The sequence below is a fragment of the Zootoca vivipara genome, chromosome 3 (genome assembly GCF_965207765.1).
Source record: "Zootoca vivipara chromosome 3, rZooViv2.hap1.1, whole genome shotgun sequence".
In the NCBI taxonomy this organism is placed as follows: domain Eukaryota; kingdom Metazoa; phylum Chordata; class Lepidosauria; order Squamata; family Lacertidae; genus Zootoca; species Zootoca vivipara.
In genome coordinates, this window is record NC_142586.1 from 19,629,276 (window position 1) to 19,912,647 (window position 283,372).

The 283,372-nt window shown below is 42.7% G+C and overlaps 14 protein-coding genes, 2 long non-coding RNA genes and 1 pseudogene across 30 annotated transcripts; 6 read left to right on the top strand and 11 right to left on the bottom strand.

Annotated features, from left to right (window-relative positions):
- The first annotated feature begins 2,622 nt into the window (after positions 1 to 2,622).
- Positions 2,623 to 35,643, top strand: MFSD2B (MFSD2 lysolipid transporter B, sphingolipid). 5 transcript variants are annotated; one of them, XM_035109976.3, is made up of 14 exons: positions 2,623 to 2,781; positions 5,326 to 5,451; positions 7,855 to 7,979; positions 16,980 to 17,103; positions 21,197 to 21,275; positions 22,881 to 23,038; positions 23,500 to 23,593; positions 23,705 to 23,826; positions 25,512 to 25,595; positions 26,145 to 26,225; positions 30,357 to 30,466; positions 31,643 to 31,786; positions 33,772 to 33,948; positions 35,113 to 35,300. In XM_035109976.3, exons 1-14 carry the CDS (start codon positions 2,713 to 2,715, stop codon positions 35,138 to 35,140), a joined length of 1,521 nt encoding a protein of 506 aa, XP_034965867.2. In that variant the 5' UTR covers positions 2,623 to 2,712; the 3' UTR covers positions 35,141 to 35,300. The 5 variants fall into 5 exon arrangements, 4 of the variants coding, with proteins under 4 accessions (XP_034965867.2, XP_088521777.1, XP_088521776.1 ...); XR_015948859.1 differs by lacking the exon at positions 35,113 to 35,300 and adding an exon at positions 32,915 to 33,096 and having other exon boundaries at positions 2,626 to 2,781; positions 33,772 to 33,897; XM_088665651.1 differs by lacking the exon at positions 25,512 to 25,595 and having other exon boundaries at positions 2,626 to 2,781; positions 35,113 to 35,643.
- Positions 35,644 to 39,509: 3,866 nt separating this feature from the next.
- Positions 39,510 to 49,403, bottom strand: LOC118082451 (WD repeat and coiled-coil-containing protein). 3 transcript variants are annotated; one of them, XM_035109973.3, is made up of 4 exons: positions 48,921 to 49,403; positions 44,398 to 46,313; positions 43,587 to 43,704; positions 39,510 to 40,641 (listed from the first exon to the last, which is right to left on the bottom strand). In XM_035109973.3, exons 2-4 carry the CDS (start codon positions 46,288 to 46,290, stop codon positions 40,349 to 40,351), a joined length of 2,304 nt encoding a protein of 767 aa, XP_034965864.3. In that variant the 5' UTR covers positions 46,291 to 46,313; positions 48,921 to 49,403; the 3' UTR covers positions 39,510 to 40,348. The 3 variants fall into 3 exon arrangements, with proteins under 3 accessions (XP_034965864.3, XP_034965866.3, XP_034965865.3); XM_035109975.3 differs by lacking the exon at positions 48,921 to 49,403 and adding an exon at positions 48,566 to 48,843; XM_035109974.3 differs by lacking the exon at positions 48,921 to 49,403 and adding an exon at positions 48,514 to 48,830.
- Positions 49,404 to 49,592: 189 nt separating this feature from the next.
- WDCP (WD repeat and coiled coil containing) lies at positions 49,593 to 71,818 on the bottom strand. Its single transcript, XM_035110704.3, has 3 exons — positions 69,878 to 71,818; positions 57,742 to 57,862; positions 49,593 to 51,627 (listed from the first exon to the last, which is right to left on the bottom strand). Exons 1-3 carry the CDS (start codon positions 71,786 to 71,788, stop codon positions 51,461 to 51,463), a joined length of 2,199 nt encoding a protein of 732 aa, XP_034966595.1. The 5' UTR covers positions 71,789 to 71,818; the 3' UTR covers positions 49,593 to 51,460.
- A 4,516-nt stretch (positions 71,819 to 76,334) lies between these two features.
- FKBP1B (FKBP prolyl isomerase 1B) lies at positions 76,335 to 100,435 on the top strand. Of its 3 annotated transcripts, none has more exons than XM_035109969.3 (4): positions 76,335 to 76,594; positions 79,335 to 79,382; positions 98,200 to 98,312; positions 99,737 to 100,435. In XM_035109969.3, exons 1-4 carry the CDS (start codon positions 76,558 to 76,560, stop codon positions 99,863 to 99,865), a joined length of 327 nt encoding a protein of 108 aa, XP_034965860.1. In that variant the 5' UTR covers positions 76,335 to 76,557; the 3' UTR covers positions 99,866 to 100,435. The 3 variants fall into 3 exon arrangements, with proteins under 3 accessions (XP_034965860.1, XP_088521781.1, XP_088521782.1); XM_088665655.1 differs by having other exon boundaries at positions 76,429 to 76,685; XM_088665656.1 differs by lacking the exon at positions 76,335 to 76,594 and adding an exon at positions 79,058 to 79,089.
- A 2,686-nt stretch (positions 100,436 to 103,121) lies between these two features.
- SF3B6 (splicing factor 3b subunit 6) lies at positions 103,122 to 107,755 on the bottom strand. The gene is made up of 4 exons (XM_035109968.3): positions 107,607 to 107,755; positions 106,176 to 106,294; positions 105,504 to 105,642; positions 103,122 to 104,166 (listed from the first exon to the last, which is right to left on the bottom strand). Exons 1-4 carry the CDS (start codon positions 107,634 to 107,636, stop codon positions 104,077 to 104,079), a joined length of 378 nt encoding a protein of 125 aa, XP_034965859.1. The 5' UTR covers positions 107,637 to 107,755; the 3' UTR covers positions 103,122 to 104,076.
- Positions 107,756 to 110,634: 2,879 nt separating this feature from the next.
- RNASEH2B (ribonuclease H2 subunit B) lies at positions 110,635 to 128,482 on the top strand. Of its 2 annotated transcripts, XM_035109964.3 has the most exons (11): positions 110,635 to 110,735; positions 112,623 to 112,694; positions 113,806 to 113,913; positions 114,551 to 114,627; positions 115,618 to 115,735; positions 116,851 to 116,915; positions 117,906 to 118,011; positions 118,932 to 119,013; positions 121,028 to 121,070; positions 122,308 to 122,388; positions 123,967 to 124,375. In XM_035109964.3, exons 1-11 carry the CDS (start codon positions 110,654 to 110,656, stop codon positions 124,072 to 124,074), a joined length of 942 nt encoding a protein of 313 aa, XP_034965855.3. In that variant the 5' UTR covers positions 110,635 to 110,653; the 3' UTR covers positions 124,075 to 124,375. The 2 variants fall into 2 exon arrangements, with proteins under 2 accessions (XP_034965855.3, XP_034965856.3); XM_035109965.3 differs by lacking the exons at positions 122,308 to 122,388; positions 123,967 to 124,375 and adding an exon at positions 125,678 to 128,482.
- LOC118082448 (putative guanylate cyclase soluble subunit beta-2) lies at positions 126,201 to 136,332 on the bottom strand. Its single transcript, XM_088665657.1, has 7 exons — positions 135,277 to 136,332; positions 133,568 to 133,716; positions 132,670 to 132,816; positions 131,877 to 132,031; positions 130,670 to 130,812; positions 129,538 to 129,639; positions 126,201 to 129,069 (listed from the first exon to the last, which is right to left on the bottom strand). The coding sequence occupies exons 1-7, from the start codon at positions 135,590 to 135,592 to the stop codon at positions 128,978 to 128,980; spliced, it is 1,104 nt and encodes a 367-aa protein (XP_088521783.1). The 5' UTR covers positions 135,593 to 136,332; the 3' UTR covers positions 126,201 to 128,977.
- An 84-nt stretch (positions 136,333 to 136,416) lies between these two features.
- LOC148686176 (putative guanylate cyclase soluble subunit beta-2) lies at positions 136,417 to 147,932 on the bottom strand. The gene is made up of 6 exons (XM_088665660.1): positions 143,987 to 147,932; positions 141,093 to 142,573; positions 140,020 to 140,116; positions 139,210 to 139,406; positions 137,130 to 138,936; positions 136,417 to 136,894 (listed from the first exon to the last, which is right to left on the bottom strand). The coding sequence occupies exons 2-5, from the start codon at positions 141,192 to 141,194 to the stop codon at positions 138,811 to 138,813; spliced, it is 522 nt and encodes a 173-aa protein (XP_088521786.1). The 5' UTR covers positions 141,195 to 142,573; positions 143,987 to 147,932; the 3' UTR covers positions 136,417 to 136,894; positions 137,130 to 138,810.
- A 184-nt stretch (positions 147,933 to 148,116) lies between these two features.
- LOC118082447 (glutathione S-transferase) lies at positions 148,117 to 171,352 on the bottom strand. Of its 2 annotated transcripts, none has more exons than XM_088665659.1 (7): positions 171,235 to 171,352; positions 152,613 to 152,719; positions 151,966 to 152,017; positions 150,766 to 150,898; positions 149,985 to 150,126; positions 148,832 to 148,963; positions 148,117 to 148,429 (listed from the first exon to the last, which is right to left on the bottom strand). In XM_088665659.1, the coding sequence occupies exons 2-7, from the start codon at positions 152,697 to 152,699 to the stop codon at positions 148,310 to 148,312; spliced, it is 666 nt and encodes a 221-aa protein (XP_088521785.1). In that variant the 5' UTR covers positions 152,700 to 152,719; positions 171,235 to 171,352; the 3' UTR covers positions 148,117 to 148,309. The 2 variants fall into 2 exon arrangements, with proteins under 2 accessions (XP_088521785.1, XP_034965857.1); XM_035109966.3 differs by lacking the exon at positions 171,235 to 171,352 and adding an exon at positions 154,628 to 154,676.
- LOC118082445 (glutathione S-transferase) lies at positions 156,535 to 167,136 on the bottom strand. 3 transcript variants are annotated; one of them, XR_015948860.1, is made up of 8 exons: positions 166,124 to 166,534; positions 163,097 to 163,263; positions 161,505 to 161,556; positions 160,353 to 160,485; positions 159,520 to 159,661; positions 158,874 to 159,005; positions 157,574 to 157,767; positions 156,535 to 157,084 (listed from the first exon to the last, which is right to left on the bottom strand). XR_015948860.1 is itself a non-coding variant. In XM_035109960.3 (7 exons), the coding sequence occupies exons 2-7, from the start codon at positions 163,181 to 163,183 to the stop codon at positions 157,645 to 157,647; spliced, it is 669 nt and encodes a 222-aa protein (XP_034965851.1). In that variant the 5' UTR covers positions 163,184 to 163,263; positions 166,947 to 167,136; the 3' UTR covers positions 156,535 to 157,644. The 3 variants fall into 3 exon arrangements, 2 of the variants coding, with proteins under 2 accessions (XP_034965851.1, XP_034965852.1); XM_035109960.3 differs by lacking the exon at positions 166,124 to 166,534 and adding an exon at positions 166,947 to 167,136 and having other exon boundaries at positions 156,535 to 157,767; XM_035109961.3 differs by having other exon boundaries at positions 156,535 to 157,767.
- Positions 171,353 to 173,414: 2,062 nt separating the features above from the next.
- LOC118082444 (glutathione S-transferase) lies at positions 173,415 to 185,497 on the bottom strand. The gene is made up of 7 exons (XM_035109959.3): positions 185,289 to 185,497; positions 181,838 to 181,944; positions 181,557 to 181,608; positions 179,030 to 179,162; positions 178,111 to 178,252; positions 177,046 to 177,177; positions 173,415 to 173,745 (listed from the first exon to the last, which is right to left on the bottom strand). The coding sequence occupies exons 2-7, from the start codon at positions 181,922 to 181,924 to the stop codon at positions 173,620 to 173,622; spliced, it is 672 nt and encodes a 223-aa protein (XP_034965850.3). The 5' UTR covers positions 181,925 to 181,944; positions 185,289 to 185,497; the 3' UTR covers positions 173,415 to 173,619.
- On the top strand, positions 173,808 to 174,369 carry LOC118082524 (phosphatidylinositol N-acetylglucosaminyltransferase subunit P pseudogene; annotated as a pseudogene).
- A 1,473-nt stretch (positions 185,498 to 186,970) lies between the features above and the next one.
- Positions 186,971 to 196,697, top strand: LOC118082443 (glutathione S-transferase). Of its 2 annotated transcripts, none has more exons than XM_088665661.1 (7): positions 186,971 to 187,420; positions 190,167 to 190,342; positions 191,502 to 191,553; positions 192,947 to 193,079; positions 194,059 to 194,200; positions 194,715 to 194,846; positions 195,682 to 196,697. In XM_088665661.1, the coding sequence occupies exons 2-7, from the start codon at positions 190,256 to 190,258 to the stop codon at positions 195,802 to 195,804; spliced, it is 669 nt and encodes a 222-aa protein (XP_088521787.1). In that variant the 5' UTR covers positions 186,971 to 187,420; positions 190,167 to 190,255; the 3' UTR covers positions 195,805 to 196,697. The 2 variants fall into 2 exon arrangements, with proteins under 2 accessions (XP_088521787.1, XP_034965849.3); XM_035109958.3 differs by having other exon boundaries at positions 186,971 to 187,134.
- A 4,227-nt stretch (positions 196,698 to 200,924) lies between these two features.
- TMEM14A (transmembrane protein 14A) lies at positions 200,925 to 209,103 on the bottom strand. The gene is made up of 5 exons (XM_035109956.3): positions 209,071 to 209,103; positions 206,552 to 206,637; positions 205,409 to 205,510; positions 203,654 to 203,741; positions 200,925 to 201,768 (listed from the first exon to the last, which is right to left on the bottom strand). Exons 2-5 carry the CDS (start codon positions 206,625 to 206,627, stop codon positions 201,729 to 201,731), a joined length of 306 nt encoding a protein of 101 aa, XP_034965847.1. The 5' UTR covers positions 206,628 to 206,637; positions 209,071 to 209,103; the 3' UTR covers positions 200,925 to 201,728.
- A 29,710-nt stretch (positions 209,104 to 238,813) lies between these two features.
- AGPAT5 (1-acylglycerol-3-phosphate O-acyltransferase 5) lies at positions 238,814 to 270,610 on the bottom strand. 2 transcript variants are annotated; one of them, XM_088665663.1, is made up of 9 exons: positions 270,561 to 270,610; positions 269,974 to 270,215; positions 267,610 to 267,679; positions 266,342 to 266,457; positions 257,007 to 257,096; positions 255,902 to 255,992; positions 249,243 to 249,404; positions 244,573 to 244,696; positions 238,814 to 242,697 (listed from the first exon to the last, which is right to left on the bottom strand). In XM_088665663.1, exons 2-9 carry the CDS (start codon positions 270,190 to 270,192, stop codon positions 242,472 to 242,474), a joined length of 1,098 nt encoding a protein of 365 aa, XP_088521789.1. In that variant the 5' UTR covers positions 270,193 to 270,215; positions 270,561 to 270,610; the 3' UTR covers positions 238,814 to 242,471. The 2 variants fall into 2 exon arrangements, with proteins under 2 accessions (XP_088521789.1, XP_034965844.2); XM_035109953.3 differs by having other exon boundaries at positions 270,527 to 270,610.
- On the bottom strand, positions 262,269 to 266,330 carry LOC148686177 (uncharacterized). The gene is made up of 2 exons (XR_015948862.1): positions 265,340 to 266,330; positions 262,269 to 264,413 (listed from the first exon to the last, which is right to left on the bottom strand). It is a non-coding gene; the product is annotated as an uncharacterized LOC148686177 (long non-coding RNA).
- On the top strand, positions 268,797 to 273,832 carry LOC148686178 (uncharacterized). Its single transcript, XR_015948861.1, has 2 exons — positions 268,797 to 269,666; positions 273,313 to 273,832. It is a non-coding gene; the product is annotated as an uncharacterized LOC148686178 (long non-coding RNA).
- Positions 273,833 to 283,372: the final 9,540 nt, after the last annotated feature.

The window sequence follows — 283,372 nt, forward strand, 5'->3', positions numbered from 1 at the left end:
AGCTGGTGTGTGCTTAGGTCGCAGCTGCAATTTTTGGACAGTGCAGTTTAAATGCTTTGTTTGCTACGATTTTAAGCACAATGTGAAGATTTTACTTTGAAACGTATTTCCAGCACAGTACTGAACTGGAAAGATGAGGCACAATATTAATATTTGTAGAACTATTTGTATTTATAAAAGTTGTAGGGTGGGTTTTTTTGAGGGGGTGGTGGAATGAATACTATTAAAAGCACTGTTTCAAGCATGCATTGTCTTTGGCTGTATTTTGTCCTTATAATTCACATATGGCTTAAAATTTGATACATCTTCAAAAAATTATCAGACATCTTTATTGAAAGTTAAAAAGTACATAATTATATGTGCACTAAACATGGTGAGATGTAAATAAAAGAGAGAGAAAGAAAAAGAGAGACAGCACCCATGTAGAAGGGAAAGTAAAGGGGGGGACCCCAAACTCTATACTTTACAATTGTTATTGTACTTAACCAGATCTTAACCTATTACAGTATTTGTAAGAATGGATTCCAAATGTTGTTGAATTGTCCATGGCAAGTCTACATTTATATGCAAGTTGTTCATATGTTGGGAGTTTGTAGAAGTCTTTCAGTCTAATCATAGAAGGGAGCCGCATTTTTATTCTTCCAGTTCATCAGTATCACTTTTTTTGCCATGGTAAAATCTGATATGTACTGCTGGGGAGGTTCAGGGGTTTCTGACGGTAACTTAATGGCACAGCGCTATAAATAATAGCCTGAATCTTTTCCAATGGAAAAACTTGGCATCCCTGATATATAGCGTTTACAAGAAAGCACAGGCCCATGTCCAAAACCCTCCGACCTCAGCCATGAAGCTTATTGGATGATTGAGGACTTCGACCCTTTGGGTGAGCCTACTTTGCAGGTTTGTTGTGAGGACAAAACGGGAGGAGAGACATAACCCTGGAAGATGCCTTGCCGCCCCTTGGAGGATGGGAGGCGTAGCCGCGTAAATACCCTATATACCAGTTTGTTGTTGTTGTTGTTGTTTAGTCGTGTCCGACTCTTCGTGACCCCATGGACCATAGCACGCCAGGCACTCCTGTCTTGCACTGCCTCCCACAGTTTGGTCAAACTCATGTTCGTAGCTTCGAGAACACTGTCCAACCATCTCGTCCTCTGTCGTCCCCTTCTCCTAGTGCCCTCAATCTTTCCCAACATCAGGGTCTTTTCCAAGGATTCTTCTCTTCTCATGAGGTGGCCAAAGTACTGGAGCCTCAGCTTCACGATCTGTCCTTCCAGGGAGCACTCAGGACTGATTTTCTTAAGAATGGATAGGTTTGATCTTCTTGCAGTCCATGGGACTCTCAAGAGTCTCCTCCAGCACCATAATTCAAAAGCATCAATTCTTCAGCGATCAGCCTTCTTTATGGTCCAGCTCTCACTTCCACACATCACTACTGGGAAAACCATAGCTTTAACTATACGGACCTTTGTCGGCAAGGTGATGTCTCTGCTTTTTAAGATGCTGTCTAGGTTTGTAATTGCTTTTCTCCCAAGAAGCAGGCGTCTTTTAATTTCGTGACTGCTGTCACCATCTGCAGTGATCAAGGAGCCCAAGAAAGTAAAATCTCTCACTGCCTCCATTTCTTCCCCTTCTATTTGCCAGTTTAGCCTAGAAAGATTGGCCTCCCCACATCCGAACACCATGCTCAGGCTCCTTAAGTTTCTGTTGTAAGCACAAAGCTCAGGGGTTTTATACACGGCAATATAAATGTGGGCCCTTGCAGTTCAGAATTGTTTGAGAGAGAAAAGGTAAAGGAAGCAAACGGAAAGCGAGCGAATGGCAAAGCGAAGAATGGCAATTTAAGTTGACAGAATGGGCACGACTTGCAGGCTTAACACATAGAATAAGAGAACAAGAAGAAAACGCGTTTAAAGAAGACTGGGAAACGTTTATTGAATATGCAGGAAATAATTGTGTTGGCAGCTGAAAATGTTGGCAGCATTAAGATAAATTCAACAGTGTAAAAAAGTTTTGATGGACGCAATAATGGCATAGTTTTTGTAAAACACGCTGGGATTTATGATATCTAAAATGAACCATGGAAAGAGAAGAAGGGACGCCATTGATATTTTAAGAATGTAAAATGGGTATTTTAAACTGTAAAACAGAAAACTTAATAAAAAATTTTTTTTTAAAAAAAGGAAGCCAACGGATGTGGCCTAAGTCCACAACAGAGGAACCGACGCGTGAGCACGGAATTGAGGCAGTTCATCCGTGTGGAAACACGCAGGCAGATGTCTAAACTCTATTCATACGTTGGGCGCGGAAAAGAGCCCCACAGCATTCAATGGGTTATTGATTGATTGAACTTACATACCTCCCTATACCCCGGAGGTCTCAGGGCGGTTCACGGAAGCAGGGAGCACTTAGGGGTTGCAGACTGAGTTACACGGAGGCTTTTTTTGAGCACCGGGTGGGGTCTGAGGAACTGGAGGGGGCGAGAAAGGGACGCGCGCCTCACGGGTGTCGGGGAAACCAACTTGGCCGGCGGCGGCGGCAGTTCTTCTGGGTCGATGCTGAGCGGCGAGGGGGCACCCCGTGGGCCGCTTCTCTCCCTGCCCGGGCGAAGGAAGCTAGAGCGCCGGGCGGGCGGCCCCGCCCCTGGGCGAGCCAGCTCCCGCAGGGCTCCGCTGTCGAAGGGCTGCCGTTGCCGCAGCAGCAGCAGCAGCGATGGCCGCCGCGAGAAGTAGCGGCGCGCTGCTGCCCCAGCCGAGCCTGGAGGGGGCTTGCGACGAACAGGTGAGTCCAGAAAGTTCCCTCCTTCCACACGGAGCGGCGTCCCGGCTCCCTCGCCTAGCCGGGACGCCCCGAGGGGAGAGCTCCGTTTGGCTGCCTGCGCTCGTCCTTCCCTCGGAAAAGAAAACCCACGTCGAGGCAGGGGACACCGGCGCGAAGTCTCACCATAAAGCGCTTTTACTTAATTTAACCCGGTGGCAAGACTTGTTTTTGTTTAATCCGTAAACCGACTGGAGAAAGGCAGGCCTAATAATAATAATAATAATAATAATAATAATAATAATAATAATAAATTTCCCACATCTCTCTCTTCACAAAAATATAGCTTCATGTGTCATTCTGAAGATCACAACCTCAAGTTTAAATTAAGCCAGAAGTAGTAATTGACTTTTTGGTTGGGTATTCAAAATGCTCTGAACCACTCTGACATCTACGGATGAAGGTTAATAATAATAATAATAATAATAATAATAATAATAATATAGCTTTTCTTCTCACTCAAAACGTGTAAGGAAAGAGCAGGAGTGGGGAAACCTTTTTTTTTACCATCAATGTGAAACAACTGATTTATGAAGTGGTAGCTAACCTGTTGTGAAGGCTGCGTAAGGTTTTTCTGAGTACAGTAGAGAGAATAAGAATGAACAAAACAAGAATCTCACACCGCCTGAAACTCCAGTTGAATTTAAAATACTGCATTATGTAAATTAAATTAATTGCAAAAATTATAGACAGGTGTCTGTTTTGAAAATGTAAACCTTATTTGATTTTTTTGGTTTAACGTTGCAATACAAACAATATGCATCTACACTACAGAATTGCCTATTCTTCTATGATAAACCACACACTCATAATCCAAACCCCTGCAAATTTAGAGAAAAGTAAAGGTGAAGAAGAAGAAGGTGGGACAAAGAGAGCGAGTGGCTTTTATGTCTTGCTTTCATTCAATGAGTAGGTGAGAGAGTGTGAAGAAAAAGTCTTGCAGTACAAAACCTGCACTTTGCTTACAGTGCAATATTCAGAATTAACTTTACCCCACTTTTTGATTCAAAATAATCCTTAAAGCAAATTACAGTCATACCTTGGTTCTCGAACAGAACACATTCTTGGAGTCTGTTTGACTTCTGGAACCGTCTGAAAACCAAGGCACGGCTTCCGATTGGCTGCAGAAGTGTCCTGCAGCCAATCGGAAGCCGTGGCATTCAGCTTCTGAAAATCGTTCGAAAACTTCTGGGTTTCAATTGTTCGGGAGCCGATTTGTTCGGGAGCCAAGGCGTTTGAGGTCCAAGGTACAACTATACAGTCCAAGAACTGTCCTTGGACTAACTGTCCAAAAAACTAACTCAGATACAATTATGTATGTTTTCTCCCCACCGCCAATGTGTCCTGTTGCCTATTACTCCCTCCTGTTTTCACTGTTCAGAGAAGGAAGGAGCTGGGTACAGCAGGTGTGATTCAATATTTTTTTAGCAGCACTGAATACTAGGTATAGTACCTGGAAAAGCGTTGTCCCTGAAGTAGTACAATTCCAGGAGTGTTGTCTGCCATGAAGTACTGTATTACTGAATGCATCAAGAGCATCATTCCTAGTTGTTTTCCAATTTATTTCTTGTCAATAAAAAAACTGCAAGCAATTTTTTTATTCTAAAAGGGTGGCCCAGAGAAAAAAGTTTGAGAACCACTTAGTTAATGCATTGATAAATAAAGGCAAGGAAGGAATGGAACACTGGAAATTCTGTGGATTCCAACAAGTACATGAATGGAAAATGGTTGAATTTTAGAAGGTTGGAAAGCATGAATCCGACTAATGCTCACAAGATAATTTCAGAGAGTTTGTCAAAATTGCCAGTGCTCATTTCTCATTGATGACGCCAGCCTGTAGTTTTATCTCTGAGTCCCATGTTTTGTAGTTCTTTTTCATTCTTTTCAAACTTATTTGATTGAACCAGGTTCAATCCTGTTCCTTTCTGATAATGAAACAGCAACAACATGGGACTGGGTGGATATTTATTTGACTGGCAGATTTTGAAAATCTGAAAATAGCTGAAAATATGCCCGTCTATGTATAGTTCCTTGTTAACATTGTTTCAAAAACACACAAACTAAATATATGCATTAGGGTTTGCAATTGTCACTATTTTATTTTTTTAAAAAAAAAACCTGTTTGAAAACAGTGTTGCTTCTGTTCAGTGAGGGGTGACACGGAAATGGGTGTGGTGGGATTAGTGACAGTAGGAGAGTCTGGTCTGGCAAATTTATTTTAAACATTTTCCTTACAAACAAAAAAGGGCAGACAAATTCCTTCTTATGGCTAGGGGCTGCAGTGCACAGTTGATCGCCATGGCAACCATATTTGTGGGCTCCTAATTAAAAGTGATTCAGACCTATTGTTTCTCTGTCAATTATTTTTTAGGTGAGCAGATACATTCTGTTGAGAGAGAGAGAGAGAGGAAGGAAGCAAGCAAGCAGTTGGAATCTATCCATAACTTTCTGAAATTTGATCAACACTGTTTCTCTACTTGATCTTGGCCTGTCTTTTCACCTTTTCAGCTCAGGAATGAAGACAAGCTCTCGGTGTGCAGCAAATTGTGCTACGGCATTGGAGGTGCTCCAAACCAGGCTGCTAGCAGTGCCACCTCTTTCTTTCTGCAAATCTTTCTCTTAGATGTAGCAATGGTAAGTAGTTTTGTAAGCTACAGGCACAAGTTAGAGAATGTCACCCTTGTCAGTGTCATGTGTGTGTCAACTTGGTATTCACGAAAGGTCTGGAGGATGGCAACACAAGAAGAGGCCTTTTCTGCAGTGGCTCCCCATTTGCAGAATGTTCTCCCTAGGGAGGTTAGGCTGGTGCCTTCATTGTACTTTTTTTTTGCACCAGGTAAACATGTTCCTCTTTAACCAGGCTGATTGACATCCAATACCCTTTTAAAATGTGATGTGGGGGATTATTGGACTGTGGTGGTGGTGGTTTTAATTTTTATTATGTATTTTGTGTTTTTATATCGTGATTTTATCTTGTGAACCACACTGAGACCTGTGAATATAGGGTGTTATTTAAAAATAAAATAAAAATTAATAACATTGAGATAATTGAGCTTATAAACAGCTCTCTTTGCTCTTACACATCCCCAGTTAGGAGAATTTGTGGAAGCACTTGCTGAACTTGTTAGGAGTAATAAGACTTACTAATGAGTGGGAGCCATCAAAGGATTGTTGAATGGGAGGAAAAGAGCGTGAAGGATGTTTGCCTCACATCCCACAATAAACTGATGGTTAGAGGAGGAGCCAAATCCCCACTTCCTCCCCCAAAATCATTTAGGTAGCAAAGTGATGGTGAACCAGCCTGTCTTCCTCTCCTCCACCCCCTGAACAGTCCCAAGATGCCATTTCTCGTCGGCCCAAACCTCCGGTAATCTGTTTAGGACTATGGGTTGGTTAAGCATGCTCAGCTGACATGGGTCCCCCAAGCCATGTCTCCTGAGTGCACTTGCACAAATATGTCTCACAGCTTGTAGATGGAATTGGATAATTCACGTACCTGTGTACAGTTTTGTGAATTTTTGTTTAACTCTTTCTATGGACCGTTGCTCACATAACAGCCACGTGGTGGAGGTTCATTTAAGATGTAAAGTTTAAAATGTAAAGTTCAAATCATTTGAAGTGGCGGCTGTCTCCACAGGAGAGCTTGATTCTACTCCCAATGCCAGTTCAGACCTTTGGACAGATTTGTGATTAAATGGTCAAATGAGTGATTGTCATGTAAACTGCTGTCTACTCCTGGTTTTTCCCCAGTTGCGTGAGCCACATGATTACAGCATATAGATGTGGCCAGAATGAAGCCATATAGGAACACCCCTTGCACTGCTCTGAAAATGTCTGCATCAGCCCTCAAATGCTGTGTTGTACTGATTCTTAACAGTGCTATTATAATAGATCAGGACTATCCTTTGAAGACCACCGTAATTGCATACATTATGTAGAAAACTTCCTGAAAGTCTTCTGGGTTGTGACACAATTTCTTTGAAGTGAAGCTGTGCATTGGAGGTGGAGAAGAACTTTGAGTAGTAACTTCTTGCCTGACAGAATTTCAGTGACAGAACATTAATGACTCTATCACTGCCCAGTCACTAGCTAAGGTAAAGGTAAAGGGACCCCTGACCATTAGGTCCAGTCGTGACCGACTCTGGGGTTGCGCGCTCATCTCGCATTATTGGCCGAGGGAGCCGGCGTATAGCTTCCGGTCATGTGGCCAGCATGACAAAGCTGCTTCTGGCAAACCAGAGCAGCACATGGAAACACCGTTTACCTTCCCGCTGTAGCGGTTCCTATTTATCTACTTGCATTTTGACGTGCTTTCGAACTGCTAGGTTGGCAGGAGCTGGGACCAAGCAACGGGAGCTCACCCCGTCACAGGGATTCGAACCGCCGACCTTCTGATCAGCAAGCCCTAGGCTCAGTGATTTAACCACAGCGATTTGTCATTGTTTGCTCTGGAAATGCCTTAATTTACCTCTTTATTTTGGGTGTTATTTCACAGACCATCTGAAAGCTGTCCATGGAGCACAGATTATGGATCACTGTGCTATTTTGTTCATTAGCAGCATAGTGCTAGCTTGCTATTCCTCACTGATGATGGAGAGTCATCTATTTGATGCCTTCAGTAGCAACCACCATGTGGTGTTGTGCCCATGTTTATTTACTCTTCTATCTCACTTTTCTTAAAATATAATCAAGCTTCCATACAACTAGAATTATGCCAAAATATATAGTAAAATCAACTAGCAGTAGCACAAATGAAACCTCTAGCAACAGAATACCTTGTTTCTCCGAAAATAAGACACCGTCTTATATTTATATTTCCTCAAAAAAACACACGCTATGTCTTATTTTCAGGGGATGTCTTAATTTTTTCCTCCTGCCGCGGCTGGCATTGCTGCTGCGCCTATCACTATGTCTTATTTTCGGGGTGTTGCTTTTATATAATGCATTGAAATACATTTTTGGAGAGTTATTTTGTGCTCTCTGATTCTTGTAATAGTTACGCCTTTCTTAACGCAGGTGTCCTTTTTTGTTTTTCAGATTACTCCATTTCATACTTCTTTGGTGCTTTTTATTGGCAAAACATGGGGGGCAGCAGCAGACCCTATTGCCGGCTATCTTATTAGTAAAAGCAAACGGACCAAAATTGGCCTACTTATGCCTTGGTAAGCAAGCTAGTAGTCTAGTTTATTTTCTTCTTTGCTGATTGCTTATAATAACATATTTTCCTATGTACTGTATGCTACATGCATGCCTGCCCAGTCCCTAAGACAATTGATTTTTATGAACATGTTCTTGTAAAACCTATCCATTTTCCACATTTGCAAAAGGAAAAGTACACTGCATAGAAGCAATTGGTGGCCAGGTACTTGCCATCGTTGCTGAAGTTTGGCATTCATCTACAGTACCTTTTACACTGGCTACGCTCATTCTTATGAGCCTCTTGCAGGACAAACTAACTCTTGCACATTTCTTTTTGCCCCTGGGGAAATTGTATTAGTTCCAGGTTCTTTTTTAAACAAGCTTGCTCAGATAGGAAGAGGTGCAAGGCTGCAAGCTTAAAACAAAACAATCCAGTCATGGCCAAGGGAAAAGGAAGGAAAAAATAAAAAACGTTTTCTTTCTAGATTTCAGACTGAGAATAAGTTAGAAAATGGACTTGTAGATTAAACTCTGAAACCTCCACATTTGCATTCTATAGAGCAAAGCATATACTGTATCGGCAAGAGGCATGTTGTGGGAAGGGTGGTGTCTTGCCAAAATAGATGTGTCCAGTTTATCTCTGCTTAGACAAATTCACCAGAGCCGAGAGCATGTTAAATATATGAGGCCCTGACAGGAAACAGATGCTGCAACACTGATAACACTTCTAGCTTACTCAAGGTTTGGAATGGGATAAGGGGGGAATTTCTTCCTTTCCTGGTAAACTACCTTCCCATTTGTAGGAAGCTTTTCTAGTGCTGGATAAAATTGAATTGTATTAAATATTACATATGATCATTACAAAGGCACAGCAGCTTCTTAGACATCTGCAAACTTTTACAAATTTTCTTTGTCGCTTTTGAACCACAAAAATTTAGCTGAACTAAACAGAGCCATCATGAAATTTAGCTCTTTGTAGCCTATATTACATTATGTTATTGTACGGTGTGTGTGTCATTGTATACACCTTTGTGCAATAAAATCATCTGAAAGTAGCCACGCTGACTGTACACAGGTGGGCATGTTTTCAAACTAGCGTAGGACAATAGTGTTCTCTTTTCCCCTTCCTTCAATTATAGTTTCCATAGACTTTTAAAAAATATGTGTATTTTTCACAGTCTTTTGAAAGACGAAGCCTGGAAACAGGTATGATGATATGCAGAGGATATATATACAGTGGTACCTCCGGTTACGAACTTAATTCGTTCCGGAGGTCTGTTCTTGAGCCGAAACCATTCTTAACACGAGGTGCGCTTTCGCTAATGGCGCCTCCCGCTGCCAGCGCCGCTGGCGCACAACTTTCGCTCGCATCTCAGGGCAAAGTTCTCAACCGGCAGCATCTACTTCCAGGTTAGCGGAGCTCATAACCTGAAGTGTTCACAAGGAGGATGGTACGTGTTATGTACTGAGCTGAATCCTAGAACAATAGGATTCAGAATCAGCGGGAGCTACCCAATCCAACTCCAGGTGGAAGTGAATCCGCAACCTGATTGGCCTGCTGGAGCAGCCAATCAGGCGGCTGGCAGAAGTGAATCTGCTACCTGATTGGCCTGTAGGAGCAGCCAATCAGGCTGCAGGCAAAAGTCAATCCACAATATAATTGGCCCACAGGTGTAGCCCTGAAGTAGCCAATCACGCAAGGCCCATTGTGTAAATAATGTATATAAGCAGATGGTTTTGGGAAAAGAGCCATTCGTCTTCTCTTCTCCTCCTTGATGACTATGAGCTGAATAAAGAGCATGAAATTCACTCTTGACTCCGAGTATATTTCACTGGCGACGAGGGTGGGATCCTGCTGAGCTGACCGCCACCACGCACTGCACCGCAGCACCGCCACCTGCTGCACCGCTGCATCGCACCGTGCATCCAGGCTTCAGCTCCAGGACCCAAGGAACCCAGAATGGCAACCGACAGCAGCTTCTCGCCATTCAAACCAGCATCAGGAGACTGGGAAGGGTACGCCGCCCGTTTCAACTTCCTCCTGCAAGCGAAAGAAGTCACCAACGATGCCATGAAGAGGGCGACATTCTTCAGCGTCTGTGGAGAGGAAACGTTTGAAATCGCCCGGGCTCAAAACGGCAAGCCCCGGGGGAAACCATAACTGGGTTTGTGACCTCCCTCCGCCAAGCCGCCCGGTTATGCAACTTCTCAGAATTGGAGAACATGCTTCGTGACCGCCTCGTCGGTGGCCTGAGGGACGAGATGTTGCAACGACGCCTCTACGCCAAAAAAGACCTCACGTTCCAGATTGCTCTGGAGGAAGCCCTGGCAACCGAAGCCGCCGAGAGGTCAACGCAAGAGGCACGACCGGCCCCGCCATCCCAGCCGAGGGTCTACCACGAAGACCTCACCGACGAATCCGAATCTGACAGGGAGGAAGTACACCGAGTACAGCGGCGCACTCAAGCAGCACACACACCACAGCAGCCTCGACGAGAAGGAGGGAACTGTGCAAGCTGCGGGGAGAACCACGAGAGGAGGACCTGTCGTTTCCGCAACGCAGAGTGCAGGCGGTGCAGAAAATTGGGACACATCGCCCGGGTGTGTCGGGCTCGACTCACCCGTCGACAAGCATCAGATGACCGACCCAGGAGCCTCAGGTCACACGGCACCATGCACCAAGGCAACTCGACGGAGATCACGGACTACCAGGTATTCCAGTTGCCCCATCCCAGCACAGAGAAAATTTATATAGAGGTACAGATAGAGGGAGCCCCATGCCGCATGGAGCTGGACACGGGTTCAACTCTATCCATAATCTCGGCCCGAACATTAAGGGAACTGTGCCCTAATGGGGGTCCCAAACTAAGGCCGGCCCCATTCACCCTCCGGGACTTCCAGAAACGTAAGGTCCCTACTATGGGGGTGGGGACCTTCAGGGTGCAATATCGAGGGCGAAAGCAACAATTGGACTTGCTGGTAGTTAAGGGCCCCTACGTTAGCTTACTGGGACTGGCATGGTTTGGACCTCTGGGGCTAGCCGTTACCGGGGTGAACCGCACTAGCTTACAAGTGGACGTGGACGCCATATGCAAAGAGTTTCCAGGGGTTTTCGATGGGGCATTGGGACGATATACAGGACCCCCCATTGCCCTACAGCTAGACCCCGCTGTACGACCCATCAGGCACAAGGCCCGCCGGGTCCCGTTTGCCCTGAAACCCCGCATAGACGAGGAATTGGACCGGCTCGTGGAGCAAGGAGTGCTGGAGCCGGTGCCCAACGCCCCCTGGGAAACTCCAATTGTCACACCTGTCAAGCCTAACGGTTCGGTCCGCATCTGTGCAGACTACAAATGCACCATAAACAAGGCTCTCACGGCCCATGCATACCCAGTGCCAGTGGTCAGCCATGTCCTCGCCACCCTGGCTGGGTCAAAAATCTTTGGCAAACTGGACTTGGCCCAAGCGTATCAACAGTTGCCTGTGGACGAAGCCACAGCAGAGGCTCAGACGATTGTGACGCACAGAGGGGCATTCAGAGTAAAGCGGCTGCAATTTGGCGTTAGCGTGGCACCAGGCATATTCCAGAATCTAATGGACTCTCTCCTTAAAGGGATTCCTGGTGTCACCCCCTTCTTCGATGATGTACTGATCGCCGGGCCCACACCAGAGGAATTTGAGGACCGCCTCCGCTCCGTCCTGCACCGTTTCCAGACGGCGGGCCTCAAGGTGAAGCGGGAAAAGTGTTTACTGGGAGTGCCACAGGTGGACTTTCTGGGATTTAAGGTGGACGCAGAAGGGGTCCATCCAACCGGTGACAAGGTACGGGCCATTTGTGAGGCCCCAGCGCCCAAGAGCAAGCCCGAACTTCAGTCATTCTTGGGACTATTGAACTTTTACCATGCCTTCCTTCCCCATAAGGCAGCGGTAGCGGAGCCCCTACACAGACTCCTAGATAAAAGGGCCCCTTGGGTGTGGGGCCAGCGACAAAGGGCCGCATTCCAGGCAGTCAAGGACTTGCTCGTCTCGAACTCGGTCTTAGCACACTTCGACGAGAGGCTGCCAGTGGTGCTGGCATGCGACGCCTCTCCCTATGGCATCGGCGCTGTCCTGGGACACCAACTCCCGGATGGAAGAGAGGTGCCGGTGGCATACTTCTCCCAGACGCTTGCTGCAGCCGAACGAAACTACTCACAGATTGACAAGGAGGGTCTGGCAATCGTGAAGGGCGTAAAAAAATTCCATGATTTCTTGTACGGGCGGCCCTTTACCATAGTGACTGACCACAAGCCGTTGCTTGGCCTGTTTGCCCCTGAGAAGCAGACCCCCCAAGTGTTGTCTCCACGTGTCCTCAGGTGGTCAATTTTCCTTGCCGGCTACCAGTATGCACTAATCCACCGCCCTGGGAAGGCGATGGGCCACGCAGACGCCCTCAGCAGGCTACCACTACCAGAAACAGGCCCCGACCCAGCGCCTGCGCAAGAGGTTATGACCCTGGAGCTGCTTCCCGACCGACCCATTCAGGCACAAGAAGTTGCGCACCATTCCACAAAAGATAGGGTCATCTCCCGGGTCCTGGACTGGGTGTGGCGAGGATGGCCCAGCAGCAGCCCCGGGCCAGAATTCGCTGGCTACACAAACCGCAAACATGAACTGTCGGCCCACAAGGGGTGCCTGTTATGGGGAAGCAGGGTTGTTGTTCCCCAGCCCCTCCGCAAAAGGGTCCTCACAGCCCTACACGAGACACACCCAGGGGTAGTGAGGATGAAGGCCCTTGCCAGGAGTTATGTGTGGTGGCCGGGGATTGACAGAGAGATAGAGGCCTGGGTCCAACACTGCCAGACCTGCCAAGAATCCCGCCCGGATCCCCCAAGGGCCCCAGTCCAGCCCTGGGAGTCCGCCCGACATCCATGGTCACGCTTGCACGTGGACTTCGCTGGCCCCTTCCAGGGAAAAACATTCTTCATAGTGGTGGATTCCTACACCAAATGGCTGGAGGTCGCACTGGTACCATCCACTTCTACGGCGGCAGCCATCCGGGTACTACGTAAGCTGTTTGCGACCCACGGGCTCCCTGACACCCTCGTCTCGGACAATGGAACCGCATTCACGTCAGAGGAGTTCCAGACCTTCACAGCGCAGAACGCCATCCGCCACATCCGCTCAGCACCATTCCACCCTGCCACCAATGGCCAAGCGGAGCGCATGGTGCGGACCACCAAGGACAGCCTCCGCCGCATGACACAAGGGGACTGGGAATACCGCCTTGCCGCATTTCTTCTAGCACAGCACAGCACCCCAAGCACAACGACGGGCCGGAGCCCAGCTGAATTACTAATGGGCCGGCGCCTTGCAACTAGACTGGACCGACTTCACCCCGACAGAGCTCAGGATGAGGTAGTGGTGGGGAAAGGCAGGAACCCCCGGACATTTGTGGCCCAGGACCCAGTGTATGCAAAGAATTTTGGGGCAGGCCCAGCATGGGTACCCGCCACAGTCACCAAGGTGACTGGTCCCGTGTCGTACGAGGTACTAACGGAAGGGGGGCAATGTTGGCGCCGCCACTGCGACCAGATACGGCGACGATTCCCAGGAGGAACCCGGGAGGAGAGCGGGACAGAGGGGTCCCAAGGGGACAGCAGGGCAGTGAGGCCTGTAGAGCGAGAGGGGTGGGCAGAGGAAGCAGAAGCAGTAGGCACAGAGGGGCGCCCCGAGGCTGGAAGGACACCGGAACCAGAGCTACAACCTAGTGGTTCAGTGGCGCCAGACCAGACAGCCCCGGCACAGCCAGCAGCCTCGGAACACGAGCCAGAACCAGAACCCCTGACCAAGGAACACCCCAGGCCGCAACGCACACGGAGGCGGCCAGCAGACCTTGGGGACTACGAATGCAACTTCCCGGGCAGGACTGGAACTTAGAGGGGAGGGGTGTTATGTACTGAGCTGAATCCTAGAACAATAGGATTCAGAATCAGCGGGAGCTACCCAATCCAACTCCAGGTGGAAGTGAATCCGCAACCTGATTGGCCTGCTGGAGCAGCCAATCAGGCGGCTGGCAGAAGTGAATCTGCTACCTGATTGGCCTGTAGGAGCAGCCAATCAGGCTGCAGGCAAAAGTCAATCCACAATATAATTGGCCCACAGGTGTAGCCCTGAAGTAGCCAATCACGCAAGGCCCATTGTGTAAATAATGTATATAAGCAGATGGTTTTGGGAAAAGAGCCATTCGTCTTCTCTTCTCCTCCTTGATGACTATGAGCTGAATAAAGAGCATGAAATTCACTCTTGACTCCGAGTATATTTCAGTACGTAACACGAGGTTCCACTGTATCAATACACAGAGGTGACTAAGTTACTATACCGCTTCCTATTTTGCCTGTTTCATTCATAGAGTGGTTGAACATGGGAGTGATGCAAGGCTGCACATGTATGCACCAAGCGCTTGAGAAGTGCATTCTCAGCACAGAGTGGATTACAACTCTTCTAGTAGATTGCACTTTAGATTGACAAATAGTGTGGGGCAGGGACGAAATGGGGATGGCATTGTGTGTGTAGCACTCCCAAATGTCACTTCCATCTAGCGCTGAATGCACAGTACCCTGCAGCGTGTATGTGCCCTGAGTTTAACTTCTCACACATGCAACTGGGGGGAAATCAGGGAGAAGGGTTCTGTCTTAGTATTTCCCTGTCTTGAAATAACAAACTGAGAGAGGCAAGAAAAACATGTTCTCATTCTTCCCTTCCCACTATTAGCTCTGTTGTAACTGCAACCTCAATTCAAGGTGCTGTTTTGAACTTTTAGAGCCCTAGATGGCTTGGAACCTGGTATTTAAGGAACATCGCCTTATATATCTTCCTCCCTGCACTCTCCACTTAGTCTCTGAGGCCTTGCTCCTGATACTACTGGCTGCCAACTTGAATAAAATATTGTAGGGTCCCAGGTGAGCCCCAGTCCACACAATTGATCACATGACATGGTGCACACACACCATTTGAATGGCAATGCTCATCCCCCTCAAATATTTTATTCCAGTGGCCGAAGCCCCCACAGCCCCTAGGAATCTGGCTCCTATGCAGTCTGCAGAATGCGATAAGGAGACTTGCCAGGCCCCAACAGTTTATTTTTCAGTGGACAAAGCATGGCCTTTCTTTAGGCTGTAAGTTTCTAAGGACTTATATCCAGATAAAGACCTATACAGTACTGTATCTGTTTACTCATAGACAAGCTTCATTGAGTTCAATGGGACTTACTCCTGTTTAGGATTGCAACTTTAGTTCAATTTAGTACTGCTGTCTGCATGATCAGTGTTTATTTGGTATTGGTAGGTTGTTGTTCTGTAATCTTATATTGGATTATTTGTTTTATGTGTTGTTTGTTTTAAATGTTGCATCTTATTCTTAAATATAACTTGCATCCAAATAGCTAGTGGTATTTTTCTAGGCACCCACCTGAGAGGTGCTGGAACTGAGTTCCAGCAAGTTCCAGCTGGAAAAAAAGCTCTGCAAAAATAGCACATGAAATGTGACCAAAGCAAGGAAGTTTAGTCAATGCCTTGTAAAATGAGTGTGGCATGAGCGTGAGCCCTCGGCAGATGCCACCCATGCTGATCCTTGATGCTGGCCCATGTTTTAAGGTATTTTACCTGGGCAGATTGGCTCTTCTACTGGAAATGAGAATTGGGCATCCCACAAAGTCCTGGCCTTTTTACACCTGACCTGGGAGGGGAGGGCCTGAGGCAGCTGAGGTGTTGTTGGGGAGGGAGTTGTTGCTTTTGTTGCTCCTTTTTTGTATCTTTTGCTGTGATTTATGTGGAAATTGTTCAGTTTGGTTTTGTATTTTGTAGTTATGTATTATTTTTTCATGATGTAAGCTGCCTTGAGCATGGCTTGAACTGTGGAAAGGCAGCATACAAATAAAATTATGTATGTATGTAAAATACATGGCCTTCCCTGTGAATTGCTGGGTTGGCAAATCTAGAATGGGATACGGTAATGCTGTGTTGTCACACTTTGTTGTGGTGGATTAATGATCCACACTGACCTAACCTCAGTGCCCTGCTCCACATCATGGCTGCTTTCCTTGCAGTCCATCATGCCAGCCTCTAACAATGCCTTTGTATCCCTTACAGCAGAATGGAAGAGCTATTATACTGAATTAGTGCATTCCACCTCTTTCCTCCCCCTCGCCAATCCCCTGCTGCAAATCATCAGCTGATATACCCAGTCCCATTCATGTAATGTATAAGAAAATACTGTGCAGATAGCACTGTTCTGAAAGGATTAATCTGTGTTGTCTGTTCGTTTCAGGGTTTTGTTAATAGTGTCCGTGGTCATCTAATTACATTGTGTAGGGGCTGTGTTACAAGTACACTGGAGAATTCTGCTGTAGTTAGAGGTCACGCTCTGTAGAATTAATTGCATCTGCCCATCACTTGCACATAACAAAGCTAGAATATACTAGATTCTGTCTCCCAGCTTTACACAAGCTTTGAATGACATGCAGCTTATCAGCCCTGAGTGTCACTTTACGGGTTGCCTTTAGAACCATGTTTACTACTGAAGGGCTGGTCTGTGTTTCCTCGGAGTCATTGCCATTTAAATAAATGACAGCTGAATCGCTTCCAGCATCGTAAAACATAGGGATGACTAAAGAGGGACCATATTTAGGTGACAGTGATAGAGAGGCTTTCCTCTCTTGTACGGCTGTTTGTCTACATTAATAGATAATAGAGCAATAGTAAGCCCTTCCTGTGTCTTAAGCAGAGTGAGGTAGTAGTAGTAAAAATAATCATATTGTTTATTAAGCCACTAAACTTGTTAGATGCTGTATAAAATATATTTAAAGAAATAATAATAACCATGCCCATAGAGAATATTTTTAAAAATAGACATGTGAGATGGTGCAGACAATACAGTATTGCATTTGAACTGGACAGATTTTATCTCCTTTTTAGTTTTTGCTTTTTAACTATCAAAATAGTTCATAGGTATGTTTGGCATTCACCATATTGTTTTTATTCCAGGTTACTGGGTTGTACACCTTTCCTCATTGTGTCCTACTTCTTCCTGTGGTACTGCCCAAGCGTTATAAAAGCAAAAGATATATGGTATATGGCTTTCTTCTGCCTTTTCCAGGCATTGAGTACAGTAAGTTGATCAATACTGACACCCTTTTCTCTGCAATTAGATGCTTCTGGACATCGCATCCGTCAGATCACAATTATTTCTAATATAGAACGAGACAACTATTTGATCATAGAGGCTAGGAAGTGAGGAACTGCACCTCTCCAGTGTAACTTGATTAATTTGGAAAGTACATAGGGATTTCAGCAGGCCAGTTAATGAAAGCTGCTGTACACCATATTTTAATGTAGATCTGCTACCACATCACAAAGGCTTTTTTTTTGCATATCTTGGAAAGATACAAACAGTACTCTAGTTCCTATTGGATCAATGAGACAACATTCGTGAAATAATTTGTCACAAAGACAAAGAACTACGGTATGTGCTGGGAGCCACCAGTGATTGTTTGGCTTTCTTACTTTATATATAAGCATATATGCCTGAGGTTCAGTACAGCTGTTAAATTCTATAAAATTCTCAAGCCTTTATACTGCAACAATGGGCTTTTAGAAGTAAGAGATGAGTTTGTGTTTCTTTATTCATCTGAGATATTTACTCAGTTGCCTTGCTATAAATCTGTTTGGAAATAGGTCAACAAACAACAATGCCCTCCATTAGAGTGACTTTTTGTTGTTCTTTTAAGATGAAGGTGCACTCCACCCTCTCGAAATGCTATTCATTGCACAGTACAAATATGTCTCACAGCGTTTTATACTTTCTGTCCCCATAAGGGAATAAGGGCAGATTTTATTTATAACATACCCATATTTGTGCTCAGTTCTACTCATTTCCTTAATGCCTCCATAGAACCTATTCAGGCTTTGGAAACGTTGTACAGAGGTGCCTCGCTAGACGAATTTAATTCATTCCACGGATTTAATTCTATTCTTATAACGAAAAATTCATCTAGCGAATCCCATAGGAATGCATTAAATTTTTTTGAATTATTTTTTTTTTGCCCATAGGAACGCATTACAGTGGAACCTCTACTTACGAATTTAATCTGTTCCGAATGCACATTCGTAAGTAGAAACATTCATAAGTCGAAACGATGTTTCCCATAGGAATGCATTGGGAATGGATTAATTCGTTCCGGAGCCTAGACTTTAAAGGCATGCACAAAAACATTACTGTACCTTTCAGTGCAGGGAGCGCGGGTGGGTGGCAGCGAGGCGGCAGGTTAGTGGTGGCAGCGGGGGCCTGATGCTGCCGTAGGCCAAGTGGGGGAGGCAGCGATCTGGTGGGAGGCCGGCTAGTGGCAGGAGGCCGCCCGATCCGGCCGTGGGCCGAGGCGACGGGAGGCCGCAAGCGGCGTCGGCGGGGCCCGATCCGGCCGTGGGCCAAACGCCCGAGGCAGCGGGAGGCCGCTAGCGGCGTCAGCGGGGCCCGATCCGGCCGTGGGCCGAACGCCTGAGGCGGCGGGAGGCCGCTAGCGGCGTCGGCAGCGCCGATCCGGCCGTGGCGTAGGGAGGCCGCTAGTGGCGTCGGCGGGCCCGATCCGGCCATGGGCCGAACGCCCGAGGCAGCGGGAGGCCGCTAGCGCGGGCAGCGGGCCCAATCTGGCCGTGGGCCAAGCACCCGAGGAGGCGGGAGGCCGCTAGCGGCGTCGGCGGGCCCAATCCGGCCGTGGGCCAAAGGCCCGAGGCAGCGGGAGGCCGCTAGCCCCGTCGGCGGGCCCGATCCGGCCGTGGGCCGAGCGCCCGAGGAGGCGGGAGGCCGCTAGCGCCATCGGCGGGCCCGATCCGGCCGTGGGCCGAGCAGCCGAGGTGGAGGAAGGCCGCTAGCGGCGGAGGCGGGCCCGATCCGGCCGTGGTGTAGGGAGGCCGCTAGCGGCGGAGGCGGGCCCGATCTGGCCATGGGCCATCGTCCGAGGCGGCAGGAGGCCGCTAGCGGTGGAGGCGGGGGCCCGATCCAGCCTTCGGATGTCGAAGAAATTCGTAAGCGGGCCCCAATTCGCATCATTCGTAAGTTGAATTTTTCGTAAGTAGGGTTATTCGTTAGTCGAGGTTTCACTGTAATTGAATTTCAATGCATTCCTATGGGAAACCGTGATTCACTAGACGAATTTTTTGTAAAACGAATTCATCTAGCGAGACAACCTCCGCTAGAAAAATCCTTTCTTTAAGCGAAGATTTCGTCTTACAGGGCGTTCGTTAAGCGAGGCACCACTGTACTTTCACAAGGGGATGCCACAGCCTGACTGCTATCTGAGAGGACTCTGGGATATTGCTCTGGGCCTTTTAATCTCAGTAGTTAACACTTCTGCCAATCCTGAAGCTTCTTTCTTTGATCCCTTTGTGGGGAAGGGGGGGGGGGATCTGCTGGAACAGAAAAGTCATGGGGTAAAATATTCACCTTTACAAAAAAGAATTAAGAAGAAGAAACTTCCTCATATCCTTTTGCAAGACAATGTGTGGCCTTTTTCGGATATATACCAACAGCACCCCTGTATTTATGTCATCATTTTTGTGCATGCTTGATCAGGATAGAAAGGGGAAGGCCAATTTTTAATTTGAATGGGTACTTAGTTCTAGCTAGTGCAGGTTTTCTATTAGCATCACAAACATAGGAAATGCAGAACATTCTTCTAGTTCATATTTGAAAATGTCCTTAATTTTTCTGAACAGTAAGGTGTATTTTTTTACCATAAAAGCTTGCTTCAAATATTAAAGTTTTAAATCAAGGATGAGCGGTGTAGCTTTCCTGGTAGGTTATATCCTGTGTTTAGGAGACCTCTGTCAACACACCTGGGATCTGTGCCTCCTGCAGAGCAGCATTTCAGGAAATTCTAGAGCAGGGGTAGCTTTTAATGTTTAACCCAGCCAGATGGGTGGGGTATAAATAATAATAAATTATTATTATTATTAGTCTAAGGGCTGCATTCACCTTTTGCCAACTCCCCTTTTTTTTGCAAGGGGATATATATGCTTTTGATGGGTGTGGCCAACCCATACTGTGCCACACAAAGCCTCAGCTGAGCCATGCAGAACATGCTGTCCCCACTTACCAAATGATTTCCTTGATGAGCTGGGTGGGGGTGATCTACTTCCCCATCAGTGCACTGGACTGTGCACAGTGCGCTATGTCTGTTTATTTACCTTGCCATTGTTGGTTGGGAAAGGAAAAGACAGGTATAAAAAGGAGAATTCCTGGATGTCCAGATCCAGGTTTAGGGCAAGTACTCTTTGGTGAGAGAACCCCAGCAGTGATTTAAAATCACAAAACATGCAGCAAAGTAAAGCATGGAAATACAAGCCGTTGTACCTTTAACATATGCTCTTCTCAGTTCCTTCCCACTTCCCTTAGAATAGAAAAATACCATCCTTTGGTAAGTTAACATGGTTTACTTACAAACCCTTCAAAGGTCAGAATCATGTGTTTTTCCATACAGCATTCAGAAAACACAGGCAGTAAAGACTTAGGTTTGTTCCAAAGTGGTGGAAGTTCCTAAGTAATTTGTATAGATACACAAAGATGGCTTTGTAGGAACCAAGCTCAGACCTCTTTACACACCAGAGTTCGCATGGTAGACTGAGGGAACAATAGACTAGACTTCCTTTCTGCCAAAGTAGGATGTATGTGGCCTAGCTAAGCCTGGCAGGACAGCTTATTCTGGCACTAACCCTTTCGTGCATTAATCAGACTTAAGAATTTTGGTTATATGAGGCTGATTATCCTACGGCCACAACCGTCAAAGCAAGTGAGATCTTTGGGGACCAGGAAAAAAATTGCTGGGGAGTTGAGCAAAGAAACTCCTGCCTCCAAGGATGGCTAAGGCTCTTTTCACTTCCTTTTTGAGCTTTTGCACATTTGAAGGTTGGAGGAGAAAGATATAGCATGCCTCTTAAAAAGCAGGATTCCTGGGCCTAACTACATAGCAAGTCTTCAGGTTATGATGAAAAGCAGCATGCTAAAGTGATGCATTTCCCCAGTGTTTTTTTCTCTTAAAAATGTTTAGGGGTACTCTCATTTTCCTACTCATATTGAAATAGGAAGCCAAACTTAGAGCCACTAAATGTTTAGGGGTATGTGTGGCCCTGTGTCCCCGTAGAAAAAAGAACTGCATTTCCCTAAATGTGTGTGTGTGTGTGTGTGTGTGTGTACACTTTTGTTACAGCTATTCCATGTACCATATACAGCTCTCGTCATGTTTTTGAGCGCAGACCAGAAGGAACGAGATTCAGCAACGGCATACCGTGAGTCTTACTGAGCTTGCTGCATGTAGCATGCTGCTCTGGAGACTCCCCCCTCCAAACATATTGGGGGAGCTGTGGCAAAGGGGTGGGAACTAGTATTGAAAAACAGAAAAGCTCAGGGCTGGTTCTCTTGTGTTGCCAAACTATGGGTTGGTGTTTTGTAAGCAAGCCTGAGAATTGCATGATTCCCCATCTCCTTCCTTCCTTCCTGTCCTGATTCTCTCCCTGCCTGAACGTTTCAGGCAAACCACAGTTGCTACTACGGTATTATAGGGTTGCCAGATGTCCCCGTTTCCCGGGGACAATCCCTGGATTTGCGAATAAGTCTCCAGACAAATTGCATCCCTAGAATGTCCCCAGATTTCATCTAATGTCCCCGGGAAACGCAGTCTCAGCAGCCTGGAGCAGTTGGCTCTGGCTGGCTTCAGGAGCTGCTCAGAAGTCCCCATATGGTGGTGGTGCAGAGGCTCTAAGATGCACCTTCCGGGCTGCCTTCCCTGACCCCAGCAACCAAGCTGTGAAGGGAGGTTTCATGCTGCCTATTGGAGCAGCCTCCCAACTCCTACTTGTGTGCAAGCAGGAGCAGGCTGGGGATCTCTCAGCTGTGAAGGGAGGCTTCACGCTGCCTATCAGAACTTGCGTGCAAGAAGGAGGGGGCAGGGACCTCTCAGTTAGGCAGTGTGAAGCCTCCCTTCCCAGCTGAGGGATCCCTGCCCCCTCCTGCTTGCACGCAAGTAGGAATTGGATTGGGGCTGCTCCGATGGGAAGGGAGGCATCGCGCTGCCTGAGCCTCACCGCTGCCACCACTCTCGGCCCTCCTTCTCCGCCTTCCATGCCTGACCCACTACGCACCGCTTACCCACCACCACCACCGAAGAACCAACAACTCAGGGGCTGCCCAGGCTCATGGAGAAAGGAGACAGAAGCCTCGGAGGAAGGGGAAATGTGGCGATTGAGGTCAAGGCGGCGGCGGCCCCTCTGCCACCACCATCGCTGCAGCATCAACGTCCCAAATGTTGTATTTATTTTATTTTATTTTATTTTATTAAGTGTCCCCGGATTAATTGAAAAAAAATCTGGTAACCTTATATCCAAATTAACAAATTTCTTTTTCACTTGCCCTCCGCATTAGAACTGGAAGTCACTGTTTGAAGTTGGTTTCAGTTTTGTTTTCCCCTGTTTCAGATGCAGGGAAGGAATTGAAGCATGAAGACGGAGGGAGAGGAGGGATCATGGCCCCATGTAGCTGTAGCCTCTAGTAACTTGGTTTGAACTATATTGGAAGACAGATGACTCCAGAAAGTCTGTTCTTGTCTATAGGAGCTCATAATCTTTAAGGGATGGGTGGGTAGATTCTCCTTTTTTGAGCCAAGGGTCACATTGACACATGGTCAACCCTCTTGGCCCCCAAGTTTGAAAGTGGGCGTGGCCAAGCAAGAATAGCTGGGGGCAGTTTTATTTCTTTATTTAAAAGGCAATTTTGTGGTGGGGGTCACAAAAACCTTTTGACATCACAACAGGGGAGTGCTCAGTTATTTCTGAGCCTTGTTGGCAGCTGTTCCACCATTTCAGGTTTAAAAAGGAGTGGGCTTTTTTCTACTTTAGGAATGGGATTTGAAGGTCTTGGAACATTGCTTGGAGCTACACTCCAGGTCAGTATGGTCTCCGATGCTCACAGCTCTGACAACTGTAACCATAGTGTGGATGACATGGACACCAATCTGTATGGAAACAGTTCCAGTGTTCCAGACATGTCTGAGGCAGTAAGTTGAAAAACTTTCAAAATATTTTTTTTTGGGGGGGGGAATAGTTTATTTCACCATCCTACTGTCTAGATATGTTATTGATTTTCTTAATGTGTGATGCCATCTGTGTAATAATTTTAAGGTGTTTACCCTGAGAAAACTGGAAACAGATTTTAAGGGTTGTGAATCCCAATTCCCCCCCCCCCCCTAATCCATGGGGGAAATTTATGTGCCAATATCTAGTTCCCATATTTTAAAGAGGTTCCATAGACCCATAAGTTACATTAAGCAATACAGAGTACAATTTAGAAACTAATGCTTTCTCTCCTCTACCCACTGTGCTTCATAGATTTCAAAAATATATTAAAAAATCATTCATTTTGTTTGTATCAAGCATTTTCTCACCTATATAGTCATATTGAAATCTGATTCCCTTTTTCCACCCCACATCACCATTACCACCTATTTTTATTTTTTAGAACAGAAAACTCTACATTATTGCAGGAGGAACAATATCAACATTATACATCTTTGGCTTTATTGCCCTTTGCGCTGGAGTGAGAGAAAAAGTAGGTGAGTTTATTTAATCACAACAAACATTCATAATACATTTCTTTCCTACTTTAAAAAGAAGGTATCATATATGCATTTATTTATTTATTTATTTATTTATTCCACTTGTAGATCCTTACGCCTTAAAATCAGACCCACAAATTCCCTTCCTTAAGGGACACAAACTTGCACTGATGTGTGGACCATATGTGAAACTTGCAGCATCATTTCTCCTGATTTCAACAGCTATTCAGGTAATTCTAGTTCATAAGAGGATTTGCAGCAGCATAGATTGTACTTGAACTATGAAAGAACCTACATCAATTGTGAAACAGAAACATGGTCATATAGTTAGTTACAAACCACTGGCATTAAGTTGGAAGCTCTGGTAGATTTCCCCCCACTTCAGGATGGTTGGACCATCTCAAGAGTTCCTTCTACCAAACTCATTATTTGGATCTTTAACAAATACAAATACCATTTTAAAATATAACAATAATTGAACAACAGCTTATCCAAAAGCAGTCCAATTAGCTCAGCGATGGAGCACCAGTCAGATGGGTGGGGTACAAATAATAAAATAATAAAATGATGATGATGCAGAAGATCCAAGGTTCAATACCTGGCATCTCCCTGTTGGAAATGTCCACTGCCTGAAACCCTTGGTAAGTATAATTGTTCAATTCACACTGAAATGGAGAATGCCTATGTATTTTACTGAACACTTTATGTATATTATGTATGTATATTACTGAACACTTTAACTTGGGGATTTTCCATGGGGCTATATTAAGCTCTCTAAGCTCCTAGATGGGTTGATAATTTACTGTTACTGTTCTCTTGCTAGCTAACACCTGGTGTTTAACCTTAGATCACACGAGAGGTATTGAATTGCAAATTGCCATTTTGAAAGGGAGTGGCCTTTGGTCTTTGTTCCCAGACTCCTTGGGGTAAAGATACGTAAATGAGCTCAACAGCCTTGGGGCTGGAATATAGGCTAATGGAGTCTTTGAGAGAGAGCTATGTTTGTCAGCTCTGATTATGTTATTTTATTTCTAAGAAGCTGAGCCTGTGCTGGCCACTGCACATGACCTTATGGATTTTTTGGGTGTATCGTTTACTGTGTTTTGTTCTCTTTTGAATAAAGTTCTGCAAGTAAAGCTTTGAATCAAACTTATGGGTCTGGACAACTGCTTATTCCAAAATGAACACGTTGTTATGCATCCAGTTGCTTCAAGCTGTCAATCTGCAACAAACCTGTCGAGACACTGCCAATCATTGTGGACTGTCATTCTTTTCTAGTGGATCTTGTCCAGTTCATTGGTGGCACTGGAAATGATCTCCCGCATAAATATGTCCTCATTGGAGTAAAAGATGTTGATAATCAGAGACATAAACTGTGCAGTCTCTGCCTAGAAGACACAGGCCTCCACCTCTTCATCATGCCGTATTTCTTCAGGCATTTTGATGAAAGTTGGGAGATAAGCCAGTGATAACCCTCTGTTTGCTGCACACATTTATCTCTTATTTATCTGAAGTTAGTGAACCAATGCACTACCACCTATAGAGGAAACTCCCTATAAGACCATTACATAGATAGTCTAAAATTACCTAACTGCACCACTGCTAGTATTGCACCTGTATTGGAGCAAATTTTGTTGTTTTTAATGTACTGTATTCAGAAAGTGCATGTATATTTAAATGGCATGCATAATGAGAGATTTTGATTATGCTGCCCACTAGTAGCAGCTTTGTCTTGTTGCCAGCCAGCATGTGTTTAATTGTTATAGCAATCAGTTCACATGCGCTCTTGTTCAGCATTTGAAATGGGAAATCTGGTTTTAAACCATTTAAATGGCCTTGATTAATCAACCCTGCTCCACGTTTGCTTGGTGACTAATTTATCGTTTTGTTCCTGCTCTTGTCTTCAACTCTCCAGGTTGTACAAAACAACTTTGTCCTCTTTTGTTCTGATGCAACTAATCTTCACAACCACATTGATTATTTAGTGGTGCTTGTCTTGGTAAGCATGTGGGCAAAGCAGAGCCTCCTTGCAAAGTATGTTGCTCTTATGCTCTTGTTTTCATAATATGGTATGCATATCACTATTTAGACCCTGGATCATGCCACACCCAGGGGTTAATTTCATGCCATCAGGCAAGTAAATTATCTGGATTGCGGCTAGGAAGTTGGACAGGGTGTGAAATTCATTGAGTGTGATTTGTGTTTTAAAAACATCATTTGCTAACGCTCTGATCAGCTTTTTGACCCATGTTTATCAAGTTCACATGATAGTGATGGTGCAGTGGGCTAGTGTGTCTGGCTTTTAACCAGAAGGTTGGTGGTTCAAGCCCTCCCCAGGGATAGTTGTGGGCAGGATTCCTGCATTGCAAGGGGCTTGGATTAGATGACAGTTCTATGATTCTATGAGAACTGCTTTGTGGTAAACCCATATGGCCTAGTTTGTGCCCCTTCCTTTTTGTGATGTGTGTAATTATTCATATGGTGCTTCCTTGATCCCCTTGATATGAAGCATGCTTTCTCCTGTAATGGTTTTTCTTATCATTCATAGGTATCTGGAGCACTGAGCGTTCCATTCTGGCAATGGTTTCTGAACAGGTTCGGCAAAAAGACTGCAGCGAGTGGGATATCAGTAAGTAAGCCACCGAGTCACTAGATGCAAGCTGGCATTTTTGTTCTTTAGAGCCTCTGGAATGTTGGGTCATACTCCTTCTATACAAGAAAATCCCATTTTATGGCACTATTGGTTTATAAATATCTGGGTGCTTTGGCTTCCAAGTGGGTAAACACTGCTGCTGTGCTTAATCTGTGCACATGGCAATCTTGTATTGTTGGAGTGCTCTCTTGTGGTAAAACAAGGTCTATTGCTGAGCATTACAGACTAGTTCAAGTGTGTGTATTTCTCATTCAGAGTTCTGTTGATTGTTGACTCTTTTGTTTTAGAAACACTGGCTATTATAGGCAGAGCTGTCTAGCTGAGTGTCTGCTTATAAATGATTAGGCAGAGTTTATAAGCAGAGCTTGCTCAGCTATGTACAGTCATACCTTGGAAGTTAAACACAATCCGTTCCGGAAGTTTGACTTCTAAAAAGTAATCCAGACTCTGCCAGAATTCGCTTCCAACCCTAAAAAAGAGACTCTCATCCAACTGATGCCCTTTTTTTATGTAAGTAGCTTTCAAATGGATAGATATGCCTCAGTATGTTATTAAATACATATATTTTCTTTCTCCTGTAACTTGAAGAATAGAAACCAAAAATGGAAACCAAAGCGCAGCTTCTGATTGGCTGCAGGAAGCTCCTGCAGCCAATCGGAAGCTGCACCAGATGTTTGGCTTCTGAAAATCTTTCGGAAACCAGAACACTAACTACTGGGTTTCGATCGTTTGGGAGCCAAGGCATTTGAGATCCAAGGTATGACTGTATATATTTGATGCTTGCATAGCATGGGGAGCATGAGCCTAAAATTTCTGGCCCATGCACACCTGTAAGAAATTATAAAATTAGAAAGATATGGTGTCAACATGGATTGGCAGATATTTTCCTCACAGAGAAAACTGGGTGTGTTCACTATGGTGGATATGAGATATATACTGTGTGAGGCAGAGGCAGGAAGTCCATGATTTCCCCTGCAGCAAACACAGCCTGCATCTTTAACCTTTTGAATGGATGACCACATGTTGCATATAGGAAGCACAGGTGTGTTGTGTGCAGATTTATAGCTTCTTCTGCAGGTGGGGTGGAGGGTCCCAAAATAAATCAGGGCCCACACACACGTAATAAGAGGTTTGACTTCAGAGTGTCAACAGGTGAAGCTCTCCCCGTAATTGTCTTTCCAAATGACAAAAGGCTTAAGCAGTTCATATTTCTACCTGCATACAGACGTGAAAACCAGAGTCTTCCTCGAATGTCCATCCTGTTCCATGAAAAAAACACAAGTTTCATGAACTGCTAACCAAATGCATTATTTTCATCAACTGATCTTAGGCTTACAATATGGCATTTGGTGCAAGACCAGGCTTAGTAATTCTGGATGTTGTTTGCGGGGAAGGTCGTCAGCCTTTCGATTTAGAGTAGCTAAGGTCCAGGTGCCCATGCCTGGATAAATTCAAGACTAAATGGTTAAAAAGCAAGCAGTTGTCACAATCCAAGGGACGTCCTCACAGTCTGGGGTCCACTAACGGACAGTATAAGCCATGGGTAGGCAAACTAAGGCCGGGGGCCGGATCCAGCCCATTCACCTTCCAAATCCGGCCCGCGGACGGTCTGGGAATCAGTGTGTTTTTACATGAGCAGAATGTGTCCTTTTATTTAAAATGCATCTCTGGGTTATTTGTGGGGCCTGCCTGGTGTTTTTACATGAGTGGAATGTGTGCTTTTATTTAAAATGCATCTCTGGGTTATTTGTGGGGCACAGGAATTCGTTCTTTCTTTTTCAAAATATAGTCTAGCCCCCCACAAGGTCTGAGGGACAATGGACCGGCCCCCTGCTGTAAAAGTTTGCTGACCCCTGGGCTTAAAGGGAGCTTCTGATTTGTTCCTTTGCAAGCAGGGCTCCCTGCCAGTTTCCATCAGCTGAGCAATGCCGAAAGGGAACTCTGCTGAGATCAGGTGCACTAAGAAGTTCCCTGTTGGGAACTCCCTAGGAGACAGCCTAAGGAGGCTGGAAGATGCAGTCTATTCCCCCCCCCAAAAAAATTATTCATTTTATAATAACACAAATAAATACACAAAACAAAAACCAGACAGACATCACACAAAAATTCTTACCAAATCATACTTTTTCTTAACCTAGTTAGGTGACTTCCCCAAGTCCCCCCCATCTGAATTTCAATATTTAAAACAACTTTAGCAGTATCCCATTTTAACAATTAAACATAATCAAAATATTATCGCTATAAAAATTAATCAAAATTAAACACTAACACATCATAAAACACTAAACACTGAACATAAATCCTAGTTCTACCCCAAAAGCCTATATCAACTTCCCTAAGGATTTTAAAAATTTAAATATTACAATATTTTTTTCAAATATAATTTAATTTCTTCCAATCTTCTTCCACCGTCTCTTCTTCCTGGTTGCGAAGTCTCCCAGTCAGTTCGGCCAGTTCCATAAAGTCCATCATTTTCACTTGCCATTCGTCTATAGTTGGTATTTCTTGTGTCTTCCAATTCTTGGCAATTAAGTCTTGCAGCTGTTGTGGCATACAGAAAGAATGTAAAATCCTTTTTGGGGATTTCTTCCCCTATTATTCCAAGCAAAAAGGCTTCTGGTTTTTTAATAAAAGTGTCTTTCAACACTTTTTTCATTTCATTATAAATCTTTCCCAGAAGTCTTTTACTTTGGGGCACATCCACCACATGTGGTCAAAGGTTCCTTCTTTTTCTTTGCATTTCCAGCATTTGTTATCAGATGTATGATACATTTTAGCTAATTTCACCGGTGTTAAATACCACCTATACATCATTTTCATCATATTTTCTCTCAAAGCTGTGCATGCCGTAAATTAAAAACCTTTCTTCCACAATCTCTCTCAATCATTTAACATTATGTTGTGCCCCACGTCATTTGCCCAATCAATCATTACCAATTTCACTTGTTCATCTTTCGTATGCCACTCCAGCAACAGATTATACATCTTGGAAAGATTTTTTTTTTGTCTTTGTATCCAACAATTCTGTTTCCATTCTGGATTTATCTGCTTGAAAACCTGTATTTTTATTATCGAAGCTATACATTTCATTAATCTGATGATACTGTAACCAATCATTTAGCTTATCTTTAAGCTGATCATATGGTTTTAATTTAAATTTATTATCCACTTCCAACAACAGATCACTATATTTTAACGACTTGGTTTCCATATTTAACCTTTTATGGGCATTGGCCTCCAAAGGTGAAATCCATCTAGGTGTTTTCCTTTCTAACTAATCTTTATATCTGATCCAAACATTATACAATGATTTCCTTATCTTATCATACCATAAATATGCGTGCCAACCAAATACATTGTCAAAGCCTTCTAAATCTAGCAAATCAGCATTTTCCAACATAAACCATTCTTTCAACCAACAAAAGGCTGCAGCTTCAAAATATATCTTTAAATCTGGCAGGGAGAATCCCCCTCTTTCTTTCATATCCGTTAATAATTTAAACTTAATTCTGGGTTTTCCCCCCTGCCAGATAAACTTTGACAAAACTTTTTGCCATTCTTTGAAACATTTCATATTGTCAATAATAGGAATTACATGAAATAAAAATAACATCTTTGGCAATACATCCAACTTCACAGCTGAAATTCAGCCCAACAATGATAACTTCAAATTTAACCAATTATCTAATTTCTCTCTTAATTTCGCTCCACATCTTATCATAATTATCTTTATATAAATTCAGATTTTTAGCTGTCATATTCACACCCAGATACTTCACCTTTTTAACAAAATTCAAACCAGTGATTTCCTCCAATCATTTTCTCCTCTATTGCGGGCCAGATTGAGAAGGCGATTGGGCTGGATCCGCCCCCCGGGCCTTCGTTTGTCTACCCATGCTTTAAGCGGTCAGCTGTTCCATTATAACAAAGTCTGTACCTGATCCACATCAGACATAACAGGTATGAGGCATGTGAGCACCATTTGTAGGAAACAGTGCTGCATGTCAAATGGGAGCGAGGTCCCCCACTCCTGCAGTCCTGTTTCTCAACTCCACAGTATTGCTGATCTAACCATATAACTTTTCTCCCAATTTCCATTTCTTCCAGTTGATGATTCCTGCTTCGACCTTGCTGGTGCTCTTGCCAGAACCGGCTGTTGCCTACTTTTCCGCTGGTGTTTCAGGGATTAGCATTGCAGCCTCTTTGCTGTTGCCATGGTAGGACAGTCTTATAGGTGTGTGTGTGCATATGTGTACCAGGTACAAAATCAACAGTTATCAGCATTTGAAAGGAAATATCTGTTACACAGTAGGATGTGCAGGGCATCAGAGACTTTGTAGTATCTGTAAGGTATGCGCTTATGCCCTGCCTGTGCCCTGTATCAGGGTGCACTAAGAAAAAGAGCAGTGTATCACAGCAGACTTTTGACTCGCCCAAACTCACAGGCCAGCTCTTTTTTCTCCTGCACGCAGTGAAAGCAGCTTCCTAAGCTGAAGTTAAAAGCCACTTTTCATGTTTTCCCCCCTAGCATTGATAAGAGATTGGGTGTGGAAATATGCAAAAGGGGCTGTGAGAAGAGTTGCACAAATGTCTTGCTTCTCTCTTTAATCCTCACCTTAGGAGAAGCAGCCTTTGCCATATTAATACTTCCTTGAAATGTGAGGCATCACTAAGAAGGACTTAAACTTGCATTTATTCATCTCCTATAGAGAGAGCACAGCCAGGCACCTTAAGATGGCTATTGCATTTGTAAAAAGGTTTATGGGAACATAATAATAAATGTATAACATAATTTGTATTGGTTGAGAGCAGATCAAAGAGCTGTTCAAACAGAGCAATGGATTTTCTTTAGAGTCGCACTGGTGTTTTCAGCCAATACAATACCCGCAGATGCTTTGAAAATCTGCTACCTTGTTAGGAGCATAGATATTTGGGATCTCTCTCTCTCTCTCTCTCTCTGAGGTTTTACAAATGTCTCTTACTGTAACTCATTACAAAAGTCCTCCTGGGGAATATGCTATACTCATTCAGTTTTATTCTCTGTTGTTCTAGACATCACTAACCTATCAGCAGAAGTAATTAAATTTGCTGTTAATCAAGAGTGCAGTCCCAGCCTCCCTCCCTCATGCTTATTCCGGAATAGCAAACCTCTGCCAGTGTTAAGTCCCTATCCATTAACCTGCAGGATCATTAATTGCTTCAGGATTCCTATCTGACCTGACCTAATTAGTTTGTAAAGCCTCCATGTTTTACATAAGTGGTATAATATTTATTAATTGTGCCACAAAAGATAAAAATGCCTTTCTTTTAAAGTATGCTGCTCATTAAAATGTCACATCATTTCCCAGAAATATCTAATGGATGTGTAATTTTTTTTCATTGGTTGGTTAAAGGTCCATGTTGCCTGATGTAGTCGACTACTTTCGGGTGCAGAATCCTCATTCGACAGGACATGAAACCATCTTTTATTCTTCATATACCTTTTTTTATAAGATGTCAGCTGGGATTGGACTAGGAATTTCTGCGGCTAGTCTGAAGTGAGTAAAACACACACACACACACACACACACACACACAGTTGCTTCAGAAATAGATATAGGAACACATTATAAATATCCATGTGTCAGTATCTGGGTTCTTTTAGGTACATAGGAACCCAGGGCATGGTAAACTAATGTGGGGCTTGTTCAGTTAAACTCTCAGTATCACTTACAGTTCAAGGCTCTTATTACCAGTAGAACCAGCATCCACACCCAGGAGTATCAGTAAGCAGGAAGTGGTGAATCTCTGAGTATCAAACCTAGTGAGAGCCTGTCAAGTGAGGTGGCTAAAGGGTCAAACTAGGTCTGAGGAGCATCCAAGTTAAAATCCTCACCATGAGGTTTGCTGGGCAAAAAGAAAAACAAACAAATACAAAAAAAAGAGAGGTCCGCTAGGTGACCTTAGGCCAGTCTCGATTTCTCAGATTGCAAACCTGCCGTGTTGTAAGAATAGGCAGCAGGAGATCCTCGAATGACATTCCGAGTGGAATCTAAATGTGAAAAATAATATTTGTTTACATAATGCAAAAAGCCATTTTGAAATCCAAAGCCAGCCCTGCTTAATTGTCAACCTACAAGCTGTGGATTGTGGCTCTTTCCTAATGAAGGTTAAAAACAACAACACTCATTTAACAGCTTGGAAGCAGTGTGTGGAAATAGGTTCCTACATGTCAAATTATATTCATTTATTTCATAAAATCTATATGCTGCTAGATTGTAGAAAACCTCAAAGCAGTTCACATGTACAAATTGTTGTGGGGGGTGCTGTGTGAACCTGCACAGGTGTACAATTCCACTTTCCATGGCTAGTACTGTATGATGAGTCTCACCTTTCCCTACTGACCTTGAAAGTGGGGGAAAGGGGTTGGGTATCATCCCCACAGTTATACTGGGCTTATGAAGCACAAACTACAAGCCTCAGTCCTCTTATCCAATGGATCCACTCCCAAGTGTGTAGGAATCGTTCCAACAGTGATGTTGTGCCCCAGAGCTGGTCAGAGGCCTTCAGAAGCTTTGTGTAACTGCAAAGTTGATTCCTTATACCTTCCCTATACCCAAACTTAGAGAGGGAGGAGGGAAATAGGACTGTCCTTAATCATACACTGTGTTTTTTCCGAGATGCAGTTTGAAGTTGGGTAAAGACTCTGCTCCTTTTGGTTGCTACCACAGCCAGCTGAAGTTTGTGGACTCCTGTGCATTTATATTGCAAATTTCATCAGAGCTCCATTTAACTGCCTGAATGTGCATTTTGATGTGAAATAGGAAGTGCATCAGTTAAAAAGTCACAAAATCCAGCTAGTGTTTAAGTGAGTAGCAAAGACTCCACATGCAATTTTTAGTGCAAGACACTTTAAAATTAAGTCTTGCCTCAATGCAGTGAACATGCTCTACTTCTGCTTTAGTGTCTGCAGACAGGGAACTTATAGTTCACAGAATTTCTAGCAGATAATGAATTCTACTGCATTCTGCTTGCTTAAAAATGCCAGAAAAGTTTCATAGGATACAAAGGTTAATAAATACATGTCCATGTACAGGGTGAAATGAATTAATTCCACAATGTGAAACTGGTTTGCCGAAGATTTCGGCTACAGAATGTAGGTAATAATTGGCTCATTGCTTCAGTCTTGACCACAGCGAGAGGTAAAAACATGACTCCGTTTCATCTGTAAGCCCCTACCTTCTTCATTACTCAGATCTGGAATCACAGATAATACTGGTATATTTTAAGTATTGGTATCAGCAAGAAAAAAAATCTCCAAGGAAGCTGAGATGCTATCAAGGAGCCAGTGAAACCCCAGGGGAAAAAAAATTAAGGGAAAGTTCTACAATGTGAGTGGGAGAGGTTTTACACACACACACACACAGAGAGAGAGAGAGAGAGAGAGAGAGAGAGAGAGAGAGAGAGAGAGAGAGAGAGAGAGAGAGAGAATATGGTAGTATGAAGATACAACTGTAACAGCTGCATTTATTTTTTTTACTAGTCTTGCAGGTTTCAAATCAGGGGTGTGCAAACAGTCTCACAGTGTTGTTATCATGCTGAAAGTCTTGGTTGGAGCAGTCCCGTCTCTTCTCATACCATTAGGCTTGTTTATACTCATTTTCTATCCAATCAATGAAAAAACTCGACGGGAAATAAAATATGCCCTTGAAAGACGAAGGTAAGTATGTACCTTCAACAGATTCTCTTAGTGCTCACTATGGAAGAGACAGGCTATTTCAAAAACAAACACCTTGTATTATGCTGCATACAAAGAATCCCTTTACTGACCTAGAAAACAAAATCTTTAACTTTGAAAATCATACTGCATTGCTTGACTACCAGCATTTTCTGGCTTCATTTCAGCAGAGGCTCTATAGGCTTTCTATATGGTATGATGTAATACCCTGCTATTGCACTTTTGCATTGTTAATAATGTCAGTGCAAAGCTGCAAAGGGAAGTGCAAAGGAGAATGATTTTTGTTGACTGCCCCTTTGCCCTGCAGTTCCCAGGGCCACCTCCCACATTGTTCTGGAGGGTCCATCAACACTCTAAAGCAGCAGTAGGGGAGAGACCCCACCGGGCCAAAAGCATTCCCCACCTCTGAGCTACAAGCTGCCACTTCAAATACAATTAAGGGGCAGGACCATGTAACCGCCCTGAAAGTTACAAAAGCATGGGAGTGTGGTTGCCAGGTTCCCAATGCCTCAGGAACAATTTCAGATGATGCATAACTGAAACACAACACTTCAGTTATATTAGTTCAGAAAGGCTGGACCCAGGAGATGCAGGTGGCGCTGTGGTCTAAACCACTGAGCCTCTTGAACTTTCCGTTTTTGGTAGGTTGGCAATTTGAATCAGCATGACAGAGTGAGCTCCTGTTGCTCTGTCCCAGCTTCTGCCAACCTAGCAGTTTGAAAGCACACCAGTGCAAGTAGGTAAATAGGTACCGCTGTGGTGGGGAGGTAAATGGTGTTTCCATGCGCTCTGGCACTTGTCATGGTGTTGTGCCAGAAGCGGTTTAGCTGTCTGTAGGCAAACACCAGCTCCCCTAGCCTGAAAAGTGAGATGAGTGTCACATTCCATAGTCACCTTTGATTGGACTTAACCATCCAGGAGTCCTTTACCTTTTACCTTTATTAGATGTCATTGTCTTAGCAGCTATGTTACAACGTCAACTACAGAAAACACATTATCATGTATCTGAAGAAGTGTGCATGCACACGAAAGCTCATACCAATAACAAACTTAGTTGGTCTCTAAGGTGCTACTGGGAGGAATTTTAAAAAATTTTTTTCACAGAAACCACATTTCTTCATGTGTTGTTCTTTTGCATTTTTTAAGGCAGGCGTTGTCCAAGCATTCTCTGTGAGAATGAAGAAATCACTTCTCTCTGAAAGCCGGAATAGCTTGTGGTAATGAAAACCTAACCAGGCAGCAGTACTTTGTGGGATAAAAGGCTGTTCCTTGTTCCACCGAAGCTTTATTTCACGGATGATACACACATCTATTTATCAAGGCTAAATGAATTCAAAACACATTGTAACTTGGAGCATAGTTTGGAGAGGAATGCTTAGAACCTGGATGTATAGAACACTATTACCATACTGTGAAGCTCTGGGTAAACTGCTTGCTGCTCTTTGCACTGATCTACAGCTATACTGAGGATTGGAAAACAAGCTGCCTTCTAAGCATTGCCCGACGGTCTGTCTCCAAGGATGGGTAGTCCTCAAAATTTCAACTAGGAGGTCACGTTATCCATGCCTACGCAGACTCTCTGTTCGTCAAACAATCCCCTTTCACCATTTAGAGCAATAACCGATTAGAGCAAAAATAAAAATGGGGGGGATCTTTTCTTCATCAACCCTTCAAAGTGTCAGCATGTTTTCATGATTTTAAAATGTGATGTTTTGCACCGTCTACTTATCTAAAATGACACTTGGTTATGTCCCATAAAAAGTGGCTCTGTGCAAAAACATATTGCCAAATATAAAGGCTTGCTTTCCATGTGCTTTTTAAATTCTAGCCCATATTTAAACTATCAAATTGAGGCTGTGAGAAAGCAAGAGCATCTGTAATCCAGCACGATGCTGCAAAACAAAATAGCAAAACCTTTAAATGTGTCTTTGCTTCTGTAAAATGTTGGAGATTTGCTATTCCAAGTGTTATTCCTAGCTCCGTGATTTACCTGGAGATAATGATATTGAGTGTGGCTCTTCAAAATCAAGGGTTCAAACAATTGCCACTCCATTGCACCACTACTTTTGGCATTTCTTGGTATGGCAATGTGTGCAAGAGGGTTGGATAGCTAATCAAGTGAAAACCATATTTATTCCAGGTACTATATTATTGAGGGACCCAGGTGGCGCTGTGGGTTAAAGCACAGAGTCTAGGGCTTGCTGATCAGAAGGTCAACGGTTCGAATCCCTGCAACGGGGTGAGCTCCCGTTGCTCGGTCCCAACTCCTGCCCACCTAGCAGTTTGAAAGCACATCAAAGTGCAAGTAGATAAATAGGGACCGCTCCGGAGGGAAGGTAAACGGTGTTTCCGTGCGCTGCTCTGGTTCGCCAGAAGCAGCTTTGTCAATGCCGGCTCCCTCAGCCTATAGAGTGAGATGAGCGCCGCAACCCCAGAGTCGGACACGACTGGACCTGATGGTCAGGGGCCCCTTTACCTTTACCGTATTATTGGGAGAACCCCTTTGATTGCTACATTCTGAAAGTCAAGACTTTCAGAGGTTATTGCACCAAAACTATAGGATATTTGACATTCTTCAGGAGTACCACATGGTCCACCACTGATTTTGAAGTCAGATGTTCATGTGGAGGTTCTGTTGTTGTTGTTATGAACTCGCACCTTCATACTGGAGTCGCAATTTGGGTAATTTCTGTGGCGCTTTACTGAGCTACTAGGACTCTGATTTCAGTAATACAGCCTTCAGATGGAGACACCAGTTCCTATTAACAGCATCTCCAAATGAATACCACCTGCTCATGAGCTCCACGGCAGATTCCACAGAAGTTTCCAGATAATGTAAATAATTATCCATTCAGGTGCCAAATGCTTGGGACAGGAGTGATTACAGTGGAACCTCGGTTTTTGAATTTTCGGTTTACGAACACCGCGGACCCATCTGGAACGGATTAATTCACTTTCCATTACTTTCAATGGGAAAGTTCGCTTCAGTTTATGAACGCTTCAGTTTATGAACAGACTTCCGGAACCAATTACACCCATGCTTCGGGTTAAGAACGCTTCAGGTTGAGTACTCCGCGGACCTGTCTGGAACAGATTAATCCACTTTCCATTACTTTCAATGGGAAAGTTCGCTTCAGTTTATGAACGCTTCAGTTTAAGTACTCCGCGGACCGTGTAGAACAGATTAATCCACTTTCCATTACTTTCAATGGGAAAGTTTGCTTCAGTTTATGAACGCTTCAGTTTATGAACAGACTTCCGGAATCAATTGTGTTCATAAACCGAGGTACCACTGTAGTCAGTGTTGTGTCTGCCTGTGCACACAGAATATTGGCATTCTCTTTCAAAATGTGCTAAGTTATTTTTCTCCCAATGTCACTGTAACTGCCATCCACTGCTATTTCACTCATTTATCCCAGGTCATGTTTTGGTCCTCTGTTGAGAGTACAGATTAATGAAAGAGGTACAAAAGTAGAGCACACGGCTACATGTGTTGTCTTCCTCTGCTTGCAAGTAAATTGACTCTCCAGGTAGGTTCTTAGTGAGCTAAAAATATTCAATGCAGCATGTAGCATTGCTAGGAAATCTAAGCAGGGGGCAGATTACATGGCAGGCTTTGTGACCAGTGATGGCTGGATATGATGAAGTATAAAACTCCCATTCTCATACTTACCAGTAGCTGTCGGCAGAGAAATTGCACTATTTTTTCAGTGAAGAGCAGGTTCTCTCAGTCTGAGCTGGTACATGTTGGAATTTTAATGGCTAGAGTGTATAGCTGAATATATTTGGAAATGGAGAATGTATTTTTATTAATGAACTGTAGTGTTTGTAAGTTTAAGTTTAAAAGCTTTCACAGGGTTGGGAAAAATTCTGAACACTTAGAACGGGTGCATTTAAGTTATTTTGGAACGCAACCCATTGGAAGCAAATCATCAGCTGGGCCCAGTGAATGATTAGATTTGAGGATTTAAATGTTAAAAGTATGCTATTTGGCATCGCTTGCCGTGATACATCACAACAAAGCAAAAAAGTTGCTTTTGTATCCTAATCCTAATGTATCTCTGGGAGTTGTCAAGCTATGCATGAGCTGAATGAGGTGGTGGAAACTAAACACTTCTTCCATTACATAGTGGAGATTAAGCCTACAGAATACAAGACTAGGCCACTGTATTGTTTATAAGGGTCTCAAAAATGACACAGTAACCCAAGGAATTTCATTCTTTCTGCTGCCAAGAAAGCTTGTCTTCCTTTACAGTTTCTGTGCAGCCACAAGGGATGTCAGAGAATTCTGGCAGAAGCTGAAGGGGAAATCAACATCATGTTTGCTTAGTTGTCCCATGTCCCAAATGGTATGTCACTGTTGATGCATTTAGTCTTCAACCAATGTGTATTTGATTATATTTCCCCCTGTTTGCATTGTGGGATGGAATAACAATGACAAAGTAATTTATGCCAGAAATCACATAGGTTCTGTATTTTTACTGCAGCGGACAGCAGATTGGTAACATTTTTGGTGCAAGGCAGTGGATGCCGCAAACACAAGACGGAACAGAAAACGATGCCTTATTACATCCCTAGCAGCCACACATACCAGTTTTAAACCTATGAACCCCCTTTTGGAACTGAAAGCACACCCTGGTATGCATTAAACACTCCCCTGTAGGTGATCATTGCAAGGGAAGATAAATGACAGCTGAAATGCCTTTCAGGCACTTTTTTTAACCTTTAAAACTTCACATGCCTGCTGTTTCTAGGAAGTCTTCTAATTGTGAGTCTTTTGTGGTTGAGCTGAGAGTTTGTTTGGACCCTGGGTGAGAACCCAAAGGCTAAAGGGTGTGTCAGAAGGAAAATGAATTGATACTGCTTTATAGATATATTCACAACTTTCTATTTATGTAACATTTTTATATGTAATTGTGTATTTTTGTAATATTTTAAGCTGTCTGTTGTTGCTTCAGATTTTTGTACACCACTTAAGAGAAAATTCTAATATATTAAGCAGTATAGAAATTAAATAATTAATTGAATGATCTCAAACAGCTGATAGACCTGCAAATGCCACAGAGGATAGTTTTGACAATTACTATTATAATAGAACATGCTGTATTCCAGAACGAAAACATGCTGTTCAGCTGACTAGCATAGGAGAGATAGCAGCTGCTGCTTTTTGGAGAAGCTGAATCAGTTTATTAAAAATATTTTGGTATATGTAAGATAATAGCTAGCAGTGCAATGAAAATGTATAATGGCAATATTAGCTGTCAGGTGATTTTAACAGTTTCTCCATTATTATTTTAACATCTTATTTTAACTAGGATTTTATAAAAAATGGATTAGGGTTTTTAATATGTTCCATATGCCCCTTTCCCATTCTTCTTTCTTGAAACTTCCACCAACTCAATCACCTGTAAGGTCTAAACAGCTTTGCAAGGCAGCAAAACATCATGTTTGAGATCTCCAGTTCCCAAATATTAACTCTGCCCCTCACCTCCTAGGGTATGTGATATCACTTTAGAATACCCAGCAATCAGTCTTCATAGCTGTTATGAATTAAACAAATCTACTTTTTATTATAGCTTAGAATTGTTCATCTTTGATACATGCATACTTCTAGACATTTTGAAGGAAGACTTCAGTTGAGATACATTAAGGTTAGATGCAGTTACTCTTATCATGATTCTAATTCGTGACTAGTTCTGTAAGTGGATTTAAATAATCACTTGTTCAAGTGCATAGGAATTTCCAGGCACTGGTAAAGTACAAATACATTAGTATAACAATACAGAAACTGTAGCAGGAGGAGTGTGTTATATGGCACAGCAATAAATATGAACCAGTTTTGATTTCCGCTTCTAGAATCAGAAACACCACCAGTAACATAGTTTTCAGTGTGTTCATGCCACTGAGATGTGTCCTGAGTAAATTCTAATGACAAAACCCCCTGAAGACCAATGCTCTGGATAAAATTTGACTTTGTGTTTAGTAGAGAAACATACTTGGTGAGGAAATCTGATAATATAAATTTGTTAATAAATAGGTTTGTTGCTGTACATTGCCCTGGCATTTTATACTTTTTATAAATAAATAAATAAATAAATAAATAAATAAATAAATAAGAGACTGAATAAACTTGTGGATGTGGTCTACAGAATTATACCAGAATCCATTACTAAAATAACCTGAAGTTTGCAGAGCTGTAAATTATATTTTAAAAAAGACCAACAAGGTAAGATGTACAAAATGGTGAAAGACCATAGGATTGTAAAAGCAGGGAACCTTCCCCCCACTCCCATGAAAATGCAACTTTTAATTTTGGAAAGTGAAAACTTTCAGTCTTAAGTGACAACTAACAAACTGTCCTGATGGAACGACTTTAATTTGGTTATGAAGCCGTACTGGTTTGGCCTGAAGAATTGCTCTGTACTAGACTCTGAGAAGAATGTTCTCCCATCACTTCCATAGAACTGTTATCACGATCCAGGCTTTGGGAGGAAAGCTTCCTGTATCCACCTGTGGAACTGATAGCATCCAGTGTTTTGGAAGAATCAGTGCTGCTATCATTACACCTGGCAATATCACTAGAGTGGGCATCCCTTATGACTATCTCCTGCAGGGCATCAAATGTTAATGGAATAAAACCTTCGTTGTCTGAAGTGAGCACAATCCAGGACAAACCTGTTGAAGACATGAGATACATACAATTTTTCAAGAGCATAATAGAAAAACAGTGATCTTTGTTACACTGTTTGTGATATAAAATGACAGTAGCTGGCTGACTGCCTAAATTCAGAATTAAGCTTAACGGTATCAGACCCAACAATTATGCAATACACTTCTAGCCATAGGTGCTAACTCCCCAGGGCCCTGGGTGCCCGAGCACCCACAAAATTCCCCATGAAGGGCACCCACAGCCCCGGGCATGGGAGCTGGAACTCCTGCTTCTAGCTAGCCATGTTAAGATTAATTTTTACGTACACAGAAAGCAGCAAGAAATACATCTTGACATGACTTCCAAGTCACAGACAACTTTTAAAATGAGATTGTATCAAAATGACACTTAGGCCATTTCTTGGCTGGAAGCATTTAATTCAAATAATTCTTGCATTGCAGCTTCTACCTTGTACATTGAGAATGGTATTATTTCAATACAGTGATTACACACTCTGAATGGCTGGTACAAGCTAGTAAGACATGAACACTCCCAAGGGAAGGAATAGTACTAGCAAACCAAACAGAAATTGGGGGTGACCACTCCACTCTGACAGCTGTCCATGTCTTGGTTCAGCTTATGTAGCCCAGTGAGCAGAGGAGCATGCAGCACCTCAATACTGGAGAATTAAGCAGCAACAAAGGTTGGATTCTATGCTTTAGCCAGGGTCCCTCCTGTTGTCAAGCAAGGCCACAGACCCCACTGATCTGTAGCTTGGCTGCCAATGACTTTAGATGTTTCGTGCTGAGCAGCAGAAGCAAACTCCCATTTTTTTCTTGTAGTCCTGATGGTACTACAATTTCGCTGAGTCTGAAAATGCAATGCTGCAGATGCTCAAGAGTATTTTTCTCTTTAAAAAAATATCAGGATAACCAAACAGGTTTTGGTTTGGGGTTTTTTTTTCTTCTTCCAACACAGCAGGAATGTTGGAAGTAAAGAATGAAATGGTGGAGGATGTGTGTGTGAAATGACTGTTAAGCCCAAGGTCTATATCTACCTAGCTGCACCGTTCAGGACCTTCCTCCCTTTCATCTCAGTTTCAGCCCATTGATACAGCAATGTTAGTAAGCTGCCTAAAGATTGGGGTGGGGTGTTCTTCCTGAAATGTGCATGGAAACACTTTGGAGATTATTTTAGCCTTAATAGAACCAAGAGCTTTTGGCCTGCCTCTGCTTTCCTAAAGCAGGTAAAAGCCATTTCCCCCAATGCTATCCCAAAGCATTCATACCCCAGATGGGTGGGGTATAAATAATATATCATCATCATCATCATCATCATTATTAAAGAGGCACTTGGAGGCTTGCTTTTTTCAGGATGAAACGTCACAGGCTTAAAAAGCAGGAGGTAAAATAGGGAAGGGGAGTAAAACCAGACAGTACATGCCACCTTGAGTTGAGGTAGGGCATGGATAGAATAATGCCAGCATCAGCAAAGCAGTTCAAGAGAAACAGGGAGGCAGACTCACAGACATGCAAGGGGGGCATTATTGTAAAAGATGTCAGGAAGGGCAGCAAACAGCTTTCCCAAACCACCTCTTCCTGAAAGGACTGCGGCACAATCAGGGAGAAAACCGGCAGGTCCAAATGTCTAGTTCTGCTGGCACCTCGTGAAGCAGCCTTTCCAAAGAAACTTGATTCCAAACTGTAAAACTGTTCCTGGATTACAGGTGTAGTCAGCTTTTAGCAGTCATGAAGTACTTCTCAAATTTTATATCGACACAGCGAAGTCATTCACTACCCGTAATTTTAGGAACTGCTAGAAATGCAATTCTTACTGGCAACTCCATTTGTCGGTTATGTAACACTATGTGACAAGTGACATCATGAGAAGATTGAGGCTTTACAGTCATGTGAACTTTTAATCTTTCTGCTTAATGCTTTATTTGAACTCAACTTAAGGCCAATACCACACAAGACTTTCAAAATATCTCTGCGGGCACAGGTAAACAAGCCAGTATATGTAACACATTGCAGACGTGTTAATAACCCACCCTGAAATTGTGCAAGTAAAATTAGGGCAAGTCACAATTTATAAGATTTACTTTCATAATTGAATAAGAGGAATCAATCTGAAAATCACTATTGATAGCAAGAATGTAACTGCCGATTTGAACAGAACGGTGGCAATTTTCTTAAATTATTCCAAATGCCATATGCGAGTTTTTGCAGCAGCTTGCAACAAATGAAGCATGCTGAAGCCACTGAATATGGAGCAGGGTGTTGCTAAATTGGGCACACTGTTTTTTTTACTGGGCCTTGATAGTGCTGTTAACTTGTAAAATGTCTGCAATTAGGCAACTGCACTTGGGATGCTGAGCATAATTCTGGTCATAGCACCTCAAAAAGGATACTGTAGAGCTGGAAAAGGGCAATCAAAATGAAATTCCCTATGAGGAAAAGCAGAGCTAATGCTCAGAAATATCTATTTACACTTGCTACTGAAATATACATTACTCTAAAGCAGGCATAAGTAACCTTGGCTCTCCAGATGTTTTGGAACTACAATTCCCATGATCCCTGACCACTGGCCCTGTTAGCTAGGGATCATGGGAGTTGTAGTTCCAAAACATCTGGAGAGCTCTAAAGCATAGGTGATATCGTGAGAAATGACACAGAAGATACAAGTTATGCAAAAGAAATCAGTATTCCTTCTCTGATTTCCCAAATGGTCTGAGTGCCCAAATGTTGTTCTAATAAGCACAAACTCTAGCTGAAAATAAAAGGCTCTGGCACCCTCACCTCTTATAAACAAAAATGTAAAGCAACTCCCGTTTCTGAATTCTAAATTAAACCAAATATAACACACACAATAAAAGGCACAACTGTTTTCCCACTGGCACACTGCCTTCCTTCCAGATCAATCAAATATTTTCACTAAATACTGTACCATATTTCTGACAAACAGAACTTACCATGCTGCATTTCAACAAGAGTCAGGTTGAAAATCTGCTGAATTAGACTTAGACGAAGTTTGCCATCACAGAGGATAACAGATCGCTTCTCAGGTGTAACAGTTCCGGAACAATCCTTCTGTAAATTAAGAACAAACTACCATATTACCATGATCAAGACTTATTTCACCCCCTTCCCAGGCACCTAGCAACAAGTCTGATCTGCATGCATCTAAATTTGCTGAAGGTTCCAACGCAGCCTGTGTCGGTCACCTGCTTGGCCCAGGAGTGGGGAAACTATATCCAAATTTGCTGATTTGCCATTAACAGGTAATTAGCACAAGCCCTCAAATTGGACAGCACTTGCCAAAATCAAACAGATGCCCACGGTCTGGGACTGCATTCAAGGATCTGCAGGCCCGTGCAACAGATATGCATTGTTTGTACACATAAGAATTCCAAGCAGGTCTCAACCATCCTGATGAACGCCCAGTGAATTTCCAGAGGTCTCCTTCCCAGCTGTCGCTCTATGGATGTGACCCTCCAGATTTGTTGCACTTCCAAACCTCATCAGCCACAGGTAGCATAGTCAATAGCCAGGGATGATGGGAGTTGTAGTCCAGCAATGTCTGGAAGCCCACAGGTTCCCATCCCTAGATGCTCTTAGTGTTGCACAGCTACCTTTGTACAGTAAAATAGTTTGCCTCCCTTCAGTGATTTTGTGCCAGCCCATGCTTCTCTCCAGAGAAAGGAAGCAAGATTGCTAGTAGTTTTAAGCATAGCTGGTAACAATAAAGCACATGAATACATACACTTTTTGTTTGAAAGGTACCTGATAAATGATGTTAATGAAAGAGGGAGCACGCGAAGATGGATATCCCAGCAGAGGTTTTTTCCCCGATTTCAAAAGCTCTGTTAGTTCAAAAAGCTGATGCTGCAATTCTGCAAACCTGCAGCACAGCCTTTCCAGATGCTTAGAGGTGTAAGAGGGTTCTTTTTCAATTTGCAGTAAGTTTGTTTTTGAGGAATTTGACATATCAGTAGAACTATGCACATGCTTGTTTGGTGAAATGTACATGTTTGACAATCCTGAATCAGTTTCGATTCCTTGAAGAACAAGTGAACGATTTGTTGGTTCAGCATCCAAACTTCCCAGGACTTGAGGGAAGTCCCTGGAAATCTTTTTCTCCTGGAAGTCAACTGCATTGGTCAATATGCTTTGCTCATTAGCAGGGCTCTCAATTTCTTCTATGAGTTTTCTGTTTCTAGGAGACTGGATTGCTGTGCAACTTGGCAGCAGCAATCCATCACACAGGACATGAGGCTCTGAAGAATGAATTTCTATGCCCTCTTTTTTTACCGGTACGTTTGCAAAGCAAACCTGGGTAGTCCCTGAAAGGACAGAAGAGTCTTCTTTGCACACAACTTCTTTGACCATCAAACGAAGAATGTACTTGTCTGAGCGTGACGATGGAAGAAAAGCTGGGTCTGTTAATTTCTGTTTTCCAACCAGTATCAGCAATAGCTTATCTGTCAGGAAACACAATCCCTTTGGCCTTTCGCTTTTCTCCAGTTGAATTTGTTGAATGTTAGGCAAGTGAGATGAAGATAAAGAGTAAGCCAAAATTATATTACAAGTGTTGGACGCCACTGCCACAGTTTGAGTTTTGGAATCAAAAGTCATTATGTCTGGGACCAGAATCCCTGAGATGCTGACTTTTTTGGTAGCTGTCACTTTTCTTTCAAAAGTCACCAAGATCAGGTGTGAGGCATCTTGGCCACTTCCTGTTAAGTAATCCTTAGTTCTTAGATGAACAAGAGAATTGTTATCAGATTGCTGCTTGCTCGCAGTGAGATGGGTTAGATCCACTGACGAAGATGTAGAAGTTACAACAGACCCAGGTTTTTCTTGGTCTGTTAACTTTTTCCCACTGTCTACAGAGAGCTCTTCTTTGCAGCCCGACGAGGAAGTTTGTGGGGGAACGGAGTTTCCGACAGCCTCAGATGGCATTTCAAACGAAATGCCCGCGTTTAAGCTGCATATCTTATCTAGTGGAAGTTCGGTAGCAACCGCCACTTGAGAACCTAATGTTGCTTCGATTGCACAGATGTAGCCTCCCACGTCAAATACTGGGCAAAAAGAGCATGCATTCAAAGTTTTCTGTTCATCATCCCAAATGTAGGAATGGAGGGCACTGCCTATCCCAACCACCAAGCGGTTGCCTCCCTCAGTCCAGCAAGCACAGTGGATGGGAGCACTGCTTTTAATATCTGCTTTTATTCTGGAGTTGTTGATCCGAACAGAGTGTAGCACAGATGTGTCCCGCGTAGTAAGCACAGCCAAGATTTCCTTTTTCGGATGCCACACACAGCCCTGAGGAAGTATGGGAAACAGCTCGCCAATTTCGCTGATTTGATAAATCATCAGTTTGTTTCTTTCAGAAACACTGTAACATAGCTGCCACATGGTGATGTGTTTTTTATGCTGGATAGCAAGGAGTGCAGGGAGATCTGGGGCACAAGATGGAGCCCAGTAAAGTCCATGGACGTGTTCAAACTGGCCAACAACATTTGAGTTGCCAAATTTAGGTTCTCCATTATGCTGATATAATGAAGTCAGGATCACTTGCTTTCCATCAGTCCAAGCAATCCCATGCACAGGATGTATGGCCTGGTATAAGGCATTGAGGCCAGTTCTCAGCAATTTTCCTTTCCCCAGATCCATTTTTATGTTCTGATGGAATACATCTATAAAGAAAGCAAACAAAAAACATTCTTTGAAACATTTTTGCTGTCATTAATTTGTCTTTATTCCATATAATGACGCAAATACGAAAGGTAAATGCCCAGGAACATTTTGAGGCTCACTGTTGAAAAGAGCATGCTGGATGAATCAAAGTAAACACAGTATACATCTGAGGTCCATGTATCTTTTTTCCGTAAAGTTTTTAAAATTTCATTTTACAATGTATATAATAAAAGAAAGAACAATGAATAAAAATTAAAAGATGAAAAACAAAACTATAAAATTAGTGGAACAAAACATGGAATAAGTATAGTTGCACATGGGTTAAAATAACAAAGTCCAAGAATAGAGGCTCATGAACCAGTAGGTATTATGTGCATTTTTTAAAAAAGTATTTATATTACTTTGTTACAATAATAGACAATAACAACAACTTTAACAAATGCTAGAATATTGATGTTCTTCTCACATTACCCATTTTTATTTCTAAGGTTGCATACACACTATAGCTTTGAAGCCCATTTGAAACATTCTTTCCCTCAAAGAATTCTGGGTACAGTGGACGCTCGGGTTGTGAACATGATCCATGCGGGAGGCGCGTTCGCAACCCGCAGCGTTCGCAACCTGCATCTGCGCACGTGCGGGTTGCGATTTGGTGCTTCTGCACATGCGCTGAAACACGGAAGTAACCCGTTCTGGTACTTCCACAGGTTCGGCGCGGAGCACAACCCGAAAGGCACAACCTGAAGAGGCTGTAACCCGAGGTATGACTGTACTGCAGTTTATCCCTCAGAGGTACAAATCCCAGCAACTCTTGACAAAACTACGGTACTCATAATTCTTTGGGAGGGGATGGGATCTGTTTTCTGACATCTATGTCAGACAGGTACTCTCACCAAAGAGTCAGGATTGGCAGCAGCTCCCTGCCTTGCCTAAGGCAAATATAAGAAGCTGGGGAGAGGACTTTGTACTAAGTTTACCATCAGAGTGAAAAATAATCAGCCCTACTACTTGGGGTACAGCTGCCTTCCCATTTCTTTTTTCTTTTAAAGTGTTTGTAGTGGCTGGGGAGAAGTGTGCAACAGAAAAATATTTGGCAAAAGCTTAAAACCTTGACTATATAATGCAGATTGTGCCTTTCCTGCCACTGGCTTGGATTAGTTTCAATGCTCTGCATGTGTTCTGTATTCCCTGTACTATATTCACTAAAGATGAATAAGTGAGTATCTACGGTAGAGAATTCAGAACACGTGCAGAGCACTCAAAATGATCCAAGCCAGTGATACGTCCCAAGTCTGCCTTAGTGATCCCATATGTGAAATGGCTACGTTTTCTAGTTGTCTTCTAAATGCATGGTTGGCATCCGTCTGTCCTGGGAGACAACTGAGGAGTGATTACTTGATGATACACTCCACATATAACTCCACATATAACAAAGAGTCTTGGGGTACCTTATGAAGTAATAAATTGTGGCATCAACTCTTGTGGCCCAGAACCCATTTTCTCAGATATCAGGTGGCAAACTAAACTAGTGCTGCATGTGTGAGACTTGATGTAAGGTCCACAGCAGGTATGTCTGCACATAGTTCTCGCTTTATGCTTGTGACACAATTCCAGCTTGATTTGTTATGTTACTCTGCACTGACCTGGGTATCATTGCTAAGTCTTTCAAAAACCCAGTTGCTTGGCGGCAGGTAACTTGTAAAGTGCATACAATAGCCAAACAAAACATTTTTCCGAATAGAGCAAGCAGAGTGTTTTCTCTAGGCTCTGCCAGTCTTTGGGGAGTTCAAAAGCCCGCTTCATACAAGCATATATAATTGTGGCAGCATTGGGAACCCGCATGCCTGCTTCTTCACTCCTAGTTCAGTTGGCAGAGCATGAGACTCTTAAATCTCAGGGTCGCAGGCTCAAGCGCCACACACTGGGCAAAATGTGGACCAGATTACCCTCAGGGGTCCCTTCCAATTTGACCATTTTTAATGCACTTGGAGGAACCGCAGTCGCGCTTAACTCTGCTGCGTGGGAGCAGAAATCTCTCTTCCAGCGCGATAGTAGCCTAGTCAGGTAGAGCACGAGACCCTTCATCTCAGGGTTGTGGGTTCGAGCCACGCGTCGAAAGATTCCTGCATTGAAGGGGGTTGGACTAGATGACCCTCGGGGTTACCTACCGACTGCAAAATTCTATGATTTTATACAAACCATATTGTGAAAGGCCCCAAAGGCCTAGACTGAGTACTGTTCTGCCACTCACAGCTTCAGTTGGTTAGGAGCGGGCTGCCGATAACCCCAAGGTCGCAGGTTTGAGCCCCATATGGGACCGCCGCCTTATTCCAGCATTGCAGGGGGTTGGACTAGATGATCCTCAGGATGCCTTCCGATTCCACGAAAGGAGAACTGTCCGTGTGGGTTTGCTTTTCTTTAAACTTAAATTCAACGGGACTCGTTCCCAAGCAGGTGTACGGGACTGCGGCCTAAATCGTGCCACACGCCCACCCACTATAAAACTGCAGCGCCTCGGGTTTTTCCCTCGGGCCGTTGGCCCCGCCCCCTCCTTCATCGCCCCCGCCTACCTGCCCGCCCCCGCCCTCGCCGCGGGAGGCTCTTACCTTATAAGGGAACGCTGTTTGGTTGCCAATCGGGATAACAACATCGGCCTCTTCTTGCACCCGCTCGGCGTTCTGTTCATCCCTGTTAGTTCGGGAGCGGAGGTGGAGGAGGAGCTGCTCGGCTCCGGAGCCGCCACAAGGGGCGCTGGCTGGCCTCCGGGAGGCCTTCGGTGGTGGCAGTAGGCGGGAAAAGAGGCGGGGCCTTAAGCCTGGCGCCTCGCGTCAGCTCCCCTTGTCTACGCTCCTCAGTCGACGGCGCTCTACTTACCAATGGGTCTCTCTATGATCTAACAAACGCCCTCTCCCGACAAGGGACCTGCTGCTTTTTTTTTTCTCTAAGCCTCTCTCACGTGGCTTAAGCTTCTCCTATGCGGTTGGGTCGCCGGCGGCGCGTGCGGTTCGTGGGGGGGATTTCTGACAGGGAGGCGGGGCCAGGAGTTGCGCTGGTCCCGCCGCGTCCTCGGGGTTTCAGTTGGCCGTTATGAGGCAACCTTTCCCGGTTTGTTCGTTAGGCGCTCGTAAGCCTCTCAATACACTTTATGCGCCTGACAATAAAAACAAGTGCTCTGTGTGTATACTCACATACATATACATTTACATATAGCGCTGAACTGTTAAAAAGGAAATGAGTAAGTCCCTCCTTCCAAATAACGAGCATAATAACTCCATGGCATGAATTAGACACATTTAATAATCTGCATATTTGTCTGTTGATACATCTCTCATGTTTATAAAAATATATTTGCTGGCACAGATGCAGCGTAACTTCTTGAAAATTCTGTTTTAACTATGCAAATATACAAATAGAGAAAATATATATATCCTAGCGAATGTCACATTGCACAATATTTGTAAAGTTTCTCATAAATTATGGCAGTTCATTCATCATCAGGCTGGTAGTGCCACCTTTGCACCTCATCTTCAGTAATTGAAAGCAAGCTGCCTTCATATCAAAAGTCCAAAAATAAAAGCTTTGGAAAAAATAATAATCTAAAGTTACTTCTTTTTAATTTCAAGATCCACAGAATTCTTGTTTTACAGTTTAATGCTACAGATAGAAATAAATTGGCTGATTGCTTTTAGCTGTCCTTACTTTGACCACAGAACTCTGGAAATGTTAGTCCAAGGGTGCAGAGATTCTGTTGTGGGAGCCTTCACAGCAACACAGAACTACAATTTCCAATGTTCTGGGGAGGGAAGTATCAAAGGAAGTATCAAAGGAGATCTTCCATGTCACATTCAGTTTGGCTCATAGACAGAGTGGAACTACTGTATAGGCCAGTTACCCGGTAGTCTTATGTATGGGAGAAACTTGAAATGCTAGAATAACAACCAGAAGGGGATTCTCAGCAACAATTTATATTCTGCCATATGAGTTTCATCGTATGTGTAGACTGTATAAATACGGTTGTCAGGAATAAGAAAAGGGTTTACAGAAACCATTATGCATTGTGTAAAAAATAAAAGTAATTAACACTGTACAGTCTAATAATTGCTTCATAATTCAGTTTCATGTAGGAAAAAGATAGAGCACATACATTTTTGTTATGTCATGTATAATAAATGGACATGTGTTAATCTCACTGCATTTGTGGCAAAATAAACACATATGGACTAGATCTAGAGTTGCCTAGAGCAGAACTAACAGACCAAAGGGGGAGGTGATTTTTTTGCCAGTTCTCCTTTTCCTCTGCAGCCCAAATCGCCACCTGTATGTCAGAAGGTCCCACAATTTTTTAATGTTACCATTATATCCTACCTTTCCTCAAAGGTGCTCATGTTTCTTCTAGGTCAGAAACAGTGACTGGTTCAAGGGCAACCAGGTAGGGTCATGGCTAAGTGGAGATTTGATCCCTGGTTTTCCTAGGTCCTAGTCCAACACTCTAGCGGGCACAGGAGGCTGCTGTGGGAAGGGGGAATTGGTGAAATCTGTTTCCATTTCTTTCTGCCAATGGGCATTTCCTATGAATGAGTTGTACTCACTGGAAGTTAGCAACCACGCCATTGTATTCCCCACCCCCTTTCGCTTTGTTGTTTCTTGGTGTTCTTTAGTATGATCTAGGGAGAAGCTTTGCCACATGAAAAATTAAAATAGACCAAACCATTCTGCACCAGCATCTTGGCATTGTATAGACTCCAAACTAATGCATGTTTTTCATACCCCCAGAATCCTTAGGGCAAGTTAGTCAGCCTATCAAACTTAGCCTTTCTTTAGCAAACATGAACTTCATTCATGCTAACTTTTCATGCACATAATATATACTATACCAAATCTGAATATGGCAATATTTACCCATTGTCATGACATTACTTTTAGTTCAGTATTCTCCTTTTCAGTGCCAGGAATCTCGGTCTGTAGGCTCAGTGGATACAGACAAGACATACTAGATCTGATCCAGTAGATTACTGTGAGGAGGACTAGCTACCATGGAACACAAACCACATGAGTTATAGTTTAAAATGCAGTCAAAAGTCCTGCTGATCATTTTCTACTCATGCAGTTATTTATGTTGAAGAACATCTTTTTTTGGTTTGCCTCATTATGTCACGCTGTTCGGTGGTTGCGAAGAAATGTTTCTTTTGAAGGAGTGACTTCCACAGGCTTCCAAACTATCACTCCCATCCCTTATGATGATCTCTTGCTTTGCCTTAAATGTTAATGGTATAAAACCTTCACCATCTGCAGTAAGAACAATCCAAAAAGAACCTAGAGGAAAAGGAAAGGAAAGCATCAGTGCGTATATATGTATAATCATAATTATGTCGGGAATGCAAATTGCCTACGTAAATGTTAGCATTCACCCTAAATTCATGCTTTGTTCATGTCTTTTTCATAGGTTCTTCTTCCTACGGTGTTGCAAAGCTTAATGGGTTACCACACTGATGTAGGTTTTGAATCAAGATGAACAAGCCATTTATCAATAATTTTGTTTTCTTTTTGGTATTTTCATTTGGTTCCACTAGCTCTGGCATGGTAATGGGGAAGGGGGAAGGAGAAGGAACAACTAAACCTCATAATTGGAAAATGTGTACACCAAGGGACTGGGGGAAACTGACAATAAAGCACCAGTTTTTTTATTTACCATGATTTCAACTCACATATCAAGACTTTTATAGGATTAACTAAAGATTTTAACATTCAAGGATGATTTCCTAGTGAAAATATTGAACATGTATAGTTTACTCTCTTTGTATGAAGAATTTGTGTGTGCACGCGGGGCTTGAACTCATAAGTTTGTTCAAAGGTTCCTTGTACATTTTCTCAAGTTAAACTCTCAGAAACCTCTTTGGCATGTGAATTTTTTTTCTCATGCAGGAACATGCAAGTGAAATCAAGTTGTGTTTAGAGAAACTTCTGCATGTGAAATCATAATTATGTACAGGTAATTCAAGAACAAACTTTGGCTGCCACCTGTGGTTTGTTTGGAGATAAATAAACTATGAGTGCTGCTTTGCATGTAATGCTAGGGCATTGCTGTTATTTTTGTTCTGGCTTTGCAAAGGGAGAACCTGAGTGGGCAAAAATTGAAGTGTTTGCACCAGCACATTGTCACGGTAATAAGGGCTCATATACACTTTGCTTGTCCCACTCCTAAAAAGCACGGGCCAGAGAAGTTTTCTGCTTGTCCTGTGCTTTCTGTGCACGGCTTTCCATTTGCCTCACTGCTTTCCCCGGGAAAACCCACTCTTTACCGCTGAATCAGAGCAAATGTCAATCCATGGAAAACCCTATTGACATTTGCTCTGATTCAGTTGTAGAGAGTGGGTTTCCCAGGGGAATGTGGCAGGACAAGCAGAAGTGTGGATGAGCCCTAAGACATTGTTTGTTTCAGATCATGGCTTTCCATAACGGGCAAACCAAGCCAATTGATCTGCTATATTCATTGGTCAAATCTATCCAATTCACAGTTCAAGATAAATTCTTAATTTAAAACAAAGGAGCTCAGACAGTTGTGTTTTAGAAATCATGTCCTCCCGTCGATTTATAGAAGAGTTTTTGTGAAGTTAAAGGAAATTATTTTATTTGATCAACATTAGTATATGATTTATTCGATTTAGGCTATGATTTAGACATTTATTAGTAGGTTTTTAATTTGTACACTTTGTACAATAGGTACGTTTTATTTTGTTTATATCATTTATATAATTTGTTTGTATTTTATTTGAATATTTTTGATTTGAATCTCAACAAAGGTTATTTTTCAAAAAAATTTTTTTTAAAGAAATCATGTCCTCCTTAAAAGAGGGCACGTGTTGCAGTAAGATCTAGAGACTGACCTCCTGTGTTATGGGTGGGTAAGAATGGTCAGCCACAACACCAGATTGGTAGGTCCCTCAATGTTGGGTTCAATCTGGCCAATGGGGCACAGAACAAACGGATCGAGAGACCTATAAATACGGTATACCCATGCATGTGACCCAGAGCTTCCTCTTTTGGCTCGTGTATTCAGAATACCCGCCCACCTCTCCCTACTTGTAGGGCATTTTGCGATTGACCTTGCTATGCCCTCATGTGTCGTCTGTCGTTGGGACAGGGGCACAGCAGGAATTTTCCCCACTTGGCTGATTGGCTGGTGCCATTTGGGTTTCGCCTGCCGCGTACCAAATCGTCACAACTTGTAAGGTTGTGGATAGGCATTGGTTCAGGTGATAGGGATGGGAGAACGCTCTCGCCATCCCTATGTGAAGGGTATTCTGTTAAAGGAATCCAGGGACTCAAATGGTTTGGTCAACCCCTGAGAAGGGGTTGTGCCCATGCCTGAATCCAGGGGGACATCTGGGTGGCGGACATAGTCTGTTCCCCGCTTTTCGCCTATCCAGGTGTTCACCCTTGGCTGACCTATGCTGGTGCCCTGGGTCAGCGCTACCTGCAAGGGTGCAGGAAGCTAGTCAAACCAGAGCCTATGCAACCACTCACTTTCTGTAATCAATAAAGTTGTGGCCTAAATTATGCCAAAAACCAAAACTAAAATTTGAGTCAAGTGTGAGTTTATTTAGGGGGGAGGTCTCTGGATCTGAACACGCAACTGCATTAGCTTTAATTTCTACCAAGAGCAGGTGTGTGTGTGTGTGTGTGTGTTTTAATGTGCATGCCTATAATCAGAATAGCTACCTTTTATAGATGATGGTATCTTGTACCCAATAAGGTTTGGTGGGAAATAATAAACTGTGAACTCCAGTTGCTTTCTAGAAATTTAAACCAAAACAAATGTGTTGTTTCATTATAATACTATATTTGAAAGTACAGAAAGTTCTTTTTATTAAATCTATTAATTAAACACCTACACATGCTGCTTTGCTGTTTCGTGTTGTCTGTCGCGTCATAAGAAGATTACTGTTACCAAGCATGAACTTTTAATCTTTTGCAGTTAATGCTTTCTTTCTAATTCTGGACAGACTTTTGATTCTATAAACTACCCTGTGCTTGGGTGTGTGTGTGTGTGTCATGTAAACCTACGCAATTACATCGCTAACCTTATATGTAAAACACCGGGGGGGGGTTACTTCCAAAATAGTTTATTTAACACTCTGCATTGGGTACAGATTAAATGTTATTATGCCTGCAATGCACTCAACGTACTTGAGAGTAAACCATGTTTTTCTAAACTTACTAGAGAAAATCTAAGGCTGCAATCCTATATACCTTTTCTTGGGAGTAAGTCCTATTGCAGCTGGCTTCTGAGTAGGCATGTAAAGAATTCTTTTAGCAGGGAGAAAGCATTTAACAAATCTAGATTGTAAATTGAAGTACTGTATATCTGGACAGACGAGGATATGACTGAAAGATTAAAAAGCTTTAGTAATTTCTAAACATGGTTGGCCTAATAAGAATATAATATCAATAATAAATTTTTATTTCAGAGTAGAACTAAAGAGTTAGATTTATAAGTTGTCCGAGTTGGACAACTGTGGCTTTTACCAGTTTTTGCCCAGTTTGGAGCAATTCCGCTCCTCCAGCAACCCTGCCACTCTTGTTCCACATTGTTAAGAACAGCCCTTCTCCTTCAGAGAGGTTTGTTGTGGGGTACAGGAGGTAGCATGAAGGAGTATGGAATGGAAAACCTAAAGAAAGTTGAATGAAAGTTAATCTTAATATCTAATCTAAGCCGTAGTATATGAAAGGATGGGTGATTAAATTAAATTAAAAAGGGGGAAAGAACAGTTTGCCTTAATGAATTAAAATTTTAGTCAAAAAACTATACATTCAAAATAATATGATCAACTTCACATTGTGTTTTGTATGGGACTGGGGCAGTGTTTCCTAAAGATACAGTGGTACCTTGACTTCTGAAGGTTTCGACTTCTGAAGTCTGTTAACCCAGAAGTATTTTGGGCGCACGCGGTCTGCACATGCGCAGAAGCGGGGGGCGTGGTCTGCGCATGCGCAAAATGGATGCTTCGACTTCCGAAGGTTTCGACTTCCGAAGAGCGCCGCGGAACGGATCGCCTTTGTAAGTCGAGGTACCACTGTATACATTTTTTCTTAAAGTTGGACTCTCACTTGCATTCAAAAAGCAAAGCTTTGAAAATACTCAAAAGTTACCTAATCTTAAAAGAGTCTGCCCCTGTGTTTCCCTTCAAATTATTGTTAATAATAATAATACCTCTATACTGCCCATTGAGGATTGCAGAGTGGTTTGTGATATAAAAACACAAAAATACATAACATAGTAACAAACAAAACAAAAAAACCACACAGTTTAAAAGACCACATAGATGGTATAATTAGCCAAATGCCTGAGAGAATGTTTTTGTCCAATGCCTATTACTATTGTAAGCATGCTGCTTCGTGACTTCATTGGAGGTAAGCCAAGAGCAACTACTCATTCCAAACCAGAATGGGCAGGCTCTTCTGAGAGTGGGTAATTTTACTGTATCTCTTGAGTATAGTAAGTAAGTAAGTAAATAAATATATGATTGAATGAATGAATGAATGAATGAATGAATGAATGATGTAGCAAAAACTAGTGGTGTTAACCCCTTCCAAATACGCTACCATTTAGTTACACTTTCTCCTCTCTTTGTCTATTCTCTCTTGGAGGTTATCATGGGTTATCCAGGATTTATTTTAGGGGAGGGGGCAGGGCCAAGTTATCTGAGATGCAGTTGGTCAGTCAAGTATTCTTATTTATTTACTTGATTGGGAAGCAGCTGCCCCCCCCCCCCCAGGCTATGCTCATGGGTTTATCCACACCTCCACTGCCCCACCTCTTTCCTGATCTTTAGTGCTGATTTGGAACAAACAGCTATGGTATCAATTTATTTGTGGAATTCCATTTATTCCAATTTAACGCTAAACAGTGGGTTTTCTGGCGGAAAGTGGTGGTGCAAAGGCAAAACCGCTTGGAACTGTGCTAGAAAACAAAGGGAAAGTAGAAAACCGCTCAGACCCATTCTAGATATGGAACAACAAAAGTGTGGACAATCCTTGTGTCCTCAATGTATTGTGTACTGTATATATTTACAGTATATGATAAAGCTACTTGCAGAAAACATTATAGGCTGAAAATGGCTGAGCTGCTGCTGAAGTTGTTAAATCATTGAATACATAGAGGCATGAACAAAGAAGCCATGTATAAAGATTTTTTCTTTCCTGACTGCTCCCTACCTTCACAAGTAAATCAAAGGTGGGAGTTTGGAAGATTATGTTGGTGAGCTCCTTCTGTTCTCGGCGTAGATTAAACTAATCCAGAGCATAACAATTTGATATACCTGTTTTAAGTATCACTGAGTATATGGTGTCTCTATCTGATAGAGAAAGGCATTAAATTGTCAGCAAACCTGTTAGGAAATCTTTCCTATGAGTTTTGTTTTTCCACTTATTTAATTCAGTAAGCAAAGGCAGCAACCAGGCTGCTTTGGTTGTGGGATTGCTGAGCAATCATGCTAAATATTTAACTTCCCCATTTATGCTACATGACATTAGACCCAGGTGAGCATTAGTAGCTTGATTGGGGTGCTCTGCTACAAGAAGGGGAGCCTACTAATATGTAGCATATCTCTAGATATAGTCAACTAATATATGACTAAGGGCAGGCATTGAGACAAAACAAGAAGGTCTCTATCAATGGTTGAAACAATATTCTGCTGAAAGAACATGAGGATTAAACTGGTCATCTATTGTAGATACAGGTCATGTACCTGTGAACCAACTGAGTAGGGCTTGATCAGTGTCAGGCAAGTGTTGAGATGCACTCAGGAGAATAAGCTTGCCAGGAAAGGGTTCAGGAATAGAACTCAGTTAAACTCCCATCACATCGGAGGATGTACCGTATTTTTCCGTGTATAACACGAGCTTTTTTGACCCAAAAATGAGGTTCAAAATTTAGGCTCGTCTTATACATGGGTAGTGCTGGGGACGGACGGACACATGAATGGTTTTTTGGTGCGAGCCCAAGATTGTGAGCGGTGATTGGCCACTTGATTGGTGGGTGGGTGGAGATGCCGAAAATTGCTCACCCGTGTGAACGAAGTACGAGCCCGAGATTGTAAGCGGCAATTGTAAGCGATGTGAGCGGTTGTGTGCTGCGTTCCGGCGGGTGAGTGATTTTTCGCATTCCCCCCAAATAATCCTCCCCAAAAGCTCATTCCCCTTATTTTCTAAATTTTGAGGCCCCCAAAATGGGGGAGTCTTATAGATGGAAAAAATGGTATATGTAAACAATCCCTTAATAGCACAATTTATGTTCCCCCCAAAGTACTACCTATTATAATAAACACTTGCATTTTTTAAAAGAGAGAGAGAGTGGCTGGGGCAACCCAGCCAAATGGGTGGGGTATAAAAATAAAATTATTATTATTATAGTAATAGAGAACTTACCGTGTTTCATTTCAACAATAGGCAGATCAAAAAGCCGTTGGACTAATTTCAGATGTACCTTTCCATCACAGAGGAGAACAGTTCTTGTTTCTTCAGCTATAGCTCCATTTGAAAAATGCTTCTTCAGGCACATAAATATATAGGGATAAACATCTTGTTAGAATACTGGTCACATTTACATTAATTATTGTTAATTAGCCCTATGAATCAGCAATTTTCATGAATTCTGCTTTCCATATTTTCACATGCCCAAAAGTAGGGGGTGGGGACAGCACAAAAACAACTTGTTTATAAAATACTTTTTTAAAAAAATAAAAATGAAAGGTTCAGGATTTCCCAAAGTATGGGGCTACAACCCTGCTAGAATCACTCAAATGTTGTTGTGAGTCTCTGAATGCTGCTGGCTCAGTCATCTCAGGCTAGAGATGGTGACTTCAAGAGCATGTGTGTAAATGTAGTGATGTTCTGGACCAGTAGTGTGGAAGTGGGCCCAGGATTGTGAAGCAACATGAAGGTGTAGGAACTGGGCAAATGGAAAAGAATAGTGAGGACTGAGCAGGCATACCTGGTAATGCTTAATGGGAGAGTTCAGGTGAACTTAGGAGGGGCCATTATGTTGTGTGGGTTTTTTCCTTTCAAAATTTGGATATGTGTGCTGAGTGAAATGCCCTATTGCATGACTTGTGCTCTTGAAAGAATGTTAGATACACAAATATATTGCTTGAAATCTGCCACTGTTGGTGCCGGAAGCATGCTTTCTACCCACTGTAAGATGCTCTACCAGGCAGAAGAAAAGTAGAAGACAGTAGCTCCCAAAGACAGTTACATAGAACGAACAGTGTCCTTATATAACTAGGCCCTACTATAGGGTGGCAATGACCAGGGCCAGAATAATCCTGGTCAGGCCATGCAGGCCCTAAGAGCAAGAGGAACTCCATTTTGTATATTCAATTCTAAATCTCTCTGCCTCTGATAGAAAGCAAACAGGCACAGCATGTTTGCACATCTAATGCAAAGATCTAACCACACACAGCACTTCTAAGAAATTCTAGCTAAACCACATTTTGTTCCTTTGTTCCATCCTGTCTAGCATAAACCACAAGAGCACATCCTGTAGAAGCTTTGTAATTTACATGGGGGTAGGGAAGTTTTGTTATAAAAGCACTCTGTGTATGCCCATGGGTTGGGCAGAATGAGAAACTCATTCTCACTGCCACCATTTATTGCAATAAATGTTTTAATAAATCTGTTTTATAATATGTACAACTGCCTGAGATTTCGTCTGGTCAATTTGGGAAGCCAATCATCCATATTACATTTCTGGTGTCCTTACACTACTTCATGCAAAAAAAAAAAAAAGCTTGACTCTCATGCAGGGACTGCAGAGAAACTACTTTAACTTATTGCTCACCAGCAGAGGCACTCCTCCAATCTCTGGTCCATGTGATTACAGACTACTGTATTCTGAAACTGCTAGGCAGAGTGGGCATCAACACATAGCATGGTGGGAGAAATGTCCAGTGCCCATCAAGACTGATACCCTTTTTAATGCTTTCTTAATTCATCCCTGTTTTGGTGGTGGCACTCAGCGGAGCAGAGAAGCGCCACTCTATTTCCTCGGTATGTCTCTGGGCCTCAATGTAAAGACCCTAGTTCATTCACAGGTAATAGAGATAGCAACTGCTGCCACCATTTCATATGAGATTTATCTGCTCTGTTGAGTGTCCCACCCATCCCTGCCAACGACCCCACCCAGGCTGATAAGCTTATGGGGTGCAGGTTGTGAGGGTGGATGATAGGACTCAGCCTAATGCTCAGCAGAACAGAGAAGTGTCAAGCAAAATTGCTGCAGCAGTTGCCACTATCTTCATTTCTGTGGGCTGCTATTTGCTACCCAAAGTCGACCCCTGTCTTCACATGCAGGGGAAGTCCTTAACTCACTGAGGGTTGGAGACCCATTGGCTACCCTCACCTGGTTTAGACAGGCAAAGTAATTTCTGCGGCGTTGCCACTGTTGCATACTGACAGCTTCTAGGAGCCACAGGTGAGAACTGAGTGCAGGGGGGATAAACTACCTCAGAAGTAAGGTAAAGGTAAAGGGACCCCTGACCATTAGGTCCAGTCGTGACCGACTCTGGGGTTGTGCGCTCATCTCGCATTATTGGCCGAGGGAGCCGGCGTATAGCTGGCAAACCAGAGCAGCACATGGAAACGCCGTTTACCTTCCCGCTGTAGCGGTTCCTATTTATCTACTTGCATTTTGACGTGCTTTCGAACTGCTAGGTTGGCAGGAGCTGGGACCAAGCAATGGGAGCTCACCCCGTCACAGGGATTCAAACTGCCGACCTTCTGATCAGCAAGCCCTAGGCTCAGTGGTTTAACCCACAGCGCCACCTGGGTCCCTGGGGGGATAAACTACCTCAGAAGTAGCATGACCTATTTCCCACCAGAAGTACTTCCCCTTTCCTAACACCCTACACATTCCTGCTTGGAAATAAAGAGAATGGTTATGTTATTAAATCTTCCACCCCTTTCTTTACTCAATTTGGCTTCAGCATTAAATACACAAGGTAGTCCCCAGTCAACATGCTACGATTCTCAGTAAACGTGCTGAGGATCACAATTCACTCCATTACTTCCTAACCAATCCAGGGCTCATCCTATCCCCTCACCACTAAGTAATTGGTATTTGTTTGCAACACTTCTCAATTTAGCACCACCTGTAAATCACATCAACATCCTATTTAGTCCTCCACATATTAAACAAGAAATAAAATGCAAGTGTCACAGGCATTTTAATGGGAAAATAATCAGGACCATCAAAATAATACAGATCTCATTCTACTGTGGTTCTGCAAAGTTTCCAGTCTGATACTGAAAACTTATACTAAGATTCTCTTTCAGCAGACTCACAGCTGCATCTTCTGTTTCTGTTTTTAGTAATCTGTTCCTCATCTTAATTAACCTTCAGTACAAATAAATGTCTCCTAATCTCCTTTAGTGCACAGGTGCTGGTTTCTACTCAGGTTCACTTGCTCTGTCAGTGTCTTACGGTAGATAGTTTTGCTGCATCAGTGGACACCTACGCGTAAAATCCTATAAGCACCCTCCTCTTAAGTGCATTTTCTTTCAGTTAAGGGCAATTTTTATATTTGTGTTTTCTGATATACAGCATACAACATCACAGTGGTCTGGTTGTCACAAACAGCAGGAAAATGTGGTAAATCTGTCTGGTTTATACTACTTCATAAGCAGGTAGGGTCTCCTTTGTTGAATGCTCCTTTGTACAAAAAATATTGTGTACATAGAAAAAAAACAGAGATCAAAAGCCTATCCTTCATTGCATGCTAGTTTTTCATGTGGGAATATGCCATTATGCCCTTACCAAGAGCTTCACCACCTTGTCAGAAGCTGGCTTTATGCTTCTGCAAACAGAATCCAAATCTTTTCTAGTAGTTCAGACTGAAACCTTAACCACACACTATACATTCTGAATAGAAATATTGTAAAGGAAAGGGGAGGTAGGCACCATGAAGGGTTGAAGAGTTTACTTTCTGTGAGGGGATGTGACAAGTAATAACCATTACATTGGCACAGTTTCTCATTTTTTTCTTACGTGATGGGCTGTGCATTTATAGACGAGGAAAGCTTGGGCTTTCTTACCGGTAACATGCAAAATGTTGTATAAGTTATCAAAAGGAACTGATTAAAAGAGGTTGGTTGTTATTTGCAAAAGGGGTGCCTGAATTTTGATTTTCCTCTTCTGTCCCCTGTCCCTTTCCCCTAGGGTTGCCATGTTTCAAAAAGTAAAAACCAGGACACCCTGAAAGTTGTTGAGTGGTTGTTGTTTTTAGAAAGACCCCAAAATCCTTGAGGATTTTTTTAAAAGAAAACCCATGATTTTTCAATTGATTGGCCTAAGATCCAGGACAAAGCTCCGCCTTTCGGAAATTCCCTGGGACCTTAATGCCGCCTTTGAAATCCCAGTAATGTCTGGGAAAATCCGGACGTATGGCAGCCCTACTTTCCATTTGTGTGTCAGCTTTCCCCTCTCCCCCAACCCTGTGGGTAGGGACTGTCTTGTTTTTGTTGTATGTAAGCTGCTCTGGGAGACTTTGTGGACAAAGAGCACAAATGCTCTAAATAAATAAATAAATAAATAAATAAATAAATAAATAAATAAATAAATAACCTTTGTTGGTGCAAATGCTGTTGACAGCGGGATCATGTATGGCTGCCCCAATAGCATCAGAAGCACAAGCCACCAAGAATGAACAATCAAAGGATATCTTGATATACCACCAGCACAACCACCCAGTTTTCTTACTTATGATAGTACACTTTTTTCTTACTTACTTATGTTTTCTTACTTATGATAGTACACTTTTTTCTTACTTACTTATTTCATAAAATTTATACACTGCTTGGCTGTAAAAAAAAAAAACCTCAAAGCAGTTTATAAAAAGAATAAAACAATAAAATTATCAGTAAACACAGTTAGAGGCAACTATTTAAAACATTAAAGAAATTCAGATCAGCGACAAACTGAAAACAGATAAAAATAGAAATCAACATTCTACATATCTGGGTAGGCTAGTCTAAACAAAAATGTTCTTAGCAGTGACCAAAAAGAGTACAGTACAGTGATAGCATCTCCTGGTGTCAACATGGATGGAAATGCCAAAGTGTCAGTGCTGCAACACTAAAAGGTTGATCTTACAAATGTGGAATGGGTATTATGTGTGGCACCTGTAACAGTGCAAGTTTTGGAGGCCATTTGGCCTCAGCTAAATTTCTCCTCCTCCTCCTCACTTCCTTTTTATATCAACATAACAAGAGTAAAAGTAACCACTTTGGAGTTTACTTGCTAAAAAAAGTATGCCATTTCTATCCTATCCTATGCAATTTTATCCTTGTTTTTATTAAAATATTTTCATACCACCTTTCTTTCAAAAGAAAATACCATGGTGGTGTACAATATCAATATTAAGCAATTCAACCAAACCACATTAAACAAAATGCAATGTGCAGATACAGTAGACAAGACTATAACTGGTCAGAAAATGCTTGGCAAATAAATATAATCGAAGTCGTAGCATGGGGGGGACAGGCAGCAGGGGTCGTTGGCCCAGGCAGCACAACTGGGCTGCAGAAGTCTTGAAGGTGCCATGAGACTGGGAGGGAGGTGATTCCCTTTTCTGGTCTGGTAATGCGCAGTGTCTGCAGCATGTCCCTGGGTGGCTGTATGGGCTGTATGTGAGAGCAGGCAGCTGGTCAGGCCTTCCTCTGATGGGGTGGAGCACCCTCTTGCTTCCTGCCCCTTTCGGTGCCTTGACAGCTCACCACATGTTTCTTGTACCATGACTGGTGCCACCACTATGTGTGTCAGGTCTCAGCTGCGCTGGGCAGCCCCCTCGGCTCCCTCCTGCCCTGGGTCAAATCTACCCCCTGTAACATTCTTTAAAGATCTCTTCTGCTTCTCTCTACTTGTTTAGCTTCAAAGACAAGGCACTCCCTCATTTGCAAAAGTTAGCAAGCTATTAACACCACACACATAAATCACAGTAATGAGGATCTTTACCAAACAGAACACTATTATCCCCTGAATAGAGTCTAGTTGAATGATTAATCAGGTTAACAGCTAGAGAGGAAGGAACTTTTATAGAACATCATAGTATTAGTAACCAGGACCTTCAAAGAATTAGTAACCAGGACTTTCATCTCAATAAGAAGTCTGTGCTTCTAATTTCTAAATACACAGTACTGTTTTTCATTCAGAATTTCTATTTGTGGGTGCTCAGCCTCATCAGAACGTTATTAGAATGTGCCCTTTCTTCACCCCATCCTCTTGGGCTTTAATGCCTCCAAGCATTAATCCCCTGTTTTGACTACTGCATTTCCACTTCTTAACAGGCTTTTTAAATCTTGCTTTCAAAACTGTCTGACTAGTCTATCACACTATAAAGCTGAGCCATATCGCCCTCATCTTTCATCAGTTTTCATGACTCCTTTTATGTTTTCAATCTAGTTCAAAATTGCCTTCCCGATTATAAGAATGGTTTGTGGATTTATTAAAGATGACCTCTGCGATGATTCACCTGCTCCTTGGATCAGTTTATTGACTTCTCCAGTCTCTCCTTCCTCTCTGTCCTCTACTGTCTCACTGTTTATCACCAGTTTGCCTCTTATCTTTCTCAACTTTATTGTATACATTTAACACACTTCCCTAAATTTACCTTCCTATTCTGTTTCATTTACTGTTGATGGAACCAATTATCACTTTGCCAGCAAAAAGAGGGTTCGATGCTGTACATGAAATGTCTTCAGCTCCTCTGTGTCTCTTAAATAAGACATTGTAATAGCTGTTTATACCAAATATCTTCTTCCTTAGATACGTGCATTATTACAATAACTTCCCTCAGTTGCTCATGGCACACACACTTATTGCCAACTCTGTCGACTTTGTCCAAACAACTGTTTTTTCTTCTTCTAAATTAATTCATCACACACAACGATTTTTGTTTATTTCCCTAACAAAAGCCTTGCACTGTACAAGACACAGTAAAGCATGAAATGAGGGTGCACCAGCAAGGGTGGTTACGCACCCCTCTGCTATAGATCACCCCCTCCTGTGCCTCGATCCATTACAAGGAAGAAGCAGTAATTAGGCTAACGTGTAGTCTGAATTGTGTGCTTGCACTTTTTGCTTGTACCTCTGTGCTTATTGTTGTGTTTAGCATGTGTTGTTTGCACCAGTGCTTCTCAAGCTATTTGATGTTGTGGACCAGCAATCCCCACCCCCCACTCCACCCCAATGTACCAGGGATCGGTACCATATCTGTGGTGTATTCACCAGGGACCAGCAGCCAACAGCTTGCGGACTGGTGCCGGTCCACGGACCACTACTTTGAGTAGCACTGGTTTGCACTACATTTTGTGTGCAGTTCTGATTCCCCACATCTTTTGGGAACGGCCACAGCTTAGCAACAGAGCACATGCTTTGCATGCATAAAGGTCTCAGATCTAGTACTGGAGCAGATTGCTTCACCTCTGATTCCCTCCCCTGGTTCTTTTGTATCATCTTATAATATTATACATGTCTATAATATACTTCAAACTAGTGCCAAACCACTATGCACCTCTGATGATGCAAGGATCACATAATAAGCTGTGTATGAAACTCTCACCTTCCATTTGCCAAATTTATTACTTTTATATATATTAATATTTCTAGTTGAAAAACACTGAGCCAAAGTACATAGCCAAATGTTGACTAGGTTGCTTCCTATGTTTCAGGCTTAGATACAAGGTGTGGGAGAGGACTATACTTCCATGTTAAGTGAACTGCACAATGAGAATAAAGATTTATATAGTGATTACACACATAGCTTCAACAACCCTTAACATTGCACGAACAAGGCAGGCCAGCCGATTTATCCTAGGATTGCAGATTGGGGAGGAGACTGCTAAGGTCCGTAGAGGATAGGAAACAAATTTTCACAAAATAATTAGCTATTTTCATCCAGATGCTTTGGTTAAAAGAATACGTTTGTAGAAACATTGCTTTATTTCTAAAGTAGACTGCAAAATGTTGTGAGTGGGAATTGCCCTCTGAGGGTATACAGGAGAGGAGATCCAGCCTCCATCACAATTGCCTAGTTTGTTGCATTCTCTGTTCTTGTGAGGTGCACAGCTTTCCCTGAAGCCTAGAAGAGCATAAGCTACTTAGATGGCAGCTCTCTTCAGCCCTTTTTTTCTGAAAATATCTGTTTCAAAATGAAACTTCAGGGTAACAGCAGGTCACCTTAGAGGTGAATGTCAAGCAGTAGAAATATGGTGAGGAGTTGTAATGAACCGTGCACAATGGGGATGGGTACTATTTGGAGGGTGGGAGAAACGCTGGATTTGTGAAAGAGTGCTTTCTTCCAGCTTCAGCTGGTATGCCAGCTACACATGTACCTAGACAGGGATAGCTTGCTACAGTGGTGCAGCCATTGGTAACCTTTAGAATGCAGTACAGTGGTACCTCGGTTTACGAACACAGTTGGTTCCAGAAGTCTGTACTTAACCTGAAGCGTACTTAACCTGAAGCGAACTTTCCCATTGAAAGTAATGGAAAGTGGATTAATCCGTTCCAGACGGGTCCGCGGAGTACTTAAACTGAAAATACTCAAACCGTGGCGTACTTAAACTGAGGTATGACTGTACTGTATAGCAATGCATGCTAGGTAGGGCTGCCCTTGAGTGTGGTTCAAAAATTGCATCTAGTACAGAATGATATGCCCTGGCTTTTGGCCAGTGCAGCTTCGTATCAGGTAGTCTTGGTGGCTTAGAAGCACCTTTTATCAGCTGCAGCCATTCCTGGACCAGGATAGCTTGACCACTATAGACCAGACACTGGTAACTTCAAGATTGGATTGCTGCAATACAATCTATGTGGGACTTCCCTTGTTGCTCCAGAAACCTGAGTTAGTGCAGAATGCTGAGGCACAATTACTGGTAAGGGTAAGATCCTGTCCTGTAGGGCAAATGGCATCTCTCTCTCTCTCTCTCTCTCTCTCTCTCTCTCTCTCTCTCTCTCTCTCTCTCTCTCTCTCTTTCAGTATTTTAACTGGGAAAACAGAAAATACATGTGTGTGGTTGTGTGCGTGCCTTAAAGAGTCCCAATCTGATTCAGGGGCCCTTGTGACTGCTATTAAAGGTAAAGGTAAAGGGACCCCTGACCATTAGGTCCAGTCGCGACCGACTCTGGGGTTGCTCGCTCATCTCGCATTATTGGCCGAGGGAACCGGCGTATAGCTTCCAGGTTATGTGGCCAGCATGACAAAGCCGCTTCTGGCAAACCAGAGCAGCACATGGAAATGCCGCTGTAGCGGTTCCTATTTATCTACTTGCATTTTGACGTGCTTTCGAACTGCTAGGTTGGCAGGAGCTGGGACCAAGCAATGGGCGCTCACCCCGTCATAGGGATTCGAACCGCCGACCTTCTGATCAGCAAGCCCTAGGCTCAGTGGTTTAACCCACAGCGCCACCTGGGTCCCTTGTGACTGCTATTAGAAGATCATATTTACAGATTTCCTATATAATATAAAGGTACACCTTAAATTAAGTGAAAGAAAATTGGACAGCAAGTGGACAAGTAATGTTTTTTAATGCACCCCTGCAGTAAACAAGCACAATCGTTGTCATCATTCTGCACAATATGTAAAATGACTCTTGAACGTTACATTGGGAGGTGAAGTAATGGTACAGAAGAGATGCCATATATGTTTTACATTTGCACCACTGCTTCTGCACGCAGGTCTACCCTAAGGGGTCAGCATAGTCAGAAGCAGTGCTATTTTTCTAGAAAAAGAGGTGCCTTGTTCTCTTATAATGGCAATGTCGCCCAACTGAGAGATGCCAGAACTGAGTTCTGGTGCGTTCTGGCCTGAAAAAAAAATTCTGGTCAGAAGAACTGATTGCTGAATGCCCTGACCCTGACAACTCATGCTTCTGACGCTAGTCACTCACCTGGGCCTTTGGGTTGGCCATTGCAGTGTGGTTAACATGGGGCAGAATTGGAGCCAAGAACTACCACCCCACCTACCTGCAAAGCATGCCCAAGAGTCCATCAAGGAGTGAGATGAATGGGTTAACAGGGTCAAGGTGGTCAGCAGTGGAAAACGGGGTTTTGCTGCATCAATGGGCACCTACCCAGCCCTTCCACAGCAACCCATCTTAGAAGCTGCACGTGGTAGTGGGCTCACTGAAGTCTAATGTCACGTGGGAACATGCTAGTCCATTTGGACTAACAGCATGCTCCTACTATATATATTGCTTTTAAGGGCCAAACTTGAAGGGATGTTAACTGCATGAAGGCAATTAACATATGCAACCACTGTAAAGCAGGCTTGGGACCATTAGTGGAAGAGAGCAGGAATTTAGCTCTTTCTCTCCCACAATATTGCTCCCCACAAAATTGCTGAACTGTGTCAGGCAGAATCAAGATTCTTGGCTGCTATTTACATACAAAAAAGTGCATGTCTGTTGCATTCATCATGGCCCCCCCATGAATGAGCATGCTCATAATTTGTCTTCATAAAAAAGCATTAAGTATTATTATCTGTATTGCAAGCTCCTGTATTACTGCCGTTCCCTTCATTTCATTTCAGCCATTGCTTCAGCCCTCCTCCTTGACTATCAGGCCCACCCCACAATTTATTTTGCTCGCATCCAACCCTTTCAGGAATCCCCACTAACAGCCTCGACGAGAGAGAGAGATTTTGTACAACTGTGTCAGAGAGAGAGAGGCGGTTCTTGTACAACCATGACTCCTAGAGATGCCCAAGGCCTCTCCTTTTTTTACCATCAGCAAAGCATTAATTTGTGTTAGACTACATCTATCTATTCATTTATTTATTTTGAAGTTACTTGAGCCAAAGGACAACTGACAACTCAGTGTGGGGAAAGCACATTAGAGATTACTGACATGAAAATCTGCATCAAGGAGCCATCGGTGCAGACCAGCCCTGTATATCTAGGTTCCTACTTATACCTATCTCAGGTGCAAGGCCAGGGGTGCCAACTTAAATAAAATATTGTGGGGGCCCAGGTAAGCCCCACTCTACATAATCACATGATGCAGTGTACACACACACACACACACCATTTGAATGGGAATGCCCATCAACTTTGTGGGGGTCTGGCCCCCTCAAAAAAGTTTTGTGGGTTTTTGGCTCCTATGTGCAAGGCTGAGCCTGGTCACTGGAAAACAGAGGCATAGTGGGGGGGATGGCCCCAGCTGCATAATTTTGTGGGGGCACAATAAGGCACCCCCATGACAGGTACAGAGCCCTACTCTTTGAGTAGCTTCTGCTTTCAAAGCCGCTGTGCTTAAAAGCTGGCAAAATGAATTTATCTAGGCCTGAATAATGCACCCCTGGAGTGGTTGTGTGGGTGGAGAGGGGTGGAATGGAAGAGGAGGAAGAGGAAGGCAACAGTAGTTGAAAAGTCAGCCCTGAGTTGGAAGGATTAATGGCAGCGAAAGCAGCAGCAACAGCTCCCAGAGCAAATATCTCATTTACACTCTGGGTGGGCTGTTTTAGATAAAATTAACTCACAGCAAAACAAAAAGTGTAAATGAATTCCACTGCTATACCTCTAATCAAAAAGCAGCCCCAAAACCCTCAGCACACCACAGTTTTCTGCCTGGGTCATCAGAATAAGAGAGTGGAGTCCAGCTTAATATCGTAGAGATTTCTTTAAAAATTGTATTGCTTCATAATAAATTTGTTAGGAAAAAACCAATAGCAACTCTACAAAAGTAGTTTCTTAGAAAACAGTGGAAGGAGGAAGATAGATATCTGCCTTGCTGACTACACTATATTTTATATATTCATGGAAGTTACTTTGAATTATTAAAGAAATACAAATAATGGTTTTTATGCTCCAGCTTGTTTAATGCAGCCCATCTAAATTATTGACTAAGCAACACGGAGGAAACTCTTTTGTTGCCATCAGTGTTGTCCTTTGTACCACAAAACACTACAACGTTGACTAGCAATCAAATTAATAATATAGTCGCAATTATTTCATGAAAAAGCAAGGGAAGAGAAAAGAATTGCTAGTGAGGAAAAAGGAACCTTGATCTATAGGTTTTGATTTTCTTAAATTGCTTCATTTTGTAATCAAATATTAATATCCCATATTTCCTGAATGCTTTTATGCTGTGAGACCCGTTATCCTTTGAAGCTTATATTTTCTTACCTACAGAAGTTGGTCTGATATCTTCTCTCTCTCAAAACATTCAAAGCATTTTAAAAGCCACATATAGAGCTGCCAGTTACCTCTTGTAGTAAAAACAAATGCCTTAAGATTTGGAAACAGATGACTTAGAACAAATGGACATATATAATACATCAATGACAATTAAGCTAAGCAGTATAGGAAGCACAGGTCTGGATTTTCTTGTGCAGAGTATCAGATATAACCATTGCTCCTAATAACTATCATTTCACCATTTAAATCAAGCACAGCATGAAGCTCATGTAAAACGTGCTAATTAAGCAAAATCCCCCAACCTGTAATGAAGTTTCTAAGAACTGTAATGAAGTCTCTAAGAACAAACTACTTTGGAGAATGGTATATAAATTACCTGGTAGGTGATGTGAACAAAAGGTGGTTCTTGAGAAGATGGGTAAGCTACAGATAGTCTCTTTCCATTTTTTGTGAAATCTACTAGTTCCAGAAGTCTCAACTGTAAGTCATTGAAGCTGCCACACAATTTTTCCAGATTCCTGGATATTTGACTGGCTCCTTTTTCATTAGCCAGGCTGCTGTTTTTAGGAGAATTCAAAGTTTCTTGCATCACTTTAGAAGAAACTGATCTATTGGAAAACTTGGTAGGTGTTCCAAGACCAAATAGGGCTACTGACCGATTAATTGGTTCTGCATCCAAAGTTTCCAGTGCAATGGATGGGTCACCTAAGACTCTTTTCTCATCAAAATCGCTCACACTAGATGATGAACTTTGCTCATAACTAGGACTCTTCACTTCTTCCAGCATTCGTCTCCTGCCACTAGGTGACTGAATAATCGTGCTGCCTGGGATTAAGAGCTCCCGCCCTACAATGTGATCCTCTGCAGCAAGATTCTCAAAATACTTTCTTTTCCCAGGAATGTTCACAGAGGACTCAAAACTGAATGGCAGGCTGTGGGCGGTATCAGATTTTGCTGATGGCTCTTCCTCAAATATTAATTCTTTGATCATCAGTCGGATGATATATCTATCAGAATTAGATGATGGGATAAGTGAGGGGTCAGTGAACTTCTGCTTCCCTATCAGAACTAGTAAGAGTTTCTCTGTCAAAAAGGACAGACCCTTGGGTCGTTCGCTTTTCTCTAGTTGGATTTGCTGAATGTTGGGCATGCAGGATGAGGTGACTGAGTAGACCAAAACAATGTTACAAGTGTTAGAAGCTATTGCCACAATCTGAGCTCTAAGGTCAAAAGCAATTATATCAGGGACCAAAATTCCTGGAATGCTGACTTTCCTGGTTGTGGTTACCTTTCCTTCAAAAGTCACTAAGATCAAGTGTGACGAATCTTGGCCAGTTCCTGAAGGGTAATCCTTTCTTCTCAAAGGAATGAGAGGACTGGGATCAGATCTCCGGTGATTTGAAAGGAGGTGGGTTAAATCAACTGGGCCCGAGGAAGATGAAGCCACTGAATCAACGGCTACTGATTTGTCCGAATCTATAGACTTTCTCCGCAGATCCATAGAGTATTCCTCATCCCCAAGCACCAGTGTAGACTGCGAAGTTAAAGAACCCGTTTCTGTTCCTACAGGCAATTCAAATGTAATGCCTGCATTTAAGCCACAAATCTTATCAAGGGGGAGTTCGGTAGCCACAGCAATTTGAAAATCCAAAGTGGCTTCAATAGCACAAATGTAGCTTCCAACGTCAAATATTGGGCAAAAGGAACAAGCGTTTAATGTTTTCTGGGCATCATCCCATATATAGGAGTGAAGAGCGCTGCCTATAGCAACGACTAAGCGATGGCCATCCTTAGTCCAGCAAGCACAGTGGATGAGACCACTGCTTTTGATATCTGCTTTAATCCTGGAGTTGTCTGAACGAACGGCATATAAAACAGAAGCATCCCTTTTGGTAAGGACAGACAAAACATCCCTCTTTGGGTGCCAGACACATCCCTGAGGAAGCAATTGGAACGGCTCGCCAATTTCACAGGTCTGAGAAACCAGCAGCTTATTCTTTTCCGAGGCAATGTGGCTCAGTTGCCAAACGCTGACATGCTTCTTATGCTGAACAGCTAGCAGAGCTGGCGTGTCAGCCGAGTAACACGGGCTCCAGTAAAGTCCATGGACGTGTTCAAACTGACCAATAACTGTTGAGTCGCCAAACCGCAGTTCTTTGTTGTGAAAGTGCAGGGCAGTCAGTGCGACCTGCTTGCCATCTGTCCATGCAATCCCATGTGCAGGGTGTATGGCCTGGTGCAAAGCATTAAGGCCTGTTCTCAGCAGCTTCGCTTTCCCCAGTTCCATGATTCAACCCTCCTTGCTAATGTGGTTGGCTCCAAAGTTGATTTTCCACAGGATTCATAAGAACAGCTTGACAAAGCAAATGCTCCTTGTCCAAAGACCGATTTCCCTATGACAATGCCCTTTCTTTCAAGCGTCTTCTGCGGTGTAGCTCTGCTGATGTATAGATCTACATCAAAGCTGGTCTAACCATACCCTTTTCTGGGGAGGTGCTCTCTCTCTCTGTGTGTGTCTCTCACAGACACATGTGACATCTAATACGGTTTAGCTAATTACTGCTTCTCTGAGATGACATGTTCTTGGAAGCCTATTTTTAACTCTTTAAAGGCTGGGCCTGTGTTTTAAAATAGCAGTTTAATACCTTCAGTGAATAACGGTCTCTTCACTGAATGGAGGAAAGCTCTTACGCACTGGCAAGCAATACAGCTGCAGCATGAAATAATGACCTGACACTTTTTCTTTCACAGCCCCTGAAGGGAACACCAAGAATATTTAATCACATTCTCGAAGTATAAGGAAAGAAGGGTAGTATTCAGTTTTGCCAGTAGTTCCAAACAGTAATGGGAGTGAGAGGAGACAAAAGCAAAAGCAACAGAAACAAGGTGCTGGTTTCTGTGAGTGACAGACCAATTGATTCCAGACTTTTCTTCTTCTGCATTTACTCTTTTCTCGCTTTGTTCTGTAATCCAAACTGAAGGGTCATAAAAAGAGAAAATCTGGGCCTCAAGCCTGAGTCATACTATCTTGAAGCACTGATGGTAATTAAAGATGCTTATGGGCTACCTGTGATTACTTTCTGGTGAAGGAAATGTGCTCTGCACATGCTCAGAAGTACTGTTATCTTTATTAGTTTTATTTCATGCATTTGAGTGCTGAATCCCCAGCATTTAGAAGGAGTACGAGAAATAAATGTTCACAATACTGTATGATTAAAAGATGAAAGGCTTTGCAATGAATTTCTTTCTTGCTATGAATAAGATATTGCAGAAGCCAACTCAAAGCAGTGCAGTTCATCTCTTGTCCATGTTTTACTTTACTCCCTTGCCTCAACTGCCTCCCATCTTGCTGACCTTATTTAGAACAATAGATTCATAGAATTGTAGAGCTGAAAGTAACCACCCACTAACTGACACAAAATGCACCCAGTGCAGCGGTTAGGCTGTTCTTTCCCACAAGACAAGAGAAAGCAGAAGGAATTCCAAATGATATACACTTCATCCAAGATCCCATTATGGCTTGTACATCAATTCTGTATCTTTGGCTGGAGTACTACATCAATTCACAAAAATAAAAACAGCCACCAGATGGCGCCTCTGACAGTTTCATGGGCACAATAATTGCAGCCTTTTTACAGACAGGTCTGCAAAAGTTCCTGTTCACAAAATACTTGAATGGCTTTAGTTATCTGTGGCATACACTGATGACCTGAAAGAGGGGGGGGGGGAACCAAGTTTCCTTCAATTCACAATGGTTCCCCTGGCTAAGCTGGGCTCAGATCTCATAAACCTTGTTGCGACTTCAAATTTAATACTACCAATACATCAGCTGTACATTACCAATATTTCACAGAAATGTAGAGAAGTACTTCAGCCCTCCTCCCCGCTTTACCCGAAATCTTTATTTCTTGTTGATTTTTCATGTACATTTCTTGTTGATTTTTCCATCCTATCTAATCTCCTTCCTTGCACTGTCTCTTAAAGCAGAACCAGCCCTACCATTGGGTAGAGTGAAGCATCTGCCTCAAGTGGCAGGTGGTGATGGGCAGGCGGCAACAGTGAGGTGAAGAACATAGCTATTTATTTGTGCTATGTGACCTGCTCTCCAGCCCCTAAGCTAGCCTGCTGGCCTCATGTAGTGATGGATACTGTCGAATCACCAGGGCTGAAGGAATATTCAAATGCCAGTCTAGCGGGCTTCAGTACATGGAAAGGAAAGGGAGGGAGGTGTCATCTTGTCCTTTACCCCAGGCAGCAAAATATATTGGGCTGGATCTGTCTCAAAGCTTTTTACCACTTAGAGTGCCAGGGGTAGACCCTGAGAGGACCTCAAAACCTTATAGTACTGAATTACCGGATTTTTTGGGGGGGGGATTGGATAGAGGAATGAAAGTATTTGTTTCCAAACCCTTTTTGCAAGTAAACAGTATATATTAAAGTAAATCTTCCTGGACAGTGATGTAAAAGAAATAATAATAAAACAAAGTGATTTTATGGGCTGTTTCTTTAATTGATTTAGTGAAAATTAAATTAAACTAGCAAGAGAAGGGTTGGAAAAATTTCCAGCATTAATTCTTTGTAAATAGTGAAGGCAGAAATCTCAGTCACTTATTACATATATACTGTATGTCACTTGCTTTATACAGTTGTTATAGTCCTATTGTGCTTAGGAATTATATGAAGCCTGATATTGCCATAGGATTCTGTGCATTTTGCTTTTTTATGTACTGTATAAGGCAATTATAACCTTGAAAAACCTTTGGTTAGAGAACATAGAACATTAGCACATACAAAAAGTCTAGCTGGATCAAACCAAAGTTCTGTGTAATTCAGTATCCTGTTTTCCTTAATAGCTAGTCAGATGCTCTGTCTAGCTGTTGTCCCCCAGCAAATGGCATCTAGAGGTGTAGTACCTCTGATCATGGAGGCAGTATATAGCCTTTAGGATTATCAGCCATTGATAGCCTTATCCTCTTCCTTAAAAAATAATAATAATAGTGTGCACCAATACTTCAAACAGGGACTGTGAAATGCATCCAAGCTACATCCCTTACCCAAATTGCATGCCACTTCTGGTTAGCTGCTGTGGGATGCAGGACTAGATGAACCCTTGATTTGCTCCAGCAGAGCTCCTTTCTCAGTTTCTTAGGAAACTGCTTTAAACTTAGGGCTCATCCGCACTTCCGCTTGCCCTGTGCCTAAAAAGCATGGATCTGAGCAGTTTTATACTTGTCCTGTGCTTTCTAGGTATGGGCCTGAGTTGTTTTGCCTTTCCCCCACTGCTTTCCTCCAGAAAACCTGCTCTTTAGCGCTAAATCGGAACAAACAGCAATCTGTTGCCATTTATTCCAATTTGGCGCTATACTGACTGGCAGTGGCTCATGAGGGCTTCAGATAGGAAGTCTCTCCCAGCCCTACCTGGAGATGCCCTTGGAGATTGAACCTGGGACCTTCTGCATGCAAAACAAATGCTCCACCACTGAGCTAAGGCTTTTCCTCACCAAGCACCTGCTCTTGGGGCCTTAGGCAGAGGATTAGAGGTAGATGTAGGGGAATGCAACTGATTCAATTGCACTGGGCATGAAGCCTTGGGGACTCTGCCAGAGACGCAAACTATGCTTTAGAATTGAGTGTGGGGTGTGTGTGCCCAATTTTGGTGTTGCACAGGGCGCTGCTGAAATTTGAGACCCCAAATTCTGCAACTGGAAGGATCTTTCCCAGGGACCTTCTGCAGTCAAAGCCGCTGCCTTTACCGCTGAGCAATGGTGCCTCCATATTAAAAACAAGAACACCCCTGTTTTCTACAGGTTCATTTCTATTCTTGTCCAGTATAATGATAGCTGCAGGGTCCTCGTTGCTTTATTTCCTGAGGCTGCAGGCAGGATTGCACAGAGGGTTTCTCTGGAAACGAGTCTTGCAGTTGCAGCTTTTTCAATTCTCTTTGGTAGGCCTGAATCCTTACTCTGTGGTATTTTTATTTACTTTTAAATTTTGTATAGCGCCCTTCATCCAAAGATCACAGGGCAGTCCACAACATAAAAATACAGAATGGAAACACAAAGTACATAATAAAACAAAAGCCAAGCAAACCAATAACCCCTCCCTCCCCCATTCACCCATTTTAAAGCCCACAGAATGTTAATCAGCCAAATGCCTGGTTGAAGACAAATGGTTTCACCTGGCGCCTAAATATATTTAATATAGGTGCCAGGTGAGCCTCCTTGGAGAGAGCATTTCATAGGCGAGGGGGGCACTGCAGAAAATGGCCATTCTTGTTTTACCACTCCAGAACTCTTGTGGAAGAAGCACACGAGGAAGATCGCAGGGTCCGGGTTGGTTCATGTGGGGAGATGGGACCCTTGAACCAGCCTCGAATAGGAGCAGCTTCGCACCTTAGCACTCTGCCTCTGAAATGGGTCTTGATACTCAGCATGGAACGGAGCAAAGTAAAGTTTAAAAAAGTGCATAAAAGCCCTAGATTGGAATCATAGGATCACAGAGTTGGAAGGGATCTCGAGGATCATCTAGCCCAACCCCCCTGCAATGCAGGGATGTCACATGACATATGGCCACCCAACCGCCACTTAAAATGCCGAATCGTTTCCACGCACGCGTTTGGCAAGCCAGACTCTGCGCTGCCAAAGGAGCAGCGCCTGTTTTCCCCAAGGAAACAAGACTGCATTCATTCCGCAAGCTGCGCACCCTGCCTGCCAGCCTTTCTTTTTGCAGTGCGGTCCACCTGCCTCTTACTCCGCCGCCGAGCTCCTCCCCACGGAAGGGGCTGGGGTACGCTTTTCGCCCTGCCTTCCCCTCCGCCACCTCGCGGGGGGATTGGGCGACGGCGGCGCCTGTAGCCCCCCTCCCCACTTTTCCATTGGCCGGGTGGGCTGATGGACAGCTCCGGAGGCGCTTGTCCGTCAGCTGCGAAGAGGGGCGGGGAGCTATGCGCCGGCTGGAGGGTCTCGCTAAGCCGGGACCGGCCGAGGAGGACGGCGGCGCGTGGTGCGGGGAGCAGGTTGCCAAGCGGGAGCGCGCCGCGTCGGGAGCATTGCGGCCATGGGGGTGGAAGTGGAGACCATCACGCCGGGAGACGGTGCGGTGCCCCTCTCGCCGCGGGTTCGGGCTGAGGGGCGCAGGGAACAGAGGGACGGCAGGGCAAAGCAGCATCCTGCAGGAGGAGCTGGGTGCCTATGGGGGAAAGGAGGGTGGTGGTGGTGGTGAAGCCTCTGGCGATGAATGAACTGAAAGGGGAGTTTTTTGGCCAGGGAATGGTACCGTACCAAGTAGGGGTGCTCCTGGTAACGGTGGAACAACGTCAGTTCTGGAATTGTCGAGTTGGAAGGGACCCCCCAACGGACATCTAGTCCAGCCCCCTGCAATGCAGGGATCTTTTGCCCACCATGGGACTAGAACCCACGACTCTGATATTAAGAGCCTCAGGTTCCATCGACGGAGCTGTTGAGGGCCAGCTCAGTGCAATGCAGGTGTGTGTTCAGGGTTTCTGGGTACCTCATTTTCGGTGCAGCGCCTCCTCCTGTTCTCCACACCCTGGTCAGTACCCTGTGGCTCTTTGGCTCTCTCCTGCCTTGGCTATCACTCTTGTCCATCTTGCCAAGCTTGTAAAGTATATTTCAGCCCAACTGCGGCTGACGAAGGGATCGGATTTCCTATCATTTCAGAGGGATATTTGAGGTCAGAGGGCTCAGTGGGTAGGTGACTGTCTCTTTCTCTAGCTGTCAGGGGATTGAATCAGGGAGGATCGGAGAAAGTGGAACCTATAGGATGTTCAGAACGGGAATTTTAAAATGCAAAATGCGTGGGAAAAAATGCTAAATGCAAATATACATACATATATGGTGGGGGCTGGAAGCTGTGTTTTCCTGCTGTCAGGTGGGGGGGGGGAACGTGAGACTCCCTGACTTAGAATATGGTGGAGGGTGCCTGTCCTGAGCAACATAATGAGGGAAAATGCCCAGAGGGCTCTGTGGATCAGTGGGCTGCAGTCTTCTGCTTCTTTGGCAGCAGCATCGGCAGCCACAAGCGATTAGGGATATTTAAATGGCATTTGCTGACAGCTGCATAAATCCAAGCGCAGTGAAGTAATTTAGTAACAAGAGCAAATTATAGTACGCTGTACTTCCCTGTTTAAAATGTGAGCCTCTCCATTCAGGAGAGAGACGAGGCTTCAGGCTTGCTCCTCTGTGAAAACCTGGAGAAGGCTCTTATTGAAGAGACCACTGCTGCAACTACAGAGGTGGAAAAGCAAATAACTCCTGATGTAACGGGGTGGGGGTGATCAGTGAATGGGAATTGGCAGGGTTTTGTTGCTGACAGTAACATGTGGAGATAGCTTTTTGTCATGAAGGAAATGTGTGCCACTTAGTCATTAGCCAGACATTGACTTTGAAGTCTTCGTCATGGTGCAGCTTGGTTTGAGAATACAGTATACAATAGAACGATGGCAATTTAGCCCAGCTCACAGCACAGAGGAAGAATCCTGTAAAACCTCAAATGCTCTGCTCATTCTAAAATGGTTACAGTGTGTTCAGCCAGGCATAACTCTTCAGTTTCACCAGATTTACAACCCCAGACTGGTGAATATAATTATTGTGGACAATAGTCTACAGATTTTGGCAGGTGAATAAGTGCCTTTTTGTCTTGCCTGTGGGCTTCCCTGGGACATCTGATTGGCCACCATGGGAAAAGGATGCTTGACTAGATAGCTCAGTCAGTAGAGCGTGAGACTCTTAATTTCAGGATTGTGGGTTCACGTAGGGTTGCCATACCTCTGGAATTTCCTGGACATAGCCAGAATACCGCATTTGGAAGCAGTGTCTGGGCAGAAATCGCTAAAAATGTCCGGGAAAATCCAGACGCATGGCAAGCCATGTCAGCGGTGTCATTTTCAGGATTTACCTGAAAAAATAGCTCCAATTTATTTATTTTTGCTCAACAACTTTAGAACGTTTTGAAATATCTTCCAGTCCGACGTTGGGCAAAATATTCCTACATTGCAGGGGTTTGGACTAGATGACCCTTGGGTCCCCTTCCAACTCTAAAATTCTATTATTCTAGGTCTTTGGTCTGAATGAGCAGGGCTGCTCTTTTGTGCTTAAGGTAGCCGATCAAAACTAAGCTGTCTCATTTCCTGCTTACAAATAAAGTGTGTCCCCTGTGGACCAGATGCTCAGCAAAAGGATTTTACAGGGACAAAGTGGAAGGCATCATGATCCCAGTATAAGGCACATCCTACTGCCGTTTGCCTCCCTTCGTCACGGATAACTTTGTTGAAAATGGTCCTGTGATGAAGCAAACTAGAAGCTGGCCGAAATCAAGCTTTTGGTCACTGCTATTTGAAATCATATTTGTGGGCCCCCTTTAGGTATGGTTGTCATTTAGTTAAAAAACACACTATTTTAGTTTCTAGGCTCTGCCATGTCTGAGGCTTCATAGGATCAGTACTAAAGGAATGATCCCAATTGTATTGTTTAAATTGATGGTCACTGAAAATTGAAATCTGTTCCCCCTTCTTTCCAAATGGCACATATAAGCCACTCTATGGGAGGGCGAGACTAGCAGAAGCTACAGGTATGTGATTACAATGTCATCCACACTGCATGACACCATCTCTGCCTCTGCACCTTTGTTTTCTTACACTGGTCGGTGTTTTTAAGACAGAAAACCCAAATTATTCAATTTCCATTTTATCTTGTATTTAATGTAGGTTTCGATATGAATGAGTTTATTTTGCTTTGTCTTTTTAAACATCCAGTTTCCCTAAAGGATATTCTACAGCATTTTTAACATATGTGTTTGTTTATATTTTTAAACAGGAAGGACATTTCCAAAGAAAGGCCAGACATGTGTGGTCCATTATACAGGTAAATTCCATTATGAATAGACCATTTTGTGTTTTCAGATTGTTATTTTCCGCTTGCAGTCCAACCATATTCATTTCTCCATACTGATTCGTGATGTCCTACATCTTTGTATAATGGCATTCAGGTTATCCAAAATGCTATTGATTTACATGAATTCGGATAATTGTTGCTCAGGTTCTTATACTAAATGAAGTACCTTGACCCTTCTAGCTTTTCTCTCCCTCTCCCCACCCATTTCATAAAAAGGACCAGAGGTTGTAGTCTGGCTATTCATGTTGTCATCACTACAGAAGGCAAAGCAGAAGCTTGATTTCTTCAGTACAGCACAAATGACTCCACTCTGGCCTTGCTGTTTTTTACCCTTCCCTCTACTGCTCAGTACATACTGAACACTTATGATGTTATTCGTGGAGAGCAGCTAGAAAGCCTATCAGTGTTTGGGTGCAGTGGTCTTCAGCTTACTAAGAGCTGGGACTCACCTGTAATCCCAACCTGAAATAATGGGACTCGCTTTCAAACGTCCATAGGCTACAGGGCAGAGCCCAGCATTAAAAAGAGTGGAACCCAAGAATCTGGGGTGTGGTTGAGGGAGTCTGAAGAAGCAGGGTGTTAAAAGAAAATCCACATGAAGAAGTGGAGTGTAATGTAGGGCAATTTTAATGCGTGTGTCTGGGGGACAGTGTGTGTGCAGGTAGCAGCCCACATAGATTGCAGAGCCGCCTTTGTCTGTCCCCACCTCTGTTACTGCTGCTGATAGTGTCGTAGCACTGAGTGTTGTTGTTGTTTAGTCGTTTAGTCGTGTCCGACTCTTCGTGACCCCATGGACCATAGCACGCCAGGCACTCCTGTCTTGCACTGCCTCCCGCAGTTTGGTCAAACTCATGTTCGTAGCTTCGAGAACACTGTCCAACCATCTCGTCCTCTGTCGTCCCCTTCTCCTAGTGCCCTCAATCTTTCCCAACATCAGAGTCTTTTCCAAGGATTCTTCTCTTCTCATGAGGTGGCCAAAGTATTGGAGCCTCAGCTTCACGATCTGTCCTTCCAGGGAGCACTCAGGGTAAGAGCACTGAGTAAGAGCTGGCTTTTCTGTGAGGAGAGCCCATCATGCACATACAGCTGTTTGCACGCAGGCTCTTCATGTGTGGTTGTGAAGTGTGATTGCTGCAGTGGTAGAAAACAGGAAGCTGCATTGTGCTGAATGTACACCAGTGGTTTTTCTGGGAAAAGGTGCAAAATTCAAAACTGCAGGTAGATCCAGATGATGGGGGGGATTCTGCCATTATAATGTGGCACACAGAGAAAAGCACCCCACCCCCAGACAGTTGCTTTGCAGTAAGATCTTGTGGAGCATTACTTGGCAGAAGACAAAACAAAGGTGGTGAAGTTTGCTCAGTTGTTCTGAGTTCTGCAGCCCAATTCTGCAAGGGTGTCCTTGTGAGACAACTGAAAATGAACTGCTGAGGTTAGGATGTAGTTTAGGAGACTGCAGTATTAAAGGTCTCCCTCTTGAGCCTTCCAATTGTTGGGGGAAAAGCTCTTCATTCCTAAACCTAGTCTTCTATGATTGCTGAGCTACGTGGTGCTGGGACACCCTGTGTTAGTGATCTTGGGAGGGTTGTCTCTAGATCATTTTTTGAACCTTGTGTTTCTCCCCAGTTTCTTTGCACTGCACTACACTGCACCCCCTCAATGGTATCCTTAGTGAAGGCTTTGGTGAGAGACTTACACCTCTTGGCACCCATGGGAGTGTGACAGGAATACACACTTTTCTGAATTTTGCATTGCAACTCACCAGCCAAACATAAAAAATGCCAAATCTTTATTTGAGCGGAAAGGGTGGACACACACAAAAACATATGTTACTCGATACTGTGCAAAAATAAGTGTTGTTAGAAACTCTGTGTACAAATGTATTTTCTAGGCAAAATTGCATACATACAAAAATGTGTGGGAGAAATGTACATAAAAATACATACAGGCGGCTACCATTTTGCACGGTGGTTCTGTTCCCAGACCCTGCGCATATTAGCAGAGCACACATAAGTATGCCCTACCCTGTTACACCCCAGTCTCTATATGTTTTTGTCCAGAGTTTAAAAGGGATTACTGCAAGCCGATGTGGAAATGGGACGGTGCACTTAAGATTGGGGAAAAAAGAGCCACCAAGCATAGACATTGACTTTAATGGAGGGAAATTGCCCAGCCATTGCAACCAATTAGGAATTGTAAGGAAGGCAACTTTATTAGAAAATGTTACTGTTTATTGATTGTGCCACCAAAAAAAGAAAGTAATTAGACAACTCTGGCAATATTTTGTAAGTGAGAGTGCTCATTGATTATTCACTGGCTCCTGTTGTTGTGGGTTTCTTTTCCTTGTTGTTTCTTTTCCTCCAGTTCCTGTTCTGTATTCCTGAAATAATGTAAGTTATTTCTGCACTGCATTAAGTACAGAGTAGCATGTCTTTCACTCCATAAACGTCTTTTGATTCTAACCAAGTATTTTCTGAATATTCCGAGCAGCAGCTCTGTCTCAGACTTCCTCTCCCTCATAATAGTGTAGCAAAACTGACTTCCTCTCCCTCATAATAGTGTAGCAAAACTTTCCCTGTCTCAACGTCGTCATGTTGGGCATTTCCCCTCCCACCAATAATAGGGTAGGAAGGTGGGGAAATATACAGCATGATAAACCATGTGGAGCAGCGTCCCTGATGAGATATGACAAGCATCCACTCACAGTATTTTCCGGAAATAGTTGAAGACATTTTTTGTTTTGACAAGCTTTTCCAGCTGGGTGAAAAGGGCTCTGCCTTAGGTGTTCACTTTGAATTGTTTTTTCAACCTCTCTTCAGTTGTCTTTTGTACTGTTTCTAAACTGGTAATATGGTATGCTTGTGAATTTCCTTAAGACGCGTACAGAGCTGACCCCACCCATGAGGCAAGGTGAGGTGATCACCTTGGGTGGCAGGATTAACAGTGGCAGCTGATCCAGCCTCCAAGGAATGCTTCGCCCACTGCTGCTGCTGCCACTGCTACAGGGTCGGCGACAGCTGTGAAACACTTCCTGGAGGCCAGATCTGCCTCTTCCTTGGCATCCCCCCATCAGTGCTGCCTCTAGAGCGCCCTCTTGGTGAATAGGAGGCACTGCTGGTCTTCTCTTACCCTTCCCCCCCCAAAGTAGACCTTCCCCCACTTCTTGTACCTAATGTAGATTCCCACATCGTTCTCAGTGTAGATCTTTATTACCACCTTGTTCATGATGTAGACCAGGGGTCAGCAAACTTTTTCAGCAGGGGGCCGGTCCACTGTCCCTCAGACCTTGTGGGGGGCCGGACTATATTTTGAAGAAAAATTGGAACGAATTCCTATGCCCCACAAGTAACCCAGATGCATTTTATATAAAAGGACACATTCCACTCATGTAAAGACACCAGGCAGGCCCCACAAATAACCCAGAGATGCATTTTAAATAAAAGGACACATTCTACTCATGTAAAAAATGCTGATTCCAGGACTGTCCGTGGGCCGGATTTAGAAGGCGATTGGGCCACATCTGGCCCCCGGGCCTTAGTTTGGGGACCCCTGATGTAGACCATCACTCACTTCTTCTCTGGTGGAGGGAAGCACTTTGTGGTCTTGAGCCGACCCTGGATGTATACGTGTGAATGAGCCATGTTATTGAGCTTCTGCAACTATAAGCATGATTGTGCCTGAATCAACTACCAAGAAACTATTTTTTTGGTGAAGAGTAGATCTAGTTGTCTTCTACGGAAGGTGAAGGCTGGCGTTTTTCTCATCGGGCCAAACCCTACCATGAGGTAGAGTGGAGTGGCCACTCAGGCAGCTCATTTTAGGTGTCATGAAGGTACAGATTCAGTCAAGGTTAGAGAGACGTGGAGGGGACAGGGCAGTGATCCATAAAAGTTTTATCATTCTCCCCAGGAGGTCAGTCTATCTGGGAACTGGATGTGAGGGTTTATACTTGGTTTATACTTGGGAGGCTGCCCAACCACCTCCCTGACTAAGCTGTCTGAAGTAGTCTGGTGAGGAGTTGAAGAATCTCTGGACTTTAGTTCTGCAGGTATGCCTGGAAGAAGTGTATTGCTATAGTACTCAGAGATTGTTGCTCAGCTTAGTGGCTTTGGGACTCTGATGTCTCACAAGTGTCTGTTCTGTCTCCTGAGCTATTTAAAATCTACATGAAACCGTTGGGAGCTGTCATCTGGGGATTTGGAACGCAGTGCCACCCGTGTGCTGATGACACACAGCTTTATCTCCATTCCATCGTAATCGGGAGGGACTGTGAAGGTGTTCTACAGGTGTCTGGAAGCCGTGAAGGGCTGGATTGGAGCCAATTAATTAGGGCTGAATCCCAATAAGACAGAAGCACTGCGGGTGGGTGATTCCCATGTCTAGCAATTAGGTGTACAACCTGTTCTGGAAGGTTTGCATCTCCCCACTGAAGAAACAAATACTTCTGGGAGTACTTCTGGATTCCAATTTGTCATTAGGGTCTCAAGTGACTTCTGTAACTAGGAGTGCTTGTGCCCAACTTAAGCTGACTCTCCAGCTACTGCGATAGCTCAGTTGCTCATGCTCTGGTAACCTCCCATCTTGGCTACTGGCTATATGTAGGGCTGCCCTTGAAGATGATAAGTGGGACAGCCCAGTGGAACCCAGTGGAACCCCAGTCCTGAAAGCTGCACTGGCTGCCAGTGAGGTCCAATTCAGAGCATTAGTACTAGTATACAAAGCCCTAAATAGCTTGGAACTTACACTAAAAAGAGTGCCTTCCCCAACGTCAACCATCTTGGACGCTTGTACTACCGGCAGCTGCCTGGCAGGCATTGACCCTTAACACAGCCTTTTCAGTGGCAGTTCTCCATTTGTCTTCTCTGGTGACATGTGTCTCATTCTTGACTTTCAGGAGAAATTTAAAAACATTCTTGTTTACCCAGGCATTTGATGGCTAAAGTACACCCTCCCTGGGCACCCTGGGATAATGTTGTTGTTGTTGTCGTCGTCGTCATCAATATGTTTGTCACTCTGGGCTCTTTCAGGAGGAAGGGTAGGATAGAAATTGAATGAGTGAATAAATAAATAAAAGAGTTGTGTTTTTACTCCTGAAATGTGGTGTTTTCTACCGCTGGTGCCAAATGACCTGGCAAGCCTTTGGTGCTGTGCCCCTTGAGCTGGCGGGTGGGGGGGGCGGGGAGAGAAGAAGCACATGCCATTACACCCCGGGCAGCAAAATGTCTGGGGCCAGCCCTGTACCAACTGTGTTTGGTTTGATTAACCACATCACATCCAAGTTCTATTTTAGACCTGGATACTGTGTCAGACATTGTAAGTGTGAAAGACAGTGTGAAGCAATCAGCCCTGGTGCTGCTGTAATGTTTGAGATACGGGTGTGTGTGTGTGTGTAAGCAGTGGATAAGGTTGCAACGTTGTCAGGGTGGCTTGAACAGCAGCATGCAAGGTATAATTAAGTGGCTGCCGATTCCCCTTTCGCTACGACTCCTTGCCGGGTAAAACTGTACCTGCTGCATTTCTGCCTGTCTGTGCAGCTGTTTCAGTGTACAGGAACCCTGCCAGAAGACAGACAGCCTCTCTAGCTGTGGAGCTGGCAGCTGTTCCCTTATGCTCTTTCCATCGGGGCAGCCTATGTGTGAAAAATATATCACAGCGTGAAATGTATCTATGTGTGATTGGAAATAAGTCACAGAGGTGATAACATGTGAATAATTACTGGTGCGATTAGGTATCTCCTGGTGCATCAGTCTCTCTCTCATCCTGAAGAGCTAGCATGGACAGCTGCTAATATGGCACACAGAACGACTGAGTCAGTAGAACAAGTTAATACCGGCCAACGGGAATGAGACAGAATTGTTCTGATCCTGCCGTCATTCTCACTTTCTTAGCCGTGTTTGGGGATGGGGGTGGTTTTTTTTTGTTTTTGTTTAATGAATGGGACATCTTTTTGTTTCTAAGCATGGACAATCAACATGGCCGATAGTGGAAATTATTCATTGCCATTTTTTTTCTGTGAAGTGTTGATTAACCAGAGTTTCCCAAACATGGGTTTTGAACTGTTGTTGGACTACAACTCCCATCATCCCTGGCTAGCAGGACCAGTGGTTGGGGATGATGGAAATTGTAGTCCAAAAGCAGCTGGAGGCCCAAGTTTGGGAAACCCTGGATTAAACAAACAATAAAAAGGAATAGACTTTATTGTCCTTCTGTCTATGGTGTGGTGTAGTGATTAGAATGATGGATTGTGGGAGCTGGGAGTCCTGGGGTGACCCCACCCCCTTCTGATACACTAAGCTCACTGGATGATCCTGGGCCAGTAATTTTTTTTTTAAAAAAATCCAAATAATTTTTATTGGTTTTCATGTAAATACAAGAATAACATATACCTACAGTAACTTGTCCCGTGGTACATTCTTATTAAGTTTGATATGCAGTACACATACTCAAGCAATACTGTACGTTTATTTATGCATAGTCAATCCAGGTATCCTCTCCACAAAGAGTTTTGTAGTAACTTTCAACCTAACCTACCTGACTGGGTTTTGTTGTGAGGATAAAATGGGTGGCTGGGGATTGTGTTCCTAAATAACCAGTTTTGAAAAGCAATATTGTATTTTCAGTGGGAATCATATTTTGCATGGACCTCCGAGGGGGTTCCTTGTATTTGATGCTGTGCTTTGCTGAAGACAATGTATTACATAATATGTCTTAAGGGTTATTGTATTTTTAAAAGTAGCTAGTGCTTTTATGGAATTTGTGGTTACCATGCATTTCTCATTGTGCAGAAACTGAGCAAAATTCTATGTCGGCTAAGCTTATTTTGCAATACTTGTATATGTATATTAGGAATGTATGTATATATTAGGGTCCTGTGAAACACATACCGGTATTTATATAATTTGGCTAATTAAAATGAAATATTGCTCCAGAATCACTGGCAGATTTTATAAATCCTTATGGTTCTACTTGCTCTATATTGCTTTTAGCCCCATAATAACCAGCATTCTGCATTCTTGCGGTATAGTTATCCTTGAGTTGCTTTAATCCAGTGCTTTTTTCTGGGGGCACGCAAGGGTATGCACACTACCCACACCTTTTTTTCCTAGAAGAAAAGCACTGCTTCAACCTTTTTGCAACACACCACCTCTTGTTGAATCCCCATCTTCAATATTTTGTTTTTAACCCCGTTTTTACAGCAGCATTACATGACCAACTTGTTAAAAGTGTGATCTTAGCTCCCATCTCCACCAACTTAAATGTGTCGTCGTCATTTAAAACTGGCACCTGCTGACTTGGCAGATTTCTCTGTTTTAAAAGTTGCAGTCCTGATTTTGTGCATGTGTGGTTGTTTTAATAAGTGGCATTTATTGCTGTTTGTACATTGGTTCACTTGCGGGGAAATTTGAGGCAAGAATTTGACAGTGTGGTTTTAACCCTTATAGTCAGCACTGCTCTGAGCATGACCCATTCTCTTCTACATGTAGAAGAGGGGATCTCCGCCAACTTCAGTCTTTCCTCTTCCCTTTTCTCATAGCCCTCATCCAGGTACATTCACACTGCAGTGCATGGCTGGTATGGCCTTAAAAATATACTTTAGAGGGGGGTGATGGGATGAGGGGAAGTGGGGGTGGGGGTGGGGCCCGATTGTAAAAAGGATTGGTTGTTGTCCTACCTTATTCTGGAGTCTCCTTGTGGCAGGAGGAGGTCTGGGAGGGGTAGGATTTTTAAGCAAGGAAATTAAAATGAAAAGGATTAATAAAATTGGGAGAAAGATAAATTGCTAAAGAGGAGAATATATTGGAAATAAGAAAGAGCGGGGAAAGGGGAAGTCCATAAAATGATTCAGAAAATTAATGGTAAAAGTATAAGTGTAGTGTTTGTGTATGTGTTTGTTGTGATATTGTATTTTTCATGATTAGTCCCGGCACAAGTCCTTAGTCATAGAGGAATCTGCTTATGTGAAGCACTGGAAACTGCCATATATAGAGTCACACTGACTGACAATGGTTTTCCAGTTACTAACCCACAAGGTCTACCAGAGATTATTCATTCATTGATTTTGTGTGTCTGCAGCTTTTCCACCCCCACCCCCCAAAAAATAAATCATGCTGACAGCAGCTTACAGCAAAGCAAAGAAGAAAATAGTTCAAGCAAGCACTACAATCAATTTCATAATAATATATGGAATATATGGAATATACTGCAATATACTGCAAAACAACACAGTAACAATTTCATAATTATGTAGAAAAACAATTTTTTTTTTTGGTTGGCATCCATCTGTCTCGAGAGAATGGACTGTGTCTCTGGGGGTGAAGTCAAACTGCCGTGATAGTAGCATCAAATGATGTCCCCAGGGTGCAAGGCTGGGCAGTGTGTATGGCATAGCTGCCAAGTATCCCGTTTTCGCCGGGAAAATCCCTTTTTTCCTACCGTTTCCCGGCGGTCTCCCGTTTAGGTTTTTATCCCGATATTCTCTCTTAAATCTGCTTCTGCCGGCGGCCATTTTTCTGGTGCCGCTTTGCCCTTTTATGGGCACCAGAAAATGGCGGTGGCGGTGCCGGAAGTCGCTTTTACGCATTTCCGGTCATGCGTAGAAGCGACTTCCGGCGCTGGCGCCGCCATTTTCTGGTGCCCATAGAAGGGCAAAGCGCCACCGGAAGTTGCGTCTACGCAACTTCCGGTGTTGTGGGCTGCCGATCCTGGATTTTTCCGTCCAGGACTTGGCAGGTATGGGGTATGGAGGTCCTGGGCTGCCCAGATGACAAGACTGCTATCTCGGCCTTGCTGATATGGTCCAAAGGAAAGCAGAGCAATACGTTTGGCACCAGCTTGGCTGCAGGAGTTGCCTGAAGGAGGCATACAGCGCACCATCTAACCAGGGCAGGTGGGACTCTTCAACCTAGGAAGGTAGCCCATCTAGGAGAAGGAAAACTCTGACCCTAAACCTCTGCTGCCTTGCGGGATATCTTCAGGAGAAGAAAGCCCTACACAAATCTGGAGTGGAATCCCTATAGCAATCATAACATAACCCCCCCCACACACACACATTTCAATACTATAAATGTAACAAGATTACAACATGCAGCATCCAGTAGCAAAAATAACAGGAGCTTCACAGTTTCAACTAGGGACCTTTTACATGCAAGGCATGTGCTGTCACTGAATCAAGGCCCTTTTCCTGCATAGGCCTCCCATTGTAGGTATTGACTGGCACATCATGATACATGTTTGAACTCAAATATTTTAAAAATCAACAAAGATTCAGAGAGAATAGCAAGCCATATAGACAGGGTTCGAAATTAGCAGGGTGCCAGGCACATGTTGTGCCTAAAGATTCTTTATTTGCAAAAACCTCAAAATGTCTGGGTGCCCTTTTTTGCGCCTGGCCGATACTCATGTATTACTGAAATATATGTGCTGTGAAGCCTTGAAGTATATGTTAAGGATAAACAGTATGTTAAGGAGTTTAACAATAAAGAGTAGAGTGTTTTGAAAACTAAAGCATGGTACCAGTATTTTTATTGTAAACACCAAATTAAACATGTATTAACAATTTCTGCTAAGAATGTGATATTTACTTATGTGAATTGGGTATTAATTCATGCTTATCAAAATAATAAAAGTGTTTCTGACACACACACCCCAGTGGTGACTAGACATTATGCTTTGGCACCCACAATTCAGGTCCCAGAAGCCATTTGGCCCCTAGCTTTTCTATCCCAGTTTCTAACACCACATATAGATATTTCTAGTATTGCTCGCTGTACAGCTACCTCCTGGCCTGCTTGCTCTAAGAGCATAACATTATTGAGCTTTTTGGATTTCCTTTCCATGTAAAACCATCTTTGTGAAAGCACTGGATTTGATTGGGGTGGGGGATTCAAATGGAGAATGTTCGTTCCATTTTCTTAAAAAATGGTTTGCTTTGGTTTTTACAGCTCTGACTTCACCCTTGCTCTGGAAGAGCTTGCGTTCCTACAGTATGTACAGTATGAACTTGTTGCTATTAATATATCCCTTGTGGCAAGGGATGGCCTAGGCAGAACAGCATGTGTGAAAAGAGATATTGTGCTAGGAGGTGACATGAATTTTGGATTGAGTCATTCTTCCCCATCTGTCGGGGCTCCCTGTGCAGACGCTCCCCGCGGGTTGTGGTAGGCCAACATGGGTCACAACTAGGCTCTCTAATGGTGCTCTTGTGTTTATATTAAGCGCCAGCATGACTTCCCACCTTCTGGTCTCATCCCACTTTAGTTCTGTAAATATTTTTGCTGCTCATATCTATTGTTGGCACAGAGACACCAGCTGAAAGGTCTCTTAAGCCTTTCATTGCATATATGGCTCTGTGCCAGTGAAAGCTAGACCTAAGCATCTTGGCCTCTTTTGCTGCCTGGGACAGATTCTCCCCTACCCCATCCCCAGTGATAACTGGTGTTTTTCTTTAAGCTAGGCAGCAAATCCCACAAGACAGGTTTTTGCCACTGCTGTAAACCAGGGGGTACTTTGTTTTCTGCCATTTTAGCACACGCCATCCTGTCCTGCTTGTCAGAGTCCCCCCGCCCCGCTCCAGCATGCCTCTTGAGCTAATCCATACAGGATGCACATTTCTGTCGTGGTGCTATTGATTGTCTTCAACAGCCATGCCAAGTTTCCCAGCATGAAGTGGCTGCTGTTAAAATATTTATCTGCCACATTTAGTTGGCAGGTGGCATTTCAGAGTTCTGTGGTTACACCTCCTCCCCCTTCTGAATCAAGGAAAGCTTGAAATTATGATTTGCACATGAGCTGAAATTGTGTATAATTTAGATGCACCAGGAAGGGTGGCAGCTGTGATAGAGATTGCTAATTGAGAATTATAGGAGTAGCTCTGATCCATAGATTTAACATCTTCATGTCAAGTCTGGAGTATTTTTGTGAATGAGACAAATCCAACACAACACCTTCTGCTTGTGAATTTCTGGATTGAATGTCATCCCCAAATGTGAATCAATTATTATAAGAAAATTAGTATTTCACTACCCACAGTGTGTACTATTGTTGTATTCTCCCACACAAATGTGTCTGCAGCTATTTTGGGAAGCCTAGTTATTTGAAAATGTCTTTGTATTTCTGTTGTCTTCAGGAAGCTGCCAATCTTCTAACATAGCATTGGTGTTATTATGAAGCAGAAGTTGTATTGGTGATCTACCAGTTGATGACATTCAAGCAGCCTCTGAATAGACTCACCCAGTAAGGGTCAGCATTAATCCTATGCCTCATTCCTTCTCTTAGGTGTGCAGCCTAACCTGAAGATATTTTACTGAAGCTAAGCAGGTTTGGGTCTATTCAGTGCCTGGATGAAATTGCCCAGTCAGCCTTTGAGTGACACCTTTAGCTCCCCATTCAAAGCTTTGCAAGCAGTATTCCCCGTTAGCAAGCCCAAAAGACAATGGTAACTCCTTACACAAAACCCTTGTCTCATTCTTGGGTAAACCGTTGTCTGTGAGAAGGATGCAATTCACAGTGTTGAGAGATCCAGTCACAGATCTCCCACACAACATGCTTTTTTCTTCCTGTTTGAATTGAATCAAAGCAATTGTTTCATTAACAAATCGGGGGGGATTATTTTCTTTCCCAATGCTTGTTTGTGAAGGGATAGCTCTGGAAATGGCTATATATGTTTGGGTAACTTTACAAGTTTGAATGGAGGTCTGATCTTCCTTGGGGTGAGAAGTAAGATACAGAAGTGATAGTTTGGCTCTCCTTTGCCTCCCTCCTGCCTCCCTAATGCCTCTGGCTGAGATACATTCCAGCAATTCTGGTTATGTAGTCTGCCTTGCCCTTCCCTGCATTTTTTCAGGTGGGCTGTTGTCCACTTTTGTTTGTATTATTAAAAATACACACCTGTACATCTTAAGCAACAAGAACTACGAAAAATCATCTGTCATCTTATTTGTAAAAGAAAGAAAATTATGAAAGCACATTTTAAAAATGGTACAAAATTGCTCTGGTGAAAGGGCCATCTACCGTGTTTCTCCAAAAAAAAGACACCGTCTTATATTTATTTATCCTAAAAAAATAAAAAAATAAAAACACTATGGCTTATTTTCAGGGGATGTTTTATTTTTTATTTATGGTACAGTTTAACCTACAAGCCTATCACTATGGCTTTTTTTCGGGGTATGGCTTATATTCCTTGAATGCTTAAAAATCCTGCTAAGGCTTATTTTATGGCTACGTCTTATTTTAGGAGAAACAGGGTAGCAGAAGCTATTTCCCAAAGTTCATCCCTGGAGAGGATTATGTCTGTCTGTCTGTCTGTCTGTCTGTCTGTCTGTCTGTCTGTCTGTCTGTCTGTCAAGAACATAAAAAATGCTTCCAAAACACAAACTCTCCTCTTTTTACTTACCTTTTAGGCATACGCACCAGCACCTCCCTCCCCTTGTGAGCTTGCTAACCTCAGGATAGGATGCTTGCCTGTGTTATCTTGCCAAATAGTTAGGGGGATTGGAAGCCCTCATCAGGTGCATGCATATATATGGTGAAATTGCTATATACCCATCCAAAGATTGCATTAAAGCTAGGAAACAATAGACCACCTAGGACTCTGATATGTGGCTTCGACCGACGACATTATTTAGAAAAATGGAAAAGACTGAACTTTCTAATTTTGACAGGTTCAAATAAAAGTGTAGCTCCTTCTTCAAAACATTTTGCATATTTGCAAAACATGATCTATAACATCACGTTCTCTGGCAGTGCAGATTAGGATTTCCTGAAACCCTAAAGTGTGTGTCTTGCATGGCTTTGTAACTGTCTCCTGCACGTCTAGGAATCCATTAGGCTAATAAATAAATAACTGAGCAGCAGCTGCTCATAACCACAAAAATGAAAATACAGATTGCATCAATGGTTAAATCACATTTCTGAATCATGCCACAAGCAGTATTCAGGAACAATAACTCATACCTCACATTTATATAGTCCTGAGTTTTCAAAACATTCTCCATACATTATCTCAATATTTCTTACAACAACATTTTCAGGTAGGATCATATTATCCCCTTCTTGCAGAAGACAGTAGGGGCTATGGCTTAGATATCATGGTTTACCTGAGACCCCTGGGTGAGTTGATTGTGAATAAACGCTTTCCCAGATTGTGCTTTTTAGGCAGTTATGTTACACCAGTGCTCAAGGTGGAATAGCCTCATAATTTGCTTAACCACCAAACTACCACTCTGTGCTCACGCTGCAATAGAAGATGTCATCCATTTAACTGGTCTCATCAGCTGTGCGCACCACATGTGCATTTTAAAGTGTCCAGTTGCTTGTTCGCTGTGTGCAACAAATCAAGACTGTCAGTCAACAGCTTTTGTTGATACGTTAAATGAAGATCAAATTAGAGGACTATCATCAGTCCAGCTGGTTATTGGTATTTTTTTCTGCATGTGGTCTAGAGAGAATTGGAGATTGTCATAGTCTCAGAGAGACACTTGGATTAGGGAGGATCAATAAAATACTGTTACTGTTATTGTGGGTTTGATTGCAGACATGGTACTCAGGCCTGATTTGCCCAGACAAACCTTCTGTAAGGAGCATCTCAGATCTCTTGATCAGACTGTAGGCATTTTCAGTGCCAAAAGAAAAGATGGCAGCTCCCTCCATTGACACCATACTCTCTTCCTCTTCCCAGCCCCAACCCAATGGCCTCACAGATGAGTGAGCAAAGGGCAAATTGGCAGGTGAAATAACAAATACTTTCCCTTTAAATTCTGGCATTGCCTTTCAACTATCTCAGTTTTCAGCTCATTGCTATGTGGTTTATTCATGGTGCTTGATTCAATATAGTGGTCAAAGGAACTTTGCTTCTCTGCCACAACTTGTCATTTCATGGCAGCTGTGCATGAACAAAGAAGTGCTACATAGTTAAATAGGCCTGTCCCTGATTCAGTAGTTGGAGGGGAGTGTGACTGAGTTAAACTCCCCCTGCCCCAAAAAGGGATCAGCACCATCATTAAAATTTAAATGGCAGTTGTGTGCAGGGTGGGTAGGACTTCCTAGTCCTTGCACGATCACTTCTGGCCAGGGATATGGAGGTGTCAACACGAACATCTTTATATAGCAGGCAGAGGTTCTGATGAACCCATTCATGTTTTAAAAGCACATGTGCTAACTTTGCCCATTGTTGCTGTGTTCTCTGGTCATGTTCCCCACCAAGCATTCAGCCAACGTGAGAAGAGACCCAAAGTAAGTTACCAATGTGGGTGCAATGTGTTCTCTTCCATGTGAGAGAACCCAGAATCCCCCTTACCGTGAGGATTCCATGCATAAATGTCTATAGGGCTCTTCTGCACCCTAGCTGAATGCATGACTCTGCAGACTTCTCACATGTGTTGTTGACATGCTAGGGGTTTCTCTGAACTCCTTCTCTATATGATCAGTTTCTGGTTTTACTTGTCTCCCGATTTTCCAAAATCCAGCTTGATCCAAAAATATATATGGGGAAAATAATGTATAAAAACAATTTATGCCAAGGTTTGTGTGATCTGTCAAATGTGTCCTGTTTCTTGGGCTAAATGCAGGAATGTTTCAAAGGAAGCATACCTGAGTCTTCCTGGGATGCTTGGCAAAGACCTGCAACCTCTCTCTTATTTCTTCTCCCCCTGCCTCACCTATTTGCTTGGGGCAGTGGGACGTTCACAGTTTATATTTACATTTACCGCTTATATTAAATCTTCTTACCAACGATACTAGCACACAACAATCCATTCTAAGTATGACTGTGAATGTGTGACAATGCACACACATATCCTTCTCCTTTGCTATGTTTTAATTTCTAATATTCTTATATTGACTGGTAAATTGCAGTTTGTAATCATATTTGTTTGACTGTAACTTAGTGGCTGATAAGTGATCGTAATAAAGATTGGGTTGGGCTGTTTATGCATATATGAACACAATACAATGAACTGAGGAGAGTAAAATATTTTTTCAGCAAATAAAGGGCAGGTGACATCAAATGGACTGGAAACGCAGCAATGTTAAGCATATTTTGACCATCCTAGTGAATTACTTGAAACCCTGTTCTGTAAAGCGTGCTCCGCCACCACCCAATTTCATCATATTCCCCTTTCAGCACCTAAATGTCCCAAGGCCTCTTGTAATGTTAATTACAGACACATTATCCAGTGCTGCAGGATTGCCGGTTGACATCTCTAAAGCAAAGTTGTCAAAGCAGCCAAAGGCACAGGCTCCATGTGAAGTCCCTACGTGCTACATGGATCAAAAGAGGACATGAGCAGGAGCATTTAACTTGCAAGCCTTGCAAAAACTTGCACTCGGTGCCTGTCTGTGCTGGAGATGACAAGCAACTCAGAAGCCGAAGCCATATTGGGTTGTTAAAATGCTGATTGGCTCGCAGCAAAGACTATTAATAGCAAGTGGCAGAATAGTCATTCCCAAAATCACAACCGATAATGTATTCTTACTGCAACTGAGATTTGCAAAAATGAGAATTTTACTTGGAAACAGCATGAGTGAATAACTTCCCCTGACCAGGTAAAGCACGTATTCAGAATAGAAGCAAAAAGGTCTGTGTTCCTACATTCCTTTAGACTGTGGTTCAAAACAGCTGCAGCTATATTTGGATTTTTGGCAGATGTTCATACTGTCTCCTTGCAGATTAATTTTTTTCCAAGTATCCTTGAGCTTCTGAGTTTCTGGGATGAGTCAGCACATCACCAGTGCAGCTTTATCTGGTACAGTTAAGCATCTCAGCCTTATTTGAGGTGTGACTGCCCTTCAGCCATATTGTCAGTAGACAGGATTAGCGAAGGAATCAGTCATATGCTGAGCATGATGTGATGGGGCAGGCGGCGGGGGGGGGGGGGTTTGCTGTGTTTGTTCATAAGCATGCTCCATTCACTTACAAGGAAGGGATGTGTAGATGAGGGGAGTGGAAACTTTCCTGCCTTACTGCTTCACATTCTGTCACCCCAGATGCTCTTTTCCCAAGGCCAGCTCAGATCTAGCACTGGAACCATGTGTGAGAAAAAGTTTATTGAATGACATTAGTCAGGAAGGTAAGAAGAAGGGATGTTTGGCTCCCTCGGCCACAGAATGGGCCAGTGAGGTGTCATGGTTAAAGTGTTGGACTAGGGCCTGGGAGACCAGGATTCAAATTCCTTCTAGGCCATAAAGCTCACTGGGTGACTAACAGTGTTAGTCTGGTAATCACAGTCTCACCCTAAACTAACTCTCAGTGTGAGGCTAAAACAGGGAGAAGGAGAACTATGTATGCTCCTTTGAGCTCCTTGGAGGAAAGGTGGCCTATGAATGAACTGAGAGGCATTACCCCTCTCTTTAGGCACCAGTGGGGCAGATACATAATTAAACGAGACAAGGCTACCATGTCACATCTATTTTGACTCTTAAGTTCCACTCAATTTTGGAAGCTCTTGGTGAGGTATATTTGCCTATGGTTCTTCTAGTCTGTTGTCATGACATTTGTTTGAAGGGGGCGGAAAGGGTGGGGAGTAGGCTCCAGCAGAGCCTCTGGGCATATACTTCATTCAGACAATTCCAAGTATGGATCCCAAATGTCCAAATGTTTGTTCTGTTTATGCCACCTGCTAAGGATAGCTGTTTCAGGTGGGAGAGGACAGAGAACATTAGGTTGCCCCTTCATTAAGTCCCACAACATTGGAATATAATTGAGTAAATTATGAGCAGCTGAGAAATTTAAGGATTCCCCAGGACCAGGTTAATATGTACAATGATACCCATCCAGAACAGGGCCACTCTAGGGCATCACCAGATATCTCCCACAGCAAAGTTTTCCACTATGCAGCTAGGGAAACCTCTATGTTGGGCATGGGGAACCTGGAATCTGAATGTGGCCCTCCAGGTCTCTCTGCCTGGCCCTCAGGACTCCCCTTAGGCCACACCCCTCAATTACCCTTGCTCTGATCATGCGTCTTGCTTTCCTGGATGGAGGATAGAATATGTGTAGAAACTACCCTACTATACAAAGATAAAGTATACATTCATTGCTCAACCCACTTTTGCCTCTGGCCCCACTCACCACTGATATGTGGCCCCTGGAAAGTTGCCCACAAGGGAATGCAGTCCTTGGACTGAACATGCTTCCCTACTTAAGTGATGATCTTCCTTAAGTGATGGCAGATTATATTGGATTAGGTATGATTCATTTTATGCTTAGATACAGAGACTTTTATTGACTCCACTGGGCACAGAGGCACACCTGGCACTCATTTTGGCTGGCAGGAGCACCCCATATATTCTGTGAATGCTAATGAAAGCCTTAATCCTTTTCCTATTTTATTCTGTCATTATATTTTTGTGTGTGTTTGTTATGCTGTGTATATATCTGTGTGCCATTTTAACCAACATTTTGTCGTGTTTCTACTGGTTTCTCTTGCACACTTCTTTTGTTTCAAGTGATGCTGAATGTGGTCACATTGGCCTTTAGTAGAAAAAGTTTATACATTACGCAGCTGTCCACTGCATTTTCTAGGCTTTGTTTCAACCTGCATAATGCAAGGTCAGACTTTACAGAGTGTATTCTGGCTTGCCAATTTCTATTTGTTCTTGATTTCAGGAACGTGTGCTATTTGCAAGGGAAACATAGCGGTACTGCTATGTAATCAATTTGATTAAAATGTATGCACACATTAGGTTAGAACAAAGACAAGCAAGGGAGGGACATGACAGCAGTCTATGAAATTTTTATTTATCATTGTTTTCTCTCTTGGCTGACGCCTACAATTTTAATTCTTTTCACATTAGAAAGTCCATCATGACTCCGAAGCATTTTGGCATAAATATACAAAATTCAGTATATTAAAAAAAATAAAAGCCTCTGTCGTTTTATTGGTAGTAGGAATATTGAGAACTTCTGTTTTTTGTTTACTTATTTGCTTTTGTCATCTTTTCTCTTGAATATATAAAGTGCAGCTTGTTTGTCTGTAACCGGATAGTCTTGTGTCGGCTGCCCTAGTTGCCAATTTGTCTGGATAACTCTGGGGGGTCTTCGCAGGCAACAGCATTGCTGGGAGGGTAAGAAATTGGTCACTCATTCTTGCAACAGACCAGAACCAAGGGAACAAAATACAGTGGAACCTCGGTTTATGAACACCTCGGTTTACAAATTTTCGGTTTACGAACGCCGCGGACCCATCTGGAACGGATTAATTCACTTTCCATTACTTTCAATGGGAAAGTTCGCTTCAGTTTATGAACACTTCAGTTTATGAACAGACTTTGGGAACCAATTACACCCTTGCTTCGGGTTAAGTACACTTCAGGTTGAGTACTCCGCGGACCCGTCTAGAACGGATTAATCCACTTTCCATTACTTTCAATGGGAAAGTTCGCTTCAGTTTATGAACGCTTCAGTTTAAGTACTCCGCGGACCATCTGGAACAGATTAATCCACTTTCCATTACTTTCAATGGGAAAGTTCGCTTCAGTTTATGAACGCTTCAGTTTATGAACAGACTTCCGGAACCAATTGTGTTCATAAACCGAGGTACCACTGTACTGCTTTTTAGTGTCCAGCATTAGGTGACCCAAGGCTTGGTAGTGATCTCTAGGCCTGAATTACCACCACCCAGATAACTACAGCAGCAAACCACTCTGTATGTGGGTTTACTAGCCTAGCCTTTAAAAACCAGCAGAGCATACCTGTTTTGTTCAGACTTTGGCAGCCGTTTTTCATATGTGCCACCATCTCAGAAACTCAGCAGGCTTGACTGGAACAGGAGCTGTTTTTGTGTTCTGGCAGGAATGCTACAGAACGGAAAGAAGTTTGATTCCTCCCGAGATCGAAACAAGCCTTTCAGGTTCAAGATCGGCAGGCAAGAGGTCATTAAAGGATTTGAGGAAGGCGCAGCACAGGTATGCAGGTTTATGCTGATGCTCTTTTCAGAATTGATAGAACCAGTACAATAATGAGGGGTTAAGAGTGGGAAGAGTGTCATATTTATAATCTCGGAGCAGAGTGTAATGTGCATGGACTTGTATGCCGCTTTGAATATAAACAGCATTCAGCAGGATATGGCTGCAATCCTATGTACACACTTACCTGGCAGGAAGTCCAGTTTAACTCAGTGAGATTTGATTCTGAGTAGACATGCCTAGGATTTTGGAACCCAGGGGCATTCCTCCAGCACTTCCTGCTTCAGCCTGTCGGAGCATCAATTGGCTATGTTCCCGCTCTCACAATGAATTCAGCAGAGATCCACTTTTGCTACACTTCTGAAAATGCTCCAGAACCTACATTTGCAGTAATTTAAGGAATGAATCAGATAACACCTTTTAAAATTAATCGACCAGTGATTTAGGTTCGCAGTAGTGCATCGTAAATTCAGTTTAAGCAACATGCTTGGCAACTGCCTTCTTGCAGGCTCAATCAGCTGGGAATCCACACAGCCAATGTGAATAGGCCTTAAACATCCTAGGAAAAGTCTGAATTTAGTGCAGTGAATTTGTTCATGACTGTATCTTCCTCAGGTGTATGATCAACTGAGTGCCTCTGTAGCTGCTTCCGCTCTTTCTGGAGCAAAGTTTTACCTCTTAGATTCCTGAAGCGGCTATACCGTATTACCAAATATACAACCTCCAGGTGGAGTGTGGCAGATAAAATTATTCAGCGTATGTGAGGAATACCTTACTTTTAAGATGGCACTTTTTCACCCTCATGCGTGTTTTACTCAGAGGTTCATTCGCTTATGTTCAGTGGTGTTACACCAATGAAATTGTTTCTAGGAGTGCAGTTTCTGTCATCCGAAGACATCCAACATCTCATTGATATCCCACAATTAATTGCTTGCCTTGGTCAAGTCAAGTGTCTGTTGGCTCCACCTAGTGGATTGTTGCATTGGGGATTAGTGTGATGTCATTAATATACTGTATTTCCACCTGTTGGCAGATTGGCCAAAGTACCATTCTGCATAGCACTACTGCAAATTCCTGAGTTTTTCTGGTGGTGTTTGGTTGTTAGATGGCAAGCATGGGAAACCTTTGACTCTCCAGAGGTTGTTGGGCTTCATATCCTAGCAGCCCAGTTGTCAGGGATGATGGAACTTGCAGTCCAACAGCACCTAGAGAGCCACAGGTTAGTCGCCCCTCCTGCATGGTATCTTGACCCCTATTACTTGATCTAAAAGATGGAGATTATGACCTGTGACTTCCTCACTGAAACCACTCTTTTTTTAACATAGAGCACATCTTGAAATGCTTGCGTTGCTGACATGTTCTAATGTTTTCTTTTGCTTCTCGTTTTCTCTCTCCCATTTGCTATCGTTAAAAAAAAATGCCAGATGAGCCTAGGACAAAGAGCAAAGTTGACCTGTACACCTGACATGGCGTATGGAACCACAGGGCATCCCGGAGTCATCCCTCCCAACGCTACTTTGATTTTTGACGTGGAGCTGCTTAGGATAGAGTAAAAAGAGGCAACTGACTAAAAGCACCTGTTGATAACCACCATTCCCCCCCCTTCCTCTCAATGGGAGGCACCTTCAGTAGAATTTCCATCATTTTCACTCAAACTCTCATACCAACCATGTCTATCCTGAGGTTGTTTTCCCACTTCCCCCCCCTTTTTTACTGTTATTAGTGTTAGAATTTGCCCCTGAATAGATGCTTCTTTGCTGTAGAGACAGAAAAAAAAGATGGCTGTTACATCTGAGTTGTACATTTTATTTTAATTTGCATGTGAAGCTCCAAAATTGTGATTGAAACTATATATAAATATATACATATATATAAACCTATAAATATATAGAGATTACTTACTGAAAAAACCACTGCCTTATACACTTAAAGGAAGAAAAACACACACAAGGGTGCTCAGAAATCCAGTGTACATTTCGTACACGAGTGGGCATTAGCCAAACCAAGTTACCTGCGCTGCCACTTTTCCCTCAATTTGTATGTTCTGCTTGCTGCTGTTTTAAAGAAAACATCTCACGTGATAACTTTCCAAGAAGAAAAATAAAATCTTGATACTTTATGGATTTTTTTTGCTTTCTCGTTTTTTTAAGCACTTAAAAAACTTAAGCGCGATAATTCTTTCTCACTCCATTGGTAACATTGCTGCAGTTTTGGAATAATCGGATCTAATAACCAAAATCTTACTATAGGTACACAGGAAGCTGCCTTCTACTGATTCAGACCATTAGTCTATCTCTATCTGAATATTGTCTATACTGACTGTCTATATTGCCTGATTCTCAGGCAGGACTCTTTCCTAACCCTACCTGGAGATGCCAGGGATTGAGTCTGTGACCTTCTGCATGCATGGCAGGTGTCCTGCCACTGAGCTTTGGTGCTTTGGTTGAAGTCCAGAAACAAGTGCTTTTCATGTATTACAGGCAACAACCAACGTTTGTCCGATCGTGCATGCGCACCCAGTGCCAAACCTGGAAGTGACACAAAAACATCACTAAAAGGGCAAACCCCTTTACGTGGGCCCTGCCAATGTGAGCAAAACAAGGATTGACTGTATTTGAATAATTAAAACCCTGTACACAATGTCTTTAAGAAAGGATACCATGTTCTACACTCAAAATATGCTCTGTAAATAATGGACGACGTCCAGTGTCAAGTTGTCAGATTTCTTCTTGCACAGCGAGACTTTATTTTCTCCTAGCTGTGGCCCCACGTATGTCCCCAGAAGTTTTGGGGGAGGTGTGCATGTAGCGCAGGCATCCCTAAACTGCGGTCCTCCAGATGTTTTGGCCTACAACTCCCATGATCCCTAGCTAACAGGACCAGTGGTTGGGGAAGATGGGAATTGTAGTCCAAAACATCTGGAGGGCCAAAGTTTGGGGATGCCTGATGTAGCGGGTACTGAAAGGGAAAGGACAGGATAACTCAACTTGCCTAGCTCATCATCATCATGTTCTGACAAGCAGTGGTTTTTTTGAGGTTTCAGCCAGAGTCCTTTCCCATTACTTGCTATCTGGTCCTTTTGATTGATGTGCATGATTGTAACCTGAGCCTTCTTATACCATTGAGCTACAATTCCTGCCATATGAATTTTTATCTCTGCTCTTTTTTTTGGAACTCATATGCCACACAAGCCCAACTAGGCAATCTGTAAGTGATGGAACCTATTCAGGCTGACCAAAATGATACCCGCTTAGCTTTAACACTTGAGGTTAGTAGAAACACATAAGCTAGAGTAGAATCAATGTGCAGGATTGGGGGTGGGTTTTTTCTCTGGGAAAATTAAATTATAAGCACCTTAACAACATGGGGGCAGGGTATCTTAAAAACCACCTGATCTATTATATCCTAGCCTGATCACGAAGATCTTGTGGGTGGGAGTCTGTGTTGCTGATTCCCCCCTGGCTCAGATGAACAGCCCGTAACTATAAACTATGCCAGGGGTAGGCAACCTAAAGCCCTTGGGCCGGATGTGGCCCATTCGCCTTCTCAATCCGGCCCACGGACGGTCTGGGAATCAGCTTGTTTTTACATGAGTAGAATGTGTGCTTTTATTTAAAATGCATCTCTGGGTTATTTGTAGGGCATAGGAATTCATATATTTTTTCCAAAATATAGTCCGGCCCACCAAAAGGTCTGAGGGACGGTGGACCGGCCCATGGCTGAAAAAGGTTGCTGACCCCTGAACTATGCAGTCAGCATAGTGGGGACAAGGCTGTGAAATGCTCTCCTGAGATGAGACAGGTACCCACCTTGCTAAACTTAAGGTTTTAAAAGCATTTTAATGTAGTGCTGTTTGATCATTTTTGTATTTATCCCATTTTCTGTGGATTGTTTGATGCACACCACTTAAAAACGTGAATACTTAAGTATATAGATGCCTCAAATAAGCAGGAGGCAATAAAATGACAGGAAGAGCCAGGCGTGGAGGAAGAGGGCTTAAAACTAGACATACAAGCTTTGGCTTGCTTTCTCAATACCAATTAGCTGTGTTCAGGACCTTTCTGGTTTGAGCATTCTGCATATATCAGCCCCTCCCCTGCAATCATGAGGGCCAGGAGCCACTCTTTTAAGTTCTGGATCTGAGGCTTGCCTAAATGCTAAACTTAGGCAACTAGCAGTTATATCAGTGCACCCCATTCCATGTACTGTCTAAGTTGCAGGTATATATAAGGATTATGATATTCATCAAGAAAACCAAAGCATTAATTTGTGCTCTCTTTCTCTCAGCTTGGTTGTAGAATTATGTCAGTGTAATTTTCAAATAAGGGAATTCTAGTTCCTTCCATTATTAACATAAAGGGATTTTAGAAGGATAAGCTACTTTCTGGGCATAATTTCTGCTGCAGCCTTTAAAAAAATAGCTTAAATTCAACTGCATCAACAAAGAAGTGTACAAGGACATTAATACCTTGGCAAGCCACCCTTTACCCCATTCCTTTTAAATTGGTCTCATTCCTTGTATTCTGTGGCATCACAAGGAAAATATTGAAGAGATTTCATCCAAATAACCCTCTAGGCACTTGCTTTCCACATATCCTTGTGCGGAAAGCACAAAATGTTTACTTTGTGTGCACACAGAAAAAACAGGACCCCTAAAACAGGCTCTGGAAGAGCAATCTGTGAATCTCGCTCTGTCAATGAAACCCCAAAGACACTGTTTTGCTAAGTAATCAGCACTAAGAACAGTTGGTGTTATATGCTCAGAACCAAAGAAACATTAAAATATGAATGAACACATAGTAACAGAAATTAAAAGGAAAATGGGATACTATTTTTATTTGTCAAATGAACAAAGTTAAAACTTAATTTTAAAGTTATGTCTGTCACTTAGAAGAGCAAGCAATATTAACAGCAAAACGAAAAGCCAGACCAGAAGAACATTGTAAAAAAGAAAGAATTGATACTGTCTCTGGATGGACACAATAAGCCTAGAACTCCTTTCATCTTTTGAAGAGCTTCACTGCAGAGATGAGTTTGTCATTTTAGCCATCCTTGCAGATGAATTATGGATTCAAAACCCAAGATAGTGGGACAGGAGGCCAGGCAAATGGACCTAATGCCAAATGAACTCTGCTATTCTCTGTAACAAAATTCTTTAACATACATCTTGGAGCCAGTTGAGAGTTCACTACCCTAATTGCATCAGACATTATTAAGCTGAATTCTGCCCTAAGGTTAGATGAACACTAGGCATAATTGCATAATTTCTCACTTGCAAACCTCATTCCCTACTTGCAGCTGTTTTCTAAAGCCTATCTTCATGCCGCTGAAAAAGACAAATTGTGGAAATACATTTATGAAACCAAAACAGAAAATAAAAAGTGTACTTTCCTTAACAGATTAAAGAAAACATTTTATCCGAGAATGTTTTACATGTTCTCACAACTGTAATGACTATATTGATTAAAGATTCAAAAAGCCTTGTATAAGCCTCTGAGCTGTGGGAGATTTTTTTACAAAAGTGTACCAAATTCCAAGGCTAACCTTCATTTCAAAGTGCCAAGTATCATAATGATAGGGCAGTCATGAGTCTCTCCAAAACTGGGATTATAAAGCTATATTTGCACTAAATCTAACATCCCAAAATGTCTTTGCTCCAAACAAAGCATGCACATTTTGTGGGGCGCTTAGTTTAGAAAAACCAATAGGATTTTTTAAAAGAAAAAAGTCCAAAAGAGCTAGTTCCTCATAGAGGTTTAAATTTTTATTTGGGTGGGTCTGTATTTATTCCATATTTCTCTTTCAGAAGTTTGAGCTGCTCTTCCTTCTTCTTTGTATCCATCTTTTGGAATGCCTGTAATAAAACAAATATATTATTAAAAGAACACTCTTTAGTCAAAACAGCTTCATCCCATCTATTTATTTTAAAGCAATCTCACTTCTTTATTTAAAATGATTATCCTATCAATTTAAATGATAGACAACTTGCCTTGCTACCAAGAAAAGCTGAAACTTTATAGTAACTATGTTCCAAAACACATTCATTTATTTAATTCCTCCGGAAAGGTATTTGGGAAAGAACAGCTTGACCATAAATAATACTGCATAAGCAGCCTCATGTTATGCCCATGCTGCTCTAAGATTTTCAGAAATCAGGTGGAACAGAGGAGAAATTGCTGGGTGTCCCCAGACACATCTGTTAACAGGCTTTTATAAGGGATCTCCTCCAATCATCTGTGGAACGATTCACTTCCAAGTAACCAAACAAAGAAGCTTTGTGAACTGGATGAAACAAAGGTGATCCCTTTCTTTGTTTCAAGACATCAATGTGCTACAAGCAACTAAACTAACCCCCAATTCCCCCCTTTTTCTGCTGGGGGAAACTTGTGGGGGAAAACTACATTTGTCCCATAGACAAGACAGATGCAGAGCTTCTAAGAGACATATCAAGATCTGTACAGATTCAGTCAATCAACAACGCACAGATTAAAACCCTGACATCTTTGTACCTGTTCTGAGTCTCAAGAGAGATCTGAACATAAATGCCAGTTACATTAGTAGCCAAAGCAGCTCAAAACCAAGATGCTAGACTGAGGAGTCAAACCATTCAAATAATTTGCTCATCTCTTTTCTTTCTGTGGTACACAGAAATCCAGACCTTTCTCACAAGGTTATTTCATAATCTGCAACAGTGGGTTAAAGCATTAAAACAAGCCTCCATCCTGGTTCCTCATCCACAGAGGGCTGGACAAACCTAACACGTATGGAAATCCTTTGAGATTGTGCTTTCCCCCCTTATCCGTCCTGAATACTCTGGCTGGGGCATTCAGTCAATACCTTTTTCTGAATACGCAACCTGTATTGAACTGGTTCCATTCTTAGTTTGATAAACACTTTTAAAGAATGATTCAGGTTTTTTGGTTTACAAAAAATTACAGATTTACTCCAATTTTCAGCTGAAGAAGTTTAGAGGGTATTTGCTTTAGAGAACCTTAAGGGACACACAATTTGATTAGAAATAAACAGGACTGGAAGAGTAATTCCTTCCTACAAGCCCCTGCTATTGATGGTAAATAAAAGGGAAGCATCCCAATTCACTTAGAATGAATTATTCCAGCACTGTTTTCACAATGACCTTATAAAAAAGTTAATCTCATGTTCAAATGTTTTAAGAAAAGCTCTTGTACTTGCCCTGTTTGCATTATAGTACAAGACAACAAGGTATCTGTTGCACACATTGAATCCTGACAGATGGTCACAAGCATTCTTGGCATCAAAGATATCTTCATAAACAACGTAGGCTGTACCTCTAGTCTCAGGAGTATTTCCTCTTTAACAAAAAACAAAACAAAAAAATTAATCTTAAGATAAGAAAAATATCATGTTGATATTGACACCTGTTTGTTGTAGTCATCTGTTACATTCTGACCCTAGTAAAGGCAGTGACATCAATCCTATGCTGTCTCACTTGGAGGTAAACCCAATGAAACTGTGCATTAGATTGGGCTGCGTAAGATATGCCTATGACAATTTTCTCACAACGAATTGCTCCCTTTTGGGTCTATTAATTATCCCCCGTTAAAAAACAAAAACCCAAACCCAAACATACACACAACCAAAACTCTCTACATAGTTCTAATATTTTCACTGACATTTGCCCAATGGAATATCCTACATATTATATATGTCTCTATGTGCATTGCCCATATTGGTTTGTTCCCCGGACAGAATTCAAATCAAGTGGTTGCTTGATTTTACATTGAAAGCCACAATAATGATATGTCAGTCAACTAGAAAGCTACTTGACATAAGTAAGAAAATTCTAATTTCTATGCTTAGTTTGGCAACGTACAACAGACTTACACTCTGATTTGTCGAATTGGTCCATATTTTCCAAAAATGTCATACATTTCTTCTGCTGTGATTTTATAAGGTAAGTTTCTGATATATAAAATTCGATTCACTTCAGGGGGGAGACGGATCTAGAGTTGGTAAAAATTACAAATCAGAAACAAATTAGCAACATGATTTCTTTGTATGGTATGTATATATGTAATCATAGAATTGTTTTAAATTTGGCACTGCGGAGGGTTGGACTAGATGACCCTCAGGGGTCTTTCCAACTATGCAATTCTATGACTCTGCCTTGTTGCGAGTGCTATCCAGCTCATCCCCAGCCAGCTTTGCTAACAGAAAAAGCACGACTGATGGTCTCTACATCGGAGAAAGGTTGGAGGGTGTGTAGTTATGTGATCCCTGAGCCAAGGAAAAGCGCAACTATACAACCTTTAGAACAGGGATCCCCAAACTGTGGCCCTCCAGATGTTTTGGCCTACAACTCCCATGATCCCTAGCTAACAGGACCAGTGGTCATGGATGATGGGAATTGTAGTCCAAAACATCTGGAGGGCCGAAGTTTGGGAATGCCTGCTTTAGAAGATATTCCAAGGTGGCCCTGAATGGGGAAGTTTTTAGATGTTTTATTTCAATCAATCAACCAAACAACATTTACTGGCACACAGAGAGGACAGGACCATACCAGTCAACAAATGAAATTGGCCTCTGTTCACAAGAGGAGATGGTCCGGGAGAAAAACCATAGAGGCCTAGTAGGGGTTTAATGTTTTATTGTGTTTTTATATATGTTGGAAGCCACCCAGAGTGGCTGGGGCAAGCTTGTCAGGTAGGTGAGGAGAGAAATAACAACAATAATAATGGCAGTCCCACAATATATGGGGGTGCCCCTCAGGGCCCAAAGGCTAATAATACAAATGGTAGCCCCACAACATATGGGGGTGCATCCCCAGAGTCCGAAGTAGGCTAATAATAATAATGCTCACAACATATAGGGGTGCCCCCGAGCCCGAAGGCTAATTAATAATAATAATAATAATGACAGCCCCACAACATATGGGGTGCCCCCAAAGCCCGAAGAAGGCTAATAATAATAATGACAGCCCCACAACATATGGGGTGCCCCCAAAGCCCGAAGGCTAATAATAATAATGGCAGCCCCACAACATATGGGAGTACACACTGCCCGCCCCCAGCCCGAAGGAGGCTATCCCGGCGGACCCACTTTACGCCTTTTCCCACGTGACGCCCCCTCCTGAATGTCCCAAAGGTGGAGGAGAAAGAGGCGCAGAACCAGTCGCGGCAGGCGGCGAGAGGGTGGGGGGGAGCAGATAGGAGAAGAAGTCGGAAGCGAGTAAAGAGCATCCGACGTAGAAAATGGCCGAGCGCGCCCCGGCCCCGCCACGCACAGGAGAAAGGGAAAGGGGGGGTCCCAGCTTACATTGGCGCGTTTCGCCGCTTGCATCGCCATGGCGGCGGCCTTGTGTGGGAAGCTGCTGCCGCTGCTGAGGAATACGAGAGCGTCGTCGGGGCCGCGACTGACCAAGCGAGAGGACCGCGAAGCCTCAGTACAGCCACAACCCCGTCCTGCGCCTGCGCCGGAAGAAGGCGCGCGGGGAACATCCGCTTGGCTTCGCCTCTCTCCTCTCTCGCTCTCCCGGATATGACGCACGACTTCCGATGCTCCGCCATAAGAGTGGCTGGCGATGGGGTGGATAATCTAGAGCGGATCCTGTTGCTGCTGCTCCCCCCCTTTCTTCTTTTTTGTGTGTGGAAAAACCTGCTTAAGTCCAAAGCTCAGCTGCAAAAGGAGGCAACTTACTGTCGGAGAAAAAAAAGTTAACCACATAAGGACCCACAAAGGGGAGGGAGGAAGTCCGTGGGAACTTATGTAATTCTTGTTTTGTTTTGTTTTTGATGTTAAAATTGGGGTTCCGTGGATATCTGATAATTTTCTCTGATTGCATTACCTGGCCATTCTTTTGTGTTTCAGTTTAAAAAAATTAAAGTGATACAGAAAAAGAAGAAGGAAAAGTGAGAGCGGAGAGGAGAGAAAAACAACAATAGCATAAAAACGAAAATATACCAAAAAAAAAGCAATATATGCTATTCCCACACATTCTTGTATAAATTGGTATAGTGTTTTTGCTCGAGTGCTTATGTAAATGCTAATAGCCTACTAAATTTTGCATAAACAAATATTATCGTATTTATCCATACAGAGTCTGCGCCTGTAAGCAGTCAGTTCATAAATTGTCATTGATGTCATATTGTCAGTCCATTGATTGAAGATAAACCATACTCTTATTTTTCCAATTCCTCAGTATCAATCTTTACGCCATCATTAAGGCATGGAAAATCCATTTCCGTTGTCCCGTTGATAATTTCCATACTGCAGGTATATAGTTCAATAAAATATTCTCCGCTGAAAGATTTAACTTTTTCTGCACAGTCATATAGTTGCACAAAGCTTGTTAAGTAAAGAGCACTGTGCAAACGTGTTTCAGAGACACGTTTCAGAAAACCAGAAATGATATGATTTAGCCACAAGAGGGCAGCCACAGAGCGTATTGTCGATTAAATGCTTTGAGAGTATTATTCCGCCAGGTGTCGCTGCCGCAAGCCTGCGCGGGAATTTTTGGATTTCCGCCTACGGTCAGCAGCACAGACTTAACAATAGCAATAATGCAAGACTGATAACTCCATTGGTTCATAGCTGTCAAGCTTTCCCTCTGGGTATAGGGTGGTATACGAATTCAATCAATCAATCAATCAATCAATCAATCAATACCCACTCTTGTCACTGAAAGATCTCCAAGTGACTTACAGAATATATAAAGATATTCTTTGGCGATCACTTGTAGCCGAGTAAGAATGTCTTCCATAAACACAGTTTTAACAATGAGTCCGTAAGTGACTCTGGAAGACAATTCTGGATCCACACGTCCTTCCACAGTGGGGACATTGGTTTCCGGGTGGGAGTTGATCACAGTGTGGATTTGCCAAGTGTGCCTTCCTCTTAACACGTTGCTCCCTTGTGTCCTGAGTTAGAGTGTCTTCAAAGCCCATGATACCTTTGGTAAAGGCTGTTCTCCAACTGGAGCACTCACAGGCTAGTGTTTCCCAGTTGTCAGTGTTTATACTACCATACACTTTTTAAGATTTTCCTTGAGACCGTCTTTAAACCTCTCTTGTTGACCACCAGCCATACACTTTCAATTTTTAAGTTCGGAATAGAGTAGTTGCTTTGGAAGACGCTCATCAGGCATCCACACAACATGACCAGTCCAACGCAGTTGATGTTGAAGAATAATTGCTTCAACACTGGTGATATTTGCTTCTTCCAGTACACTGATATTAGTTTGCCTGTCTTCCAAAGTGATGTGTACAATTTTTCGGAGACACTGTTGGTGGAATCTTTCGAGGAGTTGGAGATGGCGTTTATAAGTGGTCCATGTTTCACAAGCATATAGTAAGGTTGGTAGTACAAGCATTTTGGTATCCCTGCAATTGTCCCTCAAACACTCTGCACTTCAATCGTGAGAAAGCAGAGCTCAGGCGATGCTGGATTTCAGCATCAATGTTGGCCCTTGTGGAAATATAACTGCCTAGGTAGGAGGAGTCATCGACATTTTCCAATGTTACACCATTGAGTTGGATTTGTGGCGCTGCAGAGAGGTTATTTTGTACGTACTTATTTGGTGCAGCACTTTGGTTTTTTGGATGTTGAGTGATAGGCCAAGCTTTTCGTAAGCTTCTGCAAAGATATTTAGGATGGTTTGGAGGTCATCGTCTGAGCGTGCACATGCTGGTGCCATGCTTCTTGCACCACCACCCCGCGACAAATGGCTAGCTTCAATTATCCAAAACAAGTTAATAATAAATAAATAAATCAGGCTGGGTTTCTCCAGCCACTCAGAGCTGCTTCCAACAGAATATTAAAAACACGATAAAACATCAAACATTAAAACTTCCCTAAAAAGGGCTGCCTTCAGATGTCTTCTAAAAGTCAGATAGTTTTTTATTTCCTTGACATCTGATGGGATGGTGTGTCACAGGGCCGGCACCACTACCGAGAAGGCCCTCTACTTCAAAAATGATAAAATTATTCAAAATATAACATAAAAGTAAAGTATTACCATAAATGTATACAATATAACAAAAACCAGTGCTCTCTCCCCCCCCCAGGGCGAACTCAACCGGCACCTTTTTTCTAGAAGAAAAGCACTGGTTAAAAAAGTGTAACAACTTCATGGGCGAGTACCAGCACCATTTCTTTTTTCCCTAGAAGGAAAAAAAAGCACCAACCAAAAAACTAATATGTATAAAACTTGTCTTCCCGCGTGGACGCCAAGCGAAGAAGTTTAGCGAGGACATTGCTATGCGACCCGCCAGCTGGCCCGCATGTGCACCTCTTTTAGTTTTTGTATGTCTAGAGTTATAGCGAGGGGAGGGGCGGGGGCGGGTCCGCAGCGAGCAGAAGGCAACATGCCGGCTGGGAGGCAGCGGGTCTTTGAAGTCTCCGCGAGAAACGGAGGCAGCGGCGGGCAATGGGTGATCGTTGCGCCAGGTAAAGAACTCCTTGCAAAGAGGCACGGGGAGAGGGCTGCTCCTGCAGCTGTGAAAGGACGGGCTCTTTCTGGGTGGGTGGGTGGGGTGGAATCTCTTTTCGTTTGAATGGAAGGATCTTCCCTCCCTTGTCCTGAAGTTATGTTGCCCTTTTGGGGGCAACGCGTGTGTGCGCGCGCGCGTGTGTATGTATGTATTTGTGTATCCCCCTAAAGGGAGGATTTGATGAGTGCCATATGAACAGGGGGCAAAACTCTGCTAGAATTCGCAGAAACGAAACTGGAAGTCACTTCCTGGTGCTTTTTGTTGCGTTATTTAAAAATGGGGAAAAAGAAGAAGAAGCCTGCTAGCAAGATGCTGAAAGTAGGATCGTTTTTTTAAATGAGTTGTGGCCGATAAAGGCCTCGATCCAAAGAGCCGCTCTGGCCAGTTACACGTGTCCAAGGGGGTCTGGACTTGTTTTCCTCAGTTTACTGCTGTGCTACGCTGGGACAGCAGAATCCGATGTTCAGAGCTGGTGTGTGTGTGTGTGTGTGTGTGTGTGTGTGTGTGTGTGTGGAGCATAAATATATATACTAAGGGCATCTCATTGGAACACACCCATAATCACACCAGTTTGTGTTTCTGTTGCGGTCACAGTCATGAGCAGTAATTCCTGGTAAAGCCAGTTCTTTGAATGCAACGGTGGAGACCACGATTGAAATGCTGCAGCATTTGAACTGTCTTCTGTGACATGCAGACATTGCAGATTTTTTTTTTAAAAAAGCAGGGGTTTGCAAATATTTGCAATGGGTGAGAAGGTAGGGCAGAGAGGAGCTTCTCACAATTGTGCCCTTCTCTCTGACACACACATGCACATGCATGCATGTCAACTTGTGTGTGTGTGTGTGTGAGAGAGAGAGAGAGAGAGAGAGAGAGTCACATACATACAACCATCTCACACAAAGTGTGGGAGGATGTGACTCAAGTCCTCCTGATCTTCCTCTCAATCTGACCTCTTTCTCCATTTCATCTGCCTCTGAGATGAGATTCTGACCATGTACACATCGCCCGGTGTAGCCAGGATTTATTTTAGGGGAGCAGGCTTTATGTTGGGGGGGGGGGGCAGAACCAAGTTATGTGCAATGCAATTGTTCAGTTAGTTAAGTATTTTTATTTATTTACTTGATGGGGGGGGCAGCTGCCCATCTGCCCTCCTGGCTACGCCCATGAGTCTTTAACATATCAAACTGCAGGAGTGGGCTGCCAGTTAAGATTGTTTTCCCATGTGGCAAAACAAACATCCAGATCCCCACAAGGAAAGATCTAGCACATCAGGGAAAGATGTTGCAGTCCAACCTGTTTCCTATTGGTGTGAAGTTTGTTTTATGTCGGGTGGCATTCAAGCCCACACAGTATTTTACCACATCACAACTCTTAATGCTATGTTTTGTTGCGTGTGTAGACTAGGCCTACAACTGTGGGGAATGAGGGCTGCTCCCCTGTCCTGCTTTTTGCCTCTTCTCTCTTCATCTTGGCTGCTGTGCTTTGCACAGCGCTCTCTTTTCTTCTCCTTTCTGAAGCTGGAAGGCAAAGCATGGAGAGAGCAATGGTTCTGCCTGGCTGTGTTTTCAGGTGAAATTAGGTTGAGTAGTAGGAAATGTTGTGGCAGCTCAACCATACTCTCTCCATGCCTATGAGTGAAGATGATGGTGGCTTGGTGACTCAGTGCACAGCTTCTAGATTGCAGCCCTGTTTAATAAAAGTTTGTGTTCAGAAGATAGGGGCTCACCTGATTCTTACTCTCCACAAGGGAAGCCTCACCCATATTTACAGTAATAGTATTTAGATGTGAATATTTTTAAATATATGAAGGGTATGTCTCACTTTGGAATTTAACTTTTTTCAGAATCTGCTACTAATCTGCCGAAGAAGCCGGGCTCTGAGCCTTTATTTACAAAACTGCGTAATCCAAGTACAGGCAAGTAAGAAATTGTAATTCTTCTCTTACCTTCAAATTTGAATTACAGTCATACCTTGGTTCTGAAGCGCCTTGTGACTCGAATGTTTTGACTCCTAAACGCCGCAAACCTGGAAGTGAGTGTTCTGGTTTGCAAATTTTTTTTGGAAGCCGAACGTCCGACACGGCTTCCGTGGCTTCCGATTGAGTGCAGGAAGCTCCTGCAGCCAATCGGAAGCTGCGCCTTGATTTTTGAATGTTTCCTGAAGTCGAACGGACTTCCGGAACGGATTCCGTTCGAGAACCAAGGTACCACTGTTTTTCCTTTGTAGGCTGAAGCTTTAAAATGACGTGTTAAAAAAAGAATAGGGCTTTTTGTCTATTCAGTAAATGTTCTCTGTAAGATTATGTCTGCATGTTTCTGTTTGTTGTGAATTATGTTTTGCTGTAAAATACACAGGTTTGGGGGGCTGAGTTAAGCTGCCAGCTGTTCCTCTGTCCCAGAGCAAATAAAATAATGGCTACATCCAAGGTATATTGTTGTTGACATCCATCTGTCTTGAGAGACAATGGAGTGTGCCTCTGGGGGTGAATTCAAACCACTGTGCGTAAGCCTGGGCAATGTGTATGGAGGTCCTGGGCTGCCCAGATCCATGTCAGGTTTCTTTGAAATTAATTCCCAAGGGTCAACAGGACTGGGATATGTTAATCTCACATGATGCCTGTAGTAGACTTGGTTCAGACATCATGCCAAACTATAGTTAATACTATGGTTTTGTAAATCTACTTCAGGTCATGATTTCCAGTTTTGCTTTGCTGGCTGACTGCAAACCATGGTTTGCCAGTTTATACACGATGGTTACATTCAGATGGAACACTGGCCATCAACCATAGTTAAGCAAATTTAGCTTTTGTGTGAACTGCATGCTTGTGCACAAAGCTTGAGTCTTCCTTCCCTTTTCCTTTCCTAGAGCAGGGAAACAAACTCTATTTGTCTGAGTTTCTTATGCGCTTAAGGTTTGCCTATACGCCGGCATTCTCCTGAGAGTTTACTTTCTTCTTTTGATTGGGGGTGGCTATTGGCAGCTTCAGAAATCCGAAACCAATATCTGTGTCGTCGTCGTTTTAACAGGACAAGCAGCCCTTTACTTGTTTGGAAGTGATGGCCGTCAGGTGTTTGAAGTGAAAGCTTTTCATGAAGAATACCGGTCGTGGTTTATAGGCGAAGCTGTTCAACATGGTGAGCAGTATCCTCTTTCTCCAATTGCAACCTGATCTTCGAGCAGTGATTCCTTGTGATTTTAAGCATACACAGATTCCTGAGCTGCTATGGCTTAGTTTATCCTCATTTACATGTAACATTAGAAGACCTGGGCTATGCTTTATGCTTCCATTGCCCTCAATTCAGATCTGTACAGTGGTACCTCGGTTTACAAACACAATTGGTTCTGGAAGTCTGTACTTAACTTGAAGCGTACTTAACCTGAAATGAACTTAACCTGAAGCGAACTTTCCCATTGAAAGTAATGGAAAGTGGATTAATCCGTTCCAGACAGGTCCGCGGAGTACTTAAACTGAAAATACTCAAACCGAGGCATACTTAAACTGAGGTATGACTGTATAAGAATATACACAGGAACATTGGAAGCTGTCTTACATCAAGTCAGGCCTCCTAGCTCAAAATTGTCTACATGGACTTGTTCCTGGATAAAGAAATAGGTTTGTGCACCCAAAATCAAATACAGCAATATTTTATTTCAGGTATAGAACCTATTTCTTTATTCAGGGGAAGATTGTCTTTATCAAGGGGAATTACTACTACTACTACTTTTATTATTTATATATTGTCACGATGGTGCTTTTTTATATACTTTTAGATGGACGGCTATTATTTGCTACACCAGTGGATCCCTTATTTCTTTTGTTGTTTTACCTTACCAAGGCAGAGAAAGAGGTAGGTACCCTAGAATTTTTTTAGGAAGATGACATTCTATTGCTTTTCTCCCCAAACAACTGCAAATTAATGCTCTGAAGTGTTGTAGTCAGTAGACTCTATTATAATGTATTTTGGTACTACTTGGTTAGGTTGGCATGTCTGTCACTTGAAATTATTAAATTATGTAGAAAACAACTCCTGTAGGGCTTTAAGCCAAACTGGAACATGTATTGTGAGGAAGGTAAAAGGTAAAGGGACCCCTGACCATTAGGTCCAGTCGTGACCGACTCTGGGGTTGCGTGCTCATCTCGCATTATTGGCCGAGGGAGCCGGCGTATAGCTTCCAGGTCATGTGGCCAGCATGACAAAGCCGCTTCTGGCGAACCAGAGCAGCACATGGAAACGCCGTTTACCTTCCCGCTGTAGCGGTTCCTATTTATCTACTTGCACTTTGACGCGCTTTCAAACTGCTAGGTTGGCAGGAGCTGGGACCAAGCAACGGGAGCTCACCCCGTCGCAGGGATTCGAACCGCTGATCTTCTGATCAGCAAGCCCTAGGCTCAGTGGTTTAACCACAGCGCCACCTGGGTCCTATTGTGAGGAAGAAAGATTGGCTATTCCAGAGTTCTCTGTCCGTAAATCTTGCTAGTGAAAGAGAGAGTACAAAATCTTGTTGCCTTTTAGTCTGCTAATTCTGTTGGTGCATTTTCACTTGCAGAACTCGTATTTATCCTTCACAACAAAGAGTTACTAGGAGTTTAAAATGCTGACTTTTTTAAAAAAAGCTTTATTTGAACACCCTTCATTAAAGAATTCTGTTGCCTCTTTCATCAGTCCGAAATAACTGTTAATGCTTCGCTGTTCTTTTATTAGCAGCTTTTGGTAGTGCCTGTCAGCCATCCATCTCTAGCTGAAATTACCTGGTCATAAAAAAAAAATATTTCTGGCAAAATATTTTTGAATCACTTTGACCCATTCACCATTTTGATTTGCCTTCCCTTTTTCCAGCATGGAAAGTTTCAGCCTTTGGATCAGTTCCTGGTAGATGAAGAGTTCTCTTCCTGTGCAATGTTGCTAAACTGCAAGAACATTTCGCAATCTGTTCACCACCTAGTAGATGAAAAAGGTACAAGATCTGACAAATAAAATGAGCAAGCAGCATTTGATACAGGTTTTAGAGTCCTTTGTCATGCTGTTAGGCCAGTGAAGGTTTTTCACAGTATGCCTTCCCAGGGCCTCACAAGCCATACATGCAGAAATAACTCCCAGTGAGCCATGCGAAACTATAGAGAGTCTGTATGAGAGAGGCCACTTAATGCTGAGTATTCATACTTTCACGACAGTTGCTGCAATTGTGAGTGCCAGGAATGTAAGCTGAAACTCCCTCCCCAAGGTGTAGAGGGAGGGACTGTAGCTTAATTAGTAGTAGAGTACATTTTTTGCATGCACATGGTCCCGGGTTCAGTCGCTGACATCTGCAGGTAAGGCTGGAAGAGAGCCCTCTCTGAAACACAGGAGAGCCCAGCCAGTTAATGAGCAAAATAGACCGATGCTTATAAGGTTGTGTGTGTGTGTGTATGTTTGTTTCATTGGTAACCTTGTATGTGTATGTGTATATGTATATGTATATGTATATGTACAGTGCTTTTTTTCTGGGGGTACATGGGTACGCATACCCCTAAACATTTTGTGAATCTAATGGGAGAAGAAACTTTTTAAAAAAATAAATAAATATGTAGCTTCTTCTCTAGCACGGTGAATCGTCAGTTCCGTTGTTAACCCCAATGGCGGCCTCATTTCCTGTCATGGTGTTTCCTGAGTCTCAGATGGAAGTGAGCGTTTAATGTGTGAAGTAGGAGTTGGAATCTAGCACAGTGATTGGTCGGTTTTGTTGTATTTACTGTATTTATTTCCCCCGATTTGAATTATAAAATGGTGATTTTCTTGAGTCAAAATGAGAATACCCCTAAACATTTTTAAAAGAAAAAAAGCAGTGTATATGTATATATATATATGTGTGTATATGTATATATGTATATATTTGTGTATATGTGTGTGTGTGTGTGTGTGTGTGTGTGTTTATAAATGTGTTCACTGGTAACCTTGTACAGATGATGAAATAACGTATCTACTGCAATGTCTTATTTCATGTCAGAGCGGTATATAAATTCAACAAATAAATAAATAAATAAATATCATGAAAGTACAGACCTAAATATGAGGCGACTCTTTTTGTCTCAGAAATAGGTGGCAGAAAATTTTATAAATACAGCGAGGAGAAAGCACTGAAGTGGCTGAAGAAGAAGGTATTTTTACGTTAAAAGATATTCTTTTCTATCGTGATGAATTCTTAATATTTTACCGTATGTTGCAAGGGACTCTAGTTAAAACTGGAAAAGTGTAACAGAGCTGTAAGGATGCAGCCAATTTCTAAGGACCTTCCTCTTCTTTACCTACACTATTGGATGCCTTAGTTCAGGGGTCAGCAACCTTTTTCAGCCGTGGGCCGGTCCACAGTTCCTCAGACCATGTGGTGGGCCGGACTATATTTTTTTTGGGGGGGGGGGAATGTACGAATTCCTATGCCCCACAAATAACCCAGAGATCTATTTAAAATAAAAGCACACATTCTACTTATGTAAAAACACCCGGCAGGCCCCACAAATAACCCAGAGATGCAGTTTAAATAAAAGGACACATTCTACTCATGTAAAAACACCTGATTCCTGGACCGTCCGTGGGCTGAATTGAGAAGGCAATTGGGCCTTACCCGGCCCCCTTAGGTTGCCTACCCCTGCCTTAGTTACACCAGACCGGAAGGAACCTTTGCAGTAAGCTCAGGGCCAGCCCTATGGCCCACTTTTTCTGCTGTAGTTGTGCTAGCCTAGTTGCGATCACTCTACAAATGGAATTCCTCAGTAGCCTTTGCTGCAGTAGGAAAAAAGTTTGGTTAGCAAAACTTTTAAAAAGTGTATCAATAGTTTGCTAAGTTGGTAGCTATTTTAACAGTAAATTGCATGCCATAAATGCAGTCTTCTGTGATTTTCTCCTGAGCAGTTACATTTTACACGAACAGTAATGTCTCAGGAATGCCACTTTTTGTTGCACAATTCTCATTCATTCCACCAAAAGGGGACTTATTTGGGTAGAAGATTGTGACCCATGTCAGTATGGTAGCAGCTACAAACGTGTGCTAGATTTCAGTTCGTAGGTTCAGGGGTTTGGCTTTCATGATACATTACATGTATGCTCAACAGCAGCAACGATAAGCCCTTCTGTTTTGCGGCTTTTGTCAGTTCGACCAGACTGTCAAAGTGTTAAAAGACAATGACATACCTGTGGGTGGAAAGGTGCAGTCTGCTACATTTATCAGCGGCAAACAGAACACGGATGCCACTGAAGGTAAGGGGATTTAGGTCCCAAGTGAAATATAAAACATTAACTTTATGCTGGTTAGATTTGTACAGTACTCAGTTTGTTTGCATACGTGATTTTCTCTTGCAATATTTACATTTTCCTTACTGTGACAACTCCCATATGACATCCGCTTGTGCGTTGCACTTTCCCCTTCTTAGTTGCTTTTCCAGGCATTCTTTTCAGTTTCTCCTAACTTTTTTTTTGTGTGTGGTGCTTTTATAGTCATCAGGCCACTGCTGCTAAACACTATGGCGGTGGCCACAATGCACCCCCCCCCCAAAAACACCTGTTGATGTTCCCAGCACTGCTATCATTTTGAGGCAAAACAGATAATAGTTGCTATATAACTTTTTAGCCAGTTTTATGCCTTCAGGAATATTCAATTGAATGAGAAGAGAGGGTCAGACAGGGAGAAATAACCCATCTGATTGCCTGGGCTTATGAAATCAATAGGGAACATTTGCATGGCCATCTGTATGGTTTTCCAACCCTTTCCAATTTTATCCCCCCCCCCCCGAGACACAACCAATACGAAGCTGACAACCATTGCTGCATTTTAATTATGAGGACATAAGTACTGGTAACAGCTGTTTATAGCATTAGGTGTCTGTTCTTTGCAAGTATTGATTCCATTTAGGGCAGATGTGAGAAGCCTTTGGCCCTCCCAACTGTTGCTGGACTGCAACTCCCGTCAGCCCTAACCATTGGCCATGCTTGCTGAGGGTCAACGGTTCCCCACTTCTGGTTTAGGCCAAAGGGTGTGTGAAGTGCACTGATGGGAACACCATGAAACTAAAGGTGTATTAAACAGATAGAAGTGGTAAACTTGGGGCAGTGTTAATTTGGAGGCTGAGCACTCTAAAGGAGAGATGTTTTAATAATATATAGCATTTATTTTCTTTCAGAGGACTATATTCGCTATGCTCATGGTTTAATAACTGAATATATTTCTGAAGATCTGAGTACTGCACTAGCTAAATATTTAAGGTGAGTGTGTACAATTCTGGGAATTTTAGGTGCTGAAATCACAAGGGAGCAGAAAAGACTATTTATATATGCAACCACGGCTGCGTGGATGTTATTGGCCTAGAGATGGAAAGAAGATAAAGTCCCTACAAGAGAAGAATGGCAGAGCAAGTTGATGGGTTATGCAGAAATGGCTAAAATGACCAGAAGAATCAGAATTAGGAAGACCAAAATTTTAATAAGGAACGGGGAAAGTTTATAGCTTATCTTAAAGACCATTGTAAACAGTTAAAATCGTTAGTAGGATTGGAATAACGCTTGTAGTTTAATGGTGAATTTTGGACACAATGGAGAGGTAAAAGATTATTATAAAAGACTAGTGGCATTCAGCCCGTTCAGTAAACGGGCGCTAGAACGTGTGAGAGGAGCAACAGGGCCGCCGCCTTCCCTCCCTCTCTGCGCTCGGCTGCTGCGTCTTGGAGAAGGGGAGGCAGCCTTCTGAGCGCGCACAAAGTTGAGAGCAAAGCCGGCCCCTGGGCTGCCTCTGTCCGTCCTTCGGCCCTACCTCCTTTGCGAGGCCCCCGGGCCGCCGCCACCGCCTTCGCTTTCTTCCCCGCGGAGGCCTCCTTGCGCGCCTGGAACTTGCGCTTCCCCTGAGCCATCGCTCTCGGCCGCCCTGCCTTGCCTGCCTGGCTTACTTCCACACGCCCTGGCAGACGGAGGGAGGGAGGCCTCGAACCCGGAAGTGCAGGCGCTCCTGCAGGGATGAGGGCTGGAGCGGCGCGCGACCCGGAGAAGACCGGCAGGGTGCGCGCCTCCTCATGCGCAGGCAGCGAGGGGAAGGCAGCTACGCAGGCTGCTCTTTTCATGAAAATAGGCCAGCTTTTTGGCCGCGACCTTTCCCCCTGACACGTTCCGCTCGGCTACCGCTGCCTCTTTCTCCTCTGCGCAGCACCCCCCCGCTTCCCCTGAGGGACCCTCGCCCCTCACACCCGCCAGGGTCCTGGGCGCGCGAGTGATCCAGGTGGGGGTGGGGTGGGGAGAGCGCGCGCGCACACGCCCGCTTCCTGTTGGTCGCGTAGGGGGGGGGAAATGGGAAATAAAGCAGCCTCCTTGTCCGGCCGGGAGCGGCGGTTGGTCGGCCGCAGGGAAACAGTAGGCAGAGGGTGGGGGGAGCGCGCGCGTGTGAGTGTCCAGTCTCTGCTGTCCAATCCCTGTGTCCCTGGGGCACATGCGCAGTGACCCAGGGACACACGGGACAGCTTGGACGCAGGGACAACTTGGACTTTATTATATAGGATGCAGGAGGAAATGATTAACAATAGGACCCACAAAGGGGAGGAGGGAAGTCCAGGAGATTTCTTGGAGGGCCTGGGATGAGACATTTCTTGGAATCTTGCTTTTATGTTGTATGTGGGATATGTGACTGTAAAATTTTAATCTGAAAAACCCAATAAATAACTTTCTAAGAATAAAATAAGGTGAGTGTACAAGCTTTATGTTGTAAAGCAGAACTTCGCTGACAATGGCTGACCCCCCACCCAATGTTTTCCCTATTCAGCTCTTTATATATTAGGTGGAAATGATCCATCTGTTTCATTATACAGTGTTGGGGTGGCTCATGGGCCAATGTGGCCCTTCATGTCTCATCCCAGGCCCTTTCCAGACACCCTCCTTCTCCCCTGGCCACACCACTCACTGGTCCTTCTTTACACCCCCACTAGAACATCTTTTGTACATATTACGTTTTCTCCTAATTTTTTAGTGTCCCAGACCACTGCGGATATGATTTGACTCTCCTGTTGATTATTCTTTTGCAATAGCCCTGTATACTAGTTTTACCCTAATCTTCAATCCACATACAAAAAAGTGAGTATCCCCAGCTCTCACACCCTGAGAAAAACCCACTCTTCCTTTTCTCCCACACAAATACTTCTAAATAAATAGATGGGGCACTTACTGATCAAATATTCTAGCTTGATAGTTCTAAAGTTTGACCTCCTTAACCTCTTTTCTTTTTGGTTTTGCTTTCCAGACTCCCACAAATTGCAAGTCCTCCAGCGGAGCCAGCATCAAAGGTAAGGAATGTTTAGGTACTACTGGATACGTATCAGTTTCATGGAGTTATGCCCTGCATTCCTTCCATCGTGGAACTCGAGGGCAGTTTGCATGGGGTTTCCCGGCAGACCCCTGTTCGGGCATTGGCCAGAACCAGATCAGCTTAGCCTCAGCAAGGTGGTTGCATCATGAGCCTTCAGACCATGGTCTCAAACCCTGGAGGTGCTGAAAAAGAAATGACGTACCAAAGAAATCTTAGAGGAGAGGAAGTCAAGTCTCTTGAAATACTTCTTTTCCCATTGATAACAAACTCCCCCCACCCCCATTGATAACATTGATAACTGGGCTTTTTTAAAGCACCGAGCTAAAAGCATGGAACAGTGCCGCAGTGTTTGGCAAGATGTAAGAAGAATGTGCAATTACAGGTGAAACTCGGAAAATTAGAATATCGTCGAAAAGTGCATTTATTTCAGTAACGCAACTTAAAAGGTGAAACCAATATATGAGATAGATGCATGACATGCAAAGCAAGATATGTCAAGCCTTTATTTGTTGTAATTGTAATTACTTGTCATTAGGCGGGTCAATTATAAATGGAATTTAATTAATGAAATGTAATAGCGATGTTTATTTTTGTATTTTTGTAACTATTTGTTTTATTACTGTGGAATTTCCAAAAGAAAGCATTTGTAAAAAATTAAAGAAAAATAAAAAATAATAAGTTGCATTACTGAAATAAATGCACTGTTCGTCGATATTCTAATTTTCCAGGTTTCACCTGTATTTTTAATCACAGTCATTTTAACCACCAATCAAATGAGGAAGACCTTTCAAACTGTCTGGTACATAGAGTATGTGTTGGCAATGAAGTGCTACAATTATGCCTATGGTTTTCAAAGCAGGACTTCTACGGATGCACACATGATAAGAAAATACACTTGTGTATTTTGTATTACTGTAATGTCCTTGGCCTCTCACTTCCCCAGGTCCATAATACTTCCACTTTTCATATCTCTGCTTCCTCCGCTCATTGTCTTCTTCCTTTCTCCAGCCATTCTCACTCAGCATTTTCCCCACCTCTGCTTGCATGTTCTGCAATCGGCTTTCCCACTTAATCTAGAGGACAGGCGATACTGCTTTGGATAACTTTATCACCATTGCTCACATTAAACCTGAACATTTTTTGTTTACGCTGAAGATCAGTGTATGCAATACACTGTGATTTTTATGGAGCAAATCCCCACTCTAACATTGCAGAAAAGGAAATTATCAGGTGTGCCCGTGGAAGCAGAAGAAGATTACACCAAGTTTAATACTAGTGATCTGAAAAGCAAAAAGGTGAGTTGTATATTGCTTTCCCGGCTAGCTTTTTGACTAGCAGCCTCATTTTCTTGTAGCATGCTACTTTACTCAGGAGAAAGTAGAATACATATTCTAAGCATGTACATTCTATCCAGTGCTATTTTTCCCAGAAAAGGGGTGCCAGAACACCTCCCTCATTGTCTTAGAATGGCAATGGCACCCATCTGAGAGGTGCCGGAATTGAGTTCCAGGAAGTTCTGGTTGAAAAAAAGCCCTGGTTCCATATGTGAGGAATAAACCAATAAGTTTTAGAATAGAACTAGTTAAAGAAATGGTGAAAATATTGGTGGTGGGGATTTAAAAGGCTTTCATGGCTATCCAGGACTAAAGAACTAGTAATGCTTTTCATAAATCTGCTACAACAGTATCCTGGAGTGTTGAATCCATATCCTGAGTTCCTCCATTCCCAGTGGACCACTTTGAGAAAGGAGTGTGAGAGGCTCCACCCATGTGTCAATCACCTGACATCACTGCTGTATGACATCAGGTTGACCCATTTTTCCTTCATAGCACAGCTTGAGGCCAAGCCTTGCTATAAAGGAAAAGCAAAGTCCTGCTTTCAGCAGGGGTCCGTTGCTCTATGGCAGTGGTCCTCAACCTTGGGCCTCCAGATGTTTTTGGCCTACAACTCCCTTGATCCCTAGCTAGCAGGACCAGTGGTCAGGGATGATGGGAATTGTAGTCTCAAAACATCTGGAGGCCCAAGGTTGAGGACCACTGCTCTATGGAGTTCACATTGGGGAAGTTCATAGCACAGCTGATCCCATTGTTGGTGACAGCAAGCCTCCTAAGTTAAGGAATAATTTGCTAACATATTCACCCCAAGCAGTTAGGATGTTTGTGACATCAAGGCTTAGTAGCTTACAGGTGACACTCTTAGCTTAGTAAAAAGGAACTCGAGAATCCCACAAATTTTGGAGCAGGCATAGTACAGTATTTAAGATGTGGAAAGAGTTGAGTAGTCTGCATAATTCAGTTCAGTTTACTCTTAAAAGATGTTGGATAACGCAGACTTTCAAGATGAATAATTTCAAGCAGCAACAGTAGTCTAATTTTACTTCTTCATTTAACCTTTTTTTAAAATAAATAAATAAATAAATACCATTCTTCATCACAAGATCTCAGGGCGGTTCACTGCATGTGTGGATGTGCATTAAAGATGTGTATATTAATCTTTGTTTTTACTGTAGCATTTCTGGGATAAAAAAAGCATGCATTTAACTTCAATGTATTCCCAGCATGATCAGGATTCTGGTGTCTGAGGTTTTCATAAATGTTTCTGCCATCTAACTGATGAAACATCCCGCCTATGTAAATGTGAAGAAATGTTGTCCGGATCAGGCTGAATGTCAACTTTTTATATTAGCCAGATCTGCAAACCACGTGATTACATTTATCCAGATAATTAATTATCCCCCAGATAAAATATTTAGGCACATTGTGTGAAGGGATATACAATAGCTAAAGGATATGTGTAGTTTCTGCTTGATATGAATGTGACATAACATGGACACTGTACTTTAGTCTAACTTTTTCCTCTGTTCTTATTTCCAGGCAAACAGTAAGATGTCAGCTGCTCAAAAGGCCCTGGCGAAAGTTGACAAGAGTGGCATGAAAACCATGTCTTCTTTCTTTAGTTCAAAAACTAAAACAACAAAATGAGATTTTTGATACAGTAATTATTTTTGTATAGGCCAGCTTCTTTTTCACTTCTTTCCTTCCTCTCCCCCGCCCAAGTTTTCAGACATCCCTTTACTTAAATTTAGGGCTCAAAAGTAGAAACAGTACTGTGAAAGTTAATATTGTGTAAAACAAAGTCAGGATGCCTCTTGTAGTTCCCACTGGGAAAGCTAATTTTGGTAATTTATCATATCAGCCAATAAGCTTGTTTATTTAGCACTGTTAAGCTGCAAGGTGTACATTGCAATGTAATGAGGTAAAATAAATTCATTTCTGAAACAGATATTTCTTGTTTCTTGTCTTTTTAATGGATGGGGATTAGGGAAATGCCAAATGTTTCCTCCTATTAAAAAAAACCCTGAACTGCTGTCCCCCCCCCATGGTTTTTGTTGAATTTCAAAATATTAACAAATACAAAGGGGGTGGGGATAAGTTTCTCAGGCATACAAAAACTAAAGAAAATAAAGAGTGATTAGGATATAAGAGCTCATTTTTAAAAATCACTTTTCAGTTTTAGGAATTAACGATGTACTAATACTAGACAAATTCTAATACACTTTGCCATTAACATGGCAGCATTTTGCTTATTAAATTAGTGAGCTGGAGTTTTTGTTAGCTGCTAAACTTCAGTGTGTGGTTAATCTTTGTTTCTCAAGAAGAGTAATGTGATACATGATTAAACGTGTTTTCTCTATGTTGTGAGTGATCCTTGCTTCAAGAATATCAGTGATTCTTTCTGTGCAATAAGGACAATTTAAAGGGACATTGTTTTAGAGAGACTGCTGATTTAAACGTAAAAGTTAACTAACGAGAGTTGGACACTTATTGGAAGAAAGTCTCACACACAGTTACACAAGCTGAGGTTGGAGACATCTCATTAGCTAGAATGGAAAAGTAGCTCTCAGCAGGACTACAATTTGGCCAAATAATTTTCCATATAGTGACAGTGGATCTCACATCCAATGTGGCTTTTCTGTTAAAACAGCTTGTGCAACCGAACTTTCCTCTCCCTTGTAGCTCCTCCCTCCATCACTGCCAATCTAAAATGGCACACATTTTGTGTTGGAGTAAATTTATCAGGAAAGATGGGGGTTGGGGTTTACACACACACACACACACACACACACACACACACACACACACACACACACATATATGTTAAAACACAAGTGAGTAACAATGTTGTTAAACTGACTCTGTGTTCATTCAAACAGAGGAACACCAATCGTCATGACACCATTTTCAGCAGAGCTCCTCGATTACTAAAAGAGGTGTTTTTTGTTTTTGTATTTTTTGACGTTATTTTTAAGGAAATGTGCCAAATGTACCAAAATGCTTATGGGGAAAGAGAGCAGTTTGCTGTTTGAAACTGACTTAGAAATACAATGTTATTTTTAAAAAATGTAAAACGGGGCCTAAAAGCAATAAAATCCAGTAGCAATAAAAGAAAAGAAAACAGTAAAAAAATCAGAAAATAAAATATAATGTTAAACTGACTGAATTGTCAAAATCAAAGTGTTAACCAATACATTCGTTGACAAATCATTTGGGTAATAATATAGATGTGCCTTTTCCCTTTTACTAGATGTCTGCTCGTCACCAGAGGAAGAGATGAAGGGAATGAAAGGAAATGTGGATGCCTTGTTTTAATGTGGAACATTCCTAAAGCCATCTTAAAGAGATGCAAATTGTATTGTTAGAATCTGTTATCCAGGTGAGATTTGCTGGTAGAGCTGGAATTCGATGAGGTCAATTTCCCTTCTGGTATGTGGTTGCAATCTCTCGCTTGAAGTTCTAGATTTTGATCTAGTACAATTATTCCTTGTCCTTTGAGCAGTTCTGGCTTGGTGCACTTTGTCTGCTTACTGCTGTCTGCTTCCAGCACTCATATCGAGGGGCTTGTCCACATGTGAGCATTATTTATCTGCTAATCTACTTTCCCCCATTCAAATTAACTTGGAGTATTCCACACTTGTGCATACTTGAATTTGTTTCTGAGGTGAAACCTGAGTCTTTTGCATTCCTTTTGTGTTTGAATCCATCTTCTCATTCATTATTATGCCAATTTGTCAGTTTATCCCCATGTTGGGCGAACACAAATTTATTGGGGGGGGGGAGCATCAAGATTTGTATTACTTGAGGGTAATGTTCTGGTACTATGCAAATTACATGTGAACGCAAACACACAGCAAATGTTAGTATGGACAAGCTGTAGGTAAAGCACAACATCTAACCTTTGTGCCTGTGGGAGGAAAGGTAATTGAAGGACCACTTGCTCCCAAATAAACTTGCCTGTATGTTGCTGCCTTCAAAATAGAGGCAGATGACAACAAGAGACAGGGCCTTTTCTGTGGTGGTTCCCTAGCTGGAGAAAACTCGGAGATATTTGGCTTGTGCCTGCTTCACTAACTTCTTAAACTTTGAAAGGTTGATATATTATTACAGTTTCTTGCACTACTTGTACTACTGTTCTGATGGCTGGGTGTGTGCTTTTCTTCTTCCTTATTTTTAGCAATAAGGAAAAAGACTTTTTTAAGCAATTTAATCTTAATAATGTTATTTTTTTATTGGTTTTCTGCCATGGAAACTTCTGTTGAAAGTTGATATGTCAATTTTAAAAAGTAGTTTAATAAACCGGGGACTATGTAAATAACATTTTACCCTGGATTATTCCCTTCACAATAAAAATGCACTTTCCCCCACATGTGATTCCTATCTTCCCTTAAGGCAGGTGTTTTGTTGTGGCAATACTGCACTTTCCTAAAACTCACATTATTATTTGTTTGAGAAAAATAGAATTATTAGCAGCTATGTGCTGTTTCTCTACCTGAGCAAACTCCAGTGTACCTTATTTAGAAGAAAGTACAAACCGTAAAACTTCCCACTGTCCTTCACCAGGTCATCTTGTTTAAATGTGTGTTTGGTCAATTTTTCTTCAGTTTTTTGGATCTGTCCTGGATCTGTTTGATAGGACACCTCTATCACCCTAGGCACGTTTATACAGAACTATGTCATGTGTTCAAGAGGGTTTACTCCTTAGAATGGATTTCAGGCCTAGTATTCTTGGGATATCAGGCACCAAAAAGTGTCTTGTGCAAGTTAAAGTCAAAATGTAAGTGAGATGTGCTTTGACAGACCAAGGATAGGATTGCACCACACATCTTTCCAGTTCGCTGCAAGTGGGCTGAATTATGCAAGTTACAGAGTGGCATTTGTGTCATGGAATTCTACTAAATATTGATCCAGAGCAGATTCCATTGGATAGTTAGCAGAGTCAAAACTTTAACACGTTGCAGCATTCCCGAAAAATAGACCAGAGGCAATTATATTTCATGCAGCAGAGCTTTACTGCTACTGAAGGCAAATGAGCATAATGGTCAACAAATCCAATACATTCAGGATTGGCACTGCCCATAAGAAATCCAGTTGCAGCAGACTTAACTTAAATTTACAATAAGTCTAAACCTTAGCACTAAGCATATTGTGTACAGAACATCACACCAGAAGGAAAAGAGATAGAAAGAGGAGTACAGCTCCTCCTGAAATTTACCTCAGGAAATGGGAAACACAACAGCTTCTTACCAGCTTACCCACTTGCTTAACACCCCAGGAACACCTGGCACAGTCATCATGGCATTAAATAAACAATGTAAATTACCAACAGTTTGCTCTGACAACTCAATAAGCTACGTGTCTCATCGTTCGTTGAGCACCAGCAGAAGTGCTAAATCTTATTTCAGAAAGTGCCAGGAGTTGGTAATTGGGTCCATGCTGATTCTAAACAAGGGCTCTTGGGAAGGAAAGGTATTGGGCATACTGAATCACAAGATAGGTGGGAGAGAGATTTTTAGTCCCTAATGCCACCTGAAAGGTGAGCTAGTGCACTGCCAGTTGCCCTTTGCCAATTATTAATGGTAGCTTCCCTAAGGAAGCCTGAGGAGAAAGTTGTCCATGTGGTATTCAGCCCTTTGCAGTCCCCAAATCGCTGATCACGAAAAGACTTGCCAACTGCAATTAACAGGGAGTTGCTAATGTTTTGACACTTGAGGTGTATGCTTTTAGGACCTGCCTTATTTTTGTAAAATGTTAACTCATTTTAAACTGCTTTTGATACCGTGTGATAATGCTTTTTAATATTAGTGTTGTGCTTTAATTGTTGTAACCTGCCCTGAGACCTTAGGGTGCAGGGTGGATAACAAATGGTAATAATAATTATAGTAAACAACAACAACAACAGCCACCACCAAGCCATTTAAGGGAAAGACTCAGACAGAGGTTTTTTGTGAATAAAAAAAGTAGGGGTGTGGGGTTTTTTTTTTTGTTGTTGTTTATAGTTTAATTCCATTGTGTCAGATATGATTATTCATATAAATAAATTTGAGATAATTCATCTGTTTCTGAAGGACAGTTTATTGTCTATTGTTCTTTGTTGGTCACTAGTTGCCCAAAGGTCTCCAAGCGATTTAGAACACCTTTCCAAACAATCATAGATATATCATTAAAGAATATATAAGACCCATATCACCCATCAATTATGTATTTATGCACATACAGACAAACAGCCCCCCCCCAAATCACATAGCTTTGGATAGAAAGGAGAACTGCGCTTCTTGTGGCTTCTCTCATTCCATCCAATGTGGCCAAACATTACAAGGAGGAAAGGCGTTTCAAATGACATGAAGCCTTTCATGCTTGGCCTGTAAGGAGTGCAAATTTTAAGAGAAGGATGAAGTAACCCATTTGTTCTCAGCAAAACATTGCCTGCTCTTCCTTTGCCGTTTCTCCAATTCATCACGCAGGGTTACATTCCAAGCTGTAGTGTAGGTAACCTGCAGAAGTTCTCTCCCCCCCCCATTGAGTTTTCATTCCTCATAGGACCATTTTTCTAAAACAGAACGCAAAATGCTGAGGGAGTCTCACTCTCTGTCAGATTAGGAAGTAAGGCTTCTTCTTTCTCTTGTGAATTTCTTTCAGCCCCTAACAGGTAACCAGGGAGAAGGAAACAAAAGGTGTGAGAAAAACAATCAGGAACATTATAATTTAGATCCAATTTGTTAGCCATCCTAGAGGTAGCCCCATTTTTGTCTGCTGCCGCACAGGAGTGCAGTAATTCACATGGGTAATGATAGTTGACTCATTTCCCCCCCTCCCCAATTCAGTTCAACTCTCATTTCTGAAAGGGAATGTGCCATGTTTCTGCATCTAGGTAAACAATAATAGAGAATGCCAGAACAAAGCGACAACAGTTCGAAGAGGTAGGGGAAATCAGCAAAAATCCCATTCTCTTCCTTTTTTATTATTATTTTTTAAAAATGTGCATTTTCCACAGGTTTTTTACATTCATCATTCACTTCCCCCCCCCTCCAAAATTGGGAGTTAAACATGAGTATGGTAACCAATACTAATCCCACAGCTTCTGTGCATTGGGTGAACATTGTAACAAACCTGTCGCATCTTCTCTATGCTCTGCATCCCTGGCTGTAAGAGAATCTTCAGCATACTTCATTATTACAACGTTCTTGCCATGATGGCTTTCCAAAGTGTCCTCTTCAACAACAAAAAAAGAGAAAAGGGCTAGTATTGTGTAAATTCTATGCAAATTAACACACCACCTCATAATATACACTCTCCGGCATCAGTAGTAGTATTTATTAAAAAGTCTATCCAAGGGAGCCCAGGGCAGCAAACAACAAAGCACCAAAACAAACAGCTAAATATGAAATAAAAACTTAATTAAAGCATCAAAAGTGCACCAGCTTGGAAATTCCAGCATCCAACATATTGAGGCAGAATTATTATCACTGCATTTAAAAACAACAACTGCAATGCCTGTTTCTCTGAAATTTTGTTAGTTTTTACTTGGGTTTATCTGAATTTGAGCTGAGGATTGCATTTTTGTATCTCACCAGCCAAAGCACATGCACAAGATTAATCCCTTATGGAAAAGACAAGTAAGAATCTTGTGCGTTCAAAAAGCTAATTGTAAGGTGACGTGAGCTTTTGACTGGAGTCGATATTTCACATCCATGGTGGCCTTGAAACTCGGTCGATTCATTTACAAATACAGTGGTACCTCTACTTACGAATTTAATGCATTCCGAACGCACATTCGTAAGTCAAAAAAAATTGTAAGTCGAATCCCATAGGAATGCATTGGGAGAAAAAATTCGTAAGTTGAAGCAACCCTATCTAAAAATTCGTAAGTAGAAAAAATCCTATCTAAACCACATCCAAGATGGCGGACGGAGCTCCATTCGTAAGTAGAAACATTCATAAGAAGAGTTATTCGTAAGTAGAGGTACCACTGTAGAAGCAGTTTCACACAGCAAGGCTCAAAAATAAAGTGTAGGAAAAAACAATGCTTGATTTCATAAGAACTAGGCCTGGCCATGGAACCTAAATCCAAGAATATAGAGATAAATATATCAACCTCTTAGCGTAGATACATCACACAATGTAGATTGTGGCAGAGCGGTTTCATTTTGGAACTGACACCTTACATGATACTATAAATATTAAACAACAGTAAGAATTTCTCTGTCCCTCGACAGACTCACACCATTGCCTTTGCCATTACCAGATGTCTCTTTCAGCCGTCCCATTATTTCATTCTCCGTGGCATGGAGGTTTTTCCTCAGAAAATGTGTTGTCATTTTCCCTTTGCCTTTGACCTGTATTTCTCCCCTTTCCACCATCTCAAACACTTGGTGTGATAATGCTCTGTTGAGTACAAGAAGCACAGCAAATGGGCTCACAATTCATCCATTGCCCCAAATCCTCAGGTGTCCAACACCTCTGTCTCTCATGATACTGCCCGCTACCCCACCCCATTCTATGCCGCCAAATTCTACCCTCTAAGGTTGTGTACACCCTATACCTTTTAAGCACATTGAGAATGTGTCTCCCCCCCCTTCAAGGAATTCTAGGCCCTGTATTTGACCCTTCGCCGAGCTACAGTTCCCAGCAACTCTGAACAAACTGCAGCGCTCAGAATTCTTTGAGGGAAAGAATGTGCTTTAAAGGTATAGGGTTTTCACAGCCCTAACAGAAATTACAGTGGGACTTGCAACAAGTGTTGCCATGAGGAATCACTCGGAGGTCTAACCAGCCATGTCCTCTCCCAAAGCCCACCATTCTATCTTATCTCACACTTGTTTTCCACTTCCCCCACCCACGTCCGTCAGCATTCCTTGTCCCCGTGAGCATTCTCAGCCCTCTCTGGCTGTTTATGTGGTGCGTGCCTGCCCCCCCCCACTTTACAGTCGTTCCCCCAAACTGTTGGTTGTGCTTCTGCAAACTCTGGCATTCCCTCAAGCCTGCTGATATTTCCCTTTTCTGTGTGGATAGTGCTATTTTGGCTAGATAAGGATCCACTGCCAGAAAATGTAGCTCTTGATTTACAGCAGGCTTTGGGAATGTTTGGCCCTCCAGATGTTGCTGAACTACAACTCCCATCAGCCCCAGCAAGCACGGCCAATGGTGGGAGTTGTAATTGAGCAACATCTGGAGGACCAAAGGTTTCCCACACCTGATATATAGAGTGGACAATTGAAATATGAGAAAGGCAGTAGTACCCATCAGTAGGCCATCCACTTTGCCCTACAAAAGTTCTCACTGCCTACCCCTGAAGATAATTTGATAATTGATGTGGAGCATGTTAGTGGTCCTAAGGACAGCACAGATCCCACAAAATGTCTGAGATATGATAGCCCTGGTAACGCCAATGTAGAAAAGACAGAAGAGGTGAATTTCCCTTGTGTTGCGATTGATTTGCAGGTTCTTACCTGAACGTTGTTGGGCTCAGATGGATTTTGTCTGGAAGTCCATGGCTTTCCATCCTAGAAGCTGTGTTGACTGTATCGCCAAACAAGCAGTACCTGGGCATTTTCTCCCCAACCACTCCAGCCAAAACTGGACCAGTGTGCACCCCAATTCTAATCTACTGGCATAAACACAACAAAGAAAAATATGTTCTCTATTACAACTCTAAAAGAAATAATTGATTGTTCTTCATTCAACCTCTTGGATTTGTTGCAGTATAGCATTACATTTAGCAAGGCCACCATTCAAAAATACTTCCTGCACCACAGCAAACTAGTAGGCTTCTTACTGACCGCAGCATGATGAGCAATAGCTCAGCAATGGAAGAACCAGACTGAAATACCCAGGAACATATGGGAAAATAATATATGGGATTCTTCTTCTTCTTCTTTGGCGATCACTCGTAGCTGAGTAAGATTGTCTTCCATGAACACGGTTTTAACAGTGAGTCCATAATGGGATACAGCAATGTCCGAGTGTCTCACCAGACACAGGAGGGCAGTTAAAGGCATAACTAATAGTGACACCTTCCAACAGTGCTATTTCCCTATAAAAAGAGGTTCTGGAACTCACCATGAACACATCTTATAAAGACAATGGCAGCCACCTGAGAGGTGCCAGAACTGAGTTCCAGAGTTGGAAGAAATCTGGGAGGTCATCCCGTCCAACTGCCTTGCCAACTGCAGGAATTCAGTGGGAGTTACTTTTGAGTAGGCATCCATAGGATCATGCAATTGAACTTGAGATGAAATGTACCTGTATAGGCTTATCTGTGAGTGGGTTCATCACTTCCCTTGCAGCAATTCTCATGCCCAGGGCAAAATTAGCCACCCTTTCAGCATGACTGCTGACAGGCACTGGGATCCCTCCTACAACCATGTAGGCGTCTCCTATTGTTTCCACCTGTAAGGCAATAAAGAGACATATTGTAGGGATGGGAAGACAGAAAACTCAACACGTCAACATGTGCCATGACTGCTCCCCACTTTTCTGTCCCATGCAGAGAGATGTCCTTCCTATATTTCACCTATAGCTCAGGGGCTGCTCTCATGAGGGTCCACAGCCAGTTGCCCCAATAGCAAGGCTTATCAATAAGCACACATTTCCTCAGCTTCAGATGAGATTTCTGCATTGCAGGGGTTTGAACTGGATGACCCTTGGGGTCTCTTGCAACTCTATGATTCTATGTGGGCAATGTTGGATGGAGACATTAATCTGTCCCAGATAGTTAACATAATACATTATCACCACTACCACAATTAAAGGGTTGCACTAGTGCAGTTTATCCTCTAGGACCACTGGTCCTGTTGGCTAGGGATGATGGAAGTTGTAGTCCCAAAACATCTGGAGGGCTGAGTTTGCCTATTCCTGCTCTAGGTAGCAGGGGAAATCATTTACAGGAAAAAAAGGAGGCAAGAATACTGGCATTCTGCAGAGGGAAATGATATGAAGGAAAAGCTGGTCTGGAAAGGCTTGACAATTTAATGTTTTTGACAAGGTAATAGTCTTCAGTTTTCATTCTCATCCATGTGTCCATCATTCTAAAACATTTTTTCATAGCAATAGCGCTTAATACAACCAGCTATAAGCAACAAGATGAGCAGGAAAGGCATAATAAGTGATGCAAATGTGTGTAAATTGCAGGACCGCTTACTTTATAAACACCGTGGACACTAGTTAGCCGATCAAACCTTGAGTACATGGAATTAAGCATGTTCACTATCTGAATAGGTTCACAGGCAGAGCAGATGTTTGTGAAGGTCACGACATCACTGAAAAGTATTGTGCAGCAACTAAAATCTCCTAGGGAATAATTAAAAGAAGAATTGCTATTTTGGAAAATCTGTTTTGTTTATTTTAAGCCACAAAAACGAGACACCATTCTGTTTGTAAGGCCAATGCAGTTGACAGTGCCATTTGCTTCGGCCCTTCTGTTGGTAGAGATGAAAAACCAATCCCCACATGCAGGGCCAGCCCAAGATATTTTGCCGCTCAAGACAAAGCAGAAAATGGCACCCTACTGCTGCTGCCTCCACTGCCACGCGCACGCACACACTACTGCTGCTGCCTGAGGTGACTGGAAACTCCTGTGGCAGAAGAGAGAAAAGTAGAGCAGAGAGGAGCAGGCAGTAGTGGCCCCACTCTTCCCAGGCGGTGGCTGTGGGTGACAAGTTCAGGAGGCAATGAGTTGTGTGCTCCTTAGGGGCCCAGATTGGCTGTTCCTCTAGGCTCTCTCCAGATGACCGCCTGAGGCAACTGTCTCACTGAAGCTAGCAGCTGCCGGAATGACATGGGGCTGGCAACCTGGTGCCCATGGTCACCATGGTGCCCATGAAGGCTTCCAGTGGTACCCTTGGCTGGTGCCCCAAACTCTAAGTGTTCATTATATTTCAAGGAAGTCTCTAGCCCTCCTAGAAGGGATGTTCAGGGGCAAAACATGCAAAGACTTTCTAAGTGAAATGATAGTGGTATGGTCACCCTGAATATTCCCACTGGTACTGAGGAATATTCCTTCTTATCATTAGACAGCAACACCATTGGTACGTGTATGATCTCCTTCATTAGGTCCAGTAGGACATAGCTGACTTCCCATGGTAAGAATAAGCCAGTCAGGGGTCGCTGTCTTTTTAATTTTGTGCTATGCTACATGCCCAATGGCAGCCATTTTGTGCTATGCCACACCCCCTCCAAGGCCGCCATTTTGTGACTTGCGTCTCCAGCACCCGCTCAAAATTCAAAATGATCCCACTATTCAAAAAAAGCTTGGCAACCCCAGACCGACTTTCATCTTGTGGAAGGTCCTTATGTTTCAAGGTGGACTTAGACTAGTGTTACATTTTGTTGGACCAATGGGTTTGTCAGTGAAGGCAGCAAACCTTTGCACGTGGTCCCAGACACTTTTAAGCAGGATGCATTCAGACAGAACTTTCCAGTTCTCAAAATCTGCTTGTAATGTAAAAAATATGCAAAGAAAGAATAACATATCCTCTGAATCCTTTTGTGTTGAGGTGAATCTCTTACAGTAGATGGCAATACTTCTGACATACTTTAAACAGCAAGCTATAACCCCATATTCCAGCTGAAACTACTCAGGCTCATCATACCGTAATATATTTATGAGACATACACCCCACTCTAATTTTGAGTTCCCAGCAGAACTCGGGGAACCAACCAAAGCCAAACCTGCAAAATCAGCAATGTTACAGTAGCAGCCAGTTCCCCCCAGACTATCTGCTGAATCCCCTCTGCCTTGCTTTATTAGAATTTCCCAGTTGAAATTGGTTAGCTGCCCAGTCTTTCAAAACATTACAGTGATATCCTCGCTGCCACAAAGAGCATTGAAGGACAATAAAAAGCATTTACCTGCTTCCACCTTTTTGCCCTCCTTAAGCTGATTGGCCACGTGTTTTGGCAACATGGCATACAGCAAAGCTTCCGATTTCTTCTTTTCCGCTTCCAGGTTTTTGGAGAGAATCCTTAGCTCTTCCTTCTTCCTCTCTAGCTGGTTAGATAGCTCTATCTCTGCCAGCCGTTGCTGGTTGAAGAGGATGAGGTCCCTTGTTGTGTCGTGCTGGGCAATGTCAGAGAGGTGCATCCGTTGCTCTTCCAATTCCTCCAAACTGCGCAGCTTGGGGGAGCACAAGTACATCATGCACTGCATGGAATCCATCCAGATCATTTGTCCTTTCCGTTAAAAAATGAAAGAAGTTACAGAATGATATTCCGATGTGTTTAAACCTACTGATTAACCTGAATCTTACCTGTAACACCACCACAAACCTATTGTACATCTTGAACCCCCCCCCCAAATCTTGCAAATGCTTCGTCACCACATCATAACAGAGGTTTAGAACTTGGGTCCAGAATTTTGAATTATTTTGTGAGGCACCGAAAGAGTTGAGGGAGAAGGAATGGCTCGTAAGGGAGAGGTGGGCAACATTTTTTAATTGGCATTTTCCATATTAGTAAAATATGTAAATGCAACACACAGATTTATAGCAGAGGTGTACCGTATATTGTACACCCCAACTGTAGATCTGTTTACTTGTTTTATTTTGTCTTGCATGCAAGCAGTTATGGTGGTATTCCATTTGCTAAGGAAAGCCTCTGTATGATTTATGAGTAAGTTTCATAGGATCAGGAGACACCAGGCTATATTCTCTTTGCTCCTGAGTATTAAATGCTGGTTTCTTGTGCAACTACCACTCAGAATGATTGGAAATTAGATCTTAATTGTTCAGATTAACTGTTTACAGGTCCAAATTACGACAATATATGAATCTGGCGCTTAGTGTGGTTGCATCTACATATTCTGGTGCCGTCTTCATTTTCTTTTTTTGTGCCTATTGAAGACCTTTGTTTCTCAGCCAGCCTTTTAAGCTTAAGCCTTTAAGCCTTTAAAAATAATTCTATATTTAAAAGCAATTTAAAAATCAATGAAGAAACAGCCTGGCATAAATAATTATACCAGTCTGTTTCTGCATTGATTTTTAAATTGCTTTTAAATACAGAATTATTTTTAATTGTGTGTATGTGTGTGTGTATAATTACTGTGAAATTACTTCAAGACACTTACGGGAAGCAATCCATCGATGGAATCACATAGATAAACTAACTTCTAGAAATGTGAGAGTCTTCCAAAGCCTTCCAACTATTTTTATATGAAGCTGCAGGTGACCATCTCTCAAGTTTCCTTGCCACCACAGTGCTAGCATGAGGGCCCTTAGCATTCAGATGTCTGCAAAGTGCAACTTTGTTTGATACCTCTGAGCTTTAGCATGGGCCGTCTCGCCCATAATTTAGGTAGCGCATCTCTTCGTATCTTGAGAACAAACTGGCTGTTGATAAACTTCCGTATGCTAAAGATTGTGAATGTAACTTGTGGGTGAACAATAGAGAAATACTCATCTAATCTGGTTCCATAGATCTGCAAGCCTGGTACAAATTTCTGAATGTTCACACCAGCCTGCTTGATCTTCAGCTGAGGAGCAGATAGAAAGGTAGCATAATTTCATGACTAAAAGGAAAGACTTTTCAAACTCTCTTGAGAACCAACAACAACAAAAACTTCATCTATGATCCTACTTAAATTATTTTTTAAACTAAAAAAAAACCTTTTGTCAACATACATTCATAATTTTAAAACTTTGTATACACTTCAACCAAATATACTCTTAGATCATCTCAGCAAGCATTCAGTCTAATGGCTAACTTACTGTTTCATCAAACACAATGTGGAAAGGAAACGCACAACAGAAAGTTCTCTCCTCGACCCAAAGTCTCTCAGGAAAAAATGGCTCCAAGGTACGAATAAGGTCCTCTATGAAACAGAGAGTGATAGACAACACACAGAGTGAATTTACAAAGAGAGAATCTTTTCTTGAATTTCCACATTTCGCCTGCATATAGTAATTTGATCATTCTCCATTGATATATCCTTTCCTTTGCTGGGCCAACACTTGGAAAAAGTCTTGTTACACAATTGAGATATCAATTCCTGCCTTAGTTATCCCCCTTTGTAGTGGGATAATGCTTCACCATTTTAGGGGGATAATGCACGATAGGGGGATAATGCACGATAATGCCCAGCATCTATTTCTGGTTTGGAAGGCACAAGTAGCTGTTCAGAACCCGCAGCCCCTCTATACCTTGGTATTCATTATTCTTGAGGTTGTGAAGCTCTACTCTCTGGATAATAAAGAATTTGGTTGAAACAGTTCCACACAGTTTCTTACATATTTACAATCTGATTTTTTTGGCATCAAAATTTGGAGAACGACACAAGATTTGGTGTGTGTAGTCAGAAGGGGTGGGTATCTCTGTCTATGAAATAAAATCCCAGCCTTTCACTAACCTGAACTTAAGGGTGGATCAGTGAAATTGAGAAGCAGCAAGGCATCACATTCCAATTATTTCAATCTATTATATCCTTAACTTATATGCAGAATTCATCATGCAAAAGGCTGGACTGGATGAATCCCAAGCCAGAATTAAGATTGCCGGAAGAAATATCAACAACCTCAGATATGCTGATGACACAACCTTGATGGCAGAAAGTGAGGAGGAATTAAAGAACCTTTTAGTGAGGGTGAAAGAGGAGAGCACAAAATATGGTCTGAAGCTCAACATCAAAAAAACTAAGATAATGGCCACTGGTCCCATTACCTCCTGGCAAATAGAAGGGGAAGAAATGGAGGCAGTGAGAGATTTTACTTTCTTGGGTTCCATGATCACTGCAGATGGTGACAGCCGTCACGAAATTGGAAGATGCCAGCTTCTTGGGAGAAAAGCAATGACAAACCTAGACAGCATCTTAAAAAGCAGAGACATCACCTTGCCGACAAAGGTCCGTATAGCTAAAGCTATGGTTTTCCCAGTAGTGATGTATGGAAGTGAGAGATGGACCATAAAGAAGGCTGATCACTGAAGAATTGATGCTTTTGAATTATGGTGCTGGAGGAGACTCTTGAGAGTCCCATGGACTGCGAGAAGATCAAACCTATCCATTCTGAAAGAAATCAGCTCTGAGTGCTCCCTGGAAGGACAGATCGTGAAGCTGAGGCTCCAATACTTTGGCCACCTCATGAGAAGAGAAGACTCCCTGGAAAAGACCCTGATGTTGGGAAAGATTGAGGGCACTAGGAGAAGGGGACGACAGAGGATGAGATGGTTGGACAGTGTTCTCGAAACTACGAACATGAGTTTGACCAAACTGCAGGAGGCAGTGCAAGACAGGAGTGCCTGGCGTGCTCTGGTCCATGGGGTCACGAAGAGTTGGACACGACTAAACGACTAAACAACAACAATTATATCCTTCTGTAAGGATACTTACATCCAAGGACAGCCTCTAATTTATGCTGATGAGGTCCATCTTTCATTTCAATAATCATGATGAAGTTAAAAAGGATCTAATATACCTCTCCTAAATTTCACAATGTGCCTCACAATGTCCCAGTGAGATTTCTTTTCTAGTTGGTGCAACACAGGTCCTTCCCTCGCTTTCTGGAAAGCTGCATCCAGTCTCTAAATAGAACATTGGTAGAAAAATGGTACATTGTGGTAATTAAGATTAACCAAATCATGTTTGTATTCTATAGCCATTTACACAGAGCAATCTCATGGTTGCCGTAGAAGGTATAAAGCACAATAATTAAATCTGTATATATCAGTTTTGCTGCACACATTTATTACAATATCTTAGAGACCTGCAAGGCTGCTCCCCCTCTCTAAGCCATGAATGTTTCTGCTAACTCAAAACTACCCCCCTCCCACTTTTGACAGGACCAATTTCGTCACCTTTTCATCCTCTCGACAGTCTCCACCTGCAGAGGCTATTTTTTCTTTGACCCCATTCTTTGCTTCTTTCTCATTCTGAGAAAGAAAAAACACCACGTGTTCTTTCTTCCCGGTGCGCTCCTCTTCTACATCTTGATGAAGAATTTTCAGCGTCACTTCGCTGTCAAAGAAATCTCTTGACACAGCTTCAAGGATTCCTATGTAAGAAAGAATAATCGTTTGAGTTTCAGGTCACGTCACAAGTCAAGGGTAGTTGCTCCTTGCTGTCCTCCACAGGCAGCGAAGAGGTTCAGGCAGGGGAAAGCCAGGATTTATGAGGCAAAATTCCTGGCAATGTCCCCCAGTGGGGTCTGGGGAGCTCACTGCATCCTGCTGTGCCACGCAAGCCCGTGTCTACCAACTTGAAAGGCAGAGCAGGTGCGACCTGGGAGTGTGTCGCTGCCATGGATGAGCCTCTACATCAGGCATGATTTGTGGTTGGCTCCTCCATAATTCAGACAATTGGCATTAATCAAGAGGCGCTCCTGGACCATACTCCCTTGTTCAAACATGCCCAGACTTCCCTCTCCTCTAGCAGTTAGGGTTGAAGCATTCTGGCTTTTTAGGTGAAATTATCTTCATGAAGACTGCAGTCAGGGAGGGCAACCCTGTTGAACAATGTGGGGTAGGTCATAAGGACTGCTGGGGGAAGGAGGAATTGCCCCCAAATAGGAAATAGGTAGTTCACTAGTGCAAACATACGGTATTGTCTACCCTCTATGGAAGGTATCCAGAGTAAAACCTGACAAGGAACAAGATATTGTAGCATACCTGGGACAATATGATAAAGGCCTTTTCTGTCGGAGTAATAGTGGAGCAACAACATCCCATCGGTTCTTTCTACTCGGAATGATGGTGCATTCATTTCCTAAGTAGAAAAACTCTTGCTTTATTTTCTTGGGGGGGGGGGAACCCTACACACAATAGTTATGCTGAACATTCTTAAAAGATGCATTCCTAACATCCTTGGGACAAGAGCGTCTGAGACAATTCTGTTAAAGCAGGTGAGGGGGGGGGGATTTCTCCAAACAAGGACCATATTCCTTCCCCAGACAAGCTTTCAGAGGCAAAATGCTCATGGGGAGTTCAGTTGTAATGCTTAACCACAGTTAAATGTTACGTCACATACTTCTCCCTTTACTGTACAGTACTTTCCTTCTCTTGTGTGGTCAAGAGGATGAATGAACAAGGATTCAGTTTTGCTTTTACTGCTACTACTACTACTAATTTATTATTTATACCCTGCCCATCTGGCTGAGCTTCCCCAGCCACTCTGGGGGGCTCCCAACACAATATGAAAAACACGATAAAACATCAAACTTTAAAAACTTCCCTAAATAGGGCTGCCATCAGGTGTCTTCTAAAAGTAAGATAGTTGTTTATTTCCTTGACATCTGATGGGAAGGCGTTCCACAGGGCGGGTGCCACTACCGAGAGGGCCCTCGGCCTGGTTCCCTATAACCTCACTTCTTGCAGTGAGGGAACCACCAGAAGGCCCTCAGCGCTGGACCTCACTGTCCGGGTTGAACAATTATTGTATTGTAATTCTTGCAATGTCATTGTAGATTTCCCAATCGTAGTACTAAGCTGAGAAGTGGACTTTCAACTTATCCAACTGCCCCAGTAGAGAACAGTGCTGTATCACATCATCCCAGAGAGAATGAACAGCTTAAACTTTTCTTCTCACCTCAGCATTGTGATAGGGAAAAGAAGCCCTCAGTTTTGCCAGGGATTGGCAGGCCGGGTCCAGGTCACAGAATCACCCCCCCCCTTTCTATTTTTTTATTTTTTTATTTTCTTAAAAGGGGTGTTTCAGAATTGTTTCTACACAGCAAAGGAGGTACCTGGTAGGACAAGGAAAGATAGCTATGAAGGGCGTCAAGGTTCTCAATAAACTCCATCAAATTTCCTCCTAGGGTCCGTAGCATTCTATCGTATCCAGACATCCTGCAGAAACTGAAAAAGTATTCCCCGAAAAGTTTGAGCACTGCCTCTTCTGACACCTCTGAGTGGAAATAAATGAGATGAACAAATAATTACAGGGTTGGAAAAATCGCTCTTAGGCACTGAGGATGAGCAAAATTCAGCCATTGCACCTTCTCAAAAGATCACAAGCTTGGCAAGCGTCCTAGTCTGAATGCAGAGACCGCTCAACTGCTCAGAAAGATCTCTTCTCCTCTTGTCAGGAAACATACGATCGACCCTACCCTCTCCAATAGTGCTACCCCTTGTTTGGGGATGTGAGGAGAGTGTGTGGCATAACACTAATATTGCATTTGGCAGAGGACAGGAAGGAGAGAGACATACACAGTATACCTTTTCCCATGAAGAGGACTTGCCTGTCCCCCCCCCAACACAACACCCTAGCATTTGTTAATGCCCCCAGTATCATATGGCTTTCTTCACAAAAATTTCTCCGTTCAGAGAAATGTGTACAGTTCTCACAAGGCAGTGGGCTGGATAGAGGAGATGTCAATAGCAAGGCTAGTTCTTTCATTTCAGTAGGAGCTCCATTTAACTGTTTTGGTGGGCAAAAAGTGCAGCTGATGAGGGAACTGGATGGTTAACTAAGGCAGGGGTGGGGAAACCAGCAGCCCTCAATATGTTGTGGGACTACAACTTCAGCCAGCTCCAGACAGCTAGCCCAACGATCAGGGATGAAAGCAACTTCTGGAGGGCCACAGATTCCATACCCCTGAATGGGAAGGATGCCCCATAGCCTTCAGCTGGAGTCAAGGCAGAGACACCATGCTCCACTGATGAAGCTGACAGGCCCACTTTAAATAAGTCCAATGGGATTTACTTCCAGGGCACTCATACCCATTTGCCTAGAAAGAAGTGCAATTTGCAATCGAATTTAAGTTGTACCCTATACATACTTTCCTAGGACTAAGTCCAATGGAACATAATGCAACTTACTTCTGAGTAAACATTCCTTGGATTGTGTTGCATGCTTTACTAGTTTATCAGTATTTTATTTATTCATTGATAGCGTTTCTATCCCTCCCTTCCTTCCCAAAGAACCCAGGGCTGCAGCAAACATGTTCAGAACTGGGTCGCACAATTCTTTGTCCCTAAACTCAGCTTATTCCATAAGATAAAACAATGTAAACCAAGTAATGCAGTTAAACATAACATTGAGGTTAATTAAAAGCAAGAAAGAGAATTTTAAAAGGGCAAAATTAAAAGAATGCAAAGATAATAAATGAAACCAGGGCATGTTTCAGAACTTAGTGTTTTGCAGGTTTCTTGGACCAGCTTCATTGTGACAGCATCATCATACACTGTGTATGTCATAAAGGTGTCTTCAATCCCAGTTCTTGTCCTGTAAAAGTGTCAAAACTAGGATCAGCATCTGAATATAAAACGAAACAGAGAGCACGATTTATCGTGCGATGTGTACAATCTACTTCAAAATATATCAATGTAAAACTTTTCAGGAAGACTACAATGTTACTTGCATAATTTTCTTAAAACCATTTTAAACGTACACAAAATGATTTGGACAGAGTTTTTTTTTTTTAACCCAGTAAATCATTCTTCAAGTGCTAACAAACCCACGGTTGGCAGGCACCTTCTTAAAAATAGGAATTTCCCCTTCTCTCTCAAACCAGAGAGAATGCCTCTTTTGAGATGGAACCTGCTGTGAAACATGCATGAACGTGCATGAATTGTATAAAACAAAAATAGGGAGCATGTACCACTGCAGTTATGGGACGTGGGTAACGCTGTGGGTTAAACCACAGAGCCTAGGGCTTGCCGATTAGAAAGTCGGTGGTTTGAATCCCCGCAACGGGGTGAGTTCCCGTTGCTCAGTCCCAGCTCCTGCCGATCTAGCAGTTCGAAAGCACGTCAAGGTGCAAGTAGATAAATAGGTACTGCTACAGCAGGAGTTTGACCAAACTGTGGGAGGCAGTGGAAGACAGGAGTGCCTGGCATGCTATGGTCCATGGGGTCACGAAGAGTCGGACACGACTAAACGACTAAACAACAACAGCGGGAAGGTAAACGGTGTTTCCGTGTGCTGCTCTGGTTCACCAGAAGCGGTTTTGTCATGCTGGCCACATGACCTGGAAGCTGTACGCCGGCTCCCTAGGCCAATAACGCGAGATGAGCGCGCAACCCCAGAGTCGGTCACGACTGGACCTAATGGTCAGGGGTCCCTTTACCTTTACCTACCACTGCAGTTGCCAGAGATGTTGCTGAACCCATTCTGAACTGTTTTTTCTCCTTCCCAGCATAGCTGCCAAGTTTTCCCTTTTCTTGCGAGGAAGCCTATTCAGCATAAGGGAAAATCCCTTTAAAAAAGGGATAACTTGGCAGCTATGCTTCCCAGTTGTTAACTGTGGCACTCTAAATATTCTTTTGACCTAACAAATTTCACACCAGAACTTGCTTCATATCAGATGCATCTTTCTGAATGAACCTGATGAAGTGGACAGTTGTCCACACTAGCTTATGCCACCACAAATCTGTTAGTCTTTAAGGTGCAACAAGGATATTCTGTTTTCGTGTTTATCTAGTGTATCCATAACTGAAAGAATTATCCCCTGCTTGGCTTTTAAGTCAGGACAGACTATTACAGAATATGTACCAGGTGGAGAAGAGAATGTGAAATAAATAGTGGAGAAGAGCACAGGTGACAATTTTCAAGAATGGGAGTGCTAACATTTTCACAGTGACGTGTCCTGGTTTTCAAATCTCACTCGTACAATGTCAGAGAGGTACATGTACTCACCTGAGATTTTCCCAGGTTTCTTCACCAAATTTCTCTATCAGAAGAGACTTCAGGCAAGTGTTGATGAATCCGCACTGGAGAGAAAGAGACAGACGGACAAATCATCTGATTTCTGTAGTCATTTACATTGAATGGCAGAGTCTTTTGTGCCCTTATACCTTCTTCTTTTTTAGCCTGCTCATGATTACATCTTCCAAATCCACTGCTGCTACATAACACTGCAAAATGAGCCTTGCCAGATAAGATCAAATGTCATTTCAGTCTCAGTGCCCTGTTTCCAAAATGGCAAAGCCAGATGCCTCTGGGAAGCCCACAATCAGGAGTGCAAAGGCAACAGCCCTCTCCTACCGGCGGCTGGTATTCAACAACGTTCTCCTCCGAATCTAGAGGTTCCCCATACCTGTCATGACTTGTAGCCATTGATAAGACATTCCCCAGTGATTACGTCTCCAAGTCCTATATACTAGTGGCCATGTCTCCACATCTTGTGGCAGTGAGTTGCATAAATGAGCTGTGTGTTGTCCTGGGTCTATCATCAGTCAGTTCCATTGGCTGGCTGTCAGTTCCAGTATTAGGAGAAGGGGACCCCCCCAAAAAAGCTTCTCTCTATTCACTTTCTCTACACCATGAATACGTTTTGTACATTTCTGCCATCTGACACCCCTCCTTTCATTACCTGCGGTTGTCAAAGCAAGACAATAGGAAAGGATGCTTACCATAGTGTTGGTTATCTTCAACCAGGCAGGGAAATGTCTCTCCAGAGCTGATGTTATTCTGATCTACACACAGCTTACTTGCACAGCTAACCTTTAAATGCCTAGAGCCTAGCAAGCAGAGACCAGGAAAGTCCAAAGGGGATGCCACAGGTGTATCTCATGCACTGGATCTCAGCAGAGCAAAGGATCAGAATGAATGCACAGTTGGGATAACGGAAATAAATAGCTTCCCTGGAGTATATAGCTATGCTTTAAGTGAAACGCTGATCTATTATAATGGTTCATCAATAGCAGAGGACAAAGTCTCTTGGAAAACAGAGATAATTATATTAAAATCAAATAAAAAATGTGTCAGAGGCCTGAAGCCAAATATAATGGTTAGTTATTTAAAATTAGTATGTGACTTTCAGCCTCTTTCACCCTTACTAAGCCTAGTTATATTCATGTTGTACGGATGCCTGATTATCGCCTTCCAAAGCAACTGCTCTATTCCGAACTTAAAAATGGAAAGTGTAATGCTGGTGGTCAACAAAAGAGGTTTAAAGACTGTCTCAAGGCAAATCTTTTTTAAAAAAGTAGTATAAACACAGACATCTGGGAAACACAGGCCTGCGAGTGCTCCAATTGGAGAACAGTCTTTACCAAAGGTGTCATGGGCTTTGAAGACGCTCAAACTCAGGACGAAAGGGAGAAACGTGCTAAGAGGAAGCACATTTGGCAAACCCTCACCTTAATCAATTCCCACCCGGAAACCTATGTCCCAACTGTGGAAAGACGTGTGGATCCAGAATTGGCCTCCACAGTCACTTACAGATTCACTGTTAAAACTTTTTTTTATGGAAGACAATCTTATTCAGCTATGAGTGATCCCCAAAGAAGAAGAATATTCATTTATCACCTGCTACCCATTCTATTTCCCAGTTTTTCTCTCACACTCTTCTGGTCTTGTTCTTTCTACAGGGACATTCATCTTTGATTGGTTTCATTTTGCTCTGACGTCAACCAAGGAAGGCATTTCCTCATTGGCTCAGAAACATTGGTTGCTATCTTGCACCTGTTGCAGAAGATCTTACCAGGTAGGGCCCCCTTTATGGCAGCATAAAGGAACAAAATAAGGTAGGCAGACTATACGGGCTTCGTTCTTTCTGAGTAAATGGGAGCCGACTGTTTCCTTCTGTGCTAGATCAGATGCAGATCAACCCTTTGGGCTCCTCCCCACAATGCCATGATGGGAGTATAAACTGCCCTCATTCAATGAATCCTCTGATGAGCAGGGAGGGGTAGGTTTTCATCCCAGAAGACTTCCTAATGAGGTAGCAGCAACTCTGTTAAAAAAAAAACACTGGGAAGCTGTCTTCTGCTTTGGTTTCCTGCGTCTGTAGATCTTAATTACAACCCAGCCCAATAAAAGGGCATTAGCAAGAACCAGAGAAGTGCTCAAGGAAAGCAATTCGAGACAACAATGCAACTTTACACACATTTTAAAGCTGATGGAGTTGTTTCATTTAGAATGTAAATGTAATGTCAAATATGAAGTGCTTTACGAAATAGTGTTGCAAAAAGCTTGCCCAGGCTGAAAAGGCATTACTTTAATTCATTCCAAGAGCCTGTGTTATTGGAAACACCTTTAGACTCTACTGAAGAGCAAAAGGTAAAGGTAAAGGACCCCTGGACAGTTAAGGCCAATCAAAGGTGACTATAGGGTTGTGGCACTCATCTTGCTTCAGGTTGAGGGAGCCGGCATTTGTCCACAGACAGCTTTCCGGGTCATGCGGCCAGCATGACTAAAGTGCTTCTGGCACAATGGGACACTGTGACAAGTGCCAGAGCGCATGGAAATGTCGTTTACCATACCGCCACAACAGTACCTATTTATCTACTTGCACTGCTGTGCTTTTGAACTGCTAGGTTGGCAGAAGCTGGGACAGAGCAATGGGAGCTCACCCTGTTGTGCGGATTTGATCCGCAGACCTTCTGATCAGCAAGCCCAAGAGGCCTCCCGCTCCAGAGAGGGTGATCCTGTCTCTTCTCAGCTTTTCTGCATGGGTCAAAAGAGGAGAGAGGGATGTGTGCCCTGGATGTGTATCCTCTCCCTATGTCCCCTCCCAAATCTACTCTGGGAGGTTCCCCCAGCACCCTGGAGCAGATTTTGAGGGTGCCTGGTAGCTGCAGAGGAGAGCAGGAGTTTCTGCTTTGTGAGTGGAATGGCAGGCTTGGATACAATCGATTGGGAGGAGTTCAGTGTTGCACTATTATGATCATTCTGTCAGCACAAACATTGCTTCTTGCCAGACAGAATGACCTCCCTTCTCCTCCCTCTGTGTGCTATCCTGGTGTTCTCCTGACCCACCCCCAGAGCTGCTTGGGAAGGCATGGAGGATGGCGGGGTGGGGGTGGGGAATCCTTGTTGTGCTAGTGTGAGTCATTGTGCCAGCTCCCGCTATAGCAACTATTTAGTAGAATCTAACCCATTGTCTGGGAAATAAACAGTGTTTTCTTCATGGAAGAAATTCTGCTTTCATTCTCCCCACCCCCACCCCATTATTTGGTGTGGTCTATGATTACCTTGATCATATTTCATTTTAAATGGAGCTTCCTGAGCTGAATGTAAAGCATAGACCAGGCACCCCCAAACTTCGGCCCTCCAGATGTTTTGGACTACAATTCCCATCATCCCTGACCACTGGTCCTGTTAGCTAGGGAGCATGGGAGTTGTAGGCCAAAACATCTGGCGGGCCGAAGTTTGGGGATGCCTGGCATAGACCCACATTTTAAAAGTGAAAAGGGAGAGAAGGCTTCTCTCAAAGTGTTAGAATGCCACCAGTATTTTAAGAATAGAACAAAACAAGATGGTGTTGTTTTATATGATACAGAATGCTATGTCCAGCTATGTGCACTGCTACACTTGTGAATAGCCTTAAGAGGCCTGACATTCAAGTCTCCTCAGATTTACATAAACACATCCAGTTATAACATCTGGGATGGGTGGACATCAGGTTGTTTAGTGGGGCAACAATTTAAGATAAATTTATTGCCCCAAACGGGGGATTGTTATAAGAATTTTAAGGTCTCAATCATAGAATAAATATTCACAAATGCACACGTCTTAAACCATCTGATTAAGAAGTATGGTCAAGAGCCTAAGACCTATATACAAACTTTGTAGATCTTACAGCAGCGTTTGGTAGGATAAATCATGAAAAGCTGTGGTAACTTTGGAATTAAAACATAGACTGTCATTTATTTACACTTATTAGGATATTATACTTTGAAATATATATGAGAGTGAAGGTAGGTCTAAACTGTCAGTTGCCAGATCCAATTCCAACAACAAAAGAGGCTGCTTATTCGCTCCCCTGCTGTTTAAGATTCATGTAAATGATCTCATACTGGAACCAAAACAACCAGAATACAAAAGTTGTAGAACAGTTTATTTCATTTTAGTGTAGTGCCACACAGTATTATCATCACTTCCTTTTGTTCTGTTATTTATTTTGGTTCCTACTGTAGCTTTGTGGATTTTCACTGTGCCAGCGTGGTCCCATTTCAGTTTTAGCCCATTGCCTGTGGCTACAATAGTACGTCAACTGTGATCCTCAGCCACGATTCAGTGGAAAACTTTCATTGCCTGTGCAATGGTCTTTTCATCTGGTGGTGGTTTTCTTTGACTACCAGGCTGCAGAAATTTCTTCACTGTAGGGATATTGCTTATTCTCTCTTTAAAAGCCTAACAGAGAGAGCGAGAGAGCAAAATATTTTAGAAGAGAAAAGGAGAAATGGCGGCATTCCCAATGTCCCAATTGCCACTTACGGTTACTATGATTCCATAGTCAATAATGAAACCACAAGTGATAAACTTTATACGCACTCAAACTTTATATGTACGCAAAACCCAATTATTTCAGGCATGCACCTTTGGAAAGGGAGGTCAACATTCAAACTCCATTGCAGGTCTATAATAATAAGTAGGTTACCTGTATGTGTCTAAATTTAATTCACAAAAGGATTATCCATGAATATGTGATTTAGACTTTGTGCAATAGAAATCTATAGACAATGGTGTTTTAGATATGCAAAGAATAAAAGCGCCATACTAGAGCTTTGCTTATGCTTCAGTAAGCATGCTTACCTTTAAAAGAGGGAATTTGGAGAGAATATCAGCCTTCAGCTCTTCTGCCATTAAAACGGTTTCAAGCAATTGAATATCTGCTCTGCTGAGCTGATTTCCTACCAGGTAGTTTTGTCCATGATCTTTGAGGACCTGTAGAGAAGGAAATGTTTGAGGAGTACTTTAGGTTCATACACAAAATGGAGAATATATACTTGAACCACTTTTGAGTATCACTCGCCCAGATTATATTGTATCAGGAGAACGAGAGTACTGTATTTGTGTCAGTTTTGATTCATGTCTTCTAACAATCCGCTGGCTAAGAAAGAGAAGCTTGATCATTATGTTCCCTCTTCCCAAACCACTGCTTGTCATGTGTCAGTGGGGCAGGGCAGATGCTGAGGTCAGCGTTCACATGGAAAATGAACACTGTGCGTGATTCCTGATCTTCTCTCACACAGCTAATTTTTTTTTTTACTTTTTTTTTTACTCTTGCCTCAGAAGCTTGGAAAATACAAGGAATAAGGAGATGATTTCTGATGAGCCAAGCAGTCCTATCAAGCAGTCCTATCAGTGTACTGGAAGAAGCAAAGATCACCAGTGTTGAAGCAATGATTCTTCAACATCAACTTTGTTGGACTGGTCATGTTGTGCGGATGCCTGATGATCGTCTTCCAAAACAACTACTCTATTCCAAACTTAAAAATGGAAAGCGTAATGCTGGTGGTCAACAAAAGAGGTTTAAAGACTGTTGTATAAATGTAGTATAAACACTGACAACTGGGAAACACTGGCCTGTGAGCGCTCCAGTTGGAGAACAGCCTTTACCAAAGGTGTCATGGGCTTTGAAGACACTCTAACTCAGGACGCAAGGGAGAGACGTGCTAAGAGGAAGGCACGCTTGGCAAATCCACACCGTGATCAACTCTCGCCTAGAAACCAATGTCCCCACTGTGGAAGGACGTGTGGATCCAGAATTGGCCTCCACAGTCACTTACGGACCCATTGTTAAATACATGTTTATGGAATACAATCTTACTCGGCTATGAGTGATCGCCAAAGAAAGAAAGAAAGAAAGAAAGAAAGAAAGAAAGAAAGAAAGAAAGAAAGAAAGAATCAACATTACTAGCTGCCTGTTCTGTTAAAAGATTTGTAAGTTTCCTTCGCCCCATACCTTTTCAAAGACAGGGAAGTATCTGGTGGTGGCTTTTTCAATAATGTTTGCAAACTCCTTCTCCTTGCTGTCAGCTGGCTTGAAGGGAAGCATCATTATCATTTCATTCAGATCCATAGCACCTTCGCAATACATATCAATCCTATTTGAAAGAGAAAGTGTTTCCTCCTCTCATATTCAGATAAAAACAAGAAAAACAGTAGCAGCAGCAGCAGCAGCAGCAATAGTACTAATTATGATAATGCAGAGCCAAAACCTTGCAGGGGAATTGGGTGGTAGTGTCACAGGCAAAAATGTGTGATGACCCAGCAGAAAAACAAGTACAATGATCCTGTATGATGGAGAAAGGGCATTGTCCCTGAAAAGAGCCTCTCTCTATGCAACAAAAGCCCCTATAATTTGCTTGCCATTATAGTGATCTTCACCAGCTACACCTTTCTCTAAGGAAAGCCTTATATCAAAAATCAATTTTATAAATTCACAAGGGAAAAAAGCCCAAAAAACCAAACATTGGGAAGGGACAATGACCTCCCAATCTCCTATTGGGATTACATGAATATTCATTGATTTCCAATGAACCAGTCCACATGAACTTTGCTGGGACTGGGAGGTCAAATTACCTCATACTGGACCCTTTCTTTCCCAATCTGACAGTAGAGATGAAATTTGCTGACTCATGCCTCGTCAGTAGGTCAAATGACAGACCAGAGATGATCTTATATCATGTAGAGCAAAATAAAGTATGCATTTAGTAACCAAACTTAGAGGAATATTACAGTACCATGCTCTCTGCTTCACGTCCTTCCCGTAGAGATTGTGTTTGGCTGCAATGTAGTTGAGAATAGCTCGGCTCTGCACCATCTTCATCCCATCCATTTCCACCATGGGCACTTGCTGAAAGAGCAGGTCTCCATCTTGCGAAAGGAAGATGAAAAATCAGTCCATCCTCCCAGGTAATTACTATGGAAAGTAAGTTTTCAGGAGCATCTCACAAGCCGTGCTTTGATTTTGAGTCTTTACTTTTACATTGTGCCTTTGTGATCATCATGTTTGCCTTTGCTTTTCCCTCCAAACCCTTTTTCAGAACACACTGGAAACTAGTTTTGTATGTTATTTAAGCTACTTCTGTTCTCTAGCTAAAAAACAAGCGAAACATTCTGCACAATGCAGAGTTGAGTGGCATGTGTTGTGGGTATCTGGAAAACTCTCTTTTCTATCAAAGAAGAGGGGGAAAGGCAATATAACAAGATTACAACTGTGTATTTACACGTGTTCCTGACTTAAAGTGTGCACAGGATGTAGGGCACAATGCAGAACTGGAGAAACAAGTCCACTTTGAAAACCCGTTATTAAGTCCAGGGGTCGGCAAGGTTTACCTTGCCTGGGCCAGTTCACTCCAGCGGAGATCCCTCTGTGAGTCAGATTGTGCGCGCACGCCTGCGACATCTGGCATCTACGTCTCCTCAGACACGATTTCCAATGTCTGCATCTGCGCAGACACGATTTCTGGTGCCTGCGCGTGCGCAGATGTGATTTCTGGCACTGCGGAAGCAAGTCCCCGCGCCACACTGTGCCGATTTAGCGCAGCACACGAGGACTCACCTAGCGGGCAGCTCGGTTAGGGGGCGGCTCGTGGGCTGGTTAAACGACCCCATGGCTGCTTGTGGCCCATAGGCCTTAAGTTGCCGTCCCCTGATATATAAAGCTATACAGTGGTACCTCTGGTTAAGAACTTAATTCGTTCTGGATGTCCGTTCTTAACCTGAAACTGTTCTTAACCTGAGGTACCACTTTAGCTAATGGGGCCTCCTGCTGTTGCCGTGCCGCCACTGCACAATTTCTGTTCTCATCCTGAAGCAAAGTTCTTAACCCGAGGTACTACTTCAGGGTTACCTGAAGCATCTGTAACCTGAAGTGTCTGTAACCCGAGGTACCACTGTACTAGAAAATAGTCCCACTGGTATTCAGATAACATACTCACCATGCTTTAATTTTTCTAGATATTCTTTTGTCTCAATTAATTGTTCTTCAAACTAAAAAAAATAAAAGAGGCAGAATATTTCAAGGGTCACATGAAATAATTTCAGGCTCTAAAAATGACACAGGGCCTTTCAAGTTTCCAAACTACTAGAGAAAATTTGGTGAAAATTTCACAGCCGAATTCCGGGCCAGCCCGCCCAATAATTTTCTCTGTCTGGGGCAGAACAACGAATGTTCCCCATGCACAAATCAAGTACTACAGGCTAGTCATATCATTTTAGCACTTGAAGCAGTAAATCCCACAGTCATGTCTCCCCCCTCCTTAGCAGCAAAACGAGTACGCTGTTTTATTTGATATATTTTGTAGTGTTGTGTTTTATGATGGGCGTAAAGCCGAATAAACATCCTTCCTTCCTTAGCAGCAAAAGTACAATAATAATGAATGAAAATAACACAACAATCTGCTGTTCCTTCCAGGATGGCTAAAATCAACCACCTGAAGCAGGCACCTCACTCACAAATGGTAATGCTGGACCCAAATTTGGAAACTGCCTGAAATATAAGAATGCTGGAAAAACAACAGTTCCCTTGATTCTTTTTGGGGGGTGGGGGGAAAGGTGCTTTCACAGAGAAATTCTGAAGACAAACCTCGACTCCTGCTGCAGCCAACAACCACCTTATGCTTTCCATTCGGCCCCTTCCATTGAAGTAGTAAAGCTTAGGTTTCCCAGCCATGTTTCTAAGTGTTTGCTTCCCTGTTATGATGAGAGACAGATGAAGAGAGAGACTGAGAGGTTGTGTTTGATAGGGAAACCATTCAAACTGGTTCAACTGTTCAAAATGGTGCTCTGTTGATTGCTTACAGCATAGCTGCCAAGTCTCCCGTATTCCCCGGGAAACCCCCGTTTTTCCAGCTGTTCCCAGCCGAAAAAACGGATTTCTTTGTTTTTTCCCGGTTTATTCTGGTGCGGCTGCCATTTTGGAACAGGGCAGAGCAGCATCAAAAGTCGCTTCTGAGCATGCTCTGCCCAGTTCCAAAATGGCGGCAGCACTACTTCCGGTCTGCTACTTCCGGTCCAGTCCCTTATTTCTCAGGCCGGAACTTGGCAGGTATGGCTTACAGCAAGAAAGAATTTCATATTAAAGCCTTCTGGTTTATTTTTTAACAAACTCTTTTTAAAAATCATGCAGCACAAGCAGATGTAGCATATTATTGCACACATAAAATAGGAAGCAAGAGTTAAAAAAACAACAACCACAACCTGCGACTATCACCCCCTCTTGGACAGCCACGGCCCATGTTCCCAGAGCCACAAAATTGTAGCTTCCCCGTTGTACTCGCACCATTGCCATTGCCACCAGCTGCCTCTCATCTCCTCAGGCAAGTTTGGGAACATGGCTTTCCAGCATGGCCAATTGCCAGGGATGATGGGAGTTTGTAGTGACGAATCACATTTGAAGCCCCACCTCTGTCTTAAAATTGTTTCAGATTTCCTTAAATGGACACTCCCTTTTCTCAACCTGTTTTCCCCAATTGCCACTGGTGAGAGACACATCATGCTCCTTCTAGGGTTGTTTGTCTATCTTTGGTCCCCACTCTGCACTCAGCTCTCACCTGTGGCTCCTAGAAGCTGACAGCATGTGAGAGTGGCCACACCCTGGGAAATGGCTTTGACTGGCTGGCTAAACCAGGTAAGGATAGCTGATGAGTCTCAAGCCTATGCTAGTTAGGGGAGTCTCCCTCCATGCAAGGATGGGCTCTGGCACGTTGAGGGATGAGACCAATAGTTGGTCCAGTGGTCAAGAAGGCGGTTTCTGCACATGCTGTAGAGGGAAGTGAGGGCAGATGGGGCTCATCAACCTGGGAAGGTAGCCCATCTAGGAGGAGGTAGCCTCTGACCCTAAACCTCCATTGCCTTGTGGGATATCATTGGAAGAAGAAAAGGCTAAGGAGCAACCCTAAACCAGGCACCCCCAAACTGTGGCCCTCCAGATGTTTGGGCCTACAACTCCCATGATCCCTAGCTAACAGGACCAGTGGTCGGGGAAGATGGGAATTGTAGCCCAAAACATCTGGAGGGCTGAAGTTTGGGGGTGCCTGCCCTAAACAAATCCAGAGTGGAGTCCCTAAGACAGTTGGATGGAATCTACACCCTCCTCAACCCTGGATAACCACACCCATTTTCTACATTCTTTTCAATAATATATGCATTTATTGGTGAGGTAAAAATATATGCACATTATGCCTCACCATATGTGCTTTTACACATTATTTGACTGGAGAACTGCAGTGCAAATTTCAAGGGATAGCTATGTTTTTTGGAAAATGAAATTTGGTGAGTTACTATTTTAAAAAATGAATCTAATTTCTCTCCCATTCTCACCCAACATTTCTTTTTCCTCTGAGGTGCAACAAAGACCAACCCCATTTTATTTTTAGAACTCTGCCCGCTGCCCAGATTCTGGAAATGCTTCTGTTCTGAAGATTACAGGTCTGAGGATTACAGTATCTGCCTCCCCCCCCAAAAAAAAACCTTTAATACTCTTCTGGTAAGAAGAAGAAAACCTTTGGGCAGAGGTGAGGTCTTTGGAAATTGTCCCTGCACTACTCCTCTATCCAGGGTGTTGGTCTCCAAAGCAATCGTCTACCTTAGAATACTAACCTGCTGCAAGTCCTGAACAGGTGGAAGTTCTTCTCAAGCAGAGCGAGCCCTGAACTTGTGTGGCTCAGGGTTATAAAAGCTCAGAAGCTCCACCTTCCGAGAGGAGAGAACAGCTTATCTGCAACAGAAACTCCCTCTTGCAAATAGAAAAAACACTTACTCTGCCTTTCGTGAGACTTTTCACCTACAACAAATCAGTCACGCAAAGTTAATTCACAATGGGAAAGGTTGTCTCTCACGCTTGCGTAACATGATGCAACTCGGTTTATTGTAAATGTGTACAGCTGCACTGAGGGCAAACATTCCTGGTCTCAGTATATTCAACTCAAAGCTTTGTATCACTGGGCAGGAGGCCACTGCAGTCTCTGGTTGCAGCTGCTAGCCACAAAATACAGGAAAAGGTCAAATACACAGGACTTCCCTGCTGGTCCCACCCACCTTTTGGCGGGGGTTGGGGTGAATAGATCGCTACAATTAATGGTATGCAAAACAGTGGATTTCTACAGGCCATCCAGAAATTGTTCTTGATTTCTTATGTAAGATACCTGATCCAGATAATCAAGTGAAAATCACCTATTTGTTCTCTGGCTTTGACCAATTTGTGACAAATTTGTGGCAGTTGCTGCCCCAAAACTGAGAACGTTCCTTGAGCATAACATGGTGGACTGGTAAGGAACTGATTGGGCATGAAATATACAGTCATACCTCGGTTTAAGTATGCCTCGGTTTGAGTATTTTCAGTTTAAGTACTCTGCGGACCCGTTTGGAACGGATTAATCCACTTTCCATTACTTTCAATGGGAAAGTTCACTTCAGGTTAAGTACGCTTCAGGTTAAGTACAGACTTCTGGAACCAATTGTGTTTGTAAACCGAGGTACCACTGTAAAAACCTATTTGTATTACTGTAGTTGGTATTGATAGATAGATAGATAGATAGATATTGTGTTTTAATGTTGTGTTTTTGTATATATTGTATAGGATGTATATTCTTTTGTCTCTTTTTTGGTGATTGATATGACCATGATGGTTGAAGCAACAACAACAAACAATAAACAGAAACAGAGTTCTTATTGTCTGCATAATGTGTGCTTTAGCTGAGGATAGTGTTTGCAAAAATTTTTTTGAGTTGTTCTTGTAGAAACTCGCTATAAAGGAATCAAAAGGCTTTACTGAGGTTGTGCTATAAGTAAACAACAACAACATGAAATGAGACAGTTCCCATTAAACTATTATGTCATCTGTTAACAGTTAAGGACTCTTTTATAACTTAGGACAGCTTGCTGAGGCTAAACATTGTTAGGCCTAGCCTGTTTCTGGGTGGGAGATTGCTTGAGAAACTATGTGTGCTGCTTTAAGCTTCTTCATTGCATAACAATATGAAAAAACAAAGAGAAGATAGAAAATTGCTGGCCAAGCAGAAATAATTGCATAAGAACATGTGTGTGTGTGTGTGTGTGTGTGTGTGTGTGTGTGTGTGTGTGTTTGCTAAATGTAGTTCTTTGAGTTGGTTTCTTCCCATGAATCTGTGTATGTACTTTAATATGTAAGCTGAAAGCTGCATTAAGCTGGTGAAAAAATGTCTCAAATTCATATGCTGTCTTGCTTTTCATCTGTAAGGAGTTGAAAGAAGTCTCAACACAACGGTCATCTAGTCTAGTTACATGTTGGTGCTGGAAATCCAGGCCTGTAGCAAATTTGCTGCTTTGGCCAGTCAGTCTAATTGCTGTAGAAGGCTATGAAAATAGGTCATTTTCTGGCAGGGAGTACATTAATAGGATATATTTTGCTTGCCTCTGATCCAGCAGGACCACACAGATCCCATCACATCTACGCAAAGCACCAACAGGAACTAGTCATGACAGAACAGACATGTTATTGAATACTCAAGTAAAACATGGCACTGAAATACAAACACTGTAGAATGCTTTATTTCATTTTATTGTACCATCATACAGTATTTTATTGTACCATCATCTCCTTTTGTGGATTTCCACGGTGCCATTATGGTGATCAGTAGCATTTGAACTCTGGAATGCACCAGAGAGGTGGCGGAACTCAGTTCCAGTGAGTTCCGGCTGGAAAAAAAATCCTTGCACAATATCAAATGTTTGTTGACTCTGGCAATTTTATTCTTTGGCTGCTGGCCATGCTGGCTGTGGCTGATGGGAGCTGTAGTCCAAAACCCCTGGAAGGTATCATACCAGGTTTGGGGAGGTTGCATTAGACTATTATCTAAAGGAGGCCTCAGCATCTTCACAAAAGAGTTCTCATCTACTACATTTTTCAAGCGTTTGCAATCAAAAGCTTTTGAGACTACGGAACCAAGAGGAAATACTATTTTATGGATTTAGGCTCCAATCCTACACCTACATTTCCCCAGAAGTAAGCTACACTGAATTCAAATGGAACTAATGCTGAATAGACATGAATAGGGCTACGCTGTTTATCCTCCAACTAGTAAGAGACATCACCTTGCCGAAGAAGGTCCGTATAGTTAAAGCTATGGTTTTCCCAGTAGTGATGTATGGAAGTGAGAGCTGGACCATAAAGAAGGCTGATCGCCGAAGAATTGATGCTTTTGAATTATGGTGCTGGAGGAGACTCTTGAGAGTCCCATGGACTGCAAGAAGATCAAACCTATCCATTCTTAAGGAAATCAGCCCTGAGTGCTCCCTGGAAGGACAGATCGTGAAGCTGAGGCTCCAATACTTTGGCCACCTCATGAGAAGAGAAGAATCCTTGGAAAAGACCCTGATGTTGGGAAAGATTGAGGGCACTAGGAGAAGGGGACGACAGAGGACAAGATGGTTGGACAGTGTTCTCGAAGCTACGAACATGAGTTTGACCAAACTGCGGGAGGCAGTGCAAGACAGGAGTGCCTGGCGTGCTATGGTCCATGGGGTCACGAAGAGTCGGACATGACTAAACGACTAAACAACAACAACAGTAAGAGAGAAGTCGCACAGATCTGTTAAAATCATGCCAGTATTTGTAGTGATCTTCATAGCAGATGTTCTCAGATGTTGAAAATCTTCCTGATCTCTTGAAGTGCCTTGTCATCTAATTCAAATTTTCTCGGGCTGCCTGGCTCCAAGAATTTCTTAATTGTGGGGATGTTGCTTACCCTTGCCTTGAAGTCCTAGATTGAAAAACGAGAAGCACTTCTAAGAAAAAGGTACCAACATAGATGGACTTACACAAAAATGCAGTTTACATATTGGAGAAGACTGGCCTGGCCCCATCCATTGGCTTCAAATGTTTGCTTTCCCCATCCCTCCCCATTCCCTTTTCCTTTTGTATCATGTGTATCATTGCAAGCTTTTGGGCAAGGGCCATTTTTACTTTCAATATGTGTGCAGTGCTTTGAAAATTTTAGTTTTTTCCTAAATGTTTAGTAATAATAATAATTATTTCTAGTCATGTATGGAAGATTATGTCATTCCAAGCAGTTATTTTATCATGGGATAAAAGTTTAACAACACAAAGTTTTTAAATGCTCATTTGATGGAGGAATTTTGAAAAGCAATCTGTCTGTTCATTAATAAGCAGTACCTTGTTTTTCAAGCATTCAAAAACCATACAGGAGAAATTAAGTCTAAATCAACAGAGTAGTGTAGTGTGTGTTAATAGAAAGTTTAAAAAACAAAACCCATAAATACTACACGGGGTTATTAGTAATATGTGGGGGTCTCAATTTGCTCCCTTCCCTATTTATTTCAGATTTATAAAATAAAATTGGGTAAAAGGCTGGTTTGATTGTAATAGTAATCCCATTCCCACAAACAAATAAAGATTCTGACTGATTAATGAACACAGTAACAATAATTTTCACATTCAATCACCTATGGGAAGGAGAAGATCTGTGGTCCTATTGTCCCATGGTCCTCAATCCACATGTGAAATCTGAACTTTCTCTATAGTCTTTCTACAAGAACCCCTCCAGCTGTAGGATCTCGTGAGCCTTTTTCTGTCAGGTTGTCTTAGCCATCAGAGTCAAACTGAGGCAATTCTAGCCAGGAGATGAAGCACTTGTATCATCAAGCAAAACAGATGCAAAAGTCTTGATGCCTGCTCCACTGAAACTTACACCACCATAATCACCATCATATAGATTATGACATGCTAAGTGCGACACACTCCTATGACTGAAGTTTATCCAATTGCTGTATTTGCACTCTGTGAATACACACAATCTTACAGTTTATGTTCCATCTCATTTCTCAGAACATGTCTTTGTTCACTCACTTGCAGCAGAGGAAACGCAGAAAGAACATCAGGCTTCATCTCTTCGACCATCAGAATAGCTTCAAGCAGGTGGACATCTGCCCAGCTGAACTTCCCACCAACAAGGAAATCTTGTCCGTGATCTTTTAAAACCTGTGGCATACAAAGAAACAGAAGTCAGTGTTGAGGGTATGTAGAGCCCTGGCTCATAGTGGGCAACAGAGGCTCATTGTGGATTATTTCTGCTTCTTTTGTGTTTAAGACATGTAAGGCTGAGAGGCAGGTAGGGACTGTCCCATGAGAGTAGCCACTTGGTTTTTTTGTTCAAATATACATTTTACACACCTGCATGTACCCCACTGCATAACACCGAAAGGCCCTCATTGCTGTGATCCTCTGCTCAGTAGCATTGGAACTTGACATCCTGGGTGGGAAACAAAATATTTGCTGGACTCCAACTCCCAGCAGCCCTAGCCAGCATGGCCAATGGTCAGGAATTAGGAGAGTTGTAGTACCCCCAAAAAATGTTGGTAGATTTGCAGGTTTACTATTCCACATTTAAGTGCTGCTGCAGAATTTTGCTACTGCTATGGATGGTTCTCCCCATCCACCTACAGCCGTTAAGATCTAGCTGCACATTCTACGTTGCTACCTGACCATCCTTTACCTTTTCATAAACTGGGAAATATCTGGTTGTGGCCCTCTCAAAAATTAGGTTGGTCTGCTTTTCTTTGTTCTCAGGGGGCTGGAAAGGAAGCATCATCATCATCCCCATCAGATCAGTTGTTCCTTCCACATACATGTCAATCCTGAAAGAAGCCATTAGCACAGTTACTTTCAGGGTTTGTTTTGTTAGTTCTCTTATTTCTTTTCTTGTCTGCTTTATTATTACTATTATTTCATTTTTCATTTATATTTTTCTAAAGTTTCAATGCTATTCCAAAGTTTCAATACTATTCCAAAGTTTCAACACAAAGTTCCATCTATTCTTCTTAGACTTCCTACCCCCACTGTGGCTTCCCGTTTTTCCATTTTAACGCTGCATATCCTTAGACAAGAAATTACCACCCAATTATTATCGTGAAAGTACAGATCAGTCTAAATATAACTAGTGCATATCACAATTACAACAGAAACAAGAGAAACATTAATATTATAAATAACATATACAGTAAATTAATAACATAAAAACAAAATGTGAGCGTCTTTCCATTCTCTGATATTCAATCTGGCATACATACATGGCTGGAAAGTTAACAGTTATGTGAAGCTTGCCATTACCATGTTATGGTATGGTTTTCCTCCCCAAGTTAGCCTAGAGTCACATTGTGACATAGATAGCTCTAGCTCTAGGAATACAGAGATGTAAAAGCAGGAAGATAGCTGGATGTTTGCAGTTCAGTGCATACATTCCATATTTTCAGCTTCTGTCAAGAGCTGGTTTTCTATTTTTTTTTTTTAAAAAAAAACCTAGAGTGAATTCTACATGTTCATAAGTACAGTGCTCTCTCCTTCAGGTCCTTCCCATAGAGGTTGTGCTTTGCTGCGATGTAGTTGAGAATAGCTCGCGTCTGCACCATCTTCATCCCATCCATTTCCACCATGGGCACTTGCTGAAACAGGAGCTGTCCATCTTTAAAAAATGGGGGGCAGGGGCGGGATAAATGATTCAGTCCTTACCAACTTAAGTAGCCTAAACCAATACTTCAGATCGATTCAGACTGCCTTCTTTGAAAGTTAAAAATGGTGTATTAAGTCTCCGATACAGATCACATATTTGCAGAGCAACTTTCTCCAGGAAAATCTGCCTCCCTTTTGGTTTGTGCAGCTCAAAAAGGAACATGGAAAGGCATCGTTTTATTTCCACCCTGCATTTGTTCCATGCACTATTTCTATTCTGTTCATTGTTGGTGCAATTTTCATGACTTACATAACTCATTGTGTAAATCACATTGTCGTTATCTTATGCCATCTCATTCCTTCTAATGCAAAGGAAACACAACACAAATGTGTGTCTCTGTGTGTATACCATCTCATGTGTGTATACATTGTTTCAAATTGTTTTTAATGTTGTGTTTCAGTGTTGTAACCCACCCTGAGACCTTATGGTAAAGGGTAGGAAATGAATGAATGAATGAATGAATGAATGAATGGCACAATCATTTATTTATTGTCTGTGGACAGAAAGCAACAACAGTGCATACCAATCATAGAATTGTAGAGTTGGAAGGGACCTTGAGGATCATTTTGTCCAAAACCCCTGCAATGCAGGAATATGTAGCTGTCCCACACGGGGAACCTACAACCTTGGGTTTATCAGCACCTTGCTCTAACCAACTAAGCTATCCAGGCTCAATCACATAAGCTGGATTGATTTCTCTTCTGGACAAGAGACAAATAAGCAAACACTGGCAATTTCCCCTCCCATTTCCACTTTGCTTGAAATTCTTCAACATCCCTAAATCCAAATTCCCTATTGTTTTTTTCCAGTTCAAGGGAAGACTGGACCAATTTCACCCCTGAAAATGCCTATGTGTAGACATTGACATGGACCCCAGGACAAAGTGGTTTTTATTTTTAACAGATTCAGTCAATATAGAGTCAGTCTTTAAAACAGTCGCATGTGGGCAACACTTTCACCTATAGACTTACCATTCCGTAATTTTTCTAAGTCTTCCTTTTTCTCTATAAATTCTTCTTCAAACTGAAACAAAGCAGCCAAATAAAAAAAAAATTATCCTAACTTTACAAGTCTTTGCTGACCTTGCAGAGAATAATTAACAGATACTTATCTTTTATTTTAGTTTAAGAGCAGCTGATGCTTCTTGGAATTTTTGAAAAACTACAAGATACAGTACAGCTTTTAAATTTCATTTTTTCCCCTCAATCTGTACCCTTCATTTGAATTGATTTCTATTATAGAAGTGATGGTTGGGTGAAAATGGTCTCTTTGTCTTTGCAGAAATCATATGCTCAGACTCTACACAATGCAGATTTTCTTTACTATTTTTATTTTCATTGTGCAGATTAGCCACGCTATTCATATAACCATATTCCTAAAAATGGCTTCCAAAGACAAGCCATTCAACCCATTGAAATAAGACCCAGACGGAGGACTCTGAACCATTGCCAGACATCCAATTCCCCTTGGCCCTCTCTCTGTAGCTGTAGAATACAGTTGTACCTTGGAAGTCGAACGCCTTGCGAATTGAACGTTTTGGGCAGTTTGCGAACGTTCTTTGGAACCCGAACGTCCAACGTGGGTTCTGCATCTTCCTGCAGCCAATTGGAAGCCACGCCTTGGTTCCCAAATGTTTTGGAAGTCAAACAAACTTCCGGAACCGATTCCGTTCAACTTCTGAGGTATGACTGTATTATGATTCCCCTCTCTTACTGGTGACATTTCTATTATGTTGGAAATTATAAATTCTAAAATATAGTGGTACCTCAGGTTAAAAACTTAATTTGTTCCGGAGGTCCGTTCTTAACCTGAAACCGTTCTTAACCTGAGGTACCACTTTAGCTAATGGGGCCTCCCGCTGCCGCTGCGCTGCCACCACACGATTTCTGTTCTCATCCTGAAGCAAAGTTCTTAACCCGAGGTACTATTTCTGGGTTAGTGGAGTCAGTAACCTGAAGCGTCTGTAACCCGAGGTACCACTGTATAGCTATGGGTTCCCTAGCAGATGATTGATGCTGCAATCCTATATCCACTGAGAGCAACTCACATCTAAGTGAACATGCATTGGCTTCCGCTGTATGATTCAACATGAAAAATTGCTCTTTTAATTGGCAACCAAAGTGTTTGCTTCCCGGGGAAATATAGGAAATATCCGTATTTCCTATACAGTGTATGAGGGCCTAGAATTGAGAAAACCACACCCTTAAAAGTGGGTGGAAATTGGCTTCACTGCTTGAGTGACATAAGCAGAAGCATATATTTTTTTTAATTAATTTTTATTAAGGGTTTTCATGGTATACAGAGGTGGAGCAGAAGCATATTTTTGAAAGACTACACTCTATTTCTTCATATGCTTCAGTTGTTTTCCTGAGCTGAAGCGCGCACACACACATATATAAATGCATGTAAGAACATATACAGGCACATATGCACACACAGAGTTATGTTGATAAGACACCTGTGGCATCTTCTACTTCCTGTGCAGAAGAGGCCATTTATTTTGGCCATTGTTGGTTCATCCACCCAGCATTGCCCCGCCTCTTCCTTTCATGGGTACACAAACCTCCACGCCGGCTGCTGCAAGCAGCCAACGGATGGATTCCATCTTCCCTCTCCCTCGAGCATAGTGCAATTTGGGTTTCCCAGCCATCGTTTGGGTAGTCTTCTGCTCTGTCAAGCACAACACAATTGGCTAAACAGCTTCACAGTAGATCAGTATTGGGGACTGTCCTAAAAATGGAAGCGGGAGAAAGATGCATTAGAATAGGGGGAAAGGACCATGAGTCAAACAGGCAGAACATTCAGGGTCGAAAGTGTTGGGATACAACTCAGCTTGTACTAAAGGCTGGTAGGTTTGCACACATTATTGTGGTTAAGATTTGATAGATAGAAGAGAGGGTGCAGCAGAAGGAGAGAAACAAAAACTCCATGGAAAGAGATGTGGGAAGCTGACAAAAATATGAGATTGTGTTTTGATTGTACAGTATATGTTAAAAATGTTGAAATGTAATACAATATAATCCAAAAAAAAGGAGGAAAGCTTCAAGCTTCCTAGCTTCTTCTTTAACCTGACCTATCCTCTGGTTCTCGACTGATCCTCTCATGGTTGCTGACCTTATTTTCCTACTTCTTCAACCTAACCTTGGGAGGTGAGACATCTTTATATGTTTCTCCTGCTGAAAACAAAGAACAAGTGAGGCTCCTTGCAACCTGTGTTAGACAGAAGTACGATCTTTCCTATCAATAAGTATTTATTTCCATTAACCAACATGGCTTTCTTATTTTCCTAAACTCATCGAGTCTCAGTGCAAATTCATCGAAGGTAAAACATGCTCCGCCAAAACAGAGATTTATTGTTAAGCTCAACTTCTGCAGTTAATCTCCAACTCCCATGCTTCAGCAGGTAGACTTTCCCCCACTACTTTAGCTTCATGCTGAGGGTGAAATTTATTCATTGGGTTTTTGCCTCTTGTGAAGCTGTTCAATGCACAAAGCACCAGCAGCAACCTCACCAATTGTCTATTTTCTGGCCTTGGAGGATGAGGGTGCATGACTAAGCAGAACAGCCTTAAAACTGAGGTGTTGAACAATTCCACACACGTCTGGTTCTCCACTGTTGTTGTTTTTTTGAAAATTGTTTTTGGATCTTTACACAGAGTAAACTATGCCCCCAATCCAACTTTTTGTAGTCTGATGCCACAGATGCTGCTCTTTCCTTGTCCCTCTTCCAGATTTGGATTGGTTGGGGAGAGGGTCAGAAAGAATCTCTCTGGGGGCCACCTGTAATTTTAGAGGCTTCCGACTGAGGATTTTAGCACATTGTAGCATGACATTGCAATAAGTTAACCATTTACCAGAAGTACTGTATACATGTATGATTCATAGGAATAGCTATCACAACTAGATTGCCAACTTCTGAACAACTTCTGCCAAGCAAGCACTTTTATTTAGATAACCATGTCACGGACTCTCTCCAAGCTTTAAAGAAGATTGTTAATTTTGCAAGTCTGCTATTGTAATCGATCCTATATGTTTGGCAGTTATAGACATTTTCTTTCCAAAGTGTGTAACGAGAATCACAATGCTCCATAATGAGTGGTTGGTGTGGGAATGAAGAGGACTAGAAATTTTCCTTCCGATGGGCGTAGCCAGGATTCTTGTTAGAAGGGAGAGCAGCCAAAGTTATTGAGTTTTCTTTAGGAAATCATGAGTTTAAATACCCTGTAAATAGGACATTGCCGGGGGGGGGGGGCTTCTGTTGGGGGGAAGGTGGGCAGAACCTCAGATAACTGAGTCCTTTCAATGCTTTTCAATAATATTTGTGGACCTAGGGGTCCCCTTGACTATGTCCCCGCCTCCCCTTGACTATGCCCATGTTTCCTTCCATCAACTTCCTTAATTTATCCTAGAACTGAAGTCTGATTTTGGTTGATCCTCCCATCCTGCAAGGGATAGGGAATTTCTCTTGAGTTAACCTGCCTTAGGATCCAAGTCAATATGAACATCAAAGCTCCTCTCTTTTCTTGGCACTGCAAATGCAAGGCGGGCAAAGCATAACCAGCCCTCTTAAAACTGATAATAATTTTCAGTCCTAGCCCAGGCGTAAGTGTGTTCACTAAGAAAGTGTACCACTAGAACTAGCTACTCTCAAGTGTGCGCACAAAGTTTCACAGCATTAGAGCACATTATTTTTAAACTTCTTAATCCGCAGAGGTGACTGCTGCCATCTAGGAGCGTCTATTCTTGGCAGCCAGAGCACCAGAAAACCCGACAGCTTTTCTCTCACTCTGCCCCACTGACAAAGCAATGGGCTTTCTTGTTGAATTTCTGGCTACCGTGCAGTTACAGTACAATAGTCCTTCCAGGGAAATCCCACCCCTGTCTCCTGATATGCTATTAATGTAAGCTTGTTCCTGCAATGCTTCATTTTCTGGACTCCTCCTGCTTATCCCCCCAGACCTCAAAATGGTGGGTGTTGTTCTCTTTATCCAGCCACTGCCTGCTCCTCTTCCCACCTACCATTTTTCACATCTCAGAAGAGCAACCTCTAGTTCTTTCAACTTCTCCGTTTGCAGTTATCCCACAGTATTTCCTTTCCCCTATCCAACTTGCTGACCCAACTAATTGCCCCTGTTGTCTTTCAAGATTCTACATCTACGTCTCAAACCCCCTTTCCCCTTCGTCTGCGCTGCAAGCTAGCAAAGTGCAGCCATGGTGGAGTTTCTTTTACACAGCCAATCTACTTTGCTTCTTTTCACCCTTTCCTTTCCTGCTGGGAAAATAGCATCCAGCTTCTTCTTGCAGCTTCCCTGCCACCCCCTCAGCTGCCGCTTCAGCTGCCTGCTGCCTTCATTTCCCTTCTGCCCCTTCCTCTCTTTTCAACACCCGACCCTTCTGCTTTCTAAAAGCCCCCTGCTTCTCCATAGCTCATCTCCACTAAAATCTAAGTGTAACCGAATTGCTTTTAAGGTGTGCCAAACAAACTGGATAGAAATGCCAATTCACCACCTTTGTTCCTCACCCCTGTTTTCAATTATTACCAGATGACAGTGTGTAAGTATCCCCCCCCTCCCGCTCTCCCAGTACTAACCTCCAACCAAACCTGAATCCACTTCCAGGGTCTAGGCAAAAGAAACTGAGCTCTGCCTTTTATTTGCTCGTTATTTGCTCCCTTCTCTGAAGATTTGCATCTAGGAGAAGATAAAGCTGCTGCTGCTGCTGCTGCTGCTGCTGCTGCTGCTGAACAAATCCAAGCAGTTTTGCCTGGCTTGTAAATCGGGGTGGGGGCTTTCCCTTGCCCACCCTTTTGCCAAGGGGGAGGAGGAGGAAGTGTCCCCAGGGCCAGTGCTGAGTTACAGCCTTTTCACATTCCCGAAGTGTAGCTATGCTACTCTGTTACACAGCACAGCACAGCACAGCACAGCACAAAAGACCCTTGTGGAAAGTTTTAAAAATACTGTACTGTAGCAAATATATGTGTCCACACAGAGAAACAAATCTTTCTATGCTAAAGTCACACGGACACTGGGAAAAAACCTCTAGTCTATTAATCGTCAATGCACAAGGCACTTTTTGTCCTACTATTTACTTTATCTGCAAAATTCTGTAAGATTAGCCCAGCTCAAATGGATTATTTTCTGCTCACATAATCTGACTCCTCACACATACAGCATCTGTGGGCTATGATACTGTTATAGAGCCTGTTCGGGAATATTAGAATTTAATAAACAGGAGTACCCTGCTTCCCTGAAAATAAGACATACCCATAAAATAAGCCGTAGCAGGATTTCTACGCATTTGTGCAATATAAGCCATACCCCGAAAATAAGACATATTGATAGGCGCAATTCTGGAGGGCGCCAAGATGGATTTGATTTCCCCCCTGAGGTTGCTGATAAAATTAAAAATCTTACCCGTGAGGAATTATTGTTGAACAAGGGTGTGATTTCTTTTGAGCCAGTTCCAGACACAGTCTCAGATGTGCCCTTTGTGGGTGGCCCTGCCGTGCTGCAGACAGTCGTCTACAGGTGGACCCTAGACTATAAGGTCAGAGTTAAGAATGGGAAAGAGAACCTCCACAATATAGGAAAGAGGGTGGTGCGAGTGAAGAAATCATGGTTAAACCTAACCTCTTCTAAGATAGGTAGTAATAAAGGTAAGGGCAAAGCTCAAAATGGCTGACAGGGTGAATTGTAACCCGCTCCCTTAAGATGATTGATTATATGGTTGTGGCTAAATGTGATAAAGTGAAACAAGATAAACAGAGGAATGTATCAACCCAAGAGTCCCCTGGGGAGCGCGATAGGTCAGTCAGCAAATTTAAGGTCGATAGTGGTGAAGTGAGAGGACCTATACCAGGCATCCCCAAACTGCGGCCCTCCAGATGTTTTGGCCTACAACTCCCATGACCCTTAGCTAACAGGACCAGTGGTCAGGGATGATGGGAACTGTAGTCCAAAACATCTGGAGGGCCGAAGTTTGGGGATGCCTGACCTATACAAATGAATTCTGTCAAGGAATTAGCAGTAAGGAAAAGAGTTGACTGCAATGTTCAGCAAGCCATCAAGAGAGCTTCAACTAATGGAGGTTTCAAGTCGTTCAAAGTCTGACTTAAAGCAATCAGAACCCAATTTGAACTGATATATCAATCAGGGTATATCTGTATGCAGGGCTCCCCCCCCCCCAAAGCTGGAACTCAGTTCCAGCACCTCTCAGGTGGGCATCATTGCCATTACAAAAGAACAAGGGAGGTGTTCATGATGAGCTCTGGCACCTCTTTTTCTAGAAAAATAGCACTGGCGGTACTTATTGATGAAATGGGAGGATTGGGCTGATCTTAGTTTGATAGGATGAATCATGAAAAGTTGTGGTTAAAACTTTGGAACTAAAACATAAACTGTCATTTATTTACACTTATTAAGATATTATACTTTGAAATGTGTGTGAGAGTGAGAGTAGGTGTAATAATTTGTCACTTACAGTTACTATGATTTCATAGTCAATAATGAAACTACAAGTGTACAAGTGATAAACTTTATACGTACTCAAACTTTATATGTACGCAAAACCCAATTATTTTAGGCATGCACCTTTGGAAAGGGAGGTCAACATTCGAGCTCCATTGCAGGTCTAAAATTGTATGTAGGTTACCTGTATGTGTCTAAATCTAATTCACAAAAGCATAGCTGCCAAGTTCTCCCTTTTTTAAAGGGAAATTCCATTATGCTGAATAGGCTTCCTCGCGAGAAAAGGGAAAACTTGGCAGCTATGCAAAAGGCTTATCCATGAATGTGGGCCTCCTATGTGATTTAGACTTTTTGCAATAGAAATCCAGAGACAATGGTGTTTTAGATATGCAAGGAATAAAAGCGCCATACTAGAGCTTTGCTTATGCTTCAGTAAGCATACTGAGTGGCCCACCACATCCATTTAATCAGAGGCTGAAGATGCACAAAGGGATGCAAGTATAGTTCTTGGCTAAATTAATGGTACAACAGTGATGTGCTCCAGAACATCTCTACCTATAAAACAACCAAGTCAGGTTTGGGAGAAGTGCCTGTTGCCATGCGCTGCAGTGTGCTCCACCACCAAAGCACACACACATATAGATACACCATACACATGGGCGTTTTAAACCTTGGGGAGCTTTTGTTTTATACCAGGAATGGTCTCCGAAAACTGAGAACATTCCTTGAGGATAACATGGTGGACTGGTAAAGAATTGATTGGGCATGAAATATAAAAACCTATTTGTATTACAGTAGTTGTATAGATAGGGACCCAGGTGGTGCTGTGGGCTAAACCACTGAGCCTAGGGCTTGCTGATCAGAAGGTCGGTGGTTCGAATCCCTGTGACGGGGTGAGCTCATGTTGCTTGGTCCCAGCTCCTGCCAACCTAGCAGTTCGAAAGCACATCAAAATGCAAGTAGATAAATAGGAACCGCTATAGCGGGAAGGTAAACGGCGTTTCCATGTGTTGCTCTGGTTTGCCAGAAGCGGCTTTGTCATGCTGGCCACATGACCTGGAAGCTATACGCCGGCTCCCTCGGCCAATAATGCGAGATGAGCGCGCAACCCCAGAGTCGGTCACGACTGGACCTGATGGTCAGGGGTCCCTTTACCTTTACCTTAGTTGTATAGATAGATAGATATTGTGTTTTAATGTTGTATTTATATATATATGTATTGTATTGGTTGTATATTCTTTTCTTTTTCTTTTGGTGATTGATATGGCCATGATGATTGAAGCAACAACAACAAACAATAAACAGAAACAGAGTTCTTATTGCCTGCATAATGTGTGCTTTAGCTGAGGATAGTGTTTGCAAAAAAATATTTGAGTTGTTCTTGTAGAAACTCTTGTTATAAAGGAATCAAAAGGCTTTACTGAGGCTGTGCTCCAATTAAAAGAACAACGTGAAATGAGACAGTTCCCATTCAACTATTATGTCATCTGTTAACAGTTAAGGACTCTTTTATAACTTAGGACAACTTGCTGAGGCTAAACATTGTTTGGCCTAGCCTGTTTCTGGGTGGGAGATTGCTTGGAAACCAATGTGTGCTGCTTTAAGCTTTTTCATTGCATAACAATATAGAAAACAAAGAGAAGATAGAAAATTGCTGGCCAAGCAGAAAAAATTGCATAAGAACGCGTGTGTGTGTGTGTGTGTGTGTTTGCTAAATGTAGTTCTTTGAGTTGGTTTCTTCCCATGAATCTGTGCACGTACTTTAATACCGGTATGTAAGCTGAAAGCTGCTATAAGCTGGTGCAAAAATGTCTCAAATTCATATGTTGTCTTGCTTTTCATCTGTAAGGAATTGAAAGAAGTCTCAATGGTCATCTAATCTAGTTACATGTTGGTGCTGGAAATCCAGGCCTGTAGCAAATTTGCTGCTTTGGCCGGTCCGTCTAATTGCTGTAGAAGGCTATGAAAACAGGTCATTTTCTGGCAGGGAGTAAGTGGAACCTCGGTTTACACCTACCTCCGTTTCCGAACGCCTCCGTTTATGAACGCTGCGGACCCGGAAGTATTTACATCTGGGTTCCGCATCGTTGGATGCGCAGAAGCGATCGCAGCGCATGCGTGCACAGAAGCGCTCTATTGGCGCTTCACGCACGCGCAGAAGCATGCCTTTGGGGAGCGAACGCCTCGGCAAGCGGCCACCTCCGCGGAACGGTTTGCGGTCGCAAACCGAGGTTCCACTGTACATTAATAGGATATATTTTGCTTGCCTCTGATCCAGCCCAACCATGCGCAGATCCCATCTCATTCCCATCACATCTATGCAAAGCACCGACAGGAACTAGGAACAGACATGTTATTCAACTAAAACATGGCACTGAAATACAAAGCTGTAGAATGCTTTATTTCATTTTATTGTAGCACTACACCATATCATCATTATCATGGAGGGCCCTTCCGGTGGGGCTGGAGGAGGCGGGCAGCAGCTGGAGGGCGCTCCGCTGGCGGGGAGGAGGCTCCAGGCGCTTCACGGCATGGCGGTGAAGGTTGTCCCCAGTCTTGTGGTGTTTATCAATGCCTTTTTTGCTTGAGTTCATGGGAGCTGAACTGCAGCCTCCAAAAACCCATATTGGCATTACAATTTGGTTCTGGCATCCCTATGCTAGTAGTGGCTTCCCTTTAGATACATTTAGGGAAAAGAGACAAGAAACAGTAGGCCTCTCTCATCTTCAAGGGAATCCTTTTCTACCTGCTACCGGCTACCCTGTCCTCTTTGCTATGACCACCTTGCTTTTGCTTGGACAAATTTCGAGCACACACACACACACACACACACACACACACACACACACACACACACGAGAGCATTTATGAATATGGAGAAAGCTGCAAATGCATTCCTGTGAGTTTAAATAATGGCATCCAACATGACACAATTGATGGGAATGCTCATCTAAATTAGACTACAGAGTAGCATTTTCCTGTCTAAAGTAACACTGTAAATTAATATAAAGTGATACTCAGAAATAAATTAATTCTAAGCAAAGGGAAAGGCCTCTGTTCTGAGGATTAGAGTACCCCTTGCCCCCGCAAACCTTTAGTATTCTGCTGGTAAGAAGAAGAAAACCTTTGGGCAGAGGTGAGGTCTCTGGGGATTGTCCCTGTACCAATCCTCTGTCCAGGGTGCTGCTCTTGATCTCTGGCTCTCCAAAGGAATTGTCTACCTTAGAATACTAACCTGCTGGAAGTCCTGCTGGACATGTGAAAGTTCTTCTGAAGCAGAGCGATGCCTGAACTTGTTTGGCTCAAGGTTATAAAAGCTCAGAAGCTCCACCTCCTGAGAGAAGATAACAGCCTATCTGTAGCAGAAACTCCCTACCAGTATTTTAAATAGAAAAAAAGCCTTTGTAACTTTGCCTTTCGTAAGAGTTTTCACCTACAATCAATCAATCAATCAATCAGTTAACTAAAATGGGATTGGTTCACTCATGCTTGTATTATATAATATGATGCAACTCAGTTTTGGGTAAATCTATGCAGGTCCTCCCTGGAAGGTGCTCCCTGGAAGGACAGATCATGAAGCTGAGGCTCCAATACTTTGGCCACCTCATGAGAAGAGAAGAATCCTTGGAAAAGACCCTGATGTTGGGAAAGATTGAGGGCACTAGGAGAAGGGGACGACAGAGGACGAGATGGTTGGACAGTGTTCTCGAAGCTACGAACATGAGTTTGACCAAACTGTGGGAGGCAGTGGAAGACAGGAGTGCCTGGCGTGCTATGGTCCATGGGGTCACGAAGAGTCGGACACGACTAAACGACTAAACAACAACAACAACATGCAGGTGCACTGAAGACAAACATTTGTGCTCTTGGTATATTCAACCCAAATCCTTGTATCATTGAACATGAGGTCACTGCAGCTGCTAGCTAGAAAATACAGGAAAAGGTCAAATACACAGGACTTCCCTGCTGAAGACAGACTCTCCAAGTGTCCCTGTTTTCCAAGGACAGTCCCAGATTTATTTTGGCTGGGGCAACCCAGTCAGATGGGTTGAATGTAAATAATGTTGTTGTTGAATAGAACTTCCCTATTTTCATCAGAGAAATATTGGATGATATGTGATCAGTCTTGAGGCCTGTGTCAGCTGCTTTTCTGAAGAGTAGATGAGGAAAAAAAGTCAGGACCAGCTCCAGATTAAGGCGATTTGGGGCCAAAGTGCTCTTTGCTTGGCCCCTTTGACAAAGGGGTGAGACCTGTGGGTATAGGGCAGTATATGAATTAAAATAATAATAATAATAATAATAATAATAATAATAATAATAATAATAATAATAGCAGCAGCTCAGTTACAGAACATCTGCTTTGGATACAGAAGTTCCCATCTTCAATCCTCAGCATCTCCTGGGCATTGGGAGACAACACCCTGGAGGAGGGGCTTTGGGGAAGATTAAAATGGCAGCTAGACAAAGTCATCCCATGTTTACTCAGAGGACTGGGCTGAGGAAATGACAAGGGGATCCCTGGCTAGGTATCAGCTGTGGACCTTGCTATGGAGTTGGGGCCCTGGCAGCTTCCTAATGGAGGATACCTGCTCCTCGCATGCAACAGCCCCATATGTCTTGTTTCCATTGCTGCAAAAGCAGCGTAGATCACAAAGTGTAACAGCTCAAAATATGCTGGAAAGTGGTTTGAATGGTTGTTGTTTTAAAAGAATAAGCTGATGCACCTTATAGGAAATCGTGTTAACTCCCTTGATAAAACAGCTGCACTGGCTTCTGGCTCCTTTCCAGGCACAATTCAAAATGCTGGTGCTTGATGTGCTAAACAGCTCATGACTAGGTCCCTAGAAGGACCAGTTGCTCCCATCTGAGCCTGATTGATAGTTCAGAACTTAAGGATCCTCCTTGGGTCACACTAAGGGCCTTTCTAGCCTGGCATCCAGTCTCAGTGGCCAACCAAGGGCCAATGGGAAACCTGAAAGCAGGGCATGGAGACAACTGCCATCTCCCCATACTGGAGGAGAGACAACTGGCTGGGCCAAAAGAAAGGGCTCTCTGAGTGGCTGCATCCAAATTTTGGAATACACGAGGTTCCTTTCACATTCTCCCTTGCCGCTTTCCATTGGTTGCTGAACACGTTCCTGTTCTCACCCACTTCTACTGTGCTGGGAAAATGAAGTTTTCTATGGCAAAGCCTGCTTAGAGTCCTATTTTAATATGTTGATGTTGTTCTTATGGCTGTTGAAAAATATGGTTGTTTTATTGTGAATGTCAAGGGTTTTTTGTTTTTTTTAAATACTATTGCGAGCCATTCTGAGTAAAAGGAATGCATTAGATGGGAGGCTATAAATATTTGCATGAATGAATAAATAAATAAATAAATACCCTTGTCATTTTGCAGTACAAAAGAAAACACACTCTTGTTGAATATTTTAATGCAAGCACTTTACATACTTTAAAATCAATTTACCCCCCATGCACAGAAACAACATCTGCTCAACGTTCCGTATCGTCACTTTTTGCTTTTTCATGAGAGGTAACAATCATTTCATTTACAGGCCCGCTGGTTTTCAGCAGTCATAGTGACTCTGGCAAGTAGCCTTAAAATCTGATGCAATGCTTCTTAGTCCCTCGAGAAAACTTCATGCACAGTTGCGACATATGCCTCGTCAGGGGGCGGTTTCCTTTGGCTTCCAGGCTGCAGGAATTTCTTTATGGTGGGAAGATTGCTTGCCCTTGCTTTGAAGGCCTAGAGCAAAAGATGAACAAATAAAACAAATAAGTTTTTTTAAAAGCAACAGAATAGAAGCAGCAAGCCAGGACTGCGCCGGAGTCAATGGGATTATCAAAGCCTGCAGTCGGTTGAATGATGGATTTGGGTGGGTGGGTGTCTGCGAGGGCAGTTTAATGAGACAGTTGCAATCCTAGATAAATAGAAGACAGCACCATGGTTGAAAACTCACCGGCCCCATTGCCAGAGGGAGCTATATATGGGCTTTGTTCTGTATTTAGGATCCCAGTTCATATTTATGCTGTACCTTGTCTGGGCCTATATACCTGAATCCTGGCTGTTCTCATGGGGGTTAACATACTGGCCTCAAAAGTTCTGGGCTTTCGCTTTGCCTGTCTACCTTTTAGTTAGCGTAGGAATAGGCTATGTACTCCTCTTTGGTATTAGCATGATCAGTACTGCTCCACTGAATTCCACACACACCATTACAGACCACGACGCAGAAAATCAGAAATGGAAAAAAACCACAAGAAGATGCTATCCCTGCATTAAGAGATATTCCTATCAGTGAAGTAAACAAAATGTTTTTCTTGTCTGACATGGAAGACTGCCCTAGAAACTAATTGAAGAAAAAGGTTTTTTTTTTAAATTAAAATAAAAAATAACCAAAAAAAGAGCAACAGAATAGCTTCTTGAGTATAGACCAGGCATCCCCAAACTTCACCCTCCAGATGTTTTGGACTACAATTCCCAACTTCCCCAATCACTGGTCCTGTTAGCTAGGGATCATGGGAGTTGTAGGCTAAAACATCTGGAGGGCCGCAGTTTGGGGGTGCCTGGTATAGACCAACATCCTTTTAAAAGGATTTTTGAAAATACAACCCGAAGAGTTGTTTAGAAAGGAGTTAAAGGTAAAGGTAAAGGGGCCCCTGACCATCAGGTCCAGTCGTGTCCGACTCTGGGGTTGCGGCGCTCATCTCGCTCTATAGGCCGAGGGAGCCGGCGTTTGTCCGCAGACAGCTTCCGGGTCATGTGGCCAGCATGACTAAGCTTCTTCTGGCGAACCAGAGCAGCACACGGAAACGCCGTTTACCTTCCCGCCGGAGCGGTCCCTATTTATCTACTTGCACTTTGATGTGCTTTCGAACTGCTAGGTGGGCAGGAGCAGGGACCGAGCAACGGGAGCTCACCCCGTCGCAGGGATTCGAACTGCTGACCTTCTGATCGGCAAGCCCTAGGCTCTGTGGTTTAACCCACAGTGCCACCTGGGTTATGCCAATATAAAGCAACCATCAAGAAGAGAGACTTGCCCTGCACATAAAAAAGAGCTAATATCCACATGGTCTGGTTGCTGCTCCCCACCCCCGAATGGATCCCACTCTGTGGTGCCAACATCTAAATCCTGGCAAAAAGGCCCACTCTTTTGATATGGAAACAAAATGCTCCAATCAGCTGCATAAGTGGAAGCCTCTGGGCACATTGCTGGAGCTATGTGGGAACTTCCCTATGGTACATCTTCCTGAGTACACATTCCTGCCACCACAACCCACTCCCCAAGAAAAACTCCACTTCTCCCCATTTGTCCCAAGGATGTTGGAGAAATTTGCATTTTAAGGATAAATAGCATAATTCATGTTCCATGAAACAGGAAACTGTCCTTCAGCATTTGCACTTCTTCGCATTTTGCCATGCGCTTCTCCAAAAGAACTTTTCCCCTCCACAAAAATGGAATTTTTAGGGGAAAGTACACAAAAATCACATATACTGTAAGTGAAGGTGAGTTCCCCAAACGATTTCTATTGGGGGAAATCACTTGCAAAGGTGGTGTGTATTAGGCTACTACACTGGATACAATAGTCTCCGTGTTAAGAAATACGAGCACTAAAAAAAAACCTGGTGAAAAAAAACCTGGAAAGGTGGCAAACTCCACTTGAGATTGGAAAAAAGAGACAACTTGAATCTGGCAGATTCATCTATCCTTACTCCAATCTTGATTCACAGCATTTCGAAACTGTTCCACTAATGAAGATAATCTGGTTCAATTCATGTACAAACCTGCGCGAAACCCTTTAAAGCAGAAGGTTTGAAGTAATCCAAATGACTCCGTACACTTGGATTCAGAACAGACAGCAGTTTGGCGGCCTCATGAATTCTGAACCAGAAACACACCCTCTCACCCTGCTGCCTTCTTGATCTCTGATGCCACCAACCTGGTGTTCTCTGCTGCCTTGCCAGTTGGCATTGATCCTTTTACCACGACCTCTTTCGACCCCTGCTGCCCCTTTGCCAGTACTTGTATTCACAAGCAGAAAAGTAAACATAATAGTACCAGATGGGGATTGTGCACAGGGAAGCAGCTCTGTGGAGTGTGCCTTTGGGGAAGGCAGGGGGATTGTGGCCAAGGGCGTACGTGTTTGAGGGGGCGCAACCAGGCACCCCCAAGACAGGCACAGAGCCCTGGCAGCTGAGGCACGGCAGCGGGTGGGTTGGTTTAGAGGGCAGGTGGATGGAAGCAGCCAGCGAAGAGGTTCATCCTCCTTGCAGGCTCTGTGCAAACACACACACCCCAGCACGTGCCCCCACACCAGCTGCCCAGTCCACCGGGGGGGCATAACACTTGCCCCGCTTCAGGTGCCAGCAACCCACGCTATGCCACTGGCACTTAGGGATTGCCAATCTGCCAAGAACAGTGTCAGAGAGCCACTGCTTCAAGGTAGCATCAGGACTTGAGAAGCGTGGGGGAGAGAAGGTGGGCACAGTGGTCTGGTTTCTCCCTTGGCTTGCTTCATCACATCAACACCACTGAGTTGACAGCTTTGAGGGTTGTTGTTGATTTGACAATCAAGCACTGTATAAATCAATCAATCATGGTCACAGCACATTGCCTATAGATTGGAGGGTGGTGAGGAAGAGGAGCAAAGAGAGGTCACTGCACCCTGCCCAGAGTCCTTCATCCAGCATGCTGAGAGGGAACAGGGAAGGAGCAGGAAGGGCCATAAATCTATGGTACAACCTCTGCTTTGTATGCAGAAGGTTCCAGGTTCAATGCCCAAGTGGGGCTCAGAGGTTTCCCTGTCTGAAATTATTGAGAATTGGCCAGTTGGTGTAGACAAATCTGAGTTGGATGGACTAACGGTCTGACTTTCTAGAAGGCAGCTTCCTGGAATCGGTTGCCCAGATAGGGAATCATTATAGTCCCTTGTGTATAAGGGTCAAGCTTAGCCTTAGTTGAATTCTACACACGTCAATCCAGAGGTCAGAACCGACACATTCTGAGACATGACACATTCTGCACAACACACCCGACCAACAGTTTACCTGCAGTTGAGGGAAGGGTGCAAGAACATCAGATTTTAGCTCTTCCACCATTAAGATCGCTTCAAGCAGCTGTACATCTGCCCAGCTGAGGCGATTGCCAACGAGAAACTCTTGTCCAGGCTGTTTCAGGGCCTAGAAAACAACAATAAAGAATGTCCTTTTAATTTTGCTGGAGATTTTTGGGATAGTGTGGCCGACTTCTGTTCAAACGTCATATATGCTACACAGAACTTGATAGCTCCCTCCCCACCCCTCTCCCTTACAGGCGTATTTGGACCAGGTGAGACAGGCTCAAATAAGAGATAATGCAGGCGAAACCCCCCCCCCCCCCAAGCTGTGAGGGAATCACCAGAATTTGCAGGATTCCAGCTACCCATTCTCATTTTCATCTCCCCTTCCCCCCAAAAACCAGTCACTCAGCACACCATGCTTTGCCCCTTCTGGGTGTTTCAAGGTGTTTTGTTTTTTTTAAAAAACTGCCTTAGTGGCCCTCCCCACCTAAAGAGCTTTTGCTTTTGTGAAAACCTCAGGGGTTCCCCAAAGCATGCTGATACCTCATATGTCTGCATGATGCCATTTTGGCTGCATAAAAACAAGCACTCAAAGAATTGAGATCACTATTAGTTTACAGAGAGACTTACTAGACAGAAGTGATGCCTGGTGGAACGGCCATCACTTGGTAGCCAAGGCTGAGAAGACCTGCCTGCTGGGACTTGAATGCTTGGAGGGAGAAATCTAGCCCTCTCCCTGCGATCTATATTCCCAGCTATGCAAATCTTTATCAAGTGATGATGTTGAAAACCAAAAAGGGACAACCCCAGGCATCGATTTAGTCCATCCACTGATTTGGTAACAAAGTTGGGCAAGGCACTGCAAATAAATTTTTGGGGACCTGGAAGGAGAGGGTAAGGACTGGTCCTTGAAGTACCCTGCCAGTTGGGAATTATTGTCCAAAAGATCTAGAAGGCACCAGGTTGGCACAGGCTGGTTCTGGGTAATGTGTAGCTCAGTTTTGGGTTCCCCATCCCTGATTTAAGGTACGAATGGGAGTCGATGTTGTCATACCTTTTCGTAGACTGGGAAGTACCTGGTAGTGGCCTTCTCAAGAATAGAAGCAAGCTGCTTCTCCTTTTGCTCAGGTGGAGAGAAGGAATACGCCAGAATCATGCCCATCAGGTCCATGGTTCCTTCCACATACATGTCAATGCTGTGAGGACAAGGGAGGCATGGGTAAGGAAAATTAATCTGCTAGATTGAACTTCTTGGGGAAATAGGAACACAAAAATGGACAGTGGGTCTAGTTTACGTGGCCTGTTGACTTATCTTCGTGCATTATTTCAATGCTTAGGGGTTATCTGAACCCCCTTAGAGAGAACTGCAAGTTTCTAAGTGGAATTAGCTGAACCTGAGAGCTACTTTAAGGGAGCTGCAGAAATAGCAGCCTAGGGAGCTGCTACTGGCTGGTGGAAAGGCTGTTTGCTTCCAGTGTGTCCCATCTCTAGATATGTAAATAATGCCATTATTTACGAAGGCACCCTAAGCCTCCAGGGTTCCCTCTCTATCATCCAAAAGGAAGCCGAACCTCTAAATACTGCTCCTTGACACTCTAAAGTGAGAGCACATAACAGTAGGATGTTAGGGTAAAAGCCAAGGTTAGTCATACATAGAAGAACAAGGAGACCATTGAAATCAGTGGCCTTTTGCTCATGGATTTCAGTGGGTCTATTCTGAGTGTGATCAACATTGGACATCACCCATAAAATGTAACACACAGGATGAACACACATATGGGATGGGTGTTAGAACAAGTTAGACACCAAACCAGAAGACAAAATCTTCCAGAGTATCTTTTCCTTGGCCTCTCACAGCTTTTCTCCTCTTTCCTAGGCAATGCAAATTTGTGAGCATGTGCAAATACTGTTAATGCCACTGGGGTCTTTTAATGCAGCTATCAAGTACAGTATGGTGAACCATGATACAGTACTGTGCTCTTTCTTTCAGGTTCTTCCCATGGAGGTTATATTTCCCCGCGATGTAGTTGAGGATGGCCTTGGTCTGGACCAGCTTCAGCCCATCCATCTCGACCAGAGGGACTTGATCAAACAGCAAGTATCCATCTTTAGGAAAGCAAAGGAAAACAAGCAAAAGCAAAGTCATTCATCTTTCCAAAACGGTTATTCTGTGAGATTAAGGAAATGTGGCAAGATTCCTCCACAGTGAAGCACTTTCAAAGCTAGCATGCAGCCTCACTTTCTGCCAGAAGGCAAACAGCCAAGAGAAATTTCAATCTACTATCATTTAACAACATATCTCATGCCTGGAATGTGTGTGCAACCTTCCAAAAGACTGGAGGCTATTCCGGTGTCAGAGAAGAAAAGCTGACTTCTCTCTGCTATTGTGACCATTGATTCCAACATTTGACTCACTGAATAAGCTCTCCTACCTTTTCCCAGATGCCACCTGTGTGAGTGTCTAACACAAGATTGCATCAAGCTCACAACCTGAGATAGAAAAAACAACCAATACTTAACACAGTTTGCAGGGTTGGGGGAAAATCAGCTCAGCATAGCACAAAGTGCTTTGCTAGGGCTCCTATGTTAGTTCTGCAGAGAGACCAGCCCCTTTTGGCTTTCTTTCCCCGAAATGTTTCCACCCCAGCTAGCTTTTTAGAAGAAACGAGTAACACTAAGAACTGGTACAGTATTTGCTTTTTGGTTATTTTCCTCTTCTCTGCCCAACACCTTTTCCGTTTTGTGTCACATCTTTTAGACTGTTAGCCTGAGAGCAGGAACTGTCTTGTTTTTTTTCCAAGATCTGTAAGCCACTCTGTGAACCTTTTTGGCTAAACAATGCTTAAATAATTAAAAGGCTTTGAAAACATTGCTAAGCAGTGAATTTTCTATCACAGGTCCTGTTTTACATATGATTCAAACCTCCAGCCTCCCATGGGTTCTGCAGCATTCCAAGAATCAACCACACCTTTAAATCGTCAGATTTCTACATGCTCAGACCATTTGAATGTCAGATCCTGGGGCCATTTTATAATCTACCACCCCCAAAAGAATACACCAAACAAAATAAAGGGAAATAAGCTAATTGTTCCAAGGAGGCATGTTACAATATTCTATCCCACAACCCAGATATTCAAGCCCATTTAAAATTGCCTTCAAGGAAAAGCTTGTGGATTGCAGCCTAGATTATGTAACATGCAATAAAATTAAAAAGATATTTTGCACTGAGGAATATTACACATTTGGGGGAGAATATTAATTATGTTTTCTCCCTCCAGGTCTCCAATAATTAATATTGCATTTGCCATCCACATGACACACTCATGACACACATTTGGACATCTTTTGCTTTGTTGTATGGGGCAGCAAGGCAGGATAGAAATATATTACTACCAATATATATTTTACATTTTATATTTTATATGTGGGACATTCAGGAGCAGGAGCAGAAGAGGCAACAGTGTGACTTGTGCTTAATTTGTAAAAACACCTTTGGCTGGACAAAAGAAAGAAGTTCTGCTTCTTTTGCTGCTTCTTGTATGCGGGCATTTCACTTTTGCCTTGTGGATTCAGAAAACATGCAAAACCTGTTTGACCGGAGGTAACAATAGTGGGACAAATGTGTGTGTACATCCATGGATGCTGAGGTCTCTCTCAAACCACCTTCAGCTCTCAAAAAAACTCAACAACTGTCTAGCTAGCCCAAGAGTTCGGCCACATGCCTACTTCTAGCTGAAATAAAAATAGTGACTTCAGAGTCAAACACTTGTGAGAAATGGCAGCAATCTTTGTGCATTCCTCACTGTATGTTATCTATAGAATGCATGTTCTCATGAAATATTGCCTGCACCTACAGCACCAACATTCAATATAAAAACTCAGATGCACGCATGAGTTGCCTACAGTAAGGAAAAGAAGCAACGCAAGGTGTTAGGAAACAACCATCCATGATGGCTTTTGCTGCTCCTGTACCCTTTGTCAATATGTCATCTGGAAAGTCTGTTGAACTCCACTATTCTCTCCAAGGACAATCTTGTAGATAGTTTGCCCATCTAGCTAAATCTGAGCAAACAATCCACTTAACCACCTAGATTTAAGCCATTTATAACCTGGAAGATTTAAGCCTATTCTTAGTGGTTTAACTGATCATAGCTGCAGCATATATGCTGATAAAGACTTCGCATTTATAGTGCAGTTAAGATCAGTTTAACCCTCTTGTCAACAGCCTTAAATCCAGGTTATAAGTAAAGCTTCAGGCACTTGCTCTGATTTAGTTGGACGTGCAAACCACCTGCAAGGTTATCCATAAACAAATGAATGGAGTTTGTCTGCCGTTTCAGATGACATATTTGTCAAACATGTCAAATGGTATTTTCAGATTTTGGAGAAAAAGATACATGGGTAGCAAAAAGCTGTTCACTTATCTGGGCTTAAGCCCCACTGAATTTAGTGGGGTTCCCCGCTGAATAGGCATATATAGGTTTGCACTGTGAGTTTTACCTTTGATTAACTTCAAATACTGTTCTCTTGTTTTCAAAAACTCTTCTTCAAACTGGAAAAAGACAGGAAAACAGATCAAGTTATTTTCATTCCTATGTCATACCCGTTCTTTTTATTGCATAAAGGTACAGTACTGCATTGGTTCTTCTGTCGATACAGAAATAGCTAAGAGTGTGAGCTGTGAATTGTGAAATCTCCCGTTCAAAGCTCAGAGCACACAATAGTGCAAATTTCACAAGCAATCCGGTGCAAGGGGAGTCTTCCAAACATAAGCAACCAACCTCCACTCCAGCTGCTGCTAAGAGCCATCGGATGGACTCCATTCTTCCTCTGCCTTCAAAGTACGTCAGTTTCGGTTTCCCAGACATATTTCCAAGCTGCTGGTTTCCTGACGAGTGCCATTTAATGGGGACAAGAAAAAGTTTAATTAAATAAATTGTGTACACAACCATGCAGGTACGATTTTGCTGAAAAGTTTTAGTTACAGGTAGGTAGCCGTGTTGGTCTGAGTCGAAGCAAAATAAAAAAATTCCTTCAGTAGCACCTTAAAGACCAACTAAGTTTATATTTTGGTATGAGCTTTCGTGTGCATGCACACTTCTTCAGATACAGATGTGTATCTTCTTCTTCAGATGTGTATCTGAAGAAGTGTGCATGCACACGAAAGCTCATACCAAAATATAAACTTAGTTGGTCTTTAAGGTGCTACTGAAGGAATTTTTTTTATTTTGCTGAAAAGTTTGATTAGGTGGAGCAAAATGAAGAGAATACCTATTATGCACAGATGGAAAGGCTGAGTATTCTTGTGGTTACAACAGGGAACGGACTTGGAAGGATTGTCTATAGTCCCAAGCACATTTAAGGGGAGAACACTGTGTTCCAGTGAACATGGTTAAACACACATCTGAATTCAAACATGCTTAAGTTCATGCTTAAGTTCATTTCTCATCCCCTTCAGCTGCGCATGCCTCCCATTATTCCCACCCAACCTTCCCCCTCCACTCAGTCAAGGCACATGAGGTTTTTTTAAGCAGGTTGGAGGGGGTTATTGCAGTTTAACCAAGCTGGGGCATACTGAGTGTATAGCTACACAAAGGAGAGGAAAGCGAGGTTCGGTTACTTGATGTTTGTTCTCAGATATAAAAACCTGAGTGCAAAATTCAGATGCCTAAAATTAGCACCTCTGAATGGTGTGTGTTTCAAGTTACCATTTTCTTGGGAGAAAAAAAAACCAGTGGTACCTCGGGTTACAAACACTTTGGGTTACAGACTCCGCTAACCCGGAAGTAGTACCTTGGGTTGAGAACTTTGCCCCAGGATGAGAACAGAAATTGTGTGCCGGTGGTATGGTGGCAGCGGGAGACCCCATTAGCTAAAGTGGTACCTTAGGTTAAGAGGTACCCATTAAGAGGCCCATTGCGCCTCGGTTTTCAAACGTTTCTGAACTCGAACGGTCTTTCGGAACAGATTATGTTCGAAAACCGAGGAACCACTGTATTTTCTTCCATAAACAAGCCATTTACAACACTGTCAACCCAGAAAATTGCTGGAGATTTGTGTTGTAATTTCACGAGATGAAATTTGAGGCAGTATTCCGGGATACAGCCCCCCCCCAATTTAAAATTTAGCTCACATGATGGTATCTTAATCAAAAAGCCAGTTGCACAACACAACAGGTAATGCAATATAAATGGAACCTTATAATTTGGGAGAGCAGCGCTAGCCTTATAATCAGGAAAACAAATGCAGCAACCACCAAATCTGACTGCACCCTCGGTTGAGTCTCCATCCCCCTAAACCGAGTTCAAACAACAAAGAAACAGCAAACCATTGTTTACTGGCTCAAGAATGAACAGTGTGCATGTGCAATGCGCATTCCCTCCACCCTCCCCTCTTCACATGTTTGCATTTCTATGCTTATTTACTGACTGGTTAAACAACATTTCCTATGGTATCTGAGCTGGGAAACTCTGCTTTAAACGCTGCTTACAAACACAATATGACTAGGGTGGTTTCTCAGCTCAATATCATTATGTCTGAGCCACATCCTCTTGCTTCTCATACCTGACACAAAGGAGAACCCTGGAGGGAGAAAAGAGCAGCGGCTTGGGAGTTACTATGAGTCACAGGTATTAATTCTCAAAGGCTGATGAAAACTTAATCTAACGTAAACACCAAGTTTTCCATTGCCCTCAAAAATGGATGAACAAGACATGTTCTGCAAACATGTCACAGTTGAAAAGCTCTTTACCAGCTCTACATGCCCGGGCAGTGCATCGTTTAAGACGGGAATGAAATCCACAGCACATCAGAGAGGTTAAATGTAATAAGAGAAAAAGCAATGCAAACGGTTCCCCTGCAGGCAGCTTAGGACTTGCTAAGATCCAAGTTCAATGTGGCAGCTGCAAAACTGTGAGCTTTGCCATTCTTTTACATGTAAAGTTTGTTTCATTGACGTCATCTAGTTTATTTCACCTTAAAGAGATACCCCCTCGCCCTTAGCTGTTTTCACATGCTGATGCTTTCGTGGCAGAGCATGAGATTCAGAGGTTTGCAGCTGGACCCAGATGGGTGGTTGGGCGGACAATAAAAGTTTGCAGCTGGGGCCAAGTGAAAGGAGGAAATGGTATTGCCTTGAGGAGCGAGCCAAGTTGTTGCTGGTTTGGCTTGCATTAAAAATTCCAAAACCGCACATGTTCCATTCTTGTATTACCTGCATTTAACAGTATGCAGAAAATCAACATATTCATTCTTATTTATTTATTTATTTATTTCAAACTGTTCAGTACAGACATCAATCAACAGGTTTTGTTGTATGCAGAAACCAATTCTAAATTTAAGGACATTTTGCAATAGATCTAAAATAATGGTGCATAATACTATTAAAATGGTGACATGGAAACGCAACACAACACAACACATTATTTTTTTACAACACAATCCTATGCATGTCCAATGAAACTCAGTGGCACTCACTTCCAGGAAAGTGTGCTTAGGGAATCCCATCTTACACAACCAAGTCCCACACAGAAACAAGTGTCACAGAATTCAATGGTGCTTATTCCCAGAAAAGTATGGTTGTGAGATTTTTACAGCCTTTGATTTGCCCCCATAAAATGATGGTAGTCTGTTCCCAAATGTTTTTCCCCCCAGCAATGTATTTCTTCTATAAGAGCTCCTACAATGTTTCCACTCCCTCCAGCAACAGAAATCCCCCTTCTCACACCAAGAGGGAACATTCCTCTCTGACCTGTGGCTTTGCTTCAAAGCAAAACATGCCATTCTGAACCACATTTCATGCCCAAACATGTAGCAAAGACCCTTCTCTTTGCTTTCATCCAGCTGAATTTCAGCCACTCTTTATCTTCCCTTCCTATCCCTCATCCTTTGCCCTGGCTAATCCGCCCCATGCTTTATTTCCACTTGCCCTGCTTTCATAGATTAAAGTGCAATTATTTCTCCCCTCTTTCCTTGTGTCAAAGCTCCGCAAATGCATTGTGAAGTCAGAAAACTGTAAAAAAAAATATTGCATTGCTCCAAGTAGCTTTTTGAAGTTAATATTTAACCCGTAACCCATACAGCAGATAATTTAAAGCCTCTTAAACTGCAATCCTATATCCACATTGAGTTCCATCGGCTGCAGTGGAGCTTACAGTACTTTGCGGTAGACCTGCATAGAATTGCACATGCTAAGGCTGAAAAAGTCACTTATTTCAAACATCCAGTACTAACCTTTTGCAAAGCCTTGCTTTATCCGATCTCTTTCTCCACACAGAAAGAAATTGTGCTTTAAAAAGTCCTACAGCCTGGGAAATTCCACCTACTCTGGTGAAGTCTCTTTCCACTGTCTTACCATTCAGTTTTAAAAAGCCAAAGCTACACCTTCTATATTGATATCAGACTGACAGGACCTGTGGCTTCCTGCCAGGTGTAAATATGGTGCCAGGCGCTTCCTGCTGCATCATGCGTGAAACACCCTTCATGTTTTCCCTTCGCCCAAATCCCCGATGACAGGCATGGGTTTTTTTAAAAAATAATAATAATGCTCAGATCATTTATTTTCACATGAAAAGCACATGATTTGTTCCGTTGCTCCACTGACCACAATATTTTATCACTGGATTACGCCCTGTTACTATTTTTGTATGGGGTAGAAAACTACACCAATGAAATTACGCGGAAAGTACTTACATTGACATCTGAAAATACCCTCTTAGGAATGGCAAAAAGAGGTAGGCCTAGGAACAGCTGTTGTTCAGTGGTGGTAGTGCATCATCTGGTCCACATGCAATTGCTCATTTAATCCCCAGGCAAATGGAAAGTCAGATCGCACCATCCGAAAGCAATCCCCTTCGACCCAACAATTCTCTCGCTTTAACCTGGCCCAGAAGTCTGTCATCAGGCCAGCTGCTGCAAATCAGCAGTGTGCGGGTCCAGGGTCCTTCATGGATGCTCCAGCATCTCTCCTCTCCCTTCAGAAGGGAGCAAAGCAGAGAAATGGCAGCAAAATATTTACTTGCTTTACAGCTGTCCTGGCTTCTGTTCCCCTCTTCCTGCTGGTGGGATCAATACTGTCTGTTTCAAGTGAGGAATCAAAGGAATCAAGATTGCTTTACTGGATTCAGCGGGGTTATACGTAGTAGGATCGTGGTATCATAACCTTTTGCTGGAAAAAGAAAGGAGGAGAGGTGCCGGTACTCATATATTGACAAAAGTGCCGTGGGTGCCAGCACAAAATGGCTGCCATGGGCAGCAAAAGATGGCCGCTACACCATACCAGTAACCACCTTCAACACAAAAAAGCCTTGAATATAGGTATAAGGTCTTTCTTCTCCCCTTCCCTTCTTTTCTGAGCAATATTTTTATTTTCCAATCCAATCAAATGCCTACCTTGCAAAACAAAGTCTTGTCAGTCAGGTTTTCTCACCCACTTAACCGTCTATTACAAATTCAATAGAAATAGGGGAATGGGTGCTGGAAGAGGGGAGCGGTGAAGCATTTTACAATTTATCATATGAGCAGGGCTTCCCCCCCCCCCCAGCCAGAACTCTCCGGAACTCATCCTTCTAAGAGAACATTGGGGGGGGGGGAGTTCATGGTGAGCTCCAGGCCCGGAACCCGTTTTCTACAAAAATAGCACTGGATAGGAGCACCTCAAATTTTATTTTTTATCTTTTTTACATACACACACACACACACACACACACACACACACAATAATACACACATACACTAGGATAACACAGAATGCATCTGATGAAGTGAGCTCTGTCCACAATAAACTAGTATCCAGAATATTCTCTCTCCAGAGGGGAGCCACGCCTCAGGAATTTTATAGGACTACAGCTGACTCCTGACGCTGCATAGATTTCCTCCTCCCCGTCTGCAAGGGTGGTACGAGAGACAAAAGTGTCAGAAAGTTGTGGGCAACTCAGGCAAAGCTGATTCGATCTGTGCAGCAGGATAATCCTCGTGCAAATCTTCAGAGAAGGTGGAACAAAACCAAAACCAAACCAAAAAAAGCATTTTGAAGCTCAGTTTCTTTGCTTAGACCCTGGAAGGGGATTCAGGTTTGGAGGTTAGTACTGGAAAATGTGAAGTGCTTTGCTTTCTGCACTCAGCTATGTGGAAGTAATTTAAACCAGGAAGTGCAGCAAAGGTGGCAGATTAGCATTTTTTAAAAATTCCACTTTAGCAGGCATTAGCTACGGTAGAGAGCAAAGGAGAACAAGGGCTTTTTTTCTTTTTCTTTTTGAAAGCAGGACGGTGGGATTTTAAAGAGATTGGAGGGAAAGGAAAGGAAAGCAGAACGCAGAAACTACAGTCGAGTGGGTGGAAGGGAAGTCAAAACAAGAAGCTTGGAAGTAAGTGTTCAGTATCAGACGCTGCTTCCCTTTCCTAACATATAAACGAGGGCTGGAGGGGAGGGAAAATGGGGCCAGTAGTTCAGCTGTTTAAAATAAACTTGACATCTGCCAAAGTTTGCATGTTGCTAGCTTGCTGTGCTGGAGAAGGGGAAGAGGGATTTTAGAGAGTCGAGAAGTAGAATCTAAAAAGGTGAAAGCAAATGTGAGCAGAATTAAAACTAGCTGGGTAAGCAAATTGGATAGGCAGCTTTAATAGGGGATATATCGTGGCCGGGAAATAACTGCAAACTTAGACATTGGAGCACAAGAGTTTCTTTTCCTGAGTTGTGAGGGTTGTCAGGAGGGGCAGAGAGGGGAAAAAAGAGGAGCCTGGAAGAAGCTGGATAAAATAAACAAGGTCCACTATTCTGGGGTTTTGTGGTATGTAAGAGGGAAGAAAGTGAGGCAGGCTTCGCAGAGAATTCATTGGAACAATTTACCAACTGCTACAAGAACAAGCTGACAATAGTTATACGCCAAGAGAGAGGGGAAGCGGTTAGGGATGGCTTTTTCCTGGAAGCCTTTGGGGGAGTCTTAGATGGCTGCTAGGAGGAGGAGGGGGAACTTTCCTTCCATGACCCTTAAGGAAACCAATTGTTTCAGAAGTTCTATTCGCTGTTTAACATTTTAATTTCTTCTCAAATTAGGAAGCGCACAGTAGTTTTCAGTTCACGCATATATATTACCAAATGGATACTTCTGTCCAAACTACAAATCTGTGGGAAGAGAATGTGTTCCCTCCCTTTATTTTTATTTATTTTTAATCCCGTCTTACAAACACCTTTCAGTGTGGTGTAGTGATTGAAGTGTTGGACTAGGACCTGGGAGACAAGAAATCCCTCCAGACTGGTGGTGGTTTTTTTGTGGCTGTATTCTGCAGCATGTTCTGACACAATAATAGTGCATTCATTTTGGGTTTATTTAGCTTGGGTTTGTTCTGCAAGATTTCCCCAGTGCTACCACATTATTGCTGTCCAGAGGGGCTATAGGCACCACAAAAGTGGGGCAACTGTCCCCCACCGGCTAGCTGTAATAAACTGAGGTGTCTAGACCACTTCCAACAAGAATGGCAAGTGCTCTTTGGAACCCAAAGCAGAAAACATGAAGGACCAAACACACTCAATGCACTCAGCCAGCAGGTTGTGGGGAAACGAAAGGGGAATGTATGAAGACAGTATTCTGCATAATCATATTGTAACCCATGCAATATATATGCACATCTGATATGAGTCAGAGAAGTCAGGTTACAGAACCCAGCTGCAGTTAACTTAATACATAACACCCACTGTGGACCTGAGTGAGAACTGCAGCCACAGTGAGCAGGGTAAGAACTGCAGCCACGGTGGCCAGAAGGAATACTGCAGTTAACTTAATACATAACAGACACCTTGTTACATAAGTTGGTTCAAACTTTTCTAAATGGATGATAAGCCCTGCTGCACAGCAAACCACAAGAACAACAAAATGCTGAAACTGTAGTGAACCGGGAGGGGTTCAAGATTGAATGAAAGCCGAATGAACAGGCACGCTATATCAAATGACAATTCCTAGTTTGTAGGGGGCCTTGGGCCCATTTTGCTCCATGTTCCATGTGGCAGCCCTTCAAATATCTGAAACACTTCCTTTCCAGATCCTTTATCAACTTGCACATGTTTCAGCTTGTCAATAGCCTTCTTAAACTGTGGTGCCCATAACTGGATACAGTACTCCAGGTGGGGTCTGGCCAAGGCAGAGTAGAGTACTGTTATAGAACATCACATGGCCATTAAAGGCACAGCTAGAGGAGCAAATGGAGGTGTATAAAATTATGATAGACATATATATATATAATTATGCACAGGGTAGAGAAAGTGGATAGAGGGGAGTCCCACCCTCATAATGCTAGAACTTGAGGACATTCAATGAAGCTGAAGATTGGGAGATTTTCAGGCCAGGTCTTCCAGCTGGAAAGGGTCCATAAAAAGGCCAAAAGGCAGTCCAGGTACTGGACACCCAGCTAGTATTTCAGGCAAGGTCAAGGTCAAGAGACAGTCCAAGGTCACGTCACACAGAGGCAATAGTTCAGGCAATGTAATAAGGAAAAGGTGAGCTGAAGAGGAAGTCCATAGTCTGATCACATAGAGGTACAGTGGTGCCTCGTTAGACGAATTTAATTCGTCCCGCGAGTCGCTTCGTATAGCGAAAAATTCATTTTGCGAAGCGGCTCCCATAGGAATGCATTGAAGTGCGGTTTCCCATAGGGTGCCTCGCAAGGCATTCTATGGGACGAAAAAAAATCGTCCTGCGAAGCACACCATAGGAAACTTTGTCTTGTGAGTATCCATTGAAATCGCAAAACACTTTCGTTTTGCGAGTTTTTCGTCTTGTGAGGCATTCGTCTAGCGAGGTAGCACTGTAATTCTACCTCCACTATCATAGGCAGCCTGTTTCTGAATACCAGTTACTGGAAACAATACAAGGGGAGAGTACAGTACTGTTTTTTTCAGGCTCTGCTTGCAAGCTTCTCATAGACATCTGGTTGGCTGCTGTAGAACAAGATGCTGATCCAGCAGAACTCTTTTTGTGTTCAGTTCAAAAGTTGGCAGCTCTGGTTGCAACAGCTATCACTATCAAATGGTTCAGGGTACATCAACCCCTACTTAAGGTAAATGGTTAACTTAATTGCAAGGTCTGTTCTGTCTGTTTGATCCCCAATTTCCTGTAGCTTCTATTTTAGGACAGTCCATAACATTGTTCTACTGTGAAGCCATTTACCCAGTTGTGCAGTATTCGACAAAGTAGAAGGCTGAAAAGATGGCTGGGAAACCCAAGTTACACTACGTTCGAGGGAGAGGGAAGATGGAATCTATACGCTGGCTCCTTGCGGCAGCTGGAGTGGAGGTTTGTGTGACCATAAAAATAAAGGGGGGGGGAGGCAACGCTGGATGAATGAACTAGCAATAGTTAAGGTGAATGGCCTCCTTTGCACACACAGCGGAATAGATGTGCAGCATGTTATGCTATCAGCGCAATTCTCTCTGTATGTTTGTGTCTGCATACACAAACACATCCACTCCTACAACTCAGGATAATGTTGTAAGCATCTGGTGAAGCATCCCCAGCTCAGGCTGGCAGCGGCCACAGCATGCAGAGCAGCCCAAGCCCAGGCCCTCCCCCCCCAAAAAACTCGGACATTTCCTGTAAAATGTAAAAATCCACCTGGGTGGGCATGTTGGCCCTCCAAAAGAGGACATGTCCAGTTTTCCCCAGATGTATGGCAACCCTAGCTGCATAGGAAAATCTCTACCCCAAGTATTAAAACTATTTGGCTGCCAATTCAATGGACAGTTGTTTGCTATCAATCATACAGCACAATCTTATACATGTTGACTTAGATGGGAATCCCACTGAGTTTGTTGGGCTGTACTCCCAGGCAAGTGAATAGAGGTCATCTAATAAGCCATATTATTCAGAGAAATGCATGCAAAACAGAGAACCTGTGGGTGTGTTTTAGAATATATGTAAATTTATTTTTGACATAATAGAAAATGTTATATATAAAAGAGGGGGGGGGGAATCACACACCCCAGCTACAGAGGGAAGGCCAAGACAAATGCGTCTCTGGGAATGCTTCAGAATCTTCAACATGATCTCATTTCAGTGGGTTGGACGGTTTGTCTTTTGAAGTCATTTCAAGCAATAGAATTGTATGAATGGTGCGGCATTCTGAAAATAAACATAGCAAAGAAACTCTGCATTGTGTACAGACCAAGCACATGATTTCTACCAAGACATAGGGGCCCTTTTCATCCCAATCATCCTTTTTGTAATATGAATCAATACAAGGGTACAGCATGAGTGTGTGTGTGTGTGTGTGTGTGTGTGTGTGTGTGTGTAAAATTTAATGGCTGTATTGCATTTTGCAAGTTTTCAAAACAGTCCCCCAAGTTCCAAGTGCTTTTAAAGTCAAGGAAAATGACAAGCATCTGTACTGTATTGCTCTCAAGATAATTACGACATGAAAAACAAACATGATTCTGTTTGTTCTATTGTGTTTCAGTTTGAAGAACAATTTATAGAAACAAATGAAGACTTGGAAAAATTACGGAAAGGTAAGTCTATGGGTGAAGGTATTCTCTCTACATGGGACTGATATATTTAAAGAATCAATGGGTGTATATATATATATATATGTGTGTGTGTGTGTGTGTGTGTATCCCCCATTGATTCTTTAAATGAAAACCTAAGAAACCATTTAGTGTTGGGATCCACACCAGAGTCTACAAATACTGTTATTTTCATGGGTAAAAAAAAATGGTTTGGTTTTTGCTTGCACAGGAAAAACACAAAGGAATTTGGATTTAGGGATGTCGTAGAATTTCAACAGAAATTTGCCCATTTCATGGGTAAAAAAAATGGTTTGGTTTTTGCTTGCACAGGAAAAACACAAAGGAATTTGGATTTAGGGATGTCGTAGAATTTCAACAGAAATTTGCCCATGTCCAGAATGGAAATCAATCCACTTAATATGATTGGTATTCACTGTTGTTTCTTTCTGTCCGCAAATGATACATAATTGATTATTTATTTATTTCCTGCCCATAGCTGTCAAGTTTTCCTTTTTCTTGCGAGGAAGCCTATTTTAAAGGGAATTTCCCTTTTTAAAAAAGGGAGAACTTGACAGCTATCTTCCTGCCTGTTCTTCAGCCTAAGGTCCCAAAGAGGGGGTTACAATATTAAAACACAACATTGAAAACAGTTTGAAAGTACTTACAAACCACCACCGTCATTTGTGTTGAGTTTACGTTGCACTGAAATGAATGGGATGGCGTAACGCAACACCAATGTATGTAAGCTATGTAACTAATTCTGTAAGTTACATAATTTTATCACAGTGGGAAAGTAATGGATTGCTGATGAATGATCCTGTGTGAGAGGCAGGGAAAGGAGGATCTCCCAGGTAAGAGCTGGGAGGGTCCACCCACTTTTGTGTGAGAAAAAGGTTAAGATCTACCTAAAGAGGGCTTTGTGTTCTTTCTTTCTTTCTTTCTTTCTTTCTTTCTTTCTTTCTTTCTTTCTTTCTTTCTTTCTTTCTTTCTTTCTTCTTTTTCTCATTGTCTTTTTGTTTTCCTTTTGCTTCCTCTTTTTTATTAGTTTGTTTTTTTATTGTATTGTATCTTGAAAAGTTGCAATAAAAAACCTTTTAAAAACCTATTACAATGGACAGAGAGATGAATGATGAATAGAAACAGTGTATGGAATGAATACAGGCTGGAATGGAAAACGACGTCTTCTTGCATCTCTGTTTGAATCATACAGACCAATGGGGAGCCACATTTTCCTAAAGAAAGCTGCTCTACTGAGATGTGATCCTTATTAGAGACCGCAATACTTCAGTTTTAACTTTCAAAGAAGGCAGGCTGAATCAATCTGTAGTACTAGTTTAAACTATCTTAAGTGTGTGAGAACTGAATCACACATCCCCATTTTTTCCCTCCTTTGAAGATGGACAGCTCCTGTTCCAGCAAGTGCCCATGGTGGAAATGGATGGGATGAAGATGGTGCAGACGCGAGCTATTCTCAACTACATCGCAGCAAAGCACAACCTCTATGGGAAGGACCTGAAGGAGAAAGCACTGTACTTATGAACATGTAGAATTCACCCTAGGTTTATTTTTTGAATAGAAAGTCAGCTCTTGACAAAAGCTGAAAATACAGGATGTCTGCCCTGAACTGCAAACATTCAATCATCTTTCTGTTTATGCATCTCTTTATTCCCAGAGCTATATGTCACAATGTGATTCTTACAAGAACATTTAGGCTAAATCTCCTTGGGGAGGGAAACTGTCCAATAACATGATCATGCCAAACACATCATGCATCATGTCTGCTAACCTTCCATACCTGTGTGGAAGATCCCTTCGTGCATGCTGGGTTGCAATTGACTAGTTAAACAAATAAATGTCCTTCCAAATGGCTGCTGAAATGTATTAGAGCTGGTCATGATTTTTCACCTGCATATACCAGGCACGTCCAACAGGTAGATCGGGATCTACCTGTAGATCACTGGACGTCTGTGGTAGATCACTGGTAGACCACTGGCTACCCCTAAAGAAGCTCAAAAACTTTGACTCCCCTAAAAAAAAGACTCAACATTTTTGCCCTTCACCCCAAAGAAACGGGGCTTTCCTTCTCCCTAAAAAAAGCCCTACAACTTTGACCCGAACCCCTAAAAAATGGGCCTTTCTCCTTCCTAAAAAAACCCTCAACAATTTTGACCTGAACCTCCAAAAAGGGGGTAGATCACCGCCAGTTTTTAACTCTGTGAGTAGATCACAGTCTCTTGGGAGTTGGCCACCCCTGGCATATACTTTTAGGAAGGGTGAAAGTCACTTAAGTAGTTATATATATATCTGTTTGGATAAAGAGCATTGTTGAATCTGTTTCTATTCTTTATTTATTTACTGTATACATTATATCATTAATGTATTTCTAATTTTGGTATGTATAATATGCTGAAATTATATTTTGATTTTCTTGTACTTTGAGAGATAGCAACAACAACAAGAAGAAACAAAACAAACCCTGAAAGTAACTGTACTAATGGCTTCTTTCAGGATTGACATGTATGTGGAAGGAACAACTGATCTGATGGGGATGATAATGGGGCTCCCTTTCCAGCCCCCTGAGAACAAAGAAAAGCAGACCAACCTAATTTTTGAGAGGGCCACAACCAGATACTTCCCAGTTTATGAAAAGGTAAAGGATGGTCAGGTAGCAACGTAGAATGTGCAGCTAGATCTTAACGGCTGTAGGTGTATGGGGAGAACCATCTATAGCAGTAGCAAAATTCTGCAGCTGCACTTAAATGTGGAATAGTAAACCTGCAAATCTACCAACATTTTTGGGGGTACTACAACTCTCCTAATTCCTGACCATTGGCCATGCTGGCTAGGGCTGCTGGGAGTTGGGAGTCCAGCAAATATTTTGTTTCCCACCCACGATGTCAAGTTCCAATGCTACCGAGCAGAGGATCACAGCAATGAGGGCCTTTCGGTGTTATGCAGTGGGGTACATGCAGGTGTGTAAAATGTATATTTGAACGAAATAGCCAAGTGGCTACTCTCATGGGACAGTCCCTACCTGCCTCTCAGCCTTACATGTCTTAAACACAAAAGAAGCAGAAATAATCCACAACGAGCCTCTGTTGCCCACCATGAGCCAGGGGGCTACATACCCTCAACACTGACTTCTGTTTCTTTGTATGCCACAGGTTTTGAAAAATCACGGACAAGATTTCCTTGTTGGTGGGAAGTTCAGCTGGGCAGATGTCCACCTGCTTGAAGCTATTCTGATGGTCGAAGAGATGAAGCCTGATGTTCTTTCTGCGTTTCCTCTGTTGCAAGTGAGTGAACTAGGACATGTTCTGAGAAATGAGATGGAACGTAAACTGTAAGACTGTGTGTATTCACAGAGTGCAAATACAGCAATTGGATAAACTTCAATCATAGGAGTGTGTTGCACTTAGCATGTCATAATCTTTATGGTGGTGTATGAGAGCAAGTCCAAGTGGCCATCTGGGGGATATGTCTTGTGTCAGGCATATGGTTGTTTCTGTGGAGCAGGCATTTAGACTTCTGCATCTATTTTGCTTGATGATGAAAGTGCTTCATCTCCTGGCCTTAGTTTGATGCATTACAAGACAATCTGACCGAAAAAGGCTCACCAGATTAAAGAGTTGGAGGTGGGCTTGTAGAAAGACTATAGAGAAAGTTCAGATTTCACATGTGGATTGAACACGTCATGGGACCACATATCTTTTTCCATAGATGCATTATTCCACTGATTTAGACTCATGTGTATAATTATCTCTGAATACTTTTACCAATGCTTGTAAAAATATGCCCCCGCTTATTATTAAGCAGATTGGTTGCTTTTCAAAACTCCCATGTCATAATAGCACTTGAAACTTTATTTCAACCACTCAGAATTTGACAATCAAAGAGTTGTTCAGAATTCCTTTTTAAGTACATGTCTAGAAACAACAACAACAACATTTTCAAAATCCCTGCCCAAAGTTCACAATGATTCAAAAGGAAAATGGAATGGGGAGGGAAGAGGAAAGCAAACATTTGAAGCTGATGGATGGGGGTCAGACTGCTCTTTTTCTCAAATGTAAGCCCATCTATGTTGGTAAGTTTTTCTTTATTCTTAGAAGAGATTCTTGTTTTTTCATCTAGGCCTTCAAGACAAGAGTAAGCAACATCCCCACAATTAAGAAATTCTTGCAGCCTGGCAGCCAGAGGAAGCCCCGATTTGATGACAAGTATGCTGCAAATATCAGGAAGATTTTCAACTTCTGAGCACTTCAGCTATAACAATCACTGCTTTATACACAATTTATCCTGCTTCTCCACATGTACCTTTGCTAACTTTTTGTCAACAGCCTTGAGATTTTATTACAAATTCTGTGAAAAGTTATTCCCATATCTTACTCAACTTTTAAATCCATTCTGGTCGGGGGCATACTTTCAGAAACCTAGAATAATCATGGGTAATAATACAGTAGTGCAAAAAGCAGTTTGGAATAAGAAAACGATGGGGTTATATAGACCCTCCATGCTGCTCAGTCCAGACTAAAAGTATGTTCTTTCAGTATTAGCTCAGAGATAGAACTTGCTGGTGGCAAAAGTAGCTCATTTACACTAATTGGGATTTATGCTAAACATGTGGGGAGTCTATGATTTTGATCCTTGAGAACCCTGATACTGTAGATCCTGTATAGATACTGTAGTCTTAAAACTGAATTACAACATTTTGCATGAATTTCAGCGTGATGTACTAATTTTGAGAAATCAGTTGTTGTGTTCTATAATACCAACCCCAACATCCAGTTAGATTTATGCAAATTACTCAGAGGCCTTTCAATTTTTATGCATTCATATACCAAAGAAATTGGATAAAATGTTTAAATTAATTTTTTGTCCATTATTGGAAAACATTGCCAGGGTCAACAAACAATTGGTTATGTGCCACTTAGAATGTCTTCAGCCGAGCAGCAGCAGGAGAAATGTACGAATCATGTCAAAGGCAGTCATATGTGCTGTTAGTGATTATTACTATGCTACTAAATTATCCTTTGTCATCCTTGACCTGCAACACAAATATATTCAGGCACTGAATTTGTTACTATGTAGTAACTCAATTATTACCAAGGATAATTGCCTTAACAATTAAAATGCATTTCTTTCTTTTCTGTTGAGCTGTATTTATTACTACTGTTAGCATGCATCTCTCTGTGAAACATGGATTTCTTTTCTGTTGAGCTGTATTTATTACTACTGTTAGCATGCATCTCTCTGTTAAACATGGATTTTAGGAGGAAATCCTACTCATTTCACGTAAGCATGCTTAGATCTCAACCCAAATGGTTTTCCTCCCTACTTTTCATGTTCTTACATGCTTCGGTATGTGCTGATCACAGATTTTGGTTCCGACTCCAATTTGGCATTTTAGAAAATGGCCTATCTCAAGTGCAAAGTGCTTTGGAAGCTGCCCAATTCAGCTGGGGAGTCAAAGTCCGCACTGGAATAGAAAAGCTGTGTTCCTCTCCCTTCCACCCACAGTTCAAAGGAGACCTGCAAGTCACAGCCAGCAGAGTCAATTCTGGCCAGGGGTCAGAAATGATGAGCTCTACAAGGCTCTGGTGAGTGCAGGGGAGTTGAGCTGAGTACAAGAAGGGGCAGCCCTATCCATTAGCGCTGCCAAATGAGAAACATTGCCCATGTGCCAGCTTTTGATGGGCATCTCCAAAATCCATGCTCTCCTTTCTTAGGGTTGTTTATATTTGAAGGCTTTGAACTGGTCGGTCCCTTGAATAGAACAGGGATGGAGTTCTTGTGGGCCTCTTGATGGTGTTGAGTTATAACTCCCATCAAGCCTAGCCCATGTGGCTGATGGTCAGAGATGTTGAGAGGTGACGTACAGAGAGCAACAGCTTCCCGACCCCCCCAAAACAGAGGACTATTCTCAGCAATGGGTACATGACCACCACTCACCTCTCTGCAAAAAGGGCCTGAGGATGAGCGTTACACTTGTGATGCAAAACTTTCACCACTCCCATGCCTTTAAAAGTTTTGCCTTAGGAGTAGAATACTGTATTGTAAAGGGTTGTGTTTTCTTTTTGTCCCACATTTATTTGTTTTCCAGAGTTACCATGGGCACTTAACAAGGAACTAATCTGTTAAAAACAACAGTATTATACCAGGGTAAGCAGTCATTGAGCCGCTCCTTGGGTTTGTTTTTCATCCTCCAGCCAAATAGATGATACAGTATGAGAACTGGAATATTCACAAAGCAAATGATTACTGCTCTGATCATTTCAGAGAAGTACTATATTAATCCCTGTAATGGAATATACTACCGTAAATATAATAGAGAATCCCACTTCTCAGCCTTCTTAATTTGTCATCCTTGTGTCATCTCACAAGACTGGGCTTGCATTTAACCTGTGTTTATCCTTTCCCCCCACTTACCCAGAGCATTAAAGGTAAAGGGACCCCTGACCATTAGGTCCAGTCGCGACCGACTCTGGGGTTGCGGCGCTCATCTTGTGTTTTTGGCCGAGGGAGCCGGTGTGCAGTTTCCAGGTCATGTGGCCAGCATGACAAAGCCGCTTCTGGCGAACCAGAGCAGCACATGGAAACGCCATTTACCTTCCTGCCTATTTATCTACTTGCACTTTGATGTGCTTTCGAACTGCTAGGTTGGCAGGAACTGGTACCAAGCAATGGGAGCTCATCCCGTCGCGGGGATTTGAACCGCTGACCTTCTGATCGGCAAGCCCCAGGCTCTGTGGTTTAACCCACAGCGACACCCGCGTCTCTTCACCCAGAGCATTAGGAGGTTCCAATTTACACTGCTTCTTTATCTTGGTAGCTCCCCAGGGTTTGCTGTTTAAAGGGGTGAAAGAATTCTGCGAATTCTAACCAGCATTTAGAAGGGTAATGAAACATGCTGAAATTCAATCTCAGTTTGAAAACTCTATCCTGGAATTACCTCAGCCAGAGTTGGCAACCTTATACATCACCTACAATAATACTGTCGGCTTGGAATGTTTGAGTAGGTTGCACACTTTATAAATACAAGAAATAAAAGTATTGATGTGTGATTTCTGTGGCCCTCCAGAAGTTGTCAGACTCCAACTCCCCTCATCTCTGTTCATTGGCCATGGTGGATGGGGGTTGATAGTATTTGGAGTCTGACAACATGTGGAAGGCCACAGGCTTCCCACCCCTGATTTAGAGCCATAAATCTTCCTATTGGGAGTTTCGCACATGGCTTAAAAGGACCACGTGAGCTAACTCCACCTGCAGCACTGACATGTTCCGTGGGCATGCTTCCCGCCTCGTATACATCCAGTATACATGGAATACGCCTGCTTACGTTATTAAATGTGTGGCCTTCAACAGCTGCAAAATTCAGCAAGTGAAGCTTCCCCTCTCTATGAAGCTAATGGAAAACTCTCAACTGCTGCTGTTCTGTCTGTTATGCAAGGTGAAAAAAAGGACTAGGTGCTCTGCCAGACATTAGTTAGTTCGTTGTCTTTTTATTATTATTAATGTTGCAAAACTCACTGCATGAATCAATTATCAACTTTTCTGGCCTTGGAGATACAATGCGTACAACTCAGCAGTTTAATAGCTGGTTTAAAATTAACCTGTTGGACAAATGCAGGAAGGACTGTCTTACTGCTGGAGATTAATCTGAGGGCACTTACACACACACACACACACACACACACACACACACACACACACACGAGAGAGAGAGAGAGAGAGAGAGAGAGAGAGAGAGAGAGAGAGGGAGGGAGGGAGGGAGGGAGAGGGAGAGGGAGGAGAGACAGGCAATGCTCATGTCTGGTGACCACTATAAAATAGCTCTGTGTGCCACTGTGCCACTGTAAATTGTCACACAGACATAGTGAACATGGGGGGGTAAATAGAATTTCCATGACTGAGCCTCCTCAGGCAGCCTTCCTATACTTATCAGGAGCAAGTCCCATTGAACACAATGGGCTTCTGACCAAGTAGAGTGAAGAAATTAATGTGCTCCGCTATTTTGTGTTTGGATGCTACAAAATGGTTGCACATTTGGTTTCAGAGGCCTGCTCTGCACAAGTCTGGGCAAAGGTTCGCAGAAATGTTAAAGGGACACAGGGGGACATTTTGTAGGGGGGGGGTACCAAATGATCAGCCTAGCAACATGGCACTTATGTAACCAAGTGTTTGACCAGGTGAAAGGTTCGGATGGTGGTGGAAATGAAAATAGTGTGTCTAAGTCAAGCAAGAAAACAAGGTGGTTAATTCAAGTTAAAGAAACACAAAAGGGAAAGGAATTGTACAATTCCTTCCAGATTATGGAGTACAGCTGTTTGGAGTGCAGAATTAAGCTTCACCCTGGAGCAGAAATTTAGCTGGACAGTGTTGGAGAGAATCACATGTTTCCCTTTTGCTCCGAGGTCAGCAGTTGCAGCAGAGAAAAATCAGGATTGGGCTCATGAGACGCAGGGAGAAGGGCATTAAGGCTTCATCCCATGCTGAACCAAGACGCTCCCCACATGCCGTTCATGCAGGAAGCATCTTTTGGGAGGTGGCAGTGGGTTCTCATCAGGACTCAGCTGAGGCAATGGGTTAACCTTCTCTTCCAGTGTGCCATGGACTTGATCCCTGCACATGGAATTATTTTTTTAAAAAAACGAAGTATGTGAAATGTATACATGGTACCGGTACTTAGGGCAAACTGTATGCCAGACCTGGGAATCGCAAGTGAGTAGAGTGCTTGCACTCAGCTCCCGTTTGTGGGGCTCGAATAGGCATCCAGCTGATCACTGTGACAACAGGATGATGAAATGGTTAGGACTTTGGCCTGATTCTGACCTCTTCCAAAGTTCACCTTAAAACTCCCGAGTGGTGACAATACAACATTTGAAGGACACAGAACATAAATCACACCAAGCCTAGTAGTACCGCGGGTGGCACTGTGGTCTATACCACTGAGCCTTGGGCTTGCCAATCGGAAGATCGGCGGTTCGAATCCCCGGCGGTTCGAATCTCCTGTTGCTAGGTCCCAGCTCCTGCCAACCCAGCAGTTCGAAAGCATTCCAGTGTGAGTAGATAAATAGGTATCGCTGTGGCACAAAGGTAAACAGTTCTTCTGTGCGCTCCGGTTTCCGTCAGTGTCCCATTGCACCAGAAGTGGTTTAGTCATGCTGGCCACATGACCCGGAAAGTTGTCTGTGAAAAACCCTCGTCCTGAAAGCGAGATCGAGCGTCAAACCCCATAGTCACCTTTGACTGGACTTAACCTTTTTACCTTTAACTAGTAGTAGCATCACAAAAGCTCTCTTCTGGTTATATGTACCTCATCATCCTAAGAATTCAAGAAGCTTTTTAATGTCAGCAGGAACACAAGAGAACATGCCTTCAATATATTAAACTTCTTTATTTCAGTTTTGGCAGTTTTCATCTTCTGGATTTCTGGACGGAAACTAAGCTTTCCTGTGTTTCAGCAATAAAAAATGTTTTTAGTTCTATTTGCATCAGATACCTCTATTAATCAGGGAGCTTCAGTGCAACACATAGCTGCCAAGTTATCCCTTTTTTACAGGGATTTTCCCTTATGCTGAATAGGCTTCCTCGTGAGAAAAGCGAAAACTTGGCAGCTATGGTGCAACATAAGACCTGTATCATGAACATTGTTATGTATGCATGTTTGCAATGCTCTATATCGTGTTTTGTAAATCTCCATGTCTGCAAAATTGTCATTCAGGGCTGCAGATGAATTTCAAAGCACATGACACTAAGAAGGAGTCGGAGTTTCAATGGTCTTGTGATTCCCATTATTTTGTGATGGTGTACTTCTTACTGTTAAGAGTAAGGGATCATTGCTCCAAAAAATTTTTTTAACTAGGATCGTCATTAAAGGACAAGTCAATACAAACAATCGTATACATTTCTAATCAGAAATAAATGCCATTGTGGTCAATAGCTCCCAGAGGTACAGGACCACAGCCTAAGAAAATGCAACTTAGAGAAAACACTAATGCAACTTAAAGAATGTAGCCCCAAATCCACAAAAAGTAACACTGCCTTTTGTGCAGTAGTCATTAACCACCACCACCCCCACAAAGTGCTTGATCTTCCTACATATCCATTGAAAAATACAAAAGAATTGTTGCTTGTTTGTGTGGAATTATACAAATGCTGTTTCTTGCTGCTTTGGTCTCTCATACCAGGTGAAGAACAAGCTTCAAGATCATCAGAAGGCTATGTTTAAAAGAGAGAGAGTGAAATTAGCAAGCATGCTGCCAGTTGAGACGTGAAAGATACATTTCCATATCTAGGACTATGTGTACTCTAATCTTTTTAATTATTATTATTATTAAAAAGAACACCCTACACCAAGGTAACCCAAAGACCCTGCTCAGAAAAGCTGGATTCTGTGACCTGCACAAACCATGCAAATGTGTGCATTTAGTTATTCTTCAAATCATAGAGAGAAGCAAATAAAGGCTAGCCAAAACTACCCCCTACCCCTCTCCCCAGTTTCACCAGGCACTGATGATGCACTCTCTTTTTTAATAAATAATTTTTATTAAGTTTTCTGTTTTACAATTTAGAATACTGATTTAAACAACCTTAAAAGACCAAAGACTTCCGTTCTTCTCTTTCCAGGTTCATTTTGCCTATCATAAATCCCTGCATATTTTACATAAACTAAACCATTCAGTATTCCATTATTACATCCATCAAAACTTTAATTTATCTTAATGCTGCTAATGTTTTCGAGTGTTTCCCCCCCAAATATTCAATAAACATTGTCCAATCTTCTTGAAATGTATGTTCTTCTTGTTCTCTTATAGGTCTGCAAGCTGCGCACATTCCACCAGTTTAAGTTGCCATTCCTCTTTAGTTGGGACCTCGCTCATTATTTTCCATTTGGGGGCTAACGAAACATGGGATGCAGTAGTGGCATGCATAAACAACCTTTTTTGACACCTGGGAAATTCCATCTGGATTATCCCCAACAAAAGTATTCTGGTTTTTTTTTGGGGGGGGGGAGTACTTTAAACTCTCCCCCCCAATTCATTATGGATTATTTCCCAATACTTTTTGACCACATATGACAGAACATTCCCTCAACCTACTGATGATGTACTATCAATCCTAGCTTCCTACTCTTAAAACACAAGAAAGTTGCTTGTTTGTTTTAAGGTCAGGAAACTATATCTCCAATATAAAATATACTGTATTTTCCTGAGTATAAGACTACTTTTTAACCCAGGAAAATCTTCTCAAAAGTTGGGGGTCGTCTTATACGCCCAGTCGTCTTATGCGCCAGAAAATACGGGTATATCTCCAATATAAAATCATGTACCTCAGTGTAGCTGCAAAATCACAGAACACACAGAATTTGGTCTCAGGAAACTATCAAACGCTGTGGTTTGCATCCAGCATCCCTTCCTCTGCTCCTGCTGCAGCAAGAGGCAAACTTTCTCCAATATCCTGCTGGTCCCTGAAGCCAGCTCCGAAGGGAAGAGTGCGGAAGGAAAAGTGCTTGTAGAGGAAAAGTTGGGATCAACCTAAATCGCCTCCTGTTCTTCCGGCAAGAGTTTCTGCCAAGACATCACAGAGGGACCCTTTCTGCTTGTATAAGGAACAGTCTGGATCCAACTACCATGACTTTTGTCACCTAAAAACTAGTTCTATCATCAAGAGACAGATTCACAACCAGCAGCTCTCCGACCATGCTTTAAAGTTGTGTGCAATACCGTGTTTCTCATATTATAAGACATGTCTTATATTTATTTTTTCCTCAAAAAAACACACTATGGCTTATTTTCAAGGGATGTCTTATTTTTTCCTCCTCCTCCTGCCGCGGCCGGCATTGCTGCTGCGCCTATCACTATGTCTTATTTTCGGGGTATGGCTTATATTCCTTGAATGCTTAAAAATCCTGCTATGGCTTATTTTATGGGTATGTCTTAAAATATGAGAAACAGGGTACAATCCTATGCTTGCTTACTCTGGAGTAAGTCCTCCAGTGTTCAAGGATGCTTACTCTCTCAGGTAAGTGCTGACTGGACTGCAGCTGACTAAAAAAGGGGACACTCTCTCACTCTCTCTTTATATATACAGTATATATATTTACCTTAGGCCTGCTATGATTCCAGCTGGCATTAGCTTCTTGGTCCTCTTAAACCTCACTCCCATTACAACGGTCAGGAGGAAAGCTGTGACTGCAAACATACATACAAGGATTAGCTTATTACGGTATTAATTCTATGGGTTTTTTTTAAATGGTGCCTTTCAACCATGTTTCCAGAGTGGTTTACAACAACAGAACGTAAGAACAACAGAGTGTGCTCAGTGGCCAAAGATGATGGGAGTTGTGGTCCCAAATATCTTGAGGGTACCAGACTGGTAAAGGCTGCTCTATCCTCAGGATGCACAGCGCTGCAAGGCTCAGATTAGTGTTATGCAGGGTGGATAAAAAAAATCAATGGTTTTTTTTTAAAAAAAACAATGGTTTTTTTAAAAATCAGATTTTTAAAATTTAAATTGGATTTTTTAAATTTAGATTGGATTTTTAAAATAAAATGCGTTTAGAGGAAAAATCTTTCTAAAGATAGTTTTCTATTTCAGTTACATTATAGTCCAAAGGCTATAGTCCATCAGGAAATAAGGATTTGTTTTAAGTTTTTCAGGTGTGCTAAAATTCAGTCTAAGTTTTTTAAAAAATTGTTTAACCACATCAGTTAACAAACATGGATACATATGCTATAATGTTATTAGTTTAGTAAAATAAATTGTTTACATTGTTATTAAGGAGATGATTGTTTTCCCCCCTTCCAATAAAGGACAGCAGAGAAGTTGTCCAAATATAAACAGTTGACCAAGAAGATTTATGGGGAGGCTGGACTGATTAACTCACACAGGAGAAAGAACATATGTGAAATCTTGTTTGATATTTATCTCAGCAGCTGGGGAAAAATCGGATGACAGAGGAAAACATCTATGTGATTGTAAGGGAAAGATCGGGACTATTATAGACTTTGAGTGATGATTTGGACTTTAGAAAAAAGACGGCAGTGAGCAGTTGCGAGGAATCCCCAATTTCTTGAAGCATGGGAACCCCGAAAATTTTAGATGATTTGGCATAACATTCGGTTTGATTGATATGTATTTGTATAATTTGAAATAATGGATGTGATATAAATGTTTTTAATTGGAAAATTAATAAAAATATATTATAAAAAAACAAATATAAACAGTTAACTTATTAAACCTCACAATAATTTCATAATTATTTGTCTATGTATAACCAAATCAGAAATTTTCTGATATAACTGTAAAAACCACTCTGAAAATTTCTTATTCCAAAAATGAAACCTTCATCTGGTAGTAAATGTTATGATTATACCAGCAAGAACGAGTCTTTTCGTAAAAAAAATGATTTAAATCAAGTCTTACTGACTAGTGATTTAAATAATGATTTAAATCATGATTGACAGTAAATAGATTTGATTTAAATCAAATCCACCCTGGTGCTATGTAAATAGATCATAGCTCTGCACATGGAAGAGCTGCCCTATCGATCAGTGCTGCCAAATGTGAAACATTTCCTAACATTAAAGAGAACAGGGGAATCTGCTTTCACCTCAGCCTGTTGCATTTCCTCACTGGAAGTCCAAATCCCTCCTGGAGCCAAATGAAGCAGTTAAAACTGGAGGTGACTGCCTATTTCCAGTCAATACCTGCAGCGGTTACGAAGGTACTTCCCATTTTACGGCTATCTGTTTTCAGTTTATGATCATTTGTTTTAGGATGATTACATTCAAAACAGGATTTCAATTTCCTGTTAAAACTTGCCGTGCACTTCCTTTCCAGAAAGTGGGGTACTTACACAACGATATCTTTATATCTCTAGGGTCGTGAGTTACCCAGTACGCGCCATAAGCAGCCATCAAGCCAAAGAACAGGCCAGCCACCAAGGAGATTGTACTGCCTGTAACAACGATATCAGATAGATCAAGCTTAGAGGGGGGGAAAGGAAATATGCAGAAAACTAAAAAGAAACAGAAATGCTACGTCTTTTTAAAAATATGACGGTCACTTTTTGGTAAACTTAAAATACATTGATTTAAAATGTATATTGCATTTTAAGATTTCCCTCCACTCCTTTCTACAACTGTTCCAAGATTTAAGATCAACCGATCAATCAAATAATATGACCAGATCAGACCAGACCAAGATTTAAGATTTTATTCTGATCTGGTTGAAATCTGACAGGCTTTCTGGATTTCAGTCTTGAAACCAGTTTTGTGCAAAAGTGCTAAGTAGGTATGTGAGAGAGAAAATAAATATACAAGATAAATTCAAACACAAGCCATTTCCACTTTTTTTTTTAACTTTAAAAGAAGGAGCACTTTTGGTAAGAGAGAACACTCATGTATTAATTTAATCTCTTTTCTACAGTGAAGTGAAAAGCAAGCAGTCTGGCTTATAAAATTCCAGAAACACACCTCTTAAATTACAACATATTCAATACATTTTGAGTTCTGCTCCCTTAAACCTATCTGTTTCAGCAGAACCTCAAAATCTGGTGGGGTGCCCGCCAGAGTTGGATTCTGTAAGTATCTTAACTAACTAGATTTTTGGCCTTACCTGAAGACTAAATCAGGATTATTATATGACTAGGCTTGTCTCACATCAATGCCTCTGGTAAAGTATAGACAGAAAACGAACTTTTGTATCATAATGGTATTGAGGGGGTAACCCCCTCTCCTCCAGCCCTACATATTTATTTATTTATTCATTTAGCAATAAATAAGAATGATAATTATAATTTATTTATACCCCGCCCATCTGGCTGGGTTTCCCCAGCCACTCTGGGTAGCTCCCAACAGAATATGAAAAACATGATAAAACATCAAACATTAAAAACTTCCCTAAGCGGGAAACTGAAGTGTTTCACATGATTCTTACTACACCACTGGAATGTGATCCAAGAAGGAGTGTGTGTGTATTCTACAATTCCAGTGCTTACCTTTGCGAATATATCCTACAGCACCTCCGGCAGCCACAACCACAGCATAACCAAAGCCAATCCAGTCCACACTCATGATGAAAAATCTATTGGGGGGGGGGGAATCAAGTTACCAGTGAGAATACAGAAAAACTCAGGGAAAGAGAGTTATGATCCAATGTTCTTGTGAACACCCAACAATTAAAGGAAAACACATTCCTGGACATGGCGGCCAGCTTGTAAGCACCCCAGCAAACTAACACGCACCCATGGTCAGTTCTGCAAACTGGAGGATTAGAAGAAATCTTATCATATCTCTCATTCATGCTGTCTTAAGAAACCAGTCTCCATATTACAAATACCAGAGATGAAGTGAGTTTTTGTACTCTACAGCTCTACAGCTAGACTGGTGACTGGGGGCGGCCGCCGAGACCATATAACACCAGTCCTGAAAGACCTGCATTGGCTCCTAGTACGTTTCTGAGCACAATTCAAAGTGTTGATGCCGACCTTTAAAACCCTAAATGGCCTCAGCCCAGTATACCTGAAGGAGTGTCTCCACCCCCATCATTCGGCTGAGGTCCAGCTCCGAGGGCCTTCTGGTGGTTCCCTCCCTCCGAGAAGTGAGGTTACAGGGAACCAGGCAGAGGGCCTTCTCGGTAGTGGCACCTGCCCTGTGGAACGCCCTCCCATCAGATGTCAAGGAAATAAACAATTATGTGACTTTTAGAAGACATCTGAAGGCAGCCCTGTTTAGGGAAGTTTTTTAATGTTTGATGTTTTATCATGTTTTTAATAATCTGTTGAGAGCTGCCCAGAGTGGCTGGGGAAACCCAGCCAGATGGGCGCTGTGGCGCTGTGTGTGTGTGTGTGTGTGTGTATTACAGTATGGTGCAGTCTGCCCTGTCCTGCCACTGTACTCAAAACTGCTCACCACATGATAACATCAGCCTCCGTGGGGCAGGTGTTAAGGGGCAAATTAGCTCATAGTGGAGACAGATTGGGGGGGCAGGACTGGTTTGCCTGCACTGGGGGGGGGCGCTGAGTTGAGAGGGGACAACACTGCAACAATGGTAAATGGAAGGCGGGGGCCAGGAGAGAGCACCAAATTTTGGCAAAGCACAAGGCACCGCTGAAATATAAAAGCCCAAATTCCGCCACTGCTCTTAGCTAATTCTACAGTACCTTGGCCCTTTATCCCAAAGTGCTCTCCAGACCATAATAAACCTAAACCACTTGCCCTACAAATCATGGAGAAATTGCAGTTTTTCCAGGTTGTGCATTGGCCATCCAACATTCTTCTAAAGTCTAACCTGGAGGTCAACCTCCTACCTAGCAATTTAACTTCTGAAACTTTTTTTTCTCTGCTTCTCAGGGCCAAATTGTTTTTGTTATTTACTTTTTTCAGTTTGCCCTTGGAAGCCAGCTTCCCTCCCAAATTGACCAGAACGGGGAGCCCTGTTGCAGAATCCGATTGTAAGACTACAACTCCCATCAGCCCTAGAGCTAGCGGAACCAGTAGCCAGGGACGATGAGAGTTGTAGTCATAGAATCATGGAATTGTAGAGCTGGAGGGGACCTACCAGAGTCATCTGATCCAAACCCCTGGGATGAAGGAACCTCAACTGAAGCATCCATGACTGATGGCCATCCAGCATGGGCGTAGCCAGGATTTATAACGTTGGAATGTGTGTGGCAGAACCGAGCTATCTGCGATGCGATTTGTCAGTTAGTTAATATTGATTTTTTTATTTATTAGGGGGGGCAGCTTCCCTCCCCCCCCGCTACACCCATGCAGTCCCACCTCCTCTGGATGGAGAACCCACCACGTTTGGAGGGAGCCTGTTCCATCTGCGGACGCAATGCTGAGAAAGGCTGCTCTGGACTCAGAATGGCTTTGCGCAGCAGCAGCAGGAAGACGAGCCACACCTGATGTGACACCTCTTGCAAAACGCGACCTCCGCCGATCTTCTGAGCGCGTGCAAAAGTTTCACTTTCGGCACGGCTTGGAAAACACGGACGGCGCGCCTGCCATGTTTTACCACCAGCTCAGAGGCGTGCGCGCCGGGCCTCTCCCCTCCCCCCAGGTTTTCACCCACAAATTCTGCAACTTTCCCTTTTTGCTCTTTTTGCATATCCCCGGTGGGGGCAAAGCATCTCCCTTGGCGCTGCAAGAGTTCACGTGCAAACGACACCCGGAGCAGCAACAAGGCAGTGGGAGGCACCCCGGGAGCCCTTGCCTGAGCAGGAGGAAGTGACGGCTCTGCGAGGCCCTCGGCCTTGGCCGGGCTTGTCAATCGCGGCCCGGCGGGCTGCCATAGGCCAGGCGAGGCTATTGCACGGGAGAATGGGAAGGAGGGAGCTCCAGCCCTGGCTGGCGCGCCCTCCTGTCAGTCCGGTGCACGGTGCGGGGCATGCAAAGGCGGCGGCGGGTGCTGCTGCTGCCACCTGGCCCTCTCCCTCCCAGGCCCCCATCTCCCTGGGGGGCACCTAGCAAGCCTCTGCCCCGCGTGGCCTCCTTTCTCCCGCTGCCCACCTACCTGGCTTCGCAGTGCGGACAGCGCCTTCCCCGCGTTCGGGATCCGCCTCCCCCGCCTCCGTCTCCACCCGCATCTTTGCGCTCTCTTGCGCGCCTCCTACTGGCCCAGAGTGAGAGGAAGGCTTCGTGGGTGGGTGTGCCGTCGCGCGGGCCTGTTTGCAAGGCAGCGACGGCCCTCGGAGGTGCGGATTTGCGATGGGGTTTGGGGTAGGGTGGGCGTAATTCCGACGACCTTTCTAGTGCAGTACGTACTCTCTATTTTCTTGCCCGGCTTTTTGCTCCTTTGACCGAGGCCGGAGCGTTTCAAGACAAGGCAACAGTGCCACCGTGTGGGTGAAAATAGGAAGCGAAAGTGCCAAGGTGGTTTTAAAGAAGTCCGTGTAAAGGCAGAAGATCTGGTGAGGCTCTTAATGCATATCCTCCACCATTTCTCCGATGAAAAAACCAAGATCTGGGACATTCTGGGAGCAAATCAGAAACTTATGTAAATCTGGGATGGTGCCTGCAAAATAGGGGCAAGTTCAGTATATCAATCCCATGGCATGTCTCCATATCTGGTCAGTGGCGAGAAGGACTGTTGCCAAGCCTAGGCTAAGCCAGTGTGGTATAATGGTTAGAGTGCTGGGCTAGGACCTGGAAGACCAGGGTTCAAATCCCCACTCGGCCACGAAGCACACTGGGGGACCTCGGGCCAGGGTTGTTGTGAGGACAGCATGGGGAGAGGGAGAGCCAGGAATGCTGCCTCGATTGGAGAAAAAGTGGTGGGATATGAAAGTAAAAGATAGATAATGTTCTGCCTATGATAAAGGACCTGTAGATTCTATGCAGTCTAACACTCTGAAAATTTGTATGTGTGTGTGAGATGAGATAAGATAATATATCTTTATTGTCATTGTCCCCTTGCGGGAACAACGAAATTACTCGGTTGCTACATCCACTCCGATAAAGCATTCCGCATAATCCAAAATTACAAAAATCTAATTAAAAACAGTAAATATAATACAAAATAACAAGTAAAATAAGATGACTTCAAAGTCCAGGCTTTCCATTTAAGGCCAAAATCGCTCTAGAGAAGAAACTGTTCCTGAGACGGCTCGTTCTTGCCTGCATAGTTCTATATCTCCGTCCCGATGGCAGGAGCTGAAAGAAATGGTGACCAGGGTGCGTTGGATCTCTTGATATATCTAGAGAGAGAGAGAGTTATGGATATGCTCATGAAAACACCAAAATAGATTCCCAAAGATAAGCAAGTTTTCCCTTCCATCTCAGCCTCGCTGATTCATGTTTCCCTTCTCTGATAAATCAGCTGATGAATGCTGATGAATAAACACATGCAGCGTCAAACTGCATACCACTTAAAGCTTTATTTACCCCTGGAGTATGGACCATAAAGCATATGGTATATTTGCAGGCCTTGGATGCAAATGCTTTAAAATAACTAGAACAGTCAATTAACCTTTCTTCCAAATAAAAACACTGTTCTTTTTCTTCTCTTTGTTTCTGCTCGGCAGTCCATTTTTAAATTATATTCCCCATTTCTTTGTATTCCCACCACCACCAGTAACTCTAAAAGAATTAGAGAATAATTGTATAATAATTGTACAATAAAGTTATACAAGTTGGTGGAGGGAGAAGGTGGATGCAGAGAAGTTTTCCTCCCTCTCTCACAATAACGGAAGCTGGTATCATCAAATAAAGCTGACTTATGGGATACTCAGAACTGGCAAAGGGAAATGATTTCCCACACAATACATCATTAATCCGAGGAATACACTATCACAAGGGCCCCAAGCTTAGATGTGGCTAGACACATTCGTGGAGACTAATAGTCATGAGGGCTATATGCTGCTTCTCGGACATCTTCTTTGGCGATCACTCATAGCCGAGTAAGATTGTCTTCCATAAACACGGTATTAACAATTGGTCCATAAGTGTCTGTGGAGCCCAATTCTGGATCCACACGTCCTTCCACAGTGGGGACATAGGTTTCCGGGCGGGAGTTGATCACGGTGTGGATTTGCCAAGCGTGCCTTCCTCTTAGCACGTTTCTCCCTTGCATCCTGAGTTTGAGTGTCTTCAAAGCCCATGGCACCTTTGGTAAAGGCTGTTCTCCAATTGCAGCACTCGCAGGCCAGTGTTTCCCAATTGTTGGTGCTTATACTACATTTTTTAAAGATTTGCCTTGAGACAGTCTTTAAACCTCTTTTGTTGACCACCAGCATTACACTTTCCATTTTTAAGTTTGGAATAGAGTAGTTGCACTGTGGTGTAAACCACTGAGCCTAGGGCTTGCCGATCGGAAGGTCGGCAGTTTGAATCCCCGCAACGGTGTAAGCTCCCTTTGCTCAGTCCCAGCTCCTGCCCACCTAGCAGTTCGAAAGCATCTCAAAGTGCAAGTAGATAAATAGGTACTGCTCCAGTGGAAAGGTAAGTGGCATTTCCGTGCATTGCTCTGGTTTCGCCAGAAGCAGCTTAGTCATGCTGGCCACATGACCCGGAAAAAACTGTCTGCGGACAAACGTTGGCTCCCTCGGCCAGTAAAGCGAGATGAGCACTGCAACCCCAGAGTCGTTTGATACTGGACCTAACTGCCAGGGGGGGCTTTATGTTTACGTTTACCCTTAGTTGCTTTGGAAAACAATAATCAGGCATCTGCACAATATGACCAGTCGAACGAAGTTGATGTTGAAGAATCATTGCTTCAACACTGGTGATCTTTGCTTCTGCCAATACACTGGTATTAGTTTGCCTGTCTTCCCAAATGATGTGTAAAATGAATATGGTCTTAACTGTGTCCGCAAGTGACCGTGGAGGCCAATTCCTGATCCACACATCCTTCCGCAGTAGGGATATCCAGGACAACTGTGTATGTGGCAAGGGGGTGGGAGGTTCAATGAGGAAAATAAGGTCTTGAGGACATCCAGGCTATTCTGTAACCACAAGTATATTTCTTATGTTGAAAACACATTGTACTATTAGATAAGGAAGTGTGTTCTTTCTTTCCACATAAGCCTTTGCTTTTGCTTGTTCGGGAGAACAATAGGGTAAAACTAAAGGTAAAGGACCTCTGGATGGTTAAGTCCAGGCTGAGGGAGTCAGCGTTTGTCAGCAGACAGCTTGAGGGAAGCTACAGTGCACAGAAACGCTGTTTACCTTCCTGCCGCAGACATACCTATTTATCTACTTGCACTGGCGTGCTTTCGAACTGCTAGGTTGGCAGGAGCTGGGCCAGAGCAACGGGAAGCTCATTCCATCGCGGGGATTCAAACCGCCGACCTTCCGATTGGCAAGCCCAAGCGGCTCAGTGGTTTAGACCACAGTGCCACCCACGTCCCTTTTTAGAACAGTAGTTTCTCCCTGTATGCTTCTACAGTAATAAAGGAGCCTCAGGTAGTTCTGAGGCAAACACAATGCTATGGGCTATTTCCCCACAACTATTGCTCATGTAATGCTACCCATTTTGGTGCCATGCAAGAGCATTCAAACTGTGTTGTCGGAGCAAACCAGAGGTTCCTCTTGTCCTGTATCCTGAATTCAGTGGTTAGCCAGAAGCCCCTAAGAAACACAGAACTCCTGCTGGGTGAGCCAAGCATCAAATCAGTTATTAGGAGCTATCTTGCCAACAACAGTAATCCTGGTAGCAAATGTTGACATAGTGGTAAATATTTCACTAGTGAACCTCCTGCAATTTGGGAACCAGAAGCAGAAGCCAGGCAAAAGTACAAAGAGTAGAGCCAACCCTTAAAAACCTCTTATTTATTTTTTTAATGAGCCATCTGAAGCCATTTCTACTCAGCTGAGAAAATATTTGTCAAGATCGTTCCCTGTTATTTGTTTTGTGTGTGTATGACAATTCCTTTGTTCTGAAATGTTTCAGCCGAGGCTGAGAACTTTAAGTGTTATTTAAATCCTACCTGGTATTTTTATGTAATTATGCCTGAAAGTTGTTTTTTTTAAAATACTGATTGAACAAAGTTATCATTTCTTCTAAAAGTGTGTGTAAATACAATGTACTCCTACCGGTAAAATACCCCCCACCAGACTTGGGGATCAATTTCTAAAAGTATTCAAATTGGTTGTCTTAAACAAACAAACAAACAAAAAGGAAAAAGTACCCAGATGTGGGTTTTTTTTAAAAAAAAATAAACACTGCAAAAATACATAGTGTTTGCCATACTCAGAGCAGACTTATTCAAATTAACAGACATGACTAACTTAGGTCCATTATTTTAATGTCCTACTATGAGATGAAATTAGTTGGGCACAATTCATAAGATGAATTCATAAGATGCCCAAACAGCTCATAATTTATTGTTACAGTGAAATGCAAAATTAAATTTGAAAACGGGAACTAACCAGGCACAACCAAATGAGCCAACACAGTAATATAACAGTGATCATGATAATATTGATAGTAATTTAAAGAAGGTTTAATGCACAGCCATTGTACCTTCTAGGTCAATACTGTAGAGTGCTCCTGTTGTCTGGTTGAACATTTTCTTGTCTAAATGTCTTACTGAACCCATTTCACCTTATCTAGTATTAGAAGAACTGATTATGGATGAATTCAGACTCCTTCTTTCAAGATTTTTAAAAAGTGAGTGTGTGTAGATGCATTCAGCAAAGTCGACAATTGGCAGTAAACCCAACTGGGGCCGGTATAAAAATCAGTGCCATGCATGGAAGTATTGCTGGGAAAGAAAGCAAAACATTGCTAAGCAAATGAGCAGTCTTTATCTGGGAGCTACATGTGTCTGCTAAGGACAGAACTATCCCATGATGAAACATAATATGTTCTAGCCATAATTTCAGCCACAAAAGTTATACTTAAGAATAGAGGTATAATTAGCACGTTGTGTTTGCAATGCCAAAGTTAATACTTTGTCAGTATTTCCATTATAAGCACTAATTTGAGGCTCTGGAGATTTCTAACTTTGGTCTGTTAATTTCAGTGAGTCTACTTTGAGTATAACATAGATGGAAATCCTCTTTCTCGTAATGTGGGTCCATTGTTTTAGGTCTCACCCTCTGGAGAAGCAGCAAATGAATTTGGTCACCATTATTATTATTATTATTATTATTATTATTATTATTATTATTTCTATACCGCCCTATACCCGTAGATCTCAGGGCGGTTCTCAGAAAAAAATCAGAATATAAAACCACAGAACACATAATCAAAATAAAAACAACCCAATAATCCCCCCACACACATTTTAAAAGGGCATTACCTATATGCCTGCCCTTTATAAATAATAAAACTATTATTATTATCAAAGTGAACATATTTGCCTCCTGTATCTCTGTGAGTTTCCAGTGGAGCACAACATGGGTTACTAATAAAATACCTTGCATCTCCCTCTCTTCCCCACTCCCTGAAAAAGATTGCTTGAATATTTCTGAATTATCCTTGTAATCCAGGTCTTAGACTTTAGTTAAATGTTCTGGGCTCAGATCAGAAGATCAGAAAGAGACAAAGAATTTTTTAATAATAAGATAAAGGTAAATCTTTTCAATAATAAGATTTGTATTGAGGAGCAGCTTTTTGAAATACGATGCCAGTCTTTTATCCATGAGACTAAACAAATCTTATTAACAGGGACTCGAAGATGTGAAGGTGTTACTTTGGTCAAAGAAAGGAGGCTCTGTAATTCCTTGGATTAAATAAGGCTAAACTTTAAGCAGAAAAATAATAATTTTACATGCCAGTGTTGCTGGCAAACATCCTTTCAGAACAAAGAGATGCTGTCCAACCCACACATCAATCTTAGTGTGTCACGCATGTGTGAAGTCACGTGTGCAACATGCAGTGCAGGTCCAGTGGCCGACCGCACCATCACGCATGTGTGTGACGTGTGAGAGGTTACACACACACACAAAATGTGCACCGGACACACACCCATTCTTGGGGGCAATCCAGCACCTCCTTGCCTACAACAGTGCTAGTCAGGTGTTTGTGTGGGAATGTTGAGGAAGGTAGGAGAGGATATATTGATTAAATATTATCCTTCCTCACTCACGCTAGTGAGCTAATAGCAGAGCACATTCCCAGAAGCAAGTTGGTGGATTTGTCGGAATCATAGAAATTGAGCGATCCAGTCTGGCTTGTCCAGATTGGATTGTTCCTGGCAAATTTCCCCTTTAGTTCCCTCTTAAAAACAATAACGACACGACAGTCTTCCTTTAGAAAGTAATGATAAGGTTTACTTACATTCAGTTCACAGTATGATCCTGAAGGCAGGCTTTAGATTTTAGTTACAGCTGCAGCAGAGAAAGGTGTGAGTTCATCCTCTTGTGAGGGATGAGCCCATGTGCTGCTGGCCGAGAGCCAGCACACAGCAAAAGGCATCAAGATAGTCAAGAGAGTGAGAGAGCCAAGAGGAAGAGGAAGATGGTTGCATGACTAGCCCCTGTATAGGGTCTGCCAGAGTCATGCCCATCTACCTCGTCACATGCAGGGGGAGGATGCTCCAGACCAGGTTTGACAGGAAGTCCTCCTGGCTGGAGCAACATTCCCCTGCGTGTCCACTCTGGGCAAACAGGAAATGTTGTATTTGACTCCTTATGTGATGTCACATCCCACAGTTTAAGAGCAGGAAATGGAATTAGTCCCTTCATGGATCACTGCCTTGTCGTGGCGAAGGGGCTTTAATAACTCCAAGAAGCTATGAGCTATGCCGTGAAGGGCTACCCAAGATGGACAGGTCATAGCTGAGAGTTTAGACTAAATGTGATCCACCTGGAGAAGGAACTGGCAAACCACTCCAGTATTTTGCCAAGAAAACTCCATGGACATAAAAAAGGAGAAGCTTTGAGAAGAAAGTGAGAGTTTCCAAAGGCATGCTCGGGTTCATGGGGTCATGGAGAGTCGAACGCGACTAAGACGACTAAACAACAAAAACAAAGGGTGGCCTTCTGTTAGGGATGCTGTTGTTGCATTGCAAATCCTGTACTGAGCATTGGGTTTCATAGAATTATAGAGTTGGAAGAGACCACAAGGGCCATTGAGTCCAACCCCCTGCAATGCTGGAATCTTTTGCCCAATGCGGGGCTCAAACCCATGACCCTGAGATCAAGAGTCTCACACTACCAACTGTTGAACTAGACGACCTCCAATGTCTCTTCCAACTCTTATGAACCTGTGATCGTGCTTGCCATAGTGGCAGCCTAGGGCTTCACCAATACAACTCCTCAAACTGATTCCTAGGACATCTTACAGAATCCAGTTAATGTGCTCCGTGCATTGTTAGGATCGGTTGTGCATTTCGTGGTGGAAAGAGCGCACACTGCAGGATGGCTGATGGAAGTGCCGTCCTTCCGAAAGAACTATAAGCACTGTTGACAGAATTGCTTTAAGTCATATCTTAGCCAAACAAATCTGGCTGGCAAATCCGTTCTCATAATCTGTTTTATTGCAAAGTGAAATGAGGCTCTCTTGTAACAGGAAGCAAATCCCTGACCAATAATTGGGGCATCTCCTACTGAATGGATATGCTTGCATTTAATCCAGTTGCTCGAGGTTTGTTTTTCAGTCGGAAGGCTCAAAAGTTCATGCATTATAAAAAGAAGGATGGACATTCCTCGCGCAGAGTGCAGTGGTTGTTATCCTGTGTTGCCATGATGTATTTACTGAGAAAATCTTTGCAAATAAGCCACAGCCCTCAACCCCTGAACCCTTCTAAACCAGTCAATTCCCATGGGGAGTTCAGGAGTTTTTATAGATAGATACTGTTTTCTCATGAGAATTTTGCTGGAGTTCATAGACTCAGAATTGAAATCAGAGGAGATTTATGAGGTTGTACTGCAACTATCATGTCTTTCTTCCCAATACGTGAAGAATGCATAGAATGAAGCATGTCTCAGCTGTGGAATCAAGATGGAAAATAATAAGAGCTTGATTCGCAGAGGCTGCAGCCTCAAACACACTTCCTAGGAGGTACGGTAAGTTACAGTGGGCTTAGTATTTGTGCAAACAGATACTTCCCCCTCATTAGTCCGCAGAGAGACCTGGAAAAGAAAACACATGTTAAGTAGGTAAGAAAAGCTGTTTAATGCATCAAATCTTCCCTTGTTTTCAGCAGCAGGAGGGGGTGGGTGGGAGGGAAGTAGTTTCTCTATCCCAACTACTGTCAATTCCCTTGGCTATTTCTCCGACATTCCCGTTTTACAGTTCAAGTTTAAATCTGGAACAGTGTTTGCTTTTTGAGAGACAGTTGGTGCTTTTCAAGTCATGTATTTCAGCTGGAATTTTGCCCAAGCCAAATATCGTGGCCCGAGCGAATGAGCGGCAGCGGAAGTGGTATAAGGAGGAAGGTCTCCTCCTGGAGACATTCCAGCTTTCCAGTACAGTTATACACTTAAGATTAGGGCAATGGTCTAAACAAAAGAGAAAGGAAAAGAGTTCTCATCATCCGCTGATCTGATTTATTAATATAATCCTTGGCACAAAAATGGGGACTTGAAAAATAATCCCTTTTTACATTCTGAAACCAAATCCTAAAGCTTTTAACTGTCCTAAAACGTATGCCCCTTGAAAATAGTTTTTTTTTCTGGGGGGGGGGAATCTATTGGAAATGGATGCTTATCACCAAAACACTGCATCCAATTATTAGCTTTTTTCAACTTCTTGCCTGAAGAAAAGTGACATTTAGAGTGGCTGCCTATCTTCTCCAGGACTTCAGAACAGACTTTAATTCTAGTACAGGTTTATGAACACAATTGGTTCCGGAAGTCTGTTCATAAACTGAAGCGTTCATAAACTGAAGCGAACTTTCCCATTGAAAGTAATGGAAAGTGGATTAATCCGTTCCAGACAGGTCCGCGGAGTACTTAAACTGAAATGTTCATAAACTGAAGCATGGGTGTAATTGGTTCCAGAAGTCTGTTCAAAAACTGAAGCGTTCATAAACTGAAGCGAACTTTCCCATTGAAAGTAATGGAAAATGAATTAATCCGTTCCAGATGGGTCCACGGCGTTCATAAACCGAAAATTCATAAACCGAGGTTCCACTGTATTACACTGTAGAGGAGGTGTAGTTAAGCCTCAGACTGGGGGTTCAAACTGTCCATGCAAAGCATTTTTTTTGCTGCCCCCACCTCAGATTTTGGTGTCAGTGGCACTATCTATCTATCTATCTATCTAATCTATCTCTATCATCTATCTATCTATCTACCTATCATTTCTATCTATCTCAACAGTGCTGAGTCAGGAGAAGCTCAGCACTCTGATGGGGGTGCAAACCATTCTCTTCTCAGTAAGTAGATCAATCATTTGATGAGTGGTGAGGGGGGCCATAAGTATTACAGTTATTAATATTGCACATTTGCACCCTGGGTTTGGGTCATCCCACTACAGGCACCCAAGGAGCAATTTCCCCATCATAACAGATTTTTTTTTAATGCAGTGGTGGCAACAGAGCAGGACTTTAGGACAGAACTCAGCAGAATGAACAGGAAGCGACCCCCCCTTCTTCAAGGCAGCAGAGCTGACCAATCACATCAGTTGGCCACCTTCAAGTGAAAGAATCTCTCTCCGTGTGTGGGAGGGGATGAAACTGGCAACAAATTCTTACAGGCCACCCCAATATCTGCAGAGTGGTGGTGCAAGATTCCAGAGGTCTTGGCACTTAACCAGGCCTTGTGTTTCCTTTGAGGGGGAAATAGGTACAGAGGAGTCTGTAGTGTCTTTAAGATTTATGGCTCTATTTACACATTTGTACACCTTGATTGACAAGGGACCCAGGTGGCACTGTGGGTTAAACCACTGAGCCTAGGGCTTGCTGATCAGAAGGTCGGCGGTTCGAATCCCTGTGACGGGGTGAGCTCCCGTTGATTGGTCCCAGCTCCTGCCAACCTAGCAGTTCGAAAGCATGTCAAAATGCAAGTACTGTAGATAAATAGGAACTGCTACAGCAGGAAGGTAAACGGCGTTTCCATGTGCTGCTCTGGTTCACCAGAAGCGGCTTTGTCATGCTGGTCACATGACCTGGAAGCTATACGCCGGCTCCCTCGGCCAATAATGCGAGATGAGCGCGCAACCCCAGAGTCGGTCACGACTGGACCTAATTGTCAGGGGTCCCTTTACACCTTGATTGAGTGCAGAACTATACCTCATGAGTGTCTCTTGTTGCTTCTTCCATAGCTTCAGTCCAGAGCAGAAGCTAGCCATGCTCTCCGGTCTCTGTGTTTAGTCTCTCCCAGCCAGCCCACGTGAACTTCTGCCCCCCTCCGTCCTTCTTGCTCCTTCCAAAAACCTCCTGCAAAAGGACACTATTTTCCTGTGGTGACATCATGCCCCCTGTAACGCCAGCAACCTTCCCCTCCCAACTCTTTTGTTTCTGCCCACAACTCACGGTGGGCGGGAGGACGGGACGGGACACAATATTTACATTGTGTCTATTTCTCTTAATGACCTGCTCTCTTTGTTTCTTAAATGGCACCTCTATCAGCCGATCCCCTGAACAGGAAAACTAGTATTTTTTTACACTGCGTCAGTTAGCTCACCTTAATTGGCTAAACACTGATTAAACCTCAACACCCAGGAATCGGGGGGGGGAGCAGGGCACCCAGAAACCCAGAGGAGTCAGGGCACCCACAAATCTGTAACAATACTATGCAGGGGCGGGGCAGATCCTGATATGCCAAGAGCTTCATGGCACCTTAAAGATTAATGCATTTAAATATTATGAGGTTTAGAAATGCATTTGCCGGTAAATTTATTCATTTAACAAAGTTTAATAAAATAAATGTTTCTTAATGACATTTAAAAACATTATTTTAACATTTAAAAATCTTCAAGCAGTATACAACAGATAAAAAAAAGTTATCAAGGAAGTGTCAATAGATGCCGTGTATCATGCAGATGGAATTTGTAACCAATTTTGAGTTCATGACAGAGGCAATATATGTATGTCTCTGTATTGTCTAGTCTAAATCCCCTATGGGATGGATTTCCAAAGAAATTACTAAGCCCTTTTCAGGACGTGGTTGAGAGATTTGCCCGCTAATGGTCTTCGCAGAAACTAAAGCAGGCCTCAGTGAGATGAGATTATAATTCAAGATTTCCATATATCCCCACCACTGAGAGGCATTCATAAAACAAGATCTCTGTCTCAGTCAGTGCAACAGGGTATCTGTAAAATACACTGCATTTAAAAATAAACAACTAGCTCCTGCTGACAGTTTGATGGTTTTAAAAAAACAGCCCTTTGATTTATTTACACAGAGATATATTCCGCAGCAGGCTGTCTGGGAACTTTTGTCTCCATTCTGGGCCTTGTGTCCATATTTGATACGTGTGAGCGAGATTTGGTTTTGAAGATCTCATTAGTAAATGGTACCTGAGGGAGGAATTTGCATGGGTCTTGGGGAAACAAATCCACTGGTGCTAATGTCTATGTAGAGGTCAGATTGGTGTCTGTGGCATCAGTTCCCTATCTACTGTTACTGACCTTGTCAACTTTCCTGCTACAGTACAGATCTTGCAGGTCTGGGCTGGAACCCAGATATACCCCTCTGCTCTCAAGCATTTTGTTAATTAAATCCATCTCTTTCGAAATGCATTCTTTAACCTCCACCTTGTCCTAAAGTTCGGCTCAAACTCTCTTCTTCCTGAAGTGCCATGGAGTTGACTCTGGGTATGGATTAATAACAGGATCAAAACAACAACAACAACAGCATTTTTTATTTGCATAGCTCTGCAAATACACTATGGCAGAGCTTCCCAAACTTCTCAAGTTGGTGGCACACTTTTTGGGCATGCATCATTTCGCATCACAGTAATTCAGTTTTGCATCATTTTGCGACACAGTGATTCAGTTTTACTAGCAAACCAGAGGTTAAACTAACCCCTCTCCGGGGAAGAGCGCAGGGAGCGTTCGTGTGACACACCTACACACTGCAGCTGAAGCTCTACACTATGGTAACATTTGCATCAGGGTTCATCTGATCAGGAAGCCAAAACATCAGTTGAATGTGGTGCAAGGTCTCTAATGGCACATCTGTTAGGTTTTTCCTTTAAGACTGATGTGGTCAATGATGCTACACAGAGATGTGTGTTTGTAACCTTGTTCTGAATGATAGCACACCTGTGAGCTTTTGCTAATTTGAATAATTGAAGGTAGAGTTTGCCTACTGTAATGTGATTGGGTAATTGACTATTTTGAATTCTGTATTTAAGCAAATGGTTCATGGGTGTGGTTGTGGTGATGTATTGTGAAATGAGAGGAAAGGAGTAGAGGAGTGTGTTGTATATAATTGTAAATAAAAGCAAGCAAAGATACTGAAGACGACTTTGTTATTTCGTCGACCCTGCCGCTGTTGCCACTCAGGTTGGTGCGTATTTTGCCCAACATCCGGTTATGGGCCCAGGAACTGCGCATGGGTGTTTGAACTGCTTGCTAAGAGGGCTGCGAAGCTGAGCTATCTGCCAGTCGAAAAGGAGCTGGAAGTATATCCAGGATGGATGACGGCGAAAAGATGGCGCTTACCTTTCCTCAACTAACTGATGGTAATTATAGTCTTTGGTCCTTTAGAATGAGAGGGTTACTCGAATGTAAGGACCTGTTTGACTACGCCACAGATGACCCTCCTCAGATAATTACCCCTGAATGGATACGGGGGGATAACAAAGCCAAAGCTTTTATAAACTTAGCAGTGTCCGACCAGCAAGTTGTGTATATCAGAGATAAAACGTCGGCTAAAGAAATGTGGGAGAGTTTGGCTGCGGTCCATTTGAGAAAAGAGTCTGCGTCAGCCTTGGCGTTTTACCGCCAGCTTTATCAGGCAAAGCTGCAACCTGGCGGTGACTTGGCAGCTCACCTGAGACATTTACAGGAAATCAGGTTGGAGCTTTTGAGAAGAGACATTGTGGTTCCTGTTAATCAATTTTGTTTTATAATCCTCTGCTCATTAAACAAAGAGTATGACGCAGTCGCAAGCCAGCTCGCTTTGGTCCCTCCTGACCAGCTGAGTATTGAAGGCGTGACTGCAAAACTGATGGCGGAGCTGGACAGGCGAGACGCCTCTGTTATGCCGGTTCCCAAAGAGCAGAATGTGCATTCAAATGACAATGGGGACGTTGTAGCTTTAAGAGCCAACAAGAAATGCTTTGCCTGTGGCCTTTTGGGACATTTTGCTTCGGAATGCAGAGCAAAGAGTAAAAAGACTTCCTCTAGGTCGCAAAAGGGACACACAGCCACTCAGGCGTGGAAGCCTTCACAGCGACCGCAGCGAGGTAGTCGACCCGAGCCACAAGCATTCTTTGCAGAACCACAGCCTTGTGAGGATAAAAGAGATAATTGGGACTTTTTCATCATCGATAGTGGCGCATCGCAGCACTTGTGCAGCAATCGCAGTCTCTTCATAACTTACACACCAGAGACTGGAAATGTGCATTTAGCGAATGGAATAGTTTTGCCCTCACTTGGAAAGGGGACTATAAAACTGCATAGTTTGAATATTACTATATCAGATGTTGTTTATTGCCCTGAATTGTGTGGGAACTTATTATCGGTTTATCAGTTTGCACGTCAAGGTATTAGAGCTAAATTTACTGAAAAAATGTGCCGGTTTTATCGGGCCAATAAGCAGGTTCTCTATGCAAAACAGACTCATGGGCTTTACAGGCTCAAGTTTCACTCCTCTTCAGGAGGAAGCAATAGCTGTTGTGGTGTAGCCAATAGGAGCAGGCACGGGTTGGCAAATTGCCAGCCACATAAAAACTGCTTACATGAAGCTCACCGCAAACTTTGCCATAAAAACTTTGCAGATGTTTTGAAAACACGGGATATAGTGCATGGTCTAGAAATTAGACCGTGTAAATTTTACATGAACTGCCTGTCATGCTGCAAGCATAAAATTAAGGTGGCACGAAAGGGCAAAAGCACTATGAGAGAAGTAGCAGAGCCTTTTGAAAGGGTTCACTGTGATCTAGTAGGACCATTGCCAGAATCACTTGGAGGGTCCCGATTCTGGCTAACACTTGTGGACCAGAAAACCAGATATGTTTGGACATATGCAATCTCTAAGAAGTCTCAAGCACTAGAAATGTATAAAAAGTTCTGCAACTGGGTTAAGACTCATTTTGGTAAAAATATACAAAATCTGTACTCTGATCTTGGAGGTGAATTTATGTCGCAGGATTTTGAAGAGTTCCTAAATGCGCAGGGGACAGTACACCAAGTGTCATCACCTAGGAGTCCCTGGCAGAATGGGATTGCTGAGGTTGTTAATAAAAACCTACAATCTGGGATAAAAACAATGCTCCATGATGCTCAACTTCCTGATAGCTTCTGGGCTGAATGTTTGAGCTGTTATACCCATATAAAGAATCGATCCTATCATTCTGCATTAACAGTAACACCTTATGAAATGCTTTTTGGAAAGCGTCCCAATCTAAAGTATTTGTGTGTTTGGGGCAGTGATGTTATGATGCATTACCCAGCCAAAGGGAAGCTGCAGGAAAGAGGTATCCCAGGTAAATTTATGGGATATCAGCAAGGGAATTATCGCATTTATTTACCAGACTCAAAAAAGTTTCACCTTACCCGTAGCATTATACCTTCAGTACACTGGGATGGTGTAGCTGAGTTTCAAGATAGTGATGGTCTTAAAGAAATATCCCCAAAGAGTACAGCTGATGCTAACGAGCAGCCAGTTGATACCGATCCTGACAGTAATCAGTCAGAGATTGGAGAATGTGAGTTTAAAGGGGAACAAGAGGCAATGGACAACTCAGACCATACTTTAAGTCCAAAACCCTCTACTAGCCGTATTTCTGAAGTTTTGGAAGGAAATTTAAAAGCTGACAGTGAAAGTTTACCAGAGCTTAGACGCTCCAGTAGAATAAATAGACAGCCGCAGCGTTATATCAATGAACAACAGCTACAAAGGCAGAAACGACAGGAGCAGTTGTTTAAACGTAGAAATATTGCTACTGTTGATGAGGAAATAGAAGTTGCAAACAATGTATACTGTAACCAAGTTAATGTTGAACCAAAAAGTTTTAAAGAGATACAAACCATGCCAAAGTCACAAGCTCAACAATGGATGAAAGCGATAGACTCTGAGCTTGCATCTCTAAATCAAAATAACACCTGGACTTTTGTGAAGCAAACACCTGATATGCGGGTCATAGACTCAAGATGGGTGTTCAAAGTAAAACTTAATGATAAAAATAAAGTAATGAGATATAAAGCTAGGTTAGTAGCAAGGGGTTACCAACAATTGGAAGGCATTGATTATGAGAATGTGTTTTCTCCGAGTGTGAAGTTTGAAAGTATAAAGTTGATGATGCTAGACGCTGTTAAAAATGGGTGCGAATTGTACCATTGTGACATTTCCACAGCTTATCTTAATGCTGATTTGCATGAAAACATATACATGAAAGTTCCGGATGGTGTAGATGCTGCACCTGGAGTAGTTTGTAAATTAAACAAATCTCTGTATGGCCTGCATCAAAGTGGCAGGAATTGGCACGAAACTTTAAAACAAACCTTGATTGAATTTGGGTTTGCGCAGGGGAAAGCTGATAATTGCATTTTTACCAAACAATGTGGAAATTCTGTTGTCAAATTGGCCGTTTATGTTGATGATTTATTATTTTCATGTAAACATTTAAAGGAATACCAATTGTTTCTTTCTCAACTTTGTAAACGCTTTGATGTAAAAGATTTGGGGAAAGTTAAGAATTACCTGTCCATGCAAATAGACAGGGAAGCAGATGGTTCTTTTGCTGTACATCAAACTGCAAAAATAAGAGATTTAATAGAAGTGCTAAATTTGGAGAACGCAAAAGGAAAAGAAACCCCATTAACATGTGGATTTACTTTTACTAAAGAGGATGCACCTTTTCATGACAAAACACTTTACAGGTCGATATTAGGAAAGCTGAACTTTATTCAGCGCGTGTCCAGACCAGACATATCTTTCAGTTTTAATTTTCTTTCCACATTTGTGGAGAATCCAACCAAGCAGTGTTTTCGAGCGTTAAAAAGAGTGGTGCTTTATCTTAAACACACGCTGCATTACAGGTTACATTTTAAGGCGCATAATGATACAGGGTTCGATATTTTTTGTGACGCATCTCATGCATCTGAACATTTCAAATATAAAGGTGTGTCCGGCTTTGTTTACAGATACAATGAATGTCCATTTGAATGGAGAACGCGCAGACAGCATATAATTTGTATGTCAACCACAGAAAGTGAACTTTGTGCATGTTCTGAAGCCATAAGAGACATTGAATGGTTTTTGCAGTTGTTCGCAGACCTAAAAATAAAAGTAAAATTACCAATACCCGTGCACATTGATTCCCAAAGTGGAATAGCCATTTTGACATCAGAAGGCAATACCCAACGTACCAGAACGTTACGGTTACGCTTGGAGTTTGAAAAACAAATGATTAATGAAAAAATTATTACTTTTGAATATGTAGCTGGACTAGAGCAAATAGCAGATATTTTCACAAAAGCTTTGCCAACAGCTACGCATCTTAAACATACACAGAAGATGCTGAATGTTACTGCTACGCATCATTGACCAGCAGGGGGTTGTTAGGTTTTTCCTTTAAGACTGATGTGGTCAATGATGCTACACAGAGATGTGTGTTTGTAACCTTGTTCTGAATGATAGCACACCTGTGAGCTTTTGCTAATTTGAATAATTGAAGGTAGAGTTTGCCTACTGTAATGTGATTGGGTAATTGACTATTTTGAATTCTGTATTTAAGCAAATGGTTCATGGGTGTGGTTGTGGTGGTGGTGATGTATTGTGAAATGAGAGGAAAGGAGTAGAGGAGTGTGTTGTATATAATTGTAAATAAAAGCAAGCAAAGATACTGAAGATGACTTTGTTATTTCGTCGACCCTGCCGCTGTTGCCACTCAGGTTGGTGCGTATTTTGCCCAACAACATCATGAGTATCTTGACTCTCACAGTAATACAGAGGTGGAACCAGACACCGAGGATGTCATCCCAGTGCAACTCCTGACAGCTTACGTGCAGCAGTTTCACTTCCCAATAAAAGGTCTTTCATTTGGTGTTACAGTCTAAAGGACAGGACTTTAGAGCAGAAATCCAGGGCCCCAATCAGCAGAGAGTTCCCCCAAATGCACCATGCCGGTTTACATCTTTTTTTTAAAAAAAAGAAATAATTTTTATTAAAGGTTTTCTTAGGTTACAAAAGTATGTGCGTTATCTCTTTTTTTTCCAGGCCATAGAGTGTTTTCTACCTCTATCACAAAAAACTACAGCTGCTGAATTGCTGCCTGCCACCCAGCCTTTAGGACCTATAGCCTTGGTCGAGAGGGTGTGAAAATCCCTAGTCCTTGTTTGCACAAAACCCTGCGATTAGGCTGGACTAATGCACTCTGCTTCAAGCAAAAGTGTTCACACTCCTAATTGACTTTTAACAAAGAGAAATAAACCCCATGTGTGCATTTGAGCAAGCTCTGAAATCTGCAGCACTTCCTCATCTGCTTTATGCAGAAAGAGAGAGACAGCTCCCCATCTGCTTACAGCACAGCACAAACAAGTTGGTGTAGCTGGCTGTGCCTAATTACGCTGCTAATTGTGGTCACATAATGCATAAATTGGGACCCAGGTGGCGCTGTGGTTAAACCACTGAGCCTAGGGCTTGCTGATCAGAAGGTCGGCGGTTCGAATCCCTGTGACGGGGTGAGCTTCCGTTGCTTGGTCCCAGCTCCTGCCAACCTAGCAGTTCAAAAGCACGTCAAAGTGCAAGTAGATAAATAGGTACCGTTACAGCGGGAAGGTAAACGGCATTTCTGTGTGCTGCTCTGATTTTCCAGAAGCGGCTTTGTCATGCTGGCCACAAGACCTGGAAGCTATACGCCGGCTCCCTCGGCCAATAATGCGAGATGAGCGCGCAACCCCAGAGTCGGTCACGACTGGACCTAATGGTCAGGGGTCCCTTTACCTTTAATGCATAAATACTTCTTTGATCTGCTGTGTGGACAGAAATATATTGGTTTTCCTTGTGCTGGCTCCTGAGTTTCCCACAACACATATCTTGTATAGTTTCCAGGTGCTTTGGATGCCGCAGGTGAAAGATTCTTCACCACTGTTTGCGTGCCATGCCAGGGTCAAAGTTTATGTTATGTTCAACAACACAGTGTTTGATCAGCTGCCTGGGCTGGAGGGAATTTGAATAGCCTCTCTGCTGTACCAACGAGGTAGGAACAAGGATAACACCACTCATATTTTCCTTCCTAAATAGATTGAGTGCCCATTGGTGCCCATTGAAATCTGGGCCATCTCTTACCTGAGCAATGCATCTGAACATCAGTTCCTTGAAATGGCAGGAGGGATAAGTATTTTGTGCTTCTGCACTTCCCCTGGGCCTTTGATTGGGTGCTGTGAGAATAGGAGGCTGGGTAGCCTTTTTCAGGCAGGAAAAAAAAAGCTGGCAACTCTAATTGGAATTCTGCAGCTATAGAAACATTTGAGCATGTCCCTCACAAAAAAACCCCTTGGGATTAGACTCCTCTGGACATATGCCCCCCCCCCCTGATCTAAGCAGCACAGTAAGCGATGATATGAATGCTGAATCTTTATATTGAAACAAAGAACACCCAAAGCAGTACCTTGGCATTTTAATTTTATTTATTTATTTCATAAAGTTTATATACTACTGCTTGATCGTACTAAAAAAACCACACACCTCTAAATGGTTTACAAATCTTCTTGAGCACAGCAAATGAAGAGAACTGCAATCTTTATTTCAGTTCAATTTCTGCATCAGTTTGTGGGTCTTAAAAAAAAAAAACCTACATAGAAATGTGTACTGTATGAAGTTTTGTGAACATTTCTCATGATGCACACCTAATATAGATTTTTGCAAGCTGCTTCCCAAAATATACATTACTTCACATTGCTTTCACCAGTAAGCACCCTCAGGTATGCCCCTGTCCCAAGTCTTGCCTCAGAAGAACACATTTTGAAGTCCCTGAATCCATAGAGGAAAAGGACCACTACCAAAAGCACAGCAAAACTAGACAGGTGCCCTTCTAAAATAATTGCCGTGCTTGTTGTTTTACTGAGAAACTGCCTACTTCTTTTCTTTTTTTCAAAAACAGAAACCCACCCCCACCCCCTGCTCTCCTAAACAGAAAGACTCTTCCCTCAAGCTGTGAACAGTGTCAGTACTGAACTGTCAGGAGATGGATTGTGGAGCCAAATGAATAAATATGTAATCAAATGAGGTGTCAAACAGACAAGATAAGGAAATGAAGATAAGCAGTGTTGGTGTATGTCAAAGGGCAGAGAAAGTGCACTTAATTCTTCTGCAAGCCATCTATTTTTAGGGATCTCATGTTACTAGAGCTCTTCTTTTCCAGCGTAGTCCAACATTGAACCTCATACAGTACAGGCCGAAAGTCTTTCCATAAACAAACTAGCCTAGATTTATCATCAAGGGACATTCTTCGAAGAATGGTTCCCACTTTCCATACGCTTCCTGCTTTTGACCACAGTTCGCCCTGTTCCAAATATGCTCTTAGCTGCTGGAGGTGTCAACAGCCTTTGCCCTCCAGATGTTTTTGGTCTACAGCATCCTACCAGCCCAGCTGATAGTTGAAGTCCAAAAGTTCTGGAGGGCACCAGGTTGGCAAAGGCTGCTCTGTGCGGAGAGTGAAACGTCCACTATCAACATCAGAGGCAACTGTCTCCTGCTGAACATGAACTTTGTGCAGACACTGCAATTTGCTTGAGCAGCTTTAAACAAAGGACACTATCCAGCCCTGTTGACCACTTAATTGGGCATGTCTGTCTCCGCCTCTTTAACAAAGAGAGACCTAAACGTGGCTAAAATTGCTGGTACCAAACCTAAATGTCCCCAAAGGCAAGCAAGAATTAAATTTAGAATGGTACAATTTCTCTCTACAGAATGCATGATAACTGCCAATCTATAATCTGAGATCTGGTGGGTGCCCCAAAATATATGTATGACTGGGCACTAGCAAGAAAACACCACCACCTTTTTCTGTCAGCTCAGATATCTTCATATTCTACCACAGTAACTTAAAGGTTAGTCAGCTCACATTATCACCTATAGAGAGCAACCAAATGGCTAACTCTTACTGCAAAATCCAGTTTTTGGACCACTGAAAATTGGACCCCTTAGAGGGGGACAAACTGCTTTTGTTCTGTCATCTAAATCTATCTTTGCTTGCCGCTTCAGTTTCTTATTGAGGCATCATTCTGCATAGGCAGGATCACAATTCATTGTATTTTAATAATTTTACCCGTATCTTGATTGCATGCTTGCACTTTTTGTGGGATTCAAGCTACATTTTATTCCCGAAGCCTTATGCACTTTGTGAAAGCAAGCAATTCATCAGAAAAAAGTATAGGGGGGGAATGGGGAGGGATGGCTACACGATACAGAGAGCATGCTGGTAGTGTTACTCCTTGTTCTCAAAGAGATTAAGCACAGCAGCTTTTAAAAAAAGGCAGTGGGAAATAGAACTCTTAAGTACTCAGGCCTGGCCCAATACATTTGGCTGCCTGAGGGGAATGGCAATCCCATGGGCAGAAGCCACTGAACTTTACATCAACATTGCCCGTGGGACTGCATCCCCTAACACAGCTGAGGGAGGCAGACTAGCTGAGGAAGGAGAAGGCAGGCCACATGGCACACAGCCCTGACCATCACCACCACACTCTACCCAATGGTAGGCCAGCCCTGGGGGAACATTCAGTGGAATTCCCTAGTTCAAGGTGCGTATTTGTATACAGTATCTATATATCTATGTGATCCAGGGTGGCTGCATGCATTTCTTTCTCATTCTGATAAGCTGGTGATTTTTTCGTTTGTGTCAAGGCTATGGATGAGCTGTATTTCTATGGCAACACTTATTCACCCTAATTTATTTTGTGGCATCATCTTCCTACGAGCTAAGTAATGAGCCCTTTAATATTCAAAGATGGCCTCCCTCTTCCCAGCTACTACCAGCATTCCTGGTCACCACCACCTCCCAATGTTGGGACCAATTCAATGTGTGTTTCCAATGTAATAATTCCCTACTACTTTCTTACGCGAAAAGAAAAGGAGGAGGAGGAGGAGGTGGTGGAGGAAACCATCGTTTATAGCAGGCATAGGCAAACTCGGCCCTCCAGATGTTTTGAGACTACAATTCCCATCATCCCTGACCACACTGGTCCTGTTAGCTAGGGATGATGGGAGTTGTAGTTCCAAAACATCTGGAGGGCTGAGTTTGCCCATGCCTGGTTTATAGTTACATTTCTGCCTGTGTCGGCTGCGGAATTCAGCATAAATTCTTTTTTGTTGTTGTTTGTATGTGTAGCTTACCACCAGATGGTGCTAAGAATAACAGCTCTGTGATTTCTATACCGGAGGTCTCCTTTTCACTCCCACTCTGTTAAAATGCTTTAAGAAAACACAAAAAACTTTCAAACCTAGACTTTCTGAAATGTTATCGTGCTAATGTATTTCTCACCTCCTGCATCTATTTCCTTCTTCAGGGAGTACTCTCCTTAGGAGTTGTTACCCGAGAAGTGTTTTTAATTGCCACAAATATTTGTAGCTGTTTCTTCCACTACTGCTACACTCCCAACAAAAATGCAGCACTTGCCCAAATACTTATTTTTTAGCAGCTGTTTGGCACACCAGATGTCTGTTCCAACAGAGAATCTGGAAACAGTTTTCCGTGACTGTATAAAATAATGGGGGCTGTCACAGATTCTCCTTGGGACTAGGGTCCAATGGATTCAATCCCTAAATAGATAAGAGCATTTTAAAGTACACTGCGCCACTTCTCCAGGACAAGGTAGCTTCAACTGTTTGCTCCTAGCAAGGTAAGGTAAAGGTAAAGGGACCCCTGACCATTAGGTCCAGTCATGACTGACTATGGGGTTGTGGTGCTCATCTCACTTTACTGGCCAAGGGAGCCGGCATTTGTCCACAGACAGCTTCCAGGTCATGTGGCCAGCATGACTAAGCCGCTTCTGGCGAACCAGAGCAGCACATGGAAACACCCTTTACCTATTTATCTACTTACAGTTTGACGTGCTTTCGATCTGCTAGGTTGGCAGGAGCAGGGACTGAACAACGGGAGCTCACCCCGTTGCAGGGATTCGAACTGCCGACCTTCTGATCAGCAAGCCCCAGGCTCTGTGGTTTAACCCACAGCGCCACCTGCATCCCTCCTAGCAAGGTAGTTTTGCCTTAAATATGCAACTGTTGAGGATTTCATAAACCTACAACTTATCACTCCGAATTAACAGATATTCCATTTTACAGTTTTACGCTATTCAGGGGGTAATCACCTTGAGGGGGATAGTCAGACTATACAGCATCAGAATCACAGAATTGTAGAGTTGGAAGGGGCCAAACCCTTGCAATGCAGGAATCAAGAGGCCTGGCTACTTGGCGAGGCTCCACTCACATGCTGGAATGATTCACGAGTAGGACTTCTGATAGACATATGGTTGGGGGATGCTGCTTTGAGCTCTTTTCAGATGTTGCTGGTCTACACCAGGGGTCCCCAGACTTACCCGCCTTCGGGCCGGTGCCCGCCGCGCCGATCGCGTGGCGGGCCGGAGGGTGGGGGAGTGCGCGCCAGTGCGCATGCGCACACCCATTTACTGGCACGGTGGTGTGCTTCCAGGCCGGAAAAATCGCCGAAAATTGTTTGTGCGCATGCGTATGGGCCTCCCCCGACCCGGAAGTGGGCCTCCCCCGACCCGGAAGTGCACCGGAAATGACCTCTTCTGGGTCGGGAGAGGCCCATACGCATGCGCAGAAATGATTTTCGGCAATTTTTTTCAGATCTGGTAGTGCGCCGCTGCGCTGCAAGAGTGGGCGGCGGCAGCGGGCGGCGGGGGCCGTCACGGGCCGGATTGGGAGGCCAATTGGGCCGCATCCAGCCCGGGGGCCGTAGTCTGGGGACCCCTGGTCTACACTATCCTCATCTCTCACCTTTGCAGCGCCAGATTTACGTATAAGCTAAACAAGCTACAGTGGTACCTCGGGTTACAGACGCTTCGTGTTACGCGTTTTCAGGTTGCGTACCGCGGGAAACCTGGAAGTACCAGAAAGGGTTACTTCCGGGTTTTGCTGCTTCGTGCATGCAAAGAAGCACCAAATTGCGTCACGCGCATGCATAGACACAGCACTGTGGGTTATGAACACTGCGGGTTGCGGACGGGCCTCCGTCACGGATTAAGTCCACAACCTGAGGTTCCACTGTATAGCTTAGGGCCCCACTCTCTTGCCCCCCCCCCAAATTATGAGTCTTTGTAAACTGTGTTTCTAAAGGAACCTTTGTTATTGCCAAATGCCAATGTGTTTGCATTATTAAGTTTGTTATGAATAAAAATAATTTTAAGTTAAGTTTGTTATGAATAAAGAATCATTTTAACCCACAGCGCTACCCGTGTCCCTGTCATTTTAATTTAGAGCTTAATAATTATTTCACTATTAATATATTTAATTGTATTTCACTATTAATATACTTCTTCTTAACTGTATTTCAGTTCAACAATTACTTTGATAATATATATGTATATTGTTAGGGACCCAGGTGGGGCTGTGGTTAAACCACTGAGCCTAGGGCTTGCTGATCAGAAAGTCAGCGGTTCGAATCCCTGTGACGGGGTGAGCTCCCGTTGCTTGGTCCCAGCTCCTGCCAACCTAGCAGTTCGAAAGCACGTCAAAATGCAAGTAGATTAATAGGAACCGCTACAGCGGGTAGGTAAACGGTGTTTCCATGTGCTGCTCTGGTTTGCCAGAAGCGGCTTTGTCATGCTGGCCACATGACCTGGAAGCTATATGCTGGCTCCCTCGGCCAATAATGCGAGATGAGCGCGCAACCCCAGAGTCGGTCACGACTGGACCTAATGGTCAGGGGTCCCTTTACCTTTACCTATGTATATTGTTAGGTGCAAATGGCTTTAGATTCCTATTAGGTCCATATATTCAACACAAAAAACAGTGACAATTTGTTGTTGACAAAGGACAGCTGGACATATAAAGGGCCCCATTCCCTTCAGTAGCTCAGGGCCTCATCAAACCTAAATCCAGCCCTGATCATTGGCCATGTCTGCTGCATCTTCCAACATTGAAAATGCAGTTTTGGATAGCTGATGTTACAGGTAGGTAGCCGTGTTGGTCTGGCGTAGTCGAAACAAAGTATTTTCTTCTTCTTCCAGTAGCACCTTAGAGACCAACTAAGTTTGTCATTGGTATGAGCTTTCATGTGTAACTGAAGAAGTGTGCATGCACACGAAAGCTCATACCAACGACAAACTTAGTTGGTCTCTAAGGTGCTACTGGAAGAATTTTTTTAAAATTATTTTGTTTTGGATAGCTGATGTTTATGAGATTTTTTCAGTTCAGTTTCAGCAAATGTTTTTGAATCCACAGTGAAGGATGTGCATTTTGCTGGTTAAACCAGTGCTTCCCACATTACATCTGCTTGTTTGGAGCAGCTCCAAAAGAAGTGGAGTGTGACAACCGAGAGAGAAGAGAAACTGGAGGATGATCTCTCTTTCCAGCAACAATCCCTGGTGGATTGCCTGTTGAGACATCAGGTTACTCACTGACATTGAAAACAGCTCAATTGATCTCCCAAGTTGAGCAGTGTTAAGAGCCAGGGTTTAAACATAACTTCTTGGCATGCCTTCTCTGAAGGGCAAAAAGCCACCGAGGGGAATAAGGTTTTCATTCAGTCATGTTTTCTTGGTCAGATAATGCACCAAAGAGCTCAACTTTCCCCTCTGGGCTTTGCATTTTGCAAAACAGGTGTGGGCAACTCCTCCCCATCAAGGGCTGCATTTACTTTGGGGTTATCTGCAATAAGTCACATTTTGGCCGTAGGCAGGCCAGATCTGATGGTGTCAACAAAAGGAGCATGGATTAATTCAGAACAAATAATGCCCTGCTTCGGTTTTTGTCATGGCTATCTCAGATAAGATTTCCGAATCCTATGCACATCTATTAAGAAGTAAACCTCATTGGGTTTCATGGTGTTACTCTCTCTCTCTCTCTCTCTCTCAATATATATATATATATATATATATATATATATATATATATATATATACATACATACATACACACACAGAGAGAGAGAGAGAGAGAGAGAGAACAATACAAAACAAAAAAGAATTCCTTCCACCCTAGAGACCAACTAAGTTTGTCACTGGTATGAGCTTTTGTGTGCATGCACACTTCTTCAGATACAACAGACAAATACACCTACCATTTGGGAAGGGAAAGGAATTCCTTTCCAGTTTTAATGTGCCACACAGCCATATAAAAGAAGCCCGCCAGCTTGTTCTCAGACTGCAGGGAGAATGGACTTCTTTTCCCCAAGCCACACAGCTGAGAAAAAGCAATTTATCATAAAAATTGCTGCCCCTTCCAATTGTTCCGATACAACATAGAACAAGGAAAAAAGAACATTAGAAAGCAAAGAAAACTTGTTCCAGTGGGCAGATTAAATAAGTATTGGAGGATGCCTAAAATGAGGCAACCTGTTGCCCACCTAAACTCTAAAACAAAGACTCCCAAACTCCACACCAAATGTTGTAGGAGACACTGAAGTTTTCTTTACGGTGCAAGTTCTATGTTGCATAGACAGTAAGCTGAGGGCACATATCTAATTACAAAAAACTTGCTGAAAAATTATTGTCAGTGCAATCCTATGCATGCCTACTCACCAGTAAATCCCACTGAGCTAAATGGGGCTTACTCCCAGGTTTGCTGCTTTTAGTCTTACCGTAGCCACAATAAATGTGTTTCAGAACACGTTGTAATAAAGTTGCAAGATCTGCCACAGACCTAACATGGGGCTGTTTTTAGATGTGACAATGAAAAAAAGGGGGGGGGGAGTTTAAAAGTAATAATCTGCCATTAAGTAACATTTGAGATGCAATGGAAGTGAACTACAATAGATTAAATGTATCATTTGTTCACATGACTACAGTCATATCTCAGGTTACAGCCGTTTCAGGTTGCGTGTTTTTTGGTTGCGCACCGCGCTGAAGCCGGAAGTCCAGGAAGGGTTATTTCTGGGTTTTGGCGCTCGCGCATGCGCAGAAACACCAAATAGTGACCCACGCATGCGCAGATGCGGCGCTGCGGGTTGCGAACGTGACTCCCGCAAGGATCACGTTCACAACCCGAGCGCCCACTGTACTTTTAAGATTCAGTATTCGCAAGGAAAGAGGTATAGGGAATTAACAAAAAACGTGCTGATGGAAACTTAATTTACATTTGATTTTCTAGTCTTCCCTGATAAGTTATGTCCATTTGCAAGCCATGAAAGTAGTGCCAGATCTGTCCAACAAAGTTGCTCCCAGAGCTGATTTAACGATGCGTGCACACATGGGAGTGGGAGATAACCAACATCTTTGCTGGATTTATTTAATGCTGCACTAAACAAGCCTGAATTCTCATGCATTTGTGTACAAGAGTACAAAAGGTCTTGTACTCACACGAAGCCCGCCATCCGCACCCCCAATTCGCATATATGTCTGGAGGAAAGAGTGTTAGGGCAGGCTGTGAGTCAGAAGACAATGCAGGAAGGAGACTGGTCCCTGTAACCAAAAATTAAAGAAAAAAGAACTCTCCTGCAGATGTGTGCCAAGTATGAAATAGGTTTAAAATGACTGAAGAGCAGTATACGAATAGGACTCCGTTTCTATAGGATCTTTCCCACCCACCCAGTTATAAGAGGAAATATTAAGAGCATGGTTAGGCAAACTAAGGCCCGGGGCCTGGATCCGGCCCAGTCGCCTTCTCAATCCGGCCTGCGGACGGTCCGGGAATCAGCGTGTTTTTACATGAGTAGAATGTGTTCTTTTATTTAAAATGCATCTCTGGGTTATTTGTGGGGCATAGGAATGCGTTCTTTTTCAAAATACAGTCTGTCCCCCACAAGGTCTGAGGGACAGTGGACCGGCCCCCTGCTGAAAAAGTTTGCTGACCCCTGATTAAGAGCAACCCAGGATGTGGTGAAATGTGCTAAGAGGAAGGCGCACTTGGCAAATCCATACCGTGATCAACTCCTGCCCGGAAACCAATGACCCCACTGTGGAAGGACGTGTGGATCCAGAATTGGCCTCCACAGTCACTTACGGACTCACTTTTAAAACCGTGTTTATGGAAGACAATCTTACTCGAATACGAGTGATTGCCAAAGAAGAAGAACAGACATAAGACATCAATGTTCTGCTGCACTGGGCCAAAAAAAAAAAAAAAGGCTAAGAAATCTATTAGACTCACTATATTTGTTTACTGGATACGTAAGCCCAGGTGGGTGAAGGAGAGCCACATCAATATTTTTCAATCAACTAATTTAATATTTAGGAATAACTTGTATAAAGAGGTGACAAAAACCCAGTGCTCACCAAGGAGGAGGTGGGAAGGAACAGTGTGAAATAATTTCCATGGCTTTAGAATTTAAGAATGAATACCAGCCTTTCCTTCCTGAAAGAATTTGCTATTCTGAAATGTTACTGAATGCTTGTACGAATGGTATCTGGTGAACTGTAACATATTTTATGATACGTGCCTTAACAGTTCCATATGTGCGTACAAACTCACATCCAGTTTGTAAAGTATTTGAAGCATAAATAGTTTTATCCAGGTTGCCTGTTCTTTTTAGAAGAAAAAAATAACCATCTTGCCAAAAACTTAAGCCTTAGCAATCCAATGCCCTCTTAATAGGCTCTAATTAAATGGCAGCCCAGTGTCAAACTGGGTCAACATCCAAAGACAAGGCTTACTCTCCAATAACATTTCCCCACTTTTGCAGTTAAAGGAGCTTAATTTCAGAATGCTGACATAACTGCAAGATTTTTTGCAGGTGTTGCCACAATGCAAGTAGCAGCACTCCAACGGTGTGTGTGCATTGTGAAGGAATTGGGAGTTCTTAAATAATAAAAATAATGTGTGTGTCTATTATGTGACGTGCATTACAGCAAAGTGCTGAATTCAGACTGCTGCTTTGGAGAGCTTCGAATCTCTTCGTAGCTGAATAGCACAGTACTTTCCCCTCCTTTTTTTGTAAAAGCCAACAATACAAAGCAGTGTTCTGGCGAAGTACTCTACTAGAAATTTAATCCTGCCTTGCTTAATTTCCCCTGCAGTTTCACTTGGCTGTGTTGGCGGATATTGCTGTGTGTGGTTGACTTTTTGTACAAATAGCTTTCAAAGCTACTTAGGGGCTCTCTACAAAACGTTTCATATGCTCTGGGGAGACAGGAATGCTATGTCCATTTCTGATGGAAGAAACTGTTTGAAGGGTGATGTTGTAGCAATGCAGGGGGTTGCCCAAAACAATTTTTTTTACTTACTTTGAAGATGGGAAACACTTGCCCCAGAATATTGATGATTTTTATACAATGAAATTTCCACAGCGTTTTATTCGCTCTCTCCTCACTGCTCCAGGAACATTACATTGATGTATTCAAAGGAGCTTTCCATTCTGAACACAAAACCTTTCTGGGAGATTCATCTTTCTTACTTTGGTTCCTTGCTCTAATAAGCAATGTTTCCTTTGCAAGTCAATTCATGCCTCTAGAACAGTGGTTCCCAATTAGCTAATTACTGAGAACCCCTTATTTTTCCAAAAACCAAGCCACACACCCCCTACTTTTGAAAATTTTGATAACTCTGTGGTAGCTACCTGTGCAAAGCATTTTTTTGAAGAAAATGTGGGCGGTCCCTAAAAAGCAAAGGGATTTTCGGTATACTAAGAAATAAACCATGAAGGTTGTAATATTACCACAAATTGCCTCTCCCTAGACAGTAGGAAAAACTTGTCTCCATTGCTTCACTACAACCGAATAATAAAAAAAGCAATTGTGCCCCTAACTTGTAAGTGTTATACTGTATATGTAGAAGGCTTTTTATATGAGAGTATTCAAACATGCTATTCCCTACCTGTAATCTGAAATGGTACACTTTAGGAAAACTTTGCAGTATATGGTTCTGCTAACTGAGAGATCCTGCACCTTCAAGACATAGGTGAAGACATGGTCAGGGATTGATAAAGTATTTGTGAATAATGAGTGGGAAACAGCTGGAATTTTGTAATGTTGGTAACAGTAGTAGTAATAGTAATTTGTTATTACTGTATTAATTAGTCCTCCTGTGCCCAAGTTTCATCCTAGGCTTAAAGAGATTAATTAGTTAAAAGCAATACTTATTTGGAGCGAGGTTGTGGCTTTCACTGTGCACTTAACAAGATTAAGCGAGTCCCTGGCAGGGGATGGTGCCGCAGACCCCCTGGGTTTGTTTTGAGGATCCTCGGGGGTCCCCGGACCCCTAAATGGGAACCACTGCTCTAGAGCACCCAAACTCTGTTAAAGCCCCACTTTTTGAACCAGAATAAAACAATGTAAATTTTCACATTTTAACTGTGGAATGTGTGCAATTGTGATAATGATGAACACTGTGCAGGCCAACACAGTTGATAAGAAAACACCCAAACCAAACAAAGCTGAGCCAATGTAGTGGCCATGAAGAAATTCTGAATACCTTGAAACATCACAGCCGTACCATGCAAGATGCATGTTTGTTAAAGACTTAAAGTGCACTTTAAAACCAAAACCACGCCGTGTAACTATTGAGACTGACTTTTCACATGACAGAATGGGCCAGACACAGCAATCATTTGTGAAAGTTTGTTCCAGTTTCAATATTTACTTATGATCACACACATTTAAAATCAATAAAATAATCCTTCAAAGAGGTTTCTACTGGAATGTATGTTTAATTTAATCCTGGCATCAGCTCTTTAAGTTTCCATAATGTGAACAAACAGTACCTCTTCCATAAGCACAGATCATAACCCTTTCATGAGAGAGAGAGATTTCACATTTAAACTGACAAGAGAAGCTGCCAGTTCATTTCCCAAAGAAATATTTATGTGAGCTGCAAGAAACATTTCTGTGAACTACATAATTACCCCAATTCAAAATAGAGACTTTCGACAAATGCAAAATCACCAAACCGCTCTTTGGTACTTTTGTCTCTTGCCTCACTGCTTTTGCAACACAGTTTGCAGTTTGAACTTATTACCAGCCAGCACATATAAATGTGCGTTATTCGAAACCATTTACGGAGTGAAACTCTTCCACAACAACTGAGACCAAACCAGAAACACCAATCAGCAAAATGAATTATGGTGAACACAACTATTATCGAGTAATGCTGGCAGGGGGGGGGGGAAATCATTTTCAAAGGAGCCTATTTTCATTGCACATTTACAACCCCCTTTCTAATTATGCCTTTGTGATACTCAAAGGAATTTAAGCAGATTCGAACCAGGGGTCTCAGGCAAAGTGACTTCTGAAGTTTTCACAGCCATTTTTTCTTTTTTTAAATAGATGTGAAATACAAAAGTACTAAGATTTATCCAGTGGAATATCCAGAGCAGAACAGGCAACTAAGTCAACTGTACTCCAAGTTGCCAATAGTATTCATACCTTTAAAACTGCAAAGGTGTGAGACTTGCTTCCTCATGGTGTAACCCCACGCTAGTGAGAAGCATGAGGGTCAACTCACCATATGGGTGGGGCTAATTATGTGCATCTTTCATACCCAATCACTTTGCTCCTGCTCAGTGTTGCCAATCTAATGGTCCCTTGATTCACAAAAACTTCTGCAGCCTGAGATCGCACCATGAGGAAGTGACTCTTATGTTTCTATGGCTACCTGTGGAATGTGGCCTTGCTTACTCCTTGCCACAAATAAATGCTCCATCAAAATTAGGCGATTCAGTTCTAGCATTCCTGCCAGGCAAAGGGACAATCACATTGTCTGCCCTTAGTTTTGTTCTCTTACAAAGGCCCTCTTCATCAATAGAGCCATTCAGCGTGAAGGTCTGAAGGGTGTGCATCTTCTCTGGTTTTGCAGAATTACAACCCTGCGGGTGAAAACTTGTGTCTCAACTGCTGTAGCAGCATGGCATCCAATAAAGTTATATTCACTCACCCAATTTACATTTAAGGTTAGTGGTGACCTGCCTACATAGAGTAAGGTATTAAAAGTCTAAAAGTTCAGAAACAATAGTAACAGGCAGGAGGTTGCCATACTGCTTTTAAAAAAAATTATATGTCAATATCTAGTTATGTTCTGAAATAGCAGCCAATGCCTCAAATTAATAGCAATTTTTAAATAAACAAATCATGGGGGAAGCTACATCAACTTGCCAAAGATACTAAGTTTAAAATAAAGCTTCTTGAAGGAGATGATTTGTGTCCCAGATAATCTGGAATTTGTGAACAGTTAAAATGTTTCTGTTCAACTTCCAAAGAATTGTTCTGCCTCGTTAAATTTAAGCAGCTTGTTTTAGTTGTAGAGTTGAAAGATACCCATAGGTTTCTGGTCTGTTTGATAGGCAAACCATTAACAAAATAAGCTTTACAGTAAAACTGGAAGACAATTCTGCAGGTCTAGGACACAGAGATAGATAGCATATCCTTTCTCAGAGGCTACAACCCCAACACATTGTTCTTCCATAGATTATTCCATTAACCAGCAAGTCTGCCCTAGTAACCAGAAGGCAGAATAATGAAGTAGATCAGGCACCCCCAAACTGTGGCCCTCCAGATGTTTTGGACTACAATTCCCATCATCCCTGACCACTGGTCCTGTTAGGTAGGGATCATGGGAGTTGTAGGCCAAAACATTATGGAGGGCCGCAGTTTGGGGATGCCTAAAGTAGATGAACATCTGAAATGAAGTACACTATACAATTTCAGGAGAACACACAAGAACAAGTTGTTTCTTACTCATACCTGAAGCTAAACACATTTAATATTTTAAAAAATCCAAGACAAGCATTTTAGTTCATGTTGGCTCTTAAACAATTCCAAGGCCAACAGAAACCTCTTGTGAAAAAAATTCGGAAAGATAAAAATAGCCTCTAATCTTTTCCCATTTTGATAGTGGAATCTTGATTTTTTGTTTTGTTTTTACAAAATAATAGATACGAAATAGAATCCCTTCCCTTAGTTGATACAGAATAATTAGCCCCATGACAACAGGAAATACTTTCCCAATATATCACCAAATAGCAACAAGAACCACTGGTTCTTACAAAACACATTGGTGAGTGGATTAAATACTAATAGAATATGCATCTCTCACTATTATTCTACAGTGCAAAACTGCATACTTCAAGTTCAAGTGCACACCAACTGTGAAAAGCTTTGGAAATACCCCAAAATTACAGTGTTAAAGGACCAGGCTGTGAAGTATTAGGTTAAATTGAAGATCAGCAGATTAAAAAGGCACATAGTCTACATTTTGGCAAGAACACATTGATGTTCCTTGTTACCATAAAATATACTCCAAGCTGCACAGCAGCATCAATCATAGCATGGCGCATTCATTTGGTTCCATATGGCTCAGGACCACTTCACACAAGTCAATGTTTTACCAACACTTGTTTCCCGACTGGTGTATTCACAGCAAAATAGTCACAAGTAACACTATATGGTTTCTCCTTATAAAAGCGATCATTTTCTTTGTGGACAAAACACCCCGTGTGAAGTGCTCCTGTGGTAATAGGAAACTGCAATGTGCACTCCTGTTTATGGCACACGTATTATGACTTAAACTAATTGTGTAGCTGAAATGTACCAATATGCTCTTTGCGAATCTAGGTAGGTTACAACCAAGACAGCCTCAATTATCGACTTACTAGTTGAACATACTGTATATATAAAATCATTTATGCACCAACACAGGGTGTTTTAAATCAAGAACACAAGCCTCTTCGAGAAGAAAATTAAACATGTTGCAAACAAAAACTAAGCCATCTAGTCATATAATTAAATCATGCATATGTTAAAGTAATTTCCACATGAAGAGTTTTTACCCATATATTTTTTAAAATAGCTTTTCATGTTCTACCAATTGCTTTGTAAATTTGAGAAACTCAATTTAAAAAAGGGGAAAAAGGAAACAAATGTGTTGGTAGATATTAGCTTTGGTTTTTAGTTTGTGATGCAGCTGTGATAATTTCCATAGTGAACTAAAGAACATGGGTCAGGAATAAATATATAAACCTAAAGTAATATCAGTAAATACATTCAGAGGTCCAATTCAGCTGTTTATCTATAATCACATGTTCTATTAAATCATGTGCAGATAGATATCCACCCATAGAGGGAAAATGCATTATAATTCTAGCTCTATGCTGCTTTTTCTTTGGGGGGGGGAATCAGGAGCATAATTACATATACATGTTCTCCACGCTGACCATGGCAGATTTAGGTCACAAGTCTGAATTCATCCAATGTTCCATTAATAAGGCTTTATTTACATTTTATAAATTCAGGAAAGAGTTTGATGTGATGTGCAAGACAGGAGAATAATGTCACCGGCTGTAGGTGCAGAACCTTACGCTTTAACGCTGACCCACAGACAGCCAAGCAAAGTTCCATAGATCCATGTTTTCACATAGAGTTTTCGTCCAGATTCCGTCAGCAGCATAGTAACAGTCAGCCCACTTAAAAACAGAAAAGATGGCAGAGTTTTCTTGAGACTTAGTTTGGAACGGACACATTTCCCAGGGAACCTGTTCCTTCTTTTAGAATCTTTTGCATCATAAAATTCTATGAGCAACCTAGGAGAAAAGAAAAGATTTTTTTTAAAAAGGTAACATGCTTATCATAGTTTGGTGATGAACACAAATTTCACGCAAGTTATCATGTGCAAATAGTAATGGGGAGAGGTAGCTGTTGCACTGCCACAAACTTCATTATGTGAATTGGACACTTTTGTTCTCCCAAGTGGGCAAAATAGCAGGGTGGATAAAAATCAACAATTTTTTTTAAAAAATAAAAAAATCGGATTTTTTTAATTTAAAATAAAATGCTTTTTGAGGAAAATATATTACCATCCAAAGGTTATTCCATCATGAAATAAAGATTAGTTTTTTAATTATGTAGAATAAGGTTGTATATGTTTGTTTTTTTGGTAAATAAATTCCATTAATCCATTCACAATGTCATGCTCCTCCAGAGGTTTTTGTAAGATTATTGGGCAGTTTCTCTGCCTACAAGATATTATCACAGATGCTTGGTTTACTTTTGCAGTTCTCAAAACTGAATTTGACTCAACAGAGATCACATGTCTCTTCTTCACAGCAAAAATGTTATAACATGAACAGAGTTGAGAAAAAGACCTTAATTATATTGTTCTACAAACCTATGAATACAGAAACAACCCCTTCAGTGCTAAGTTTCAAGAAGTTCAGTGAATAGAATAGAAACAATATTTTTCTGATTGTTTGGAGTGGACAGTATTTAAGTTTTTCATGTGTAGGCTGGTCTGACAGTCTAAGTTTCTTAAAATATATATATTTTGTTTTTGTTTAGCCAAATTAGTTAACAAACATGGATGTTTGTTTAAGCAAATAACATATGCTGTAATGTTATTGTTTCAGTTGAATAAATCTATTTAAATTGTTATTATTAAGGTAATGATTATTTTTCTCCTTCCTAAGTACAACAGTAAAGTTGTCCAAATATGAAAGATTAACCTATTAAACTGGGGATAAAAAACTAATATGAAAAGTTGTTATTCTAAAAATCTTCATCTACTTGCATATTAAAGTTATACCAGCAAGAATTAGTCCTTATGTAGAAAACTACAGTATGATTTAAATCAAGCCTTACTGACTAGTGATTTAAATCAGTTTGATTTAAATCAAATCCACCCTGCAAAATAGACTCAATTGAGGAGAACAGCCTGGATTTGCCCAGGTAGGCTATGTAGCAAATGGGGACATAAATCCACCCTGGCGTAGCAAGCAAAGATACTTCACTACTCATCAGTTTATCTCTGTCCTAAAATGCATGCTCTAAAAAACTCTGTGCTTTGTAGTTTTTGGTGCTTAAGAATTTTATACTCGGAAACACCCATGGAAGTAAATTTAACCTGAGAGAAGGTGAGCTGACTCACAGCCACTAATAAGGTTACTATATGAACCAAGATTTGAAGCTCTGCTTCCCATATCCAAATCCAACCACTTGCACACACTGGCTATATTAACTTGTAGACATCCATACATTTCTAAAATACAAGCAAAAGGTCTGCAGGAAACCTTGTAGACCGGATCCAAACTTTGTTCCCACCAGCAGAAGTACCCCCTGAACGAAGGCAAAGCCTACTTTCCCTACTCCTCCCGTAGCATAGAGCACCATCTCTTTCTCATGCTGGAAGGTTCTCCAACCTTTCAGAAGAGCGTCATAGGTGGTGCTAGAAGGAGAGAGAGAGAACAGGCAAAAGATGTTGCTACCTTCTCCACTGGCAGCACCCCTTTGGTGGATCAGAAGCTTTCCGGAAGGTGCCTTTCCAACCATGGAAGGCAAAATCTGGATCCAACCCTTCATCGATGGTATGCAACAACCAGTTAAGATTTTGTTGAGTTCTGTGGAACTTTCAAGCCATATTAATGCTGCTCCAGAAGCAGCGTCACATCACTGTGTTTACTTACTTATCTTTGATTTCAAAACGTTCGTGAAGCCATCTTCTCATATACATCCGTTCTTCAGGAATATCTTTGAGTGCAATGCGGTCAACATAAATATGGATTCTTGGACACTCCTTACAAAGGAAGTCTAAAAAAACCCCAAAAGAGCGTCATGAATACCCTTGTCCCATCATGCGCAACTCTACTGTCGTTCAGTAAAATTAAAGCCAAGTCCAGTAATTGTGCAGTGTTATTCGGCATTCTTTAAAAGAAACAGGCTTTTGAAAATTACTTCAAGGTCGGAACTTTGAGTAACAAGATCACAATTTGTTTTATAATTTTTATTTTTTTAGAAAAATAATAATTTTCAGGTTGTTTTTCAAGGTAAGTACTCTCACAAGGCAGAGTATAACACCACTGTCTCCATCCGTGTTCAGAGACATTAATGTCTACAAAAACCTTAAATAATGTATGAAATGTATTTTTTTTCCTTTTAAAATACGTTTCCAATCTAAAACATAGAGGGTTAGGAGTGTTACTTTCATAAGTGCCACTGAAGTGGACGCATACAATTTCTTTCTTTCTTTCTTTCTTTCTTTCTTTCTTTCTTTCTTTCTTTCTTTCTTTCTTTCTTTGGCTGTTGCAGTCAAAATCACCACCTTCTTCTAAAACTTGCGCAAATATATGAAACTGTTAGGAACATAGGAAGAGTCCTTCTGGATCATACCAAAGGCCCATCAAGTCTAATATTTTGTTCCCACAGTGGCCAACCAGGTGCCTAATGGCTTACAGTTCAGTACAGGAGATGTGAAAATCAACACACACACAAACTAAAAATACAACTTCAGGTGGACATACGAAAGTTACGGAATCCATCTGATGTTGAGAATCACAGTATGAAGTAGTATTTAGGGGCGGCAGGGAAGGGAGGAGAGAATCCCGAACAATTCCACAGGGCTGAAGTTCAGAGCCAGCAGGAACGAGAAGGTGACTTTTAAGTCTCAATGAAATTCAGGAATGCAGAAAATGGAACACGAGAACCATGGTATGTATCGTTAAGTGGATTCTGATACCAAGAGTACTGGGCACAGCTGAAAGGATTTTAAGCCGTGACCTTAGTTTTACTTTTATTGGTGGTTTGTGTGTTTTGGATATCCATTTATCACAAAATACCGTTCTGCAGGAACAAAATAAATCCTAATTTGTATCCTCCTGATTTTGTTTAGAACGTAACATGGAAGAAACGTGGACACTGGGGACTTCTGCATTCCTTCCCTTTTTTCCTTTTATCTCGCACCCTTCAAAAGGGGTATTCGAGGTATGCGCCTCTCCATACTTCTGCCACACACTGGTAGGTCAGGAGCATCTAGCATTACAAGAGTTGCATGTTGCCTTTGCCCTAGCTGAGGTTATTTTAGGGTCCCGGGCAGGTGCAAAGCAGTGCAAAGCAATCTCATTTAGCTCTTCGCCATCCAAGTGCCAATTTGCCCTGCAAGTCCTTGAAATTCATTATATCTTGGGTTGCCGTTTCAACCGTGTCAGCGCTGTACTCATGGGATAAAGCAGGCACCCCCAAATTTCGGGCCTCCAGATGTTTTGGACTACAATTCCCATCATCCCTGACCACTGGTCCTGTTAGCTAGGGATGATGGGAGTTGTAGTCCCAAAACATCTGGAGGGCTGAGTTTGCCTATGCCTTAAGGCAGGCATCCCCAAACTTCGGCCCTCCAGATGTTTTGGACTACAATTCCCATCATCCCTGACCACTGGTCCTGTTAGCTAGGGATCATGGGAGTTGTAGGCCAAAAAATCTGGAGGGCTGCAGTTTGGGGATGCCTGGGATAAAGCAAAAAGGAAGGCGCAACATAAAATCAAAATTGCCTCATGGCAGTCCTCCAGCTTTTCTTCCAAAGTGTGGAAACTACTATGGGAGAAACTGCCACTCTCACTTCTGTATACTATGTTACCCTTAGCCTTAATACCATTCTAATTTTTTTAAAACAAAAACAAATGGTCAATGCAGTTGCGAGAACAAAACTCTTGATTATATCCAGTTGACCAAGGAACTATTTTAATTGTATGTAGTTCATCTTAGCAAGACTAATCCATTCCCCCCCCCCCCCCGAAAGACACAATGTCACTGTAACTACTTTGGCTTACCAGTGGATAAGAACAATTTATGGCATTCCTGTTTTTGCGGAGGAACAGCTGGATTCTATCATAAGAGCCACTAAAGGTTGCGTAGTCCCATGACCCTTAATTTCACATCGGCTCAACTCCCCAAAGGCTTATGTAATTAAGCTAAAAAAACCAAACCCCATTGCAACAATTCATTAAGTACAAATTACATCCAACTTCAGGAATATTGGCTTGAAATGCCAGCATTTGATGGGTTGCTTAATTCTTCCAAAGTTGCCAAAAGGCTATTCTTGGAAGGAGGAATAAAACAAAACTCTCCCTCCGCAAGAAGCAACATAATTAAGAACCATACATTACCCTCAAGCTTTTGATTAGGGGCAACTTTCTTGCTGTGAATCAGAAACTGATTAGAATGTGTTAGGCAAATTCTCATGGGAACAAAAGCACAACCAACTTGAAAGGAACTATTTCTAGGATGGCTTTCAGTCGTAGGAAATAAAAGGAGTAGAAACGAAACATCAATGAGCATCTGTGTTTGCTTGCAGAAGTACCATAATCATGAGAAACGGGAGGAAAAAACTAAGATAATTTCAGATAGATTAAATGGCAAGAACACCGAAGCCATTAGCACTACAATGTTTCTACTACTGGGACTGAGGAATGGGAATGAATCATAATGGCTGTGACACAGTGTTCTTCATCCATTCTCCAAAGAGGGATAAAAAGGAAGCAAAGTACAAAACTATCCAAAAGGTTAACAGGCTCAGAAACAAGTAGTAGTTTGAGTCTTGTCAAATGGGTTTATATTTTGTGTAATACAATAAAAGACGAATACTAAAATATAAACAAGCTTAAATGCATTACGTCAGGCATGTCAAACCTGCGGCCCTCCAGATGTTTTGGACTACAATTCCCATCTTCCCCAACCACTGGTCCTGCTAGCTAGGGATCATGGGAGTTGTAGGCCAAAACATCTGGAGGGCCGCAGGTTTGACATGCCTGCATTACGTTTTTCGAAACAGGAAAAAATCACGCACGCCCCCCGCCTAGGAGTACACACAAAATCACTGAAGTCACCCGTTTGTTTTGATAAAAGAAGCGATCTTCTTAAATATAGTGGTAGTCCCTGCACCTGATTTCATCACAGGCCAAGAGCTGACATGTAGGTTTTAATCCAAAACAGTGATTAAAGGGCTGTTTCCCCAAAATTAATGAACACTAGTCAGATCTTGCAAGTATGCCAAAGGCAGAGTGCAATAGGAGAGAGGGATGATTTCTAGTACAGTGGTACCTCTACTTACGAATAACTCTACTTACAAATGTTTCTACTTACGAATGGAGCTCCGTCCGCCATCTTGGATGCAGTTTAGATAGGATTTTTTCTACTTACGAATTTTTAGATAGGGTTGCTTCGACTTACGAATTTTTTTCTCCCAATGCATTCCTACGGGATTCGACGTACAAATTTTTTCTACTTACAAAAGTGCATTCGGAACACATTAAATTCGTAAGTAGAGGTACCACTGTATTTCTAGACAAGAAAAGTGACCCAGGAGATAGTGACAGATATCCACAGTCCTTTAAAGAGGGCTTAATCTGTCAAGGTTAGGGGTAGATGCTGCGATCACCCTGGCTATCATTGCCACATTGAAAGATGCCCATGATCACCCGCAAGGAAAAAGGGGGTATGGTTCAGATAAATCAGATGTGGGGAAACGCTGGCCCTTCAAAGGTTCCTGAACTACCACTGGCCATGTTTGCTGATGGGAGCTGCAATTCAACAAGACCTGGTGGGCCAAAGTCCCCCACTTTTGAGGTAAATGGACCAGGCATTACTTTCTAGTCAGGAATAATGGGTTGGACAAGTACCAAAATTAACATCAGAACAGGGAAAGTGTGTGACTTCCCACCAGTCTTTCCTGAGCAAGAATATTTTGGACTGTCCTTCATCCCCATGGATGAGAATAATCGCAACAAAAGATTAAGTCGAAATCTTCATAAAACCCATTTTGAGATAGCTAAAAATTAGGAGCAGACAAGCCTATGTGAATTTAAAATACCTGGTCAGAGAACCTCAGAGGTCACCCACTTGCTGATTGCAGGAAATCTGTTGCCACCCAGTCTCTGCTTAAAAACCTCTCATGAAGATGATTCAGACACCTGATAATCAGTTTCCCCCCAAGCACAGGTGAACAGTCACAACCATCTCAAGTTTGCTTGCCCAAGAAGGGGACATTAGCCACTGGGCACTAGTTGTCACAAATCTCAGGATTGTCCTCTTAGGGTTTACACCACTGCCTCCTTTAAGGCAGCTGGCACAGAAGCATTTAACTTCTAGACCAACCCAATCAACCTCTTCTGGCTGGTTTTTACAAGAGTTGAGAACACATCATTGGCCCAAACCTTTCACGAGTGCTTTGTCCACATTCCTGCATACTAGGCCCCGCCCACCTGTCAAATATGGCTTGCGGAGGGTTGGCTACGATTCGGTCCAACCCGCTGTCCGAAACAGAATCCCCATTATTTCTTAATTTGATTCACCGTCACCTACTCACCTGTCATGGCTGGAGCCACTTTCCTTTGTCCTTTCTGGTCCACGGTACCTTCATATGCTACTGTAATGTCATAAACTGCATCTAAGTAGGTCCTCATTGAATCAATTGCAACGTGAGTAGCCTTCACCCGTGGAGTCAATACATGTTTTAACACAGCAAGTCCTAAGCAAGAGAAAAAGTATACTGAAAATGTATTAAAAGTGGCTTTTTCTCCTGGAGAACTGAAGCCTCCAGATCAGGCATCCCCAAACTGCAGCCCTCCAGATGTTTTGGCCTACAACTCCCATGATCCCTAGCTAACAGGACCAGTGGTCGGGGAAGATGGGAATTGTAGTCCAAAACATCTGGAGGGCCGAAGTTGCCTGCTCCAGAGTATAATGATAGTGTTACATATTAACTCCCGTTTGTCTCTAGTCTGCAGGTCACATTAAATTAGGGGTCCAGTCTGCATATAACATTAAGCCAAATCACGTGGGCTCCCAAAGCCAATTTTGCAGCAGCTTTGCTCTTCCTCCAGTCATTGTGCTTTGGGACATGCCATGGTTTGGCTTACTGCATCGTCTGAAGCTGGGCTCATGGTTTAAGCTCTCCCAAGACAAACCATGAGCTGTAACCAAGGTTTGCCCTACAGTTAAGAACTCTTAGAGAGCCCAACCACAAGTTCAGATCCAGACAATATGCCAAGACAAAGGAGCAGCAATACTGGCCAAAAGAGGGGCAAAGTAACCACAATCTATTTCTTGGAAGTTCCTCATTCACACTAAATCACGGCTTGGCTTCAAGTTATGCGTGAACAAGGCTGGTGTACTGAAAACTTTCTACCTCAAGGAACTGTTTGCCCAGGAACCCTAATACAATTTGCCACAGAATCGCTGGGCACTGCAGAGGATTCTGGAACATGTTTCAGGTTAGTCACAGAGTTCATGGAGGGTGCGGCCAGGCCTGCTGGGCCTCAGCAACAGCACCCTAAGACGCAGAGTGTCCTACTTATTCCACACATACCGTAAATGCATCCAACACTGTTCTGCATACCAAAGGTGGAAACATTGGTTGTGGCAAACAAGTCATTGTTTCATGGAAGCCCGCCTGCCACCACTGATCTCATCAAGGATCACTAGCTAAGCACCAAAAGAACCCACATAGAAAAACAAAATGAAAACCACAGCTTAGATCAAATTTCAAGAGCAAGCATCTTAAGCAAATTGAATTCTAGGTAAAAGAAAAGTGTGAAAGAATATCAAAGACTGTCAAGCACGCCTATCCGTGGTACACCGTACTGCATAGATAAAAATGATGACCTTAATATTCCCCCCACTAGAAAGCCATGGGAAAATAATAGCATTCCCAGCTTGTACAACATGTTCATGTATTCCTCAAGTCTTAAGAGGTCAGTATTTGAAGTCTGCCTTTTATAAACTTTCAGCCTATGGGGAACACTAGATAAATTGTAGCCTGCAAGTTAGGGCTTCCTAATGTCAAGATTTGCCCTAATCCTTACCCATAAATACTTTTACATCCAAAGAGAGCTGCTTTGGACATTGAGCTATTCAACTGTTTCCTTCAGTTTTCCGCAACCAGGTTCAATTGAGTAGCCCAAGGAGAAACCCAGATGAGTCCTGATAGTTGGGTGGGCTTTACTGATAGATCAGCTGGCTCATTCCATCTTAAATTAAGTTACATGCCCTCAAAGATTTTGCCCTATCGGTTAAGTTTGGCTTCCAAGCAAAACTATGGTTCATATGTTACTCACAGATTATTTAAAGCATATTAATATGCAGCAGAAATACGTAAAGATCTAAATTCCTATTATGCATTTATAATAAGAGATTTACTTTTGGTAAGTTGCAAGTCCTTGTACAAAAGGATCTTACAATGAATCTCACAATCACGTTCCTTTAAAAAAATATGAGGTGCCATCTTCATTAGAAAATGGAGTTCATGGCAGAATACATAACATGTTTAGAACTATAGTGCAACATTGAAACATAAAACAACGCTATGCAATTGAGAGAAATAAAACCTGTTCAACCAGAGGAAAATGAAATAATTTGAAATGTGAACTAAAGCAAGACAAGAGTTCCTTAAAGAAGAGACAGTCTGCTTTTATTTTTGGAAACATTAACTGAAATTCCAGTATCCTGCTGTTAACAAAATCCCACCATCCAAAATCAATATTAAAATAATAGGGAGGTCTCAATCTTGCCCTTACTTTGTGTAAAAAATAGAATCTGACAACATGGCTGTGACTATGATATATTCGGTTACAGCTTAGTGCTCCAATGATTCTACTACATACAGAGGGTTGCTTCAAATCCTCCATTTACAGAGTAGTTAAAGACAGTTCATTTTCTACACCAACAGGAATGTGCTGCATCTCTTAACCAACTTTCCTGCAAACAATATTTCTCTCTTTCTCTTTTTACTGCTTCCACCAAACTGTATTCCTTCAACACTTGTTACAACCAAGGACAACACTGATGTCAGGTCCATCGCAGCCATTCCAGAAATGTTTACTTATTCAATACAAGACTATGCAAATATTTTGAAACCTAACACAGCTTTTTAGCATGTGAATTTTGTATCAAAAGTGCCACTGTGTTTGTGTTGCTGAGATGTTGTTCCAGCCCGGACGCAGTGTTATGACAGCAATAGTTTTTATTACCAAGCGTTCAGTTCGGCTAATATTGTTCCAAGCTTTCGATAAAACATTCACAAAGCTTAACCAAGGAAAAATGTGTACCTCACTTGAAAAGAACAGGTTTGCAACTTTAGCACATACATATCTGAATCCCTTGTGGCCTTCAAGATGTATGATGCAAGAATGGGACTGCTGTTCTGGACATGAGTCACAAAGTGCTGGTCAAATTATAAGCCTGATTTGGCAGTAAGCACTAACTACCATGAGCATCTGCTAATTATTTTAGGAACCCATGTCCAATTGTGTGATAGGAATTCCCTTTCCTCTCCTCCCTGCAACCCCCCAGGTCTGCTCTGAAGGGTGAGTGGTGGGTGGGAACAAGTAGATATCGCACACACCTCCAAGCCTAAATACTGAGTCTTGCCATGTTGCTAAATAATACTTGTATGGGACGCGGGTGCTGCTGTGGCCTAAACCACTGAGCCTCTTGGGCTTGCCGATCGGAAGGTCGGCAGTTCGAATCCCTGCGACGGGGTGAGCTCCCGTTGCTCTGTCCCAGCTCCTACCAACCTAGCAGTTCAAAAGAACACCAGTGCAAGTAGATAAATAGGTTCTGCTGTTGCAGGAAGGTAAACGGCATTTCCGTGCGCTCTGGTTTCTGTCACAGTGTCCCATTGCACCAGAAGTGGTTTAGTCATGCTGGCCACATGACCCGGAAAGCTGTCTGTGGACAAACGCCGGCTCCCTTGGCCTGAAAAGTGAGATGAGTGTCGAACCCCATAGTTGCCTTTGAGGGGACTTAACTGTCAGGCCGAGTTTGGAGAAGTCTGATTGTAGCCAAACTTCAGAAACTTCCCATTCTGAAATATGTTTTTGATCTGAGTATCCATGTGACTATACACAAGCCTGAATTTTAACAGAGCTCTGTGGCTTCGTAATAATTGGCAAGATTACCAAACATGTTGCTGAGAACTAAGCATTTAATTCCTAGTGTTCTAAATGGAGGCTCTCAAAACATTCTGTTGTTTATTTGCTTCTGTTTGAATAAGCTTTACCTTGATTTTCATATTTATTCCTAATATTATTTTGTCTGTGATGTAGCCTTGTGAACCACCAGATTTGCCTATTTATTAAAAATGGTTCTTTCCCACAAGGTGGATTCAAGGTGGCTCACATAAGAACACATAATACATTAAGTAAAACATAAGAAGAGAACAAATTCAAACATCGATACAAGTGCCAGTCATTAAATCATTAAAACAAGGCCAGTGGAAACTGCAGCAAGAACTCAGATCCTGAACAGTGTGTTTAAAATGAAATAAAGGGGGAAAATGAGATACCCAAGGTATCCAGGCTGCAATGCAGTTGGCTTTAAAAAGTCAAATTTGCACCTTGATTTGAGCGCAGAAGCCAATTAGCATCCAATGCAGGACAAAAAGAAAGAAATGTTTAGTATTTTCTCAAAGCCTAAACCCAGCCAAAATGCTAGCAGCAGTAATTCTGTAGCAATTAAAAGTTTCTGAATGCTTTATTGTGTTTAGACTAGGAAAGGAAGTCTGATAACCAGCCACTGTTACTCCAATTCCTTTCCACTTGAAAATAAATTCTAAGTGAAGAGCAATGACGGCTCTGTAGTACAAAGCTTGTACTGTTAGGCTGAATGTTACAACCACACAAAAAATTAAAAAGATAAGAGAGCCTGGCCTCTTGCCTTGCCAACTAGATGGTGATTCTTGAAACCGATACATGATTATCAGACTTGCAGCTAAACCTTTATGTACTCAGAGTACAAAGACGTCAAGTAGGATGTTTGTTGCCTGGAAAGTTGAACCTTGTTTTCTGAACTACCAAAGTGCACAAATTTGTTACAGGGAAGGCTGGTCCAGTCTATATTCATCCGAGTTTACTTTTCATTAAATAAATGACTAATAAGCGCAGCAAATAATATTATTAATATATCATAGAATCACAGAATTGGAAGGGATTCTAAGCCTTTGCAATGCAGGAATCTCAATGAAAGCACCCAAGACTGTTAACAATATTCAGAAGCGTGAAAATATTCACTGTACTAAAGCTTCTAAAGAGGAGCATGGTCACCCAAAAATGCCTGGCAAATTGCATTTTAAAATGTTTAATCTAAGTTCTTTGGGTGCAATTCAATGTTGCGCTATGATAAATGTTTCATCTGTGTAAGAATTTCAGCTTGTGAGGTGGAACAAGTCTCCTCCTGAGCAAATTTCAGGGGGTGCCACCGGGGGAAGCCCCATTCCACAAGGGGAAGTCCTTGCACAGGGCTTCTGCTAGAAGGTCCTGCTAGGTGAATCCTGCCCTTTGGATTAGTTGCCATTTTTAAAATGCTGACTGAAATATATAGATGTGTGCACATGGACATGAGAGATATTCTTGGCAGAGAGCTCAGTCAATCAGTGTTATACTGTAACAAAGCAGCTATATGTACTGTATATGCCTGCGTTCTGAGAGAGTCTCTCTGTCTGTGGTGGTTATAGTATGAGGGATTGGTTAATGGCAGTTGCTGAGAGAGTGTTCATGCTGTTAACACTCTGTTTACTACAATAAACACTAGGTAGTTGTAGCTTTCAAGCTGTTCTTTCCTTCATTGTCCAGAAGGACAGACAGCGTTCAAACTTCAATCGGCTTCCAATGACATTGCGTACTCTGCAAAGCTCATGCCAGAGGAAGCGTGTGGGCACAATATTTATTAGCACACTTTGCTTGCAATAAATCTCTTAAAGGACATAAAGGTAAAAAGGTAAAGGGGCCCCTGACCATCAGGCCCAGTCGTGTCCAACTCTGGGGTTGCAGCACTCATCTCGCTCTATAGGCCGAGGGAGCCAGCGTTTGTCTGCAGACAGCTTCCGGGTCATGACAAAGCTGCTTCTGGCGAACCAGAGCAGCGCACGGAAACGCCGTTTACCTTCCCGCCAGAGCGGTCCCTATTTATCTACTTGCACTTTGGTGTGCTTTCGAACTGCTAGGTGGGCATGAGCTGGGACCGAGCAACGGGAGTTCACCCCATTGCAGGAATTCAAACCACCGACCTTCTGATCAGCAAGATACTGTAACAGAGCAGCTATATGTACCGTGTATGCCTGGATTCTGAAAGAGTCTCTCTTTCTGTGGTGGCTATAGTATGAGGGATTGGTTAATGGCAGTTGCTGAGAGAGTGCTGTTAACACTCTGTTTACTACAATAAACACTAGTTGTAGCTTTCAAGCTGTTCTTTCCTTCATTGTCCAGAAGGACAGACAGTGTTCAAACTTCAATCGGCTTCCAATGACATTGCGTACTCTGCAAAGCTCATGCCAGAGGAAGCGTGTGGGCACAATATTTATTAGCACACTTTGCTTGCAATAAATCTCTTAAAGGACATAAAGGTAAAAAGGTAAAGGGGCCCCTGACCATCAGGCCCAGTCGTGTCCAACTCTGGGGTTGCAGCACTCATCTCGCTCTATAGGCCGAGGGAGCCAGCGTTTGTCTGCAGACAGCTTCCGGGTCATGACAAAGCTGCTTCTGGCGAACCAGAGCAGCGCACGGAAACGCCGTTTACCTTCCCGCCAGAGCGGTCCCTATTTATCTACTTGCACTTTGGTGTGCTTTCGAACTGCTAGGTGGGCATGAGCTGGGACCGAGCAACGGGAGTTCACCCCATTGCAGGAATTCAAACCACCGACCTTCTGATCAGCAAGCCCTAGACTCTGTGGTTTAACCCACAGCGCCACCTGGGTCCCTTGTCTTAAAGGACATACCCCTTGTGAAAAGTTTCCTTGTTTGAAACAGTAATGCTACCTGCAGTACCAATGAAAAGGAACAAACACTAAGACCACATGCTTTATATTTTACGTGTAGATTCTGCACCCACCTATGGTCAAGCCTCACTCTTTTTCAACTAATGTCCCTTTCTCCTTGGTGATCCTTAAACTGTAGGGCTGTGTCTACTCAAGAGAGAATGTTATCTGTTCGAAGTTCCCTGCTTCCCAAACTTCTTTGAAGTTCACCTTACCTGCCTTTTCAGCATATGATTGACTATCTGCAATGGTTTTGGGTAGCTCTGGGTTATACCGTGTTCCCTCTGGAAAAATCACAAGATACATCTGTGGAATTAAAAAAAAATATTTATATGCACAATTTTTTTTAAGGAAGCATCACAACATGATCTCTAAGCTACAGTATGATAGCAAAGTATGTGTGTGTGTGCAATGGGGAGGGGAGAAGAGGGATGAATAAAACACAGAGGACATGTTTGTAAAGATATGCAATAACAGTAGACAGTAGTTTTCAGTTAAGATGAGCAATCTTGATACAGTATTCAAGGAATCCCAATTTTCAAGGAAAAATTAACAGAGGAACATAAGCAGCAGAAGCAACAAAAATTGTGTGTAAGAACATACTAAATGGTTCAAGTCAGAGAAAGTAAACCAACAGAGTTTAGTGAGCAAATCTCTCTCTCTTTATATCCTGTCCAGAGATCCCTAACCAGTTGCAACTGAATGTACTGCAACTTTAAATAATACAAAGACCAAGAAATACGAGATGCCTTCTCAACTAGAACAAATTAACCCAACAACCCTGGCTAGCAAACCTTGTTTGGTGTGTGACAGCTATAGGTATTGGCAAGCAAAGAGAACGTGCTATCCTTTGCATGACACTCAGCTGACAAGGAAGGAAGGTATTCTGCTGATTTCTTCCTGATCCCAACATGCAAAAAGGGATGCAATTTAGCTTTGGTGAGTATGATGAACACTCAGTTACAAAGGTTCCAGAAAGTTGATACATCAGAAGTAGGTTTTATATTCTAACATGGAAGAGTTTTCTGGGAGGGTACAGTGCTATCTACTAAGCACATGGGAAACATCCGTTCACAGGAAAAGAAAGTGTGTAAGCCAAACACAGACTCCTTCATGCTGGAAGCCATTTTGGCATGCACAAGGTGTATAAACCGACAAACCGACAAACAAACACCCCACTCCAGCCACTCATGTGTTCAGCAGGGGCCATGCACCTGGGGCAACATATGAGCTAAGCATTTTTGTCACTTGTCATTCTTATGGTAGTTAGAACGCACACAAAGACACACTCATACACAAATGGGAAGTATATAATCTTACTGGAGTTCCAGCCTTTATATGGGCTTGCAACTTGTTCCTCATTTTCCTTTCATTAAATTTGGCACTTCGTTTCACATAGACTCCTCCATGCTAGCAAAGAAAGAAAGAAAGTATACTGATGACAATAGTTTATGAAACAAAGTACACAGATTTTCAATATTCTAAAAAAAAAAGAAAGAAATTAGAAATGCCAATTTTTAATAAACAAACAAACAAATAGAACTAAGGTCCATCTAAAAAGACCCATTATTACACTTTATGCAAAACTTTTTCACACTTGTTAAACAGCTTAAACTGGAACCAACAGGTGAAACTGTAGCAAGGATATTAAAGAGCTAAAATTAATTGGTGATACTCGGTCTCCCCTGAAGAAGACAGGTGTTCCAGAGAGAGAAATCAGAGAAATCAGGAAAGAATTAGAAGAGCTGGGACACTGACGGGGAGCTGAGGGATAAGCTGTGTTGCCATTTGCTATGGTGAAGGACTATGGATAATTTACATACAAAAAGTCCCAGGTTCAATCCCTGGTAGGTTCAGTTAAAAGGATCCATTACCAGGGTGAAATCCTGGAGGGCTGTTACCTGTCAAAATAGTTGATAATAGACAAATAAGTCTAGCATAATTCAACTTGCTAAACTCCTCAGCTTTGCTTTGTCTAATGCTGCACCTGCACGTTAATGTCATAGCTTGCCTCAAAGAATCCTGGGATGTGTAGTTTGTTAAGGGTGCTGAGAGTTGCTAGGAGACCCCAGAACTGCAATTCTCAGAGGGGCTTAACAGCCAATCCCTCTTCCCAGGGAACTACGGGAAATGTGGTTCTGTGGGGAGGAATGGGGGTTTCCTAGGAACTCTCAGCACCCTTAACAAGCTGCAACTCTCGGGATAAAGTAATACTACTTTAAAAGTAGAGTGCAGATGGAGCGTAAATGGGAGCACACTTTCAAGTTACGCTTCATGAACTACACCTATGTAATATTCTTCTAAAAGCACAGCCAATTCCATATGGAGACTAATCAAACATTCCAAGAACAAGTTATTTAAGTATGATATTTTCCCCATCCCCACCGGAATACAAAGCAAATAATATCAGCTAGATCAGGAGTCAGCAAAGTTTTTTTGGCTTGGGCCGGTTCACGGTCCCGCAGACACTGCGGTGGCCCGGAGTGTGCGCACGCATGCGCAAATGCTATTTCCGGTGCTCCTTCCAGCAAGGAGGTATGTGCAGCTTCCCATTGGCTACAGGAGCTTCCTGCAGCCAATGGGAAGCCAGCCAGTGTCGCAGAAGGTGATCCCCGCTCTGCTCCACACCAGTTTAGTGCGGCACACGGGAGTCAACCTAGCAGGCGGTGGGGGTTCCCGAGTGGGTGGAAGGGGTCCATTGGGCAGTTAAACAACCCCCATGGGCTGTTAGGTTGCTGACCCCTGAGCTAGATGCATGCATAGTCACACTACAAAATGCTGTTAAACCAAGCAACCCACCTTTGAACACACCCACATTTATGTTTATAGACATGCTTACAATGAAATAAAACAAAAAAGGGGTAAGTATATAAGCTAGAAATATTTTAAACCAGTGGGCAGTAAGCAACTAAATAAATAAACGCAAGAGTGGAATAACTTATGATTGTGTAATGGGACTACATCTGCACTCCATCCACCATCCCCGGCTATCCTCTCTCAAATCTGCTCTGAAAGGTTAGGGGAGGGGGAAATCGAATAAGAAGAAGCTGTTCTATTTGTGCAAAGCACTATTTAGTACTACGTTGAATGCAACCCATTTTCAGAACTGCAGCTACATTGGCTAATTCTTGAACTGGTTCCCCAAGTGCAAAATGGAGAGGAGAGAGAAGGAAAGGGAAAGGCTTCTGGCTTCGATTAATACCAGATGCCTTGACTTAAAAGAAGCAGTTGTAATGAATTCATGAACACATCCATCCATAACAGTTAATGAATAAAATGCCCTATTGTGCCAAGTTAACAAAAAAAGAGTTACATTTCAAGTATGGCATTAAATGATTCTATTCCCCAGCCTGCTGGTACAGTACTCTAGCGCAACAAAGAACAAAACTGCTCTATCTTCTGCATGATAGCCCTTCAGGTATTTGAAGACAGCTATCACGACTCCCCACAGTCTTCTCGAGGTTGAATATACTCAGTTCATTCAATTGTTCCTCAAATAAATTGCAATTCTTATCCCTCAACATCTTGGTAACCATCCTCTAGAGATGCTGCAATTTGTCAATGTCTTCCTTAAAATTACAGCACCCAGAAATGGACATAGTGCTCTAGTTGGGGCCTGATCAGCACGTAATAGCTCTTCCCAACTTTGGGTTGCCAAATATTGGTGAACTGCAAATCCCATCATCACTGGTTCTGCTAGCTAGGAATGATGGGAGTTGCAGTCCAACAACATTTGGGGACCCAAGCTTGAGAAAGGCTGATGTAGAGAGTACAACAGGGATTGCCTCAGAATCAGGATTATAGCAGACCTCAGGTGCCACATGTAAGTAATAAAATTATTATTACAATCAATTAAGATGAAAAGCTGCTAATGTCACTTTATCGCTTTGTTCCCTAATTTCAACCTTGGCCAACTGCTTCAAAGCATTCAGCAGCTTAGCTGTCTGCAAAACAAAGACTGATGGCTCAGCATGCAATGCCTACTCAAGAGAAAAGCAACAGGCACACACACAATATTGGATTGTATCTGATTAAGTCAAACTCAGAGCAGACCCACTGAAATCAAAGACTTAAGTTTATCACGTCCATTGATTTACTCTAAGTATGACTTTGCAAAACACAACCCTAACTTTTAATACAGGAAACTTATTACAAATGGGCTTGACCAGCTATAGGATAAAGCATGTAGTAACAAGAAGCAGAGGGTCGAAACAAAATAATTACAGGGAGCTATAACGTATCTCACAAAGGACAAGTGTTAAAACCAGCACCTCTGATGAAGTTACTACATGTTTTCAAGTTCTAAATTCCACTGAAATCCTCAGGCCTTCCTTCCAAGTAAAAATGTTTGCAACTGAGAGATCAGATGATATTTTTCTGCCACATTTTAAGCTATTACTTCTTATCTACATACATGTTCACTTCACCCCACTGTGTTGTGTATGTAGGACTTTTCTGGGAATCAACATTAAACTGAGAATCAACAGAGTGTTAGTATACATTTCCAAGAATCTGATAAATACCTTATTAGCTTTTTCATATTTATTCTCTATTGATTTAAGAGTGTGTTTTGTGCTTGGGAAGGAAGCATACAGACGTGTTTACTAGCATGTTTTCCTTACAAGTTCTGTGTTCTGCTTTCTACATACTCAGATCCTACACACATATATTCCACAACAGGATGTTTATCTGAGGTAGGAAATATGCATTCCATCACAATTCTGTAATTAATTGTCACTGGAAAGTTTTAGCGGAGCGCGAGTGACATCACCAACACAGCATCAACAGGAAGAGGAGGAAGTGGTTTTTTGTTTTGTTTTTGTACCATTTGGCATGTCAGGGAGAATTAAAAAAAGAATACCTGCCAACTGACCCCATATACTTTGCATATCCTTCTCGGTAGAATTTCCCCTTAAATACCATAATCTGCAGGCTGTGATTTGCGACAATGAAAGTGTCCACAGAATTCTCCTATTTGCAGCATGAGAAGCACCCACAACCCATGATCTAAAGGAAAACCCAGTTTTTAATCTCCTCATCATCCATGGGAATAAGACTGCTCGGCAGACTAGTACTTTTTGGAAGTTAACTGGGAAAACTGGCGATGAATGATCTCGAACAACTATGGGGAGTAAACAAAATACCTAAAATGACAGCAAGTAGATTTACTGTGGTTGCACAAGAGAGGAAAAGAACCACCTGGCCCTAGTCACCTGTCAGGAGAAGGAGGGCTGCTTCCAGGAAGAGGGAGCTCCAGGCATAGCTGCCAAGTTTTCCCTTTTCTCGCGAGGAAGCCTATTCAGCATAAGGGAAAATCCCTGTAAAAAAGGGATAACTTGGCAGCTATGGCTCCAGGAATGGGTATTTTCAGCCTGGTGATAGCCACTCATTTACATATTCACTGGTAATACAAATCAAATTCTAATTATTGTTTGAAATAATACAGTAATACAATTTCTAAAATACATGTACACAAAAAGAGATACTTACATTTCTTGTATTCAGAGTATTTTTGGTTTGAGCATGTATTGACTAAGCAAATATCCTGTGTTTGGAGCACACTTATATACAAAAAGTTGGTTCACAGGTGATAATAATTAAAGATGACAATTAGGAGGGGGCAGAAGAATGTGAGTACTGATGACACTTACAGTATCTCTATGATTACTGTATGTTATACTGCTAGTGTGTTCGTTTAAATGAATACAGAAAGGTCAAGATCTGAGTTTAAACCGTCCGGTTCACATGATTGACTTTGAAAACAAACATTTTTTTTCTGAATCTAACCCCTTTACAAATGACATCATTCTGATTAAAAGATACATTGATGATTTGCTCATAATTTTTAAATCTGAAGCAACATGTATTGCATTCCAAGAATGGGTGAACACATTGGATTCCCATCTAAAATTTACTTGTCAGTATCACAAAAAAGAAATTCCATTTTTGGATGTAGTGGTCTACATTTCAAATAGAAACACCTTGGCATTCAAACCATATAAGAAATTAACGGATTGTTACTCCCTACTCCATTACTCTTCAAGTCACCCTTCTCATTTAAAAAGAAATTTACCATACGGACAGTTAATCAGACTGAAAAGGAATGCTACAGACAAGAGAGACTATAGAAATGCGGCTCATCAGCTAGAAAAAGCTCTCGTTAACCGGGGCTACCCTAATTGTATCATACAGGACGCATACAGACGTGTAGACGGTCGCAATCGAAAAAATTTGCTTGAAACACGGTCTGATAGCATTAAAAACAGAAAACCCAGCCGCCTGGTCATGGGGATGGATTTCACACCCCTGGCCAGCCACATTAGAAATATTATATATAAACATTGGCATATTGTAGAAGACATACCTGGCTGTAAAGATCCCCCCCTTTTAGGGTTGAGGAAGAAAGGAACTTTGCGCAATCAATTGGTCAAAGCTGATTGTTTGGAATCACCATCCATTGTCACTAAAGGCCACTATAGATGCGGCTCATGCAATATGTGCCCCTACAGTTTACAAGTAAAAGAAATAAAAAGTGAACATATGCAGTTCACTTTTAAAATCAACTCCATGACCACATGCAACTCCAAGAACGTAGTTTATTGCATACGGTGCCCTTGCAACAAACTGTATATAGGCAGCACCACGCGGGCACTAAAGGTACGTATAGGAGAACACAGATCACGCATCCGCAATAAAGTGATGGAAGCCCCTCTTACACCTCATTTTTTACAAATGAAACACAGTGACTCCGATTTAATGTTTTTTGGCTTATGGCAGTACACACCCGAGAAATACCACAAGCAGGATATCCTAAAAATATTGAGACAACAAGAAACTAAATTGATTTTTATGTTTAAGACATTACAACCGGACGGTTTAAACTCAGATCTTGACCTTTCTGTATTCATTTAAACGAACACACTAGCAGTATAACATACAGTAATCATAGAGATACTGTAAGTGTCATCAGTACTCACATTCTTCTGCCCCCTCCTAATTGTCATCTTTAATTATTATCACCTGTGAACCAACTTTTTGTATATAAGTGTGCTCCAAACACAGGATATTTGCTTAGTCAATACATGCTCAAACCAAAAATACTCTGAATACAAGAAATGTAAGTATCTCTTTTTGTGTACATGTATTTTAGAAATTGTATTACTGTATTATTTCAAACAATAATTAGAATTTGATTTGTATTACCAGTGAATATGTAAATGAGAGAACCTTTTGAAAAAACACCTGAGCATTGTGGCCTAAGCCAAGATAAGTGGTTTCATACAAATTGTAAGTACTGTTTTTGATATTTGTTCTGTTTATATGTATATTAGTGTCTTAATTCGAATACTAATAAGACCTGGTTTATACCACCAGTGAATGCACTAAACATAAAAGTACAAGGAGAACTACTGAAGAAGCCCGTCATATGGGCGAAACAGGCAAAAAAACGCCGGCAGCCTGTCTACTACCATTGACACCTCGTTCGACCTGCTGCCACTTGCTGACCGCTAGATAGCCTCAAAGACTATAAAGACTGGTTTGCCTTTAATTTGTACATGCTATCTGTTTAACGTTTGAGTTTGGCTCTTGTGTCAGCACTTGTATATGGTTCTCTTATTGTTTTCTCTTTGGATTAATAATACTTGATTGAAACTGGATTGAATTTGGTGCCTTTGCGTGCTGCTTGTTTTATTTTGGACTTTTGAAGAAATTGGCAGCATTAGCCCATCATCTTTGTTTTTGGTGATAGCCACTGGCAAGAAAACCAACAGCTGCTGGTTGTTTCCTGTGGGAAACTGAATTCTGGACTAAACAGGCCTTCGGCCCAATCCAGGAGGGTTCTTCCTGCGTTGCTAATTTGCTGCCTCTTCCCTTCCAGAAAACAGCAGCAGCATTATTCTGATGACATAATCAGTTATCACATGGCTACAGAGCAAGGAGGAGGAGGACAATGTGCATAGCTGCCAAGTTATCCCTTTTTTAAAGGGATTTTCCCTTATGCTGAATAGGCTTCTTCGTGAGAAAAGGGAAAACTTGGCAGCTATGACAATGTGGTCTCAGGCCCTGGACAAATAACCCCGAGAATGAAAAATACATAGCTACAGGCTGTCCCGAAAACCACTTCCAGAGGTCACAACCACACCGTACATTTAAAGCACATGAATTCCTCTCAAGTATCCTTGGAGCTGTAGTTTGTTAAGGATGCTGGGAACTTTAGGTCTGTAAGGGCTAAACTACAGTTCTTGGGATTCTTGGAGAGAAGCCTATGGCTATTAAAGCAGTTCGAGGATTTGTGGGACTATTTAATTTTTGGATTTTATTGCAACATTTTTTTTTAAAAAATCTGCAAATCGCTCAATATCTCTGGAGTAAAACAGATAAATTGGACAGGATTGCAGCACCTGTATTGAGAAACAAGGGAAAAGAGGCAATGTAAAAACAATGCTGCCCCTCCTTGTTCCTATGCCAAAGGAAAACAACTTCACTGGTTCAACTCAAGGCCTGATTTGCACACCAGCAAGTAAATTACTGCAGTTCATGCCATATTGCTTACCATGAGGTACCAAAGGTCCATTTTTCTCTCAATGTTAGATCAAATGCTGGCGCATACCAACTAACAACCATGTGGGAATGATTTGCAAAATCATTCTCTGCAGCGCTTGTCATACAGAGGAGTCAATTTTCTTATGTCCATAAGAAGTTTTGTTTTTGTTTTTAGACTTATTGCTATGGAGAAAAATAGCCAATCTTATTTCTCAAGCTTTTCAATCCACAGGGCGACACACTCAATGCACAGTCACATATTGTTTATGAACGTGCAGGGCGAGATTTTACCACAGAAGCAACCGCTCCACGCACCAAACTTGTAGGTCTGATTCAAACATTGTGGTTCTTAAGAGAAGGCAACCAAAAAAAGGATTCCATGGGGGAACTGTAACATGTGTACGGTTACTTACCACAGGATGACCATATGAATAATCCCAGTTTACTGACCACATAGATCAGGCTGGATCCCTCCAGGGATCTACTCCCAACTTTTTGAGTGGCCTTCACACAGAAGCAGTAACATTTGAAGTGATTCTTATTGTGGCCGTTTCATACATTGGACTTGGCAAAACACCCTGATAATCAATAATTTCTATGGCAACACACCCAGGGAAGATCAGTCACTATCCTGTCTGAACTAGGGTTGCCATATTTCAAAGGGTTTTTCTGACTGACTTGCCTAAGATCCAGGACAAAGCGCCGCCTTTCGGAAATCCTCCCCTCCCCCAGATGTCAATTTCCCATTTGAAATCCCGGTAATATCCAGATGTAAGGCAGCCCTAGTCTGAACGAATGACAAAGGGGAACCTACAAGAAACTAATGTATGGAAATTCTACCCCTCGTCCACACCCGGCAGCAGAAAGCAACTCTAGATTTACTCAAAATATAGAAGGGGTTCATTCATTCAAAGTGATTGTATAGAGTGGCGTTTGAAAAATGGAGGTATGTGCTATGCAGCTTGTGTTTTTGCATCTGCGAACCAACATCTTGTGACTTTCGGGACACAAGATGTGAATTATGGGACCATATGCAGAGAAGTGGAAAACTGTCATTATATCTCTGCTTAAAATATATGGCATGAGTTTAGATATGGAACCACACTCACCTAGTGAGAAACACTACCCCTTGTCTCCCAAAGATCTTCTGAATTTCAACTATTGTGTCTAATGGAACACAGCTCACTAGATCACCCTGATAGCCTACTAGGATAAAATCCATATGAAGCTCAACTAGAGGAGCAAAAAAGCAAAAAGGAAAGAGAATAAGAAAATATAAGAACATATCTAAATCAAGTCATTGACATAAAAGGGCTACTTGTTTTTTTTTTAATCAGAAACTTCGCGGTGACAAAGACATAAAAGCCACAATTCAGTGAATTTTAGCATATGCAGACATCTATCAAACTATTCTTGCTTTCTTCGGACAGACAACCCAGTTTTGCTAACATGTTATGAATCTGTGCAACAGCAAGGATATTATCCCATAAAGAAACGCAGCCCATGCACTGAGTCAAACCCAGGACTAAATGTGATTAAAGCCAGATTGAAATATGTAAGTAATTTAACTAAAGGACAAATATTTCGAGTGCAATCCTATATATGGTTACTAAGAAGTCAACACCACTGAATTCAGTGGGACTCAATTCAGTATGCACGAAATTGTCTTGGGGTTCATCCTGGACCCACTTACCTGGGAACTCCATGTGACTTACTTCTAATAAATAAATGCCAGAATTGCTCTGTTAATCGTGTAGGACACAGACACATGGTTTTTGCATCTTAGCAGGCGTTGTCCCAAGTTCAGTGAGTTACTTTTAGTTTGCTTAACACCTGGCTGGAGAACCTCCTATCCCTACCAGATAACATCTGCTAACTAGAAAGAGTTGAAGTTTCACTATTCTGTTTCAAATATGCCACGCAAACACATTATCAAGACAGAATCATTGCATGGACATGACTTCAAGCATGCCTTACAGTACTTGGGGCTACCTTTTACTGAAATGAATGGGATTTACTTCCAAGTAAATACGCCCAGGATGGAGGGGTGTCAAAATTTAGCAGGACGTACTAGTTATTTCATGTGATGTGGAGAAAGGATTGGGATTTACCTGAGAAAAATACCACCCGTATAAAGGAAGCCACTTTAACCCGTCTTTCAAAACATATCGAATGTGTCCCAGAGCATTTTGCCTGACGGCCAACATATCTGCTATAATCCAGTCAACTGCAAAACAAACAAACAAAACTCAAACATTTATGTCCCTAATGTCAAAATCCTTTCCAACATTATTTAATACTCATATTTTCTAGTGCTTATGAACATGAAAGATGAACTGCGGTCAGTGGCAATGCAAGGTAAGTTCTTTCCACAATCATATTCCCCCATCACCCTGTAGTATTTTAACATGCATTTCTTCATTTTTTAAACAAAGCTTGTACCGTTTGCACAATACCACTAAATAACTTTTAATCTCCTGCCAATGCAGAATAGATGCATATCTTGAAGGATCTGGTTGAGAAACACTGACTCAATAGACAATGAACCAGAATCAGAAGAACTAGAAGCACTGGGACTTCTTGAAATCACCCCCCACCCCCAGGGTTCCAGTAATTGCTGCATTTTCCCATGTATAACGAACCCCCGTGTATAAGACGACCCCTATTTTTGGGGACTCCAAATTTACAAAAGAGTTGAGAGTTGTTGAGCTTTCTTTTTTGGGGGGGAGGATTGCCAGAGTTGCTGAATTTTTTTGGGGGGTGGGGGTTGCCGAGAATCGCTCAAACAAAAGTGGCAAAATATAATTCATGAAGCCAATCAGCCAAGTTCAAAACAGATATTAGACACTTGGCAAAAAATGAGTAGCACACAATTAAAACTAAACACTGTACGCAGATTTCCAGTGAAAATCACTTTTGCTCATGAAAGGCAGAACCCCCCCCCCCATTTTTCACGAATGCTATTACATCCTTCTTGACTGTTACAATACCTTCTTCCAGAGGTTGCTCCCAAGCTTAGGGGTGGCATTTCAGTGGGCTGCCATGAGCAGGACTGGGGGGGGGGAAGCACGGGTGTCTTGCTTTGTGCAAGAGCCGCCATTGGATACAACTGTTTGCGTTGGTTCAAAAGCACTTCCCAATTCGAGGCACCTTGTTAGGAAGCACGTGGGGGCAAGTTTTGCAAAGAAACAGATTAAAAGCCCCATTATCTTGCTCATCTATCAGGATCATACCGTGTATTTTTGTTTATTTAATCTTAACATGCAATCCCAATTATCTAAATCTAGAGAATTTCATTCTCAGTGGTTATATTAACACTTTTTGTTTATAATAATTATTTAATTAAAAAACACTTCATACAAGGAAATTTCATACAAACCTGTACACTGATGATTTGATATATATACCACATTCTCCTTATTTTTTGGCAAATCACCATACAGAATTATCTAGGAAAGAAAAAGGGTCCTTGATTTAACAGCCTGAAGAACATCAACAAAACCTAGGATCAGACTTTATTTTATTTAAACTCTTGAGAGAAAATTTAACAATTCCCACTTTATGTCAGGACTACCTTTTCCCTTCCTTTCACCCTGATGCCCCAACTTATCTACCCATGACTTTATGTGGCACTTTACTGAAGTCAGGATGACCATGTATAACTTAAGTGTTCACCTGAGTCTATGAAACTGTTTCAAGCACGTTGTGTGAACCAGTGTAGCTGCAGTTGAGTGGGGCCAACCAGAGATGCACAAAATAACCACCTTTTAAAAAGGTGTGGTATCTTGATGAGCAATACGCAATAGCATACCTTTTCCTTTTATATTCCTCTATGTCAAATTCCCAGCTCCTGCCAACCTAGCAGTTCGAAAGCACGTCAATGTGCAAGTAGATAAATAGGTACTGCTACAGCGGGAAGGTAAATGGCATTTCCGTGTGCTGCTCTGGTTCGCCAGAAGCGGCTTTGTCATGCTGGCCACATGACCTGGAAGCTGTACGCCGGCTCCCTTGGCCAATAATGCGAGATGAGCGCCGCAACCCCAGAGTCTGTCACAACAGGACCTAATGGTCAGGGGTCCCTTTACCTTTATATCAAATTCCAGAGGGGCAACCATATTTTTCTGTTAGACTAACAGCAGGCATGGTACCTTAAAGGCTAGCAGGTTTACAGTGGCTAACTTTCATTGGCTGAGTTCACAAAGCCTTATGACACAATAAACCCTTTAAGTCTTTAATGTGCACAGAATCCTCCTTTTGCAATTCCCCTTTCACTTTCTAGTTGGGAGAAGGCCTGCACTTGTTTCCCGAGTGCCAGTTAGACAGTATGGGGGATGGTCAGGCAACTGTCAAGGTCCCAGACAAGTCAAGACAGCCCCCTGCAAATGATAAGCAACTGCCAAGCTTGGCAGGAGTAATCTTGGAAAGGTTCAGACTCTGCTGGGTGGAAGAGTCTGCTCCTCCCCTTTAACCCTAGAGAGGTGGAGGTCTTACTGGAAAAAGGCAAAGGTTGCCAATACAGATACTGTTTGCTCACTTGCTCACCTACCAATGTGGGTAAACAGTGCCCTTTGCAAAGAGCACCAGCAATCCTCATTCAACTGCCCTCTCTCTGTGCTGAGAAAAGAGCCCAACCCAGGCATGGAGGTGGGAAGGAAGAGCTGATTGTTGCTCCTTGCTACCTCTGCTCATTTCTCACCTGCTCACTTGCCAGCCTTTCTAGGTTGTGCAACCTGGAACTGGGCTCAACAGGCAGATTCCTCCCTGCTCTACCACCTACAGAGAGTGGAGAGCAAGTTGAGGCAGGGCCGTTCCTTACAGCTACCTCTCTTCTTCGATCACTCACCCTCTGGGTGATGTACTAGCCAGAAAGGAATGGCAGAAGTGCACCATCACAATGGGTCAGCAGCAACGGCTGGGTGCATCAGACTGAACGTGCCACTCAAAAGGGTTATGGCAGGTAAGCAACGATGGGGAGACGGACACTGCTAGGAACAGCCACCACCTCTGCTAGGTCACCTCCTTCTGGGAGCCACAAGGAAGACTAGACAGACTGTGCCACCTATTTTAGTTATATGCTGCCCATCTGACTGGGTTACCCCAGCCACTCCAGGCAGCTCCCAACAAAAACACACCAAACTATACGCCTTCATATGCCCCCTGAAAGTCAGATAGTGGTTTATTTCCTTGACATCTGGTGGGAAGGCGTTCCACAGGGCGGATGCGACTACCAAGAAGGGTACCTTTGCCCTCACCCTCCCAGAATGAAACTCTGCTGGCTCCCCAGTGAAAATTAGGCGTGCTGTGCACAACCTTAACCGCTGCATGCACTGTGCTGTACTGGACCTAGGTGTTATCAGCATCAAGGAAGTAGGCAGAGCCTCAGCGCTGTCTGGGAAAGATCGCTCCCACCTGCAACGCCATCCAGAGCCTGGGAAGGTGAGCAAACCGAGGCGGGCAACCCCCTCTGGGCTGGGAGGGGGAGGGACGGGGAGCGAGCGAGCGCTGCGACGAAGGTGCAGCCCCTGCCTCCGCTCGCTCACCTGCGCGCAGCCTCGCCCACCTGTAGCCAAGTTGCCGAGTCCCTCTCCGGCTTGGCATCCAGAGACGCGACGTAGTGGAGAGGTGGGGGGAGAAAGGTGACGAGGGGGGTGGGATCCTACCGGTATCTCCCCAGCCACTCCCTAAGGGGGCGTGGCGCATCCGCCAGTCCCCCCCAGCCCCCCGCAGCAGCCGCCGCCCTGACCTGCACGCCGGTGTAGTTCTCGAAGAAGAAGAGCACCATGCTCTGGTAGAGGCTGTACATTCGGTCGTCCACCTCGTGGTAGACGCGCGCGGGGAGCAGCGTGGAGAGCAGGCGCCAGGCGCCCCAGGCCAGCAAGTAGGTGGGCGCGGTGCCCATCATCAGGGCGGTGGGCAGCACGTAGCGCATGGAGTAGGTGTGCAACACCAGCGACAGCAGCATCTCTCCGGCCAGAGTTGGGCTGACTTTAAAAAAAAAAGGGGGGGGAGAGAAAGAAAGAAGAAGAAGAAATGAAGATCCGGCTGCTGGGCTTCGCGACGCCGCTACCACATGAAGCAGCAGCAGGAGGAGGCGCCTCTTCTCACGCCTCGCAGCCTGCAGGCGCCGCCGCCGAGTAGGAAGAGGAGGTCTCCGCAGCTCGGCCGCATGGCCCGCGGGTGGCCCAGGCAGGAAGGGGCGTGAAAGGGCGCAACGGAGAAGCAAGGAGCAGCCAGCAGCGGGAGCCGGGCACCGGCAGCTCCTCCTCCTGCTCGGGAAGCGCACGCGACGCCCTCACCTGCCCGCCACCCCCGCGCCTCTTGGCCGCGCACCGAGAAGGAGGAGAAGGGCGCCGGCGACGAGGCAGCTCCGCCTCCGCTTCGCCGGAGACTTCCGGGGGTTGGCCAAGGCTTGCTCCGCCTGCAGGAGGCTCGCCTCTCCCCGCCTCGCTCTCGCTTTTCGCCTCTCGTGCCCGGGAGCGAAAAGGCGCGCGTAAAGGCGCCCTTAGGGCTTAGCTCATGATTATTATTTTTAGTTGCTCCTCCTGTTAATGTTGCTTTGCAGATTCCAAACGCCGCATTAATTTGTTAGCCTTTTTTTTGCTGTTAAGTGTGCCGGATTTACATATAAGCTAAACAAGATACAGTATAGCTTAGGGCCCCACTCTCTTGGGGGCCCCCAAACTTTTTTTTAAAGAAAAAACTGGATGTACATTTCCAAGATACAAGATAAAAAACAAATAAAATAAAACCTACATACAGTAACAGTGTTTTGTGTTGTGTGGGCTCCTATGATATAAGTAATGAGCCCCACCTGCTCCCTAAAATAGCACTGGTTTGCTCATTTCTATATATAGGGTGCCTACATTCTGCATGAACTGGTTGCATAGCAACATGTGCAAATGGCTTTAGTATACATATTAGGTCCATAAATGACCATATAGCATAACACAAAAAACAGCTACAATTTGTTGTTGAGAAGGACAGCAGGACATATAAAGTCGGCTCTAGGTAGACCCCCGGTGGCGCGGCGCGCTAGGGCGCTGGGCTGGTAGGCTGGGCGCCGCGCGGCAAAGCCGCACGAAAACCATTCTGTACCCTGCGAGGGTGGGGGCACCGGAGCGATCTCCGCCCCTCAGCGCCAGGGCACGCGACCTGCTGGAGACTGTCCTGGCCCCATTAACTTCAGTAGCTTAGGCCTCATCAAACCTAAATCTGGCCCTGCGTTTAGATTGTTGTTGTTGTTGTTTTGTTAGTTGCTGCTTTGTTAGCAGTGCTCGAGTGATGTAAAAGTGGAGAACTGAATAAAATGGTTATAGTAAAATATGTAGAAATGAAAAACAAACAGAATGAACCATGGAAGGAGAAGGAGGGAGGTTGTTGGATATTTAGCAGTATGTAAAATGGGAGGCAGTGGAAGACAAGAGTCTGGCTGCTCTGGTCCATGGGGTCACAAAGAGTCGGACACGACTAAACGACTAAGCAAACAAAAAACAAACAAAACAAAATGTTTATTTTGAGATGTATAATTGAAAACTTAATAAAAAAATAGTAAAAAAATTTTTTTTTGAGGAACAGCTATAAGCTGCACTTAGTCCACAGGATATAAATCAGGATATAAATTGTGCTTACTATCCATGTAAGTTGGTATTGCAAACACTAATGTTGCTGTAAAGCTCATTTGACTGGGCACTTGCAAAAGCCATTTGCTGTGGACAGAATGTTGGTTTTTCTACTGAGGAGATCTGTGTTTATTGGGATACCACAGGTCACCCATTCCTCAGGATAGTCAACCTTTTTATACCTTCCGCCCACTAATGCATCTTTCTGGATGGTAAAATTTCCTTGCCGGCCACCAGTGCTCGATGGAAGGAGGATTCAACTTGTGCCATAGAACCCCCTACTGCCCACCTAGAATCCTGACACGCCCACTAATGGGCAGTAGGGACCAGGTTGACAACCCCTGGTGTGGACTGAAGCTTCTAGAAGCAATTGTACCATGGTGCCACTTTTTGCCTTGCTATTATAGACCAGCCCGGCATTTCTCTCTCATAGTTTCCTTACCTTTTATTTCCCCTCATATAAGAGTATTTATACCCCACCCACCTGGCTGGGCTTCCCCTGCCACTCTGGGCGGCTTCCAGCAAACATTAAAATGCATCAAATATCACAGATCAAAAACTTCCCTAAACTGGGCTGCCTTTAGGTATTTTCTAAATGTCAGGTAGTTGTTTATCTCTCTGACATCTGATGGGAGGGTGTTCCACAGGGCAGGTGCCACTACTGAGAAGGCCCTCTGCCTGGTTCCCTGTAGCTTTGCTTCTCGCAGTGAGGGAACCACCAGAAGGCCCTCGGTGCTGGACCTCAGTGTCCAGCCAGAATGATGGGGGTGGAGATGCTCCTTCAGGTATACTGGACCGAGGCCGTTTAGGGCTTTAAAGGTCAGCACCAACACTTTGAATTGTGCTTGGAAACGTACTGGGAGCCAATGTAGGTCTTTCAAGACTGGTGTTATGTGGTCTTGGCGGCCACTCCCTGTCACCAGTCTAGCTGCCGCATTCTGGATTAGTTGTAGTTTCCAGGTCACCTTCAAAGGTAGCCCCACATAGAGCGCATTACAGTAATCCAAGCGAGAGATAACCAGAGCATGCACCACTCTGGTGAGGCAGTCCGCAGGCAGGTAGGGTCTCAGCCTGCATACCAAATGGAGCTGATAGACAGCTGCCCTGGACACAGAATTGACCTGCGGCTCCATGGACAGCTGTGAGTCCAAAATGACTCCCAGGCTGCGCACCTGGTCTTTCAGGGGCACAGTTACCCTGTTTAGGACCAGGGAGTCCTCCACACCTGCCCGCCTCCTGTCCCCTACAAACAGTACTTCTGTCTTGTCAGGATTCAATCTCAATCTGTTAGCCACCATCCGTCCTCCAACCGCCTCCAGGCACTCAAGACTCTATGTATTTTTTATTCCTCCAGTCATGTGAGGTAGGAGAGAGATTTGCACATCTATAATGGTATTTATAATGGAGATTCATAACTTAGCAGGAGTTTGAACTTAGGTTTCCTCTGTTTCATTTTCTGGCAGGTTTACTGTGCCATTAACAAGCTGAGAGCCAGGCAGAAACTCAACAGATAAAGCATTCCGCTTTGCCGCCTTTCTACTCCAGCAACAGTATTCTGGCATAGAGTTTTGTTTTTTTTAATTATCCAACATTCATTACTGGACCAAGCATGGGAAGCTGCTCTGGGAATGCATTCTGTTTATGGTGTAATGTTTAGAAGCACACACTGTACTTTAGCCTACTGTATAGAGATGGTAACAAAACAACAATTCTACTATGCCACAGCACTTTTTGTCCTTCTTTGTATCAAAAGAGCAAGCCTGTATTCAAAATGTTATGCTCCTATAAAAGGGACTGTCTCAGGGTTCAGCACACATGGCTGTTTTCTTATCTCTTGCCAGGGACACAGGTGCATCGGGAAGTTTTTAAACGTTTGATGTTTTATTATGTTTTTATATTCTGCTGGAAGCCACCCAGAGTGGCTGGGGAAACCCAGCCAGATGGGCCAAGGTATAAATAATAAAATTATCGTTTTTGTTACTGTTATTATATTGTTCCGAGTTGCGGGGAATTTTTTTTTACTGAAGGGTAGGACTGCCACAGATATTATTTCATGCCACCTCATAACATTTTTGGTGTCACTTCACTCATGTGGCTACCAGTCATCAGCATGTAGTGTATGGAAATTAAAACCAGTAACAAACCAGCCTATTGAATTCCACCCAAAGAGGGGAGCTCAGACAACAGAATGTTGGAGATGTGCCATCTGAGGAGATCTATGAAAGAGGATCGCCTCTGAAGAACAAATATTTGCATACCAAAAAAAGAAAGAAAACAAACCAGTTTTGTGGATCATGGAAAACTTTTTTGGGGGGACTCACTCCACTTTATCCGTTGAATAGCAGTAATGAGAAGTTTACACTTCTCTGGGTTGCCAAAAGAAAAAGCAGCAACATTGTCGAAAAGATACAGCAACAAATATGCTTTTTTACCTGTATATTCTGAGGAATTTTCCATGGATGGTGATTTAGGGAATGCTGTTTGCTGGGATAGAACCCCGCACATTTGCTGGATAATTCCCACCAATATTTAAACAACCTTCAGAAAAAGTTGCAGGGAGGATAAGAGCATAAAATTGCAATTTATTCTGGTGGCATAAAGGAAATAGGTGAAGTTCAATTTATGGCTAAAAGGCCCTGTCTAAAGTATTTTAGGAATCTCTTTCATCCTCTACCCATTCACATTCAGACGAAAACAAAGCAGAACACATAAAAATACTTTAAAGTATCACTGTGGTGTAATCTAATAAGAAATAGATTCATCATATGCTGATGACTAGTCAACCAACAATTGTAATTTATTTTAAGCAAACAGTAACAGTATTAATTTAGGCTATTATATATTTGCACATCTTTCACCTTTATTTACATTTATTTATTGATATACTTTCTAGCTGGAGAGTCACAGTTTTCTGAAAACCTTTATATGAACTAGCTGAACATTTAATATTTATTGAATCTTTGTCACTATAAATTTATTCCCCCCCCCACTCCAATAATATTTTGGAAGTGAACTCACTAATTCTTTCACAAAGTGTAAAATACAGTTTGTGCTGATTGCTTACTTGCTACCGCAGGGACACCATGCATCAAGCATTCTGCTAGCTTATTAATTTTACTACTTCTGCAAAACATGCAGTGTGCTTTCTGACACAAATGTTCAGAAAACATTTCCCCTGCAACCACACTTTGCTCAAGACCATCACCCCAATTTTCAGAGACATTTGTTTCCTCTCCGATTTCTTAATGGTTTCCCCACTGAATTAAGAGTCTACTGTCCGATAGCTCATAACCAAGTGTCTGCTCTGCCCATTAATAAAAACATAGAAACAGTGGTTGGATAAAAACACCAAACCAATAGCAGGTTTTTAAGAGGAAAAGGAACCCTCAAACATTTTAGACAGACTTTTAGGCATAGTTTTACACCATTTGTAAGCAATTTACTGATTTATGTTTGTTCTATGTTGTAGTAAGTTGGTTTCCCCCCCCTTTTAAAATACAGCAGGATATAAGTGCATTAAAAAGCAACAACAAAGTCTACATGGATCGTTCAGATGTGAGCATCTCACATCTGCATTGCACACATTCACAAATTGTGCCAGACATACTTATGCCTTGTTTTGACCTCCCCAAGTCATGATTTCAGGTTCAGCCTGAGATGGATCTGACTGTCATTCTCCTCTAATAAACAGCATGCTCACAGCAGGGGGGGGGCATGGGGCAGAGCCCCTAGGGTCCCAGGCCAGCTATTTTTAGTGCTAGAAACAGCTGTTTTGGAATGGCTAGCTTTTAAAGCATGCCATACTGCTCAGCTATTTGTGACCCTTAGGGGAATAAGTAGCTGTGCTCTCTTCAGTTTATCACGGTTTAAAAATTACCGAGTTAGGGCAACCTTCCTTGAGTCATCATGAAAGTACGGCCTTGCCCATCAATGCCAACTTGGTTTTATTTTATTTTTAGGACGCATATTTGCTCTTTGGATATGTTTTCTCAGGTTTGAATTAAGGATATTTAGGCAAGCAATGTGAGCCAAGATGTGGGTGGGAAGTTGAAAAACTATGATTTCTGACATTACTGCATGTAATACTTTATATCAGGGGTGGCCAACTCCCAAGAGACTGCGATCTACTCACAGAGTTAAAAACTGGCAGTGATCTTGTGGGGGGTTCAGGTCAAAGTTGTTGAGCTTCTTTTAGGGATGAGGAAAGCCCCATTTTTGGGGATGCAGGAGCTTTTTTGGGGGAGCCAGTGATCTGTTGTTGTTGTTTAGTCGTTTAGTCGTGTCCGACTCTTCGTGACCCCATGGACCATAGCACGCCAGGCACTCCTGTCTTGCACTGCCTCCCGCAGTTTGGTCAAACTCATGTTCGTAGCTTCGAGAACACTGTCCAACCATCTTGTCCTCTGTCGTCCCCTTCTCCTAGTGCCCTCAATCTTTCCCAACATCAGGGTCTTTTCCAAGGATTCTTCTCTTCTCATGAGGTGGCCAAAGTATTGGAGCCTCAGCTTCACGATCCGTCCTTCCAGGGAGCACTCAGGGCTGATTTCCTTAAGAATGGATAGGTTTGATCTTCTTGCAGTCCATGGGACTCTCAAGAGTCTCCTCCAGCACCATAATTCAAAAGCATCAATTCTTCGGCGATCAGCCTTCTTTATGGTCCAACTCTCACTTCCATACATCACTACTGGGAAAACCATAGCTTTAACTATACGGACCTTTGTCGGCAAGGTGATGTCTCTGCTTTTTAAGATGCTGTCTAGGTTTGTCATTGCTTTTCTCCCAAGAAGCAGGCGTCTTTTAATTTCGTGACTGCTGTCACCATCTGCAGTGATCAAGGAGCCCAAGAAAGTAAAATCTCTCACTGCCTCCATTTCTTCCCCTTCTATTTGCCAGGAGGTGATGGGACCAGTGGCCATGATCTTGGTTTTTTTGATGTTGAGCTTCAGACCATGAAGGGCAGTGCCAAAGAATGCTGCAACTACCGCACAATTGCGCTCATTTCACACGCTAGCAAGGTTATGCTTAAAATTCTACAAGGCAGGCTTAGGCAGTATGTGGACCGAGAACTCCCAGAAGTGCAAGCTGGATTTCGAAAGGGCAGAGGAACCAGAGACCAAATAGCAAACATGCGCTGGATTATGGAGAAAGCTAGAGAGTTCCAGAAAAACGTCTACTTCTGCTTCATTGACTATGCAAAAGCCTTTGACTGTGTCGACCACAGCAAACTATGGCAAGTTCTTAAAGAAATGGGAGTGCCTGATCACCTCATCTGTCTCCTGAGAAATCTCTATGTGGGACAAGAAGCTACAGTTAGAACTGGATATGGAACAACTGATTGGTTCAAAATTGGGAAAGGAGTACGACAAGGTTGTATATTGTCTCCCTGCTTATTTAACTTATATGCAGAATTCATCATGCGAAAGGCTGGACTAGATGAATCCCAAGCCGGAATTAAGATTGCTGGAAGAAATATCAACAACCTCAGATATGCAGATGACACAACCTTGATGGCAGAAAGCGAGGAGGAATTAAAGAACCTTTTAATGAGGGTGAAAGAGGAGAGCGCAAAATATGGTCTGAAGCCAGTGATCTACCAGTGATCTACCACAGACGCCCAGTGGTCTACCGGTAGATCATGATCTACCTGTTGGACGTGCCTGCTTTATATTGTTTTAAGGGTGTTAAAAGATACAGTACTGGTAAATGTCACTTTAGAATAAGTATGCTGCTCAACATTGAAATAAACAGAGGCAAATTACAGCAACTTCTACCGGTATATGTTCCTTTAAAAAAAAATCTATATAAAAAAAGTAAACTGGCCATGTCCGTTAGTATTCATGTTTCACCAAAACCGCTTGACCGATTGCGTTCAAATTTTGACACAATGCCGTATGCGAATATGAGAGTGACCCCGTACTGTTTTCAAAGACAGATGTCACACTTGTGCCTGGTAAAAAACCCCAAACCCCATGTTTCAAAACATACCACTCAGACGAAAATGCATGCTGGGAAAAGAACCAGGTTGCAAACCAGCGCCCTCTAGCGGCGGCTACACTGGTACTGCACCTATAAAACCATTCCCTCTCAACAGTACCTCGCCTCCCATTTACATACGGTACTAGGCCGAATGGAGGTACTGACTCGCCTGGGTGGGGGTTGGGGGAAGGAGGGGATGGGATAGGTCAGGACATGATGGGACCAGTCACAGGGATGAACCGAGGGGTGGGGGGAAGAGGGGGCGTGATATGTCATGGGTCAGGACAGGGTGGGGGGGAATCACAGGGATAAGCTGGGGGGTGGGGGGGAGGAGGGGGCGGGATACGTCATGGATCGGCACAGGGTAGGGGAAGTCACAGGGATATGCCTGCGTAAACAGAACATGCGTAAAACAGGGGGACTGAAGGTGAGTGGAATCTGAAGGGGGACTCCATTTAACAGACTGAGCCACAGCAACATGTGGCAGGGCCAGCTAGTTGATTGAATAAAATTTAATACAGTCTCCGCAAAAAAAAGAAGATGTAAAATGATGCGAAAAGCTCAATGCTATGTTTATTATTTTTGTGTGTGGAGACTATTTGTTCCCGCTAATATGTTTCTTCTAGGCTTAATTGGGCACCCTCTAGGCAAAAAAGACCACTAACAATTTTTAAAAACAATTATATAATATTTAAATGTGTGCAAGAATAGGTTTGCATGATATTGAGATATGACACCATTTCATCATTTCCTCTAACATTAAAAGCATGTAGACTTAGTGTTACATAGAGTACAGTGTTTAGAGAATTTTTAAATATTAATCAGTATAGAAATGTTTTTAAATAAATAAATCCTTAAAACAGATCCATTGAAATAAACTGAACTTATGTTACTCGCAATTTGAATGAGTCTACACTAAGCATGATTAAGTCTGGATCCAGCTTGTTATTAACATGTAAGTTGCAACTTCTTTTGCTTTTACAATAAGCCACATTTTAAGTTTTACTGAGACTTCTCTCTCTCCATCTTTATGGTCCATTACCACATCTAGCTGTTTGCCAGCTTCTTTTTGCTATTTGTAGTTTCCCATTTTGATCCAAATAATTATATATGTCTGAATAATCCTTTTGCTATTATAGGACAACTGCCAAATCATGCAATTTCTTCAGCGAAGTCAGCATTAAGGGTTTAATACGTTGCTTTTAATAGCTTGTTTGCTCATCCTTGAATTTGAAAGCTTCAGCAAACAGTTAGATTGATCTTAAGCTTGATCGGCGACTCAGCTTGCTGAAGCTCTCATGCAGCCATGAGCCACTTTTTACCCGAATATTGGTACTTCATTCCAATGTTCCAATGGACAATAAACCATTTTGTCCAAGATTAGACAAATGGTTTAATACAGGGGTCAGCAAACATTTTCAGCAGGGGGCCGGTCCACTGTCCCTCAGACCTTGTGGGGGCCGGACTATATTTTTTTGGGGGAAATATGAACAAATTCCTATGCCCCACAAATAACCCAGAGATGCATTTTAAATAAAAGGACACATTCTAGTCATGTAAAAACATCAGGCAGGCCCCACAAATAACCCAGAGATGCATTTTAAATAAAAGGACACATTCTACTCATGTAAAAACATGCTGATTTCCAGACTGTCCGCGGGCCAGATTTAGAAGGCGATTGGGCCGCATCCGGCCCCCGGGCCTTAGTTTGGGGACCCCTGGTTTAATATATATTTGCTTCATACTTGGGTCAAAATGCAGTGCTAAAAATGGATGAAGTGGTAATAAGTTATATTTAAATTAGCACCAGTTATTATAATTTTGCCTCCTTGGTTCCCCCTTCTAAAAACAGTCCATTTTAGAACCAGTTACTCATCAAATCCCTGGCCAGCCTCACTTTGATTTGCTTTTGCTGAGGTGCTTTTTCAAGCTATAACCTCTGCTGGCCTTCATACAGGGGTTACTGTATGAAGACTATGATAGGGAACAATATCATTACTAATCTTTCTTGGCCATATGAGTCTTTTGTATCAGATCCGTAGCCCTCCAGCACCCCAACTTTGACCAAGAAAAATGCTATATTCTCAAATTTAAACTTCGTGTACATTACAGAACCAGAATTGGACAGAGTATAGTTCAGGTTGTATTTACATGACAGCCAGTGTGGTGTAGTGGTTAGAGTATTTTACTAGGCCCTGGGAGACATGAGTTTGAAACCCCTCTTGGCCATGAAACTCATTTATTGAATTAGGCCCAGTCACTGTCTCTCAGGTTAACCTACCTCACAGGATCGTTCTGGGGAGAGGGCCGCCTTACCCATTGGTGCTAGGGGTGTGAGGCACCTGGGCGCCAGGCTCTTAGGTGCACCAGGCCGAGAGTCCGGGGCTCGAGAGTTGAGTCCAGGGAAGAGCCTGCCCGTCGGTCAGAGCTCTTCTGCTGCGGGCGGCTCTGCGCCGCGAGTCCGGGGGTGACCGAGCCAGCGAGATGTTGAGGGGGCCGGCTGGCTCTGCCCTCCTGCATGCCTGAGACTGGGCAACCTGGGGGGGGGGGCGCTGGGCAGATCTTTGCTCCCCGGCGCTGCATATGCTTAAGACAGCCCTGTCTGGGGATTAAATAAAAGAGGGGGAACCATGTACATGACCTTGATATCTTTGGAGAAAAGGTGGGATATAAACTGATAAATTCTTCACCTCCCAGATTATTTCACAGATGCAATTTACAGAACATCTCCAGCAGCAATATTATGTGGGACGACAAAGCATGGTGTTTGCAGATGCTCCTTCATTAAGCCATTCAGAGTAATTTTCCAAGCCACTGACATAGAACAAGTTGCAGTGACTGTGATGGAGTCCTGGCTGAGTCGGTCTAAATAAAGACTGAACCAAAAGTAATTTTATTTACGAAGTGTGGGGTGGGGGGTGGGGAAGCCAGCAAGGGCAAACAGGTGAGCACTGAATGAAAACCAGGAGATACAAGTCTTTTTACATTTCTCTTGATGCGTAGAGCTGCACCAAAAGGGGAGCATGAGAAGCATGATGTACCTCACCCACAGTGAAAAAGCTGGACTGCTTTTGACATGGACCTTAAGGCAAAGAGGCTTCTGAGGAATGTTCAGTTGGTATCACTGCTTTTTCTTTTCAATGAAAAGGTCCATCAGTATTGGGTGTGTGTGTGTGTCTGCATTTCTTGTCATGCTCTGGACTATTCTCAGTTCCCCGTCGTTCAATTCCACACTACCCCTTTTATGAGATGGAAATGGGAGTCTGTGGGCTATTTCAGTCTTGTGTGTCTATTTCCTGCTTGTCTCCATTGCTAGCTTTCTGCCACCTCTAGCACCTCTGTAGCCGCTGTTGCTCATGCAGCGACATTCATTTAAGGACTGCCAGGGATGGCTTGTCAGAGGAAATTGGACTTATGCCACGTCAGATGATTTGATTAGCCCTGTACTGTCTATTCTGACTGGCAGCAGATCTCCAGGGTCGAAGTCATACCCACACCATACATGCAAAGCACTCTTGCACTGCTTGGATGGCCACAGAGAATCCGGGAAACTATAGTTTGTTAAGGGTGCAGAGAGCTGTTGAGACCCTAAGCACCCTTAACAAAGTACAGTTTCTAGGATGCTCTGGGGGAAGCCATGACTGTCGAAGTGGTTTAAGAGTGCTTTAAATGTATAGGACCTCAGCCAAAGGTCTTTCACAACACCTGCTGGAGGTGAAGCTGGGAACGTCTAAATCAGGCATCCCCAAACTTCGGCCCTCCAGATGTTTTGGACTACAATTCCCATCTTCCCCGGCCACTGGTCCTGTTAGCTAGGGATCATGGGAGTTGTAGGCCAAAACATCTGGAGGGCCACAGTTTGGGGATGCCTGGTCTAAATGCAAAACATGGGACATGTTTATAATACATGGCAATACGATGACTCAACATGCATTTCTGAATGCTAAGGAAACCTGAAAAACCTTCCCGAAGTTCCTTAACCCAGTTTTACATATGTTGCTGCTTTTTTCTTAATGTCTCAGCCAGCAGGGTGTGCTAGAACTTAGGCAGCTGCTAGTTCTCTATTTTGACTGCACCTATGGAGTCTGTTTTCAGGGCCAACTACTGTACAGAAAACAAAAATAATATTGTACAGCCCATCTTTCTCATCCGAGTTATTTATTGCTGAAATCAGGCTGGTGCCCCAGGAAGGGCATTCTAAAGAGAAGATATTTAGTGGTCTAGATCAGGCATCCCCAAACTTCGGCCCTCCAGATGTTTTGGACTACAATTCCCATCTTCCCTGATCACTGGTCCTGTTAGCTAGGGATCATGGGAGTTGTAGGCCAAAATATTGGGAGGGCTGCAGTTTGGGGGTGCCTGGTCTAGATGGTTTGTTTCCATTCTTAAAGAACACCAACTGCATTCCATATTCCTACGGCTGAAATCCCTAAATGAAGGGTTAGAAAGTAACATTATTCTTGAACAAAGCTGAAGACAAATAATTGGGTTAGACGGTTTAGTATGAATGATGACTTGAACCGTGCTAACTCAGTGCACTTGACCTCCTTCAATGGATTTTGTAGTGACTGTTATCAAGTTTGTTAACCATGTTTTTGTAACTCTCCAAATATATATATATATATTTGAGCAGTGGTGCTCTGGTATAATTCCCCAGTGTTTTTCAAGAAAGGAAGTGGAGAATGTTCTTTTCAAAAGCATGAAGTGGGAAAATGTTAAGAACTATTTATAGCACTTAGGCTGTGGAGATCCCAGACATTATCTGCCTATTTATAGCAGTTATTTTGGTTAAAAAGATGTAGCCAAAATCATTTATGTGCTTTTATCAGTCACTTACAAGTGATAACCTTCCAGAAGATATTAAGATAGCCATGTGGAAACTACAAGAACAAAAAAGCCCTTATAAAATACCCACTTAACTTGACTAAAAGCCTGCAATACAACACACAGAGAGAACCAGCTCCAAGATTCTGGAGTCTGTGTATGGTATAACATCCAACTTGAGATGCATGTGAATACAGCTGATTCCTCAGATTCCAGCACCTTGAAAAAGGAATGTCAGGATAATGGGGAACGGATGCGCTCCTATCAGTTCAAGATGTTAAAGGAGGAATGTGGAAGCTGCTTTTCTGTGGGCTTCACCCACAGCGCCTTTTAGATGAATCCTTCTTGTGCATGGAACCAACTTTTTAGGACTTTGGTCCATGACCAGGTTGGAAAGATCTGCATGAGTGGACTTACCCATGTGGGGCCAGATATATAGTGTATCTCAAAACCACATAAAAGGAGATCCCACTGCTGCTGTAACGTCTGAAGTGCTTGGAGTCCCAGACTAGGACTCAGGGGAACCAAGATCAAATTCTTGTTCATTCTTGAAGTTTGCACCCAAGGTAGTTCTTGGGTTGGGTCCTTTCTCTCAATCTGGCCTATGTGACCAGGTTGTCACGAGGATACAATGGCAGTAAGAGAACACTGCTTTGCGCTCCTTGGAGGAAAGGCTGGGTGTAAAATACAATTAATTAGTAAAGGACACTTCACAAACATGGT

What these genes read in the sequence shown, in the direction of transcription:
- MFSD2B (XM_035109976.3), top strand. Translation starts at nt 2,713, where the DNA reads ATGGCCGCCGCGAGAAGTAGCGGCGCGCTGCTGCCCCAGCCGAGCCTG. An exon ending in AGGGGGCTTGCGACGAACAG is followed by an intron (nt 2,782 to 5,325) that starts GTGAGTCCAGAA and finishes TCACCTTTTCAG; the next exon opens with CTCAGGAATGAAGACAAGCT. An exon ending in TGATTTCAACAGCTATTCAG is followed by an intron (nt 23,827 to 25,511) that starts GTAATTCTAGTT and finishes TCAACTCTCCAG; the next exon opens with GTTGTACAAAACAACTTTGT.
- LOC118082451 (XM_035109973.3), bottom strand. Translation starts at nt 46,290, where the DNA reads ATGGATCTGGGGAAAGGAAAATTGCTGAGAACTGGCCTCAATGCCTTA. An exon ending in TCATTAACATCATTTATCAG is followed by an intron (nt 43,705 to 44,397) that starts GTACCTTTCAAA and finishes CTTAATTTACAG; the next exon opens with AAGGATTGTTCCGGAACTGT. An exon ending in TCTTGTTGAAATGCAGCATG is followed by an intron (nt 40,642 to 43,586) that starts GTAAGTTCTGTT and finishes TGTCTTCAACAG; the next exon opens with GTTTGTCCTGGATTGTGCTC.
- WDCP (XM_035110704.3), bottom strand. Translation starts at nt 71,788, where the DNA reads ATGGAACTGGGGAAAGCGAAGCTGCTGAGAACAGGCCTTAATGCTTTG. An exon ending in TTGTTCACATCACCTACCAG is followed by an intron (nt 57,863 to 69,877) that starts GTAATTTATATA and finishes ATGTGCCTGAAG; the next exon opens with AAGCATTTTTCAAATGGAGC. An exon ending in TATTGTTGAAATGAAACACG is followed by an intron (nt 51,628 to 57,741) that starts GTAAGTTCTCTA and finishes CTTTTCCTCTAG; the next exon opens with GTTCTTTTTGGATTGTTCTT.
- FKBP1B (XM_088665655.1), top strand. Translation starts at nt 76,445, where the DNA reads ATGCGCCGGCTGGAGGGTCTCGCTAAGCCGGGACCGGCCGAGGAGGAC. An exon ending in ATGTGTGGTCCATTATACAG is followed by an intron (nt 79,383 to 98,199) that starts GTAAATTCCATT and finishes GTGTTCTGGCAG; the next exon opens with GAATGCTACAGAACGGAAAG. An exon ending in TTGAGGAAGGCGCAGCACAG is followed by an intron (nt 98,313 to 99,736) that starts GTATGCAGGTTT and finishes AAAAAATGCCAG; the next exon opens with ATGAGCCTAGGACAAAGAGC.
- SF3B6 (XM_035109968.3), bottom strand. Translation starts at nt 107,636, where the DNA reads ATGGCGATGCAAGCGGCGAAACGCGCCAAT. An exon ending in AAGCGGCGAAACGCGCCAAT is followed by an intron (nt 106,295 to 107,606) that starts GTAAGCTGGGAC and finishes TACCAACTCTAG; the next exon opens with ATCCGTCTCCCCCCTGAAGT. An exon ending in TGTACTATAATGCAAACAGG is followed by an intron (nt 104,167 to 105,503) that starts GCAAGTACAAGA and finishes GTTTTATTACAG; the next exon opens with GCATTCCAAAAGATGGATAC.
- RNASEH2B (XM_035109964.3), top strand. Translation starts at nt 110,654, where the DNA reads ATGCCGGCTGGGAGGCAGCGGGTCTTTGAAGTCTCCGCGAGAAACGGA. An exon ending in ATGGGTGATCGTTGCGCCAG is followed by an intron (nt 110,736 to 112,622) that starts GTAAAGAACTCC and finishes AACTTTTTTCAG; the next exon opens with AATCTGCTACTAATCTGCCG. An exon ending in GAACACGGATGCCACTGAAG is followed by an intron (nt 118,012 to 118,931) that starts GTAAGGGGATTT and finishes ATTTTCTTTCAG; the next exon opens with AGGACTATATTCGCTATGCT.
- LOC118082448 (XM_088665657.1), bottom strand. Translation starts at nt 135,592, where the DNA reads ATGATCTGGATGGATTCCATGCAGTGCATGATGTACTTGTGCTCCCCC. An exon ending in GGGCAAAAAGGTGGAAGCAG is followed by an intron (nt 133,717 to 135,276) that starts GTAAATGCTTTT and finishes ATTATTCCCTAG; the next exon opens with GAGATTTTAGTTGCTGCACA. An exon ending in TCACAGATAAGCCTATACAG is followed by an intron (nt 132,032 to 132,669) that starts GTACATTTCATC and finishes TTATGCCAGTAG; the next exon opens with ATTAGAATTGGGGTGCACAC.
- LOC148686176 (XM_088665660.1), bottom strand. Translation starts at nt 141,194, where the DNA reads ATGTCTGGATACGATAGAATGCTACGGACCCTAGGAGGAAATTTGATG. An exon ending in ATCTTTCCTTGTCCTACCAG is followed by an intron (nt 140,117 to 141,092) that starts GTACCTCCTTTG and finishes TTTTCTACTTAG; the next exon opens with GAAATGAATGCACCATCATT. An exon ending in CCTTTATCATATTGTCCCAG is followed by an intron (nt 139,407 to 140,019) that starts GTATGCTACAAT and finishes TTTCTTACATAG; the next exon opens with GAATCCTTGAAGCTGTGTCA.
- LOC118082447 (XM_088665659.1), bottom strand. Translation starts at nt 152,699, where the DNA reads ATGGCTGGGAAACCTAAGCTTTACTACTTCAATGGAAGGGGCCGAATG. An exon ending in TGGCTGCAGCAGGAGTCGAG is followed by an intron (nt 152,018 to 152,612) that starts GTTTGTCTTCAG and finishes TATTTTTTTTAG; the next exon opens with TTTGAAGAACAATTAATTGA. An exon ending in ACTTCCCTGTCTTTGAAAAG is followed by an intron (nt 148,964 to 149,984) that starts GTATGGGGCGAA and finishes CCTTCTCTACAG; the next exon opens with GTCCTCAAAGATCATGGACA.
- LOC118082445 (XM_035109960.3), bottom strand. Translation starts at nt 163,183, where the DNA reads ATGGCTGGGAAACCCAAATTGCACTATGCTCGAGGGAGAGGGAAGATG. An exon ending in TTGCAGCAGCCGGCGTGGAG is followed by an intron (nt 161,557 to 163,096) that starts GTTTGTGTACCC and finishes GCTTTGTTTCAG; the next exon opens with TTTGAAGAAGAATTTATAGA. An exon ending in GACCTGAAGGAGAGAGCACT is followed by an intron (nt 159,662 to 160,352) that starts GTACTTATGAAC and finishes GGCTTCTTTCAG; the next exon opens with GATTGACATGTATGTGGAAG.
- LOC118082444 (XM_035109959.3), bottom strand. Translation starts at nt 181,924, where the DNA reads ATGTCTGGGAAACCGAAACTGACGTACTTTGAAGGCAGAGGAAGAATG. An exon ending in AACCTGAAAGAAAGAGCACA is followed by an intron (nt 178,253 to 179,029) that starts GTACTGTATCAT and finishes TTGTCCTCACAG; the next exon opens with CATTGACATGTATGTGGAAG. An exon ending in ACTTCCCAGTCTACGAAAAG is followed by an intron (nt 177,178 to 178,110) that starts GTATGACAACAT and finishes GTTGTTTTCTAG; the next exon opens with GCCCTGAAACAGCCTGGACA.
- LOC118082443 (XM_088665661.1), top strand. Translation starts at nt 190,256, where the DNA reads ATGGCTGGGAAACCCAAGTTACACTACGTTCGAGGGAGAGGGAAGATG. An exon ending in TTGCGGCAGCTGGAGTGGAG is followed by an intron (nt 190,343 to 191,501) that starts GTTTGTGTGACC and finishes ATTGTGTTTCAG; the next exon opens with TTTGAAGAACAATTTATAGA. An exon ending in GACCTGAAGGAGAAAGCACT is followed by an intron (nt 193,080 to 194,058) that starts GTACTTATGAAC and finishes GGCTTCTTTCAG; the next exon opens with GATTGACATGTATGTGGAAG.
- TMEM14A (XM_035109956.3), bottom strand. Translation starts at nt 206,627, where the DNA reads ATGAGTGTGGACTGGATTGGCTTTGGTTATGCTGTGGTTGTGGCTGCC. An exon ending in TGTAGGATATATTCGCAAAG is followed by an intron (nt 205,511 to 206,551) that starts GTAAGCACTGGA and finishes TCGTTGTTACAG; the next exon opens with GCAGTACAATCTCCTTGGTG. An exon ending in AGATATAAAGATATCGTTGT is followed by an intron (nt 203,742 to 205,408) that starts GTAAGTACCCCA and finishes GTATGTTTGCAG; the next exon opens with TCACAGCTTTCCTCCTGACC.
- AGPAT5 (XM_088665663.1), bottom strand. Translation starts at nt 270,192, where the DNA reads ATGCTGCTGTCGCTGGTGTTGCACACCTACTCCATGCGCTACGTGCTG. An exon ending in AGAACTACACCGGCGTGCAG is followed by an intron (nt 267,680 to 269,973) that starts GTCAGGGCGGCG and finishes TTTCTTTCCTAG; the next exon opens with ATAATTCTGTATGGTGATTT. An exon ending in ACGGGTGGTATTTTTCTCAG is followed by an intron (nt 257,097 to 266,341) that starts GTAAATCCCAAT and finishes TTTCTTTGCTAG; the next exon opens with CATGGAGGAGTCTATGTGAA.